This window comes from Mauremys mutica, chromosome 1 (assembly GCF_020497125.1).
Source record: "Mauremys mutica isolate MM-2020 ecotype Southern chromosome 1, ASM2049712v1, whole genome shotgun sequence".
NCBI lineage: Eukaryota > Metazoa > Chordata > Testudines > Geoemydidae > Mauremys > Mauremys mutica.
In genome coordinates, this window is record NC_059072.1 from 109212450 (window position 1) to 109498020 (window position 285571).

General features: G+C 43.0%; 3 protein-coding genes and 1 long non-coding RNA gene across 16 annotated transcripts; 3 read left to right on the plus strand and 1 right to left on the minus strand.

Moving 5' to 3' along the window:
• The first annotated feature begins 2207 nt into the window (after nucleotides 1–2207).
• Nucleotides 2208–29436, plus strand: SINHCAF (SIN3-HDAC complex associated factor). Of its 2 annotated transcripts, none has more exons than XM_045002094.1 (6): nucleotides 2208–2483; nucleotides 15911–16058; nucleotides 18834–18933; nucleotides 24061–24187; nucleotides 25253–25403; nucleotides 26821–29436. In XM_045002094.1, exons 2-6 carry the CDS (start codon nucleotides 15931–15933, stop codon nucleotides 26981–26983), a joined length of 669 nt encoding a protein of 222 aa, XP_044858029.1. In that variant the 5' UTR covers nucleotides 2208–2483; nucleotides 15911–15930; the 3' UTR covers nucleotides 26984–29436. The 2 variants fall into 2 exon arrangements, with proteins under 2 accessions (XP_044858029.1, XP_044858030.1); XM_045002095.1 differs by lacking the exon at nucleotides 2208–2483 and adding an exon at nucleotides 4462–4613.
• Nucleotides 29437–57008: 27572 nt separating this feature from the next.
• Nucleotides 57009–116041, plus strand: CAPRIN2 (caprin family member 2). 11 transcript variants are annotated; one of them, XM_044990595.1, is made up of 22 exons: nucleotides 57009–57083; nucleotides 58797–59062; nucleotides 61256–61318; nucleotides 67226–67312; nucleotides 68635–68873; nucleotides 75155–75237; nucleotides 83195–83359; nucleotides 84093–84136; nucleotides 85891–86967; nucleotides 87893–87934; nucleotides 88322–88441; nucleotides 97933–98064; nucleotides 98304–98391; nucleotides 99298–99353; nucleotides 100807–100917; nucleotides 101968–102081; nucleotides 103115–103267; nucleotides 106767–106950; nucleotides 109810–109989; nucleotides 111100–111200; nucleotides 112990–113056; nucleotides 115135–116038. In XM_044990595.1, the coding sequence occupies exons 2-22, from the start codon at nucleotides 58811–58813 to the stop codon at nucleotides 115701–115703; spliced, it is 3927 nt and encodes a 1308-aa protein (XP_044846530.1). In that variant the 5' UTR covers nucleotides 57009–57083; nucleotides 58797–58810; the 3' UTR covers nucleotides 115704–116038. The 11 variants fall into 11 exon arrangements, with proteins under 11 accessions (XP_044846530.1, XP_044846528.1, XP_044846527.1 ...); XM_044990593.1 differs by lacking the exon at nucleotides 57009–57083 and adding an exon at nucleotides 57201–57219 and having other exon boundaries at nucleotides 99301–99353; nucleotides 115135–116040; XM_044990592.1 differs by lacking the exon at nucleotides 57009–57083 and adding an exon at nucleotides 57201–57219 and having other exon boundaries at nucleotides 115135–116039.
• LOC123351362 lies at nucleotides 99555–127355 on the minus strand. Its single transcript, XR_006574015.1, has 6 exons — nucleotides 127248–127355; nucleotides 126649–126699; nucleotides 125232–125376; nucleotides 121967–122023; nucleotides 117115–117208; nucleotides 99555–99815 (listed from the first exon to the last, which is right to left on the minus strand). It is a non-coding gene; the product is annotated as an uncharacterized LOC123351362 (long non-coding RNA).
• A 220-nt stretch (nucleotides 127356–127575) lies between these two features.
• IPO8 (importin 8) lies at nucleotides 127576–207621 on the plus strand. 2 transcript variants are annotated; one of them, XM_044990676.1, is made up of 25 exons: nucleotides 127576–127724; nucleotides 141126–141207; nucleotides 143595–143751; nucleotides 147401–147559; nucleotides 151295–151451; nucleotides 161308–161397; nucleotides 163912–164006; nucleotides 166869–166953; nucleotides 169430–169564; nucleotides 171749–171848; nucleotides 173606–173682; nucleotides 176556–176672; nucleotides 177336–177425; nucleotides 179391–179556; nucleotides 180135–180295; nucleotides 181172–181297; nucleotides 184003–184069; nucleotides 184773–184898; nucleotides 185391–185488; nucleotides 186155–186250; nucleotides 187772–187992; nucleotides 198810–199015; nucleotides 202413–202634; nucleotides 203503–203619; nucleotides 204341–207621. In XM_044990676.1, the coding sequence occupies exons 1-25, from the start codon at nucleotides 127641–127643 to the stop codon at nucleotides 204436–204438; spliced, it is 3132 nt and encodes a 1043-aa protein (XP_044846611.1). In that variant the 5' UTR covers nucleotides 127576–127640; the 3' UTR covers nucleotides 204439–207621. The 2 variants fall into 2 exon arrangements, with proteins under 2 accessions (XP_044846611.1, XP_044846619.1); XM_044990684.1 differs by having other exon boundaries at nucleotides 202413–202592.
• Nucleotides 207622–285571: the final 77950 nt, after the last annotated feature.

Here is a 285571-nt window from a genome sequence, read left to right on the forward strand (position 1 = left end):
TCAGTATTAGGGTTTGATTCAAAGGTAAGATTTTAAGGGAGTAGTTTATAGTTGTATTTCTAATTTTATGTAATCATTACGCAAAGTGGTATATGCCTGTCACACTCTGTATGGCACGTAGAGCTTTCTGACATAATAGCTATTTTAAAAATTTTAAATCGATTTCAACACAATTCTGCAGATGTTGTAACATGGGGCAGCTGCTCCTGAGCTGTGTTAACAATGTGAATGAGGAAGATTCCAAAAAAGTGAGTTTTTAAGTGTCTCATTTGAAAGGTAAAATTGTTTTAGCTATATATATATATATATATATATATATATATATACTGTATATAAATACATTAAAATGAATCGCACATGCAAAAGTCTTTCCTCCTCCTTCCGTCAAAGGGCATAATCTTTCACCAATGAATTTGTGAGTTTTATCACTGTTGTCAAAGGTGCAGAATCAGTCAGAAATGGGTGAGAGACTTGAGGGAGAAAACCTGGGTTACATTTTGCAAAAGGCAAAATGAGGAATAATCATCAGTGTTGCTTTTTTTTTTTAATGGCAAAACATGCACGTCAGAAATTTAATATTTAAAAAAGGAAAAAACAGAGCACCACAGGTACTGAAACTAGGGGTGCTGAGGATGCTGCTGCACCCGCTGGCTTGAAGTGGTTTCCATCATATACAGGGTTAACAGTTTGGTTCAATAGCTCTCAGCACCTCCACTACACAAATTGTTCCAGCACCCCTGCATAGCACCACTATTTACATGTAATATTAATATGTTTGCCCTGAGAAATGATGAGAAAAGTCATGCTGTAGTAGGGTGACCAGACAGCAAATGTGAAAAATCGGGACAGGGGGTGGGATGTAATAGGAGCCTATATAAGAAAAAGACCCCAAAATCAGGACTGTCCCTATAAAATCAGGACATCTGGTCACTCTATGTTCTAGCTATAGAAAAAAGACAAAGGTCACAAATATATACATGAAAAATAGGAAGTAATTTAAAACAAAATATCTATTTTACCAAAAAAAGCTTTAAGCCATATAATAATTATTTACTAATAGTTTAAATCCATTAAAAACTTCACACTCCTGTGCTATGACTATGGCTCTTTGGCACTATGATACAAGTAATAACAACAACTGGACAATTGTAGAGCCACATTTGTAGTAAAAGCCATGGAGGAATGGAGTCCTTCTGTCGAATCTGATTCAGTCATGGGCTCACCTGTCTGACAAAGACCATGGCTTTTAATGGAAGCCAAACCTCTAAATTCCCCAGAATGTTTATCACGGAAGTTGGGGCCAGAACAAACATACTGCCAGACCTGACCAACCTCTGACTTGTGGACTGAGATTTTGGCATGTGGGGAATTTCTCAAAACTGTCTCCAAAATCTTGGACTTTTGGTCGTGGTGCTGAGGTAAGTGCTGTGCAGAGGATGTATCCAGATTCAAATGTGAAATAGACTAAAGCAGAGGTTCCCAAAGTGTGGATCTGAGAAAACCAAGTGATCACAGAGTATTTACTTAACTTTCCTATGATTACTTTCTAATGTAAGCAATTACTTATAACAATCTCTATTAAAACATGGTCCATTTTGCACAAAAGTTTGGGAACCCTGGGCCAGAGGTGCAAGAAGGCAGCTGAGTTCCTGTCTAGCCAGGCCCAAAGACCTCACTATTGTCTTTTTAAAAAAGGGGGCAGATATTATTTTAGACAGTTCAAAAAGTTCTGACATTATCAATTCTTTTTCAAAGGAAAGTGAGCAAATTGGGAGTAGCCGGCCAAAGGGTACCAGTGGTGGCTGGTTCCTCAACGGGAAAACCTCAGGCTTTTCAGTTTCTCATTGTAGGCAGGTATCCACAGAACCTCGGCAATCCCAAGTATTTCACTTGAAAGGTAAGCAAAATCCTCCCGCACAGGCAGCAGTGAGATTCCTTTACCGCATAAACAAACCCCACAAACACAAAAACCCACACTGAAGTGAGTCGTGAGTGAGCGTGACATTTGGGAGAAGATCTCCTAAGTAACTTGCAGAGGAAAGATTTGCAGCACCTGGCACCGTTCCCCCCACCGGGTACTGCACAGCAGCAGCACTCATTGTTGTGATTCTATTTGCTACAATCTCCTCCTACTCCATTGAGAGGGGGCGGGGAGTGGGTTGTTTGTGTGAAGTCATCGCCACCGTCACAATGGGCCGCACCACCCCCTCCTCCCGGGCTTCCCGCGCGGGCCTTTCTCCCTTAAAAGGACAATGGGGCGCGTATGCAAAAGAACTCGATTGAGTAGAAATGAGTCGTGGGAACGACGCTTGCGCAGAGAGAGGGGGAGGAAAGCGAGCTATGCAAATGAGAATTGACTCTAGGAGCAGTTGCATGAAGACCTGGGGAGCTACACAACGAGGTTGCGCACTCCGCAGAGGAGGGGGGAGCTCATCGCACACAACACACCACGCTATTGATTTGTTGGGGGCTGCAGTTCGGAGGTAAGTGATTTCATGTTTTTCTTCGCTTGTGAATTTTTTTTTTTACTAAACCAAAAAGTGCGAAACCTCTTTGATAAAAGCAAAACAAACCTGAAACCAATCAGCCGTTCTAGTCAATAAAACAAGTTATTTTTGGAGGCTGCCTTTTGCTGCAGGGAAAACACTTTCCTGTCTGAAACAGTTTTGACACCCCCTGCCCTGTGTGCGGCATCGATTTTTCTTTCTTTTTGTGAAAGAATAACTTGAGAACTATAATTTAAAAAGCTAAAAGTGTCGTGAACATGCCGATTGCATTGTTCCATATCCAGCTTCGCACTGGGACTTTCTTAAACTGAAATCAAAATGTTCTCTCCAAAGAGAGAGGTCGAGTTAATTCCTGAAGATATCGCTGGACAAGTGAACCCAGGCAACTCCGTTGGTTAGAGAAACTGTGTACCCAGTTCAAGGTGTTACTGGGAAATATCACTTTAAGGGACATTCTTCCAGGAGCCGTAGTATCAAACCGTCGCTTAGTGAATGTTTTGCGTGGCTCGAGAACCTTTTCTTGGTGCTCTTTGTAAAGAGGTGGAAGCTGGAAGATGTAATGTTCCTTCCAGTCTGTAGATTCCAGTTAAGTGATTTTGAAAGAAGAACGTGGGCTTGTTTGGTTTATGGGGAGAGGGGGGAGATAGTGGGGCTGAAATTAGCTTGGCCTGTTGTTGGTGCTGCTTCCCAGGTCCGTTGCGGCCCGTTACTGTATGCACGCGGTTTGGCATTATTTGCTCAGCTTGGGCGAGAGATGCGGATGTGATAATGAGAACAAGAAGGAACCCAGACGCCTAAATCGTTCGGGATTCCAGAACCCGTTGGGGCTTTGGAATGGTTACGAGAGAAACGTTCCATTTTCGAAAGCTCTCCGGGACCTTGTACATTTATGTTACTAATTATACACCTGTAGCTTTATTTTTGAGCGCACAGAAGTTGTTGCGTCGTGAGTGGCAGGAGGCAATCATTGCAGTGTCAATGTACTTTTTTTTTTTTGGTTGGGGGAGAAGAATGGGGAAATTGTTCTCTTGACCTGGCTTGTTTTTAGAAGAGTTGTCGGGTTTAGCACTCAAGTGACCTGAAATGGACAGAAATTGTGTGTGTGGAATCTGACATGACACGTGCTACTAGGTGCGCAGGTTGCAGGCTTGCTTTAGTGTTGTTGGGGTTTTTTTAACCTCTTCTTTGGAAAAGCCTTGTTATCGATCAGAGTGGTGTCCTGATAGCGTCAGGACAGTGTGATTTTTTTATGGGGATGGCGTCTTACCACTTTCAAAGCAGAGTACGAGTGAAAGTAACTGCTTTTCTTGTCTCCTCTTTGTAGTTAAACTGGTTCCACGTAGAACGCAACGAAGTTTTAACTTGTAGTTACATTCTCCATTTCGTGGGGGCTTGTTTTTTCTGGTCGATCAGGAATCTTACTAGTTAGCAGGATCTTTAAATCTCTTGATGCATTCCGCAAAACAGTCGACATATCCTTGATGCTGCACGTAGGCAAAACCAGGCTGAAGGGAAAACAAAGGGCTTGCATGTGCTGCAGGCAGTGCTAGCTCTACAACTGCGTGTCTGCAATCCAGTCTGCTCACCGAAACACGGACTGTTATTGAACAGGGAGAGGACGGCTGGCGGGGGAGCTAGGGGGGAATTGGTGCGACCGATTCGTGTCTTGGGGAAGTTTTGAGCTTGACTTTTTGTGTCTGGAAGACTTCTGGGGGAGTTAAAGTTTAGGTGCGTGCACGCTCCTGTAAGGTTACCACGCTGTGTGCAGGGAGGAGGCGGCGGCGTGTTTGTGTGTCTAAAAGCTTGCAGGAGAGGAAGCGCCTTTCACTTTTCTGTGTAAAAACTGCAGATTATTCAAAGCACGGAATTGCTGCTGCGCCGGTACCGAACGCTGCTTCATGCGGGGGGGTTGGTGCGGACTCTTTAAAGGGCTCTTTGCAGCGGTTCCTCGGCTGAGTGTGCGTGTGTTTATGGGAGGTCTGTAGGTTTCCCTTTGAAGTCGAACTGTTGCCATGTTTGAATTACGTCAGGGTGAAGCCATGAGGAACCAGCTCCAGCCTCTCCGCAGCTTTAGCAGCAAGCGGCAGCAGCTCAGTGTAGGATGAGGTGAGTGAAGGGCCCTGTTGGACACCACGAGCTGTGTGTGTGGGGGTGCAATATTCAGGAAGTGCTGCCGAGCTCGATGGTGGCGCGCGGCTGAGGGGGGGGGGCGCATTTTCGCCCCTTTTGTTCTGGCAGAAAACGCTGTGGAGTAACTTTCACTCGAGGGCTTGGCCGGCGGGTGCAATCTTGCCCGCTGCCGTCACGCACCTTTTCCCCTGCCAAGGGCGCAGCCGCTAATGCACCTTTTCCACGCAGCCTGCGCCGTGGAAGACCTCAGCAAAGTAGCGTGAGAGAGGAAAGTGCGTGACTGCACCCTGCGTCTCACTTCTCCGTGCGTGTGTGTGGCTGGCTTCGGAAAATCACTGCCGGCGACTGTGACCCGATTTCTCCCCACCTAGACTGCAGCCAGCACTCGGGAGATTAGGAGATGGCTCGTGGAAATGCCCCCTTTCCCAAACCGCTTTGTCATGGCAATCCTTCCCCCCGGTCCCTGCCTCCAAACACTGCTAGTCCTGAGGAAGACTTTTTTAAAAAAAGCCTAATTCAAGGCTAGTTAAATTGCATCTACTGACTTTGCAGATAAAGAGTTAAAAGATTGGGGCTGCGTGTTTAAATATCCAGCAGACGTTGCTGGGGTCTGATTCCAATTTCTGTACTTGCTTGCTAGGGACTCTCCTATGTTTCTAATGGCTCCTGTGTTTAAATTTTGCCCAGTCCTGAACAATTCTGAATGGTGCCTCTCCCTTATTAAATGGCAAGCCCAGGCATTTTCACTGAGTCCTCGTGACAGTGACTGTGTTTTGCAATGTGTTCTCAGGAGCAGACGGCTCTTCCAGCAGCATACCTTAGCACACTTGATTTTCTCCTTTTTAAAATCCTCTTGTTTACCTCTGAAAAGGACTTGGTCACGTTGGGACTCCTATGCCAGTGTGTGCCTGTGCCTCTCATGTTTGTTGTCTACCTGATCATCATGGCCTCTTTGAAAAGTAGGTCGTCCTTGCTGAGGTGACTGGGGGTGGCTGGTCTTTGTTCCAGCAGGCAGTGCTTGTAGTGAGCTGCTGTGCACTGGTGCTGAATGTCCTGCTGATATTTTTTGTTTTGTTTTGTTTTTTCCTTTCCTCTTCACCTTAACTCTAGTTCCTCCCTGTTTGGGGCATGGCTGAAAGACAAAACTTTGCCTGGGTGTTCCTTTTGGTATCAGCAGGCTGCGGGTTAAACATCTGCAGTGAAATCCTGGCCTCATTGATATCAGTGGGAGGTCTGCCATTGATTGCAGTGGAACTAGGATTTCAGTCCTGATGAAGGTTTTTCGTTTTTGTTTTTTAATCTAATTTTGATGGCTAGGTCATCTTCACATTATGTGATTTAGTACTCTGTGTTAACTGACAGTGTTGGTCCAATAACTATATAGTTTTCCATTTTGCCGCCTATGTGTTCTATCATGAGATTTGGAGTGTCTCTTTACTGCAAGGATTTTTTTCGGCAGAAAAATCCTTGCAGTAAAGAGACACTCCAAATCTCATGATAGAACACATAGGCGGCAAAATGGAAAACTAACTGTAGAACTCCGTTTTTGTGATACCCCGCTTTGTTATCATGCCCGTTACAAATCTCTCTCTTCAGGGGGTTACCAGTTTAGTTGTGGGTTAAAAGCTGAAACAGAACTTCATATTAAACTGATTTGTTTAATTCAAAAAATTACAAAAAAGTGTGTTAACTTGGACAGGCAGTAGCCTTTCCAGACAAACCTACTTATGTCATTTGTCATAAATGTCTGTCTTCATTTCTTAGTATGTTCATCCCCAGTTATATTTCTGACATGGCTCTTCTTGCTTACTTTTTTGCTGTACCATCTAGTTCAGCACAGTACATTGGTAGTATAAGCAGTGACTAAATCCTGAATTCCTTCTGTATCCAAAGCTTCCCCTGACTGTCTCACTCTTTGTGGGGAGTGTTTTTCCCCTCTAGATTTTCCTCTATATGGAGATATACATATTTCCTAGAACTGGAAAGCACCCTATATAAGGTCTTTGAGTCCAGCCCTCTGCCTTCACTAGCAGGACCAAGCCACTGATCTTGCCCCAGATTCCTAAGTGGCCCCTTCAAGGATTGAACTCACAACCTTGGGTTTAACAGGTCAATGCTCAAACCACTGAGCTATCTCTCCCCTACAGATTGGTAGCCCTCTGGGTGCAAATTATGTGATATTTGTTATGACTGCAAATGAAGAAAACTCTCTCGTTTCACTGATTAAACATAGTTTGTCAAGCAATTGATCTATAACATGATCCACCTGCTTTGAGGATATTAAACAGTTTAAACTAGCTGACACATGAAGTGTTGGAAGATAGTTGTATATGCTTTATAGCATTTCATAAGCGAGTTTATTACATATGCAATATGAGTAGCATGATCTCAGACTTGTAAGTTTTTTGCATGTATAGAATGTCTTTCAAATAGTTTCTAGGTGCATTTCCAGTAAATATCTGGGGAGTGGGTGAGAAGAACCATTAAATGTTACGAGACCAGACTTTCAAAATTGCTCAGGTGTTTAGCATCCACAGCAGGAGCCAAAGAGTATACTAAAAACTATACAGCCAGAAATGTGTTTTTTCTTTGAGTGCTGGTGAACGGTTATAGGATGACACCCATGGAGCTTACTGTTTATCCATACCCCAAGCACAGCCCAAGCAGTGGCAGTGCTGCTACATACAGTGCTCCCTTTGAAAGGTGGGAGGCTGTATGTAGAGCATATGCAGAGGTATTGTGGCTTGTGCATAGCTAGACCTATTGTACAAGGTCTTATGGGTTTTTTTTAAATAGAGCATATTTCATGAGATCCAGAGTACAGTGGGTGCATGAGTTTCCTGACTAACTTCAGTAATGTTGAGAGGATTTGGGGCCTGATCCAAAGCCCATCAGAGTAAATGGGAGTCTTTCTCTTCTCTTTCTCCCCCCCCCCCCCCGACTTCTGAGAGCACTGGGTTAAGTCTTTGCCACCTAGATAGGGCCCAATTGTCCTTTCATTAAAGCCGATGGCAAAACTACTTTTGAAGTTAGTGGTGCAGGATCAGGCCTTAGGTGACAAGTGGTGGAATTTTCAAAGTCACCTAAGGACAGTAGACCCCCAGCTCCCACTGAACATCTGTGGGACTTGTGCTCTGAAGTCCCTCTGTCGCTTCTGAAAATCCCCCCCAAGTGTTAGTTGGCAGATGACTGTCACTTGAGAGCCTGCAGCCTAACGTTTATGGGGTTTTACAGATAAAAATCTGTTTGTTATTTACTAGACGACTGTGTGTGAAAATGTAACTAAAGTTCATGTGAATTAAAACAAACTAACAGATAACAAAACCACCTTTTTAAAACCGTGGCAGTCTGGGGCCTTTTATGGTACATGCTGATGTTGAGCAGTTCCCCCTCTGTCACCAAACTGTTAGCAGGCAGGCAAGGGGGTGGGTTCCCATATGCTATATAATCATTCATTTTTATCAGCACTCTGTGACTTAACACATTGTTACAGTGGATGAGATTAATAGTTCTTAATATTGCCAGTTTCCTTTAAGTCTGAAGCAACAGTTGTTCGTGAGGCTTTTCACTGTTGGAAAACAGGTGCCAGAAGAAACAATAAGTATGTGGTTGGAAGAGGTGGTTTGAAAATTGAGGGGATAACCAGAATGGAGGGGCGGGACTCCATTTCACAACTCTCAAGACTGGTTCTCAGATTACCAGATCAAACACCAACATATTATCTATCAAGCAGCTCAAAGTCCAAATGGGGGGGAGGTCCGATTTCTCAACTAAAAAGGTGTTTGTATCATAAGTAAAGCTCTTTACACTTTTTAGCACAGTAATAAAAATCTTCACTGTTAGTGTACTGCTCCTGCTAAAGTAGCCATGAGATATTTAACGATCACAAGTGCTCATGATACTGATTTTCAAATCTCATGTAAAAGATTGCACCTCAGAAAGCACATGGCCCCAGACACAGTGCTGAGCCATTGGTTTGGTACTGACTCAGATGAGCTTCACTAACTGAATCACCAGCTCCACTCATACAGTACCTCATGTTTTCCTTGGAGATCTCCTATTCAAGGGTTGACTGGATCTGACCCTGGTTAGGTTATAGGAGGTAATAAGATCATGGCTCAAGTTGGAATGGCTGCAGGTGGAACACCACCACCACTACATTTTTTCCCTCTGAAAATCCTGTTTTTGTGCTTTGCACAGCCCACGCCAGCTTTCCTGTACTAGCAACTTTTTAGAAAAGCACCAAAGTGACTTAGGCACTAAGTTGCGTTTTCAAAATAGCCTAAATAATTTAAGTGCCTGTGTCCCACTGAAAATCAATGAGATAGAGACATCTAGGTGACTTTTTTTTTTTTTTTAAATTTTACCCACAATAGTTTTGACACAGCCAATATACTACATGTGGCTCAACCACAGTAAAGAAATGTCAACCATTCTAATTTCATGACAGGGCCATTGGTTTGCCATTTGTATTTGGTACATGTTAAAATTTCATTGAGTTCTGTGGAACATCACAAGCACAGCATTGTTGCAGGGGACTAGCTGCACAGGAGTTAGCGTACATGTTCTTGGAGGTAAAAACATTCCAGGTGATCTAGTTTAAACTTTCCCTGGGCCTCATTGATCATCAAGTACAACATTCACAGGGTGAAGTTTCATTATAAAGTGCCGATACAGTTCTGACTGCAGAGTACCCTTGAAAGATTTCTTGATCTCTTCAACACATATTGTGCGGGGGCGGGGGGGTTGGTTTTTTGTTTGTTTTTTTGGGAGCTGTGGTGGGTAGGTGGGCAGATATTAAAGGAATTTATAGTGTGTGTGCATATATGGAGTTTCAAGGTTGCACACTTCAGATCCTAGTCTCCTCATTTTGCACTGGAACACTTTTACTCTGGTATCTTTCTTTATGTGAAGATGAAAGTAGCATTTTCAATTGACACTAGTTTTCTTGTTTATTTCCTTGGAGCCTTTCCACTTCAGACACATTAAAATACAACTGGTTAAGGCCCAGTTTTAACTTTACAGCTTTGTAGTGAAGGTTTCCTTTTGGACAACACGCCTTTTCAGGGTGAGTGATTTCTTTATCAAAGGCAGATCCTCAGCTGGTGGAAATGGACATAATGCTGTTGATTTCAGTGGGACTATACCAGTTTATTCCAGCCAAGGGAGAGGCCTGAAGTATTTACTAGGGAGGCTGGCAACTCCGCTCATGGCATCATAGGCTGTTTTGGAAGAAGTTATTGTTCTCATGTGCAGGTGTGCATTCCAGGGCTTATGGTCTTTCCTTTATTTCAGTGTCTTTTAAGAAAATACTCTTGGATATTTCTCTGCTTTATCCATGTGCAGTAGAAATCAGCGTTGTGAGATTTTGCTGACAGGAGCAGTCTGCATCAATATGTATGGGCCAGATCCTCAGCTGGTGTCAACCAGCATGACTCCACTGCCTTCAGGGCAATTACGCTGCTTTACACCAGCCAAGAATATAGACCATTGTTGTGGGTCAGAGGAAGAAATCAGGTTAACAGCATGGTTCCTTCTTACTCCTCTCTGCCCTTCCTGTTTGGCCAGCGTGGCAAGCTGATCAGCACAGGTGACCATGCAGAGCTCATCAGCAGAGGTGACCATGGAGTCCCAGAATCGCAACAGAGCTCCAGCATGGACTGAATGGGAGGTACTGGATCCGATCGCTGTGTGGGGAGATGAATCTGTGCTATCAGAACTCCATTCCAAAAGATGAAATGCCAAAATATTTGAAAAAAATCTCCAAGGGCATGAAGGACAGAGGTTATAACAGGGACCCACAGCAGTGCCACGTCAAACTTAAGGAGCTCAGGCAAGCCTACCAAAAAACCAAAGAGGCAAACTGCCGCTCTGGGTCAGACCCCCAGACATGCCACTTCTATCATGAGCTGCATGCAATTCTAGGGGGTGCCCCTACAACTACCCCACCCCTGTATGTGGACTCCTGCAAGGGAGTCTCACGCAACAGGGATGAGGATTTTGGGGATGAGGAAGATGATAATGAGGAGGATGCTGAAGATAGTGCACAGCAGGCAAGCGGAGAAACTATTCTCCCCAACAGCCATTAACTGTTTATCACCCTGGAGACATTACCCTCCCAACCTGGGCTCCTGGACTGCCCTTCCAAGTGAAGAATTTGGGCTGCACAAAGGGTGAATGAGTTCAGGGCTAGAGCAGGGAGGCAGGAATAGAGCAGGTGCCGAGTGTTTGGAATGTCATCCCTCTGCTTTTTAGATAAGCTGCTTTCTTTGTGAAACAGCCATGGAATGTTTCTAAGTGTCACAAATTTCAGGTGTGTTTCTTTCTGTTTGTTTAGGTATAAAAATGGAGTTATATACGTCTTTCTTTTCTATTTTGGAGGTGTTTTTCTCTTCAACCTCTGTGGTCAGGAAGAAGGCTGATTGCTTCTGCAACTTCCCCCTCCCCCTTTTTTTTTTTTTAGAAGACAACCAACTGAACAACGATAAATCCCTGAAAGTAAGCTTCTCCTTCCCTTGGAAAGATTAGAGTTCAGGATTCACCGTTTATTTCCAAGTTGAGAGGATTTCATGCACATCTGACACAGCAAGCATTTCTGTCTTCCTGCTTCTCATGCAGATGTTTGGGTCAGCATCAACTTTTGCAGAGGGAACTCTGATCCCCAATTCTTGTCCTGACTGGCTCATAACAGAGGAAATAACTTTGTGTGTGGTGTAGGCTAGCTTTGTGCCCAGCCATGCATAGATGTGCAAGGAGTCTTTTCTTCCCACCTTCCTGTATCTCATGGACTGACCCCAGATCTCTTAGGCAGAAGGGGCTCTGCTTCCTGAAAGTGTTTCTGATGATGCTAGCCTTCTGCAAAGGGGTGGGGTGTTGGCCCTGTACTCCCCCTTATCCCTTCAGGCTCAGCTGGCAAAATTGCAGAGGAGAGTGCACCCTGCATCCTTTCAGATTGTGGCAGAGTTGCTGCTGAGCAAGAATTCAAGTAGATGAGAGTAGGGGGAGTGCAACTCCATCTGCTTTGCTAAAAGCAAAGGGGAAAACTCCCACAGGTCCCCCTCCTGTGTGGCTGGTACAGTGAGCGTTCCCACGCCTGCTTCAGTCTACTTCAACCACTGCTCCTGGAGTACAAGTGGTTTTTTTTGGTTCCCCCTTCCCCCCCCCACCCCCCCACCCCCGATCCAGGTGGAATCCTGTCTTGCCTCTGCTGGAATTCATTGCTGCATAGCATCCCCTTCTGACTCTCATGTGGCTGGTAGTTTTAAAAGATATGATCTGATGTATACGTGGATTTAAATATAACAGGCCAAATCCTCAGCTGGTGAAAACTGATGTAACTCCCCTGAAGTTAAAGGAGCTACACCCGCTTACAGCAGCCAAATATCTATCATTCAGTATGGATACATTTCAGTCTGCACGTTCAAGGCCAGATCCTCAGCCAGAGTGTAGATGCTGTGCCGATTTGCACTAGCTGAAGATCTAACCCAAAGTTTCTGATTTGGGATCTTAAGATACAAAACTTAACAAGATTAAAAAAATGTTTAAGGTCCTAGTTATGCAGTCTTTAAGCATGCCTCACTCCCATAGAAACTAGGTGTCCAATGACTGGGCACATAACGGCTTAGAATGGAAAAGCAGACACTGCTTTAAGTATAGTAATGCTGGTCAGCGCCCGTACACTCCAATGCGATCTATGTTAGCTATTAAATTCATCAGCTGACAGTATGTTTAGTGTATAGTGTTCAAATGGCAACTGTGTGGATTAAATGCGACTCTGCCCTGACGCCTTCCATTTATAACACTGCATTTGGACACAGTTGTCAAAGAGAAATCTGTTATACTTGTGGTTTCTCTAGTAACTTTTTCTCAATCCAAGAATGACGTATGGTGATACTGTTGCTGTCCATTCATCAGCTGGGAAACAGATGGCACTAGTTTTCCTTCTATTGAAATTTGGTACTGAAAAGCTGTGCCTGTGAGAATGGAAGCAATAATCCCACAACAGAATATTTACTATAAATATCTGACGCCAATCCTTGTTCAAGTGTTAATTGTAAAATGGTGATGCTTGTCCCACTACAGTATAAATACTTGGTGGTAGCTGAGACATCCCCCATTTCCCAGAGACTCAAGCTTAGAAATGTTTCCCCAAGTGAACAATCAAGACAAGTTTCCAAGACCAGTTCCATGCCTCTCCTGTAAAGATAAAAACCTTTATTTCATGGGTTATTGGGTTCACCAGTGAGACAGAAGTACCAGACTGTGTAAAGTAAAGGACACCAAGCTGGAGGCTAAACATTGAGTTGCCGTAAACAAAACCTAAAATAACTGTTACAAACTCCCAGGTGAATATGATTGGTGACCATCTCAAAAAGCTTGGAAAATACCATACTGTCAAGAGACTTTTGAAGGGGCACATTGAATGGTGACATGCAGAATATATAACTCCTTAGTGCCTGGAGTCGTGTGTGTGTTTTTTGTTTCTTTTTTGTGTGTGTTTTTTTTTTTCTTCACAAGATGCATCTTGTTAATCAAGGGAGACTAACTGGGCCATACTTGGCCGTGTATAATGCCCAGTGACGCTACATTGTCATAGTGGGAAGACAGCCTAAATCTTTATTTGTGTTTGTTTGTCTTGCTGCTCTTCTTAACTTCCCAACTCACATTTCATAGAACCAGATTTTCCTCCATTCTTTGCCAGAAATTACCCAGTACTTCAACAGGCTAAATGCCACTGGAGATCTTTTTGTGAAAGAGCAAAGTAGTTGTTTTGAGTTTAACCAACCCTTGACATGCCACTCAGGTCACTGGCCAGAACACTTGCCCAGTTTCCCACAGGCCTTAATTCATCAAAGTCTTCCTGGATGGTGGATGGCCCTCTTGGCAGTGAACCTGGGTGGCTCAGGAGTGGTGGGGCAGGATTTTGGGGAGCCTTCGCTGGAGATGTGCACATCTGTCAATGGCAGCGCCCAGCTCCTCCCATGGTAGCTCCTGTGCCACATTAGCACACCAGAATCTGAGGACAAGTCTGGTGGATCAGCTGCTTCTATTCTTCCTTCATAGAAGTGAGTGAATGGCTCAAAGCCAAGTGAAGCCCTGAGGCTAGAGTGATGGCTAGAGTGATGGTTGAGTGGAGAGAGCAGTGGAGACTGCTTTTGTTCTAACCCTGGCTGAATTCCTCAGCATGCCTGCTTGGGCTGTGAACAGGAACCAGGATTTGGGCCTTAGGCAATTTCAGGCTGTCTGCCTGCAGAGTTAAGAAGGCAATGCTTTGTAAGTCACATTTGAGGACTTACCTCCTGGAGTGTAAGGGCTTGAAACCTCATCTTTGCTGAAAATGAATGCTTGGATTCTGTAGGATCGAATGGTGAAGTCCCTGAGACCTGGCAAGGAGTTGCCCATTCATCAGTGGCAAGGAGAAAGTGGTTTTGTCATACCGAGCTCTTTGGAGCCTAGATTCTGTCTTCCTATGTGTTTGTACAGCACCTAGTACAGACAAGACCCGAGTCTGATTGGTGGCGTTGGGTGCTACTGCAGCAGAAATAATTAACTGGTTTAATGAAGTACACCAAAATATAAACCACTTTGTTTGTTTGGGTTTAAGCTGCCAAAAAAACAGTTACTGTTTAGGCAGTTTGTGGTGAGAGTGTTTGCTTTATACAAGACTCCAAATTCTGGCCTTCTCCATTGAGGTCTTGAAGTGCTGTTGGTTAGCTTAAACCCTACTGTGATGCCTTCCTCCAGATCCTTTAAAGAGAGAGCCCTAAGAGCCTATGTGGGGCTGGAACTATTTACAGTGGGGTGAAATTCACCTGTGTGTAGAGGGCTAACACCAGGTCTAGGCTGGTTTGCAGCTTTTCAGTGGCACCTGTTAATTTGCCTGGTTTCTCCCAAAAATCTTCTGGTTTATGATGGAGTCTCTGACAATGTAATCACCTGGTCTCTTGGTTTGATGATAAAAACCAAAAACTCTCAGACCTTATCTTATTTGTGTCACCTTTTTTTCTTTGGGTCTATAAATTGATATCTGTTGCAGCTTGAGAGATCCTGCCTGTTGAACCTTCCTGCTACTATTCCTTTTCTGTGTAGTTTGGCTGCTTGTAGTCCTTGATGATCAGCAGCAGAGGGCAAACCTTGCTCACTAAACTGGGTTGTATAAGCCAAAGTTATAACACTATTAGTTTAAAAGAGAACTTTTTTTTTTATGGGAACAGTACCTCTGTGTTTATGATAGAGACTACTTACAATTTTTGGATGGCCTGTAAAAACTTGTTTTGCATTAAGGGCTTGAGTCAGATAATAGCTACTCAGATGTTTAAAGTCATCATGCATGTTCTTAAGTGCTTTGCCATATCAGGGCCTATGTACAGTTCCACTCTGGAAAGTAACTGGGGGATGAGGGCAATAACATCTTGGGGCTCCCCTTTTATTGTTTTTCAGGGACTCCAAAAATTGAGTTTAGACATAAAAAGTTGTTTTCTAACCAGAGACTAACAAATACCGCCATTGCACATTAACTGCATCCATAATGTATTTCAGGATTACTGGTTGTGGTATGCAAGCCAGAGAGCCACAGCTTAGTTTGACGAGATGAGCAGTTAGGAAAAACTTGTGAACTGAATATTTGCTATGGAGTCACTGAGCATCAGTAAACAGAGAACCCCCACCATGTCATTTCTAAAGTGGTTCTTAAGTGTTAAACAATTTTTTAGGTGACCTTGTCACATGTCTGGGTTTGCTTAATACCCTCTGCTTTGGGGTGCAAGAGACATCAACTATTTCTGCTTGACAAAGGAACATATTCTGAACATGCGTCCTCCTAAGAGGCACTGTGAAATCGTGGCAATGCGTACCTTAGCACAGTGGTCCCCAACCTTTTCGTCTGGCAGGCGCTAGATGAAGGACCGTGGCGGCGGTGGAGCACCCACCGAAATGCTGCCGAATTTCTGCGGCATTTCAGCGGCAGTGCCTCGCAATGATGTCACTTGTTGGCGGCAAGCAGCGTCATCGAGAGGTGTCGCCGCCGAAATGCCGCAGAAATTCAGCGGCATTTCGGCAGATGCTCCACCGCCGGCCAGGACGCGGGCGCATGGCGCCCGCGGGCACCGCGTTGGGGACCCCTGCCTTAGCAATTCCCCCTGAGTGTTGTCTGTTCTGGACTGTGGTGTAACATCAGTTTGCAAAGTTGCACATGAAGCTGCTCCTCCCTTTTAAATTATCCTCGAGCTGTATCTTAAAGTGATAATGACTGTTTGTTTCTGCTTGTTCTACAGGCTCCAGCAGAGAAGAAAAGATGTTTGGTTTCCATAAACCAAAGATGTACCGGAGTATAGAGGGTTGCTGTATCTGCAGAGCAAAGTCTTCCAGCTCTCGTTTCACTGATAGTAAACGTTATGAAAAAGACTTCCAGAATTGCTTTGGGTAAGATCACGTGCTATTCAAAATTGGGTTTACATTTTAGTTAGTCAGGATTTGTGTCTCAAAGCATGAAAAGTTACCAGCCTCACTCAAAATGAGGTATTGAAGGCTCTGACCAGAATCAGGCCTAGTGTAGTCTTCAGCTGCCTCATACTTCTATCACGAGGGGCAGGCAACATTGGGCCAGATCCTCGGTTGGTGTAAATCAGCACAGTGCCATTGCCTTTAATCAACCTCAGCTGAGGACCTATGCCATTTGGTTCTCTATTGCAAAGTGCTGTCTAATCAGAGTGGAAACACTTTGCACTCCCTTTTCACAGGTGTCAATTGCTGTACAAGGTGTAAAAGAATGCAGAGGTCAGGCCCATGGGAGTCTTTCTGAGGTGTAAAACCTTTGGGTATGGCTACACTTGCGAGTTGCAGCGCTGGTGGAGGCTTTCCAGTGCTGCAATTAGTAAGTGTCCACACCTGCAGGGCACATCCAGCGCTGCAACTCCCTGGCTGCAGCGCTGGCCGTACACCTGGCTCAGCATGGGGAATAAAGATTGCAGCGCTGGTGCTGCAACGCTGGTCATCAAGTGTGGCCACACACCAGCGCTGTTATTGGCCTCCAGGGTATTAGCAGATATCCCAGAATGCTTTTATAAATTACTCTCTTTGTTTTGTTATGCAGCCTCTCTTTGTTTTGTTGTTAACTCGGAGCTCCGTAGCTCTGTTGATCCGGAGCTGCTTATCTACAAACACAGCTCCTGTTTGCTGTGATCAATCTGTGAACAATCAAATGAGATAATGAGGCATGCAGGGAGTGAGTGTTTGCTTGACAGAAACGGGGCAGAGGGGAGAGAGGGAGTCCGTTGGCTGCAGGCTGTTTGCAGTTAAGAGTTAAGGGTAAGGGATCGGGAACATGTTCTGATTTTTCAAGGCAGGAAGGTAACACACAGTGTTGGCTCCAAAAATCCACTCTCGCCCGCTCCCTGTCACACTACGCCCCACCCCACCCCCCCTCTTTTGAAAAGCACGTTGCTGCCACTTGAACGCTGGGATAGCTGCCCATAATGCATCACTCCCAACAGCGCTGCAAATGTGGCCACACACCAGCGCTGGTAGCTGTGAGTGTGGCCACACACTAGCGCTGTCCCTGCACAGCTGGACGACCAGCGCTGCAACTACCAGCGCTGCAGATTTGTAAGTGTAGCCATACCCTTAGATAGGGAAGAAATAAAAGTATTTATTTAGCTAGTAAATATCTTTAAAAGTCCAAACAGGTTTCGTAAGTAGTTGTTGTTGTTGTTCTGGATAATCCTATCAATCCGTGGGAATGTTGCCCCTCTCAGTGGAGGGGAGGGGTCTACTATCTTAATAGCAGTTTTCCAGCCCTGTGCTTTGTAAAATAAGCCTGAAGAATTAGCTTTCCTATTAAAAAGCATTGGAAATTAGGAAGTTTCAAAGCCCTGGTGAGGGCCATTGTATAATTTAAAAAATAATTAAACAGTAGGTTTAACAACTCTCTTTAGCATTTTGGAATTACCTTACAAGACCCTTGAAACTCTTTCAGTCTTACTTTGTCTTACCAAATTGTGAAAGAAGCGAGTTCCTGCTTGATAGCTCCTAATTCTTTCTTTTATTACATTTAACACTTTTTTTTTAGTGTTTTTTACTTTGTAATTAGCCATAGCAATTAGTGCAACAAGATTGAGATTCTAACTTCCCATAAAAGTGTTTTTATTCTGGAGAAATGTCCACTTTGTCATATTTCTCCAATTTCCCCTTCTTAACCCACTTTGCTTAGCTATCGTGAAATTGTAGGCCACAATCCTGGGAAGACTTACGCCTATGATTAGTTTTACACACAATGAGTCTCATTGGCAACACTGGCAGTACTGACATGTTAAAAATTATTCACTTGAGTGATCCTTTGTAGGATCAGGCCTTTCTTGTATTTCTCTTTGTCAAGAAATGATTTTTCCCATGAGTCATTATAGTGACTTCTACTGACTGCTGGTGGTTGTTTTATTTTTATTTTTTAATGTAAAGCTGCACCTATCAGCATGTTTGCTTGCTGCTGACCTTGGCTAAAGGAAGGCTGTGCTACAGTCCTCCACATTTTTATTTAAACTGGAGTTTTGAAGCTTGCTGTAGGCTTTATTCAGTATGGTTGGTAAGGTGGAACCTGCAGTCTTACACTGGGTCATCAAAGAATGACTTCTCTAACCCAGACACGTGATTCACTTCTACAGTATTTCAAAGTCCTTTTACTTAACTAGCCAAAAACAAATCCATAATCTATCTCCTTCTTTGAACCATTCCAAAAAGATTTAACTGTAAGGGAAACATTTTTAATAGGCTTATTGAAAGCAAACAAGTGCCGTCTTCATGTCAATGTTTACAAGTTGTTGGGCTGTGCACAGAGCATCTATAGAGTTCAGCAGGAGTGCAGCGCATGGAACTCTTACAGGATCAGAGCATTTATTTGAAATTTATATGAAAAGTTCAAGAGCTGAATGGCGTGTTCATCAGGTCAACTGGGATTACTTGAAAATGAACTTTAAATGGATGAGGTTTGTTCTAATACAGTTAGGCCAAGATTCTCAAAAGTGTTGAGCACTTTTCTGTAGGGTAAGCACTTTTAAGGTGTCTCAAGTTGGACATTAAAAATAAGTGAGGTACCAAAAATCACTAGTCACTTTGGAAAATCTTTGCCTGAGAATCTATTGTCTCTTTATATTAATTGGGTTGATTACAAGAGGTTAAATAATAAACAAGGTCTTCTCTTGTCAGGCTCCATGAAGTCCGCTCAGGAGATATCTGCAATGCGTGTGTCCTTTTGGTGAAAAGATGGAAAAAGCTGCCAGCAGGATCAAAGAAAAACTGGAATCACGTTAGTTGGCTATTTTTTACCCCTCTGTAATTCATGTTCCCCTTCTGTCCACTCCACTAGAGAGAGACCATCAAGTGTTGTCTCTTCACTCCTCAGCACCTGTAAAAGCTGCTCTGAACTTTCTGAAGTGTGGCTATTCCCTGCCTTCAGATGGCTTACATGTGCAAGATACAAGTGATTGTTGGAGACAGTTCTCTTCTTACCCCCTCATTTTTCACATGCTCCTAAATTTCTCCAGAATTCTCCCTTGAGACTAAACATTCCAGACTTGGCCTCAGCCCAAAGATGAATTCTTTTTTTGGAAAGTTTGAACAAGCAAGGTGACTTGCTGAAGTAACCTATAAATCAGCTTGGCTTAGTGAAATACTTAAAATGACTGTGTCACAATCATTCCCACTCTCTGATTTGATATATTAATCTGCTTTGGGCCTGTGGTTTGGGGGGGGAAAGGGGGGAATTGGTCATCAATCTTTCCAGGAGAGTTTTTGACAGCAACAAGGGAGCTAAACATGCCGTTCATTGCTTCGGGCATGCCTAAACACAGAAGTTAGCATAAATTGATTTAAAAACCAGTGCAAACCCAGTGTGGACACTCTCGTCTGTTGGTTTAAATGGCCTTAATTAAAGGGGCGAGCTAAACTGAAGCCTTTTATGCACAAGAAAGTTGCAGTTGTTTAACTAAAGCTGTTATTTTAAACCAGTTTTACTTTCTCATGTAGACTAGGGGCATGGCTACACTTGCAGATGTAGAGCGCTTTGAGTTAAGCCAGCCTTTGGAGAACGCAATAGGGAAAGCGCTACAGTCTGTCCACATTGACAGCTGCAAACACACTGGAGTGGCCACATTTGCGGCACTTGCAGTGGCATTGGGAGCAGTGCATTATGGACAGCTATCCCACAGAACACCTCTTCCCATTCTGGCACTGTGGCTTGTGGGAAGGGGGTGGGAGTTCGGGGCATTCTGGGTCCTGTCCCAACGCCCCGTGATGCATCGGTTCGCATCTCAGCAATCCCTGTGCTGCTGTCCACATTTGGCGCCATCTTTCAACATTTTTTGTGCTGCGCGCTCTGTCTTCCCTTTCGATCTGCGGGAATGGAGCCCGAACTGCTGAGGAATATGCTGATGAGTCTCGCCAGCACGTCACGTTTGGCAGTCAAGTTATTCCTTAAGATCCAAACTGACAGTGAGGACTCCGATGATATCGACTCGAGTAATGCATACGACACAAGATTGCTTGTGGCATATACAGACATGCTCACCACCGTGGAATGCTGCTTTTGGGCTCGGGAAACAAGCACTGAGTGGTGGGATCACATCGTCATGCAAGCCTGAGATGATGAGCAGTGGCTGCAGAACTTTCGGATGAGAAAAGCCACTTTCATGGGACTGTGTGAGGAGCTCATCCTCATCCTGCAGCGCAAGGACACGAGATTGAGAGCTGCCCTGCCAGTGGAGAAGTGGGTGGTTATTGCAGTCTGGAAGCTGGCAGCTCCAGACAGCTACCAATCGGTCACCAACCAGTTTGGAGTGGGAAAGTCGACCGTTGGAATTGTGTTGATGCAAGTTTGCAGGGCCATTAATCGCATCCTGCTCAGAAGAACTGAGACTCTGGGTTACATGCATGACGTTGTGGCTGGCTTTGGCTTTGAACAAATGGGTTTCCTAACGGTGGAGGGGCAATGGATGGAACGCATATTCCAATTCTGGCACCAGCCCACCTAGCCTCCGAGTACGTTAATTGGAAGGGGTATTTCTCTGTGGTTCTCCAAGCACTCGTGGATCACCGTGGGCATTTAATTGACATTAAAAAGGTAATAAAGGTAATAATTGGAGATTGGTATATCTCCTAGAACTGGAAGGGACCTCGAAAGGTCATCGAGTCCAGCCCCCTGCCTTCACTAGCAGGACCAAGTACTGATTTTGCCCCAGATCCCTAAGTGGCCCCCTCAAGGATTGAATTCACAACCCTGGGTTTAGCAGGCCAATGCTCAAACCACTGAGCTATCCCTCCCCATTAACACAGACTGGCCCGGAAAGGTGCATGATGCACACATCTTTCGGAACACTGGCCTGTTCAGGAAGCTGCAAGCTGGGACTTTTTTCACAGAACAGAAGATCACTGTAGGGGAAGTCGAAATGCCCATTGTGATCCTTGGAGACCCCGCTTACTTGTTAATGCCATGGCTCACGAAACCCTACACAGGGAGCCTTGACAGCAGCAAGGAGCGGTTCAACAACAGGCTGAGCCGGTGCAGAATGACTGTGGAGTTTGCTTTTGGACTTGTAAAGGGCCGCTGGCCCTCTCTGTATGGGAAGCTGGACCTGGCCGATGACCGCATCCCTGCAGTTATATCTGTGTGCTGTACCCTCCATAACATTTGTGAAGGGAAGGATGAAAGATTCACTCAGGCATGGAACTTGGAGGCTCAACGCCTGGAGGCTGAATTTGAACAGCCAGAGAGCAGGGCTATTAGAGGGGCCCAGTGCGGGGCTGCAAGGATTAGGGATGCCTTGAGAGAGCAATTTGAGGCTGAAAGCCACCAGTAATGTCTGGTGTCCTGCATGGGAGTGAAGTGCAGTAGTTCCAATGTTAGTAGGAATCTGTGTTTGCTGTGCTGACTTGCAGTGCCTGTTTCTTTCCTGGGCTAAGGTATCTTTTACTTTATGCAATAATAAAGACTGTTTTCAAAGCCAAAAAATCCATTTATTGAAAAGAAAATGCATTTGTTGAAAAACACAACTGCTTGGGAAACAGAAAGGGCGAAGGGGTGGGGTGGGGATTGGTACAATCAGATTTGCGTATGTCCTGTCTGGAGTGCTGTGCAATGAGTGCTGCACTTCAGGGTGGCTATAATGCATGGTGATGGGAGTTGAGTGCAGTGAGTAAGGGTCTTGGTTTTCAGGGCTTGGTGGTGAAGCTACAGGTGTTGGAGGCAGCTGGTGGTGATGAGAACCCAGATAGAACCAGTAGAGTTTTCCAAGGAGAAAAGTGGGTTGGAGGTGACATGGGGGCACAAGGGAAAGAGGAGTGGGACAAGGGCTGGGGGGGGGAGGGGAGGGCGGGTGCAGTAGTACTCTGCCTGCATGGCTACAAGAGCCTGGATCGAGTCCACTTGGTGCTCCATGATGCTTATCAGCTGCTCCATGCTTTGCGGAGCTCCGTGCTTTTGTGCCAGCACTCCTTGTTCTGCTGGTGGATTCTCCTTTCACTTTCCCACCACTCCTGCACTTTTTGATTTTCATTCAGGGTCTGCTGCATTACTTCATGCAGCATGTCTTCTTTGCTTCTATGTGGCCTCTTCCTAATTTGTTGGAGTCCTTCGGCTGATGATAACACAAGACGGCTGAGATCTCAAGGTTGCATCTGTAAAGGCAAAATGAACACTTAACAGAGGCAGCATTGTTCACACCAGACAGCAATGATTCCCTCATACTTAAGGGCAAGCACAGTCTACACAATAGCATATTTTGCCCATTCAAAAGTTAGTGCACATAACCCACAGGAGCCCCAAAATGGTGAGTAAGCACAGGGTCAAGGGGGACTGATCCTTTCATGGCTGTACTGTCCTCTGGGTTTCTGTGCCTTGGGGAGAGCCAACAGCTGCAGGGGGCCCCTATACTGAACACCGTCATCACATTTTCCACAGGAGTTTGTCCTGGAAGATCCCTCGCTGCTGAGGGTGACCTGGGAAGCAAGGGAGGGTCTTCTACTACAATGCGGCTTCCGGCCTGTGCCATATGCTTCTTGCCTGTGTGCAGCAATAGTCCGTGCCACGTTGCTGTGGGGGGCAGGGGGACATGTTAGCCTGGCTGGGACAAGGACCACAGTGGCTCTCCCAAGAAATCTGCGCAAGCGCATTGCCCAACTTCTGGATGAGACCTTTGAAGAGATCGCTGAGGCCGATTACTGTGATGTGAGAGAGCACATCAACGCCCGCTTCCGCATCTAGGCGTGCATGCAGCCCTAAACCTTCTCGCCCCAAGAACCCGCACCGAATAACTTCCTTCCCAAAATAAAAGCCACTTACCAGGAACTTCCTCTGGTGTTTTGTCCTTCCCCAAGCACTGGCCGCCGTGACTGGCTACCTTCCTCCTGGCTTGAGAACAGCTCCTGGCTGCATGCATCTAGGGATGCCGGGGTGTCTTCCTATTCCTTAGCACCCTCGCTCCTGCTTTCCTCCTCCTCCAGAGCCCAGTTCAACAAGGCAGGAGAAGTGTCCATGGTAGTACTTGGAGTGGAGGTGGGGTTGCCCGCAAGTATCGCATCCAGCTCTTTGTAGAACTGGCAGGTTGCAGGGGCAGCACTGGAGCGGAGGTTTGCCTCATGGGCTTTGCAGTAGGCATTCTGCAGCTTCTTCACTTTAACCCTGCACTGCACTGCATCCTGGTCATGGCTCCTTTCCATCATGTCCCTTGATATCTGCCTGAAGGTATCGTAATTCCTACAGCTGGAGCGCAGTTGGGACTGGACAGCTTCCTCCCCCCAAACACTGAGGTCCAGCATGTCGCCGTTGCTCCATATTGGGGATCGCCTGGCACGTGAAAGCATGGCCATCTGGAAGGATTTGCTGAGAGCACTCCACGCCTGGCTGAGCAAACAGGAAGGAGATTTTTCAAAATTCCCAGAGAATTTAAAGGGCAGGTCTGACGGTTGGTCACCTGAGGGCAAGGCAGTAGAGTTCCAAGTGATAAGAGTGTCTAGAACAGGCATTGTGGGACACTTCTGGAGGCCGATCAGAGTGCATTAACAGACCAGGACATCCACACTGGCGCTGCAGCGCTCCAGTGGGGGCACATCAAATGTTGTTCCACTCGCCGAGGTATATTACCAGGAGCACTCTAGCTGCGGAGTCCAGGCACTCTACATACCTTGCCAGTGTGGACACATCGTGAGTTAGAGTGCATGAGGCTGCTTTAATGCACTCCATCTCGCAAGTGTAGCCTTGCCTTAGGCCTGATATAAGCCAAGCTGAAATGAGTGTCAACACACACAGTTGTACAAGTGAACTAAATTGGTTTAAAATATCTTTAATTAGACCAGAGCGGCTTTATCTGTAGATCAGGCCCTAGTTCTGATACAGAATTGTGGGCAGAGGGAATTAAATGTATCCATTGCTGTCTTTCAGGTGGTGGATGCAAGGGCTGGACCCAGTCTTAAAACAACACTGAAACCAAAGAAAATGAAAACTCTCTCTGGAAGCAGGATAAAGAGCAATCAAATCAGCAAACTGCAAAAGGAATTCAAACGGCACAGTAAGTAGACAGTTTTAGGAAGGCAGTTTATTGCCAAAGTAGCTAATTGTTAACTGGTCTAATTAGATACTGTCCAATGCAGTCAGTGGTTAAATGAGAATGTTTATGTAACCCTTTCATCCTTGAATTATTTGAGGGTGGAATTAGGAGGGGTTTGTGTGTGTGGGGGGGGTAGATGATGTACATCTGAGCTCAGGGTGGGGAAGTTGCAGATGCCAGGAGATGAGTTGAATTGAGGGAGAAAGCACTTTTATTCTAAGCCCCTGATTTCAGTGATTTGAAACTGTCCCAGAAAATAACTTCTTGCGCAGAAGTTTCATAAATGCTAAATACTGAAAAGACCTTGTTAAGTTATCTTTCTTTCTTTATTTATTTTAGTGCTTTGTGTAGTGTAATTTTAAGTGTCTCAAAGGATGGACTTCAGCATCTTGTAGGCAACAATCATGTCAGCCCCATTGTGCTATTCACTGTATATATACGCAGTCAGAAACAACCCTTGCCGTCCAATGCCCAAATTGTGCAAAAACTTACCTGCACACCTAACTTTGCACATTATGAGTAGTCTCATTGGTAAGAGTAAGTCTTTGCAGGATCAGAGTCCAAATGGATAAGAGAAATGCAGGGTGATGGGAAGGAAGTATTATCCCCATTTTACAGATGGAGAAACTGAGTTACGGAGGGCCAAATCCTGGCCCTATGAAAAATCAGTTTTTTTCCCATTGACTGCAATGGGTCCTGGATTTCACCCAGGAGATTGAAGTGACTTGCCCAGGGTCACACCAGAAATGTGTGGTGGCTCTAGGAACTGAATCCAGAGCCTTCTGAGTCCCACTTTGTCTTACCCCAAGATCCTCCTCCTCCTCCATGAAACGTTTCCATAATGTTGACAAATGATCATCTCTGAAACTTTGAAAGTGCCAACAGAGAGCAGCAATTGTCAGCTTTTTTTAATATTCTCACTGGCCATAATAGTGCTGCTTGCATCAGACTTTTCCACGGTCTGAGGGAAGGAAAGAAGCTAATTGCACCCAATTAATTCTTCAGTTGGTTTTTTTCCCCCTATAGACTCTGATGCCCACAGCACCACCTCAAGTGCCTCCCCCGCTCAGTCTCCCTGTTACAGTAACCAGTCTGATGATGGCTCCGACACCGAGATGAGCCCTGGGTCCAGCAGAACACCAGTCTTCTCCTTTTTAGATCTCTCATACTGGAAAAGGTAAAAAGCAACCAAACACACATCTGCGCAGCCAGCAATTCATTTTAATTACAAGGCTTTCTGTTCTGTTTCCTCAGCAATAAAACAGCATTCGCAAACAGCTGGTGACAAGCATGGTGTTTTAAGGATGTGGCATAAGTAATTTAACAGTACAGAAAGTATGGATTTGGGCTTGGAGAGAAATAATTGTTTGGCCATTTATTTTATTTTTGGTCTCTGCGTACCTAATGTTAGATGCAGTTCATAATGTCTTGTTGACAGACATTTTATAACGGACCCATGATCATGGTCAGAAGAAACTTGGGGGTTGGAGAAACTAAGGGCTAGTCTACACTTACATGCCAGTTCGACGCGGAGAGTTGGACTTTTCGGAGTTCGAACTATCGCGTCTAATATAGACGCGATAGTTCGAACTCCGGAAGCGCTCCGTTCGACTCCGGTACTCCACCACTGCAAACGGCGGTGGCGGAGTCGACCTTGGAGCCGCGGAGTTCGGTTCCGCGGCGTCTGGACGGGTGAGTACTTCGAACTAGGGTACTTCGAATTCAGCTACGCTATTCACGTAGCTGAATTTGCGTACCCTAGTTCGACCCCCGTTCTTAGTGTAGACCAGGCCTAAGATATTTCCCAATTTTGCAGAGACTTTTATGATTTTGCTAGACACTATAAATGCAGCAATCCCTTGTTCAGCTACCTTTCAAATTGAAATGGCTGTGATTTCATTGCCTAGCTAAATTCTTGGAGGCTAGGTCCATCAATGGCCATTAGCCAGGATGGGCTGGGATGGTGTCCCTAGCCTCTGTTTGCCAGAAGCTGGGAATGGGCGACAGGTGATGGATCACTTGATGATCACCTGTTCTCTTCATTCCCTCTGGGGCACCTGGCATTGGTCACTGTCAGAAGGCAGGATACTGGGCTAGGTGGACATTTGGTCTGACCCAGTATGGCTGTTTTTATGTTCTTTAAGTTGGCCTCTTACAGGTACATTTAGTCAAATACAGTTCAGCAAAGAAGCAGCTGTGTTTGTGTGTTGCTACTTGAGGTGGCAAAGTGGTAGACCTACACTTAGGCTGAGAATTTTTTTTTTTAATTAAAGCTGTCTAGTCGATTTTCGCACTCATGATTTTGTTTATTTGTTCTTAGTGGGCTTTTTACTTTGTGCTTGTAACTTCCCACCCTCCCACCTCCCTTATTGTTTTATGATGGAAGGAAACTTCCCCCAGAACTGAAATGAGTCTGAATCTCTTAGGCCCCATAAAAATGCTTATCACCATGATATCCAAGTGGCCCTGGAGGTTGTAAACTGTAGTGTCCTGGTCCTATTAAATTAACTTACTTACTTCTGGGTGTCTGTCTATGTTTATATATAAAATTGTGTCTGCATCTCTCTTCCTACCCCACCCTTTCCTTCCCCTAGGCAAAAAGTTTGCTGTGGAATAATTTACAAAGGGCGTTTCGGGGAAGTCCTTATAGACACTCATCTCTTCAAACCTTGCTGTAGCAATAAGAAGTCAGCAACTGAGAAGCCTGAACAACAGGGACCCCAATCTCCAGCCATCTCCAACCAGGAAGGATGGTGACTTCCTTGGCTAACTGTAGGAAGGTGTATACAGAGCCTCTTATTGTCTGGAAAATGCTAGAAAGTGACCCTTTGTTCACTATGGACACCTGCTATGCTGCCAAAAGACGACTATTCCTTAGAACTGTTTTGGTGTTTTTACTGCTACAATTCCACAAACTCTCAAGCCGGTTTGTATCTTTTCAGAAATACTACATAATATTTAAGATACCATGGAACACTTAGCAAAGCTGAATGCTGCTGCGAGGTTGTCTTTAAGGGTTTTTTGTTTTTGTTTTTATCTTTCCCCTACCCATCCCTTCCATGAATGAACTTTTGAGGGTGGGTTTTCTTGTATAATAAAGTGTATGTAGTTAATATTCCTGTACTGAGAGAAGCAGTGGTTGTGTTCGGCATTTTTTAAGTTGCTAAACCCCCTCCCCAACCAGAGAGATAATTTCATTTGATATGTGATTCAGTGACATGGACTTATACATAGAAATTTTTAACTCTTTACAATATTTTCATTTGTATGTATTTTAAAAGGTGTGGAGAGCTAAACCTGTACTACTGACATTTTAACCAAGACAAATAGTTTCATCATTCCTGTATGGCAAAGCCAGGTAATGTGAGCAATGCTAGTGCAAGAAGATCTAAATGTTCAATATTCACGAAGAGTGGAGGCACGCTGTGTCTAGACACCTGTATAGAACCTCCCAGTTCCTCCTGAATACAAGTGACCAGTAAACCAATAAATGACAACCCAAAAGCAAGCACTGGGGCTTGTGCAGTACTGCACATGATTAGATTGAGAGAGGAACCATGGAGGCCGCCTGGGGTCCAGGTTAGGTGCAGCTTCGGGGTTGGAATTGTTGAATTCTCACAGGAGGATCTCATAAATTTTCTGCCATTTCTAGGCACCTTCCTGGTTTTGAACATGACACAGAACCAAAGCCGTACTGTGTGGGGCCAGCTTTCTGCCCCAGGAATTGAAACAAAACAATCCAAGCATGAAATTCAGTGGGGTTACGATTCCTGTTTTGGACCCTTCCAGTCTTGTGAACTGTATGCATGTTTATACTGCAATCCCAGGGCGTGATTTAATCCAGCTAGCTCTGCTACCAGAGCAGTGAAGCTGTGGCAGCGTGACTCCACAGGCTGTCCAACTGAGTAATTACCCAGGATCGTGGGCAGCCTTGTACAGCCCTCACTGATGCCCATGCTGCCATGGCTACACTGCTATTGGTACCCGAGTTAGCTAGAGCAAAGCTAGCTGGGTACGTCCATGAGCTGCAGTCACACCCAGTCATTGCAGTATAGACATCCCTTCTGTTACAGACACACACACCAAAGCAACACTTCCGTGCACACTGGACCTATTGTAAATTCTGTAAGTGCTGTTAAAAATTACTCCATTCTAAATAGAGGCAGCTCTGTGTGCATGTTGTTGGCAAAACAAATCCTATGCACATTCCTGGTAAAACTTGTGCACAAATGATTGTGGCATTCCTTTATGCTCCAGATTTGTCTTTAGGGTAAAAACCGCTTTCTCACTGAGTGTGCTGCAGTTTTTAGCTCCTGGTTGTTTCATGTTACCTTTATGAAGATTTAACTTGCACAGTGTGGGAAGTGGACACTTGTTTAAAAAAAAAAAAAAAATCTTTGGGGATAATCTATGGGCTGCTAGAAATTTGAGTTTTCTTCTGTTTGGCTTTACTATTAAATTTTTGGTGGGAAGACTGAGGGTTGGTTTGTAGAGAAATTTTCAATGCAAGCTCACTTTCTGAAAGGCAAACATTCAGGGGATGAAAAGAGAGCGACAAAGATATTTTGCCCCCCATCCTCCCTCACCCTCAAAGCAGAAAGTTAGTGTTGGGTTTTGGTTTCTTGGTTTTCCCCTTTTATTAAATAAATACAATTTCTTAGTGGGATGTCAGGGAAAATGGAGATTATAGTCCCCCCTCTTTGTGGTGGTTCCCCCCCCCCCCCCGCCATGAATACATTGACTAAATTCTAATGGGAGGATAAAACTACGTAGAGTACCTTCACCTGCAATCAAATGGATAGTTAGTTAGACTGGCTGCTTTGCTAAGTCTGTCTCCAAAGACTCATGCAAGAGTCTCAGCCAGCTGTATCTACACACCAACTTACATTTGAGTTAGTCTCCATGATTTTCTGTACTTATGGCTGCAGTACTGGTGGTAGGATGTGCTATAATGTGGATCATCTCTACTTCTGTATTTATTTATTTATTGCTAGACTTCAACCATAGACTGCTTCCCCTCCTCCTCCCATCTCTTCCTTTCCCTGTAGTAATGCAAGATGAACTGTCTGTAGTCATGCACTTTGTATTAATGTATTAGAAATCTATGGAACCTGTTTTGTACTTTTTATACTGTCCATACACTTGTAATCCAAACTTTTTTTTACTAGGGTGATGAATAAATTTAGACTTATTTAGAAAAATAAAGCATTTTTCTTCTGGATTTGTTTGAACTCTGCCCTGTAATGAGATTTCCTGACATGGCACAGCCAGTGCATGGTTCATGTTAAGCAAGCTTACCAGAGAAGAGACTGAAAGATAATTCTCTCTTTGCTCTGAAACAAGGAAACTCTTATTGAACTTTAGAAGAAAAAAGTGGGTCAGGGAAAGGATGCAGTGTCTAGACAGGTTCAGTTGGCTCAGTGCTTGATTGGCAGAACTTCCCTTCAGGGTCAGGTTTGTACTTAGTAGGAATCCCTGTGCTGGAAACTGGTGGAGTTGATGATGCTTTTGAGTCCCTAGTATGCTTGCAATCTGTGTTGCTCACCAGGACTCAGGCCAGCTGGAATAGTATTCAAGGTTTGAAGCTAAGGCCCAGGTCTTCAAAGGTATTTAGGCACCTAACTCACATAAGTTTCAGTGAGCATTAAGCATCTAACTAAGTACACTTGAGGACCGGGGCCTATTTGCAAAACTCTTGAAACCTGGAATGTGATGTTCACTTGTTTTGTGGGAGGAGAATTGAGAGGAGACCCTCAGTTGGTATGAATCATCATGGTGCCATATTCTTCAGTAGATGTACACTGAGGGTCTGGCCATTTGTGTTCTATAAAAAAAGAGAATGATGAAAGTGAAACATTTGAGTGAAAGTTCTTTGGACTTGTTTGGTATCCCTAAGTAATCCCAAGGAGATGAAGATCCTTGGGGCATATACATGTGAATTTCAGAAAGAAATAAGTTGATTATCCAAGACTAATTCTTACTATTAACTATATTGTCAAATCAGAATTGGTCGACAAAGGGCCCAGAAGCTAATCCCCTAGTGGACGTGTCTCTGGGCAAGGGTAGAAGCCATTTCAGTGAGGGGGAAGAAGGGGAAGACAAGGCAGCAGTAAAGACACAATGCCAAAGCGGGCCTTTGGAATGAAAGGTGAAGGAGCGAGACCGCATGCAAGACTAGATTTCTTGTTAAACGCCCAGGGGAAAGGGCTTTGAGATCTGAACAGTTACAGCTATCACAATGCAAATGGAAAGCCTATTCAAACACTATCCAATACAATGGTTATACAAAACAAAAAGCCCCAAACCCAAAAACACACTTTCAGGAAGTGTTTTCAAGCCTTTTTTAAAATGCATAATTCAGCCACTCGCTATGTCACCGGGGGGAGAGTTCCAGACCTAAGAGCCCTTGATTCTTACAAAATAAGGCCCTACCCTCTGGCAAGTATATGTTCTGGTGGTGGTGGTGCTATTACTGATTTACAATTCACTACAAATTAACACCCTGCTCTTACTTAGCACTTTTCTCAATAGATCTCATAGTGTTTTTTCAAAGGAACTCAGTATCCTTCTTCCCATTTTACAGAGGGGCAAGCTGAGACAGCGAGAGGTGCCGTGGCTTGACCCGACGTCACCCAGCTGCCCAGTGCCACAACTGGGAATAGAACCCAAGTCTCCTGAGTCTCAGTCCACCCACTGGGCCGCACTGCCAATGGAAGGAAAGAAAAAGACATACATTTTTGTATAATGATGCACACAGAGCTAGTTATTCTGGTTCACATGCTGCAAAGATGTTTAGATGCTAGTTACAGTACTGAGCCTGGAGCATGCTTTCAGGTTAGAATGCATTTATCGTGGTGTGATCCCATCCACGCTGACGGGGTCGCTGTCTTAAAACCAGTCTATTCAGAAGTGCTTTAAAATCCTGTTTCAATATGCGTTAGGAAATGGGTCGAGGGCTCAATATAAATGAGTCCCATGGTGAGTAAACTGATCGCTGCATTAAGCGTATCTAAAACGTGTCACTGATAGGTAAGTATCTTACCCAATGTAGTACAATACCGCTCAGAGTAGCTTTTATTTTGTATTACAGTTGACACCCTTGAGTTCTGCTGATGCTATGAAGGTAGATATACTAGGTAAATCTACTGTTTGCATGATATATGAAGAGTAGATGTTAATAGGGGACATATCTTGATATATAAAGCAGTTGCATTTTTATGAATGTTTAATATATATGTACAGCATGACAATAACATTTGATACAATTTATAGTGAGTTTTTTAACCCAATATATTTAATTATGGGGTTTACTTTGGGGATTTTTTTAATTTTTTTAAAGATATCAACTAGTTGCCATTAATAGCAAACAACTAAGAAAATCACCACTCATTAGCACTGTGTGAACTTCATTGGCTGAAACTTTTTATTCCCCACAAAATGCAGGCTTGGGTCAACTGAAACATTTGTCAAATTCATGTTGAATTCACTAGATTGTGTACATTGAAAAACACAAAAACCCAAAAATAAATATGAAAAAAATCAAATGCTTTGTTTTGACACTTGAAACAAATATTTTGGTTTTATAATTCAAAACAACTTTATTTTGAATTTACTTCAATTTTATCTTCTTTTTTTTAAAAAGAGATTAAAAAGTTCAAAATGAAATAAATGTTTGACTTAAAGCAATTTTTTGTGTTCCAGTTTGCTGAAAGTTTTGAAATGCATTGTTTCAGATCACCCCAAATTATTATTTTTTTTTGGAACAGCCAACAACCACAAAAATCAGTTATTCTCACAGCTCTGCTCTTTACCTCCTTGCTTTTATTCTCCTGCTCAATAATAGCGGTGTTGGGATGCAGCGGCAATACTTGGATATATTTAGCTGTGAATTCTGAATAAAAAAGGTCAAGCAGCTGATACTCATTTACACTAAGGCCCCTTTATGCTATCCTAGCAGTACATTTACACCCAGTTTGGCACCCCTACACTATTAGAGCAGTGTAAATGACAATTTTTTCTTGTCGTCATCGCTGCATCAAAACTGGGTAAAGAAATGGCAGAACCTACCGCTGGAATTTCATCCATAGGCTGGGCAAGTTACACACTTTTTTTTTTTAAAACCAAGCACTTTCTCTTGGCAGGCTTTTCACTGGGACTCGGACATTTTGGATGTTCAGTATTTTCAAAATGAATGCAATTATTACTGATTTTCACATAATTGGAAGTACTCTTATACTGGAGAAAACTATAACATGTATGGAGAAGATTTTGTGTGTCAGAGTATTTCAGAATATAAGCAAAGTGCAGGTTACTAAATAATTGACATATAAGGTAAAAGCAATAACCTCCCAGTGTGAATGGGGGCTCTTGGTGCCATCAATTTTCTCCCTGCAAAAATTAATTACAAATCTGTCCTGGCCTAATATTGTCACCCATTTTCATAACTTTTAAGTCCAGAAGGGACATTATGATGATCTGGCCACATCTGTTTCATAACACAGACCATAGAGCTTTACCCAGTGGCTTCTGCATCAAGCCTAGAATTTCTGGGAACTTTTACTGGAATGGCTAAATCAATTAATCCTTTACTGTGTAGTTCTCTGAAGCCAGTATATAGATGTTCTCAATATAAAACTACTTGCTTGGTTGGGAGGTAAATTGATAACTCTTCATTGTATGAGGAACAAAAGTGTGTGTGGGGGGGGAGAAGAGGTGTGAAGAAGAGGGCTTTAACTACTATGTACATAGCTATTACGTATTTTCACTGTTTGAAAATCCCACCCGTGAACATTAGATACTATAAACTGGTTATTGGTGCAGTTCTGCTAAAGACCACAAGGTTGTGCTGTTCTCATAGGATCCCCAAAGTCCACCAGGGCTTTTTTATTTTTCTCTTCTAATTTCAGCGAATTCCCAAGTGCTTTGCCACAAGGTTGTTTTTCCCTTAAACCAGAATGATGTGAAAAGTTTGAAATCAGGGTTTCTCAAACTATTAATTCCTGCATGGAGCTTTAGAAAAATAAATAGGATCCGGCTGATGCAACACATCTATACAGGAAAGTGTAGGCTAGGGGGAAGGGTTTTACACACACTGACATACCCTGACTGCCCAAAAGACAGCATATTTTGGAAGTATATTTTAAACGGGGACAGGACAGCCAGCCTGTTAATTGTTCTTTCTGGGCCATGACTCATTTGCACTCAGGACTTTGCAAAAGCTGTGAGTCATCTGTTGAATATTCAGTACTATATATTCTGCTTTCAATAAACAGTTTTGTTTCTGAATGAGTGAGAAATAAAACCTTCCTTTTTTTCTGCCTTTTTCCTGAGCTTGCCTCCCAAGGAAGCAGATTGAGCAACATTGTATTAAAGAGCAGATATTGCAAATGACGCACATTTCAGAGTCAGAACCGCATATTCCTTCTGAATAGCTAGCCAGCTCGGCTGGTCAGTGTATATGGAGCCAGAGCTATGGCCCCACCTGCTCCTCTCCCCTCTTTGTCGTCTTGCCAGATCTGCTTCCCAAAGGCCCCAATTCCGGCTAGCATTCCTATGCAAGAAAGAATTTAAGCACATGCTTAAATCCCATTGAAGTCAAGTGCTTTTCAGAATAAGGATGGACATAAGCATGTGCTTAAGTGTCTGCCTGAATCAGTGCCAAAGCGATTCACCAGCTGGAAAATGGAAATAAAGCTCCAAGTGTCAATCCTTTTAAAGCCCTTTCCTCCGGGCTTGCTCGTTATGCATCAAACAATAATTTTTTAAAAACCCCAGTCAACTGACAAACACTGGTAAATAATTCCCAGAAACCTTCCCTCCACTTCAGCCACCTCACAAAAGAGATGACACACCCTTTTCCTTTGAGCTAGCTTCTCCTTACTTTCATACTCCCACCAGTCAGCCAGGTGACCAGCCTGGACCTGTTAACCCTTTCTAGGCTGCAGTGTCTTTCTCCTGTTACAGGGAGCAACTTGAGCATAGCCTTCCTCACTCCCCTGAACCCAGGAGTTGTGATTGTGATCAGCCGTTATGCAGGTGGCTCAAGAGGCCGTGGCAGTTGTTCCTCTCTTTCACCCCACCTCTTGCATGGCCACATAAGGGCTAACTACAGTCTATCCCTTCAAGTGTGAAAGATCCAGAGATGAAAGATACTGCAAAAATACAAAGGACTATTTTATTTTTATGAAGATGGAAGGGCTAGGGCCATTAGTATAAAATAGTAATAATGACATTTTTTAGAGCATGTTATTGTATAACATTCCATGTACAGAATCAAGCCATCGCCCCCAGGGCCTGTACATCTCATTAGTAGAGCAGGTCAAAAGTGAGACTGCAGAAACCGTATTATTATAGCAATGCCCCATAGCACCACATTAATTAAAGGGCTTTTTGGTGTTTCTATATAAATGCCTACATCCAGATTTTATAACAGCTGTAAAATTCACCTCTTTGCTGACACTGGGCACTTAAGGTCTCAGACTAGTAGCGTTTATGTCACTCAGCTCTTTGATTAAAGTAGAATTTTAAAAATCTCTCCATATTTTCTGTTTTTAAAAACATTGTTTTAAAGTTTTCATTGCTTTAAGATGCCGAATGATGGGTGCTCTGTAAAGTGGGAAGTAGTCACATCTTCTGAGTTAAATACAAAACAGCCAAGATATTTGAATTTGAAAATGGCTACAGTGAAAGGAATCAAATATGTTTTGCTTTGTTTGTTACCACGCCTGCATTAAAAAATGTCTTTGCTGATAAAGGGTCAGATCCTGACTGATGCTGAGGCTCTGCAGCTTCCACTCATTTTTAATGGGTTGGAGGGATATTCCTGGGCCCCCACAGTGTTGCTTTACCCCAGCACAAAGGAGCCATTGAGTAGTAATCAGGCTCACTGGGAGGAAGGGCTATCAGCAGAGGGTGAAGCATAGCTAGGTAATGATCCGTTGCCAAGTCAGGGGGCGTACTCATATTGATTGACAGACCGAGACCTTTGGACAAGCCTTTCTGTTACCTTCCTCGAAGATGCATGCCATACAGTGCTCGCAGCTTATCAAGGGAGCCAGGATTGTGGTGAACATCTTCTACCATGTGATGCAGAAACCGAGCAGTTATTTCAGCTGTTTTTTTCCAGCTTATGGGCAAGACCAGCCAGAGTTTGGCTATTGAGTTTATTAACAGAAAGTGAAAAGTTAAAAAAAAACCAAGGAAGAGCCTGTGTAAGTAATTCCATGTATAGACCTGCGTTCTCAGTTATACTAGGCCTGCTTACACAGTGCCAGATGTAAATTACATGTACACTCACTTTAAGGACCCTGCACATTGCCAGAGTGGTATAAAGCACCATTAGCGTAACAGTGAATCAGGCCCAGAGCAAATTTAAACTGGAAATAGTAAATCATCCTAAAAAGCTCATTGTTTTATATATTGTCCCAATCCCGCATTGCTTGACCACAGTGGGACTTTTGGTTGTACAAGTGATAAAACATTATACTCAAGTATGGCTTTACACACACTTATACCCAAGTATGACTTTACACACACACACATATAATTTTATTGCAGTCAATACCAATTTGCACCAGTTGAGGATCTGGCCCACTGAGAATAGTTGGAGACACTGAAAGAGACATTAATGCCAGTAGGAACTTTTAGAAGGGAAGGAAGCTTAGTAGTTGATGCTCTTGCCTGTGTTTTCTAATTCCTGCTAGAGAGTGATTGTGCTGTATGTATGGTCATGGTAACAGAGACCCATGTCATTTTTTGTTCTCAGTCATGGCTCTGGTACAACTTTGCAAAAACAGCAGTCCATTTGGCAGGCCTCTATTGTACATACAGTAAAATAGCAAACTGTGATACAGAGGACCATTGGTGATTCAATACTGTTAGCAACTCTTGGCAGGCTTGACATACTCATTACACCTAATACACTGTTGTCATGATATATAAGTTGGCATGTAATATATTACTAGAAAGTGAATAATTCACTGATCATTAATGTACTTGCATGATGTATATATGGGGTATGTACAAAGAGGTATTGATATGTGTTAAAATTGTGTTCTTAAAATGTATGTAAGCAATGCATAAGCACAGTCTGCCTTAGACAAAAGAACATCTATTTGTTTGTAGGACCAGCCCGGTCATCACGCAGAGACAATGAAGGCACATGTGCATAAAAGGGAAATGAAATAATCAACGTAGTGAATGGAGGAGAAAAACCTCTTAACTATGAAGAAGATCTGAACCTTAAATGATAAGTAATTGGATCAAATGAGTGTATTCAATATTACTGTATTATAAAAGTGTATCAAGTAAGGTCTTTTCTTATATAATTAAGATTAAAATAATCTGAAATGTATGTATTAACACTATCTGAGAAAATATAGATAATCAATTATATTTATGCTTTAAAGTCTGTGACCAAACTCAGGGAGAAACAGGTTTTCTTTCAGATAGGAAGGAAAGCAGATATTTACTTATCTTTAGTGAAATTAAGCAAGGTGTGACCAAAAACAATCGAAGCCCCATTTACTTACAAATCCACAGGCAGGGAAGAACTGTGTGAGGTCATCCTGAGTCTGGGGACAAAACAGTGCGTTTGGGAAGATATAAGGAGAAAGAAGAAAGAATCTTGGACTCCATGGGTAGGCTGAAGGGGACAGATCTCTTGCAAACTGAAAAGAATGGTGTGATGGGGCATTTGCCCCACACTGGCAGGGAAGAGGTTAATAGAGCCCTAGGGAGGCTGCATGGGAAGCAGTCAATAAGAGAGAGGCTGCAAGGAGCAGCCAGTCAGGGCCCAGTGGGCTCACATAAAAGGAGCTGCAGGGCCAAAGTCACTCAGTTACTGTTAGGTGCTTGAGGAAAGAAGATTGTGTCCTGAGTAGACTGCAGCCTTGTAGCACCTTGGACAGAGCAGTGTAGGCAGGGATCTGCAGAGTAGAGAAGGTGGGCTGCTGAGAGTGAGTAGGGACCTGTGCCTGTGGGGAAGTGGCCCAGGGAAATGCAGCAGTACTTGAAGCAAAGAAACATAGTAGGCAACTGGTTCAGAGGGTCCCTGGGCCAGGACCTGGAGCAGTGTACAGGCTGGGTCCCCCTCTTCCCCCCCCCCCCCCCGCCCCACACTTGCTATGGGGGAAGTGGCTGGACAGCTGATGGCAGATCCCCTGGAAATGGGGGGCAGAGATGGTGACATGGCTGGAGGGCTGCATCCTGAAGAGACTGCAGTGGTTCCTGGAGTGATGTGGGTCCAAAAGCAGCTGTGATGGTGGGTGAGGTACTGTCAGGAAAGGGTGTACTGACCTGTGAAGCTAATCCCCAAGACAGCCAGCAGGAGATGCCACTGTGGTGAGTCACACCCCATCACAGATGGGCCCTTCAACCGAGGGTGCTGAAGTTTCTGAGAACTGAATATAAGTGGGAAAACCTGCTTATCCAAAGATCTTTCACCTTGGAAGACAAGGGAAACTAGGACCTTGTACTTTTGTGAAAGGTCTTGAATGAGAGACAGTCAGCCATGGCTGGAAAGAAAAAGATTAGTAAGAAATCTATCTTGAACCAAGGCTGTTGCTTCTTGAATTAATTCTTAACCACTAAAAAGTGTCTTTTTACTGTTGGTTACCTGTTCTACCTTCAATCCCTTTTACTTAGTATCACTTAACCTGTCCTTTTGTTAATAATAAACTTGTTTTGTTTTTTACTCAGTGTTATGTTTGAATTGAAAGGCTTGTTAATGCCAGTTAAAGTGGTGAACTGTACTTTTGTCTCTTTAAAGGAGCGACAAACCTTTATTACTTCCCTGAGTGTTCCAGGAGAGGGTTAGACACTTCAAAATTTCCCCAAAACCATCTGCCCTGGACTGGTAGTGTGATAAATAAAGTGAATGACTAGCTCCCTTTGATAGACATCCAGCCAGTTAGCTGTAAAATCCCTCTTGGTAGCTGTTCTTGACTTGCTTTACCTGTAAAGGGTTAAAAAGTCCCCCAGGTAAAGAGGGAAAAAGTGGGCACCTGACCAAAAGAGCCAATGGGAAGGCTAGAACTTTTTTAAAATGGGGAAGAAACTTCCCTTTGATCTGTTGTCCCTCCAGGAAAGAGAGGAACAGAGGGCAGCAGGCATGCTGTGTAAGGCTTGAACCAGGTATGAAAATTCATCCGATCATACCTAGAATTATTGATTTGAAACCCCCCAAATGTGGAAGTAAATTAGGAATGTTTAGGAAGATGTGATCAGGTTTATTTCTGTTTATTTTTAAGGCCTGTGAATCACCTCTGTGCTAACCCCAGATGTTTTCGTTTGCTTGTAACCTTTAAGCTGAACCCTCAAGAAAGCTATTTTGGGTGCTTAATTTTTGCAGTTGTTTCTTTTTAAGATCTAGCAAAAAGCCTAAGTTCCAGATGTATTTTTTCCTTTTTGTTTTTAATAAAATTTATGTTTAAGAACAGGATTGGATTTTTGGTGTCATAAGATGTTTGTGCATGTTTGATTAGCTGGTAGCCACAGCTAATTTCCTTTGTTTTCTTTCTGAGCTCTTCCCCGTGTGTGAGAGAGAGGGGGGGGGCTTGAGGGTACCCCACAGCAGGGCCGCCCAGAGGGGGGGGAAAAGGGGGCAATTTGCCCTGGGCCCCGGGCTCCGCAGGGGCCCCCAAGAGAAGAGCGGAGGCTCCCGCCTCTGCCCCTCTCCTGGAGCCTCAGCGCATCAAGCGCCCTGTCTCCAGCGGGGCCCCTGAGCCCCGCCCCGCTCCGAGCCGCGTGGGGAGGGGGCGGGGCTGGGAGCTCCGGGCTGAGCTCTGCTCCCTCCGCTGGGCCCGGAGCTCCCAGCCCCGCCCCCTCCCCACACGGCTCTGAGCGGGACGGAGCTCAGGGGCCGCCGGGGACACGCTGCGGCTGTTCAGCCGAGGCGCTGAGGCTGCGCGTGAGGAGGGAGCTGGGGGTAAGAGGCTGGGGCCGGGGGGGTTGGCTAAAGGGCAGGGAGCCTTGGAGACAGTCAGGGCAGAGGTTGGGGGCAGGGAATGGGGGGGTGGATTGTGGGTGTTCTGGGGGGGTGGATAGGGTCAGGGCCGCCCAGAGGGGGCGGGGCAAGAGGGCCCAGGAGCTTCTTCCGCTCCCGGTCTTCGCCAGCGGGGGGTCCTTCCGCTCCAGGGCGAAAGGACCCCCCACTGGTGAATTACCACCGAAGCGGGACCCGCCGCCGACGTGCAGCCCCGTCTTCGGCGGTAATTCGGCAGCGGGGGCAGGGGCCCCCTTCCGTTCCGGGACCTGCCGCCGAAGTGCCCCGAAGACCCGAGCCAGAGCTCAGGGAGATGCAGAACCAGGACTGCCCCCTTAACACATGCAGGGCATAGTCCTTCTTCCCCCTGTGAGGAGAGGGGTGACATCACAGGCCTGGGCCCTCTCTGACCTTTCCCCACCTTTTAAACTCTTTAGTCTCTGTAGTAATTTATTTATTTTTGGAAGAGTGGGGTTGTGGTTTGCCCCAGACCCCAAAAATCTCTGTGCAGCCCTGCATAAAAATGTTACACGTCAGTCAGCTTTCTTGGTAGTTGGCAAAGAGATGTCAGATACGTTTCTGCTGCCAGGTCTGTCCTCAGATGTTTCCTTTGACACAATGCCTGATATTCTCTCCTAATGGGGGACTAATTTAATGAACTAGAACATGTGCCGTGTTCTCTATGGGCTCAGTCATAAGATTCTTACTCACATTACTGAGTTCTTACTCTTGCAAGGAGTCCCATTGACTTCATCTATGTAAATGCTCACTGAAATAGGTAAGGTGGCACAACTGGGCACTAAGCATCCACTTACACTAGGAAAAATGACCTGTTGCTGACAGTGGTCTCCTCTGCCCCTCTCCGCCCCCAACTAGTGTGGCACATGGACCATGGTCTCCACTGTGCCTTCAGTAACAGGGACAACAACAGAGGGACAACAACAGTTTTTTATTTATAGCCATTTTCAACTCCATTTCTGGGAGATGTGAGAGGTTACCAGATGCTGACAATCAAATAGAACGTTGGGTCAGTAGATGCGCGGGGCCTTGTTGCTAGATGAAAGTATTGAGATGGGAATATCCTGGCTTCTCCCTAATCTGATCCCAGCCAGTGGGTTATTTCCTGATTTTTACTGATGTCCGTGTGCTTCACATCAACACATCTGGATGTGGAGACAGTTGTGGGAGCCTGCAGGAATCATGCTTGCTGGGATCAGCAGGAGCCTGGCAGCAAGGCAAAAGCAAAAGACATTCATGTGGATGTCCCCTGACTCCTGCAAACCCTTCAAAGATTCAGATCCTGCCCAAGCATGCAGGTCATCCTGTTAACTTCAAAAAGAGTTCCCATACTTGCATCTAAACAGATATTGTGCATGGAATACAGAAGTAGGTTTATCTATAGCTATTTCTCATGCACTCCAAACTCTGCTCAATGGTATAAATGAATATCATCCAGAGAGAGTGGAATAAATTTAGTTATATCTGAGATTTTTTTTAAGTCTTCTCCAAATAGGGGAACACAGCTATATTTTGTATAGAATTGGTAATCCCTCTCTCTGCCTTATAAAATATATTAGTATCTGAGTTGTAGAATTGTTAGCAAAGGTGAGTAGCTGCTTGATCCAATCTGTTACTCATGCCTTCTAGTGAGGCTTGCTTTTAACTGCAAGATCAATTTGGGAGGATTTGAAGAGCCCTGAGAAAAGCCGGGCAAACTCACTAAAAGCATACGTTCAAAAGATCTATTTAATAAAAATGGTAAAGAATAACTTTTCAGCAGTGATGTTTTAAAAAAAAAACACACAAAAAAAACAGATGACTGGTTTTGAATGTACTTCCCTTCTTATTTCCAAATCTTCAGCCACTAAAGTCTGGATACCTGGATGCACTTTACTGCTGTGAAGTATCAGAGGGGTAGCCGTGTTAGTCTGGTTCTGTAGAAGCAGCAAAGAATCCTGTGGCACCTTATAGACTAACAGACGTTTTGCAGCATGAGCTTTCGTGGGTGAATACCCACTTCTTCGGATGCTTTACTGCTGTGGTAGCACAGGTGTCCTAGAACCCATCTGGAAGGAATCAGTGGTTTTTCTCTTAAACCTACTATTTAATATCCTAAAAGAGCATCATATTTGATCATCTTCTCTTAATTTGGAGTAAGATAAAGTCAGAGGTGTAGGAAACTACATTGTTGCTGATGCCTGTTTCCAAAATATAGGAAGAAAGAGTTTTCAGTGCTTGAAACTTAAAATTAAGCATGAGCAGAGGTCTAGATACTTTAGGGGAAAAAACTGAATCAACATCGTGTTTGAAGGATTAAACTTGTCAAACAGCACTAAAAATATACATAAGATCACATTTACAAACATCTTAATGGGCAATAACTAAAACGAACAGTTAATCCTTCACCCCACCCACAGCCCTTATTGATTATGTAGCACTGGGGAACTATCTGAATCCCTGACTTTTTAATTTCACTTTTTTTTTTTAAGATTGGAATTTTTTGTAAAGAAAATGTAACATTTGTTAGCTGACTCCACTGGAAAAAACTTCCAATCCTAGCTTTTTTAATCAAGTTATTTGTGTGGGTATAAAGTATTAAGCTACTTTTGAAGATTATTAACTAATGATCATACACAAGTAAAATTTTGATTTTTCTACATTGTTGTTCGGACACTTTTTTTTCATGAGCCCTTAATTTAAAATGTTGTTTTTAGACTACTTGCCCTAACATAATTTATTTCCTAAACAAGATTTTCATTTTCACTTTAACTGGTCCTAGTATCTAGATAACAATAGGGATTTAAAAACTATTCAATGTGCAGTATATTCATACAGTAATTATAGACATCCACTGGTCTACAGATACTTTAAAATAAATTAAATGTACCACTGATAGCCTAGTGACTGTGCAACCAAATAAGCAATTTGCCTGCAACTTACACAATTTCTAAGCATGCACGTTAGTGCAATGTTCTCTATCTAGTTAGAAATCACTGTCATAACTCTTATTAATGTATGATGTAGAAAATAAGATTACAATAATTTCAATCAACCCAATAATTTTCAAAAACATTGCTTTTAAGCTCTCTATTATGTGCAAATTGATAAATGACTCCTCTGCTTAAAAATGGTTTTACGTGTTACCATCAGCATCATAAATAGTTCATTGTTAAACAGCTCTAAGAATAACACACTTGACACCCTTTCCCCATCTTTCTATCCTATCTGCAGACTACACATTTCAGACTGTGCGGTAATTTGATAAAAGTAGTAAGTAGCTACTCCTTGTTAGTACATAGGACTAGCATAGATGGGAAACTGATTCAGTTATCTTCCCATATGGACAATGGGATATAACAAGGGTCGGCAACCTTTCAGAAGTGGTGTGCCGAGTCTTCATTTATTCACTCTGATTTAAGGTTTCGCGTGCTAGTAATGCATTTTAACATTTTTAGAAGGTTTCTTTCTATAAGTCTATAATAGATAACTAAATTATTGTATGTAAAGTAAGGTTTTTAAAATGTTTAAGAAGCTTCATTTAAAATTAAATTTAAAATGCAAAGCCCCCCGGACTGGTGGCCAGGACCTGGGCAGTGTGAGTGCCACTGAAAATCAGCTCGCGTGCCGCAGGTTGCCTACCCCTGGGATATAATGATGGTGAATAGAAAGAGAGACAACAAAAAATTAATCAATGATAACCTATATCTTCTCAACGTCACTCTTTAATCCATGTGATACATTTTGCTCTCCCTACATGTGGGAAACTTCTGTTGACAAGCAGGGGAATTCCACGCAGTTAGGGAGAGAAAAATAACAACGTAAAGATCCACCATATGGATTTTGCTCTTAGAGGCCCCAATTCAGCAAGATAATTAAGCATGTTTGTCTTTTGGCATGTGAGTAGATTGAAGTCAGTGCAACTACTCATGCACATAGAGTTAGGAACGTTTAGTAGCTTGCTGAACTGGGGTCATAATAGCTATATAAAATGTAATCTGCCAAGCAACCTACTCATATTTGTTCTTGGTCTACCAATGAAGAGAGTTTATGCAACAAGGAAAAACACAACCTTAGTCTCAGATTTCCCCCCCTTCCTGCCCCCCAGAAACTTATGCCCTGTACTGTCCAGTTCTCTGCTGGACAATACAAATCTTTTGAGTCCATTATTGCTCTCAGGGAATAATATGCACATAATTTATCACCCCAAATGGAGTTACCCAGACACTTCAACTTGAACATACTGGATTAGATAAAACCAGTTTATTAACTACAGAGAGATTTTAAGTACAAGTAATAAGGCATAAGTCAGAAATAGTTACAAGAAAAATAAAGCTAAGATGTTTACTAATACCTAACTTAACAAACTATATCTGTTTCAAGCAAAGTTTCTCACCACATGCTTTCAGCGGTCTTACTAACCAAACCCTGTAGGTCAGGACCCCTTCTCCCAGAGTCCAACAAATGCTTCCTTTGTCACTTCATGTGCAGTGAATGAGAGAGGCAGAGGTAGAGAGTGAGAATTCCTTGGGGGTGTTTGCCCCTCCTTTTTTATAGTTTCAGTCCCTCTCTTGAGAAGCATTTCCAGCTGGACACTAGAAGACAAACAGTCTATGTGGAAGGATGTTCCCTGCTGCTTTTTTCTCACCTATTTGAGCTTTCTTTGTTTCGCTCCCTGTTTGAGTCTGTTTAGTGCTTAAATGCAAACTAAGCAGAGCACAAATTCCTTTGTTTACAACAGACCTGTTTTCCACCTCTGTTTGGGAAGTGCTGTGGGTTTTGAAATGTGTTAATAACATACAGTGGAATCTTATAACTTCACATACAGTGTTGCCACACATTTTTTTTAGGACTATACTGACCAGCAAATCATGAGTTTTCAAATGATACCTTACAAGACATGCCTGGTACAAAATGTATTACAATAGTGTATAGGTTGTGAACATTAGTATATTTCTGTCATGGGGTGGACCCAGGTTCCCATATTAGCCATTGAGAAAATGGCACAGGACCTGGAGATGTGGCATGGAAGACTGTCTGAGAGTGTCCAGACAGCTTGTCCAGTGTGACTCTGTTACCCCAGAAAGTGGAACTATATAACGACCTGAGGGACAAGTCACAAAGAGGGCATCATGGAGAGAGAGACTGGGGCCACAGCACGAGCAACCAATGGAAGGGGGCGCAGATGGGTTAGGAGCTAGTTCCCAGACCCAGCTACAAAGAGGCACACCTGCCTTGGGCAGCCCCTTTAACAAAGTGCTTTACATCTTCATAGTGCTGCATAAGCACCAATTAATCTTTGATTAGGATATGTAGCTTGAGCTCTGTTTATAACTTTTAAAAATCGATATAATATCAATAGAACAGTACAAAAAAATTTCAAAAATCTTAATGAAAGTGTTTTACCACCTTTTCCCCATTAGCATACAGCTGCTACAGTGGGAAGCTGTCAAGGCCCTTGACCCAGCAAAACTCTTAAGCCTGTGTTTAATTTTCTGCACATGAGTGGTCCCCTTGAAACCATAATTTCTAGGGGGGGGGGAGGCTAAAAGCCATGTTTCCCAAAGAGAAACAGTATTAACTTACAATAAAAACAAAAATGGTGTAAGGAGGTATCCTTAATAAAGTCAATGGAATCATTCAACTGCTTAAAGTTAAACAAATGCTTTGCTGGATCAGGGCCTAGAACAGCAGCCTGTGGGACCAAATGCCATCCACACCTATTGTGGTTCCTGAATGCAATGAAATTCCAGCCCGTGTACTCCTCTGACAATCGTCAGTTTCAAACTCAAAGTTCTTAAACAAAATATTGCATTTCAAGATTGCACACTGTGGCAAAACCAATTAATACTCCCAGAAAAAAAAAATCAGATTAGTTTCTACTCAAAGAGAGATTGTAAGAGAGCCTTTGAACTTCTACTCCCAATAGATGCTGCCAGGAAGTGAAAATAGGGGCGGGGAGGGGAGCAGACAATTAAAATAACATCCATTGCATTTATTTTAATAGCTCAGAAAAATGTCAAGAACCAAGTTCTGCTTTCATGGACTGCAGTTACACAGACCCCATTCACCCCACTGGGAGCTGTGTGTATTGAGGGGCAGAATGCAGCCCTAACAATTTAGAATTGTATTAGTATTTTTATTCATGATCTGTTTAAATGATTTATTTAAAGGACATTGTTAGACTAAGTAACAACTTCATTACAGCTTTGATTTTCTTACACCAAGCATTAATGGATATTCCTAGACTAAATATAGAAAGCCCTTCATATTTTGAATCCTGCAATGAGTCTTTGGTGCTCTCAAGAAACACAGGCCCTGATCCTACAAATACATGCATGTGCTTAATTTCCTGCATATAAGTAGTACTATTGAACTTCATGGGACTACACTCATGCATAAAGTTGAGCCTAAATGTTTTTAAGTTCAAGACCATAGACATCTGTGATCCTATTAAGTAGCTTAATTTGATGTGCATCACATCTGACCTCTTCTCTACTCCTGCTATACCAAACCCAGAACCTTTGGGAACGTCTTGCTAATTTCTTCCAGAATTTTACTTCCAGTGACAATGATTCAACTAGATAAAGAGGATGGATTGACAGAGGGGAGGGGAAGGGTTGGTTTGGAGGCTTTTAAAAATCTCTCTGTACAGATATTGGAAAATAAAAATGAGAGAAGGGGACAAATAAAATATTTTTCAGTGCAATGATAAAATAAAGCTCAAAATATGGCCTCATATTTTAAAAGCTTAAATAGTTGAAAGCAAGCAGGTAGGTGAATGATAATTCTAAAACTCTGGTTATGTTCAGGAGGGGAGTTTTGTCCTTTTGGTAAAAATTACAACCTCAAAGGACTCACAACTGTGCAATGGTCAGATACGCCCAGCTCCATAAATTTTATTGCAGTTGCAGAGGACTCTGTTTTATTGTTTTGCCTATGACCAGTAGCTTACTCACTGGTCCTTTATTTTAGATTCACATTTAGCTCTGTCCCACATAAATATAGCGCTATTTCATGTATATTGTTATAAATTATTTACATGATAAATATAGAGTCATGAAACAGATTGTAGAAGATGCTCTTTATAATAAAAATCCTGCATTGTTCAAGCTTTCTGCACTAATAATTGTGCTTTAATCTCTCATTAGGACTTTAGGTCACAAGACAATGTATTCACTAAAACAGCTTTCCTTTATACAGTAGGTATTTGAGTGGTTTATCACATTTTGCACCTGGAATTGCTTGGATATTCATTAAAGCAATGACCTCGCACACACCTTTGTGTGTAAATTAGTTTAGATGCGTGCATAGTCCCATGTGCATAAAATTACTCAGGTGTATAACTGTTTGCAGGATTGCTGGTATCTGGAATTGTGATAACACAGTATTTCAACTAGCTGTGTCAAGTTTTTGTTTATCATCCTATGGAGATGGGAGGGAACATTGAGTGGGTTCTCAACCTGGGAGTCACAAGCAGGTCCAGGGCATGGCAACCACCCTCCCTTTCTTTGCGGTTAGATGGGAAGAGAGGGTTCTGGATTTTTTTCAGTTGTAGCCTTGGATGATAGTATGGAAAAAGGTTCATGGTCTACAGAGATGACTGAGGTATGGTCTGGAAGAATCATTGTTAAAATGAATCAGAACTGAGTCTGAGAGGGTAGCTGGGACCTCACTTAGATTGAAGCGGGGACACAAACAAGGATACTTTCCCCAGGCCCATGTGAAGGTCCCAGAAGATCAAAGCTGAGTGGGTAGTAATAAAAAGGAAAATGGATGTGACATTAGCATTTTCCCTGGGAATAATAAAAATCCTATCAGCTTCTTTGGAGGAGAGAGAATAGTGGCAGCATCTAGGTCTTAATCCTTACAGACAATATCTAAGATAGCCAAGTGGAGAGGGAAAGCGACCTCAGTTGTCATAGTGGAAGGTTTCTTTTTTCTTTCACATTCTTTGGGCAGTGCTTTAGGAGTTTCCATACCCATAGCAATGAGGATATGGAGAATCCAGACTGGGAGGTACTAGAAGATCATCTATAGGGGTCAGTTCCACAGGGGGATCAGGATTGTGAATCTGATCACATAGAAGGGCATTGGAACCCTGGATATTCTCCTTAAATCAGACTCTCAGAGGGAAAAGAAATGTTCAGGTGGGGGCTGCATTGGGGAAGATAGGTAGAATGGGTCCCAGCCAGGGCAACCCCTCATCTGCCCTCAGTCTTCTCATTTCAGCTTTACTCCATACCTGCCCCTCCTACTCTCTCCTCTCCTGCCCTATCCCTCTCACTGCCTTCCCTTTTCTTTCCATCTAGCTGATACCCCCATATCTGAACCCACCCTCCTAACTAAACCCAGCCCAAAATAAATATATATAAAAATAAATCATGGTTCCAATATGCCCTTTGCTGCCATAATACTGTTCACTCTGCTTGTGTGTTCTACCCCTTCCCGCACCCCGTGTCTGTCTTGTCGATTTAGATTGGAAGCTGCTTGGGGCAGGGACCATTTACTATTCTGTGTTTGTACAGTGCCTTGCACAATGGAGCCCCATTCTTGGCTGGCCTTTAGGCAATGCCATAATAAATATGATTAATAATAATGAGGCCCAAAGGGAAGGAACTTGAAGCTTAGGAATATAGTAGTTAATACTGCTTTAATGGAGGTCTCCAGATAGCCCTGAGAGAGAAAGAGGGAAGCACTGGGATCCCCTTGGAAGGGGAGAAGAAAGGAGGGGCCACATGTGCAATGGTTGCAGGAACTTGCCAGGGAAGCTGGAAATAGTGAAGGAGAAATCAGAGAGGAAAGAGGGACTGCCAGAGTGGGTCTTTCCACAGTCAGAAGAGGAGCTGTGGAGCAAACTCAGTCTCAGGCACATCTGCATCTGGTGATACTGCTATAAAGCATTGGAAGTGGAGGCAGGGAGATGCTGGCTGGGCAGTGAGACAGGCTATTTCATGTTCTCCTGTTCTTTACCTTTTTGTTTCATCCTTGTACTTTGTCCTTCTTTATCTTTTATTTTGTCTAGATTTTTTTTTAAAGGAGGCGAGCTGTGAGCAAGGTGAGCCTCCCCACCTAGTAGTAAGAGTCTGTGGTAGTGGCACCACCTAACGGTCTGGGAACCTGAGCACTCCCCCTCCACTGGGTTCTGACCCACCGGACCTCATGAGCACCATAATGCAGGTGTCTGCTACATGGGGATCCAGCTAATGTTTTCCCTCGGTCTCCTCCTACTGTTCTGTCTCCTACTCCCCGGACATATCATGGCTTGCAGTTGTCCTTAGCAATCTGCTCTATGGGTCTAAGCAAGTTAGTGGGTCCTGGATCTATGCTGCAGACCACACTCCTGGTGTAGTCCCTTTGCAGCAATGAGTGCAGATCTGTCTCTCTCCACCCACCACCCTGCTGTGCTGAAGACTCCCTTTTGAGGCCCTCCTCCAGCTGGAGCATGCCCAGCAGGCTTGTGGGGTCAGGTCTTCCCAGGCCCAGAGTTGTTCCTGACCTCTTAACTCCACAGTGTGGGTTTGTCCACCTCTTCACACAGGGACAGCAGAGGGACTGAAACAAAGGTTCCATGCTTCTGAGCGAAAAAACAAAACTGGAGAAGGTCAGGGGATGGACACAAGCCTACACAAATAGAGCCAGGGTCTCAGAATTCTTTTGCCTCCTTGCTTCTCAAAAGGTGGCAGTATAACGCTGACTGTCCTGCCTTCTCTGCGATATGATGGAAGAAGAGGAATGAATGACAATACTTACCATGCCTGCCTTGCTGCAGTGTTGTGAGAAAAATTTAGCTAACGGCTGTATGGAATTTTGAACATGTGAAGCACTAACATTGTTATTAGTACTAAACTCTTCAGGGTAGGGTCTGTGCCTTTTATATTTTGGAAGAACCTAGCACATTTTGGGCAATACCAAAAGTTAATTAATAAATAATTAATAACATAAATAAAGATGTGATGTGGAAAGAAATCAGTTGGTTTTATATTGTTTCAATAAATAAACTGGGCAGTTTACTGAACTACACGCAAAAGCTATGTTAAAAGAACAATAAGGATGCAAAGTCAAGCACTCAAATTAGGAAACACCAGAATTAAGGTTGCCCATGCAACCATAATTTGTCCCCATTACAGTCTTTAATTATGTAATTATATTCCATTTTTCCACTGGATTTCTGCTTCATTCACTGCACAGGGTGGATGGTGCTCATTGAATAAGCAGTTAGTCAATATTTTGGTTTCTCATTACTGTTCAGTGGGGGACCCAGGCCTTATTTACTACACAATAGTAAACCCTATTCTAAATACAAAACTATTAATTGCTGGATGGACTTTTCTATGGTGCTCATCACTATAGCAAATACTTCAAACATTAATGAATTTATCTTCACAACACCCCTGTGAGGTGAGGAGGGGGTGCTATTATGCTGATTTTATAGATGGGGAACTGAGGCACAGAGAGGTCAAGAGTCCACTAATTTTAGGTGTCTAATTGAGATGCTTAGGTCCTGATTTTTCAGAATATGTTCAATTGCATACCAATTTATATGTTCAAAGCACAGATCCCATTGACTTCAGTTGCAACTCTGAGTGCTCAGCACTTGTGCAGATCAGACCCCAAGGTCTCGGGGGCCAGTGGGGGAGGGAGGGGGCGGTCACCTTGAAAATGAGGAACACACAATTAACCACCTGTGACAAGTTTGGTTTAAGGGATTTACCAAACATCACACAGGAATGCTGTGGTATACATAGGGATAAATCCAGTCAGAGGTGAAAGTAAGCAGGTACGGGCCGGTATGGAGGACCGATAAGAAAAGGAGACTGCCTGAGGGAGGGAGAAGCCTGCCCCCTGCATAAGAATAGTTTAAACTCAGCTGTTCCCTGAGTGGTTCAGCCCTCGAGGTTAGGAGCAGTTTCTGGCATTCTTGTTAATTTCACTCACAGTAGCTGGGGGGAGTGGGGAGGGTGTATTTGACCATGGCAGGGGCAGTCCTTGTCTGCCCCCGGGAAGAGAAGATCTCTCTCCAATATACACAACAAATATAAGCATTTGGCTGCACAGCTTAAATCCAGAGCTAATAAAAGCAGGTGGAAGGGAAAACTCACTATCACATTGGTTTCTCGTCTCCTCCCTCCCCCTCCTCCAGCGAGGCTGCAGACAAGGCTCTGCATTCCTTCCCCGCTTCTCACCCCCCAGCAGGGGTTCTCCTCTAGGCTCTAGCTTGCAGTAGGGACACTGGCTGAGATGCCAGCTGCTGTTGCCTGCATAAGAACAGTTTAAACTCAGCTGTTCCCTGTGCAGTTCAGCCCCCAGGGTTAGAAGCCCTTTCTGGCATCCTTGTTAATTTCACTCCCAGTTGTTGTTGGGGGGCTGGGGGAAGGTGTGTGTGACCATGGTGGGGCAGTTCTTTTCTGCCTCCGGGATGAGGGGATCTCCTATACACAAAAAACACAATCAAAATCAGGAACCATTTTCAAGTTCAAATCTATCCCATTTTCTCCCCCGCAGAATATCATGGTTGTGATGTTCAAACTGCTTGCAGATCCTCTTTGAAATGTTACTGAACCGCACAGGGAACAGCTGAGTTTAAACTTTTCTTATGCAGGAGGCAGGCTTCTCCCTCCCTCAGCCAGTCTCCCTGCTGCAAGCTAGAGGGAAGCCCCTGCAGCTGGTAGCTCCGGGGGTGATTTAAAGGGTCCGGCTCCTAGCTTCAGCTGAATCCCCGAGCCCTTTAAATCATGATTTAAAAGCCTGGGGATTTAAAGGCCCCACCTCTTCCGATAGAGGCCACGCCTCTTCCGGTTGAGGCCCCTCCCCCTCCACAGAACTCTGGAGTACCGGCAAGTCGTTAAAGTTACTTTCACCCCTGAATCCAGTCCCCAAGGGCAGCATTCAACTGCCTTAAACATGAGACTGTCTTTTGTGTTCCTGAAATGGCCTGTCTCACTCACTACAGCCTTCCAACTTCTGCAACAAATAAGGAAGGGATCATACAGACACCAGCTTCCTTCACTGCACAACCTTGTTCAACCCTGGGGCAGGTCTCTCCTGTGCACTGAATGACACAGGGATCCTGTGGGAAAATAACATAAGATCATGTAGTTAAAAGCTGTATAATAATGCATATGCACTAGAAAGCTGAATAAGGTTGGTTGCACAAGCAATCTTAATTCTGGCATTTCCTATTTTTTTAATGTTTTGGCAAATTTCAGCCAAAATATGTTTTTGCCTGTGTTAAAATTTTCAGAAGTTTTCTTTGAAGTGCTCTAGCACCCCTATACTTGGGAGCAAGGATGTGAAATTTGGCAGGGGGTTTTGCACTAATTTGCACTAAGGATGTACCTATTTCTGTCCCCATGAAAATCTGCCTAAATCTTGCCAAGTTATAAACCTTTGAAAAAAAATCAGTTTGCACAAGTAGACACAGACACTTTGATTTCAGCAGCTAAAATCTCTGAAGAGTGCATCGGGTCAGAAGATTGCTCCATTCCTGCACTGCTGTGTGACCAAACTGCATGTGCTCTACCTACAGAGTGACTGAGCATGCTTCCTCCAGCCCAGTGCTACAGGGGTGAAGGTGGATGTGACCGGAGTCCTAGGGGAGCCAACTGAGGTCACTCAATTAGGGTGAACTGCAAAGAATGGGGCAGACAATCCCCAAAGCTGGTGGATATTCCAGTACTTAGATTTACCAAGCCAGCACAAAACAGCTTCATAATACCTCTCTGGTTACCCAGAAGCCAACAACACCGTTCCCTTAAAGCAACCCAGACTTAGGCCTCCACTCAGACTCCCAAGTCAAATATGATGAGGATTATTTAAAATCTTATTCATCATATAAAAAAGTTCTACCAAACCCAAAGGATCAGACACATTACCTCCCAGGTTAATGAATATTCCAAATCTTACCCAAATACAAGCTTACTGCCAATTCTTATTAATTAAACAAAAATGTACTTAAAAAGAAAAGACAGAGAGAGTATTGGTTAAAAGATCATTATACATACAGACATGAGTATAATACTTAGTAGAGATGGTAAGCTTTGTAGTTGCAAAGAATTTTTCCAGAATTAGTTCATAGGTTATAGTCCAATGTTCATATTCACGGTGATTCCAGATTAGGACTGGAGATCTCAGTTTTGGGCTTAAGCTTCCCCTGCATGAAGCATCAAGCAGATCTGAGATAAAAGGATCAGGACCCCAGACATTCTTATACAGTTTCAGGTCGTCTTTGACAGCTTGGAGTCCTCAGGCTAATAATAGGCAATTATGGAGTCTTTGAAATAGATCTATTTCCTAAGCTTTGCCAGTAATTATCTACAAAGGCAATTGCCCAGTTTCCATCATTCTCAGATAATTTGCTATATATTTCAAAGAGAGACAAACACAGTGATATCCTATGTTTACAGTTCATCTAAATGTTAATGTGTCCTTTTGATCTTGGAATCAATAGCTAATGACAGACAGGAACTGACTGTTTACATGGCTAACATTTAACAAGATGTAAGTACACACATACAATTAACATCACCTCCAATTTTCTAACAATATAGGTTTGCATTCTAGCATGGAGTGGCCCTAATTACCATTCACATACTTTTCTAATGTCTCTAATGGTTGACTTTGGGTTATTTATCCTGCAGGATGCTTAACCCTTTCTGGCCATGCATCACACTTTGTATAAGATTCATTGCAATTATATAACAGTGGTAGCCACAATGATTTGCATGGTCATATTTTAATCAGATAACATCACAGTGGACTTTTCCTATAATAACTGGTCTCAACTATTCTGGGCTGGAGGGGGTGGGTATTGCAATTGAGAGCAAGAAGTCTATCTCTCCTGTGCACTCTATGACCTCCCTGCTGGCACCCAGGCAGCATGGAGAAGGAAGTTATCTGGTTTGGATGTAGAGGGGAGAAAAGTAGGTCTGGAGGAAGGAAAAGGAATAGCTTGGAAGTCTGGTGAGATGGGGACTGGAAGGGTGGCGGGAGAGAACTGTGACTGAGAGATGGAGGGGAGAGACTGGAACAGGCTGCAGAAGGAGATTGGGAGCCAAGGGGAAGTGCAGGCTGGGACTGGGAGCTGGAGAGAGGGGAGACTGTGAATAGGAAATGGGAGACTGGAAGGCAATTAGTTGGGGGGAGGGGCATTGAGATTGAATGAGTAGGTGAGAGACTGGGGAAGACTGGGACTAGGAACCAATAGGGAGAGGGGTGCAGCAGATCAGATGAGAGGGGGACTGTGACTGGCTGAATATGAAGACTAGGCTAGGTCTGGGGAGGAGGCCAGACTGACAATCAGAGGTGGAGTGAGACTCAGACAGTGAGCCCAGAGGGGGAGGCTGGGGTCAGGTCTACACTACAGACCTACATCAGTATAACTATGTAACTCAGGGGTGTGAAAATCCACAACCCTGAGCTTCTCCCATTGACATAGCTTCTGCCTCTCAGGGAAGTGGATTAACTATGCCAACAGGAGTAGCATCTTCACTAAAGTGCTACAGCAGTGCTGCTACTGACCAACAGGGCCTGTGCCAAGGGCCCCAGCCAATTGGGGGGCCCCAGGAAAATGGGCACCTCTGCACCCCAACCTGCTTTGCCTGCCTGGTGCTCCTGCTGGGGAGAGGGTGAGGGGGACTGCAGGTGGAAGGGGTGGGGAGGGGCCCCCCACTTGCTCCGGCCCGGGAGCCCCACAAGACCCTAATCCACTCTTGGCTGTAGTGCTGCACGTGAAGACAAGCCCTAAGACAGGCTGGGGAAGGAGACTGGAATGAGAAGCCTGAGAAGTGGAGACTAGGGATGGGTAGGCAAGGAGAATAGGACTGGGAAAAGGAGCCAGGGGCAGGGAAGAGACAAGATTGGAACAGACAGGTTGGAAGGGATAGGTTAGATGGCTTCAAGTTTGGAAGGAAATGGGCAGAACAGCCTGTGTCCAATGGAGCACACTCCCCTCCAGAGCCTGGAGTGGAATCCAAGACTCCTGAGTCTTGTGCACTGAATGAGGTCGGAGTCTTGTGAAACAAATAGCATGCAATTATGTAATTAAGGGCTGTATCATAATATATACATACCAAGGGTCCCAGTTAAGGTCGCCTAGGCAATTCTGACCTTTCCTAACTTTTGAGTACTTGACTTGGCAACCTTAATAATGTTCTTGTAATACAGTTTTTTTTGTGCTCAATATTATAAAGACTAAATATATGCACTTTAAATTCACAAAGAGTCTCAACCTCAAATAACCCATTTGCTCTCCATTCATTTCAGAATGAAGTTCAAAACATATCATTGGTTTTAAAATCCGGCATGGACTTATACCAGTCTTCCTCACAGATCTTTTTTCTCTTTTGTGCAATTTCCCAACTTCAAAAGTTCATTATAGACTATTTTTTCCACCCATCCTTACAATTTCTAGGCTCATTCCTGTTGCCTTCCTCTGTATTAATTATTATTGTTATTGTATTATTTGAGAATTAATTTTATAATTACATTGCAGGGATTTGGACCCTTTGTGCTAGATTCTGTACAAACATATGCAAAGAAGTAGTCTCTTCCCTAAAGAGATTGCAATCTAAGGCCTAGCTTACATTTAAAACTTAATTTGACATCACCTATGTCACTCAGGGGGTATGGAAAATCTGCACCCCTGAGTTCTGTAGGAATGCCGCCTTAACGTCTGGTGTAGATGCAGCTAGCTTGATCAAAGAATGCTTAGGGAGGTGGTATTCCTACAGCAACAGAAAACCTCCTTCCATCACTTTAGGCTGCATCAGTTATGTCAACATAGCGACGACATTATAGCTATGCCGCTATAGACCCATAGTGTAGACATGGCGTAAGTCTCTGAGCCTAGAAAGATGTGCCACCTCATTTTTGTGCACCCTACATGAAATCCTGGCCCCACTGAAGTCAATAGCTAAACTCCTATTAACTGCAGTGGGGCCAGATTTCACGCTGTGCATAGTTAAGACTGATCATGGTGTAAAAACTTAAGCACGCCTGTAATTCTTTGCAAGACCAAGAAAATCATATAGTGCTCACTGCCAGAGGGAACAAGACTGAATGTTGGTCTTATCCAGAAAGGAAAATCTTAAGGCATGGATCCAGTATTGCCGACCCCAAACATTCAAAAATCTTGATTCAGGCTCCCCAAAATAATGAGATTGGCTTAAAAATCATGAGATTTCTAAAAGTGGGGGAAAAAAAGGGGGATCTTTTTATGGATCGTGTCATATTTTCAAGCTTTTCTCCACAAACATGAAGGATAGATATTTGCTTTTTATTTAAATGACCACTGAGATTCTCATGTAATCATTTGACTCCAGGAGCTTGGGCTCTAAGAAAAAAAGCACCAAATATACAAGATGTGTGATAAAATTGTAAGAGTTGGCAACTGTACCATTGGATCTGTATGAGCGGACCTCTTTCCAGGATTGGGATCTATGTTTTCTATTCTCCTACTCTCTCTCTGATCATCCAGCACCAACCTCCTACTTCTCTACACAGTCTCTCAGTTGTGTGATAGCCTCCTTTTCTGCAGTTCCTCTATATTAGAGAAACAAAGTGCCACCTGTCCAACATAATATCTGAAAGACCGGTCTGGAAAAACCTTCTTGAATCCTTATTGACTCTCCATCTTTTTTAAACAAATCTCTTGTTTATACCTCTTTATTTCACCCTTTCTCTGCGTACTATTCATTACTTTTTCAAGTGGTGCTGACAAGAAGTGAACCACAGAGAATGTAACTTCAACTTATCCCTCTGGGCTTCCCAGAGTGTTGTCTTCTTCATTTTAACTTGTCTATTCCATTGCAAGACTGCAAACTATATGAGGCAGACGTTGGGTTTTTATCCATTGTACAGAGATTAACAAATGAATGTTATTTAACTTTGTGACTTTTATTAATTATTTTCAATTTTAATTTACTTGGTGGGGCTACTCACAATAATAAGCACTGCTTCAACTAATTAGTGCTTGTATGATTGGGTCATATGTATATAAGACACATCTATCCTTCCCATATAGATGATCAGCAACAGTAAAAGTTTCACTATGAGGCTCCATTCTGACCTGGATCAATCTCTCCTTGGTAGGAAAGCAATGTAGCTGCCATTAGAAATGGGCATGAGGCAAAATCCCAAATTCAAAGGCCCTCAGAGAGGAACTTCGTGCCTGGTCCCAACATTGTAATAGGCTGAACTTGTGTAGAAAGGACACCTCCATTTCATATTTGAGCCTTTATAGAACAGAATTGGAGTATATGTCATAATCTCCTGACCTAAGTTGCTATGCACATGGACTGTGCTATAGGGAAGGAGCCACTTGGACTCACACGAGAGTCATGAGTCCTATTCATTGCATGACATTCAATTGTTACTTTTCTTCCCTGTGGAAGAAGTCATGGAGCTAAGGTCCTTTTCTGCACTGCACAGTCCCTCTGTTCTTGGCACTCTGCTGAGGCTGCTGCCAGCTAAGGGGCCAAGCGTGCTGATTTGTGCAATACTGGGTGCAGGCTGAGACCCACCCAACTCATTACACCCAGCTCCCACCAGCTGGCAGGGAGCAGAGCCAGGCGCTGTAGCCCCGCCCCCCACTACCCCATAGGAGATGCAGGGGAACGAAAAAGGTGGTGGGGGCCATGCCCCTCCCCCCACCCCCCACCCCCCAATAACGGTCCACCCGTCACGTGGGGGGCGGGGAAGGGCGCGTGGTGGGGGCCGGAGGGACGGGCGAGAGGAGCCGGCGATTGGAAGGAGGGCGGTGACCTCACATGAAGGCTCCGCCCCTTCCCTCGTTTCTCCCGGCCGGCGGGGCGGGAGGCGGGTATATAAGGGGGGAGGCGGGCAGCAGGGCGGGCCGGAGCCTGTTCGGCTAGTGAGGTGAGGGGGCGCGGGGGAGGGAGGGGTTTATAGCGCCGCCGCGTCCTCCTCAGCCCCGCGGTGGCAGCAGCGGACTCAGGCGGCGGCGCTGCTGAATCCCGGAGCCAGCTGCAGCGGCCGGTGCCTGGCGCTATGGGTGGGGATGGCGGCGGCGGCTGCATCTTCTCTGCCCCCCCCCCGGGCGATCCCGGGGCTCCTCTCCCCGGCCCCCCGCGCGCTCCTTCGCAGCCCCCCGGGCGTTGGGTGTCGCCCGCCCCGCGCCCATAGGGGCTGCTGGAGCTCGGCTCTGCCCACCCCGCACCAGGGATGCGGCGGGGCGTCCTGCAGCTGTTCCTTGCGCTCAGGTTCCCCGTTCCAGGGAAGGGCTCCGTGGGGTCCCGTGTGTTGATGATGATGATGATGGAGGTGGGGGTGGAGCCGGCTATCGAGGCTTCCTCTCTCCTTCTCCTCTAGTGTTGTGGGATGGGTGTGAGCCCAGGGCTGGGGGGACAGAGCAGCCCCCTTTAACTGCCCCCCCCCTTGGCACCCTTTCGTGGCTGGCGCTGACAACAAGCGCATGGACGATTGCAAGTTTCCTTCTTAGCTCTGTAGAAGCAGCAAAGAATCCTGTGGCACCTTATAGACTAACAGACGTTTTGCAGCATGAGCTTTCGTGGGTGAATACCCACTTCTTCAGATGCATCACCCACGAAAGCTCATGCTGCAAAACGTCTGTTAGTCTATAAGGTGCCACAGGATTCTTTGCTGCTTCTACAGAACCAGACTAACACGGCTACCCCTCTGATACTTCTTAGCTCTGTAGATCATCATGAGGGGGAGCAGTGGTGCTTAGTATCAGCTCGTACTTTGCACGCCCAACTCTATTGCAGGTGGCTTGAGAAGGGCGTGAAAAGGGAAGGGGAATCTGCTACTGTCCCTATAAATTCAGTTTGGGGTTCCTGTGTGAGGCCCTTCCCTTACCTGGGCTTGGCCTGGTGGTTACAAGCAAAGTTAAGAATGAGCCTGATCGGTCATTACTAAAGACCTGTAGGTTGTGAATGTTGTATAGAAATGCCTACTGCTTTCAAGGTTAAATCCCTTTCCCTCCCCCGAAACTTGTTTTCTTGTTGCAGCCTAAAGATATTCTTGGGCAGTGGATGTAGGCTGATTCTTTCTCAAGGATGTTGCTGCTGCTTTGGCTTTAGGGCTAAAGCTTTCTTTTTACTAGGCAACTCTTCTGCCTCTAATCAGTTGGATTTTAAAATGTGCATTGTTTTATCCAAATGTTTTCTTGGGTTGCTTATAAGGTCATGAAGGTAAGGAGAGAATTGCATCAAATGCACCAGTTAAATGCATGTTGGGGCTGGCAGGTGGGAGTGGAATCTGCAGTTGCTTGCTTGTAGTTTTTTCCTCTGTGACGAGTGTGGGGCACTGGCCTAGTTTTACATGACACTCGTGTTTCTGGAATCATCCCGCTGCACTGCCTAATACTGCCTGTGTGAAGGATTTCTGCTGTCTGGATGGGTGGGGAGATTTATACCATGTAATGTTTTCCCTGGTTTGAAATTCCTGCTTCTGATATTCTCAAGGGAATGAGGGAGAAGAGATGGGGAAGATTCTATGCTTATTTTTATATGGGTCTTTATTTCATGTTTTAAGGTTTTATTAGTGTAAATACTTACTGTACTTCTAGGAAAGGGGAAGAGAGCTAAACAACCCATTTTTTTTTGGCAGGCCCATCCGTTTCAATGGTGCAGCTTTCCCAATCCCCTTTCCGTTGCCCGTCGCCTTCAGGCCACTCGGAAGGGGGGGAGGACAAGAGCATGAAGCCGGCCAAGCAGCAGGTGACCCCTGGCCAACCTGGGGAGAACCAGCCTCCCCTGAGCCCCCTGCAGTCTTCTCTGAATTCTGCTGCCACTCCTTCACAGGCATATGAGACTTACATTGATAATGGACTTATCTGTCTCAAACACAAGATCAGGAATATTGAGAAAAAGAAGGTAACTTATTTCTTTGCTATGCTGAAGAAATTGATAACTTAAACTTGATATTTTAATTAAGCTCCTCAATAGTAAACTTTAAATCCTGCTATAAGAATCTATCTTTGTTTTGCATACCTATAGCGTATATAACATAATGGGTTTGCTGCAGCTAGTATTAAAAAGATCAATAAAACCAGTTCATATTCAGCAGTAGTTCTCAATAAGGTGTCCTCTGTTTGGAATTTTATCAGAATAATATCTAGCACTGTTGATTTTTGTACATTTTAGGTTTTGTTTAGATATATTTGAAAAGAGGAATCAGATTAGTTGTGTTTAAAATTCATATGTTTGTAATGTTGCTGTCTCAAATATGGAAGCAGAGTAAATGTATGTAGATGGCTAGATAAGTCAACTTCAAACCTCATTTGTTTTCTGCAGTAGTTGGTTTTGCTGTACAGCTGTTGTAGTTTTCAAAGCTTGAATAGTGTGCAAGACAATATGTCTTTAATGGATTAAATTGGATTTACAAGTAGAATTAGTTTGATTATGGGTTAGATTTTAACTAGACTTGTGGAAAACTTTGTATTCTACTTGTATTGATTATAGGCATCTAATATTAAAATCCAGTGATGCATTTAAAAGAACAGATTAATAAAATTGCTTCCTCTGACTCATAAGTGCAAGGTCATATTAAATATGTATTGCACTTCACTTTTTATAGACTTTGAGGCCTGGTCTTCACAGGCATGTAGAATCTTGCAAAAAATTATTCAGCTTTTCATCTGTCATTTTGATTTTAAAAATTTTGAAGGCTCTATTAAAAAGCTTAACAGTCTGTAAAGGAGCTGTCACTTTGAAGGACTCAAGAGGTGCACTTTTTTGTGGCTTAGTGTAGGTGAATGTCAGACAAATCTTAAATTAGGAATTCAGACAACTGGATAATTCATAGCATTGCAACTGAAATGTTTGATTGAGATGGCGCTTGCATTGTCAAACTGTTTTCACATGTAACTTTCAAACACTTGGGAGGAATCTTTTTCTATAAGTTCACTGAAAATCAGCTTGATTTTTTTTTTGTTTGCACCAGAGTGCAAACTTTTTGTATTTTTGTGCCCTAAAATACCTTTACTTCAAACCTGTATTTGGCTAAATAACATGGGATATGCATAGCTCATGGAAGAGCACTAGGCTGCTGCCTAACACTTCTGTTAGCTTTTACTCCAGTAGCTTTAATTTTTTTAAAGCAATTCCACATACTTTACAGTGGTATTCCAAGGTTAAATTTATTTGTGCAGATATTTCCCTGGTATCCTTGATTCTTCCCTTGCATGTGCATTACAGTAGGGCCTCTCATAGTCATGCAAAAATCAGTATAAATTAATATTCAAATAGTTAAGAGGATGCATTCTTTTCCTTAGCTGCTTACGCTTATAGTATTGGTACGTATCAATAATTAACGTTTTATTTGGCTGCATACCCTCAAGGGGTAGTATTCGTTACTGTGGTTGGTAGTGCTGAATTTCTTAACTTGTGCAAGTCTTAAGGTTGCAAAACTTATTAAGGCTAATTAAAAAGGAATCTTTGTAGCTTTTAGTATATAATGAATTAGTCAGGAATTTAGCAGAAATAATGTGTAGTCCCTGCACTAAATATCTTTCTAAGCTAAACTAGATACACAGGTAATCATGAGGGAGGAAAGGGCAGGATGAGGATTTTAAAAAGATTTTAAATATACTGCATATAGAACCTTGAAAGATCTTTGGGTTTTTTGGTCTGAGAATAAGGTAGCCAGAATAGGAGCCTATACTGGAGTGTAGTTCAGCTATGGAGAGCTAGACAAAAATGTCACTCTGAAAGGAGGGATTTGAAGGAGTCAAGGCACCTATGTTACAGATAAAGGAAGCTAGTTAAAGGCCTAGGAAGCAATATGAAAGGCATGACAGTGCAAATGAGACCAAGGAGATAAGATAAGAAGAAATGGCAGGCCATAAAGTAGGTAGTAATGGCTTAAATATAGGCAGAGTTGTGCAGTGCCTTGAAAGAGAAGCTTGAATTTGATGGGGGATAATGGACAGAACCAGTGACATTATTTTTAGCTGTAGCATGTCAACTTAAGCCCAGGATATACATGGAAAAGCTGAATTTCTTTCCATGATGTATGAATAATCAGTATATAACAGATGACTGATTGTAAATCTTTTTTCTTCATAGCTCAAACTTGAAGACTACAGGGATCGCCTGAAGAAGGGAGAAGCCCTCAATCAGGACCAGTTGGTGAGTTTGCTTACCTGTCTTGGTAAATAGTTGTGTAGGGTAATATTTGAAAGCTTCAAACATGTTGAAGATGAGGGTGAAATTGCTGAGGAATCCTCCTGCAGAACTATTGTGGCAACGTCTATAAAGCTAGCATTGCTAAGTACCACCATAAAGCTTGCATAATGGTATTCACAAAGCAAAATGAAATAAGCTTGCTTGTTGTAGACAAGCTGAAAAGTGACAGTTGTGGATTGCCCTAAAAATTTATCGTGTTTTAACTTTCAAATTGGGTATTGAGGTAAACAAAGATCATTCCAGAGCAGGTGCCAAGTTCCATTTCTTTAAGCACATGATCTCCACCTGTCACTAAGTGCCTGTTATGCTTTCAGCCTGTTATCTGCAATCTTTGGGGTGGTATCCATAAAGGGTTTGTCCACATTGGGGAAATTACATCATGTTAAAACATAACCCTCAGTTGTGGTAACTAACACATGATAAATATGGCTTAGCACTTGGTGTAGACAGGGACACTGATGTTAACTGTGATCCAACTGACAATAGCTGGTCATGGCTAACCTTAAATTAAGCCTAGTGTTAAAGTAATCCTAATGTCTTGTTTTCTGAACTCTTCAAGGTTGTGTTGTAACATGGTATAACTTCAGTGTAGACAAGTCCCCTGAGGCAGCAAAGCATTCCTGAGGCAGCCCATATAGCCTTGGCAGCAGAATTATCCCAAGGTGGCCTATTGGCCTAAAGGTCAGGAGCAGAGTTATGGGTGGTTGTCCCAGTGTGATCAGTGAATATCTTCCATTGGCAGAGATGAGTCCAGGTGGAGCCTTCATTGATGCAACTGGACTGTTGCACCCCAACAGTTAACGCCTTTATATAGGAAGCCTGCTGAGTTACTATCTAATGGAGGACATAAATAGTGCCGCAAAGGGAAACGGGACACAATCATAGAAGACTGAGAAATACAACCCTCGGCATATATTTTTTTTAATTGTCCCATGTTAAATGCTGTTGGTATTTTTCTGATCAAAATGGATGGCAGCATGCTGACATGTAGAATGTCAGATCAAAAGTTACACTAAGAAATGTAATGGGAACACTGAGTTAGTTAGGGATGACCTAGTTCAGGAAAATAGCTTTAATTTATTTAGTAGAAATATTATGTTGCCTCTTTTAAAAGGCAAACATTCTTTGGTTAGTGTGCAGTGCCATTTTCACTGCTCTGCCCTCAATAAGATTGATTTTTAGAACTTGTGTAACTAGTTCCAAAATTCCTAAAAGCATGCATTCTTTTGTTAATCTCCTTAACTGGCTAGTTCAGCCTTCTATGATATAGGGAGTGTAGACAAGTAAAGGGAGAGGGGAAAAAATCAAAATTGAGGGCTTGTTAAACTAGACCCTTTGGTTTATCACATTGACCATCTGAATAGTCAATTTAGAATGTATGTAGTACATAACAATCCCTCTTTAAAATTATGGCTAAAAGATATTTAGCAAACTTGTGACAAAGGTACCAGAATTCATTCTTCATGGCAGTGCTTATTAAACTTCTGCTTCTTGGGTTATGTATCAAATACCACATCTGACTCTTAGCCCTAGTGTATCAGTGCAGCAGCTTCAGATAAGCATTACTGAAATACAAGTATTGTTTACTATATACTGTCCACAAAAGACAGTTCCTGTCCTGAATTATTTGCAATTGAAAACAAGTGATAAAGGACAAAACATACAATGTTTCTTTTAAGTCAGTGGTTTTGAAACCCTGGGTTGCAACCTGGGACTGGGCTGTGGCAGCTCTGGTCAGCACTGCCCACCGGACCTTTAAAAATCCCATTGGCAGTGCTGCTCAGCGAAGGCAGACTAGTCCCTATGTGTTCCGACATTCCACTGTGCTCCAGAAGGTGCCAGCAGTGTCTAGCTCCTAGGCGGGTGGGCCATGGGTTGCCCCCACCCGAACACTGGCTCTGCACTCCCATTGGCTGGTTCCCAGCCAATGTGAGCTGGGATGGGCAGTGCCTGCAGGCAAGAGCCGCCTCCGCCTAGAAGCCGCTTCCGGTCTGCGGTTCCAGGACAGGCGGGAAGCCTGCCTCTGCACCCCAGCTGTGCCACTGTCTGGGAGCTGCCAGAGGTAACCCTGTGCCCCAATCCCCTGCCCCACCCTGAGCCCCCCAAACCCAGAACCCCTTCCTGTACCCCAAACCCCTCATCCCTGGCCCCACCCCAGAGCCCTGACTCCCTCCTGCGTACCCCAACCCCCTGCCCAGAGCCCCCTCCCACACCCTGAATCACTCATTACTGGCCCCATCCCACAGCCCGCACCCCAACCCTGAGCCCCTCCCACACTCCAAACCCCTCATCCCCCTGCTCTGAGTCATGGGCATCAACAATTTTCTTCAACTGGGTTGCCAGAACAAAGTTTGAAAACTACTGTTAAGTAATAAATACATGCAAATAATTTTATGGTACAAAGCCTGCTAGAATGAAGACCATTCTGCAATTAATAATCATTACTAAATACATTTAATCTTGTCTCTTTCTAACCCCTTTTATTCTAAAAATATACTGAAATGGAATAGGTGAGATTTCATTGTCTGAAGTGAAAAGTAGACCTCTTATGTCTATCAAATTGTTCCCGTTACACTTGGAGTTGTGCGGGCTAGAGCCTGCTGTTAATGTAAGATTAGAGTTGCTGAGCACTCTGTTTCCATTGAGGTTAATTGGAGTTGAGGCTATTGAGCAGGATTGGGCTCTTGAGGAACCGCTTCTACTCTTCCTGTTTTCTTTAGGATTCAGTAGCCAAACCTATTTTGAGGGTGGTTCTGGAAACACTTTTAAGGGGCTGTATCTAGATAGAAAATTTAGGCTGTGGAATGAAGGAAGGGAACATATAGCGCTCCTAATAGTAGTACCATAACACCTAATATGTAAATAATCCCCTTGAATTATTTGCAATTTGCACATTGCAACACTGAATCTGAAAATGTCTAGACAAGTGAAACTAAAACCACTGACTTTCGTTTTTCAATCTGAGATGCAAATATAGTGATGTCAACATTTTAAGTCACTGTTAACCTAATGTTAGCTTAGAAGTGGCTTTTTTAACACTTTCAGTAATTTAAAAATGAGAATTAAAAAAATTCAGTCTCACTATAGGTCGTTAATAGACAACTAAAAACCAGAAGACTAAGATGACTGAAGTACTGGGAAAGCCCGTATCAAATGCAATAGCATTTTGTGTAACAAGCTTTAACCACAGTGTAATTTTTTATATTAAATGTAAAAAGTTGTTCTACACCAACCTCATGCTAACTTTCCCTTCCAGGGAAAAATTTTTCTCCCCTGCAGCAAGAGGACTGAGAGAAGCTCACATATGAGTTTCTTGAATGGAATTTTCATAAATACTAATATTGTGTGTGAGTGCTCCTCTTTCATCCTGGCTACTCCACCTCTGGAGGAGAACAGCTTTTACAGTCAGCCATGCATCACCCCAATATTGTATACCCTAAGGGACCAATCAGGTTCATTTAAGGATCTGCCATGCTCCCCACTTTCTTAACAAGTGTGCATATGATGATCAGCTTGTTTCACCAGAGACTGTTACTTTCAAATTCATCTCTTCTGTTATTCATGGGCCAAGTCTGTAATTTCTGAAATGAAACATGCATTTAGTATTCAATAGTTTGGGAAGACTGAGCCCTAATGTGTGGGGGAAAATTCACTCCAGGTGGTGATCTATAGCTCCCTATGGATCAAAAGTTTGTGGTTGCCTGTACTTTAACTGCTCTGTGGGCTGAACAGACTTTCAATGCTGCCATTCTAGCTTTTTATCTCTTAAATACGCAGATTACATTTAATTTAGTTTTCAGGAGACCTCAAATGTTAGCTCCCAGTATATTAAACAAGAAATTATCCATGTTAAACTTACTTTTCTAATGACTCTAGTATGATTTCTCAGTAAGGAAGATGTGGAGCCACTTATTGACTACAAATTAGCCTGAAGTACTGTAAGCTGTTCAGTCTGGTGTCTTGTACGCTTCTACATGACTAGGGCTCCGAGGTGCTATGGTAATAAGAGTAATAAATATGATTAACATTTAAGTTTCTTGTATTTCTTGTGCAACCTATATTAAAACTTGTTTCTCTCTTCCTCATAGCTAATGTTTGCATGTGTCTCTAATGTATCAGATTAGGGCAGGAGGTAAAATTTACATTGCAACTTCTATGTTCAAATTCTATTTGTTCCAAAATTAATTTGAGACAGTCATGGTGGAGGCTAGTTTCAAAACAAACTTTCTCAAACTTGAGTTCAAGAGCTCTACTTCGTGCTGAGTGGAAACCAAGTAGGGGCATCAGTGTTAAATTAACTGGTATTTGCTTGGAGAACTCACTTCTGTCCAATGCAAGCACTATTATATTGTAGTAATATCTTTTAAAAAAGATTAAGTGATTAAGGACTCACTTAAAATCAGAATAGCCAATTTCCAATTAGAAATATATCTGAGCATGACATCGATATAATATGATCAGATTTGGCCTATTAGGGCCCGGTCTTAAGTCTTGCCTTAAGTGAAGTCATTAGAATTAAACAGTTGCTAACATACAGTGACATCTCTTTAAAATATTATGGGCAGAAATACACATGGAAGCTAAAGTAAAATTTCCCAGATAATTTATCTGTGCTCTGTTTTAAATTGTTGAACACAATTAAACAGGTGCCTAAAAGGAAAAGACTGCTTACTTTTATGCAAGTACAATTGATGGCTGTATAGCTCTTCTGATTCTAAATGCTTCTTGCCTTGGTAAATATCTGACCCAAGTCTAACCAACCCTTAATATTTTACTCTTCTACATATTTTCTTGAAGTTAACTGAACTCTGAGATTGTAAAGAATACAAAACACAGGCTCCCCATTGAGGTGCTCTACAACTGACTTAACAGCATCCCTTTAATCCAACTTTAAAGCTTCACATTATACATTACCAATAATCTACACTACCTGCTTTCACTCTGGGTCTCATATAATAGCAAAACACTGTAATCTTTAATTTAGAAATATTGCAGATACTACTACCTCCAAAGCACTTATGGAACTTAATAAAACTTGACAATTCACACTATTGGGGCTGCAGTAAACAAGTTTCATGAAAGATAGACTTGGGAGTTCAACAACCAGACAGTGTACAGTAAGAGTGATTATTTCAGAGAGGCTCCATTATCTGATCTTGAATGAGAACTAAACTTTGATTAGAGGTGTTGGAGAAGCAGACAGGAATTCCTTTTCCAGGCATGACTTCTATAAGTAGTCTAATTTCCAAAAGCATTCTATGAACATGGTTAGCTATATTGTACACCTTTTTAAAGGGACATAACTTGAGTTAATTTGAAGTTAAAAGTAGCTTCAGATACTGTTCCCTTGTGAACTTCTGTGGTTATAAAATTGCTTTTGTATCTTGATGCATTTTCTCTCTCTCCTCTGACATAGTTGCTCTGATGTGAACTAAAGGGAAAGATGAATAATACAAATTTACGGTAGTGCACAAACTTCCCAATCAGGATAAGATAGCATTGCACTAAGCATCCTATAAACCTGTAGGAAGGGACAGTCCCTGCCCTGGAGAGTTTACAGTTAAGAATATGGGGAAATGGTGAAAGTGTCTATACAATAGCCAATCCAAAAAAGTTTCTTACTAACCTCAGGTATGGCAATCTTGAATGTTACAAGTAACATTCGGAAACATTTTCATGTGACGTTACTTAAAAGTTGATGTTCTTATAAACAAAATTGAACCTGTAATAAAAGCTGTATAATTTAGCCTAATAGTTGAAATAAAGTTTATTATGAGAATCGTTAGGATTTAGCCGCAGACTAAACATATATGATAAATGCACTGCTAGCTTGATATCTGCCTATTGCAGGAGGCAGTGGAGAAATACGATGAAGTGATACACAACTTGGAGTTTGCCAAGGAGCTTCAAAAGACTTTTTCTGGACTTAGCCAAGATGTAAGTAAAACCTACTCTTTTGTGCTCTAAACCTCTGTAAAACAATCAGATACAGGATTACACAAAGCTTCTGAACTTTTGTCTAAGGTACTAATCTAAAAAGATGGAGCTGGTAGTCATGACTTACAGATAGTCAGTCCTCATTTTCTAGAATGCAGAGCTTGGATTTCTAGCCTTTTAATTTTGATTTTATGGCTAGGTAACATTAACATGTAGAACAGCAGGGTAGCCTCAATCTAATAAACTGTAAAACTGAAATTTTGTCTTGGGTGGTGAAAATGTGGTCAGGGTATAGATCACTTTAGATATTTGCACATACTGTAGCTAGAACATGAAGGCCTGTGATTTAAGAGCATCTAGTCTCAAAACTACTGCTCAAATATGTATCCCAAGTGCAGTCAACTTTAGATGACTCCAGGATGTTCTGGTTCAAGTGGACAAGGATCAACTTTTTGGCAGTCTGAGTTTCAGGACTGAATTCTCAATACTTAGTGGGCCAAGTGCAGTTCACTGCAGAAGCTAGATCAGAGGTCAGCAACCTTTCAGAAGTGGTGTGCTGAGTTTTCATTTATTCACTCTAATTTAAGGTTTTGCGTGCTGGTAATACATTTTAATGTTTTGAGAAGGTCTCTCTCTAAGTCTATAATATATAACTAAACTATTGTTTGTCTTGTGTCAATACAGGAAAATCAAGCGAGTATTTGTGAGTTTCTGGTGTGTTATGACAACTAGGAACTTCTGTACTGAAGTATTCTTTCAGTAGTAAATAGGAGTAATGATTTCCTTGCATTTTTGACCATTTTTGAATTCACTGTATAGCATATTCATAATTACATATTTTAACATGTCATTACAGTAATGTAAAATCTAGCTGAGAAGGGCAAAATGCCACTGATTCATGATTTCAACTGTATCATGAATTCCATATTCTGCTATGGGAAATTACATGTTTTTGATTAGCACTCAAAGTAATTTTAACTTCACAGCGTGCAAACCTCAAATACATCACTGGCTTATTATAGATTTCCTCTTTGGCCTAGACTAAAACAAAGTAATTGGCATCAAGTGAAGGGTTAGAAACAAAGGGTCAGATTTGCAAAGGTATTTAGGCACCTAAAGGTTCAGAAACATGCTTAGTGTGACTTACAAAAGTGCCTAAATATGAGTTAGATGCTTTTGTAAATCCCAGTAACACTTGACTGCATCTTTAGGTGCCTAACTACCTTTGTAAATCTGGTCCTCCAGTTTCTAATTTGCAGTCCAGCACCCAATCAGTTATCATACTCTGTCTAGTGGGCCAACTCACTCTTGTATTCTAACAGCTGCTGAAAGCACAGAGGAAGGCTCAGAGACGGGACACTGTAATGAAGCTTGAAGCAGAGAAGAAAAAGCTGCGTACAATACTGCAAGTCCAGTATGTGCTGCAGAACTTCACTCAAGAGCATGTTCAGAAAGATTTCAAAGGTGGCTTGAACGGTGCAATCTATTTGCCTTCTAAAGAACTAGACTACCTCATTAGATTTGCAAAATTGACATGCCCAGAAAGAAATGAGGGCCTGAGGTAGGTTGCCTTTTTTTCTCACTAATCAGTCTCCCATGTCGTATAATAAAATACCTGTGTAACAACTGTCAAAATGTATAGCATGTTCTAAAAAACTTTAAACACAACAGTTTATTGGAACAGCAATTTGGCACATAGTGGGATTATCACTTTATTTGCACATGTGCCATTAACTCTTGGTGTCTGTGTGTCCAGTGCATATAGTGGTCAGACTTTTTTCCTTCTGCAGTGCTTGTTGGGCAGCTTGAGCTCCCCATGTTGCTCTGTGCCACTGCATGCAGATATAAAGGGCAGAGCTGTCCCTAAGCCTTTCTTGCCACCTAAAACTGTCATTGGAACCCTGTTCAAACAGTTCGTGTTCTCTCTCTCTCTCTCTCTTTCTCTCTCTCTCTCTCTCTCAGCTTTTGTATATAATATAGTTAGGTGATTTAGTCTGGTTAGTATAATAAGTCTTAGCTATGTTTAAAAAAATCTTTTTTGGACTGGTGGTTTCTTTGCATTTCCAGGTTTCTTCTGTGTACAGTACTGAGGTATGCCCCATGACTGATTCAAGCTGTGCTTCTTGTTTGAAGCCTGTGCCAGTGAGTGACCCAAACAATAGCTGCCTGAATTGCTTGGGTGAGGCACATAAGACCAGTACCAGATTTGCACGGAGTTCAAGCCTATAATGAAGGAGGATAGGCTGAAATTCTTCTGATGAAGGCAGGGCTCAGGCCACCCTCAGAGCCGTCCTAGTTTGACTTTGAGTGCTGGAACTTGAGTGAGCAGCATACCTCCACCTTTAGCTGACTCCCAGCACTGATCTCCCTTGCCACTACTGAGGAAAAAATAAGACTTACAAAGAAGCCCCAGCCAGGGAAGCATCTTCACCCTCTAAGTCTGTTAAGAGGCATGAGAAGGAGTTGAGTAGAGTGCACTCAAGAAACCCAAGCTGAAGCATTCAGCCACCAATTTAGAGAAGTTGGCTCCAGTGCTGCAAAGAGCACTGTCAAACCCCATACCAAAGCACAGATTTCATCGTCCACATCGCAGACAACTATCTCAGTGACTACTCTGGAGGTGTTTGGGGGCCAAGAATCTGCTCTGCTGGTCAGTGCTAGTGTCCATTACCACATGAGTTGGATCCTTCAGTGACATTACTGCATTCAGCATGGGCAATTCAACCTTTGGTTCTGCAGGAGCTTGCTTCCTGCATAGGCAGCCCTTTGGTACTGTCCAAGGGGAAACCTGTAATGATGGTGATGCTCCTACAGTCAGCAGGTTTTCAGCACCAGTCCCTGGCACAAACTGGGTCAGTCCCTCATAGTCAGAGGAAGGGGAGTCTTCCTCATCACTCAAAGGTGGGATGGTATGTCTCCAAGCCCAAAGCAGGACCTGCTGGTCTCCTCACAGATCCTCTCTCCCAGCCTGCCATGGCAACCCATCAATGGGAACTGCCATGGGAATGTGGCCAGGCTAGTAGGGTCTGGCCTCATATCACTGGCCAGTTTGGAACATTTGGGGGTTCCCCCAGCTTCCAGATCTTCCCCTCACAGTCTGCACTTGGTGCCTTTGTCTAGACAGGTGGAGTCTCTGCACTGGGTAGCTCAGTCTCCAGAGTCTGGTACTAGGTCTGATACTGAGCATCAAGAACAGGTCCTAGAGCCAGAGCAACAGCTGGTAGAAGAGATTCTATTTCCAGTCATGGCTTCCTATTCATCTTCTCCAGATAAAGCTGTTTCATCATGGGTAACTTTTCTCTTCCTCCTCCTGATGATGATTTTAAAATTTATCAGGAGTTGTTGAAGAGTGTCTTCAGACCTGAGTGTGCAGGTCAGGGAGTTCTCGCATCACATGGTTGACATTTTATCATCTATGGGTGGCTCTGCCAGTTAATGAGGCAGTACTAGCGCCTATAAAGCCTGTGGAAGACTCCATCCTCATTGCCTCCCATCTCAAAAAGGGCCAAAAGAAAATACTTTGTACCCTCCCAAGGTTTTGAGTACCTCTGTAATCACTCATGATTGGGCTCATTGGTCATGATAGCTGCTAATAGAGAGAGAGAGAGACAAGGCCACATCAAAAGATGCTAAAAGGCTGGACTTATTTGGCAGAAAGATTTCTTAGATGGGGGTTTGAAGGCTCTGCTGGGATGGGATGGTTTTAATTTATGGGGCTCCATGGAGAAGTTGAGAGCTGCTTCTGAGGAATGTGAGGCAGGAGTTCTACCCTCATTGCCCAGGGAAGAGACTGGTCACAAGCACATCACTACAGGTGCAACCGGATACAACGGACTTAGTAGCTAGATCCATGGCTTTTGCAGTTGCCAAGCACAGATCTGGCTGCAGTCTTCTGTTCCCTATGAAGTCCAGAATACTATCCAGGACTTACTGTTTGAGGGTCCTTTGCTAGTTTCAAACCAGATAGACAGCAAGCTCTGTGAGCTTAAGGACTCTAAAGCCACCTTTAAGTCCTTAGGCTTGTGCACTCCTGCCCCGGTTAGACAGCACTATCAGCCTCAGCAGATACACTGGTATTCTGCTCAATCTCCTCAACAGGACTTGGGCATCAGCCTTCCTATCCTACTGCTTTGGCTCCACCTCAGTCCCTTCAAGACACCTGGGAAGTATAAAGCTGTCATTTTTGATGGGCTGTTCGAGGTCAATCAGTCTCCATCTCTCCAGACCCAAACTCCTTCACCTTCTTAAACTGTTTTGCCCATATTCTACCAAAAAAAGTGTTTGCATACCTTGGACATCAGGAAACATCTAACTTTCTATCTAGAACGAACCAGGCACTTCTGTAAATCCTTAGCTATTTGTAGCAGTGGCAGACAGAATAAGACAGCAATCTGTTTCTACCCAGAGAATTTCTTCTTGGATTGCCTCCTATATATGCATGTGCTGTCACTCCACTTAGCAGTCACAGTTTATTAGATGAGGTTGCAATCTGTCTCAGTGGCCTTTCTGGCACGTGTTTCAGTTGCAGACACTTGTAGAGCAGCATCTTGGTCCTTGGTCCACATGTTTACCTCCCCTTTTGTGGTGGCTCCAGACTCCAGAGATGAAGCCGGAATTGGATGGGTGGTTCTCCAGTCTTTATTAAAATAGCCTCCGATTACACTGCCTTCTATGGCTTGTGACTGGGTGCCTGGGATGGGCCACACTGAGAATACCACACTCAGGGCAGACTGCAAGAAATAGGGCATCCCAAACTGGTGGTTTATTCTAGAATTAGATTCACCAGGCCAGTAACAAAAGAGCTTCTGTAATACCACACTGGTTAACAAGAAGCCAAACACCGTCCCATTCAGGCATTCCAGCCTTTGGCTCCCATTCAGACAATCAAGTCAATATAGTGGGAGGTTACTGAAAACCTATTCACCATATTTAAAGTTCTACCAATCTCAAAGGATCAGACATTTACCATCAGGTCAACATGTCTCAGATCTTGCCCAGATATCACACTGTCAGCCAATCCTTAATAAACTAAAGATTTATTAATAAAATTATTGAATGGTTAAGAAATCATATACCTACAAGTTGTTGTTTTCCCAGTGTTGATAGCTTAGGATCATAACATTTATATCTGCTGGCTTGTAAAAGTCTCTCCAAAATTATCCCAAAAGGTCAGAATCCAAATGCAGCTTAGATGTAAAGTCTGATAGTCTTTCTGTACATTTTCCAAGTTATTCCAGATAACTATTTGGAAGATCAGTCCTTCAGCTCAAACTTCCCCTGTTCAAAGTTCAGCAGACTACAGATGAAAGGGTCAGGCCTGAGTCTTCTCTTTTATAACTCAAGGAGGCTGACAATATGCCTCTCAAATTTTCACAGCAGGGATTTCCTCCAAGGAAGAATAGGCAATGCAGATAGTTTGTGGACCTTTGCTTTGATGCTAATCTTGTATCTTGATGCATATACAAGTTAACTAGTTACACTTATTTACATAAGACAATTAGCCATCCTCCATTATAACAGATAGTTAAGCTGAAGACAATGTAGATAACTTCCTGCAGTGTCTCATCTTTGGTCTTGAGGCTAACTGAACACAGTTGCATACATAATGTTAGGCAATTAATGTTAGTTATATTGTTAAACTTCTAACAGGATATAGGTAAACAAATACATTTGGTTTCTGTTACCACAAATGAATGGGATAATGATTGCTGGTCTAGTTCATCTCTTTGAAATTCACATAAATGAATTGTCCTGATACAATTGCAATGCATGTTAAATTAGGGTCATATACAACTTGGCTGGTCTGCCAGTGTTACAGCTTGAGTCACCAATAGTGTAATGCGCAAGTGCAATCACTTTAGCTGTTAAATTGTTTGGTAACAGTTCTTCAAGATGTGGTGCACATGTCCCTTAAATGACGCATCTGCCTATCCCTCTACATTGGAGTTCCAATAAAGATCTGAGGTGAAGCTAGGGCCAGCATTGCCCTTTATACCTGCACTCAGTGATGTGTGGCAGCAGGGGGAGCTTGAGCCATACAACAGGTATGGCTGGAAAACATTTCTGATGACTGGGTGTACAGACACCCAGAGTGGAATGGACATGTGCAACCCACCTTGGAGGATAAGTTACTCCACAGGTTAGTGATTTTTTTTCCCCGCAGGGCTCAAAGTTTAAGTTGGCAAATTGCTGAAGAGGTGCTTGCATTCTGATCCCCAGTGGTGCAAGTTGCTTGTAACTGGTCCTACTACACCATGCCCTTCAGTCTTTCCAGTCTGCCAGTACGATGAAGTGCTAATATTGGGAGTACTTCCCACTGTAATATACTTTCACCAAGCAGGCCAGGTGGTGGTTCTGAGTGGCACTTCTGCCCCTTTTCTTTAGGAAGAAGTGCACAAGTGTCATAAATGTGTGTTCCCTGAGGAAGGGAATGGTGTTCCCTTCTGTATTTGTGGAATGAGGCAGTAGATCTTTGTTCTATGAAGCCCAAAGAGGTATTAAGGGCCCAAAATTATTGGCTTTATCTTCGGTATCAGCGCTGGTTATCAGCTGCAAATGCAAGCAGCAGGCTAAAGAATGTGGTTGCTGCTTTGGCATTAAAATCATTAATCCAGGTACTAAAATGTCAGACCTTGGTGTATTTGAAGGCCACAAGGCTATTTCTGGCCTCCTTTATTCACTGTCTAGAGCGCTGACCAATATTGACGTTATGCCACTTTCGTCTATTAGTATGGTCCTGCTACATATTTGGCTGACCTTAGCACAATACTACCTATGCAGTTTTGTAAGAGGCCCAGTCCTTATTGTACTGTACAGCTGGAAGTGATGCTACTCTTGCTGCTGCTTACTCAGATAGCAAGTTCACCAAAAATCTTGCTGATCAAAATGTGCAGTTTGTATTTAGGCTACTGAATTCTTTAAGTACTTTCACAGTTAAAATAGGCTTCTTTCAGCAAGAGACTAAACCTATTCTGTGGCTTTTCATACTAATTTGTTTACCTTAATGGGATGGTGGGTATAGAATGACTAGAATTTTTCAAGACAGTTACTGTTAAAACTAATTGTCAGATTACACTTAGAAATTTAATATACTTTTGTATCTTAATGTCAGACTAAACCAACTGATTGGTTAAGTGCTAGGTTAGTGCTAAATATTGAGAATGTAACATGAGCCTTTTGAAGGCATTAATCTTAACTTCAAGGTCTCTAGCCCATACTTTGATATGAGGTAGGGAGAAAATATCTTTTTACAAACCTGCTTCAAATGACTTTGTTCATATAAACCTAAACTTGGCTGGCCACGGGTCTATAAGATGTACCTTAAGAATAATCTGCAGCAATATTTTGGATAAAGCAACTCCTTATCATAAACACTTTATGCGTTCCACATCTTGAATTCACAGAACACATACTCATCTGGTCAAATGGCTAAATATTGAATGAAACGATTGTTTGGGCTTGAGTCTTGTCAAGTGGATTATAGAGGTTTCAAACTACTGTTGACCGTTAGTGGCAAAATGCTAAACTAAAACCATATCCAGGGTCCTAAAACCACCAACAGAAGTGTTTAGAATTGTCCAACTTTGTAACATTGTACTAACAGAAGAGAGCTTATTGAAATAAAGAATTGTTAGTGGGGCTGCTGTCCTAGGTAAACCATGCATAGTACCCCTTTTAAAATTAAAAGGCACTAATGGTGATTGCATTAAAAGAATGGCCCTGACTTTAACCTTGTTCCTAAAGAAAAGAAACAGAACTGCTGGAGACTACAAATTATCATAGGCAGAAAAATGAATAGCTAAAACATTTCTCTGGTCTTAACTTTTCCTTTTTGGCTTCAAGTGTTGAAGATCAGATGGAGCAATCATCACTCTACTTTTGGGATCTTCTAGAAGGCAGTGAGAAAGCTGTGGTTGGAACAACATGTAAGTTCTTGGCTATTTGGGGAGGAGATAGATGACATTGATTTCTACACTTATTCCCATGTAAACATATAATGTAACATACTTAGCATTTTGTAAGATGCTGTACAAATGAACATACTTGAAGGTCTCATACTGAATACTGTGCATACTTCCCTGGAATGCTTCATCTTAAAGGACTGAGATTTGTAATGATCAGTTAATCTGTATATTAAGTGTAGGGCCAGTTCATACAACATAGTGGCATGCTTCCTACTGGAGAAGAGGACCATTTTCTCAGTACTGATGGTTTAAAAGCTGTGGGTTGTATGCATGTTGGCTTTATTTTAGAATATTATGCAATTGTAGCCATGCATCACTTCTGAAGTAATCTAGCAGACAGAACTAAACCCTTCAGTCTGATAACACTTGCATTTTTATTGCAAAGGAGATTGATCAGTGAGTTAATTCTGGAACCCTAACCCCAAACTTTTCTGGATTGGGTGTAATTGCACTTCCACTGGCCCCTGCAGTCTTGGTGAAGATCCACTGCTGAAGACTTGCAGCATAGGGATGTAAGCAGATAAGGAGAGAAACTTTTAACATTTTATCAAAGTAAAGTTTAGCCTTTCCCTTTCTTGTCAGAATAATTATTAGCACATGCTGTAGCTGATATCAACACCTTCAAAAGTGCTGTTTCATCTCTGACGTCTTGAAATTTCCTCAATCTGTGGATGCATTGAAGGCTGCAAAACCTAATTCTTTGAGTGATTGCATAGTCTGACTGGTGCCGGAGCATTTTCTCTAGCGGTATCCATCTGATTGGCTACGTATGGCCCCTGCTTTTCTTCATGCCTGGAGTCAAGAGTATAAAGGATGAAGCCTTCCTGCTCTCGTTCAGTTTCTTCTTACTGTTGGCAGTCAGCTTATTGCTGTAATTAAGTACAGATGAGCCTTTAAATTTGTACGTAATTAGTATATAACTACATAGTGGTACTCATTTTTCATCCAGTTTGACATTTGTTTGTTTTTATTTTTCAGTCCAATATCTTTTAATTCTCAAATCCAGATGGGGTGTCAGGCCCATTTTAGACTTTAAGACACTAAACAGATGCAGCAAAAAGTTGAAGTTCCATATGGATTTTCTTGTCAGTTATCCGTGCTCTAGATCTGGGAGAATGGAGTGCTGCTCTTAACTTACAGGATGCTTACTTCCATGTGGCACTCTACCTGGGTCACAGAAGGTTTCTAAAGTTCATGGTAGGAGAAGGTCATTACCAGTTCGCCATACTCCCTTTCAGGCGATTGTTGGCATTTAGGGTTTTCATGTAGTGCATGGGTCAGCCAAAGGCGGCACGCGAGCTGATTTACTGTGGTACACTGCTGCCGGTCTGGGGTCCCAGCTGCTGGCCCCACTCAGCCTGATGCCAGTCTGGGTTTCCATCTGCTGGCCTCTGTAAATGTAAAAGTGGCATGCGAAACCTTAAATTACTGAAAATAAATGAAGACTTGGCACACTACTTCTGAAAGGTTGCTGACCCCTGATGTAGTGCATGGTGGTAGTGGCACTTACCTCTGGATTTGGGACATCCCATTATATCCATACCCAGGTGATTGGTTCAAATGGGACCACTCCAGTCAGCAAGTGGAGAGCAATATTCATCAAATCCTCCATTTCTTCAGCTGTTTAGGCTTGATAATCCAGCAGGGAAATAATTCATTGACAGTCCTAGATTCTACTTCGGCCAGGGTATACCTGCCCCAAACTCAGTTTTTTGACGATCTAGGACCCTTTTGTGGCTACTTGAAGGCTACACAGTACGGAACAGCCTCAGGCTCTTGGGGGAATATGGTTGCTTGTATGTATGTGATAAAAATGTCGGGTTCCATCTCTGATGTATGTGGATGTGGGTAAAGTGAGTTTTTTTTGTATGCATCCCAGCCAGTGTGGTGGTGGTCCTGGGTTGATGGATGAATCAGGACTGTGGAGGGTGGGCCTATTCTCACCAACTCTCCCTTTTATGACTTTAGAAGCAAATGCTTCTGCTGTGGGGTGGGAAGCATATGTGGGAGAGCTGCAACCTCAGGACATTTGATCGGTTCAAGAACATTTGTGTAACCTGGCCTCCTGAACTGCATGCAGTCTTCCAAATGTCAGCAGTTCCTACTACATTCATGGCGAGGCCATACAGGTGCTCAGACATCGCAGCTGTTTTATGTAAGTGAGTAGGGGGATACAGGTCAAAGACTGCCTCCTGACACAGGTTAAGCAGTGGAATTTCTGCATAAGGAATTGTATAATTCTCAAGGCTTCACATGTTTTAGGAAATCAGAGTAGCCTGGCAGATCATCTAGGCAGATTGTTCAGTCTAGATCACAAGTGGTCTCTCAAGCCAAGAATGTTAAGGTCTCTTTTGAATGGGGGTGGAATTTCTATGGTGGATCTGTTTGCAAAACAGCAGAACAGGAAAATGCCTCCATTTCTATTGCAGAACAGATCAGTCAGGCTTCCATCTCAGATGCTTGTGTTTCCATGGAATGATGATCTTCTGTATGCTTACCTACCAATACCTCTTATTTCCAGAGTGGTATTAACTCAAACAAGATTGAGGCAGGGGGATCCTCAGAGCCCAGCCTGGGAAGAACAACCCTGGTACTTGAGTTTGTGCAGGCAGTCTATCAAAGCTCCCTTACTTTTGCTGCTAGCCAGGGACTTGATCTTCCAGAATCGTGGTCAGGTGTTGCACTTGTGGGTTCAGATGCTTTACTTCATGACTGGTTTCTCTCTGACTAATCCCAGAAGGAGCATACTGTTCAGCAGCAGTCTGGAATATTCTGCTTAATAGTAAAAAAACCTTCCACGAGCTACTTGCTTTAGAAAGTGGAAATGTCTACATCTGGGCAGCTCACCACAATGTGTCCTACAGTTTGCAATCCAGAAAAATATTGGACTAAGTCTAGCACAGTGATTCTTAAACTCTTGTATTGGTGACCTCTTTCACACCGCAAGCCTGAGTGCAACCCCCGTTGTAAATTAAAAACACATTTTTAAAATACTCAATATTATAAATGTTGGAGGCAAAGCGGACTTTGGGGTGGAGGCTGACAGCTTGCAATCCCCAAGTAATAACCTTGCAACCCCTTCAGGGGTCACAATCCCCAGTTTGAGAACCCCTGGTCTAGCAGTCAGTTCAGTCAAAATGTATTCGGTTTCAATTTTTGCATTTCACCCTTGCATTGCTAGAAGGACTGTTTCCACTGATCCCATGGCAACCAGATTCCTGAGGATTGGCTATCTGGATCCAACTCTGTCATGTGACATGAGTTTAGTTTTTTTAGCTCTTTTATAGGGCCTCTATTTGAGCCTTTATCTTGTTTGATTTGCAAATTTTGGATAAGGTGGCTGCCTTAGTAGCCATTACATCAGGAGTGGGGGAATTGCATGCTGTGGTTACTGAGCCTCCACAAGGGCAAGCCACAGCTTAGGTCTCCAAATTCGTATCCAAAGCTTTTTTTTCCTCTGACATCCATCTCACTCAGTATAGCTCTGGCTTTTTATCTGAATAAGAAGCAGGGTTTTGTTCTTATTCTCTCTACTAAGACATCATCCTGAAGACATCAACCTTTTTTTAATGTTACCAGCCACATTTCCATGTCTTGCACTTCCAAAGAACTGAGCACTCCTGAAATATTTATTGCATTGAACTGAGCACATGCAATATTTACTGCATTTGTGGGAAATGTTCCTATTGACACTTGAGGGCAGCAACCTAGACCTCCTTATGTACTTTTGCGAGACATTTACATAATTACGACTGCATCAAGAGACAAAATGAATGTAGGGAAGTAGTCCTACAGTAATTCTTCAGATGTGACTCCTGGCCCCATCTCCATCAAAAACCACTTGGAGTCACAGCGGAATGGACATATATGCAGTTACTTGAAGAAAAATTTACCCTCTAGTAACTGTTCTTTGGGATGTTACATATGCCCATTCCACAACCCACCCTCTGATGCTTTCTTGGGGTGTCCAGAACTGTATGTCACTTGGTTCCTGCTCTGCTTCAGAGAGAGAGGTTTGTTGATGCTAAACTGCTTGTGACTGCTTACCTGACACTCCAGTCTGTTAGCCAGACAAACTTCTCAGGACTCTGCCAGCCTTTTCTTGGCCTTGCTGGTAACACTTGGTGCACTTCATTCCCAACCCCCACCCCCTTGAAGAGTGTTGTCCTGCATTATGCAGCCTGCTCACTGCACACTCACAAATTTCCAAATCTGCAGTATGCACACCAGCCTATTAGCTCATCTGAGGATTCACACTTTAATATATTCTGTGCTGAGATTAACTTGCAATAAAACCAATAAGTTTATTAATAAAGAATGGATTGAAGTGATAAGTGAGGATAATAGAAACAGACTGGATGTTTACAAATAAAACACAAGTATAACATGCTTTCTGTTGACTAAAACATAAGCTACAATCTTTGTCTGTCAGCTTCTCACTGAAAACCTCCTCAGCATCGTGCCCTTAGAGCCAGGATTCCGCTACCATAGATACAAAAAGCATTGCTTGTTATGCTCCCTCAGTGACAATCTCAATGCCTTTTCCCCTCTCTTGGGGTGCAGATGCCACTTTGTCTGCTGCTCTTGTTATCCTTCTGTTAACTTGCATTTTCTGTTGACTCAGTATGCAAATATAATTCCCGTTGTCTCTGGCTAACCCTGTTCCATTTGCATTCAAGACTGGCAAGTCAATATTCCTTTGCCTGGGAAACCCTTATTAACCCTGCCTGGCTTACGCATTTCATCCATGTATATCGCAATGATCATGACCAGCATGATAAAGTTTTTTTGTTGTTGTTGATATATTACATGACCACCTTTGTCAAATACCATAACAATGTGTTAAGAGATGCCATTACATGCTAGTGAACTCTCTTCCTGGGGGGCATTGAGGGCTCTTAAGGTCATACCCTTTACCTCTGCATTGTAGTCTTATTGTATTAGAGGTGAGGAAATATCTTCTGTTTATTACTTAAACTCTAATAACTTTCCACATATTTTTATTTTCCTGAAGTTGCTGTGTCCATTTAATCATACAATCCTAGACCAAGTGCAAGCTGGATTTTGATCTGCCAACAAACCCTTGCTTAGTTAACATTGTTGAAGCTGGTAGCTGCTCCTCCTCATTCTTGCCGACACTAGAGCACAGAATCCTCTTGGACTGACTTTATGCAGGTTTCTCTGGCTCTCCTGTCAGTTTCACTTATTTTATCACTTGTTGTCTGACTGCTGTGCACCAAAACCCCTTCCTGAGGTTCAGTTCTTGACACTTGGCTCTTCTGTGTTCTTGGTCACTATCTTGGCTCATAGCCTCACCTAATGTATTGTTATATAGATAAATCTAACTGTTATCCAAGGACCTCTTGATGCAACTAGCAGAGGGCATAGGTATACATGGAGGTTCAGAGATCCCTTGGATTGCCCAATAGGGGTTTATATAAGCTCTCTGCTGAAAGCAAATTATGCTGGTTGTCATAATTGCGAGATAACTTCAGATATCTTCTGTACATTTGTCTTTATACTGAAAATTATATTCTCTAGGACTTGTAGTTAAAGGTAGCATGTATTAGACAAACTTCTCCAGGCAAGAGGTGTGGGAGAGACGCATCTCCTTGGTGGGCCATTATGTATTCTGTCTCAAAATAGAAATCTGTTAGCGTATCAAGTCAAATGCTAATGAAGAGTTTGTGAAGACTTCAGAAGAAAATTACCCAGAAGAGGTAAGCAGTGGGGGGGAGGGGAGGAAGGACCCTATTTTGCAAGTGAAGATTAAAAGGCCTGGTCTGGTATATTTAGGGTGCAGATTCACCCCGAGGTACCCTCCAGTCTGTGAGGGCAAGCTGCCAGTGGGCTTGATCTTATGAAAGCAGATCTCAACTGACCTGGCTGAAAATTATGGGAAAAGGACTGTATGGATAAGCTATCCTGTAGGAAATAGGAATGTCTTGTGAGTTAAGTTTAGGCTCTAGAGATTTATGTAATTTCAATATTTACTGTCATTTGAATCTCTGTTCTTTGATAAACTTATTCTTTTCACTATAAGTGTGTGGTATGTTAAGTGGAAGGGTAATTCTGAGTTTGAACTATTTCTTTGAGAGTAGTGAATCTGTGAGTTGTGAGAATTCAGTGGCACAGGAGCTGGGCAATGCAGAGGAATGCCTGGTGTGCTTATTGTTACCTTGTACGCAGAGAATGAGGTCTACAGAGGCCTGGGAAGGTAGTGCTTGTGTTGCCAGAGGCTGGTGGAGTCAGGGAGCTAATCTACAGCTTACACAGACTAGATTTTCTCACACGATGAATAGGGGATAGCAAGGTGCCTCACAACCTTGCGTATCTCTGTGAAGCATCCCACTAGGGCCACAGACTTGACTAAGAAGCTTTCTCAGCTTCATCTAAATGTCTAGGCAGAGAAGCATTTGTGCGAGTGCTCCTTTTGACTACATGATCTCCAGCTCCTCCTTGGAACTTACTTGCCTCCTGTCCATTACTATTGTCATTGACTCTGAGCTTTCCTTATGACAACCTGCCTCTTGCCACTTCCACAGTGTTGCCTGTGTATGTTGCCTTAATTCCCAACTCTTCTGAAACCCTTTCTCATACATGTCTCTCGATTTTTTTGTAAGAAAGCAGATGGCACAATTCTACAAACTAGAGTAGAGAGGGCTGAGACTTCAAAGCAACACTATGCATCTTTTTCCCCTGTTGGAGCTTTCCTTCATGATTCTGTTAACGTTTGTCTTGACTTCTAAAAACTTCAGCCTAATATACCTGCGCTCTTCTCATTGCTATTCCTTTTTCTTGTCTAGTACTAATCTTCACTTCTCACTCTTACCACTACTAGACTTGTAGAGAAATCTTTACCTGCTACACTGTCTAAAACATCCTAATAAATGGCATTCTGAATACCATCTGAAAATTTCTCCTTTACCTACATGTTGTAACTTCTGTGACTCAGTAATGTATTAGTTTTGCGCAATTTGTGATGACTTGTCTAAAAGACTATACGAGAAGTTTTTTGCCTTTGGGATTGGGTTAGACCAGTTGTCACCAACCAGCAGATCACGATCAACTGGTCAATCCTAGAGCTTCTTCCAGTCAATTGCAATCTCTGTCTGCTAAAAGTCCAGTGACGCAGCAGTTTCAAGGCAGGCTCCCTGCTTGCCCTGGCCCCATGCTGCTCCCGGAAGCGGCTGGCATATCTGTGCCCCTGGGGGGCAGCAGCAGCACCAGGTGGCTCTGCACTGCTGCTGCCCTGCCCCCCCCAGTGCAGACTCTACAGCTCCCATTGGCTAGGAGCTGCAGGGATGGGGGCAGCTGGGTCATCATTCCTGGCCACTGGGAGCTGTGGAGTAGGCGCTGGGAGGGAGGGTGGGGAGCTGGGGCAGCAATAGCATGCAGAGCCATGCCAGCCACTTCTGGAAGTGGCGTGGGGTCAGAGCATGCAGGGAGCCTTCCTTACCCTGCTGCACCGCCGCCTGGAAGCCTCCTGTGGTGAGCACCTCCCGGCTGGAGCTTGCACCCTCTTCACCCAGAGCCCCCACCTGCATCCAAACTCCCTCCAAGAGCTTGCACTCCTCACTCCCTCCTGCACCCCAACCCCCTGCCCCAGTCTCAGCCAAGAGCCTCCACACTCCAAACCCCTCAGCCTCAGCCCAATGAAAGTGAGGGTGGGGGAGAGTGAGTGACAGAGGGAGGGGGGAATGGAGTGGGCAGGACCTTGGGATAGGGATAGGGTAAATCCTGGGTTGGTTTTAAATTCAAAAAGTGATCTTAGGCATAAAGATTGGAGACCACTGGGTTTAGACACTGCCGTTTAATTATAAAGAAGCTTCCAAGGACATATCTTCAGACTGTAAGATGTGAATACTTTTTTTAACCTCTGACTTGCCTATCACAACATTTTCTTTTATCTCTTCAGATAAACATATGAAGGAACTGTTATCCAAACTCTTAAACTCTGGATATTTTGAAAATATTCCTGTGCCTCGCAACATGCAAATAAAAGAGGAATTGGAAGAGGAAGTAATAAGAAAATCTGAGAGAACAAGACCATTGCCAAAAGGAGAGTCTGTCAAAGAGCCAGGTTGAGTATATGTTTCCAAGTGTAATTCCTGATCCATGTTAAGATAAGCTTCTCAAAAAACTGAGTGTCTAGATACCTTGAATAGCTTAGTTCTATAAACTTAATCATACTGCAAGCATACAGAAGCTTAACTGAGTGGGGTTTATTTTATTTTATTTTTTTGGACAACACTACAGCTAAATTCAGTTGGTATATCAGCAACTGAAATATACCATACAAAACTTGCAACAGTATATGTTGGTTTGAACACCCTCTAACACCAGTAAAGAAATGGTTTCACTGATAGTGGTATTGCCTGGGATCAAAAATTCAGTTTAATCTATTTTTCATATCTAACGTAAGTTGTCTGCGTGCTTTTTGAGTACCTCATTGGTGAAGCTGTGGGAAATGCCTGTTGTAGGAAATGTCACTTTTGAGTGCACTACTACAGTGCTTAGGTTATAGATAACTGCAAGGCAATGTTTTTCTGAATCTTTCCTTTTTTTTAACTTGTACTTTGTTACATTGAACATTTTTGCCAAACTGAAGTTTGGCAAGACCTAAGTTTCATGTCATTTCATGTAGAACATAAAATATAAATGTTTTAGAAAATCATTCAGATCAGCAATTAATGACTTACTGATTTAACAATGAATTAGTTAATATTTTTTAAGGGACTTTGTTGGGACACTGAAAGGTTTCATGTTTATCTCTGTAATAATCTGAAGCAAATTAATATTATTCCTTTTCCTAGAACCCCTTATGAAGCTTTTGCAGTCTGAGATACAGCCACAAGAGGTAAAATACTTAATTATTTTAACTGTCTATTTGATAGAATACATTTAATTGTGTTAAGTAGTTACGCCTCTGAGTGGTAACTTAATTCTGATATTATAGGAGTCTTAAAATTTATTCTACAAAAGTTGTGAAACACTAGTAAGAAGCAGTTTACCAAAAACTGCTGTCCAGTAAAAATTTTAGCCAAGATCTTAGAACCGAAAACCTAACGATGGTCTAGATGTGCTGCTTCCAAAGTAGGAAAAATTAAAAACTTAAAGCTCTAACTTTTAGTCTTAATCCAAAGGAACATTAACATTCAGGGAATATATGGGGGTAGAATGTAACCCTGTCTGCTAGGGGTTAAGATTGAGCAGGAATGGTTTAATACATTTGTTGACCCTTTGGAGCGTTTTTATAAATTAGTGGAAAAACCAAAGCATCTGATTGTGTAGATTCAACTACTTATATCTTTATTCCTGTTTCCAGGAGATTGATTCTCTTGTGCTGCTGCATCAGACAATACACAATTACAAATAAAGGCGCCTTCTAAAGTATTAAGCTCATAATTTTTGTTATCTAGATTTAAAACTATGGCAGAGTTAAGAATGGTGTTCTGGCTTTATCAAACTAAGGTAGGGCTCCCTAGATATTGGCTTGGCTATATTAATAGTTAATTGATACAGTAAAATTACTACAGAGTTTGGCCTAACAAACTGTAGACCACAAATGTCCTTTAAATCTGCTTCAGAACTACTAGGCTACTCATACATTTCAATAAGCAACAGCATCAAGCAGAAACTTTTTTGATATTTAATCCTGAAAAGGGAACCTTTTTGGCAGTTTGTAACCAAGCAACTGGAAATATCAAAGCTTATGCAATGTCTTTGTATCCCAAACATCTCACCAGAGGGAGTATAACAAATAAAGCAGATTTTTGATAGTATACTAAAATTAAAATTTAGTCTTCTAGACTCTGCCCAGCTAGTCTAAACTTATAATTCTGTGCTATAACTGGTTAAGTGGACAGAACACAGCCAGTAAGTAGTCATCTTTTTCACATCCAGTTTTTTACTGGCTCGTAGGCCTACAATAGCATAGCTACTATAAGCCTCTGGAAGCTACTTCCAGTTATCTAACTTCCTGGATCTGAGTAGGAATGCACTGAGACTTTCTGGTTATTCAAATATATTGTCTCTAGGATTGGGTCATTAGCTATGATCTGAACTTCCAGTAAATAAGAGGTAGTTTATTATGAGCTTTCAAGGGGTTAAATAAGCCAAAAGAGCAAGATCCTTCATTTTCTTATTCTTTAATGGAAGAAATAGTATTCACACTGTTCACACCAGGGTGTTTTAGGTGCTATACCGGATGAGGTCAATGCCCTGCAGAAACTACAATTGAATTTTAAACATGGCATGATCATGGATAACAAATAGAGAAATCAGGGAATGAGAGAGGACAAGGGTAAGAGCAATAAGATTGTATGGCTACTCAATTTGGGCATGTTCCTAGATGTTTTAGTGTTCAATTGTATTTCATTGTGCTGCTCCTCTCCAACATGCTGGAAAGAGTAACTATTCAGTGTCCACAATATTACAGGATAAAACCATGTCTCTTTGTATTGAAACAAAGCAATTCTTCAACTGGCTGCCTGTGTTCTGTCTGTTTTCATTAGGTCACTCAACTACAGAGCTTTTTTTCTAACTTAAAAACTGAGCTAAACTCTGGTACCAATGTTTTCTTGAGCCACTAAATTTCTTTGGTCTGTGTAGTTTCTCAACAGGCGCTATTTGCCGGAAGCAGAACGCTCTGTCAAGAAGCCTGAAGAATGCAAACCTTGGGAAGCAGAGTACACCAGAAAGCAAGAACCTCCAAAATCCTGGGAAATGCTTGTTGATTTAGAAGAACAAGAACAGAAGAAGCAGAAGCAGGAATCTCTAAAGCCTTGGGAATCTTGTGGTAGGCATCAGGAACAGAAGAAGCAGGAATCTCCAAAGCTCTGGGAAGCTTGTGTCAGGGAAGAAGAGGGACAGAAGCAGGAGTCTTCAAAGCCCTGGGAAACTAGTGTTAGGGAGGAAGAACAGAAAAAGCAGGAGACTCCAAAGCCTTGGGTAATGCATGTTAGGGAGGAACAGGATTCTCCAAAACCTTGGATAGCAAAAGTTAGGGAAGAGCAGGAACAGAGGAAGCAGGAATCTCCCAGACTATGGGCTGCAAAAGTTCGGGAAGAGCAGGAACAAAGGAAGCAGGACTCTCCAAGACCTTGGGCAACAAAAGTTCAGGAAGAGCCAGACCAAAAGCCAGAATCTCAAAGACCTTGGGTAACCCAAACTAGGGAGGAACCAGAACAAAAGAAGCAGGAACCTGTGAAGCCTTGGGGAACGCGTGTTAGGGAGGAACCAGAACAAAAGAAGCAGGAACCTGTGAAATCGTGGGAAACACGTGTTAGGGAGGAACCAGAACAAAAGAAGCAGGAACCTGTGAAGCCTTGGGTAACCCAAACTAGGGAGGAACCAGAACAAAAGAAGCAGGAACCTGTGAAATCCTGGGAAACACGTGTTAGGGAGGAATCAGAACAAAAGAAGCAGGAACCTGTGAAGTCCTGGGAAACACGTGTTAGGGAGGAATCAGAACAAAAGAAGCAGGAACCTGTGAAGTCCTGGGAAACACGTGTTAGGGAGGAATCAGAACAAAAGAAGCAGGACTCTCCAAAAGCTTGGGAAACATCTGACAGGCAGCAGCCAGTATCATCGCAGCAGTTACAGAATACTCCCAAGTCCTGGGGAGCTGCAAGTCTTGTGCCAAAGGAGCAGGTTGGGCCAAAGAAGTTTGATGTGGAACCCAAAGATGTGAGTTGGCATAGGTAGTATTAACTCCCATTAAGTTTATTATAATGTGAGTATTTCAGACTAAAACAATACAGTAGTCAGGATTTGTAAGAGTTGCATTGTGGAGTTCTGGACTCAGATTTCCATGTCACTCCTGAGTGGGTGAAGTCAGATTTTAACTGATACACTAATTTTTGCTATATCTGGAAAGCAAAATGTTCTTGCTTCTTGTATCAACCCCAGTAATACTGCAGTTAGGCCTCAAATTAAATTTACATTTTTGCATAAGGCAGAGTAGACTTCATTTAGCTCTTCTGCAGCTGATAGCTCTGTAAATGTCCACTTCCATTAACACTACAAATCAGCTATGACTCACTCAGACAAGGATCAAATACTTAAGAAAGTACTATGTACAAATAGCATGTCAGTACTTTTTTAGGCTTTTAACAAAATAGCCTTTAAATCTGGGTATTTTTACTTGATCTAGAAGTTAACCAACTTGATGCTTAAGTATGTGTTTCCAGATAAATGAATATGCTAAACTACTGTTCTGGAATGTTTTGGAAACTCTAACAAAGTGGTTTGGTTTAGTAATATAGAAAATGCAAGGTTTTGAGGGATCCAACAACATTCCAGCTTAATTTTACATCTCTTCCTCAACTGTGTTCACAAGTAGCTAACTTTAACAGCATGGAGAAATCGATACAGTGAATAGATCAGTATCTGGGGAGGCGTACTTCCAAAGTAATATTTAGGCTTGATCTAAATTTTAGTAAGACCATAGATGGAAAATAAAGCGCAACTGAAGTGGCTTGTGCACAGGTATTGTCCAAGTCTACGTCATTCTTTTTAAAGCTGTTGGTGTTTCAATAAATGACTAGATTAAATGGACAAGATCAATGTAAGATCCACACTTTTTTTGAAAAGTGGATATTCTTGTATCTAGAGACGGGATCGCAGACAGAAGCATGAATCTGAAGTGAAACGAGTGGGTAACGTAAAACAGTGGGTGATAAAGAATGGGAGTAAGGTTATTTAGCAAATCTTATATGCTTATAGTTAAGTTGGTCTTCATAAACACTTTTCACTGTAGTATATTGTAAAGTTGCATGCTTCCACTGGTATTGCTAGTATGGGAGGGGAAAGGCTGACTTTTCCCAGCTGGTAAATCTTTTTAAACATAATGGCATTAATGTTCATAGCTATGTGCATAACTTGACATTGTACTAAAAATAATTCAGAGCAATGTAGCCACTGTAAAGTACTCAAATGTTCTTAGCACTTTAAGATTCATTGGAATGTCTAGTGTTGGTTTAGTTTCTAAAGCTTATGTTTGAGATGCTTCCTAATGAGATGGGCCTCTTATTTTATATAGGATGGAAAAACAGATGGATTAAGTGGTGGACATGGCTTTGATGCAGTAAGAAAAAAGGAGGCCCTCCAATCAGTCGGGGAGAGTTTTAAACTACCTAGGAGTCTCCAAAGCAATGTACAGGTGTGCTAGTCAGCCATATCAAACTAAAATGATAGTCCAATATTTAGAGTATACAAAAACTGGGATGTCTTTATAAAGCAGCTGAATGTGTTTGGTGCACTGCACTAAATGCAGCATATTTATGTCTAGTTCTTCAAAATCTTGACCTGTGGAGGAGGCAGATGTGTTAACTGCCACATCACTTTAGCCTTATGTAGTGGAACTTCAACAGACTCGCAGATTACTGTCAGACTGCATTACAAAAGAACAGTGATTTAACAGATAAAATGCTGATTCTAAGTTGACAGCATTTCACTTGTAAAATTAATACACTTAAAACAGTGGTCTCAATTCCATAAAGTAAGGATATGAACATATCTGGCATTTATCTGGCTCAGAGTGTGAACACTGTATACAGGCTCATCTCTAACCAACACCTGAGGATGAATTGGATAAAATAGAAAGGTGTGGCTTGTGTGCCTATGTTTAGAAACTAAGTTTTATTCAAGCTTTTTAGAGCATTTGAGAAAATGATCTTTGTTATGAGTTGCTAAGGCAAGAATGAAGAAAACTTGCTTATAACTAGGGTCTTCCAGGTAGTCGAGAGAAGCCACTTACCCTAAATATAAGTCAGATGACCACCAGTATGTCTACACAGTGGCTGGAAGGGTACTTCACAGTGTGGGTTGGCAGATGTGCTAGCTTTGCTCAATCTGGCATGCTAAAAATACCAATATGGTTGCAGGAATTTAGGCTAGCTGCCTGAGTGCAGTCACACTGGAACCCCTGGCTATGTAGTGGGCTGCCAGTTAAGCTGCCACTTGTGCCACCACAGCTGTTCCTATTTCTAGCATGCTGGCCTGAGTGAAGCTAGCACATCTGTCTACCTATGTTGGGAAGCATGCTCTCAGCTGGTGTGAAGGCGTGCCCTTAATCTGAACATTGTATAGGCTGAATGGACAAATATTGAGGATGAATATTACTTGTGTAGGCATGCACTTAGTGTTGGCAAAATATTGAAAGCTTTAACTGAAAAATAAGTAATTTAGGTATACCAAAGGCTAAACTAGGATTGTGTTCTGGATCCAAGTGCTTAAGTTGTAAAATTGGAGGTCTTTAGTAAAAGCAAAACTGACTTGAGGAAGAAGTTTGTTTTCCTTTTAAAAAGAAACTTAAAACTCTTATGTTTTAATTGAAATAGGCTGTCTTAATATCAAACTCTCCTCTGACTAAGAATACATATGAAACTTCAAGTCAAAACAAGTTTTTATTCAACATTTGAGAGCAGGTGGTAAAATCAGACTTACAGTCGAAATTATTTCAGCTTCAGTTATGGCTTTCACTACTGCTTGCTGAAGAACACATAGTAAGTCCACTAGTCAGTCCCATAATGCCAGATGCCATGTCTAATCCCAAATCAGGAAGTAAACGTAGTTTAGAATCAATCTCAAGCATACACTTTGACCAAGAGCATCACTTGGATGTATAGGCATCTCCTTCTACCCGTTGACTGCTCTTTGAAGTACTGCATCATCACCTGTACAAATCTAAAAACATGTTTGGAAAAGGCACCATGCAGCATGTGAGATGCTAAATAGTGTGGTACCTTCAAAATATCCTAGTCTGTAGGTATTCTCATCTCCTCTAGTTTGAAATGCTGAGGAATGACAAGCAGTGAACATTGTGGGCTATCTTTCCTAATATGTAAATCATCATCCAGTTGGTATGCAGAACTGTGCTGTATGATCATGCATTCAAATATTCTTAAATGTATGCAGTTATGGGTAATATCTAATATACTATTGCACTGTGAAGGTAGTTTTATGTCTGTAAGCCAAGACTGGAATACTGGATGGTACAGTTCCTTGTGCCATGAATTATGTATGATCTGGCATAGATCATTGTTTGTTTTTGGTGCTTAATCCCTGAAGCCTGAGTTTTCAGATGTTTTTTACTTTTAATAAAATTTACCTTTTTTTTAAAAGAATCCTTTGATTGCAAAGTCCTTAGACAAGGGGTTGGTCTGTGCTCACATTGCTAAGGCAATTGGTTGGTATTTTATTCTCAAGCCTCTCCAGAAAAGGGAATGAAGAGGCTTGGGGGGGGATAAGGATTCCAAGTGACCCTTCCCTGAATATTTGTGAAAATCACTTGGTGGTGGCAGCAATATCTGTTTTAACCTAAGCTGGTAGAAAAGCATAGGGGTCTTTCATGCAGGTCCCCACATCGATATCTGAGTTCAGATTTGAGGGGGTATACCCTGGCAGTTGCTATCAACCAAGGCTGGATTTAAACAAGTGATTTTAAAGATGAAAGAATCAGTATTCAACCACCATGAGCATGCTGTGGTTGTTCTGTGCATTTGCATTTTAGTAGGAATAGCTGGAGTGTGGCAGGGAAGGAACATGCTTTTAACCAATCAGCTGTTGCATCCAATAGTGAATTTATTGTTTTGCACTATTTGCTTTTGTAAGTGGTCTGTTTAATAGCCCTCTTGATTGTCAGAGGACCTAAAAGCAACCTGTAGGTACCTGCAGCTTCCTAATCAGATCTTGGACTGAAAATTGAACAGGGTATTGCTTTCAGAATGGGAATTAAATACGCTTCAGTGTAATAAAGACCTGAGTTCTCATTAATAGGCCACTTGTTAGATTTGGATCTGGTGTTTAGTTCAGCTACAAATTAACAGGAAAGTTCCCAGTTAGTATTGCTGGCCATTTGGAGAGCAATAGTGAGAGTTAAAGATCCTGGGGAAGCTGTTTCTTCAAAAACTGCGGGCTTTTACTACATTAAAGTGAGGCTAGGCACAAAGTAGTAGGTCTTAAAGTCTGAACTGTCAGATAACTCATGTATCTTCAGGGGAAGGTACACGAGGCCTCTTTCTAGGGGTATATAGCAGTACATAGCTAGTCTAAACTCTTGAGCATATTGGAGACATAGTTGGGCTGCAGCATTTAAAGTACTTTTCTCTAGTGCTTAGGAGACTCCGATGCGCATGTTATAACCTTGAGACTTTTTTCTAATGAAATGTTAGTGACTAGTTTGGTAGTGTTCAAAGAAGAAACACAAGTAAGATAGCTGTGAACATTTGTGGTCTGGGGAAGCAGCCCCACCTTGAAAGCTAAAGGAGCCTGTGAAAATTGATAGGCACAACTTAAACTTAGTTTTTCGATGGCAGACTGGACAAATTGCAATCACATGGGGACCAAATTTCCTTCTGGAGTGAATCATCCTAGCCACTTCTGTAGTGGTATTCTGGAGCACTGCTTATGCTCAGTTTATTACTACAAAAAGTGATTAATAGGCTGTAGCATCAGAATTGTGAATACACACTTGCCTTCATGAGGTGCAAACCACATGACCATGTAGGATCTTTTAATGCCTGTCTTGTCACTTGAACTGATATACATTTTACTTAACTTTGCTAACCACCATATCATTTACACCTAAGACAAAAGAAGAAGCCTGGTATATTCTGGAGGAAGTTGTTCCTCAGGCAGACTACATCTGAAAATAAAGACAACTTTGTAAAAGGAACATGCAAGGACTGACTTCATTTTTATTTATATTTTTATTTATTTTATATATGAAATGAAGTCACAGGTGTATGTGTATACATACACACGCTTAAACTAGATTTAAATCAACTTCATCTCCTCCTCCATTGGCATTCAGTATCAGAGGAAACACATTATTGCAGTATAATATAAGAATATATCCTGATAAGTATAAGCAAGAGTGCAAAAATGGTGGTTAATATTGTACATTCCAAGTTCATGGCACTACTTAAAAGCTAACTATAATTGCCAAAAGCTTTTCAGCTACTGTTTTATTAGACCACTTAAATTGAAGTCTTGTCTTGAAGTAGCTCAAAGTATTTATAAAAACTTTTACAGTAAGTTATTGTTTGCAATCTCCATTTCAGTTGGCATGGTAGTACTGCAACAATCTGTAGTAAAGTTCCAAACTTTTTTGATGTGGGGGAAGGGGGAGAGGGGAAGCTTTTTAGAAAACCTCTTGCAACCTCACTCATAGTCCTCCAAAACATGAAGGCAAACTGGTAGCTTCATCTTTGAAGTCTCAGCCTCCTAGAATGCAAGAGTCTTAGGACTGGAAGGGACCTCAAGAGGGCTTTTAATCCAGTCCCCTGCACTCATGACAGGACTAAGTATTATCTAGACCATCCCTGACAGGTTTGTCTAACTTGCTCTTAAAAATCTCCAATGACTGAGACCCCACAACCTCCCTAGGCAATTTATTCCAGTGCTTAACCACCCTGACAGGAAGTTTTTCCTAATGTCTCACCTAAATTGCCCTTGCTGCAATTTAAGCCCATTGCTTCCTGTCCTATCCTCAAAGGTTAAGGAGAGGGTTTTTTCCTCCTTGTAAGAACCTTTTATGTACTTAACTGTTCCGTCACTCCTCCATTTTCTCCAGACTAAACAAACCCAATTTTTTCAGTCTTCCCTCATAAGTCATGTTTTCTAGACCTTTCATAATTTGTTGCTCCTCTCTGGACTTTCTCCAGTTTATCCACCTCTTTCTTGAAATGTGATGCCCAGAATTGGACACGAGTCTCCAGTTGAGGCCTAATCAGTATGGAATAGAGCAGAAGAATTACTACTCATGGCTTCCTTACAACACTCCTGCTAATGCAGCCCAGAATGACATTTGCTATTTTTTTATTTTGGCAACAGTGTTACACTGACGCATCTAGCTTGTGATCCACTGATCCCTCAGATCCCTTTCTGTAGTACTCTTTCCTAGGTAGTCATTTCCCATTTTGTATGTGTGCAACTGATTGTTCCTTCCTAAGTGGAGTACTTTGCATTTCTCCTTATTAAATTTCATCCTATTTACTTCAGAGCATTTCTCTCATTTCTCCAGGGCATTTTGAATTTTAATTCTATCCTCCAAAGCACTTGTGACCCTTCCAAGATTGGTATTTGCAAACGTTATAAGAGTACTCTCTATGCCAGAGGTACTCAAACTGTGGTCTGTGAGCTCCATTCAGGTGGTCTGCAGATGGTTCCCTCTAAGGTGCACGCCTGGGCAGCTGCACACAAGAGTATGAAGGGCTGCCCACCTAACTTTGTCAGTTCCATATTGTGGGGCTGTCGTGGCAGGAGAGAGAGGGAGAGATCCCCCCCTTCCCAGCCCCATCTTGGGGGCTGCTGCAGTGGGGGAGAGCACATCATCGTATTAGAAAGGTAAGACTACTGATATTAAAATGAGTTGTGCTTTCATTTGTAGAACAAAATTAAGGTTTTTTTTATATAGCACTTTTATCCAAAGCACTTTACAATAGTTAGCTAATGGTACAAACAACATTTGGAAAGATCATTGTGTTCCACTGAGACCCTCAGTAATTTTCAAGTGGTCCACAAAAGAGTTTGAGATCCACTGCTCCATGCCATAATGTAATTCATTGATGAAGATATTGAACACAACTGGACCCAGGACTGATCCCTGTTGGACCCCAATTGATATGCCCTTCCATGTTGAATGTGAAACACTGATAACTACTTTCTGGGAACGGTTCCCTCCCTCCCCCCCGCTTGTCCACAAGGCTTGTTACCCCATCAAAGAAAGCTATTAGGTTGGTTTGACACAATTTGCTCTTGGAAAAACCCATGCTGTTACTTATCACCTAGGTTTCTGCAAATTAATTGCTTAATTTGCTCCATTATTTTTCCAGGTAGTGAAGTCTAGCTGACTGGTCTGTAATTCCCCAGGTTGTCCTTATTTCCCTTTTTATAGATTGGCAGTATATTTGCCCTTTTTCCAGTCCTCTGGAATCACTCCTGACTTTTTGAAGATAATTACTAATAGCTCAGATATCTCCTCAGTCAGCTCCTTGAGTATTCTAGGATGTATTTCATCAGGCCCTTGTGACTTGAAGATATTTAATTTGCCTAAGTAACTTTTAACTTGTTTCCCTATTTTAGGCTCTGATCCTACCACTGGCATTCATGAGTTTAGAGGTCCAATTGCTACTAAACTTTTTGGTGAAAACAAATTCATCTAGCACTTCTGCCACTTCCACATTGTTTTTCTCTCTCTCTCCTCCCCCTAACCCCACTGAGTAATGGGCCTTCCTGTCCTTGGTCTTCCTCTTGCTTTGAATGTATTTGTAGAGTGTTTTTCTTGTTACCCTTTTGTCTCTAGCTAGTTTAATCTCATTTTGTGCCTTGGCCTTTCTAATTTTGCCCCTGCATACTTGTGGTGTTTTATATTCATCCTTTGTAATTGGACCTGGTTTCTACTTTTTGATGTTTGAGAATGGAGAAAAAGCAACCTGGCATTCCATATTGCCTAACAATTTCATTTGGTCACAGCTTTGTCTGCAGCAAAAGCTTATGCCAGGGGTTGGCAACTTTTCAGAAGTGGTGTGCCGAGTCTTCATTTATTCACTCTAATTTAAGATTTCGTGTGCCAGTAATACATTTTAACGTTTTAGAAGGTCTTTCTATAAGTCTAATATATAACTAAACTCTTCTTGTATGTAAAGTAAATAAGGTTTTTTAAAATGTTTAAGAAGCTTCATTTAAAATTAAATTAAAATGCAGAGCTTCCCGGACTAGTGGCCAGGACCGGGGCAGTGTGAGTGCCACTGAAAATCAGCTCGTGTGCCGCCTTCGGCACCCGTGCCATAGGTTGCCTACCCCTGGCTTATGCAATATCTTTTTTGTATTCGAACATCATAATGGCTTGCCCTCTCAGTAGGCAAAAACTTGTTACTATAGACTAGTGTCCTCATATTCAGAAGTGCTGAGCACTTGCAGCCTCATATTATTTCAACAGGACTTTTGGCTGACCAGCACTTCTGAAAAGTAGGCCAAAGTCTTGTGCTTACTCTTTTTTCACTTTTTCACTTAGTGTAATGCTGGAAGTCAAGTTTCAGTAACACTCAACACTGAAGTTACTGTAAATAAAATTGCAACTAATATCTGAAAATAGATACAATAGAATCTCTTTGGTATGTGTGCGCACACTAATTTGTAGGCCTGACATATATTCACTTAAACACACCAAAGCAAAACTGTTTTTTAAAAGCTTTTCTTGGCTCTGTAAAGAGTGACATAATTTCAGATCGTTTCAACAATGTGAATAAGGTTGAGGTTATTACACATATAGAGGCACTAGCTCATGCTAATTCTATACCCACCACTAATTAACTACCTTCAGGAGCTGTATATTGAGAAGAAAATAACTTTAAATGGAGGACTTCAGAATTACTTTTGGGTTCTCTTGTACGCTGCAGTTATGCTTTTTGTATAACTGTGGGAGAAGATTTTCACATCTGATATGTGAAAGCATGAAAAGCCCTTTTTAGCCAAAAGTCTACAACTTGAATAAGGAGAATAGTCCTTTTTGAAAATGCTTGTCAGGAGTGATGGAGAAATCTGTACATGTATGGGTAAGAGGGAAGGATTGAGTAGAGAGCTGTAGGTGACCAAAGGTGGATGGATGTAATAGTGTGCATGTGTGTGGGGATGAATGTAAAAAATGGCCATAATTCTCCAGGATGTGAGAAGGTTAATAATGGCCTTGAGCTCTACACAGGAATAACTCCAGGCCCCAGTCCTGTGCTTGACTAATATAGATACTGAGAAGCCAACATGTACATATAGCTGCTGAGTTAGACGTCCCCGTATTGTTCGTGAGTCGGAATACCTCCTTACTAATTGTGTAGCCATGGCATTACTGTGACTTATGTAGTGCTCACACTTACATGATTGAAGAGTAGGAAGCTAAAGTTCATTGTTCCTGCATAACTTGGACAAAAATGGATCTTCTCCACATAAGGGTATCCTATGTTTAATTGGCATTGTACATTCATAAAACTGAAGTAATGTGGCTGCTTTTCTTCATCCCTGATGGTGCAGCTGTCTAGCTACACAAACTAGAGAGCAGTGTGCCTTTGGAATCTCATGTAGGAGTGTAGAATTGTTCACTTTCAGTTTCCCATTTAAATGACTCTCTCCTTTTTCTAACTCTTCCACTTTTGAGTTTACCTGGGCAGTAAATAAACATGCAGAACTCTGCAAGAGCACACTGTAATCTAGACATGGCATGGAGTATGAAACATGTAACTAACTGGGGAATGCTTGCAGAAGGTACTGAGTAGCATGCAAATAAGACTACAAAGCTTTGGATGTTTAGCCAGACTTATGATGATTGTTACTAGTGACTCTTGAATGCCTGTAGACTCTTCAGTAGTCTTCCATTTCTGTCTGACCTGATACCTTGATCTGTCCCATCTAATGTAATTGGAATCAGGCCTACTTCCTTCCTGTGGCATCTTTTTCCATCAAACTTGTCTTTCAAAAGATCTACTACATCATCTAGTCACTCAGTGCTAATACTGGATTGTTTCTTACAGTGCATTGTTTAGTTCTAAAAGTAACAGCGGTTCTGCTATGTAACCAATCTGTTTTTTCAACTGATAATTTCCCCTACCCCTTTCTTGGAATGATCCCCATTGTGGGGGAAACAACCACTCTACAGATCTTGGAACAAGCCAGAATGGGTTCTGTGGATTGGTTTGAGTATGTGACAAAGCTAAAAGACCAACTAAAGTCTGAAATGATGCACAAAAAGCTGCATTCAAAACCCTTTTTCTTGAGGACTGGGGTATACGTGTATTTCATGCCCAATTCTGAACTTGTGCTAATGCAACAGTTGAAGCTTCAGACTGTAAAGGGCAAGTTTTTGAGATGTTAGTGCCAAGCAATCTTGTTTGTAGCTCTACCTACTATTAGCTGCTGTTTCTTTAAAACATCTGGCAATGCCACCTCAAAAAAGATACGTACTCAGTATTCTATCACTCATGACTCTAATTGGCTGGGGTAGGAGGTATACTTCAAAAATCTTTGAGAATTGTGCATCTTAGTTTAAAAACTCAATTCCTATCCAAGTTTAGGTTTAAAACTGCTAAGAGAAAGTGTTTTAGCTAGGCAGTCCTAAATGCTGAGTGTTACTTGTTTGGCTGAATAAATATACCTAATTTTGTCTTGAACAAAGTTTTGCATACGTGGAAAAACCATAGTGAATAATGCAATGAGCTTAATCCAGTGACATCAGTAAACTGATTTCTGAAGTCAGGGGCGGCTCCAGACCCCAGCACGCCAAGCACGTGCTTGGGGCGGCACGCCGCGGGGGGCGCTCTGCCGGTCGCCGGGAGGGCGGCAGGTGGCTCCAGTGAACCTCCCGCAGGCGTGCCTGCGGAGGGTCCATTGGAGCCGCGGGACCTGCGACCGGCAGAGCGCCCCCCGCAGCGTGCCGCCCTGCTTGGGGCGGCGAAATGTCTGGAGCCGCCCCTGTCTGAAGTGAACAAAATGTGAACTTGTACATCAAGTTTTATTCAGGAGATGCCAATAACCAGTTTAGCACTTCTTATTCTGTGGTACTTGATTCTTAAACATCTGTTCTTGTGAAGACACTTGTCAGACTACTTACTGCAGGTTTTCCTCCTGCACCCGTTTATATAATCTTTCATTACATATTAGGTGCCTAAACCTGGACATCTGTCAGCTGCAGAATTTTGCTCTACTTCTACTCTTCCAAAGGATCCTATACTAAGGAGGGAAAAACTGCAGGATTTGATGACTCAGATACAAGGGACTTACAACTTCATGCAGGTATGTCTCTAGTTTATCCTGCAGTAACACCTACAGGGCTTGGGTCCCCATTGTGCCAGTGGTAATATTGTGGCAGATTTGTAGTAACTTGCTTTGTTACTGGAGTGGAGCTAGCTACTATTGACTAAATTAAATGAAAGTTTTTGGCAGAATATAGAATATTTAAATTCTGTGATCTTTTTTTGATCTGAACAATCCTACTTTTTTTCCTATTTCATGAACTTGGTAATCTTTCTAAGGAGTCCATCCTGGATGTTGATAAAGCTTCACCAAGTGCTATTTGTTCATCACAGCCACCTTCAGTAACTCCAGCAGGTAGCCCTTTAGGTAGGTAAACTCTTAAATAGAATCCGAGTTCTTGAAGTTGAATGGAGCAATGTTTCACTTGCACTGTGCATCACCAATAGCCATAATGGAGAAAAAATTATCTGTCTAGAATCTGACCATCTCCTTCACAATGTCTAAATCTAATGGCTAACATTTCATTAAATGGCCAACAGAATAACTTACAGCGACACTTAAATATGCATTAAGCTGCAGGGTTGTGGAACAATTGTCTTGCAACTTGAGACTTATACATGGTCAAGTTCTTCTAGCTCAGTACTTTAACCTCTCACCTAGGATTCAGTCCTTCAGATTGTACTTGTGTACCTATCTACAACACAGAATGTTTTATAATAGAACTCTAACAACCTATGGAATTCTTACACATACCCATTGCTTCTGGTGCAACAGTTAATACTGAACTGTCTCTAGTTATGCTGGTGCTATTAAGGTTTGAAGGGTAACAGGACTGTTTTTTAAAACGTATGAAGAAATTGTGTATTACAAAACAGGAAAAGAAGTCAGTCGTAATGGGTTTTGGGGAATGAAAGAAAATCTAAATGTTCATTCTTTTACCTCTGAAACTTTGAGTAAATTTGTCTTGAATCATTCAAGTAATCTTACTGAAATAGCTGTTCCATACGTAAGTCTTTCTGTTGTTGGAGACTGCTTTGACTTTTAACTTCAAGATGAAACTACACTTCCTAAATGTGAGGTGACTTAATTTAGGTTTCAATTTACTCAGCTTTCTGGTGTGCTTACTTTGTGATGTATAGTAAGGGCAATGTAGCTGCCCAAATTTAAGATTTAAAAAAAAAAAATCAGGTCTTTGAATTATGCTGAGACGCTGTAGTTAAATTTAAGGCAAATAGGTTGCTTGACTAAACCCTTACTCTTATTTTTACAAAGCTTCTAAAGAACTGAAACTGCCAAGTCAAAATGACTTTCTTCAGCAGCCACCACAGGTAAACTTAAAATAAGGGTACTGCTCTGTAGAATTAGACAATTGTGATTTTTAATAAGATTTCTGTATTGTGCTTTCAGAAATAACTCAGGAATTGTATAGGGAAATTATGTCAAAATATTGCTGTCATGAGACAGACCAAATTTTATTTAGTCTACCAAATTAAAACAGTATAGAAATTTAAAATCAAGTTGTAGTTATTATAAAATCTTCAAAGCTAACTCCCACCAGATATAAAGCTCATATACTCCAGGCTATATGTCAAAAAAGCATTGTATGCCATCTTAACTTCAGTGTAATAGCAGGTGAGTGAAAATAACATAAGCTCCATTTCACAGTATAGAAGATGTATTTGGATTTAGCTTTCAATTGCCAGCACAACTAGTTGAGAGAGAGAAGGTGGGTAGGACCAACTTCTTTTGGTGGAAGAGAAGCTTTTGAGCTCCAGAGTTCCTCTTCAAATCTGGAAAAGAACCAGAGTTTTGCAGCTAAATACAAGATGAGACAAATAGTTAAGCATAAGGGGTTAATACAGCTGGCAAGAAACCACTTACAATGAAGTGAGTGATTAACACCTCTGCAGTCATAAGACCAAGGAATGTTAGTAGGTTTTGAATTGTTGTAATGAGCCATAAAACCAGTGTCTGAGACCATGACTTTTAGTGTCTGGCAGAGTTATGAATTCAAGTTCCCAGGCTCATCTTCTGAAGATGGTGTTGTGTAGGTTTGCTTTGAGGATGAGGACTGATAGGTCAGATATGGAGTGATCACTTTGAAAAGTGTTGGCTCACATGCGGTAGGATGTCTTGACTTGACTTGTCATTTTTCTGAGTGAGTTCATTTGAGTGTGTGGATATTTGTCTGGTTTTGCCCACACAGTTGAGGCATTTGATGGACTGGATGAGGTATGTCCCATGTTCTGAATAGGCACATGTAGGATCTGCACTAATCTAGGTAATATGCAAAAATCAAGAGAATTGTTTGCATTGCCTACCAGGAGATGCAGTTGACCTTGACTTGTCAGTGTGCCTATTGCAATATTATCTGAAGAGTAATCAAGCATCGTCCTCCAATAATGGTATAAAGAAGAAATTTCCATTTCACTCATTTCAGACCACTAGCACTTGAGTTTTAAATAACTGTTCAAGTGGCTCAGCTAATGTATTAAAAAGCAAATATAAGAGCAACTTGAAGAAAAATTAGGATGAATTTTCAAAAATACTGGATGGCAAGTGTCCTCTTTAGAGCAATATCTAAATGTCAGGAACAGTATATAATGGCCTATAGGCAGACATAACTGTTAGCGAAATTCCAAACATTGGCATGAAACTGCGAATTTATAAACTAAAGCATGCACTTCAACAAACCTGTGCCAGAAGGCTTTTCAGAACTACTAGGTTTGAGGGCAGTTATCTCCAATTAACTTTATCTGAAGTACTTTCTCCTCCTGCCAGGCTGCTGCTTCTCCCATGACCCTGCATGGCTCAAATACTTCCTTAGCATCTGCTGATCACACTCTTTCTGGTTCCGAAACAGATGATCTTATGACACCACAGACACCACAGGTAAGAGATCAAGACAGCATTGACACTTCCCACTGGAGTTTCGTTGGCCTTCATTGTGTTCCATGTGATAACTACGTTCTTGCAGAAACTATTTGGTGGGGCCTTCTTTAAAGACATGGACTTCATTCAACTGTTTAGAGGTACTGCTGCTGAGTAACAAGACTGTTTTCTCTCCCTGTGTATTGTCTTGATTCCAGGAACCAAACAAGTCTCCCACACAGAAAAGCAAAATTTCTAAGCCATTACACCAACTTCTGTTTTAAGGCCTGGTCTACACTAGGAGGGGGCGGGGGTCAAACTAAGGTATGGAACTTCAGCTACGCAAATAGCGTAGCTGAAGTCGAACTACCTTAGTTCGAACTACTTACCTGTCCTCACGGCGCAGGATCGAAGTCCGTGGCTCCCCCGTTGACTCCGCCACCGCCATTTGCGGTGGTGGAGTTCCGGAGTCGACGGGAGTGCGTTCAGAGTTTGATATATTGCGTCTAGATGAGACGCGATATATCGAACTCCGAGAAGTCGATTGCTACCCGGCGGGTAGTATGGACGTACCCTTAGGGAGTTTAGAATAGCACTAGCAAATACCTACATAGTATTGTGCAAATGTGTTTGGGTTGTAAAGTACTAACAGCATAAAAGGAAATTGGGAGGTGGGGTGTATGTCAATTTTTTTACCACTTACAAGAATTATCTCCTTTGTAGTGACTTGAAAATACTGTCTTCAAGCCTGTAACTCTGTTCAGTGTGATACAGATATTTTGTTTAAAAAGTAACCTATGAGGAAACGATTGAATAGGACAGTCTTGCTTTTTGAGGACAAATTATCAATTTTTCTGGGTAATAACTGGCTAAAGCAAACTGAGAAGGCCATGCTACACATGTAGTTTTGTAAGAGATGTAGATCAAAGTAAACACAGTAGATCCAAAGTGAATGCATCAACACACTATCTTTTATTACTATAAAACTTTTTTCAAATTATAAATTTCCCTATTTCTGCAACATTCTACTGGTAATTAAGTTACATCTGGTTAAAGCATTTGTCCTTTCAGACATCAGAACCACTTTCTCAAGAGACTGAGAATTATACTTCATCTCCACCACCTTATCAGACAAGCCCCTGCACCTCTGAGCCAGTAATATCCAAAAAGATTGAAATTGCCCAAGTGAGTAACTGCTTTTCACATATGGTTAAATCTCTGCTCATAAACTTAACTTGAACAACTCAGTCAAAATTAACAATGTAAATCTGAGTGACTAGATGCTTCAGATCTAAATTAGGTTTTCTGTTTTACTTAGTATGCTAAATATCTGATCTCGATAGTGCATCTCAGAAAGCTGGAAGCCTTCCTTTTTGTTAACCCTCTGCTTAGGGTGAATGTTAAATTAGTTTTTCTTATCTGCAGTGCTCTGATATGCTGCCAAAGCATTTTGCACTGACTGCAGCATGCTTCATTTTAGCATTGGAAGGGACAAGTGTGGAAGCTTAAACAGCATTAATGTACTTGCACATAGGCATTGACTTGGTACTGCGTTGACCAAGCAAACTGTTTTAGCACTACAGTGCTGATCACTTTGGTAATTAAACATTGAACCTTTCTGGTAGGAAAGAGGTCACCATACTACTTTGTCTCTGGGATCAAGGAACTACCTTCTACATTTTGAGGCATACACCGCTACCTCAATATAACGCCACCTGATATAACACCAATTTGGATATAACATGGTAAAGCAGTGCTCTGGGGGGGAGGAGGGGAGCCAGGCTGCGCACTCCGGTAAATCAAAGCAAGTTCAATATAACATAGCTTCACCTATAATGCGGTAAGATTTTTTGGGCTCCCAAGGACAGCATTATATTGAGGTAGAGGTGTACTTCAAAATATCTTTCAGTTGTGGAAAAAGCTGTTTGTCCATGTTGTAGTTCCTTTTGTAGGAAATTATGATGGTTGGTATGTTTAGTACTCCATGGACATTCTTTCACTTAATCAATAGACTGCAGTAGAAGTACTGATTGCTGAGGATGCACAGCAAGATTTGAAATTGTAAGCAAAAGCTATTCTGTTGCTTTGCTATGTCCAAATGTCAACCTGCAGAAACTGCTGACTTTCTACAGTTTGTTCTAATGCCTAGACTAACTACTTGTGTTATTGCCTGATACATGGTGAGGTCACTTGATAGTTATTTTTGTTCCTTCCTCAGGCAACTATTCCCCTGCCAAGAGAGCCACAGTCACCACTGCCTACTTCAAGCACCTCTATGTCACTAGTGTCACAGGGGCAAGCCTTTCAATCTCCTCCAGCAAGCAGCAGTTCTGTTACCATAAATGCAGCTCCCTTTCAGGCTATGCAGACTGTAAGTATATCCTCTTGTAGAGGATAAACAGAAAAGCACTCATGACAAGAATGCTTAAATTACTTCAGCATTAAAACTATTAAATGCACCGTCCAGGTTTCAGTGCAAAACTGGATAGCACATACTATAACTGAGGACCTCTCAATGTCAAAGTCTAGTCATAAATTTTGGTTGCTCCTGCCTTTCCTTCTGTGCTTCATTAGTAGGATATTTCCATGAGCTGAGAAGCTCTTCTGCAGCCATTGTGTAGGTCAAAATCAAGCACTACACCTTGTTAACGGTCAAATTTTATTTATAATAGGCCAGCAGTTGCAGGTGACTGAATTGCTAATATGCTAATTTTCTAATCTACTCTGTTAATGAAATCTTCATTCCTGTTAGTCAGGACCCCTTGTTTGTAAACCTTTTCACAGCTGAGACATGCTAGATGTGTCTTTGAGCCAATTAACTTCTGAAAGTACGAGTGGGGGTTACTATATAGCAAAATAAGGCATTGCTTTCAAATCATGGGGCTGGCATGTTCTCTACTCAAGTTAAAACCTAAATTTTTGACCAACCAGTGATGGTAGTGGTTTTATAGTTCACTGAGCTATGTCCAACTATGCTTAAAGATTTGGCCCTGTTTTCAGATGACTGAGTCTAGTCTGTGCGTTGCTGGGAAAGACATGCAACTAAATCATATGAGGGGAAGGAAAACTGGAGATGCCTGTTGAAAGGCATGCTTCTTCAAATGATCACATGGATTCCTCCATGTTCCTGAGAGAACATGTTCTCTTGGCCAGCAGTGTTAGCTGGAGCTGTCCTTGTGACACTCCATCCGAGGGCATAAAGGGTGGAACAAGCCCAACCATTCCTCAGTTCCTTCTTGCCAGCTATGGCAGTGGTATAGAACTCCTGCCACTTTGTCATTCTGCATCATGGTGGTGGTGGTGTTACATTTTCTTATTTATTTTTTTGCCAGTTGGCAGGAGACTGTCATACTTTTAGGCTAGATGCTCCCTACCCTGCAGAGGCTCTATATGGCAGACACGAAATCCTTGAATCAAAATTTGCCCCCTGTCTGAAGTTGATACCGCTTAATGATAAGGTGCCTATTTTGCCTAGAAGACTAATGTATTCCCTGAGTGACTTTTTTTCCATGTATCATGCCTTCTCTAAACAGTCAGTGCTGGAGAAGCTTGCCTAAAATTGTTGCTGCTGGAGCACTCTATGCAAGCTGCCTCAAATATCAAAAGGCAGGATGTAGCTAGGTATAATTCCTTCCCTTCATCCCCCATTGAGATATGATAGGGAATTATCTCCTACCACATGCTTCCTGCTCCCTCCTCCATTTGGGTAGCAGAGTGGGAGTTGACTAGGCATTCAGGAGAGGACTCAGTCAGCAGGAAACTACCTTGGGCTAACAGGAAAAAAACCTCTCTCCTACTACCCATTATGTGCCCCATCCCCCTAATACTTATATTTCTATTAGCCCTGGATGCTCTGGCATGTACAGCCATATTCATTCAAGCCTACATTTTCTGCCACTTCCAGGGTTAGATCCCCCTGCTGAAAGAGGCAGTATAGCTCAACCCAGTCAGGTCAGCTAGTACAGGCTCAGATTCTGGAAAGGCAATGAGAAGATCCTCCTAGCTTCTTTTGGGCTGGTCTACACTAAGGGGAAAAATCGATATAAGATACACAACTTCAGCTACGTGAATAACGTAGCTGAAGTTGTGTAAGTATCTTATATCGATAACTTACCCGTCCTCACGGCGCGGGATCGATGCCCGGGGCTCTCCATGTCGACGACGCCACCGCCGTTCGCGGCGGTGGAGTTCCGGTATCGATAGAAGCGCGTTCGGGGATCGATATATCGCGTCTAGATGAGACGCGATATATCGATCCCTGAAAAATCGATCGCTACCCGCCGATACGGCGGGTAGTGTAGACGTAGCCTTTCTCTCAATTTCCAGGGAGGTCCAAACTACAATCGAGGATCTTCCATTTGAGGGTAAATGATCTTTTTAATTCTAAAATGAATGAGGTCCTCCATTCCCTAAAGGACTCCAGGGTGACTCTCTGCATTTTTTTTAGAAGTGTGCATTCCAATCCTAAGAAGGAAATAAGACCAGTCTTCCTTCAGGTAGCATCCCCTTGTCCATTACTATTATAAGCCTCTGGACTTCAGAGCCACTGAGAGAAGCATGAGAACCTTAAACACTTCGCGCAGCCTGAATTCGGGTGCCCAAGATAATGACTCATCCATGAGATGGCTTTAGATTTCACATTGCTTTATCCTCATGAGCTTGTGGTTGGTTTCTGGTGGCTGGGAATCTCTGCCATCCCAACAGCTTGTGGAAATAGAAGTAATCTATAAAATAGCCTTGCTCTTTTCCCCTGGATTATTGTACCTTATTTGCAAATGAGTTATTTTTATTTCTAATAGTCTGTCTTAGCCCCAAAGAAGTTCAAATTGCATAATCTCAATATAGTGACAGAACTTCATATAGATGGCAGAGTAGTTTGCTTTCTCACACAGATTGCCTGCTTGCCTTTAACAATTCATGCTGTCTCCCCACATTTCATAGTATATCTGTCACTGTACCATAGGATAGATGGCTACCTTAGTATGTGATTTGCAGTTAAAGGTAGAAGCTGAAGTGCTTGCCTGGTTGGGTACAATTTTGAATTTCTTGTCTCTCACTGAAGGGAACAAAGGTCCTTGTAGTGCCCAGCCACTTTACGAGACACTAGTAATGGTTCCACTACTAGTATTTCTAAAGGCCAAACAAATCTTCCATTTAAGATTCTGAACTTGTCCCTGCATCGTTCTTAAAACACTCCCAAAAGCATTTTTAGGACTGACACTAAGCATCAAACAGCTTGTGTTGTGGCAGCTATTCTTCAGAAAAGGACAGCCTCAAGAACTGCCTCTGCTTGGTTAGTATATGTGTGTAGTAAAAATGAAAGCAGAAAAGCCGCGTGCATGTGGTTAGCTGCCAAGAACCTGTTTCCCAACTGAAAATTCTCTAAGTCAGCTGGTGACGGGAATCCCAGTAGCGGGACCATTCACTGAGGTTGTACTACATCTCTGGACCGGGGTTTGGGTTTCAGTGAGTTTGGTAAAAGCAGGCTATTGCCAGCAATAACTCAACATTAGAGTAAGAACTTTAAAAGTTAATTGTCTGGTGTTTGGAAAAAGGTGAGGGGTAGGGGTCTTGGGTAGGGCACTGGACTAGGGCTTGGAGATCTGAGCTGAAGTCAAGACAGACTGACCTGGTGGTGGAGGGCTAGTCACTGTGCCTCCAGTCCCTGTATCTAAACTAGGGTTAACTCCCACATTTAGTCTAAATAGACTAGATATTCTTCAGGGCATGAACTCTAACCTGCTACGAGACATGTAGAGGGTGTAGCACAATTAGGCCCTGAACTGAGTCTTTAGGTGCTACTGTTGTATAAATAGTGAAGTATTAATCAACAGTTAAGCTTTTGAATAAATAAAACCTACTTTTTCCAGGTATTTAAGGTGAATGCACCCCTGCCTCCACGTAAAGAGCAGGAAATAAAAGATGACTCCTCATACTCTGCAGGATATAACCAGAGTTTTTCTACAGCAAGTACACAAACTCCTCCTCAATGCCAGTTACAGTCCACTCATGTTGCAGAGCAAAACACTCTCTCACAAGAAACTTTGCCAACAGGTGAGGAAAATTCTTCTTTGTACATGGCTGTATCTTTTAAGTGACACTCTAGACTGACGTGACTATCAAACTGACACTTCAATCCGTTAATCTGCTCCTGAACTTCTACTGCTTTTAATCCAGTAATCCCCTGCAGGTGCAATACAGGTAAAATGGAGTTCAGCTTTTATTCAGTTAAGTCTGTGCAGTTGAAAGTGTAGTTACATAGGTATTGCTGCTGTTAATAACCAGTCCAGATTGCTCTCACTGAAGAGTACCCAGCCTGACTTTCAATCCTAATTGGAGTTTGCAGGGATAGCAGTCTGAAACTAGTTACTTGTAAACAAAGTAAATTTGCCCAAATCAAATGAGAGCGAATGATCATTTTGACAGTCACTACTTGGAGTAGAATTGTAATTCAAGGTGACCTGTTTACTGAGTGTTTTTGCTGAAGTGTACTATTTTGAAACCTGAATTTTAAATCCCTTACCTGGTGAAAAGGGATGTTCTAAACAGTACATGTGCATGCACTGGTTGCTGATGTAATTTGATCTTGCTTTGATTGTGTAATTCCCAGTAAGGAGATTTAGTCACCAAGGAATGGTATTTATTTGCACTGAACAAAGATTTAATTTTGTGTGATAGTGGTGAACTGTTTCAGTTAGGACTAGTCTGTCTGGAATCTCCAGTATTAGACAAACCACTGAGCTATCCATCCCCCAAGTATTAGACAGTAACCTTTTTGTAAGTTGTTTGTTGCAGTATTTTTCTAACTTTGAAATGTCTTAAACTACTTTTGTGCAGGAATAAGTACTGTACAGATGGTACATTGGTATTAAAGGTAACAAATTAGTGTTACATGATTTTTCATCTATCCTCAGAATTTGCTTTTATCTCTAAGATAGAGGCTTCTATCTTCAGGATTAAACTTGTATTTTCAATTTTCTTGTTTTTGGGGGAAAACGCTGGTTTTATTTTTGACTCTTGTAGCATGCTTGTTTTGGGAACTCTTCTACATAACTTGTTGTTAGCTGGAAAGGTCCTGGGAATAGAGGTAATGGCAGCAAGTGAGGGGAGAACTATTTTTCACTGAGGACCAAATACTGAATGTATGTCCTAATGATATTAGAAGAGGTGAACAGGAAAGCTTCTAAGAACGCCTAACTTAAATGTTGCTACCTTTGCCACCATTTTCATAGATAAAATACTTGATACACAATGTAGAAGCTGTTTGTTACTGAAAATCTCCCCCCATAAATATAAGGTTGTGTCTCCATAGAGAGAAAAATCCAAGTTTCTCTGTATTGTGTTTAAGGACTGATTAAGAGGGAGGTTCTTAAGACATGGTAGGATGTTCTTGCAAGTCCCAATCCAGACTGAGGCAAATCTGAGCTGGAAGATTTTTAAGTTTCAAATGTAAACAGAAGCAAAGTTCAAAGGCAAATCAGGAGTCTGTTGCATATGAAATTGATACTGCTGACTTGTCAGTTATAAATAAGTCATTCAAACTCTGCACTCAGATAAGTATTTGCAATTGCCTTTGACCTCTGAGATACTATGTGCAACGAAGGACAGAGCTTTGTTCTGAAACATGGATTGCACAAACTGTCAGTCTTTCCTGTTTTGACAAGTAGAAATCTTGACATGTCTTGGTTTTTATACAAAAAACAAAAAGGGCATCTCTGAAGGCATTCCTGCTATATATCACAAAAAGTAAAATTAAAGAGCATAAAACTCCCTCCCCCATAAATCTGATTCCCTTTAGAAGCCCATGTCCACCATAACCTGCACAGATCCAAGAAAACTTCATTCTGGAGTTGAGAACATTCTACCGCTAGCCCCACGTAAATCTAAGGGAATCAAGTGCTCTTGTTGGTTGTAACTGGCAGGATAACATGAGACAACGTAGTCTCACATAGCAATATCCCCAGCTATTTAGGGCATGACAGGTCAAACCACAAAAACGTCAAGCCAGAAACCAATAGGAAAGTAGTGCAGATCATGGGACGTTGGTGTCATGTGCTGCAACTCAGAAACACTATTTAATAGGTTAGCCACCACTTGCTTCACCAGCTTAAGTTTCCAGATTGATCCATAGGTAGCCTTACGTAGAGCACCTTCAAATAATGCAATGTTGAGGTGACAGACATGGACCACTGTAGCAAGGGCTGGATCTTAAGTCAATCTTGTGGCCAGGCACAATGATGGGCATTGCTGGGCACTGTAATGTTGGTTGGGGTTGTTGGATTCCCTAGCTGCGAAGATAGGGAACACAACCTTGATCAGAGGAGATTGGGCTCATCGTATCTGGTTGTGTCTGCTAATCTTAGCAGCATCACCTCACTCTGACCTGGACTGAGCATCAGCCAACTAGCTTTAATTTATCACCAAAAATATTCATGGTGTACTGTGGCTGCCAGACTCTATGCTAAACTTACTATTTTAGTTATCCTATGACCTAACAGGAGGACAGTGCTAGCTTAAAACAATGAATAAACTCTTAAATGTCTATATATGGACTCAATTTGTCATGGCTTGTCACAGGAGAAATGTGTAGCAAGACACTCTGTCAACAGATCTCACTTGAATCTGTCCAGAATGGGTTCAACCAGATTCTTCTGGGAAGTAAGGGGCTTGAATAGCAGTACTTGTCTGTAACAATTTTATGCCTTGTGCATCAGTTCTGTTCAATGGTGAAAAGTATGGTTCAAAAACTTTGTGTGGGACTAATGGGAGAAACATTTCTTATAATGCAGGAAATAAATGCTGTAAAACATACTGTATTTAGAGCTTTCATCCAAAATTGATTTCAATGCTGAAATAACTTAGAGGTATAGTAATTCACTGTCTAATTTCTTTTATTTTCCCTTTCTTAAACAGTTAATTACCAACCCGATGGAGCTGTTCCTGTAAGCAATGGTAGCCTTGCCTTTTATCCAGCACAGACTGTTTTCACCAGACCCACTCAGCCTTATCTCAATAGTCGTGGATCTGTTAGAGGATCTGCCAGAGGTGGGAGATCACTGACCAATTCATATCGTTCCCCTGGTGGATACAAAGGTATACTTTCACTTGCTTCACCACCTCCCTGTGAAGGGATCAGTTCTAGCTGTAGTAGGGGATATAGGTCTAGAACCAGATACTTCTGTGCATTAATCCTAAAGCTAATAGCATTGAAATTAAGAAAGTAACATACCGTATATGAAACATGAGCATTTTATAGTAATTGGCAGAGCAGTATTAAAGAGCCCGGAGGGGTAAGAGGGGCTCAACTGCCTGTGCTTCAGCAGGCATGAGCTTGCTCCTCAACTTTCCTCTGGACCCCTCTGGACTAGTAGTAAACAAGATTACTGGATTACTTTGAAAAGAGGGATAGGGGGAGCTGGAAGGAGAGGTGCTTGGGGTCCAGTTCTGGCCTATGGGTCACATGTTTGATTTTGCTATGGAGCATGGTCCTACAGTTTGTAACTACATGGACTTTGACAGATTAAACAAAGTATAAATGGGTTACACTTTATCAATTTGAGGGTCTGAATCCTCATTTTCTATGAAGGAACCTCGTTAGTTGCTGGTACTGCTTTGTTTTTGCTGGTACTAGTAGCTTATTATGCTCGTATGAGAGTAGTTCACTTTATAACTACAACTAGCCTCATGTTGTAGCAGTACCTAAAAGGCATAAGAACTTGTCACCAGTTTATGATTACAGTAGTTCATTTTGGCAAAATACAGCATCTGGGCTTAAATCTGCCTTGTCTGAAGGGCATTGCTTTAAAATCCTGCATCTTATGCAAGTCCAACGTACTCAGTCACTTCAATGGCAGAGCTAATTTAAATAATACTTATGAGTACACTCTTGTGTCAGGGTGCTGTTTTTGTAAGTTAAATTACGTTATTAATGTAATTGAGACTCTTACGGACTAGATGGACCATGTTCGGAATAAATGAGTTCTAATAAAATGCTGTTATGAGTTTTAATTTTGACATCAATGATTATGCCATGCATTTGACTTCCACACAGAGCTACTCTGAAATATGGAATAAATTGTGCATGCACGCATTTTGTAAACTGGTTTTTTTTAAATTGATGCTGACAGTCCCTAAAGGAAAATTCTTATTTGAATGTTGGTAACATAAACTGACACTGGCATTTTAATTTTATATTTTGAGCAGGTTTTGATGCTTATAGAGGATCCCCGTCAATACCTAATGGCAACTACAGCCAGCTGCAGTTTGCTGGTAGAGATTATCCTGGAATTCCATATTCTCAAAGGGTAAGGATTTACTTTTTCTTGTAGCTTTCATGTGTCCCTACATTTTTGCAGGAAGTTAACGAGGTTTGGCTACAAACTAGAAAGTGAGTTCAAATTTCATAATACAGATTTTTTTTGGTACAATACACAATGCTATTTTTAAATTTACTATTGTTTCAGATACCTGTTCTGCTAAGTGCTTTTGTAAAATAATCTGATCTTTACCTGCTAACCTTGGCTGACAGCTAGGTTTAGACCTGAAGCTTGCCTTCCTGACAAAGTGCAAACAGGATGTCGAACTGGAGGAATTCTTTCAGGACCCCTTGTAGTTTGATTTTTAGACTGAGGATAGTATAGAGCAGGGTTCGGCAACCTTTCAGAAGTGGTGTGCTGAGTCTTCATTTATTCACTGTAAGGTTTCGTGTGCCAGTAATACATTTTAACGTTTTTAGACGGTCTTTCTATAAGTCCATAATATATAACTAAACTATTCTTGTATTTAAAGACCTTTTTTTAAAATGTTTAAGAAGCTTCATTTAAACTTTAAATTAAAATGCAGAGCCCCCTGGACCGGTGGCCAGGACCTGGGCAGTGTGAGTGCTACTGAAAATCAGCTTGCGTGCTGAACTTCGGCACCCGTGCCATAGGTTGCCTACCCCTGGTATAAAGTGACTGATCTGAGTTCTCTCCTAGCAGGTTAGATGCTGTTGGCATCAGAAAACTGACAAATATATTAGGCAATTTGCCTGCACATCCTTCAGGGAAAAACAAAATTGCTTATTTCCATTTTTCAGAAGGCTGAATTAGACAGACAACTATTATGCTCATCTACCACAGGTTTCTATTGTCATTTTGTGCTCTATATGGGGCACAGGAAAACAATACAGTTTGGATTGTAAGACCCTTCATGCCATCTTAATTCCAGTTTGACTGGAATGGTATTTTTCCCAATGCCAACTTGCTTTCCCACTCTAGAGTAGGAAAACAAGTTGGCTGAAGTTCAAAGTGCATAGGACTGGTAGATTTAAAACATGCATCTGCTCCCAGTGTTGGGAGGTATGCCTACCCCTAGCATTGTCTTCTCTGCTTCTGGGTTCCTATGAGCACCAGTAGCCAATATGGTCTTGATTTGCACATAGCTACCGAGGTTCCTCTTGGTAACAGACTGCCAAATTATTTATGCCTTGTTATCTTGAGATGGATTGATTGTAATGTACTGTACCAGGGGCTACCATTGACTGACAGGTCATCTTAAATAGCGCTACTCATATGGAACTGTGTTCAAATGTCACTAGTGACTGAATTGCAAATGGAAATACTGTATTGACTTTAAATCCCCACATGGTTTGGGTCCTGGTTATATTGAACATGGTTCCAACTCCTGATGTCTGGGATGCACAGGCTAACATGCCAAGGGTTCTTCTCTGAAGTTTAAGGAGCTGAAGGTGCATAGTAGTAGACAGGAGGATGCTCTGCTGTGAAATCTGTTCCTCTTCACTGGTTCAACAGAGCTTGTATTAAGTTTCAAGAACACTGCAGTACCTAAGAGGGTAGACTGAATGGCTGGAGTTTCGCAAATAGGAAGTTGATCTGTGAATATTGACTTAGCCTCTGGACATAGGAAAAGCAATTTATGATCCTTTATATTTTGTACGTCAAAAATAATCCCCAAGCATATACTGATTAACTTTCTAAGCAAATGAAGTGTACTTAGAGTTAACTGCCTATGCTACAGAATGCTAACTTTCTAGTTGGTGGTCTCATTCTTAAGATAGTTAGGAATACTAACTAATACTTTTGTTCCTTCTAGGATGTTAATTACCAGCAATGCTATAAAAGAGGAGGAGTAACCAGTGGTCCTCGATCAAACTCGAGAGGTAAGGCTAACATGATATCCCCAACCATGTGCATAAAATATTAAAATGCAATTATATTCTGAATAGTAATCCTAAAGGCATAGGGGTCACAAATATAACTTAGATCAAACTTCTGTTGTTCCAGAGTAAAAATCCTGTTCAAAGTAAGCATTAAACTTTGTCTGGGATCTCCAGTCTAGCAGTCCTCCCTGGCTAATAAATCATTGGAAGTACTAAAGATTTTGCAACTAGAACAGTTTACTTCTGACAGATCTAATGGTCTCCCATATCTCCATGTCTGCAGTGTGAATAGAAGTAGAAAATTTTCTTTAAGATTAGAAATATTCACAGGGTGCCAGTTTTGCATCCTGTAGCTGATAGAATTAGCTATTTCACTCAAGTCTTGGTTGGCCAGCTAAGTGTGTGTGCAGGGCTTTGGGGCTGTGCTCTGGATCCGCTCCAGCTCCAGGCAAAAACCTGCAGCTCCACTGCTTTGGAGCTGCTCCGCGGTCCAGCTCCGGGCTCTGCTCCAAAACCCTGTGTGTGTATATCTATATCTAATCTTACCTATATATCTCTAAGCATTATGGAGTGGGGGGAGAGGGATTTTTTTTATTTATATCTCTAATACCTACAGACAGGTGCTAAGATAGTAAGCTGTCTAGCAAATATGGATCCTAAAAACTTGGGCAAGGTTACATGTATATGAGAAATAGCTTTCAGTGTGAAGCGGTCATATTTTAGATGCAGCATAACTTCTCTCCAGGTTGGAATATAAACACTAAACAAATAGATTTTGAGACTCAACCTTACTGATCCTGAAATCTTTGAGTACTAATAGGATATTCTGTATCTGAAAAAAATTGCAGACTAAAACATTATTGGCGGGTGGGGGGGAGAGAGGAGGAAATGAGCTTGCTGTGAGTGAAGGGGGGAGATCCCTGCTTTTTATTGCTGGGCATGGAATAAGTGAGGGAGTGGGCTGCAGACCAAAATCTTAATTGCTTACTTTTAAAACCAAAATTTTGTTTTTAAAGTTTTTTAGGAAAGCTAGTTTTACCAGATCAGCAACTTTAGTACCAAGATCTGATCATGAAATCCTTAAAGTTCTTGTTTTAGGTTACAGACGAAAAAATAGACAGGAAGAAAATTGCTCATCAGGTAGAACTCATGGTAGAGAGTACTTCAGAAGAAGGGAACTGAGGAAACCAGATGACTAAAGGAGAGAAGCAGAGATTCTAAAACAATCGTGTAGCAGAGGACTGAGACTACTTCAGTTAGTGTTACTAATGAAGTTGATATAACTTTGGTTTTTCCTACAAAGATAACTTAAAATGTTAGTTTATCTTTGTAGGAAAAACAGAACTTGCCTTGAATGTTGAGGTGACTTATGTTTACGAACCCGACCTAGTATTACATGCATGTCATGTTCTATCAGTGTACTGCATCTTAAAACTTTGTTACTTGAATGAACAGCTAATGTAGTTTACCTTTTTGGTGGGGTGCAGAAAGTTGCTTGAAAATGGTTTGTTTCAGATTAAGACACTTCTTATATCCATGACAGTGGTACTGCATTCCTTATTTGTCTAGAGTAAGCCATCAGGACTGACTTCAGATTATCAAACTAATTTAGCTTCTATATCTTCTGAAAGCTTACAAGAAGGGTTGCTTCTGAAACTTAATCCTCCAATTGGTCACCATAAGACCTTGAGCTAATCAGTAAAAAATAAACATCCCATACTCTGAGAATCTTCAACAGTTGGTGTACACTACTTTAGGATTAAATCACATGGCATTATTTCTGCTAAAGCTGTATTTGTAGCTGCTATCATATCCTTTAGGGTGTGGAGAAAGAATAGTGAGCAATGAACAGTCTTTTGTTTAGCAAGATAGTTTTGACAGTGAATAAAGTTGTTTGTTCTCACAAGGCTCCTTTGACTATTTATTATTGTAGTAATTGCAATATGTTTATATATACAGTAAACATGCATGCAAAAATACCCATAAACTTTCAAGTCTTAATCTTAAACCTGCACTTTGAAAATTATCCTTCTATCCAATTTTAAGAATCATTTACCATTGCTAATGATCTTTAACAGCAGGATGGAGTGATTCTTCTCAGGTGAGCAGTCCAGAAAGAGACAATGAAACCTTTAATAGTGGGGACTCTGGGCAGGGAGACTCCCGCAGCATCACCCCTGTTGACATGCCAGTGACAAGCCAAGCTGCCACCATACTACCAGTGCACGTTTATCCCCTCCCACAGCAGATGAGAGTTGCCTTTTCTGCTGCAAGAACATCTAACTTGGCCCCTGGAACTCTAGATCAGCCCATTGCATTTGACCTTCTGCTGAATAACCTTGGAGAAACTTTTGATATTCAGCTTGGTAGGTTTAATTGTCCAGTGAATGGCACCTATGTCTTCATCTTCCACATGCTGAAGCTGGCTGTGAATGTTCCACTGTATGTAAACCTTATGAAGAATGAAGAAGTCCTAGTGTCTGCATATGCCAATGATGGGGCTCCAGACCATGAAACAGCTAGCAACCATGCTGTCCTACAGCTTTTCCAAGGAGACCAGATCTGGTTACGTCTGCATCGGGGCGCTATCTATGGAAGTAGCTGGAAATATTCTACCTTTTCAGGGTACCTCCTGTATCAAGACTGAAATCAGTGTAATGTTTACAAAAAAGCTGCTCCAAACAAATTGGTGGGGGGGGGGGGGGAACTAGCTTTGCACTTAATACCGATTTTCATAGAAATGGTTCCATTATCTGGGAGATGGTCCTGTTTTGCAAGGTGAAATCCTGGATTGGGTTACTGAATCAGCACTAATCTGGCACTTTATCAATTGTGATGTAGCCTTGCTAGTTAAGCTGTGAATGTATATTGTTTGCACTTATCCTTTAACTGTATTGATGTCCAGCTTACTACACTACTGATATAATTGCCTCAAGTATGGGCTATTCACAATGCCTTGTTGTGCCTCAATAAAACAAATTAATATGCATTTTAGTATTTATTTTTATAGTGTTTTTATTATACAATTCTACCTAAAAACCTGGTCCACTAGCTTGTGGTGTGAAGTATATTGTATTTTTAATAACGAAAATTAGTCTTCACCCTGAATTTTAGGAAACTGCTTGAATTGTTGAAATTTTTTAGATGGAGACCACTGGCTCATTGTTTCTCTCCCCTGCCAATGCTGTATGTTCTCCAGAGCTCTGTCCTTTCCAGTGCTAAATTAATCAAAGTAATGGCTTGCACACTACCATTGCTGGCATTAACTTCAAGCTCTTTCAATTAAGAAATTGCTCCTGATTCAATCTAAGTGTTTCATTTTTTTCTTATTTTTATCTTATTTTAGATGTCCCAGGTAATCTAGTTATATCCCTCTACATTTTTCCAGGGATGTTCACTTCAGCCTCCTTTTAGTCCTCACATAGCCAGTTAATATGCTTCATAGTCTTAAACTTAAAACGGTTCCTCTAGACCCCTAATCATTTGTTCTGTATATTCCTTTCATTCTGATGTTCCTTGTATTGAATTCCAGAATTGAAACCAGTGTTAAGTGCTATTTATATAGAGGGTGTAAAACTCCACTGTGGTGTATGTAACCCAAAATCACACTTGAAGAAAGCCCAAACATGATGTAAACTCCTAAGCTGTTGACTGTCCCAAGTCTGTTTGGTAAAATTGCTTTGAAATCTTGCTAAATGGACTTGAGTGTTTTTCAGTTTGCACTTTCTATCTGCAAAAAGAACAGGAGTACTTGTGGCACCTTAGAGACTAACAACTTTATTTCAGCATAAGCTTTCGTGGGCTACAGCTCACTTCTTCGGATGCATAGAATGGAACACACAGACAGGAGATATTTATACATACAAAGAACATGAAAAGGTGGAAGTATGCATACCAACTGGAAGAGTCTAATCAATTGAGATGAGCTATCGTCTATCTGAACTCTAAGGTGTATCAGAATATTTCTCACTCCCATCTAAACTTTCACAATATTGTTTAATATGGAGATCTCGTTAACTCCCTCTTTAGTTAGCTTAAGCAAATCGGGTCTCACTTACCCCTAGCAATTCATTAGACAGCTCTTCAGTGTAATTACCATATAGCAAAGTTCTTCAAGTGTTCCATCCATGTTGGCTGCTCAGGTCAAGTTAACTGGAATATTTAAGTACAGCTTTAAGACACTGAAATGCAGTGCTTCAAGTACAATGTAAAATGTCGTCGTCATTCTGTGGTTTCATGTCTCAATTACTTAATATGGTATTTATCCAAAGAAGGGAGGAGGGTCATATGCAAAGATCAGTTAAAACAGAGAAGCTTCATGGTCTGTTTATTTCTAGTTGCAGTTAGTATCCCTGACCCAACTGAGGTATTTAGAATAGAATATTCAGCTTGATGTGTATTTCTGGGGGTAAGTTCTACAATTGATAGAGCAAGAAAAGCAGCTCAGTTGCCGATTCTTTATTGGCTCTACAACAGTAAAACGGAAGTTCAGTAAGCAACTATAACACAGAATACATCAGATCTGAAGGAAAAAGTTGCCATTTTAGGCAGTTTTGATTACCTTACTTATAGAGAGCAGATGTACTCTCAAACTACGCTACCTTCATCTGCTAATCATGTAATTCTGTCCAAACTATCAATTCCATGGCCAGGAAAGACCATGCTGATTATCTAATCTAACCAGTAGAACACATGCCATAGAACTTCCCTGAAACAATTGCTGTTCAAACTAGAGTGGGTCTTTTTAGAAATAGTCTTGACTTTAAAAATGTCCAGTGATAGTAATTAGCCATTGGAACAATTTACCATCACTGCTGAAAATTTACGCCTTTATTTCCCACCTGAACTTGTCTAATTTAATCTTAAATCTAGCAGACAAAACCCAAAGGCTAGAAGAGCCCACTATCAAATATTTTCCCTGTGTAGGAACTTAGACTGAAAGCCACCCCTTAACCTTCACTTTATTAAGTTAAACCAGGGTTGGCGCCTGCGGGGGCATCTAAATGTGTCCATGTCCTGGTCGGCAGTCGAGCATCTGCCAAAATGCCGCCCAATTTCAGTGGCATTTTGGCGGATGCTCGACCGCCGCCATGGTCCTTCATCTGGTGCCCACCGATGAGAGGTTGGGGACCACTGAGCTAAACCAAGTTGTCTGGCAAGATTTCTATAAAGACGCTGAGTATCCATGGTTCTGTTATCACTTAAGAATATAGATTTTTCTCCAATTGTACTCAGGTTAATTACCAAGTGATAACTGCAAAGATCACTTTTTGAAGACTTTATTTGCTTGTCTTAATCCTCTGATTTCTCCCCACTTTTCTATGGCTCTTCAAAAATTGCCCATAGTTCAGTGAATTTGCTAATATCCCTCACCCTTTAGTAGGCAGATCATCCAGAGCTGTGTTTAACTTGTGAATACCTCAGTAACATTAATCCCACTCCAATTGTGTAAGCATAGTGTAAATGTGCTAGTTTTGACTCTCCACAGTAAAGTGTCCATTAGGATGGCTTGTTCCCTATCAATAGAAATTAGAGGGTATGGAGGCTATGAAAGTCCTAACTATTTTCTTTCTTTGAAGCTTTCTGGTTTTCAAGAAATGTTCACTTGCACATTAGTTTTTTTGTTAGACAAACTTGCACCAAGTAATCAGGTATTAATTTTTTTCTGTGCATCAAGGTTAAACCAGAGATACAGCTTGTAGAGGTTTGTTTCTCTCTCTTCTCTCCCCCCCCCCCCCTTACAGGCAGAAATAGGCAAACTCTCAAACACATGTGAAATTTGACAGGACATAAACTTCTCCTCTAAGATGCAACCTGTTCTGGATTCAATCAACACATTTTTTAACACATAAATGAGCATTCTTGACATAATTTAGGAGATCATGTGCTCTTTATACATTTGTCCTGGCACCATCTTACTGTTTCACTGAGATGCTGTTTATGCCACCTCTTGAGTTCCTTTATGCCTGGTGGCTCACTGCTTCAATTGAACCACCACTACTCTCATTTCAGATGCTGGTCATGCTTACAGACCCATGTCAGTCAATAAATTTATCAACAGTCAAAAGCCTATAACTGCTGCCTGACTTCATTCTGTTTGCTTTAAGATTCCTTAATCCCCATCTTACCCAAAAACTTTGACTCCCTTCCTGCATGATCATTTCACTTTAGCTTGCCTGGATCTTAGCAGCTGTTAAAACCCTTACAAATTCTCCAGCTTCCAGTTCCATATGTTGATACTAATCTAATGCAAATATAGAAATGATTCAAGGTAGGAGACACAGATGGTAGTAATTGCATATCCCACTTGACCATGCTGCTTCAAGTGAATTTTGTAGCTAAAACATGACTGCATTTAAGTGCAACTCCTCTTATCTCTTAAATGCTGAGATGTCTTCACCAATCCACACTTTTATAACTGGCTCAGCTCTACTCATTAGCATGCACACAAGCACCTATATGTTTGCAAACTATGTGGAGAGTGAACAGATTTCCAAATCAGCCTTTTTCAACTATTCAAAATACATACTCTGGACTGTAATAGTAATAGTTCATTCTATGCAAGTTAAAAGCATGAAGATATGCTAAAGTATATTAGTTGAAACAAATTCTTACCAGTATACTATTACCTTGCTAGTTAAGGTTATAGCCATCCATAATCTATTCTGTTTGTAGTAAAGAATGTCATAGCTCATAATTTTTATCAAAACTTGAAAGGTTGTGGTTTATGCAATTTCAGCTGTTAAAAGATTTAGACAATTTTACACAAACTCTTAATTCTACCCTACACAGCTTTTATCAAAGCTACAACTATTACAAGAAATTAGTGTAAAATACAAGACTGTACTTCAAATGACTGTCTTCCTGTTTACAGTTTCTGTATTAACTACCAGCAAATCCTCTCCCAACATTAAGGATTTTAACAGTGATAGTCCTAGACTATGGTGAGAATATTGGAAACCACTAGAACTTCATCTAGTGTCATCAAAATCTAGGCAGCAGAGTAGACACAGTAGAAGACTAGTACTCTAAACAAAAACATAGTAGCAGCACGCAATGTTCAAGAAAGCACCCAAAACCCAGTGGAAAACAGTCTGAGTTTTGATCAGGTGTTTAGGTCATTCATAAGCACGTAGTATATCTGAAAACTGCAAAGTGCACAAATACAAGTAGATATTGCACAATCTCAGTTTAGTGTAGTTGCCTAACCCTAGACTGGTTGAAGCCCTGGTCCTTGCTTTCATCCCATGCCTAAACACCTACACTGGGGCAGTCTTTGGAAATACTCTGTGTAAATGATTCTCTTTAAACTCCATGTTTTAATCTAACAGAATATCTTCAGACTAAAGCAAGACCTAGATTTATATTAATCTTTTGGGGAAAGCATTTAAGCTGGTAAATCTCAATGCCTTTTGAAAATGTTTAAGCAAAATTGTGGATGTGGTATAGGGTTAATGTAGACCTTTTCTGCACACTTAACCTTTTCCCCTTTCATCACTCTTTATTCATGTGTTGCTTTTTGAATATCTGCACTGCTAACACACCTATGCAGGATTCAAATTTAAATTGTAGATTTCATAAATCTGTGGAAAAGAGGACACAGCACTACTCAGTTCTTGGTAAATCTTTTTTACTGGGCTAAGTCTTAAAATATGATAGTATCATAATTATCTTACAATGGCTGCTGGAGACAACTTGTCTCCTGGCTGCAATGTAAGATGATTAGCATTAAGTTTTGTTTCAAATTCTGTTGAATGAAAAGCCTGTTTTTATAGTATACTGTAAAACAGGTTTCCTTAACTGTGGATTAATTTAATGGAATAGTGGAATAAACTTTAAATGGCTGTGTTGAAGCTGATTTAAGATTTTTGCTTTTTCAGGCCACAAGTGTATTGAGGCAGAGATACAAATAATCTGCCAGAATTGTCGCATTTGACATAATTTTGTAGTTAAAGAAATCCACATCCTGCTGTGCTAAGATGCAATAATTTCATTACTTATCCCAGTAATGTCACCTTAGCTTTGTTATTTACCTCTTCCTCATAGACCACCTTCAATACAATGGACTACAGTTATTCTGCCAGTAAACTAGGTAATAGATGAGACTAGTTCAGAACCCTGATAGTCAAAGCTTTGACTGTAGGCCACCACAAATAGCTTTTGATTTGCTGCAGATTTGCCTTCCTAATCATACTAGTATCAAATCCTGATATTTGCCTTTCCATATTTGACAAATGGAGAAATGGCCTTGTAGAACTAACCAGGTTGTTGGAACTAGATAAAACTAGTTCATCTTGCATAGACATTTGTGAACAAGTCTTTATCCTTAAGTGTTGAACTTGAAATATGCTTGCTTTCTAACTGCAAGCAGTATATATGTTTGTATTTACTGTCTGAATCATTTGCTGAAGGATGAGAAGATCCAGGTGGGATATTCCCCCTCTGGTGTTATTTGGACTGGTGATCTGCTAGATCACCCTAATCCTTGACTCTGAGAGCCAGCCTTACCCTGCTCTGCTGGGAGAACCCCACTCCTGGGCTGTTCATGCACAGCCTCTGGCATATTAGCTGCTCCCAGCTACTTGCAACTGAATGACACTAGCCAATATCTCTGGTCCGAGACACAACCCTAGGAACCTCCACCTTGCAGTGTCTAGTTATGCCCGCTGGATGCTACAAGCTCATATGAGTTCATCAAGAGGAGCCTCTGATTCACTGCAAACCAAATGCACTGCTTCAGGTACAATAAAGAAACAAATTAACTTTAAAAATCTTAAGTGATTATAAGTCAAAGCATAACAAGTCAGTTTTGGTCAAATGAAATAAAAGCAAAACCCATTCTAAGCTGCTCTTAACACTTTCAATGTCCTTACAAACTTAGTCAGCCTGTGGTGAGAAGTATCTGCTTACTTTTCAGTCAGGCTCTCTCCTTTGATCAGCATTTCAGTCACTGAGTGGTGGTGGTGTCTGTAGATGGAAGAGAGAGAGCATGGCAAAATATCTCTTCCCTTTTATCATGTCCTTTCTTTCCTCTTAGCTCCCCTCCTGCTCCCAAGCCCCTTTCGGACACAGGTGAGCATTACCTCATCGCAATCCCAAACTGCAAACCAAAAGAGTGGTACAGTCTAAGTCAATACCAAGTACTTCATCTCATGTAGGAACAACCCCTACTCTAGGGCCCTGCTCCTCTACCTTCAGATACATGTGATGGAAGGACCTGAAGGTGTCTGCTATTTGGAGGGTTAAATTTACCTGTTATGTGGGATATGAGAATTTCCCCCACACCAACTTTCCCTCCCTGCCTGTAAGACTGCATCTCTCTCTCTCATCATTCCTGTCTCAACTGTCCATCTCTTATGCGTGTCAAAGTTTATTCTTCATCAGCCAGTAGTAGTGATTTGCCCACATTCTCCTAGAGCTCCCTCCCCAGATTTTGAATCTGAAAGGGAGTCTAAGCTATCCTATTGCTCTAAATATATAGACCATCAGGCTCCAATGCCATGGTACCCATCTCCCTAATCCCCTTCTCCACTTCCTTACGGTGCCCCATTGTGGCAACAGTAAACCCCCTAGGGGCTTTTAAGGGAATACTATCCTCATGCACCCTCTTATACTAAGTAAGTCAGGCAACAGCCCACACCGCCTCAAGCTCCTCCAGTTCAAATCCAACAACTGGAAGAACCCTTGAAGGAAGAACTATCCGTATCAGCACTCACAGCAATCTCTCTTGTATTATGATGTCTGGCTGACAGCTACTCTTTTTATGAGTTCTTGAGGCACTCTAGATTCTACCTGAAGTTCCTCAAACTATTAGTCTTATATGCTTCCATGTCAGGACAAGATGCCTCCCAATTCAGGCCCTCTTATAGCCTGCAAGAAACATGTGACACGTTCCTGTGACCAGTTCCCTGACTGCTAAGATGACAAAAAATAGTAATGGGAGCAGAATATCTATGCTCCCCCAAAGGTGGCAGCTACAAATGAAAGGAATAGGCAACCCTGCTCTAAGATGACCCCACCTTAAGCATCTCAACCCCAATCGCTGAGACTTCTTTCTTTAAAATGTGTTTTAATCCCCTTTCCCACACACCCATGTTAGATAACCAGCTATGTAAGGAGAAGAATAATGCTGCTATTACATATAGATGTGACTTTAAAACACTGAAAAACCTAATTACTTTTGGGTCCGATAGTAGGCTAAACTGTTGAAATGCTTGGAAACTGTTACTGGACTATAGACTTAGTTTACTGTCTCATTTAAGTGAAAACCTGTGAACAAAGAATATACGTCTTGACATTTTTTTTAACCTCAACACAGCATCCTCTCTTCATTGTTACCATCCTTCTTATAAAAGATGGAACACTACGTACACTGTCACTTATTTGTACAAGAAATGAGGAAATACTGAACGAAGTGTCATGAAGGACAGTATCAATTTCTTATTGAAAATGCCAGATTTGCTGTAATGGGGGTGAATATAGGACAGCAAGGTACTTAAATGTAGCAGAAGACCACATAAGCAGAAACAATATCCCTGATAAGGGGTGGTGTGAAGGTTTTTGATGCAAGGGGCTGCATAGCCAAGACATTGGTAAGAGTATATACTGCATTTTACATCTAGGTTACTAGTTCCATTCTAGGCCAGTTGTGTACTGACAGAATAGTATTACAATCTGAACAATGTGACCTATGTGACATGACTTTAGAGAAAAGCTAAAGTTAATCTCCAATTTAGGGGGGATAATGTAGAGCAGTGGTTCTCAACTTACTTACCATTGTGTTATGGAGGCTGCAGGTTGAGAGCCACAGCACCAGATACATACTGGCCTATCTAGCCCTTTGCTGCCAACCTGCCCTTTCCCCTGGGGGCCAGACCCACACCATGCACTGCACCAATCCCCAGCCCAGAGACACCCCACCCCAACCCCAGACTCCTATACCCAGCACCCCCTGCGGCTGCGGGGCCAGGAGCAGAGCCCCAAGTAAAACCTGGGGGTGCTGCAGCACTCCCTGTGCACCCCTAGTTCCTGGGCCTACGCTGCCCTTCATACCCCTTCTCCCCCACTGCCCAGAGCCTACCCAGTGACCCACTCTCTCACACCCTGCTCCCCTGCTGCAGTCACCAACCCCACTGCTGGCAGGAGTGCTCCAGCAGGGCTGCAGACACCTCTCCCCACTCAGCTGGCCCCACCCCCTCTTCAGCTGGTAGCTCTGGCAGTGATTTAAAGGGCCCCGGGTTCCCAGCCGCCACTATTGCAGCCAGAGCCCGGGGCCCTTTAAATCTTGATTTAAAGGGCCTGGGGCTCTAAAGGCCCCACCTCTTCCAGTTGAGACCATGCCCCTTCTGGTTGACACCCCACCCCCTGCTCAGGACTCTGGTGTACCGGTAAATCCTTTAAATTACTTTCAACTCTGCTAACCTGACTTCACTGAAGTTATGCCAGATTAACATCAATATAGCTGAGTAAAATTTGGCCTTATAAATAAAGTAAAATTTACAACTATGCTAACTTGATGAAGTAAATATTACCCATGTAAAGGGATTGATTACCTGCCAAGAATTCGGAGGCACAACCAGAATTTTGCTAAGGAGGGGGCCCGAAGTGGAAGACATGGAGGAGGCAGCATGAAGAGATAGCATGCCAGGATTCAGGAAAGCAGGGAGCTGGGTCTGGGGGAGTCCTACGGCTACAGCTCCAAGAAGAGCTACTGCCTGCCTCTGCACCCTCCACCGTGCTGGGCACTGACAGCTGCAGTCGCCACTTCTTCCAGGACCAGTCCCAGCTGAGGACCTCTTATCCCACCCACCCACTGGAGAGACCAGGACTAGCTAGGACCTCTTCCTCCACTTCTCTCCTACCAGAGAGATGAGGAGAGACTGAATTTGTGGTAGCATCTATGGCCAAGACTCCTACCCCGCATCTGCCTCCCATTGCACCCTTGTAAGAAAGTGAAGGAATTTCCTTCACCCTACCCTCCTATCGTATTTGCATAATTGATCAGGAGCATTTTCAAGGCTCTTTTACCTCTCTTTGGAAGGTTAGTATTGGTCCCTGGAACTAGTTAACTGCATGATATAGATGTCAAACAAGTGCCTGTGGGCTGGTTCAAACTAGCCTGATGTATGTATTTGGCCAGCAGGGTAGATACAGATTCTTTGCAATGTAAGCTTACATTTTAAAAAGTGAGTTTCTAGTCCTCATCGTTGTAAAGAATTCCAAATGTGAGTGGAATACAATTGATGCAGTGCTGTCTTCCTGAATCTGCAGATACCATGAAATTTTCTCAGTGTAGACAAAGTCTCAGCGTGTTTCTTCAGCTGCAAAATGACAATGATAATAATACTTAATCACTACACCAGGATTATGTGATGCTAAATTCACTGTTAATAAAGCACTTCTAGATCCTGTGATGGAAAGGTCTCGTGAAGAAACTATTTATTACGTGAAAGAAAATGTGGCCTAATCTTTGTTGATAGAAAGAAACATGACTGCTAAAATGTGGTTGAAATCAGATGCTACAACTATGGGGTGTTAAAAGAAATAACTATACTTATTGGGGTGAAGGGATGAGGTAATACTAATTAAAATTTCAAATTTTCAAAGTCCATTGGTTATACCTACACTGTCTCTAGTTAAACTGGGTCATATGCGCTTGAGAAATGCAATTGTGGGACAAGCAAATACTTTTCTATTATGTAACTAATTCCGGTATCTTGTCACTTGGGAACTTGTAAATGTTTAGGGCTAGACTATCAATGGCCTTTATTTTTGTACCTCTCAAGATATTTCTATTTTGGTAAAATTGCCAGTATGACCCTCTTATTTAAAACCAGCTGAATTAATCTCTGAACTGTTAGGTGGGGGCAATCACTGATAGGTAGGGCCCTACCAAATTCATGGCTATGAAATCTGGTCTTTTGTGTGCTTTTACCTTATACTATACAGATTTCACAGGGGGAGACCACCATTTCTCAAATGGGGGATCCTGACCCAAAAGGGAGTTGCAGGGGATTGCAAGGTTATTTTAGGGGGAGTCACTGTATTGCCACCCTTATTTCTGCACTGCCTTCAGAGTTGGGCAGCCGGAGAGTGGCGGCTGTTGGCCGGGTGCCCAGCTCTGAAGGCAGCACCCTGCCAGCAGATGCAGAAGTAAGGGTGGCAATACCATAACAGGACACAGAGAAGGCTATTGTCTTCCACACTGAATAGTTCCTCACACTTTGGGAAGGACCAAGACCTGTTAACCTGTAAAATCCAAAGCCCTTTTTAGGGCACCACGCTGAGTAAGACACTGGCCTAAAAGCACAATGGATTAATTTAAATCCAAGTGGACAGCCTCAATTTAAATCAGATTATAATCAACTTTTCTATTTGTACTTCAATTATATACTAAAGAAAGGGGCATTCTCATTGGTTGATATAACCATTAAAACGTATTGATTTTCAAATAACTAGAACCTTTACACTAGATTTGATATATCTTTTTGCTAGTAGGGTACACAGTAACTATAAGCAATTATTTCTTACGCTCACTTTTTAGAGAAGGAACAAAGTAGAGCCACCAATCTTGGCCTCTGAGGAATCCATACCTTTCAAATAGAGAATCCCTGCTCCACTAGCAAGGCAAGCCGTGGGGGCATCTTGAAGAAAAGACATTGATTGCTGCAGCCAGCATCCACCCCTTCTAAACAAATCTATCAGCTGGAGGGGCTGGAGCAAGGATCACCTCTACAAGCTGTGGGGGGGGGAGGGGACAGAAACACCTAAACCAGGGGTTCTCAAACTGGGGGTCTGGACCCCTCAGGGGGTCATGAGGTTATTACTTGGTGGGGTCATGAGCTGTCAGCCTCCACCTCAGACCCTGCTTTACATCCAGCACTTATAATGGTGTTATAAATTTTAAAAAGTTTGTATCTATTTAAGGGGGAGGTGGTGTCACACTCAGAGGCTTGCTGTGTGAAAGGGGTCACCTCACCAGTACAAAAGTTTGAGACCCACTGACCTAAACCCTCCAGACACCTTCAAGCTGCTGAGTGGAGCAGCTTTGACCCCCTCCCCACAGACAACCCCCCTGAACAGTTTCCAGGGGAACAGCCTCTTTCTCCCCTGGCCAGGAAAAAGCTGGAGGGAGCCCCTGTGGCTATGCTCCCCCCCCCCGGGGAGGAGCAGCCGCCATCCCTCCACCCACTTAAGCAAAACTCCCGCTGGGCGGCGACCGGGGGCACCTGTCACCCTCCCGTCAAACAGTAATGACAGGACCAGCTGCGCCGGGAGGGCGGTCAAGGAGACAAGTTTCCGTACCACAGCATGGCCGCCCCCATGGGGGACAGGGCGCGCTGTGGCAGCCGCCGTAAAGCAGCTCTACAATGCCACCGTCCCTTTCCGTACAACAGTATGGTGGCCTCCGTTCCCTTGCCCCGGCCGCAAGGAGCTGAAGGAGGCGCGGTGGCCGTAAAGCAGCCCCCGTTTCCCGACGCCTGGCTGTCGCGCGCACCGGTGTGAATGGCCGCGGGGAGCGGAGCGGGCTGGTGACTGCGGGGCTGGGGGCGGCGAGGCGCTGCCTCCCGGCGCGGGGCGCGACATGGATCCCAACAGGATCATCCAGGCCCTCAAGGGCACCATCGACCCCAAGCTGCGCATCGCGGCCGAGAACGAGCTCAATCAGGTGAGGGGGCCGGGACCGGGACCAGGCCCCGGCGCGGGGCGCGGGGGGAGACCCGGCGATTCCCCTCCCGGCGGCTGGGGGCGTCTCCGCCCTGCCCTGCCCTGCCCGTCCCTCGCCCCGTTTCCCCGCGCGCGGCCCGGGGCCGGGGGCTGCTCGCCCCGCCCGCGCAGCGTGTGTGTGGGGGGGGGTCGGGTCCCCGGCCCTCGGGGGCCGCCCTGTGGCTCTTCCCCGGATTCCCCCTGTGCCCTGCCAGCCCCCTTCGCTCGCGGCGGGGGTGAAGTGGGGGCGGCAGAGGGGTCAAGAAACCCCCCCGAGGGAGCCTGGGCGGCCCCGAAGCATCCTGCCCGGGAGCGTCTGCTTCATGGCTGCCCCGGCCAGCAGCTGCCGCGCGTCAGGCGGCCTGCGGGCGCCGGGCCTCCAGGCGCCGCTCTCAGCCCTTCGCTGGACCCCAGCCCCAGGGATGGTGGTGCTCGTGGTGCTCATCTCTGCTGGGCGTGAAGGCGGGGAGGGCAGTGAGGGGGACCTAGAGAGCACCCTAATTACCCCTCCCCCTTCACCTGAGCGGTGTCTATTGAGCCTGTTCATCCTACCTGTGCGGATGGGGGAATCTGTCACTTTCAGCATCTGGCAGCTGGTTTTGTAGTCTCTCTGTGGAGTGGTGATAAGGGCAGAGCCAGCTTGGTCCTAGGCACCAGTGGTCTCTAACTACAGGCAGCTCCTAAATGGAAACAATGCTTAAAGGGGTTGTCAGCTGAAATTTAAAATGGTATAAACCTGAAGTACAATAGAAATGTTGCCACAATTAACAGGGAAATCTGATGAGACACTTTGTTGTGAAAAAAATATTCCCCTGCAGTGTTTGAAAGCTAAGGCACTGATACTGCAACTGGCTATGGATGAACAGACTTCTGTGCGGCTGTGGAGTTCCACTGACTTCACTGGGAACCTGTGTGGTTGTAGAGGTCTGCCCATCTGGCACCAGTTGCAGGATCAGTGCCTTCACTTTCTTAACTAAGTTTGTGTGCTTAAAGATGTGAGTCAGGAACTGTCAAAGTAAAGGTTGCACTGAATTCTTAATTTGGTGGTCTTGTACGTGCGCATTAGACTTGAAATACATGATTGTGTACTAGTTTTTCAAGTAATACGTATAATATACAATACTTCAGTACATGGTATGTGCAGGTTGCAATGCTCGTGTGCCACACATCATTCACTATGAATATTGTACATTGACTCTCATGGATTCCTGATATATACATTAGACATATAGATTGTGCAGTGTTTGTGTATATAAGGTTCTGGAAAAACTGTGATACTCTTTCTCAGATATCACATTATATCAGGTGGTCATGTAGTTAGACTGTACTATAATGGCACAAGGGTATACAGTTAAGTTTATGCCTGCAATCATAATTTTGACACTTCCTGAGTTTTGGTTTGTCATACAATCTTAACATTCTCCTATCATAGGTATTTTGATGGAATATAGAAGAATAACTTCAGTTTTGAACTTATTTTGAAGAGACTCACCTTTCAGGGTCTTCAATATATGTTAATTGAAATGATTAATAAGGCTTCGCAGGATTCAGTTTCAGTTTAGAAATTTGTTCTTATTCTAATTTTCCACACTTGCAATTTAAAACCACTCCTGAATTAGTTATATCTAACACTCTCACTTTTAGTGGTGGCAAGTTCTGTTCACTGTTGATTGATAATGGGCATTTGAAATGCTGTGTGGGGTGGTTATATCAAAATGTGGCCACCTTCTTTATTTTACAAAGTCCATATTTATTTAAAAAACACAAAAACAAATGCATCCGTGCTTGTTTTACCTTAATTAAAAACAACATATGGGAGCAAAACTACAATAACAAACTGCTATATGTTTGGTAAGGTTAGAGCAAAAGAATGATTGTCTGGATTCCTGGATCCTGTTCCTGAGTGTGTCATTGATTTGTTGCACATCAGTGTTATAAAGCTTAAAGAAAGTTTTGAAGATTGTTGGGATTATCAGATGAAAGATGTGATGACTGCAGATTACTAGCAATATAGTTGTTATTCGGGATTCTGGTTCAGTTTCAAGGTTGCAGGGGTACTTAATGTTTTTAAAAGCATGTATTTTTTTTAAGGAAAGATGACAGGATTTTTTAATCTGGTTTAAAAAGTGATTCCTGGAATTAAGAGAAATGTGTAATATTTTTGGAGGCCTCCTGTTAGACTCATAGACTTTAAGGTCAGAAGAGACCATTATGATCATCTAGTCTGACCTCCTGCACAACGCAGGCCACAGAACCTCACATACCCACTCCTGTATCAAATCTGTGTCTGAGCCATTGAAGTCCTCAAATCATGGTTTAAAGACTTCAAGGTGCAGAGAATCTTCCAGCAAGTGACCCGTGCTCCACGCTGCAGAGGAAGGCGAAACCCCCCCAGGGCTTCTGCCAATCTGCCCTGGAGGAAAATTCCTTCCCGACCCCAAATATGGCGACCAGCTAAACTCTGAACATGTGGGCAAGACTCACCAGCCAGACACCTAGGAAAGAATTCTCTGTAGTAACGCAGATCCCACCCCATCTAACATCCCAACACAAGCCATTGGGCATATTTACCGCTAGTAGTCAAAGACGAATTAATTGCCAAAATTAGGCTATCCCATCATACCATCCCCTCCATAAACTTATCAAGCTTAGTCTTGAAGCCAGATATGTCTTTTGCCCCCACTATTCCCCTTGGAAGGCTGTTCCAGAACTTCACTCCTCTGATGGTTAGAAACTGTCATCTAATTTCAAGTCTAAACTTCCTGATAGCCAGTTTATATCCATTTGTTCGTGTGTCCACATTGGTACTGAACTTAAATAATTCCTCTCCCTCCCTGGTATTTATTCCTCTGATATATTTATAGAGAGCAATCATATCTCCCCATAGCCTTCTTTTGGTTAGGCTAAACAAGCCAAGCTCTTTGAGTCTCCTTTCATATGACAGGTTTTCCATTCCTCGGATCATCCTAGTAGCCCTTCTCTGAACCTGTTCCAGTTTGAATTCATCCTTCCTAAACATGGGAGACAGAATTGCACACAGTATTCCAGATGAGGTCTCACCAGTGCCTTGTATAACGGCACTAACACCTCCTTATCTCTACTGGAAATACCTCGCCTGATGCATCCCAAGACCTTTTTGTTGACCAGGCCTGCGTCACTTTTGATGAAACTGGCAACCTTTTATGAGTGTAATATTTAATTTAAAAAGAAATGTAAATAAAACTAATAGTCCACACACACAGTTTTTTAACCAGTGTTTTTTCCTTTAAGAACATTCTGTTAATCCTCTAGTATCCCTTCTTACTTCCTCTTCCACCTCCGGAAAGCCTTTCTCTCGTGAGGAGACCTTGAAGCATTTATCTTGCGCCTTATCACCAACCTACCTTCAATTAGCCAGAGGCAATTTGTGGAGATTTATGCTTTGCCTTCCTGACTTCCAGGGCAGAATATGCTGCCTTCCCAGAGACTCCAGGCCCTAGGTCTAGAGATAGAAAGATGGAGTTTGGGACCCAATATGTTACAATTTCACTATAAGCACCTGACTTGCACAAATTTATTTTTCAAAACGTAACAGATAAATGTGTATTATAACTTGTAAATAGATTACATTGTTTCTTCTGCGGCTTACTGAATTTTTATATCTCTAGAGAGGGAACTGATGAAGAGAATACTTTGTACTGATACATCCATTTTTATTTGAGATCCCAAATTACTTTACAAAGATTAAGCCTCCAAGCACAAAGCAGGTTAGAATCAAACCAGTTTTGCAGATGAGTAAACTGAGAGCCAGGAAGTTAAGTGATTTGGCAAAGGTGTTGCAGTGACAGAACTATTAATTGAACCTACAGCAGGAATCTTGATTCACCTTTAGTTGGTGAAGAATTGTGAGGCTGGACAGAGAGCTAATGATTTCTCTCCATTGCTTTGAATCCAGCCCAGTGTATCATGTGTGATCCAAATTGTATTTGTTTTGGAGTTTAGGCAGTGATTCATTCATAGTGCTACTATCTCTTTTTTTTATATAAGCCTCAGTTTTGATACCCCCATCCCTAATTGTCAAAAAAAAATCCTTCTTTGAGTAGTGTCCTTATGGGAGCTCCATTGTAGGTGTGTCTGCACCCCTGCACCTCTGATCAGAGAATTTTCGTGGCAGTCTCCATTCAGCCTGCGCGTGCGTTGCCCCCTCCCCCCCACCATGCTCTGCCACGAGGCTAAGTGAGACTGTGCAGGCAAACCCTCCTCGGTTTCTTCTCAACTGCCCCTGGCTAAAGATGGGGATTTAGCTGTCTGTTAGTGGATCATTAACTTCTTCAGAATTGTTAATTTTAGCTACCTTTATTTTGGAGCTTTCCTACTTTATTTTGGACATTATTTTTCTTTGACCCTCTCCTTCCTCTCCCCCGGGTTTGGGGACCCCTCTGGACAGGGTATACCAGATTCACAGGGCTTCAAGAAGTGTCTTAGTTGCAAGGAATTTATCCTGGTGACTGACGGACTCAGTGTGTCCACTGCCTGGGGAGAGAACCACATACCACAGAAGTGTGGTTTGTGCCAACAACTGAAGGCCAGATCCAGAAAGGTTAGAGAACTGAGCTTCAAGGCTATCTTAATAGAGGTGGCCCTTCAGCCACCCTCTGAACTGTGTCAAGACCTGGACGATGGGAAGCCTCACTGCAACTCTCTAAGTCTAAGGGAGGTGAGCCCAAGAAGACACCCACAAGCCACTCACACAAGGCCTCTAAGAAAAGGGCCATGAGTCTCCACAGCAAGCCCCGACCTAGCCGAAAATGATTTTTGGCTTGCTTAGTGTCATCAGTACTGATGACACTGAAGCTTTCTAAGTCTAGTACCCAAGGCTTGCACGGCACCGCCCCAACAGAGCATGTTGGGCTGCATAAGGACCCAAAGGGCATAGGCAAGGAATCATCAGTACCGACTGGGCATGAAAAATCCAGAAAAGCTGCCCTGGGGAAGGCTCCTGTGGTATGGACAGCAACATCAGTACCATCTTCAGCATGCCAGACGCCAGCGGACCATACTATCAGGTTCATGTCACCAACTCCTTCGGTGCAGGCATCTCGGCACCAACAACCACCACCGGTACCAACGCCTTTAGCACTGCCGGACTTCTGATACGCAACAGACCTTTCGTGTGTGATGCACTGGATTCTCCTGTATTCAGTACTGGGGCCTCAGTACCAAGTCCACTCAGAGCTCCAGACTCACTGAAAACATCATGCCATACTCCACCTTTTTCATCCGCTGAGTCTGATAGTGAGAAAGAAGATGTGTTCTCCTGCTGCTCTCTCACCCACCCTATGGTGCCCAATTCCAGTATGGACCTCATGCATACCATCCCTCTGATCCCCAATCTCCTTGATATGGGCAGCCTTTGTACCAACTACCGCCCCTCCCCAGTGGCCCTAATGGGATCATTGGCAGGCACACAGACATCGTGCTTCCTATGACGCTGGTTTGGCCCATCAAGAACCAAGGAGACATCCTCCTTCAGCTGCTGCATCGAGGGCATCCTAGCCCCCTGAACAATTAAGAGAAGAACAAGAGGCAGAAGTCAAGGAGAAAGCTACCCCCCAGACTCATTTCTCATCATCATCACCAGATGAGGCAGGGATACCCCCGCCACCATTGTTGGCAGATGACTTTAAGCTGTTTCAGGAGCTGGCCCAGCGGGTGGCAGAGGCACTGCAGATAGCACTACAGGAGATGACCGAGTCACACCACAAAATAGTGGACATTTTATATTCTTCTACCTCATCCAGAGTGGCCCTCCCTATTAATGAGGCCCTCTTGGACCCTGCCAAACTCATACTGCAGACTCCAGTGTTGGTCCCACCAACATGCAAGCGGGCCAACAAAAAGTATTATTTGCCAGCAAAAGATGGAATTTCTCTTCTCCTACCCACCTCCCAATTTGATCATCGTGGGTGCGGTGAATTCAAGAGGCTGCCAACCCCATCTCACATCCGCACCCTATGACCAGGACTGGAAGCATCTAGATCTTTTTTGGAGAAAAATATATTCATCAGCCTGTCTTCAGTTCCATATTGTGAACTAGCAAGCCTTAATGGCAAAATACAATCACTTAAACTACTCAAAACTCATTTCCTTTATTGAGCAGCTCCCAGATTCACACACAGAGTAATTTAAAGCAAAGACATCACTCCAATGTGCACTCAGTGCAGTTGACATAGTGGCACACTCCATCTCTACTGCCGTCGTGATGAAACGAGCCTCTACTGCACTTATCCAAGTTCCCCAAAGAGGTACAAACAACAGTGGAGAACCTTCCTTTTGAAGATACAAAACTGTTCGCTGAGAAAATGGATGCTTCTCTCCATACTTTAAAACAGTGGTTCTCAAACTGTGGTCCGCGGACCACCAGTGGTACACAAGCTCCATTCAGGTGGTCCGCGGATAATTCCCTCTAAGGTGCGTGTCTGGGTGGCCACACACAAGAGAATGAAGGGCCACCCACCTAATTAGTGGAGCCGTGCAAGCGTAGCTCTGCTAATTAGGTGCCTGGACCCTGGAGAAGACCACATGTAAGGTGAGGTGTTGGCTTTGGGGGGAATAAGGGGTAGGTGGGAGGGGGCAGTGGGATGAGAAGAATTTGGGATGTGCAGGCCTGCGGCAGCCACAGGTAGAGGCAACTTTCCCTAGCTCCTGGGCTGCAGCTGCTGGAGAGAGACGGCCCTCCTTCCCAGCCTCAGCTCTGTGGCAGGGGAGAGACACCCCCCCACCTCCTTCCCAGCCCAAGCTTGGGGGCTGCCATGGCAGGGGGAGAGCGGGCACATCCATCAAATTAGAAAGGTAAGACTACTGATCTACAAATAAAAGCACACAACTCATATTTTTATAACAAAAAATGTTTTATTTTTTATATAGCGATTTTATCCAAAGCCCTTTACAATAGTTATCTAACAGTACCAATAACATATAGAAAGATCATTAAGTGGTCTGCCGAGACCCTCAGCAATTTTCAAGTGGTCTGCGGAAAAAAAAAGTTTGAGAACCTCTGCTTTAAAAGATTCCAGGGCTACTCTTCGATCTCTCAGAGTCTACACACCTGGGCAGAAGAGAAAAGATAGCCCCCACTCTTCATTCAGACTCCGTTTGTCACAGTATTCATCCCAGAGATTTTATGAACCCCAGAGAAAGAAGTCCAGGTTCCCCAAATGGAAACCATCAGACTCAACCTCCTTCTTCACAGCCATCCACCTTAAAATGGCAGTTTTGATGGGTTAGTCAAGGTGCCTGCAGACCATTCTCCTCAATGCCATCCAACACTGGAAAACCTCCCTCATCCCTATGAATGCAATCTCACCCCGTTCCGCAGATCCTGGGAAAGGATAACCTCTGACAAATGGGTTTTGGAGATTATTTGAGATGGGTACTCAATCCACTTCACAACTCCTCCCCTACTAACATCTGTCCCCATCCATCTTCAGGGACCCTTCTCACAAGAGCCTGCTACGAGACGAGATTGACCATCTCAGCGTAGGAGGTGTAGAGCCAGTGCCCATGCATCTAAGAGGCAAAGGCTTTTACTCTCGCTACTTCCTGATACCCAAAAAAAAGGGAGGTTGGAGACCTGTACTAGACCTCAGAGTGCTAAACAAATTTGTCAAGGCTCAGAAGTTCAGGATGGTCACGTTGGCAATGATTATCCTAGCATTAGAAAAGGGAGACTGTTTTTCAGCCCTTGACCTTCAAGATTCTTTCTTTCACATTTTGATCATACTGAATCACAGATGATACCTCAGCTTCACACTTGGACAAGACCACTACCAGTACAGAATACTCCCTTTTGGCATCTTAGAGGTCTCCAGAGTATTCTCCAAAGTCATCTTGGTAGTTGCAGCCCACTTAGTCTCCCAGGGCATTATGATTTACCCTTACCTGGATGATCGCCTCCTCAGGGCGTGTTCCTTCACCGAAGCCCAGTGCGTTACCCAGACTACCCTGGATCTATTCAAGAACCTGGGCCTGCAAATCAGTGCACAAAAATCAACATTAATACCGGTACAGAAACTAGAATTCATAAGAGTGGATCTCAACTCAGTCCAAGTGAGAGCACTCCTCCCACATCACAGATTCCTCAGTCTCCTCACAGTTGTAGAGAAAATGCATCCAGCCCCCAGATATTGGCCAGACATTGCCTTTAGTTTCTGGGACACATGGCCGGGGGCACATCGCTGATACTTCATGCAGGATTCTGCATGAGATGCCTCCAATCATGGTTCAGTTAGGTTTACAGACTGAACAAGGACAGCCTAGACAAACTGCTGTTGATGCCCACCAAAATCAAACAATCCCTGAATAGGTGGAAAGACCCAGCAAACACCTGCATGGGAATCTCGTTTGCTCAACCTCCCCCATTACTACTACTCACTACCTATGCATCCCTCATAAGATGGAGCACATGTCTCAGTGGTCTCACAGTACAGGGCAAATGGTCTTCATTTGAGACGTGCCTTCATATCAATTTAATTGAATTTGGAGTGATTGGGAACATATATGTTCGCTTCCTGCCGATGATCAGAGGCACACACACAAAGATCATGATGTATAATATAGCCTGCATGTATTACATAAACCAACAAGGAGGTGCAAGATCACCTCCCCTTTGTATGGAAGTTGTCATAGGTTTCACCCCCACTCTGAACTTTAGGGTACAGATGTGGAGACCTGCATGAGAACCCCTAAGCTTAATTGCCAGCTTAGATCTGGTTGCTGCCACCACCCAAATCGTTTAGAACAGCTGTTTATGAGTCATTTGGGAAACTCGGTCTTCCCCTCAAAAACCTTTCCCTCCCTGGGTAGCCTTGAGAGACTCCTCCACCAATTCCCTGGTGAACACCAATCCAAACCCCTTGGATCTTAAAACAAGGAAGAATTACTCATTTCCCCCTCCTCTTTTCCCCCACCAATCCCTGGTCTGTCCAGATCCAATCCCCTTGGATCTAAAAACAAGGAAAAATCAATCAGGTTCTTTAATTAAAAGCCTTTTTTTTTTTTAAAGAAAAGAAAGGTTAAAAAAACCCAAAAAACCTCTGGGAGAGATTAGCATACCAGCTATTCTCACAGACAACAGATTCAAAACACAGAGGATGTTCCCCTGGGCAAAAACTTAATACACAAAAGAATCCCCAATTTCATTATCCCTCTAATGCAAAAAGACAAAGTCACAAAAGAAAATAAACATAAACCTATTTATTTCTGTTAAGAGGCTGGTTCCTTGATCTTTTCCACTCCGGCCAAAACTGAAACTGACTAAGACAAAGGGAACTTCCCTCCTTCCTTTTGAAACATCCTGTCCCCCCATTGGTTCCTCTGGTCAGGTGTCAGCTAGGCTAGGTGAACTTCTTAACCCATTACAGGTAAAAGAGGCAGTAACCCTTAACTATCTGTTTATGACAGAAGCACTAAAGCTGTGGAACTGGTGCGTTTCCCACACTGTTACAATATCAGTGGCTTACCTACTAGGCATACACAACATGACAGTGGACAGTCTCAGCCACAAATTCCCCCACAATCATGAGTGGGAGATACTCAGTGGTACTCTGCGATATATTCCAATGGCGGGGGACACAGATAGTAGATTTCTTCGCTACTTCTCAGAACAAGAAACGCCCATGGTACCGCTCCAGAATGGGCATTAGCCAGCACTCCATGGGGGACTCTCCTCCTCTCATGTGAGAAGGGCCTTCTTTATGCCTTTTCCCTCACTCCCTCTATTGCTGAAAGTCCTGGTTGAAAGTAAAAAGAGAAAAACCAAATATAATATTGATCGCTCCCACCTGGCCAAGATAGACGTGGTACCCTTATCTGTCACAACTGGCACTGTGTCTACCGATGACTCTTCCAATCACTCCTTACTGCCTCTTGCAGAGTGAGAGATGCACTCTTAATCACCAACCTACAGATACTACAGGTCAAAGCCTGGCTCCTTCATGGTTCCAGCACTTAGAAACATCATGTTCTGAAGAGGTACAAGAAGTGTTATTAAAGTGGCTATCCATTACACTTGCCTACAGAAGTGGTCCAGGTTCTGGATCTGCTGCCAGTCCAAAAGGGTCACACCAGATACCACCACTCTACCCATAGTCCAGTGGCTCTCAACTTTTCCAGACTACTGTACTCCTTTCAGGAGTCTGATTTATCTTGCATACCCCCAAGTTTCACCTCACTTAAAAACTACTTGCTTACAAAATCAGGCATAAAAATACAAAAATGTCACAGCACACTATTACTGAAAAATTGCTTACTTTCTAATTTTTACCATATAATTATAAAATAAATCAATTGGAATATAAATATTGTACTTACATGTAGTGTATAGTATATAGAGCAGTATAACAAATCATTGTATGAAATTTTAGTGTGTACTGCTAGTGCTTTTTATGTAGCCTGTTGTAAAAGTAGGCAAATATCTGGATGAGTTGATGTACCTCCTGGAAGACCGTTGCATACCCCCAGGGGTATGCATACTCCTGGTTGAGACCACTGTCCAAGACTGTTTGTTGGATCTCAAGTAATGGGGACTTTCATTAGCTTGTTAAAAGTACACTTAGCAGCAATAGCAACCTTCCACCGAAAGGTGGAAGGGTATTCAGTTTTTCCCCACCCGACTATGAAGAGGTTTCTCAAAAACATATAGTGAACCTCTTTCCCCAACCCAAACTTCATACCCCAGAATGGGACCTCAGTGTAGTATTAAAAGGACTGACTAGACCACCCTTTGAACTCGTGGCCACTTGTTCTTTAACTCCCCTTTCCTGATCGCCATTACACCTTGGCAAGAGGATGGGGAGATGCACTATCAGTGCCGCTATCTGGTAGCGCATCTCCCCTTCACAGTGTTCTTCCGTGACAAAGTTCCACTTAGACCACATCCAAAGTTCATCCCAAATTGATTTCTGCATTTCACATGAATCAACTCATTCACTTTCCAATGTTTTATCCCAAGCTTTATCAGGATAATAGGGAAGCCATCCTTCATACGCTTGACATAAGGAGAACCATGGCCTTTTATTTGGACAGGACAAGAATTTTTAGAAAATCTCCAAGACTCTTCCTCGCTGTTGCGGACAGGTTTAGAGGTACAGCGATTTCAGCTCAAAGACTCTCTAAATGGGTCTCGAACTGTATCAAACTCTATCAGATTTGCAATTTAGCACCCCTATCTACAATCTGCACACATTCTGTGAGATTGGTTTCCTCATCCGTTGCGTTCTCCAAGGGTATCCCTGTATCAGAAATCTGCAGAGCAGCTATCTGGGCATCTGCACATACCTTTGCAGAACACTATGCCATCCTGGGGGACTCTGCTGCAGACACCAGATTCGGTGCCACGGTACACGCATCCATAACAGACTCGACTCAGAAGCCCCAACCTCCAGTGGGGGGGATACTTCTCGGGAGTCACATACAGTGGAGCACACATAGGGGCACTACTCGAAGAAGAAGTTACTCACCTTGTGCAGTAATGATGTGTATCCCTATGGGTGATCCATGACGTACCCTCTTCTTCGGAGTTCTCATCATAAACTCTGTGGCAGAGAAGAAACTGAGGAGGGTTTACCTGCACACCATTGGTTAGCCTCATAGCAGATGATGGGGGGGTAGGGGAGGCAACGCATGCGTGGACTGAGTGGACGCTGCTACCAATATTCTATGGTCAGCAGCACAGGGATGCAGATACATCTACAGTGGAGCACCCATAGGGAAATTACTCAAGAACCATCGTTACTGTACAAGGTGAGTAACTTCTTCCTTCTCTGAAATTTTGTGTGTTTGAGGGCTTTTCTGAGCCTTCTTATAACCAGCCCTCCCAGGGTATAGTGTCAAGATGGAAATCCTTACCTGGTTTGCTGAAAAACCTGGTGGGAAACAAATAGACTCTGATCTTTCTGCTCAGAGTTGGCAAAAGTGACCTGCAAGTTTGTGCATGATGGTGTGTATCCAAGACCAATGATCTAGATTCCTTGAGGCTGTATCAGTCTCCAGAAGCTCTTGCATATTTGTTGTGTTGCTAGCTGTTACTGCTGTGGCATCATGTCAGGCTATGTTGACCCTACAGCTTATATCAGTGTAACTTATGTTGTGAATGACAATATAAGTTACACCAACACAAGCGCCGGTGTGGACTCATTTCGTTATGGAAATTATCATTATCTCATTATTGAAATGCTAGATCAAGGCATCCGGGCCATGAGAAAGAGACCTAATCTTGTATTTCTAAGCAGTTGAATGAGGTATAGTCCAAGAAATGATGTAGTGTAGTTGTGTTCAATTTTTAGTTAAGTTCTTTCCTTTCAGCTAGGAAAACCATCAAAACCACTAGAGCTGCAAGATGTAAGTTATCTGAAGAGTATTGATAAAGCCCTTCCAGAGGAGATGAAATAAAGAGAGCTGCTGTCATGCAGACACTGGGAAAAAGCTCTCTTTGAAACATCTATTGTTTGGAGCGGAGAGAAAAGAGATCATAACTGACTAATAACTACAGATGTTGCTGAGGCTGAAAAGTCACTGAACCATGCAGAGTTCCCTATTCCTCATGCAGGAGGATGCCGATTGAATTGTGGCAGTATACTGCTATCATATTTTCACCTTTTAATCTGGCATGCTTTGCTCAGAAGTTCACTAAAAGCAGTGTTTCCACTTAGAAATTCTTCAGATGTTCTGAAAAGTCTGAAAAGTTCCCAGAAAATACACAAAGCTTGTGGCTTTGAAATCTAATCTGTCTGCACTTGATTTTAATTATGTATGGCTAGTCCAGTAGGTTTTCCAGATTTTTAACTTTTCTCTTATGTTACTATAAATTTAATCCAGCAGTTATACTGCATATAACAAAAGCATTTGCCAAATATACTTTAATGTAATGTAAACGATTTACTGATTTAAAAGGGAGTGTGGTAGCATTTCCATTAAACTCTGAAGTATTTCTCACAGGAGTGCTGTGTATCTGTGAAGCAAATCAATATGCATTTCTCTTTTAGGGTATTTTTTTTTTAAATAATTCAGGCACTTTCTATTATTTGTAATCAGTTTTGTCTAAGTATTTAATATCTCAGAATCTCCAAGAAAGTGCCTTTGTCACATCACTAATGCCACTTCCTTGCCTATATGTGCTCAGTTTTATAAATAATTATTTATGGTGCCGGAGGGGGTGAATTCAACAGAAGTAAACTTCCATTCAAACTTCCCATGGAAAGTCTCAGAACACGTTAGTAACTCTCTCAAAAATGATCATCCTAATTTTCTTACTCATTTGGCAATGCAATATTTTAAATTTTTTAAAAAACACAACTTTAACTATGGGTTTTTGTGTAAATTTCAGTCGTACAAGATCATAAATTTTGCTCCAAGTCTACTACAAATCATAGTTTCGGATCAAGTTGAATTTCCAGTACGTCAAGCAGGTGAGCTAACTCCTTGTTTAATTTTCTTCCTATTGTAAAAAGTCAATAAGATAGTAAAACAAAGTGGTGAGCTATTGTCATGTCGTTAAAATTGACTCTATTTTGGCCTTTGAATTAATATAGGTCAGTGAAGGAGCCAGAATGACTTGGTGATTCACTTTCCGATGTAGGGTGAAATCTGGTTATGGCACACCAAATCTTCTCCTTTACTTTCTTGTGTTTGTAGTGGTCTCTCTTAGATTAGTTTGGTTGCTCTGCCTTTCTGGGCAAAATTTTGGATGTACAGAAGGGCATGAGGAGCTCAGAGTTTTTCTTATGAGGAGAGATGGAGCCCACATGAAGAGGGTATGTGGAGATCGGGGATCTTATCTGAATGGGTCTGTCACTGTTTTGAATCCTTAGCTTAGAGAAATAGAAGTCCTTATTAACATGGCCAGAGTCAATGCTAGATACTTACAGACCCTTCCCCCAAAAACTGATCTTAAGAAAGTTTCCTTAGATAAGTTATGGGTATATAGCTAGCTAAATGCATCTTGAAGAGATTCCTTATATGCATGTGATACCAGGTGTGTGGTATAGTTAATATTAAGCACGTGTGTAACTCTTTGCAGGATCAGGACCTAAATTGTTTGTTTATAAAACATGTTGATTAATCCTGTACAATAAGTGGCTAAATGTGAACCTTTAATTAGAACAGCGAGTATTCTACTTTTCCAAGAAGAGTTTGATGGGCGTTTTTCACTCACAGTTCTTTCTAGCATATGAAATAGAATTTTCCATAGAAGGTGGGGTGGGGGGGTTGAATTTTTGAGGGGGGGAGTTAAAAAGACCAGTTAATCCCCTGAATGCATTGGGGCATGCTGATGTATGCTGTTCATCTTATTTGGCCTGTATATTATCGTAGATAATCCAACTGTGAATGGCATTGTTAGGACCATGTTGGTGTAAAGGGAGGCACTTCATTCAGCTGTCACTTAATTCATATGGTCATTTTAATAAAGTAGACTCTTAATTTGTCAGAACAAAACAAATGTATGTGTGGAGCATATTTCAGTATTTTTTGGAGGGAAGGAGGTGGGGAATGGAAAGACAGTAAATTTATACCAAACTGCTAAATCAACAGAATGCTACAGTTGCTGTGAGAGCAAGAATTTATTCAAAATCACAATCCATGTAGAACGCACATGTCCTGGTGTGACCTCAGTGTGTTAAGCTATTGTATTGGTCGTTCTGGTCCGGTTTTTGTCTGAATACTCTGGTCTGTCTGAAAAACAAGTTTTTTAATTTCTGACATCCGCTTGACCCTTTTAACATGCTTTGCACGCAAACTACAGAATTTGGTTAATACTCTTCAATCTGTCAAAATTGAGAAAAATATTCCACTCAAATGTGCCTGATTCATGCTTTAAAATCCCAATCGGGAATTAACTAAAAGGAAAATAGTGAAAGGATTAGTATTCTAAAGGTTTATGAAGAACTTTCTGCTAATATTATGTCTGAAAGAATAGTTACAGGCGTTCTTTAGGAGTAAGTGATATTTTCAGCTAAGGATTACCAGATACCACTTTTTAATGACCTTTCATTAAAGGCGATAGGGAACATCTCTGTGGAATTACAGAGAATTTTAATGATGAGATAAGCCTTGGGGACGTTACAGTGGACCTTTTTGCTGGAATAAAAGGTATGCGCCATGCCAGTTCGATACCAGGCAGTTCCCCCAAGTAGAACGTACTGGCCATGCATACAGCTATGCTTTGTTTTAAGTCAGCCCTGCAAAACTCTACTTACTGAGGGTGAGTAGGTTATTTTAAAGTTGAGTGAAATATTGTAATTTCCATTCATTATAACTATGACAAATGACAGATGAGTAGCTTTTGTGCCTAGGCTGGTAAATTGTTGTGACAGTTTTGCAAAGCTGGTTGTAATAAAGAATACTGTCCAGTAAAGGCTGGCTGAAATAATCCCATATTCTGTATAGGACCACACATTTGACCCTGATGTTTCTAGTGATGAAAAGCTTGGGTTCATTGACTAAGATCTCCCACAACAACTTTTGCTAAATTATCTATTTGATCTTGTATTTAGCTGTGACACTCTTCTTCAGATCTGGGAAAGGTACTAAGAGCTCTGTGTTGCTTGAAAGCTTCTCTCTGTCACCAGCGTATATTGGTCCAATAAAAGATACTGTTTCACCCATCTTGTCTCTCTAATATTTGCCAAAGGACAGATATTCAGGAGTTCTTAGCCTTCTGCTCTGTTTTGTTGTTCAGCATCACTTTGTGCCACTTCCAGTTGTAATCCACATTGAATGGTAGAGACTTTGTTACAGAACTGAATTTAAGTAATCCTTTCCATACTGCTATATTAAGATTTTTTCTGTAACTTAGCTGCCATTTACCTGAAGAACATGGTGACACAGTACTGGCCAGATCGGGAACCGCCACCAGGAGAAGCAGTATTTCCATTCAACATTCATGAAAATGATCGCCAGCAGATTCGTGATAACATTGTGGAAGGAATTATTCGGTCTCCTGACTTAGTGAGGTACGTTATACTGTGTATATGTTGACGAAGGGCTTGACTTTCAGAGGTGCTCAGCTTCCGCAACTCCTTTAATTTGTCTCATTAGATTGGACTGTTTTTAACTTGAGAGTGTCTTCTGCTCACAATAAGAGATTTACTACAAAGCGTAGAAAGTTCAAAGTAACTCCTGGAACTTGGCCTAGTCACTTTCTGTTTATTTTACTAAGTCAGAGGAGATCGGTGCATGGGGCTGTCATGGTAGTTATTTCAGCCTGCCACTGACCCTCAATTCCAGATAAATACCATTCACATCATAGCCTGAAAATGTATTTTTTTGGTGCAAAGTCCGTTACTCAGCTGCTTTCATTACTTTTATACATGTTGGAAGAACTTATTTCCATTAATGTTTTCAGTACTAATGTTTTACAGACCTTAGGAAAGCTAAGATATGCTTCTCTACTTTTGAGGACAGTGGTCTAATTCATAGGTTTATTACTAGTTATTACTGTTCATTGGCCTAAGTAAAATTAGTTTGATAGTATGCATCAGGTCTCTAGCGGATGGGTATCCCCATTTAAAAAAACAAGAAGAAACCATTTTCCTTCACAAATGTCAACAGATGGGTTCCTTGTTGGTAAATTATCAGAAAGGTACTTGTGGGGGAATTCTGCACCAAAAAATAAAAAATTCTGCACACAATATTTTAAAATTCTGCATATTTTATTTGTCAAAATAACACAATATAATCACACCAGTTTCATTTATTTTGGTACTTTATTTCAAAATACCTGTCAGCAAGTATGTCTGTAACAATACAGACAACAATAAAGACTTCAGAAATGTTTTTTGATAAGTAGATTCCTTACTAGCCATATTAATATAGAAGTTTGAGTAATAATTCATTTATACTACAATATAGAAACTTGTTTCCTGCACCCCTCAGAAGTAGTGCAAAGGCTTGGGAGAGTCAGGGGTAACGAGGAGCTGAGGGAGAGGGAAGTAATTGCAGGGAGCCTGGGAGCGAACCTGGAGGGTTGTTGAGTGTGGGTGGGAATTGGGTTGGTTTTTGTTTTTTTTTGGAAGGAGGGATTATTAGGGAGTTGGGGAGCAGCCTCCCCAGTGCAGACCTGGCTGACCTCTAGCCTCTCCCATTCATTCAGGCACATCTGTCCCCGTCTTTCCCTGCACCCTCCCCGCCCCATCCCCATGTGTCCTTGTACTCCACTCCCATTCAGCCATTAGCTCTTTACTGTCACCCCACTAGCTCCTGTGCCCCTGCCTCACTCTTCCCCCCCACTAGCCCTTCTGAACCCCATTCTGTGACCCTCCCAGCAGCCGTGTGTGCCCCGCTCTATCCGTCCCCTCATACACCATCCCACCCTCAGCTGGCCCCACAAGCATGTCACTGTAAGGAAAAGCAGCCTTTTCTCCTTTCCTCTCCTTGGCTGGCTGCTCCAGCTGGTGAGCCAGCTGCCCTCTCTTCTGATGCCACAGCAGAGGAAAAAAAATCTGCAGGGGACATGAATTCTGCATGTGTGCAGTGGCACAGAATTCACCCAGGAGTAAGAAAGGTAAGGGATTGAATGGCCACAGTGACTGAATAGTATTGCAGACACTTCAATTCTCATGTCTGAATTGTGAGACTCTCACATTTGAACCCTTTCTTTCACTCACGTTTATATCTGAAATGTCACTGAACGGAGCTCAGGACTGGGAGCAGGAGACCATGTATTGAGTAACAAAGCCACTCAAATATGGCCCGGTCGTCCCTCCATCATGCGAGCAGGGAAGGGTCTCCATTATTACAACACCCAGCTCTGGTTATTTCCTCCATGTTGATGGAGTGTGCCCTGCCTCCATCCACTGCTGATGGAGCCTGGCCAGAACCTTATTGGCTCTCAGCTCCCAAACAGTCAGCCAGTGGGGAGTCAGTAACCAGAATTGTGTGGGATGGGTTAGTCAGAGCCTGTGTTGATGGGGCAAGCAGAGCGTAGCATAGTGGAGTGGTATGAAGCAACAACTTCACTAAAAGACTGAACCCATCAGAAACACAACTGAATCTTTAAAAAGAACTTTTTCTGGAGCTGTGACACTTCTAATGACATTACTAATACAACTAATGTTGTATTAGTATTCAGAAAATCACATGCATTACAACTTTTCCAACTTGGGATCTCTGGCGCTGGTGACTAGAGTTTCTATTAAAAGCAGTGGTCTCTCCAGGCCAAGGTTGTAGCACAGTGTAGGTACCCTTGCCCTGCTGTTACTTGTACTGTTACTGTTTAATGGGTAAATAGAGTCCTACAGTCTCCCCTGGCATTGTTCCAGAACCGCAGTCAGCACTAAGTTTGGTTATGTCTACCCTACGCAGCTTTTAGTGACACAGCTATGCCGCTACAGCCATGCTGCTAAAAGGCTCGCAGTGTAGCCGCTGTTTGTCGTCAGGAGAGACCGACGACAAAAATCTTCCATCCCCAACGAGTGGCGGTAGCTTTGTCGGCAGGAGAGCACTCCTCCTGACAAAGTGCTGTTCACACCAGCACTTTTCCTCAACAAAACTTTTGTCTTTCAGGTGGGGGAAGGGGGGCTTAATGCCTCTGAACGACAAAAGTTTTGTCGTTCACTTGCCAGTGTAGACAAAGCCTTAATCTGAAAAGCACAAAAAAGAAGTTTGACAGGCTTTTGACATATTTTAATTGGTGAAATGTCCAAAATATTTTGATGTTGACCAAAACAATCACATCTGAAAACCAGTTGTTTAAAAGTCTTTAGGAAACAATCACCGGGGGTAATGCTTTTAACTTGCATAAAGTAGAGGTGTTCTGTCAGTGCCAAGTAGTAATGTGGTGATTTGCTAGAAGGGTAAAAAGAAGCAAGGTCAAACAAACTTTATTATAAGTAGAGCAATGCTGTGGAGGGTATCACCTTTTGCTTGCCAGAGCAATGATAGGAGGGCATAGATACAGAAAGATGGAGTTGTGAAGCGCAAACTGCAAAGGGATGAGAGGGAGGGGGAAATTGAGGCAAAGCTAAAATAATTAAAAGATTGAGAGCCCCTTGCTGAATAATGACATTCCTCCATGGAGTGCCTGTATGGAGAATTGCAAAGAAGATTCTCTACAATAGAATGTTAGGTAAAGAGAAAATATTTTTGCAGAATTGTTTCCTCCCTTGGCAGAGTCAAGAACATTGATTTCTAGATGATCCACGGGAAATCATAATTTGGTGAGGAAACTTCAGGCTGGATCACACACAAGACAGTTTCATTTTATAAAAATTTGCAAGCTTACGTTTTTTTGTTGCTCCTTTTAATTTAAAAACGCCTACAGATTAATTTTCAAGGGGTAGTGCAAGTGGCTTTCATAAAGAAATTGTATGTAACACTTGGTAGTTGTGGAGAGTGAAAAGGACGGGAAAAAAAGCAGCTAAAAAAGCCTGACGTTGGATGAAGAGGGAGTTCCCTTAACATTAACTTCAAGTCTTTTTTGTTCTTCCTTTCTCATCTCCTGGCCCTCTCCTCTCAAACTCTTCCAGTGTTCTCAAAGTATGTATAATCCAGTACATTGTATCCATTAAATAATGAGAGTTCAGGCTCAGGCCTTTAATATAAACTGTTCGCTGTTAACATATTTATCTTCTTATAACATATTGCTTTTTCTTCCTTTTTTAGGGCCCAGTTGACAATGTGCCTCCGTGCTATCATTAAGCATGACTTTCCTGGCCATTGGACAGCAGTTGTAGACAAGATAGGCTATTACTTGCAGTCTCAGAACAGTGGGAGCTGGCTTGGCAGCCTGCTGTGTTTGTATCAGCTGGTGAAAACTTATGAGTAAGTGGATTTCCATCAGTGGAATAGAAATCAGTGTTGTTATCTCAGCTGATTTCTTTACTTGGAAAGAAAGAGCGGAAAGAGTATTGACAATTCTGTAGGGAATTCAGATGAAGGATGGGAATTTCTGATGCCCCTATGCTTGCTTTCTTCTGTGTAAATGAGAACTATTCATCATGTCTATATTGACAGCAATTTGAGAGCAGAAAATACCCTAAAACTCTGACTGCTGCTGTATGTCTATGCTGCAGAGAAAAACCCATGGTGCAGAGTCTCAGAGCCTAGGTCAGTTGGCTCAGGTTGCAGGGCTAAAAATAGCAGTGTAGATCAGTGTTTCTCAAAGCTGGTCCGCCACTTGTTCAGGGAAAGCCCCTGGCGGTCCGTGCCAGTTTGTTTACCTGCCACGACCGCAGGTTCGGCCGATCGCGGCTCCCACTGGCCACGGTTCGCCATTCCAGGCCAATGGGGGCTGCGGGAAGTGGCGTGGTGATGTGCTGGCTGCCCTTCCTGCAGCCCCCATTGGCCTGGAGCGGCAAACTGCAGCCAGTGGGAGCTACAATCAGCCAAACTTGCGGATGCGGCAGGTAAACAAAGTGGGCCAGACCGCCAGGAGCTTTCCCTGAACAAGCGGCGGCCCGACTTTGAGAAGCACTGGTGTAGATGTTCTTGCTCGGGCTGGAAACCAGGCTCTGCAACCCAGTGGGGAAGCAAGGGAGTCTCAGAGCCCAGGCTCAAGCCTGACTGAAAATGTCTACACTACTATTTTTAGCCCTCTGAGCCTGAGTCAGTTTTCCCAGGCTCTGAGACTTGGCACTGTGGGTTTTTCTTTGCAGTGTAGACATACCCTTGGTGATTTTCCCCCCACCCCTCCATCTAACTTTTTTTTTTTTTTCTTGAGTTTCTACCTTGGTTATTTTACTGGCGTAGAACTATTTGTGAATAACTAACCTAAATGTATGTAACAACTTTGCTGTAAGACTCCCAGAATGTTTTATGCACCACACACAAGAATCATGATCTTTATGTTCTGGTAGTGCCCAAAATGTGCTATGCACTGTCCACACACAAGAAAACATAATCTCTACCCCAAAGTGTGTCCAGTTTAATCAGACAAGCAACATAGGAAGAGGGATTCTCTCAAATACATACATTTTACAGTGTAACTAAATATCAACTCTCTTTATTGTTGTGTCACTGAAAGTGCAGCCTACTTGGATCAGAAATTATATCCAGATAGCTAATCTACACAAAACAGTGTGGTGCTGGGGAGAAGGAAACTTTAAGTCACTTCCATAATCTGTATACTAACATGAAATGCCATGGGACCTTTTGGGTCAGCCAGAACTTGCCTGACATGCTGGATTGCAAAGTACAATAAATATATCTTTGAACCTGTTTCATGAGGCAGAACCTGAAAAACATACACACCGCTTTTTTTTTTTTAAATGGGATAACTCTGGTTTTTAGGACTTGCCTTCCTTTTGACTGAGCTTATGGAAGTGGGGAGAGGAAGAGGAAGTATGAAAAGAGAATCTAGGAGTGATATTGATACACACAATATCTAGTGCCTAACAATCCATCAGTGTGTGGGTCTATGCCAAGATAAAGTCTTGAAATATTTTATCCCCGCTTCTTATGTAGGGATGTCTGTGGTCAACCCATGCTCTTTCATGTAGAGGAGCCTCTTGCAGTGAAGTCCTCACCTTTGTCCAAGCTGGCCTATCCTTTCTTGTTTCTAAAAGAGCTGTTTTGTGTAAAATGGGAGAATTTGGGGAAGCGGGCGGGGGAGGGGCACAGTAGCTTTGGATTGTAATGTTGCTCAACTAATCTGTCAGCCGCAAGGCTTAATAATCAGTAATAGCCTTGCTCAGTATGGAATCCATGTGGACTTAGAAAGTATTGAAATGTAAAGTTAAGTCTAAAACTGAAGCTACACTCTGTTTTCCTTGACATCCAACTTTTGTAACTGTATTCAGGGACCAGGATGTGTAAACCACACAGGTAGCAGTTTGCACAGATGCACCATGACACTTAGAATTTCTCAAGAGTTGCTGCCTCTTTACAGTGCTTTCTGGCACTGCCAAGAACTGAGAGAATGATTAATTCTTGGCCACTGCCAAAACATGGAAGTCCACATTGAAGGCTAAAGTACTTTTTTCTTTGTGAAGGAATAGAGCCATCTGATGGCCCTTAGTTATTGTAATGCCTTTGTACACATTTGGAGAAACAGCTATAATTTACTGGATAACAGGTGTGACAAAGTTCTTCCTCTACCTTGGTGGGTCCTGCGCTTATTGGCGGATTTGCTTGCCTCACAGATTCACCATGTGGGTCGGGAAACAGCCTAGAGACCTTCCCGTCTGGTAGAAGCCACAGTCCAGGTCAATTCCTCCTGTGTCTGATCAGGAGTTGGGAGGTTTGGGGGGAACCTGGGCCCGCCCTCTACTCCGGGTTCCAGCCCAGGGCCCTGTGGATTGCAGCTGTCTATAGTGCCTCCTGGTACAGCTGCATGACAGCTACAACTCCCTGGGCTACTTCCCCACAGCCTCCTCCCAACACCTTCTTTATCCTCACCACAGGACCTTTCTCCTGGTGCCTGATAATGCTTGTACTCCTCAGTCTTCCAGCAATGTGTCTTCTCACTCTCAGCTCCTTGGACCTCTTGCTCCCAGCTCCTCGCATGCACGCCACAAACTGAAGTGAAGTCCTTTTTAAACTTAGGTGCCCTGATTAGCTAGCCTGTCCTAATTGATTCTAGCAGTTTCTTAATTGGACCAAGTGTCTTAATTGGTTCCAGCAGGTTCCTGATTACTCTAGTGCAGCCCCTGCTCTGGTCACTCAGGGAACAGAAAACTACTCATCCAGTGACCAGTATATTTGCCCTTTACCAGACTCCTGTACCCCACTGGTCTGGGTCTGTCACACAGGATACAACTTATTTTCTAGCTGTGCTTCTAAAGAAAACGCTGAATTGTGAATATGGAATCTGCTTTGTTGTATTGTTGTTCAATACTATATATAACCTGGGCCTGATTTTCAGAGGTGCCAAACACACTCTACTTCCTCTGACATCAGCTGGAGCCACAAGCATGTGGCATCACTGAAAATTAGTCCCATTCATTATACATTTTTTTGACCAGTTATTTATATTTATAAAAACACAAACATATAAATGTTAAAAAGAACCCAAAAGCCTAGCCAATCAAAAGAGCTTTCACTACCTGTAAAGGCTATTCACTTATTTACTGAGCACCAGCAGTGAGCTTGGTACTCCAAGAACATATAAAAAGTCCTAGTCCCTGGTCCAAGAAGCTTACAGTCTAGTCACAAGGAAAATAGGATTTATTATTTGTGTTACTGTAACACCTAGGAGCCCTAGTCATAACCCAGAACTCCAGTGTGCTAGTTGTTGTACAAATACAGAACACAAAGGTGGTCCCTGCCCCAAGGAGCTTACAGTCTAAGTAAGATTAGTCCTGCCTATAGTGGCATTAATGTTGACTTAACCTTTGTTTTGACATTGTTCCATCTGCTGGTAGAAGGGTTAGCATGCATTGTGTGGGCTGTCAGATGGAGGCTGGAGGAGGGGAGAAATGTATAAACACTGCACTCATGAATGTCAGGGTTTTTTTTGTTTTTTTTTTTAAAGGTAAAATAATTGGATTGGGGGAAGGAGTAGGCATTAGAACTGGGAACACTCAGACCCTTGACATCTATGTTTGTTCTCTTTTGCAGATACAAAAAAGCAGAGGAGCGAGATCCTCTCATAGCAGCAATGCAGATATTCTTGCCTCGGATTCAGCAGCAGATGATCCAACTTCTTCCTGATAACTCCCATTACTCTGTACTGCTTCAGAAACAGATCTTAAAAATCTTCTATGCACTTGTGCAGGTAGGTTTCTGTGCACCGAGAGCGATGTGGAATTGTAGATTGCTGGGGACAACAGCTCACTTGCACACACAAAGCCAGTTTGATAAGATACTGCTGATTCTGTACATGTATATAATTAACCAGCTAGCAATTCAGAACAACAAAATGTGTTGCATTTACCTAAAAATGCTATCCACCATGCGCAGAGGGTTCCACAAGTCTTAGCACATACAATCTTTGCAATGTGCCTTAAAAGTTAATAGATTCAAGCCATTGTGGAGTAAGAAGAAGGAACAAGTCACAGGGCTGGTCTAGACAAACAGTTAGTGCACAGCAAACTGGGGTGTAAATCTACCTTGCACTAGCCGGCCACATACTCACTGGCTATGTGGACCCTGCTGCCATGTTCTAAGTTCTTCTTCAAGATGTGTTGCACGTGTCCATTCCACTGTTGGTGTCTGTGTTTCCCAGAGTATGGCCATCGGAAACTTTTCCCTCAGCAGTACCTGCCCGGGCGGCTTGAGCGGCCTCTGCTGTTGCACGACATCATGCAGTTATAAAGGGCAGAGCCACCCTCTTCCCCCCTCAGTTCTTCTTACTGCCCATGACAGTCATTGGAACTGCTTTCTATTGCTTTGGCAATACTCGTCAGCCTTTGTGTAGATAGTTTTATGTTTAGTTGTAAAAAGTTTTGGAATTTTTAATAGCTTAAAAAAAAATTCTGTTGCTGTTTCCTGTTTGGAGTGCTGTGGCCGGTGCTGGAGTATGCCCCTGTCACCAGGCTTCAAGGCCTGTGCTTCCTGCACAAAATCCTTGCGTGTGAGTGATCCGCACGACTCATGTCTGAAGTGCCTGGGCAAGACTCACTTAAAAAGACCAGTGCCAAATTTTTTGGGACTTTAAGCCTAGGACAAAGGAGGACAGGGAAGGTAGGCTGAAGTTCCTGCTAGTGGAAGAGGTATTGAGATCACCCTTGGAGCTATCCCAGTCTGAGTTGATATCGAGTGCTGCAGCTTCAATCAGAAGTGTGCCTTTGCGACTATCCAAATCCCAGCACTGGTCTCCTTCTCTGGTGCTTGGGAAGAGGTTTAAACCTTCCAAAGGGGCATCAAATCGAGGAAGATCTCTACCCTCCAAGCCAGCTAAGGAGGAAGGAAAGAAGTCGAGTAGAGTGCATTCAAGTTCAAAGTACTCCTCCTCCAAGTATGTGGCAATAATGGCACTGTCGACTCCAGTGCCAGTACAGGCTCCGAGTCTGGAACCACAAATGGTACTGTTGACTTCAGTGGCATTGCATCAGTCGGAGATGATCTTGGTGCTGGCTATGCCATAGGGGTTTGCTGCAGCAAAACATCTAAGTCTGTCAGTACTGGTGTCTCCAGTGATACAGGAAATAGTTCTCCCAGTGCCATAAGATCGCCCAGAACTGACTCTTGTGGTGCAGCATTCGGTACCGCACCACTCTTCAGTTTACGAATCAGCCTACCTGTCGGTACTGTTGGTGGGGAAGCTGACAATGATGGCTTTTCTTCAGCATTTGGGATCTCTGCACCATTCTCCTGTACCAACAGGCAGCCTTCCATGGTTGGTGGAAAGAGAGTCCTGTTCTTCAGAATCTGACGCAGAATTATATGTCTCTCAGCCTTGGGCCAAGACTTGCCATTCCACCCTTGACCCTACCACCATCCAGGATACCTTTGGGATCCTGCCTCAGGGCTTGCTTCGGTAATGTGGCCAGGAGGCCCTTGGGGCCCAGTTCCTTATCAGCTGTCTTTTTGGAACCCTTGGGGGTCTTCTCCAGCCTTCAGGTCATCCCCACACCCTTTCTACTTAGTATTTTGATCCAGGTGAGGCGAATCATTGCACTGAGTTGAACCTTCTCCTGTGTCCAGTACTGGGCCTGATACTGAGCAGCCGGCAGAAGAGGTTCAGCAGAATCCTGAGTTGACTTCATCCTCATCCTCTCCAAATGAGGTAGCTTCCTATGGGACAACCTCATCCCCTCCTGCGTATCAGGAGTTACTATAGATGGTGGCTTTGGACCTGGACATTCAGGTCAAGGATTTCAGGGAGCCCCTCATTGCCTCACTTTGTCTATAATAAGTTCATCTCGAGTGGTTTTGCCAATCAGTGAGGCTATTTTGGAGCCTAAAAAGTCCCTGTGGCAGACCCTCATCATCGTTGCCTCCCCCATGAAAGCATGCGGAGCGCAAATATTGTGTGTCCTCCCAGGGGTTTGACTGCCTGTAATCCCATCCTCCTCTAGGGTTGCTAGTAGTTGCAGCCACTAATGAGAGGAAATGCCAGGGTCCTCAAGCTGCCACCCCTGAATTCAAAGATGTAAAAAAGCTGGATTTATGTGGTAGAAAATTATATTTGACCAGGGGTTGGGGGAGAGGAGAGGGGTTGCAACTTAGAATGGCCAACCAGCAGGCTCTGGTGGGATGTTTTAATTGTAGCTTGTGCAGTTCTGTGGCTAAACTTAAGGACCTGCTGCCTGAGAATGCTAGGCAGGAGTTCCTCTCATTGTGTTTGAGGGCAGGTGAGTGGCGAGGACTTTGCTTCAGGTCAGGTTAGGTTCTGCAGACTTGGCTGCTAGGTCCATAGCATCGGCAGTCTATGAGAAGGTGGCTATGGTCTTCCGGTTTACCCATGAAGTCCAGCAAACTATCCTTGATTTTCCCTTCAAAGATCCTTTGTTGTTCTTGGAGCAAACAGATAGCAAGCTCCATGGACTCATGGGCAACTTTGAAATCTTTGGTTTTGTATACACCTGCCCCAGCAAGAAAGCTCTATCAGCCTCAACAGTTGTGCTGGTGTATGGCTCTGGTTCCTCGTAAGGACCTGTCGAGGAAGAAGAGCAGGGTTTTTAAGCTTAGTCCTGCCCCTCCTTCAGCTTCTGCATCAGCCCCTGGCCCTTCTAGATACCCAGGGAGTGCTAAGTAAACATTTTGGTGGCTCAGTCGAGAACATCATGCCAGTCACCACAATTCCAGATCCTGTTTTGCAAATTTTCTCCTACTTCCTCAGTGCTTGGTCTTGAATTACTTCAGATCAATTATCAGAGGGGTAGCCATGTTAGTCTGGATCTGTAAAAAGCAACAAAGAGTCCTATGGCACCTTATAGACTAACAGAAATATTGGAGCATAAGCTTTCGTGGGTGAATACCCACTTCGTCTGACAAAGTGGGTATGCACCCACGAAAGCTCATGCTCCAATACGTCTGTTAGTCTATAAGGTGCCACAGGACTCTTTGTTGCTTTTTTCATACCAATTGGTCTTGAGCACTGTGGAAATGGGATATACCTTCCAATTTGTTTCTACCCCTCCCTCCCTTTTCAGGGACCTCTCTCACAAGGATCTCATCCTGCAGGAAGTTCAAGCTCTCCTTTGGATGGGTGCCATAAAGTTTCAGAGCGACGGTGATTATTCTGCTATTTCCTAATCCCAAAAGCAAAGTGTGCGTGTGTTTGTCTCAGACCGATATTGGATTTTTGTCTTCTTAACAAGTTTAAAAAAAAATAGTCTTGCATGGTCACTCTCGCTTCAGTTATCCCCTCCCTGGATGCCGCCCTCAACTTGAAAGATGCCTACTTCCATGTGGTGATCAATCAACGTTACAGGAAATATCTCAGATTTCTGGTAAATAAGAATCATTGCCAGTTCACTATACAATTGTTTGGTCTATCAGCAGCTCCCTGACCTGAACAACTCAGTGTAAACTCTCAAAAAGCTTTTCTCTCTCTCACCAACAGAATATGGGCCAATAAAAGATATTGCCTCACCCACCTTAGCAGCTCCCAGTGTTTTTACAGAGGTGTTAGCAGGTATGGCAGCATTCCTCAGAAGATCAGGAGTGTAAGGTTATCCCTGCCTGAATGATTGGCTGGTGAGAGGCCAATCCAGGATTCAGATGTTGTTCAGTGTATCTCTAATCCAGTCAACTTTCGGTGCAGTGGGTCTGTTAGTCAACGCAGAGAAATCTCTCTTCTTCCTGGTCCAGAGGATATAGTTGATAAAGGACAGTGCTGGACTCATCTTAAGCCAGAGCTTTCCTTCCAGACTGTATGTTTCAGACAACTTGGACCATTGTTATGGATCTCAAGTCTCACCCAGTCATAACAGTACAAAACTTTTTGAGGCTCCTGGGGCATATGGCGTTGTGCACATATGTGTTCCAATATGGCAGACTGGGCCTAAGAATTCTCTGTTGTTGGCTGGCGTCAGTTTACTCACTGAACTATTTTCCTTTAAATTCAGTAGCGAGGGTACCCTCTCAGGATCTTGCCTCCCTAGATTGGTGGACAAGTCTGGACAATGTATGGTGGGTTGTCCTCTTTGCCCACCCTCATCTGACCCTCATATTAGTGATAGATGCATCTGCACTCGGCTGCAGGACCCATCTTGCTGCTCTTCAGTCTCAGGGACTATGGTCTTCAGGAGACCTGTCTTTACATATAAGTGTCAGGGAACTGAAAGCTATCAGGCTAGCATGTTAGGTTTTAGTTCCACAGGTCAAGGGGAAGGGCCTATTAGTTCTCACAGACAACACAGCATCAATGTTTTACCTCAATAGGCAGGGAGAATCCTGTTCTTTCCTGCTCTGCCAAGAGGCAGATTGACTTTGGGACTTCTGCATTGCCAACTTGGTTGATCTTAAATCATCTTACCTTCTGAGGTGCAGAACGATCTTGCAGAGCACCTCAGCATATCATTTACTAGTCACCATGAGTGGATCTTCACCTGGATTTGCCCTGATATAACTTCAAGTGGTGGGAATCTCCCCAAGTGGACCAGTTCGCCATGAGAGTTGAGAGAAAATGTCAGCAATTCTGTTCCCTGCAAAGTCACAGCCAGGGTTTCCTGACAGACATGTTCTTGCTTCCTTGGTCAAGCAGGCTACTCTATGCTTCCTGCCCATACTGGTTATTCACACAGTACTGCTGAAGATAAGACAAGACCAGGCCAGAGTCATACTCATAGCCCCAACATAGGCCTGCCAGCACTGGTTCTCTGCTCTCCTGGATCTGTCAGTGAAGCCTCTGATTTCCCTTGGACTTGGAACTAATTTCCCAAGACCATGGTTGACTGCTCCACCTGAACCTACAAGCTCTTCATTTAACCCCATGGATGCTCCATGGTTAGATGATAGAGAAGAGTCTTGTTCAGAAAAGGTGCAGGATGCCCAGCTAAACAGTTGAAAGCTATCTACTAGGGTTACTTAATTTTCTAAGTGGAGATGTTTTTTCATTATAGGATTTCGCCTTCCTGTTCCTCGATCCAGCATGTTCTAGAATACCTATTGCATCTGAAATACCAATGGTTGGCTATTAGTTTGATCAAGGCACACCTAACTGCTATTTCTGTGTTCCACCCTAAAATGGATAATGATCTGGGTTGTTGTTTTTTCTGACATCAGTGAGGTTTCTGAAAGGCTTGGACAAGTTGTACCTTAGGTGCACAATCCTGTTTTCCCCTGTGGGACCTGAACGTAATGTTATTAAGGTTTATGGGTCCTCTGTTTGAGCCGTTGGCTTGCTGTCTACTACATCTATCAATGAAGGTGGAATTTTTGGTAGCCATCACCTCTGCAAGAAGGGTAGGAGAGCTGTGTATGCTAATGTCTGGGCCTCCCTATACAATCTTCTTTAAGGACAGGGTTTACCTTCACCCTCATCAGAGATTTGTCCCAAAGGTGGTGTTCATGTTCCATGTCAAGCAGCCTATTTGCCTAGCTTTCTTCCCAAAACCACACTTGAAGAGGAACATTTTCACACTCTAGACATAAGAGTGCTGGCGTTCCACCTGGATAGATCTATCTTCTTAATTGTTCATGGCAATAATGGACAAAATGAAAGGTCAACCAATCTCTACTCAAATAATTTCTTCTTGGATAGCCTTATGTAACAACACATGCTAAGATCTGGCTAATAGCACCCTCCCAAATAGGATCACAGCTCATTTGACAAGATGGCAAGTGGCCTTGGCTGCTTTTCTGGCAAATGTTCTCATTTTGGACATTGGTAGAGCAGCAACCAACCTGTCCTCATTTCACTTGTTTGTTTCCGATTATGCCATCAAGCAGGATTTAAGAGATGATGCTAGAGTGGGATGGGCTGTCCTCCAGTATTTATTAAGATAAACTGTGATCCCACCTCCTCTTTCACGGCTTGTGAGTCACCACCAGTGGAATGCACGTGTGCAATCCCTCAGCAAAGAGAAAACGGTTACTAATCTGTTCCATAACTGCTGTTCTTTGAGATGTATTGCACATATCTATTCCATGACCCACCTTCCTAGCCCTTGGAATCAGAGTTCTGTCAAGAAGGAACTGAGGGGAGAAGGGAGCAGCTCTCCCCTTTTATACCTGCATGCAGTGATGTGCACAGCAGAGGGTGCTCGAGCCACCCAGATGGGCACCACTGAGGGAAAAACTACTGGATGCACAGATACGAAAAGTGGAACAGACACGTGCAATTCGTTTTGAAGAACTACAGTTAGGAACAGGTTAGTAACCATTATTTTTCCTAATGTGCTTTTCTGTTTGGGATGGATTATTGGGTGTCACCATTTTAGGCCTCATCAGGACGATGGGTGATGCTGATGTGGGGGTATGTTATAAGCTGGGTGAAACCTGGCTATGGGGTGAGTTAAAACCTCATTGAAATTGATGTGTGAGTGCGCCCTTCTCTTAAGATAGTTGTGAGACAGTTAAGGGGCCATATCGAAAACAAGGCCTTATAGAGCCTCCCTGAAATTTTTGGATTGTGTGGGTGGAGGGACTTTTGGTGAGTATTGTTTGGGGTAGGGGTGTGTGTGCATGTGGGAAGGCAGAACAGGCAAAAAATGGGAAAAGACTGAAGAAGCAGCTGAAAGCATGGTGACTGACCATAAAAGAAACTTGGGAAGAGATTTTTGGGTCCAGGGTGTAAGCTAAAAAGAGTGCTGTTGGTGCTGTGAGCAAAAGAAGCTGTTTCTTGCTGTTTGATTTCTTTTGTGTTCAGAAACACAGGACTTTGATGCAGTTTTGTGTATTTATAAAGAATATACAAAGAAGAAATACCTGACTATCACCAAATTCTCTCCTGCTAACTGAAACACCTTGATAGATCCCAAATTTTTGGCTAGCCACTTGGCTCAAAAAGGATAATGTTCAAAGTGCACTAGAGAATTTATTGCATGGCAGCAGGCTCTGTGTGGCCAGTTATTGTACAGCAGGCTAGCAAGAGGTAAATTACACCCCTGATTGCCACACACTAACAGTTCATCTAGACAAGGGGCTCTCACAAAGAATGTCTTGTCCTCGACCCCTTTGCATATCTACTAAGGAGGATCTAGCTCGAGTACCTCACATAAGAACACACTTACCTCACAAATGTCATTTAGAAGAGCCACTATGATCCCTGCCATTTCCTCCATCTGCTTTTCCCAGCTTCCCATCACAAATTTTGTCTGGATGGACCTATAAGAAGCTTGCAAGTTGCTCTCCTCTATGTGCCAGTCTCAGATATTGTTTGAGGCACTTGACTACATCTTCTAACTCACACTGAACAGAGAGTATCAGAGGGGTAGCCATGTTAGTCTGGATCTGTAAAAGCAGCAAAGAGTCCTGTGGCACCTTATAGACTAACAGACGTTTAGGAGCATGAGCTTTCGTGGGTGAATACTCACTTTGTCGGATGCATGTAGTGGAAATCTCCAGGGGCAGGTATATATATGCAAGCAAGAAGCAGGCTAGAGATAACTAGGTTAGTTCAATCAGGGAGGATGAGGCCCTCTTCTAGCAGCTGAAGGACTGTCTTGATATGTGGACTCTCTACTCAGACCCTATGCCACCAGCACTCCCAGCTATCTCCGTGACACCACTGATTTCCTGAGGAAACTACAATGCAGTGATGACCTTCCAGAAAACACCATCCTAGCCACCATGGATGTAGAGGCTCTCTACACAAACATCCCACACACAGATGGAATACAAGCTGTCAGGAACAGTATCCCTGATGATGCCACAGCACAACTGGTTGCTGAGCTCTGTGCCTTTATCCTCACACACAACTATTTCAAATTTGATGACAATATATATCTCCAGATCAGTGGCACCGCTATGGGCACCCGCATGGCCCCACAATATGCCAATATTTTTATGGCCGACCTAGAACAACGCTTCCTCAGCTCCCGTCCACTCACGCCCCTTCTCTACCTAAGCTACATTGATGACATCTTCATCATCTGGACTTATGGGAAGGAGACTCTGGAAAAATTCCACCACGATTTCAACAGCTTCCACCCCACCATCAGCCTCAGCCTGGACCAATCTACACGGGAGGTCCACTTCCTAGACACCACGGTGCAAATAAGCGATGGTCACATCAACACCACCCTATACCGAAAACCTACCAACCGCTTTGCCTACCTTCATGCCTCCAGCTTCCATCCCGGGCACACCACACGATCCATTGTCTACAGCCAAGCACTGAGGTACAACTGCATCTGCTCTAACCCCTCTGACAGAGACCAACACCTACAAAATCTCCACCAAGCATTCTCAAAACTACAATACCTGCATGAGGAAATAAGGAAACAGATCAACAGAGCCAGACGTGTACCCAGAAGCCTCCTACTGCAAGACAAACCCAAGAAAGAAACCAACAGGACTCCACTGGCCATCACATACAGTCCCCAGCTAAAACCCCTCCAATGCATCATCAGGGATCTACAACCCATCCTGGACAATGATCCCACACTTTCACAGGCCTTGGGTGGCATGCCAGTCCTCGCCCACAGACAACCTGCCAACCTGAAGCATATTCTCACCAGTAACAGCACACCGCACCATAGTAACTCTAACTCAGGAACCAATCCATGCAGCAAAACTCAATGCCAACTCTGCCCACATATCTACACCAGCGACACCATCACAGGACCTAACCAGATCAGCCACGCCATCACCGGTTCATTCACCTGCACGTCCACTAATGTAATATACGCCATCATATGCCAGCAATGCCCCTCTGCTATGTACATCGGCCAAACTGGACAGTCTCTACGGAAAAGGATAAATGGACACAAATCAGATATTAGGAATGGCAATATACAAAAACCTGTAGGAGAACACTTCAACCTCCCTGGCCACACCATAGCAGATCTTAAGGTGGCCATCTTGCAGCAAAAAAACTTCAGGACCAGACTTCAAAGAGAAACTGCTGAGCTTCAGTTCATCTGCAAATTTGACACCATCAGCTCAGGATTAAACAAAGACTGTGAATGGCTTGCCAACTACAAAACCAGTTTCTCCTCCCTTGGTTTTCACACCTCAGCTACTAGAACAGGGCCTCATCCTCCCTGATTGAACTAACCTCATTATCTCTAGCCTGCTTCTTGCTTGCATATATATACCTGCCCCTGGAGATTTCCACTACATGCATCCGATGAAGTGGGTATTCACCCACGAAAGCTCATGCTCCTAAACGTCTGTTAGTCTATAAGGTGCCACAGGATTCTTTGCTGCTTTTACAGAACAGAGAGAGAAAGAAGGGTGTCTTTCATTTATTGAACATACTGCATGTTAATTCCTAGGCAGCTTATCTTACATTTCTCACTCTGTTCACTGCTTCTCTAGAATCAACAGTATTTCAGCTTGATTGACCACTTATCTTTTAATTAGTCTGTTTTGTTGGCTTGATATGTTTTCCCTTAAATTTTTTTACACTAAGCCTTAGAGGTATAAATTTGCAGTTTTGCACTATAATAAATAAAACTTGTTTAAAGAGAAGCTACAGTTTCCTTGAGAAGTGTAAATAATGTAGAAATGCCTTATGTTCCTTTGAAGAAAATTAACTTCATTTATCCTTATGTTTTCTTCTTTCCCTGTTTCAGTATGCATTGCCGCTCCAGTTGGTGAATAACCAGACCATGACTCAGTGGATGGAGATTTTCCGTACTATCATCGATAGAAATGTGCCTGCTGTAAGGTTTACTTCACTGGAGAGAGACTCACATTGATTTCTTTAGGGTGGGAAAATGGGGATGGTCCATGTGGAGAGATTATTGAACTAATCTCTAAAGATACCCTCCAGGCAGGAGTCTCGCTCTTAGGACTAGTGTCTCTGATACAAGTCATGCAGGCAATTCAAGTAGCTCTTAAGATTTTTGACTATTTGAGGTAGCTGTACTGTTTATACTCCAACTTTGGGTACTTCAGAGACTCCAAAACGTTTTAGCCAGTTTGTTTCAGAAACAGGAAGGAAAAGCTCAACACGAACATATAGATATGCAACATGAACATATAGTGTAAACACACAATCTGTATCTGTTCCTGCCCTCCTTCCTTTTTCCTCATAAAAGACATAAATAATTCCAAAGGAACGGGTTTAAGAACAGCATCAACAGGATGAACCCATATAATTTAAACCCTCAAACTCTGAAAGAAGATGGATGGGTAAGAGTCAGTTTTCCAAGATGTGTTCAGAGAAGCAGAATTACTAGGTATGGTAATACTCCCTCCTGAAAAGATACCTTCTGTACAAAATTCTCATTCATAGAGATTAAGTAGCCTTGGGGAAAATAGCACCAATAAACACTTTCTCATGTCTGTTTCAGGCAAATATGAGCAAGGAATTAGGAAGAGTTACTAAATTTGACACACACACATTAGGGGGGAAATAAATTCTCACAGAGGGTTTGGATTCTCATGTTCTGGAAGCAGAATCATAGATCTGTAAGACTGAGGCTGGAAACCTGCCAAGAGACTGAATAGAAGCAGTAGTTTACTGTCTACTTCTGGGGGCATTCTGCGCCAAAAAATTAAAATTCTGCAAATTTTATTTGTCAAAATAACATTACATAATCATTCCAGTTTAAATTATTTTGGTAATTTATTCCAGAATATCTGTCAGCAATACAATACAGATGCACACAAAAATTTCCCCAGGAGTAGAGAGTTAAAGAAACCCTATGACGATCCAGTTCCTGTTTCTCTGCCCCCTTCCTCCCTCACCCAATACACCTAAACCCCCTCCCCCCAGGCCTCAGGGCATACTACTCAGAGCATGCTGGGAACTGCAGCTGCCAGGAACCCTCTAGCTCAGTGGTTCTCAAACTGTGGTCCGTGGACCACCAGTGATCTGCGAGCTCCATTCAGGTGGTCCGCGGATAGTTCCCTCTACGGGGGTGGGTGAAGGGCTAATTAGGTGCCTGGAACCTGGAGAAGACGCACATGTAAGGTGAAATAGTGGCCTTGGGAGGGGAGTAGGGGTTAGGTGGGAGGGGGCAGTAGGGTGAGAAGAGGGGATGGGGGGAAATTAGGATGTGCAGGGCTGCGATGGGCAGAGAAAGAGGTGAGTTTCCCCAGCTCCAGGTCTGTGGTTGCCAGGGAGAGATGGCCCTCCTCCCCAGCCTCAGCTCTGTGACTGCTGTGACAGGGGAGCGACCCCCCCTCTTTCCCAGCCCCAGCTCTGGAGCTACTGCGGTGGGAGAGAGAGGAAGAGACCCCCCCCAACCCCTTCGCATGCCCAGCTTGGGGGCTACTGCGGTGTGGAAGGGAGGGCACATCCATCACATTAGAAAGGTAAGACTATTGATATTAAAATATGAATTATGTGCTTTTATTTGTAGAACAAAAACCATTTATTATTGTATATAATATAGTGCTTTTATCCAAAGCGCTTTACAATAGTTAGCTAATGGTACAACCAACATTTGGAAAGATCATTAAGTGGTCCGCCGAGACCCTCAGAAATTTTCAAGTGGTCCATGGAAAAATAAAAGTTTGAGAACCACTGCCCTAGCTCTGTCTCCCTTCCCCCAGCAGTGTCTTCTGTGTGCGAGCTGGGCTCTGCTGGATCCAGTGGCCCCTCATGGCAGTTAGCAGCACTGCAGCCCGTTTCTGTTGGGGAAAGGAAATTCTGTGCACAAAATGTTAATTTCTGCAAAATTCTGCATTGTACAGTGGTGTAAAATTCCCCCAGGAGTATTTAGAGCGTGGCCATGTAGTCAATATACATATATACGTAACTGAGTAACCTGAGCCCAGCAGTGATATGGAGTTCTGTAATTAGATTGTATTTCAATGCATACGCAAAGGGATACACAGTTAGGGGTGCTTGTGCGACCTTAACTTTGGCATTTCCTAATTTCTGAGTGCTTCACTTCACAATCTTATTCTATTAACATCTTTTGTATGAATGTATGGTATATACATATACACGTGATTATTTTATATTATATCTAAGAGTGCAAACATAAATACAGTATATACAGCTTTTTTAGATGGGTCGTTTTCAACATAATAGTACATTTGGAGGATCACATCAAAAGAAAAAAATCCTATTATGTTTTATTCTGGTAGCTAATATTATCACTATTAATACAATCAAAACATTAATGTTTGTATCTGAATTTGTATTAATCCACACAGTATGAGGGTTTTTTTTTTTAAATTAATTTTTGTATGCTTTGGCTGATTGATTTATTTATTTGTAGGAGACATTACAGATTGATGAAGATGATAGGCCAGAGCTGGTGTGGTGGAAATGTAAGAAGTGGGCATTGCATATCGTAGCTCGTCTTTTTGAACGGTAATATAGTGATTAAAAACTAATGTGGCATAAAAATGTTAATTTTTACTTAGCTATCTTGTGTGGATATTGTTATGCAGAATATATATCCTATATTCATACTGCACAGGCACTATATATTTATGATGCATGTATGTGCAGGTATTCTGAGAGATAATATATTAGTGGTAAAAGCTGGGGACTGGGAATCCAGATTTCTGGATTCTGATCTTAACTCTGACACTCACATTATATGTAACTACCTAGGACAAATAATGGAATTTCTCTGTGTCTCAGTATGCCCGTCTGTGAAACTGAGCTAATGCTTAACTACCTCACAGGGGCATTGCAAGCTTAATTGTTTGTGAAATGCTTGGATGAAAAACACTGTAGAAGCACAAATGATTTATTTCTATTTCTTGTCTGCTCTTCCTGGGAACTTTTTAGAATCATTTTTTGTCTTGTCCTTTGCCTGGTGGAATGCTGAAATAAAACCTTGGTCATAAGTTTTTCTTCATATGCAGCATATAATTTGCAGATTTTTTTTTTACTAGTTTGAGACATTTTTAGGCTGATTTAGACTTGAAAAAAAAGATTCCAAGATATATATTTGTGTGTATATTAGTGTCTTTAATCCTAAAGATTCTCAAACTCTTTACAGTTTATTGCATATAACTTTTCATGGAACAGCGGGGAAAAAAGGAAAATCTCTGGCAAAGGACTCCAGGGGAAATACATTTCCAAAAGATGCCATGGCATCTTTGTCTAGTAGATCAGACATTACCTCTAATTTAAGGTTTCATCCAGAAGACTGAGTGACAATAATTTACCGGCCCTTCAATTTTGATTTGGAAAGATGAAGGGCTAGGATTTGGGATTTGAGCTGGGATTTGAACCTTTAGTTCCAGGGAGTTAGGATGTTCAAAATTGGTTCTTTAACAGTTGAACCATCCGCTCTGGGTAACATGGTGACTGTTTAACAAAATTAAGATATCTTTCAGGATTCAACAGCATTAATCTCCAAACAAACAAAATGCAGATTTGCGTTAAGGTTGGAAATATATACGTATGTGTCTTAAATTAAAAAAATATTTAGAACAAGGGTGGACAAACCTTTTGGCCTGAGGGCCACATCGGGTTTCGGAAATTGTATGGAGGGCCAGTTAAGTGTGGCCCAGCCCTTTCCCCCGCATCCAACCCCCCCCTCTTCTCGCCCCCTGATGCCTCCCTCAGGACTTCTGCCCCATTCACCCCCCCTGTTCCCTGATGTCTTCCCCCCCTCCCCCGGGTCCCCTGCCCCATCCACCACCACCCCATTCCCTGTCCTCTGACCTCCCCCGGACTCCCACCCCTGACTACCCCCCCTCCTTCCTGACTGCCCCCTGGTATCCCTGCACCCATTCAACCCCCCCATTCCCCGCCTTCTGACTGTCCCGACCCCTATCCACACCCTGAACTCCCCTGCCCTCTATCCAAACCCCCTGCTCCCTGCCCCCTTACCGTGCTGCCTGGAGCACTGGTGGCTGGCGGCACTACAGCTGCGCCACCCGGCTGGAGCCAGCCACGCCACAGCACAGCACAGAACACCAGGTCAGGCTGGGCTCTGCAGCTGCGCTGCCTGGCCACCCAGAGCATTGCACTGGTGGCACAGCACACTGAGTCTGCGGCGGAGGGGGAACAGCAGGGGAGGGGCCAGGGGCTAGCCTCCCAGGCCAGGAGCTCAGGGGCTGGGCAGGAGGGTCCCATGGGCCGGTTATGGCCCACGGGCCGTAGTTTGTCCACCTCTGATTTAGAAGCTAGAAACTCCAAGTTAGGGCTTTTTGTGGAAGCCTAACACTTTCTATCCCTGTCCACCATCCTTCTGTTATTAGGAATGCATTTACAATCATGAATATTAGAGCAGCTTAGAAACTTTTCACATCAACTGAACATTTAAAATAGAATATATTTTATACGTGTGATGGCTCTTGTTTTTCCTCTTTGAGGAATGAACATTTTTATATGCATGCTATTATTTTAAACATCAATTTCCATTTGAGTGTTTCATCTGACAGTCTGTAAGCACAATACTATTGTTACCCTGCTTAGTGAAGGGTGCAGTGACGTTTTTGAGGAACCTTGGGCTGGCAGGGGCTGAGATTGCTTCGAAGGTGGTGCAAGCTAGTGCTTTGCTACCATTATCTTTCATAAATAAAGCTATTAGTTTGTTACAGTAAATCAAAGTGATGCTCTGATTATGGAGAAAGGCAAACATCACAAATTTATAGTTTTTAATTTTAAAAACTCAAGTTGCATTATTTTAAGCAAAATATGCTTTTCCAATAAAACTGTTAAAAAACATATAATTGATAAAACTGGTGTTCTAATGCCTATTGGTCCGATTCTGAATGTGGATCTGCTACCATGTGACAAACCAGTAGCTCTAATTTGAGTTCCTGCTCTCCCAGGCTTCAGTACAGTCCGGTTTCACTTGCTAGTTCTCAGTGCTTCCAGTAAAATTCATTCAGCTTTTCATCACTGCATCTGCCTGCCCGTGCTTAAATTCCGAAATATCAACGCATGAGTATTAAAAACAAAACAAAAAACACTATGGAATTCATATATCCTGTGACAAAAATGCAACTTTAGTTATTGGTTACAAAACAACATTGTACTTTGTGCATAGGTAAGAAAAATGGGGAAATGGATCATTGTGTGGGATATAATGGCCTAGAATGATGTTTGTGGAAAGAGATTATTCAGTGTATATATCTCTGGTGAAAGATGAGTTCTGCTTCAATGGCTTTTGTATGTTTGCAAGCTTAATCAAGGACTATGTTGTCCTGGTAAACAGAAAACTTTGCTTCAAAAGTGTAAATACCTGTTTTCTTTTTTTGTTTAAAGGTATGGAAGTCCTGGAAATGTAACAAAAGAATATTTTGAATTTTCAGAGTTCTTCTTAAAAACCTACGCAGTGGGAATCCAACAGGTAAAGATGTTGTTTCTTGAATCTGAATTAGGATAACTTCTACAGAACAACCAAGGTGTGAGCAACCTTCCTGTAGCGTCTTCATATAAGACATAGCACCCTTTAAAGAAACCACAAAAAAATGGTCAAATACACATCGTAATCAATGAGAAATGGCTTGGAACTCTTGTTAGTAATGATATTTCCATCTTGGGAGAAGTAATCCAAATTGCAGTGATGCAAAAGGAGGGAAAAACCTGAAAATCTGCAATGCTATAAAAAACATAAGAGCAATAGGCAGGAAATGCTAGTAAAAAGACTGATGCAATTTGGGCTGGTTATATAGAGGCATCACAGCAAAGAAGGTCTTATTTCCAGGTCATGCTTCCTGCATGGTTCTGCTGCAACTAACCCTGCAATACTGAAATCTGTTCTGGATGTGTCATTACCAGGAAGACATAGGCAGATTGGAGGGAGTTAGGAGCTGATCGGAAATACTCAGACGGAATGATTTTCCATTGGAGAATGCAGGGAGGTTTGATGGTTTGATTTTTGACAAAGTTGCATTGGAAAAACGTGCAGATTTTGAAACTGTCACTCTCCCTAGTGTACTGTCAGCTCAGCAGCTGAAGGTTCTGGGCTCCCAGCTCTTTGCCAGCCTGCCTGAAGAGCTGACAAGGTGTGAGCAACCAGCTCAGCTAGGGCTTTTACCTGGCTCTTTCACAGCTTGCCAGGAGGACTGCAGAGGAGCTGGAAGCCCTGAGAACTATGACTCTCAAACTCCGAGGCTCCCAGCTCAGTCAAGGCTTCCAGACTCCCAGCTCACCTTTGGCCCACCAGGCGAGAGTACAGGAAATTCAGAGCCTGGGAGTCCCAGCTCACAGCTCCTCAGCAACCTGGCCTTCCAGCGTTCGCATCTCTGGTGCTGCCTGCCAGGCAGACTGCCCCAGAGTCTGGGCTGCCTTCCCTTTTATAGAGAACTTCAAAAGCTTTGGTCAAAATCAGAATGAAACCAAATATTGAAATCTCTGTGAAATGTAATTGCCTTTCTCTGCACAAAAAAGGTTGAGATTAAATGTGTAAGCTTGGCTAAAAAGCCCAGTAGAGAGAGGACATGATAATTCTATGTACGTTTGAAAGAGCTAAACATCAAAGGAGATAAATTATTTCAGAGGTACAATTTGAAGTAATGGATGAAACTGAAAGAGAAACTGTCCTGTCACTTGAAATACTTAAAACTTAGACTCTCTAAAAGACTAGGAAGTGTACCTTGGGGAACAATTTGCCTTCTAAGGCAAATGGTCTAGTTGATCTACATAGGTCTTTTCCATTTCTAGCTTTTAAGTTCATGATTCACCACGCTTCTCAGATGTATTGAGGCTGTAGTGAAACCATAGTGCTAAGTATTCATTATATATTTATTGCTTGTTAAGTGCTAACATTGTGTCAGTGACTGTATGAGATACAGACAGTTCCTGCCCCAAAGAGCACGTAGTAGAAATGACAAATATAAGACCCAGCTCCCAGGGAGCCCTAGAGGAAGGTATATGTTACAAAATATGCTACAGTGTGTTTACTACTCTACTAGGAAGAATTATTATGAAACAAAACTACCCTTTTGAAAATAAATGACCAGAGAATATTTTGTGATTTGTGTACTTGCCAGTTCTCCATCCTTGTTAACTCATAATAGGTGTCCTGTCATTATAGTGACCTACTGTAAATATTTTCTTCCTTGCAATATACACAGAAACCTCCTATTTATAGAAGAATACTGTGGAATGAAAGGTCCCAGTTGTTGCAATGGATTGCTGTTCTAATCAAAGAGAATGCATGGGATCTAGTATGGTGTTTTTCAGAGTTTGGGTCGCAACCCAGTACTGGGTCGCGGCATGTAAGGCACTGGGTCACCTTGCTCAGCACCCTAGTGGCTCCGGTCAGCACCGCCGACCAGGATGTTAAAAGTCCTGTCAGCGGTGCTGCTCAGCTAAGGCAGGCTACTGCCTACCTGTTCTGACACTGCGCTGCAACCTTAATGAAGTCACTTAGAGCTCAGTTTTAAAATTTGGATTTCTCAAAATTTGGCACCTAAATTTTAGTGACCTAAATCCTCTGTATAGATGTAGGTCCTACCTTCAGTTACTGAAGTTTGAACATATAGCCCTTAACATCTGTGCTTTACTTTTCCCCATCTGTAGAAATGAAGGCATAACTTACTCCACTGAGTGCTGAGACTTTTTATGCCCCAATCATGCAAACACTTATGCATGTGTTGAATCTCACTACTGCTAGTAATTCTGTTGTGGGAGAATTCCTGGTAGTAAAGGTTCGTGGTCTCAGAACTTCAATGTTTAAATTATTACTGATGTTTGGATAATACAGGAGCTTCTACTTAAATGAAATTGACCTGTCAAAATGTCTTCACTATAAAATGGTTACATTGTGTGTTAAAATCTTCATGCTTCATTAAAAATAAATAAATTTACTATTCCCTTAGGTTCTCTTAAAAATCTTAGACCAGTACAGGCAAAAAGAATATATTGCTCCTCGTGTCCTTCAGCAAATCTTAAACTATCTGAACCAAGGGGTCAGTCATTCTGTAACTTGGAAGCAGATGAAGCCACACATACAGGTCAGTGCAAGAACACAGTCATAAACATTTAAATAACATTATTGGCATGAGCTGTAGTTAAGACTTCTGCTTTTATGAAGGGGCTTGGAGAATCTCTCTCACTGCAGTCAGTCTGGAAAAATAGTTTTCACAGAGATGTACTTGTTTGTTACTTTATTTTTCTGTTTACCTTTTGCCTTTGTTGCAGATATTTGCATTTGAATAAGAGCTTTTCACCTCCCAGAACAGCTTTTTATTTTTCTTGATCCTGCAATGAAGTCATAATCTTATGTTTTTGATTACTCAGTCTTTTGCCTTTTGGTATGTTTCCTGGAAAGATACTGGAACAAATTATTAAACAATCCATTTGTAAGCACCTAGAGAATGAGAGGGTTATAAGGAATAGCCAGCACGGATTTGTCAAGGACAAATCATGCCAAACTAACCTAATTTCCTTTTTGACAGGGTTAATCACCTAGTCGATGGAAGGGACACTGTAGAACTGATATATCTTGATTTTAGTAAGGCTTTCTACACAGTCCCACATGACAGTCTCATAAGCAAACTGGGGAAATGGAGTCTAGATGAAATTACTGTAAGTGGGTGCACAACTGGTTGAAAGACCATCCTCAGAGCGTAGTTATCAATGGGACAGTCAAATTGGGAGGGTATGTCTAGTGGGGTGCCACTAGACACACCCAAGCAGGGATCAGTACAGTATTAGTCAATATTTTCATTAATTACTTGGATAACAGAATGGAGAGCATGCTTATCAAATTTGTATAGGACACCAAGCTGGAAGGAGTTGCAAGGACTTTGGAGAACAGGACTAGAATTCAAAAGGATCTTGACAAATTTGAAAATTTAATCTGAAATCAACAGGATGAAATTCAAATGAAGACTAGTGCAAGGAAGGAAATATCAAATGCACAACTACGAAGTGGGGAATAACTGGCTAGGTGGTAGTACTGCTGAAAAGGATCTGGAGATTATAGTGGATCACATATTGAATATGAGCCCACAATGTGATGCACCTGTGAAAAATGCTAGTATCCTTCTGAGGTGTATTAACAGGAGAGTTGTATATAAGACATGGGAGGTCATTGTCCCAGTTGACACTGGTGAGGCCTCAGCTGGAGTCCTGTGTTCGGTTTTAGGCACCCCGCTTGAGGAAAGATGGGAATAAATTGGAGGGAGTCCAGAGAAGGGCAACAAAAATGATAAAGATTTAAAAAGCCTGAACTAGGAAGAACGGTTAAAAAACTTGGCCATGCTGAGTCTTGAGTAAACAAGACTGAGAGGAAGCCTGAGAACTGTTTTTCAAATATGTTAAGGGCTGTTATAAACAGGATGGTGGCAATTATTCTTCATGCCCACTGAAAGTAGGGTAAGAAGGAATGGACTTAATCCGCAGTAAGGGAGATCTATGTTAGATATTAGAAAAAACTTTCTAACTATAAGAGTAGTTAAACTCTGGAATCGTCTTTGAAGGGAGGTTGTGGAATCCCCATCACTGGAGGTTTTTAAGAACAGGTCAGATAAACACCTGTCTGGGATGCTCTAGGTTTACTTGGTCCTGCCTCAGCGCATGGGGATAGGCTTGATGACTTCTCGGGATCCTTCCCAGTCTTACATTTCTATGATTCTATGATTGTAACTATAGATATTGAACATTTTCTGCACTGTAAGATAAAGGAAGGGAAGACAAAACTGAGAGAATGAGCTCTTGTTTAACCACTTCTTTTGTCATTAGAACACATGGAAAAAGCTAAAGAAAATGATTTTCATCTCCATATTTTGTTTTCCTATCATAAAGTCCCCATGTTTAGTCAACTTATCAGAAGATCAATCCCATGAGTATTAGGAAGATGAGGGGAAAGTAAAAGATCTACTCTCATCTTAGTGCCACATTGTGAAATCCTCCACAGAATGATATGTTCTGCTATTATTAGATTGTGCCCTGCGGTATATTTTTTGTGTTGTACTGGAGTATGGTGGAGTCAAATTTATTGCTGCCTTCTGAGTCCTTTGAAAAACACGATGTGTGTATTGTAAGATTATCCCAGTCAGTAAAAATAGTTTAAGAGGATTAGTTAAACTAACTTTATGAAAAGGTACAATGCAGTGTAGACCTTTTGAGTGGGGGGAAGCTATACTTGAAATATGTTCTGCGCACTTGAACATATTTGATTTCTCTGCTTTTAGAGTATATCTGAAGAAGTGATTTTCTCCCTAATGTGTTATAAAGATGAGGATGAAGAGCTGTGGCAAGAGGATCCATATGAGTACATTCGCATGAAATTTGGTAAATGTTTGTGCTTAGTGTTTGCTCCCTGTTTTTGCTGTAATTGTGCATTATAGATCCCTGAATTACAAAACTGTATTCGCCACTATGCCACTGTAGTTGTATCTTCACCAGAGTTCGAGGGAGACTCTAAAAGTGAAGTGAATTGTTCTTTAAAGCCTAAGTGGGAATAAGCTAGTTTTGTCCATTTAAATAATGTGTTATATTTATCAGATTGGCTCTAGAAAGGTTTCTTACCCCTTCAGACCAAGCTTGATTGTTCACTTTATTCCTGCCTTCCTCCCCTTGCTGCTTAGGCACCTGATGCATGTTTTCTTAGATTCCCCCATTTTGCTCACTTAAACACACCTTTAAAGCCCAGTACTGAATCACTGTTATGCTTAGACATGAGACCCTATTGTAAGGCAGTGCAAACTCTAGTTGACCAAAGGGGGCTTGACATACTCCATCCCTGTTGAAGATCGGTACATTTTGAGTGCCACTTATTTGTATTAACATTTTTGAAATAATTAGAAATATGCATTCTTTCAAAAGACAAATGTAGGAATTAAAGTATAAATTGCATTGGGCCATATTATAAATCCCTTATTCCCCTTTCAGGAGTAGTCCTACTGGAGAATAGGTTTTTTTTGTTTGTTTTGTTTTTTAATAGTATAGGAAATCCTGTTGGAAAAGTCCCCAAAACTAAGCATCACAGAGGGAATTAAGGTTTAAAAAAAAAAACTGGTTAACTTTTGGCTAGCATTTTATTAAAAAAATTGTCCTTTAGATTTTCTTGGAATAGTAGAAAATAAAACCTAGAAAGAGGTACTGTAGAACAATGAGGCATCATAAGATATTAATATTCAGGGAGCAGAGGTGTAGCCAAGACTTGAGCATCTGAATCCAATTCTTCATGGACAGGCATTTAGTTCTGATTTTTTTCTTATGTAGCTAAGGCACTTAGGCTTTGCATTTTTCATTTGTAAAAGGAAAAAAGAATGAAGTTTAGGGAGAAATACTCAGGGTGGGAAATTCAGTTCTGACAGTATATTTAATATTCTTCATCTGTTATGACTTACTTGGGCGATACCAGGAAAAATAGGAATTGCCTTCTTATTTCTAGACCTCATTGATTATCCCATCTGTTATCTGATGCTGCAAATGTAGCAATACTTTGCAAAACAGAAGAATTTTATAGGGTATACAATACACTTACAGTGTGTTTCGAGGAGGATTAATTACAATCAAGGATGTAAAAAAAAATTCAGCTTTTTTTAGTTCTTTGGTATAGCCATAGATTCAAGAGTACCCTAAATTCAAATACATTTAGATTTAATGAAGTTTTTCATAAGGTCTGTAACTTTTTTTCTTTTTAGTGACATGAAACCATAATGGACTTCACCAGTATACACATGGCACTGCAGCATATTGGTGCTGCTACTGTAAATGTCATCATTACAAATTTTTCCGCCATTTACTACACTGTGATATCTTAGATACCACAGAAAAAATAAGTCTCTCAAAAAGAGTGATTGATATTTGGTATATTGGGAAGATAGTTGACAAAATAAACACTGGTCAAAGGTGATCGAAACTCAGTTATCATAGTCCAGAGCATGAAGAAGAACATGAATAAATGTAATGTTCTTTTGTCACCCTGGTTCTGTGACATCCATCCAAGGCTCTTGCTCTAGATATATTTGAAAATGATCTGTGAGAATTTTATTATTAAATTGTACTCAGTGACTGAAAACACTTTCTTTAAACATTGTTAGATGTGTTTGAGGATTATGCATCCCCTACAACAGCAGCCCAGAATCTCCTCTACACTGCAGCAAAGAAGCGAAAAGAGGTACTGAATTATTCTTTTTTAACAAATTATTCTTTCTTTAAAAGGGCATCTGTCTATCTCAAATGGTTCTGTATTATCCTCAAGCCTTGAAGAACCTACCCTGCAATGAATGAGTGCTATCAACTTCCATGTAATCAAAACTTCAATTTCTATTTTTAAACTAAGTTTCTAGTCATTATGGTTGCAAAGATTCACCTTCCAGATGTGAACTGAGTGTGAACAGATGCAGTTAATGTCTTCCCAAGTCTGCAGGCAGACAGCCCCAAGGTCTCTGGGGCTCAGAGCTTCCTAAGCTACAGCAAAGGGAGAAGTGGACCTGATTCACGTTAGTTTTTCACTGTTGCTATTTAGAATCCTGTGGGCAGCAGTGAAACTGATGAGAATCAAGTTGGTTTCAGTCTGCTGTTCCTTGGGAAAGCTGTGGACAGGAGCAGAAGAAACAGGCATGAGAGTTACTCACTGGGGAGGAAGACCCCAGACAGTAGGAGAGACCCCTGTACACCATCACCGTGCAGCAGCCAGGAATGCTCTTGGGTAGCAAGAGAGAATACTTCTCCCTTCCAGCAGCGAGAATCGAGGGATTCAAATGTATTATTTACCTACTAGCCAGAGGTAAATATGGCAGACTGTTCTTAGAGCTTGCTTACAGATAGCACCTTGGTAGGAATCCCAACATCCTCCCCATCCCAACAGCTAGGTGGTGGGTTGATTTCTCACCTAAATGTTGCTTCTGAACAGCAAGAGTGTTCCCCTATTTTCATATCAGTCTTTGGCTAAGCAGTTTAGTCTTTTGACTACAAGATATGTGGTCATGTTCTCAACACTGTGTGAGAGAGTGGGTAGCAGCAGATGAAGGGAGTGGATAGAAGAGCTTGATGATATATTAAAAAAAATGCTATATTTAGAAAGAAGTTGGTGGGAGAGCTAACAATTTATAGAAGAGAAGGTAGGGAACACAGTGTATGGAAAAAGACACTGAAAACAGCCAAGACCATGAATTTTTATAGGGAGGGAGAGAAGGGGGGATGGAAAAATAGCATGAAACCTGGAAAGGATAGAAGGTATGAGGAAAGCAAGAGAGATGGAGTAAGTTGCATTTTAAAGTGTATTAAGTTGATTGGCAGTGATGTTCACTATGGTGCATGATAAACAGTATATGACTATTTATATTCCCTTAAATGGCAAGGGTTATGGTTTTATGCGGTATAACAGGACAAGTATTTTCCTGGCCAAGTACTCTGGTCTTTCAGACTGATAGGTGTATGAGTAAATTTTTCAAGCTCTTACTATCTTTCTAGAACAGTTGGCTGGAAATGGATATGAAACTTTTCTTTGCCCACAACCTATTTCTTTAAAAAACAAAAAAACAAAAACAAAAAAACCCACCTTTTAAGGCAACATTAAGACTAAAAGTTTTAAACATAAATCAAGACATTCAAATGCAAAGCATCTCAGAGACAGGTATACTTTCTCATGTTGCACAGATGCATTTTTCATTGTTAGTTAATTTGTTAAATATATATCTTACCAGGCAAAAAACTTCACTGAGTTTCAGTTAAGGTTGTAAATATCTGTCAGTTAGGTAATGAAAAAGCCTTTGAGACAATGTTGTAGTTTTCTTAAAGAACACAGGTATTATCCTGAAAAGTCTGTTTAGGTTAGACTGCAATGAATCAAGAATTAAAAAACGTAAAGATGCAGTATTAAGGATAGACAACCAACTTTGTCTCTGCCCCTTCCTCTGACCTCCCTTTTTGTGTAAGATCAAACAATTTGAGTTTTTGATATATACTTCAGTGTGCACTTTTGCTCTGAAAAGTGACAGCAAAAATGCCACCTTCCTGTGGATCTGCTCGTTTTGTTTATTCAGAATTCTCTCTTCTGACTTTAATGACTAAAGTACACAGCTAAGATGAAGTGAGCTAAATTTGATTCCTTTGTCTGCATGTTTGTTAGAATTATTTACTAAGTTCTGAACAGTTGAAAGGGAAGGGGGTGCAAAAGTTTAAATGAGGACCTAACTTTCCAGCAGAAGTTCCATTATTTTTGGTGACGTGTGAGAAGGACATAAGCCAGCCTGGCCCTGAATGCCCAACTTGACTTTGCAGGGCTAGTAGTTAGAATAAAGCACATTTGATACTGGAAGTCATTTGAGACACAATAAATATGAAGCGTCTGGCTGCTGTTTCTATAGTCAAACCAAGTCTGCAGCTCTGAACACGCAAAATCTACTTTCTTATATAGACTATGATCTTTCCCCTCACCTGCCCGAACGTGGTTCCTTGCCTGCCACCATCCCCATTGTAGTAGTCTGCATTGGGGTCTTTATTTCATGAAGTCTGCAAGCATATAATATATGTGAAACCACATTAAATGAACGATTCTGCCAATAGACCTTTCCAAGTCTTGTAAAAACCAATAGATTGGTTGTAATCTGGAGTTTCTAGACCTCGCTGTTCTGGAATTTATATAGAACGAATCAGAAAAGAAATTGGGAAGATATTTAATAAGTGAGATTACTGCCTTGTGTGAACCCCTGTATCTCCAAATCACCTCTTGTACATTTTTTTTGACACTTCAAAGAAAATTAGCTCACTTATGATTCGTAATGTGAAATTTCCGGCAGATGCATCTATTTTTGACAAATTTGAGGGTTGTGATTAAAAAGAGGCTTATAATAGGGCTTTCCACATTAACTGGAAAGAGATTGCCATAATACATTATGGACAATGTGGGTTAGTTCACATTGGTACTATATGAAAGCTCTAAGTTCTTGAGTTTTCAAACTTTAAAAGAAAGATGTTAATAAACAGATTTAAATAGTTCACTGACACCACATCCTCCATTTTCTGTTTGTATCTTACTATATTTAGGTATTACCGAAGATGATGGCATTTTGCTATCAGATCCTCACAGAACCAAACATTGACCCTAGAAAGAAAGACGGAGCATTGCACGTGATGGGATCTCTAGCAGATATTTTACTAAAGGTAAATGGATGAGGGCATACAGTATGTGTATGATCAGAATCTGTTATCAACTGTCCTTTTTAATTTAAAATGTTAATTTTTAAAGTGTGGCTAGCCCGGAAGCACACTTATGAAGTCTGTGAAGTGATTTTTGCTGTAAAATACCAATCTGAAGTTCTTCTTAAAAAAATAAATTAAAATTACTTCAACCACTTCTTTCTCTTCCCATTTTACAATCAGCCCTTTCTGTCAGACTACCTGCCTTGTTACAGAACAGTTCCTTGTGCTGTCCTGCTTTACTGATGAAATGGGACCATGTTACAAAATATGTTCCAGCAACAATTGGAACCTTGGACACACTGATTACCATGACACCTGTCCATAGCAAAAAACAGCTCCTGGACTTATAGGCTTCTTCTGGTTCTGTAAATAATGTTTAAAGTGTTCCAGCAATATGTTGTGTAGCCTGCCAGCCTCCCATTCTTCAATATGTGCCTCTTGCTCCCACGTCAAAATGCCATCTAGAAATTATTCTACATATATTAATGGGATAGAAATAATTCATGTGAAGGCAGAGAATGGTTTTATTAGTCCGGATTTTACAGTTAATATGGGTTACTGAATAATACAGTATATCCAAAAATAAAGACTGCTCCAAAGTTAATGTTTTGTTTATTTCAACAGAAGAGTGTATTCAAGGATCAGATGGAGCTGATGCTACAGAATCATGTATTTCCATTGTTCATGTCTAACCTGGGGTATCTCAGAGCAAGAGTAAGTTCGCCAAAGTTTATAGACTGCAATATGTGTCAGATTATTTTCTTTTCAGGTTTATTTCACTCTGAATAACAGACTGAAATGTAGCAGTTCCCACATGTCTCAAACAATAATTTACTTCTCAATTTTATCTGAAATGATATGCAGTAAAACTTATTGATAGACATTTGAAATTCTAGGTGATCCATTTCTGTATGGCTCACTTTCAACTCACTATTTTGATCAAATTGGGAAACTTGAGCACTGGAAATATGGTAATCTCTGGAGGTCCTTATATGATCATTATGTCCAGTTTCGGGCACAACACTTCTAAGAAAAATGTGGATAAAGTGGAGAGACTCCAGAGGAGAGCAACAAAAATAATAAAAGGTTTAGGAAACCTGACCTGTGAGGATATGTTAAAAACTGGGCATGTTTAGTCTTGAGAAGAGAAGTGTGAGGGGGGAACTGATAAGCCTTCATATAAGTTAAGGGCTGTTAAATCTGGATTGTTCTCTATGTCCACTGAAGGTAGGACAAGAAGTAATGGGCTTAATCTGCACAAGGAACATTTAGATTAGCTATTAGGAAAATCTTTCTAACTATAAGGATAGTTAAGAACTGGAATAGGTTACCAAGTGAGGTTGTGGAATCTCCATCACGGGAGGCGTTTAAGAACAGGTTAGGCACGCCTGTCAAGGATGGTCTAAACCAAGGTGGGCAAACTTTTTGTCCCGAGGGCCACATTTGGGTGGGGAAATTGCATGCAGGGCCATGAATGTAGGGAATGGGGCAGGGTGTTGGGGTGCGGGAGGGAGTGCAGGGTGTGGGAGGGGGTGCAGTGTGCAGGAAGGGGCTTGGGGCAAGGGGTTGGGGCGGAGGAGGGGTGCGGGGTGTACGAGGAGGCTCAGGGCAGGGGGTTGGGATGCAGGAGGGGTGTGGGGTGCAGCAGAGGGCTCAGGACAGGGGTTCGGGGTGCAGCAAGGGACTCAGAGCAGGAGTTCAGGGCGCCAGGAGGGGGATCAGGGCAGGGAGTTGGGGTGCAGGAGGGGTGCGGGGTGTGGCAGGGGGATCAGGGCAGGGGATTGGGATGTGGGGTGCAGAAGGGGTGCGGGTTCCGGCCCGGCACCGCTTACCTGGAGCGGCTCCGGGGTGGCAGTGGCGCTGTGCCGCTAAGGCAGGCTCCCTGCCTGCCCGGGCCAATGGGAGCTTCGGGTGTGGAACCCATAGGCGAGGGCAACACGCGCGCGCACACACACACACACACACACACACACACACACACACACACACACACACACACACACACACTCTCTCTCTCTCTCCCTCTCCCTCTCCCTCTCCCTCTCCCTCTCCCTCTCCCTCTCTCTCTCTGCCGGCCACTTCCAGGAGCGGCACGGCACCACAGAGGTGGCAATCCCACAGGCTGGATTCAAAGCCCTGAGGGGTCAGATCTGGCCCGTGGCCCATAGTTTGCCCACCCCTGGTCTAAGCATACTTGGTCCTGTCTCAGCACAGGGTGATGGACTAGATGACCTCTCGAGGTTCCTTTCAGCCCTAAGGAAGTTTTCAGAGAGCAGTTAATGCTTCTTTGAGGATGGGCTGGGTTTAATCCCTAAGCTCTTCCCCCCCCGTGCCCACATGAATCAATAATGCGTGATTAATTTTCCTGCTAAGTGTACATCTCGTTGCCTAGGAAGAAAACTTTTAAAAAGTAAATCCCAAGCTCTCTTGTTCCTGATAGAAGTTTAGTATAACAATTACAGTTATATATTGAATCTATAGATGTTTGGGGAAAGGAGCAGAAGAACCACTGTAGTGTGAAACCTGCAGGATATGTAGTATTGCATGTATACTCTGTAAATGTGCAAACAAAAGAGCAACAATTTAAAACAGATTAAGAACTGTGAGCATGTAACTGAAATTCTTTAAAGAATTCTATAACTACAGTAGCTCCTGACTTGCTTTCTTCTTGTACGACAGTCCTGTTGGGTTCTTCATTCATTCAGCACTTTGAAATTCCACAATGAACTCAACCTAAGGAATGCAGTAGAGCTGGCAAAGAAGAGCTTGATTGATGACAAGGAAATGCCTGTCAAAGTAGAAGCTGCCATAGCTCTTCAGGCATTAATAAGCAATCAGGAGCAAGGTATGCTACAACGGTTCATTGAAGTACATACTGATTATTTTCCCTGCCTAGATGACATGTTGCTATAATTTGCTGTGGATGTACATAAACAGTTTCTTGCATTTAGAGATATAGATCCCTGGAACACTTAATCACATTTAGATAAGATAATTTGCTCATTAGCTACAATGTACATCATGAAACATTGGTTACAGATTTTTCTGACAGGTTTCTGAATAAAAGGAAACTGAATCAACACAATTCAGTTAACAAACCGAATGGCATCTTATTTTTTAACATTGAATTGAAACAATGGGTATGTTTAGGGCCAAATACTAGATGTGCATGTCTCTCATGGAAGTAGATCTTTTCTGTGGACAGAATTCTAAGTGGTGGGAGATGTCTAAGTATATATATTATGTAATATGTTTGTATCTAAAAAGTACACGCTATTAGACTGACTCAACTTTTACTTGAAATGAATTGTTTGAAGTGTTTTTGCTTAAGAGAACAGTAAGGGTCCTGATAACTGAGACAGATGGTATATTTGTTTTTATGGAAAGTTGATTTTTCCTAATTTTGTTTTGTTGTCTTATTAGCAAAGGAATATGTAAAGCCGTATGTCAGGCCTGTTATGCAGGAGCTGTTACACATCGTTAGAGAGACAGAAAATGATGATCTTACTAATGTTATCCAGAAGATGATCTGTGAGTACAATCAGGAAGTAGCTACCATCGCTGTTGACATGACACAACACCTGGTAAGAGACAGTAGAACAATATTGTAGTCACAGTTATAGGCCTAGCTTATTAAACATTGTTGCAAGCTTGTTTGGTTTTTTTAAAGGGACACTGTCAGGTTTAAAATCATAATTTTAAAAAATTCCCACCTATATTGCTTACAGCTTTTTTGATTATTTAAAATAAAGACTCTTTAAAATCTGATTAGCTTTTCACTGTTTATTCTGTTTCCTTTTGGATTTCAGCTTGGATGATGAAACTACACACGTCATCTAGTTTGTTCTGTTTCAATTCTAGTCTGTTTCACCCTGTGCCTATTCATGCAGTAGCATGATGGCATCAAATTCTGATCTGCATACACTGCATGTGTTAGCTCCCACATAAGCTGTTTTCACTGATGTTTTTAAAACACTTTACTGAAAATCTATCTATCAATAGTAGCTCTTGTAAACCACCCCTCGCCCCCCCCATGTAAATTTTGGGGTTAAACTACCTGACAGTTTCTCTTCAAAAAGTTAAACCTTAGTCCTTAAAATTACAGTAGTTTTGACTGTTTTGATAGCTGTTGCTGTTCTAAAGAAGCCAGGATATTTAATAGCTTTGATTATTTAACTTAAACCTAACTGTGGCAAGTCACTTATCAGAGGAGGGAGGAGAAGGTTTTTTCAATGTTCCAAACTTCCCCAGTTCCCTTACAGAAGTATCAGGCATGCCTCTCACCACTGGTGGCTTCATCACAGATGTTTTAATAATTTGAGGACACCGCAGCCACTTCGTTATAAGTCAAAGGGCAATCCCTAGTTTCCTACGAGGCAAGCTGGAAGTATGAGTTACCTCTAGAATATCTGTCTGTTTACTCTTTTCTTTTCTTCTTTTTTCTTTTTTTCTTTTTTAAGGCTGAGATATTTGGTAAAGTTCTTCAGAGTGAAGAATATGAGGAAGTGGAGGACAAGACAGTGATGGCAATGGGAATCTTACACACCATTGACACTATTCTAACAGTTGTGGAAGATCACAAAGAGGTGAGATGACTCTCAGTTCACATCTAGTCTTCTCTCATTTTATTCATCACAACAAGCAGTTTTATGTATATATTAAATAGCTTGATTTGAAAAGAGCATGTAATAGTTATGTAGCTTGGTGTATTAGGATCAAGTGATCCCTCTCAGTAAACATGAATGTAAAGCTCAATGTAAAATGCTAATTTTCAGTTGTCCAGTACTCATCTTTAAGAGATAATTGACATTTTTGAGGAAATAACACTTAAGCCTTTACTACAGCAAATCTATTACCAGAAAATGTTACAGACTGTTACAAATACATTTTAAGCTAAATTCTCCCCTGAGAATGTTTGTTATAATTCACAGTAACTGCAGTATGATAATTATTGGTAATGGCAACTTTGATGTTGAACTCAGCAGTTACCTGGATGGAATTGATGGATCAACATATTATTGTACTGCAGGATGAGTTCTAGACTTTATATATTCATGAGCTATCTGCAGGAGGAACTTTTTCCCTAAAGCTCAGCTTAGGGTTGCCTTCTGCTTTTTTCTGATTTTACAACTGTGTCGATTGAGGTACAAAGGAGGTCAGTTGACTTGCCCCAATGTCACATAGTTGTTGGGTAGTTCTGAGCTTAGCTGGTATTACCGCACGAAGATGTTTTGTCCTTGATCTGTGGTTTTCAAACTGGGGTATGCATACCCATGGGGTATGTGAGCTCTTGTCAGTGGGTACGCAAGAAAAATGCTGAAATGGCAGACAATGCATTTTATTTAGTACAGAGGATTTCAAACTGTGGGGTACGTCACCCTAAGGGGGCATGAAGGGACATTGGGGTGGGGACAGCTCTGCACAGCTGGGCTCGGGGACGGAGTGCCACCTCCACCCCATGACTTGCTTGTGGCAGGTCTTGGGGAGGAAGTGCTGCCTCCACCCCCTGATTCACCTCAGGCCAAACCCCACTTTGAATTACAATTTTTGGTTGTGCCCCCCCAACCCTGGGGTGGCCCATTGAGGTGAGTCGGGGGTGGAGGTGGCGCTCCCTCCCTCAGCCCTGCTGCACAGGGCCTGACACCCCCCCCCCCAATGTTCCTCTAGGTTTTTTTGAATGTTTGAAAACATGACCCTGCGTGCCTCTCACCACTTGTCACCTGTGCGTATCTCAGATGGGGTAGACCAGGGGTAGATACGGTAGACCAGGGGTCGGCAACCTCTAGCACGCGGCTCGCTAGGGTAAGCACCCTGGCAGGCCAGGCCAGTTTGTTTACCTGCCGCATTGGCAGGTTCAGTGGACCACGGCTCCCACTGGCTGCGGTTCGCCGTCCCAGGCCAATGGGGGCGGCGGGAAGCGCCGCGGGCCGAGGTTGCCAACCCCTGCAGTAGACTATTCGGAAAGGGGAACACAGCCTAAAACGTTTGAAAACCACTGTCCTAGGTCATGCTGCTTCCTTGGTTATACAAGTTCTCATCATAAGAAGTAAACCTATTTTTGAGACATATCAGTCATCTGACAAGAAATGTCTGAAAAGATTTTCTTGGTGACCACTGCATTTCATCTAAGATTTCAAAGCATCTTCAGTTTTTCATAAAAGAGCTTTTTCCATCTTTTAAGAAATAGAATGGAAACTAGGATCTAAAATGAGCTTTAATACTGGTAGCTTGAAATACTGTTCTTTGGGGTTTGTTCTGCTTTTAGTCTAGTGGGCATCTATGTTAAGTTAGTCTTTTTGTGAGAACTTAGCAGCTCACTGTTTTGTAGTATGCAGCACAAGATAATGCTTAACACTTTATCTCAGGATCTTTTACACATACATGAACGCTACAATTTAATGCCTTTTTCTGGAAATAGGCTATGGTCAAGATTTGAAAAAGAACCTAAAATTAGACTCTTAAATCTGTATTTAGGCACCTAAAGAATTGGCCTGACTTTCAAAAGCACAAGATGCTCCATGGGACTACCTGTGCTTAAAGCTGAGCATATGCTCAAGAGCTTTGCTAGACTGGGGGCAGAGTCCTCCACACATTGCAGGCGTGAGTCCTTAATGAATGTGTCTGTTAATAAAATTAAATGTCCATGTTTGTTGGTTTTATGTAGGCTTCTAATGTGGACCTACACTTCTCTTTTGTGACTCTGACAGTTTTCACCCCTAAAAACATTCTCCCTGCCCAACAACAATAAAATAGCTACTCACAGTAAAACCTGCTCATTCCAGCAAATGGCGCCCTTTTCCCCAACGCAATCATATACTGTCTTCTGAGAAGTTCGGTATGGGCCACAGGCAGGAACATCTTTTCTTTTTTCTTGCTCTTTTTCCCTTCACCCCATTCCTTTTCTTCCCTCCTATATGTTTTTTGTGCAGAGGTCTGTCTTCAGACCCTTTGGATGCAGCAGCTGGAACAAGGGGGTGCTCTTCAAGTGTGACAGAGCTTTCAGCTAGTGTATGGGTAGCAACCATTAGTTAGAAAGTATTACAATGATGATCAGTCTGTTAAGTAAGCAGTTCTAAGAACGATATTCGGGAAAACTAATTTTTAAAATAGCTGAGTACTTATAACTGAATGTGTCCCTGTAACATTCTGATGATAGTTGAAAGCGTTTAAACCAGGATGGAAACTCTCTTTTCCTTGAAAGAAGTGCTTAGTCAAACCGAATTAATCAAGTGGATGGATCAAGTTACTCTGATTGTAGCTTTTTAAATAAACTGTCTTATTTTTATTTCAGATAACTCAACAGTTGGAGAGCATTTGTTTACAGATCATTGGCCTCGTTTTGCAGAAACACGTAATAGGTATATGCAGAAGCTGGCTTTTTGAAGTATCCAGTTTGTTTTATATGGCAGAAAAAAGTTACTAATGAAATATTTTTAAATCTAACAGAGCAAATAGTACTGTCTTCCTGCCAAGTACTTTGTCAGGATTTAAGTTCAGGCTTGAATAAGCCACTTCTCTCAGGACTAAAGGAAGTTCATTTTTAGTTCTTATTTGTGTATCCTGAGCTCCTGTTTTCATGTTACTAAAACTACTACATTCAATTGCATTAGTTTCTGTGTATTGGAGCACTGAAAAGCATCAAACTCAGTTCCCTATAAAATTTTAACTTGATTTGAAATTAAGGGGAAGTGACCTTTGGTTACATTTATGCTCCCAGCAGTTCCATATATTAAAAAGCTTCAGAGTTTTATGGCAAAGCCTGTAAATTAGAACAAATCCTTAGAGAATGGAAAAAAGTGTGAACATGTTTTAGAAACAATTTCTTTAGTTCATTGGTAATGCATTTTTTCAATGCTTATAAGAAACTAAATACAGTGTGATGCCTCTTTTTTTGGAATTTTTCAGTCCATATTCTTCAGTCTCTTACTATATAACATTTTACCTTTCCAAAGCTGTCTGCTCATTGCTGTATGGCCTGAGGGCATGTGTTTGAGAGATTATGGTATTTGCAAGCAAAACTTCTCTTTTACAGACCCCTACCTCAAATTTTCTTCTCTTCAGAGTTTTATGAAGAAATTCTCTCCTTGGCATACAGTTTGACGTGCCAGATGATTTCCCCCCAAATGTGGCAGCTTTTAGGTGTTCTATTTGAAGTTTTCCAGCAGGATTGCTTTGAATACTTCGCAGGTATGACTGTTCCCCAGGCTGTAGTGTATTGTAACTGTTAGCTTTTTGAAGTTGCATCCGCAATCTTATGGAGTTACTTCCTTTTAGTCTGTATTAGTGAAAAGAGCATGTGCTTGAGCCTTGTTGTGAACACCCCAGTCCAACATGGTGAGCTAATGCCACTGTTCTTTGCTTGGAGAAATGTGGCCGAATAAGTCAACTTTACACATTGTAGTAAGTCCACAGCTCAAAGGAAAATCCTAAAAATTATGGAACGATCAATTCGTTAGCTAAAATGTAGTTATGTCTGTTCTAATTCTTTTTCTCTATCTATATTTAAAAATCCCATCTTGCAAAGCCATCTGCTAGCACAGATAGCTGTATGCAGAAGCTTTAGGACTCCTGTCATGTTCAGGGGTCCAAACTAGTAGATCCCATTGCCGGGTCAGGGCCTTAATGGTTAGAGTTTTGGGGGTTTTGGTTTTATATAAAATCTTTTCTTGTTTTTTTTAGATATGATGCCTCTCATGCACAATTATGTGACCATCGACACTGATACTTTACTGTCTAATCCAAAACATTTAGAAATCATTTACACTATGTGTAAAAAGGTAAGACTTGTATTCCTTGTCATAGTCCTCACCCTTGATGTTTGAGCACCAAATATTCAAAATAAGAGTGACCAAAGCTTGCCAGTTGGTGGTTGTTGATTGGTCAAGGTGAAAAGATAAGCCTTAGCTCGGTTCCCAGTGGACACATCACATAAACCATTTCCACAATTGTAACTGATCTCCTCCTCAGAGAGGCCACGGTTTAAATGGACATGGGAATTGAATTCCCCCTTTCATCCATGAAGCATGTGGATAGACCATTATGGAAGAAACTTGCCATGCTGTTGCTCATGTTGTACCTGTTCTGTGTAAAACAGGATTTCACTTTGCCAGACTATTAATCTGCCATTATTCACCAAAACTGAAATCACATAGCAGAAAATACCAATTATCAAGGATACTCATAATAACTTTTAAAATAATTTTTTCTTCAAGAAAAGGACAAGCACTGAAATGACATAATGGAAAAATGTTAATATTTGTAAAGAATTATATGGATTTTGCAAACTCTAAGGTCACAGTTTGAATTTTCCAGTCTTGTGCTCCTTCACCATGGTTTCTTATATGTACATCTCTCCATACACATGCTCTCTCGTGTGTCTATGTGTATTTTCACAGCAGATTGCATACAATGTTGTTGGGCTGAATTATCATTCTTGTTGTTAGGTATTAACTGGAGATGCAGGAGAAGATGCGGAGTGTCATGCAGCCAAACTTTTAGAAGTAATTGTTCTTCAGTGCAAAGGGCGGTGTATTGACCAGGTAATATATTACAAACAGCCTTTTATAGATTTGATGCTGTGTAAACGCTTCAATATAAATGCAACCAGATTCATAGGAGTTTAGTAGATGAAAAATGTAGATTTAAGGAACAAATGTAGGAAATCAGATATTCTAAATGGAATTGTCCTCCAGCATACTGACTGTGCAGAGTGTAAATGAGTTCAAGAGATTTTTTTGGATTTGTTTCTCATGGAGGAGATTAAAGGACATGGCATCTTGAAAAAGCAAGAAAATAGGATTAAAACTGAACAATAAAAAACTGGTACCTTGGGTAGGATTCTCTTTCTGTTTCCTAAATTTTGTCCTGATAGCATTGCTTTGTTGCGAATTGAATGAGAAATTTTAATACATTGCTATGATTTAGAATTTAATCATGCAAGTCAAACTACTGGAGTTGTTTCCCACAGCAATATGAACTCAGATTTTTTTTATTATTAGTGCTGCATTTTGAATTGCCGTATATGCTGTAAAATCTATAACTTAGTATTTGCAGTATGGCTGGATTGTGGTTGCTGTGAGTACCGTAACTATAAATTTCCTGGATCTTTGTCTACACATTTTCAACCACTATCTGGAGCAGTGTATTTTTCACATTAAGGGCTAAATTCTTCTTTGTTATTTTTGTGTAAAGCCCCAGCTCTGCACAGCAAGAACAGATTGTGTCCATTTGTTCCTGGACCCTTACATTTACTGGATAATTCTGGAGTTAATTTAACTGAAATTAGTAGAATTCCACTCATGTAAATCTGGAGTAATTGAAGGGAAAATTTTGCTCGGAATTTTTTTTTAAATGAGAAATCTGAAAGGGGTGGAATTAAATCACATACATTTTCAATGAAATTAATGTGTAAAAGCGCCACATCTGTGTTAATGAAATGATTGCACATTGAAATCAAAACTTTCTCCCTTGCTCATAAAGATGGGATATACCTGCACCTTCTTATAGGGAACTGTTTATTTCATAATCTAGCCATACAAACTTGCGCAATGCAAATATCTGAATAACCATACTCTTTGCAGACTTTTGTAAGAAGTTTTTCACCATACTTTGTTACAATTTGGCAAAATATATATTTCTTGCTGAGGCTTATGTACATGCCTAGTGAAGCTTTAAAACTAAGAAGTTTTTGATTTATCTTAGGACAAGAATATATTTGAGCTCTTTTCCCAAAGCTTGAAAATGCCTTTTATACACTCTAAAACAAATCCTACCAAATTTCCCCAAAATATTTTACCTTGGTGTTGAGATTAGCCATAACTTTTAGTCCAAAGGGTAATTGTTTTAGAAAGCTTTATAAGCACGCAAACAGAGTCTTAAGGTGAAGGTACACTCTTGCTTTTATATTGGGAAATGAATATACTGTACTATTATGAGCTACAAGCAGATTTCCAGTTGACTCTTTGTCTTCAGCAGGTTCGAGACTGATAAGTGCTTTTAAATTGTCATGCAAACTGGCAGTGTTTTTAACATTTAATTTTTTTCCCCTCCTGTGTCCCCAGTGTATCCCACTCTTTGTAGAAGCTGTGCTAGAGCGATTAACTCGAGGAGTTAAAACAAGTGAGCTTCGTACCATGTGTCTTCAGGTTGCCATAGCTGCCCTTTACTACAATCCTGACCTACTTCTGCACACGTTAGAGAACATCAGATTTCCACACAACCCTGAGCCCATCACAGCGCAGTTCATAAACCAATGGATGAATGACACAGATTGTTTTCTTGGGCAAGTATTAAGTCTTTTTCTTAAAATCCTTGTTTATCATTTCTTGGCAGCAGATTTCTGAGCTTGTTTTGAATCCCTAGTCACATTGATTGAAGAAATTAAATTCCAAAGCTAAGTTGAAATAACAGTAACCCACACCAAAAAAATCTAAGTGCTGTGGTGCAGTTAAAGGTTACCTGCACGTATTAAGTATTTCTTTTCTGTTACATGCTGAGTAGTATCCTGCATAGCAAGTATAAGATGGCATTGAGCACTTTATCAATTTTAGCCTCTCAGGTGCCTGAGGTTACAGAACATCTGCCTCTGCATGAGACTGCCCAGTATGCACTGTGCTGGGGATCTCAGTCACTGAAGTATAGAACCAACCCAGCAGGATTTCAGGGAAATGATTGGGTTTTTTCTGAGTATGTGGAGTGTTTTATACAACTTCTTTCTATTCTAAATTTTTAAAGTGCGCTGAATGTAGTGTGAGATTTTTTTTATTTTTATTTTTTTAAAATAACCCAAACCATCCCCAACCAAAAAAATCCTCTACTCTGTTCCTAGTCATACTCCCCCCGCCCCCTCAAAAAAGAGGCTGGCTGGCTTCATGAGTCAAAAGGGACTCCACGGTTGACATTACCAACATAGTGCGTACTGGGGCATCTCAGCGAGATGTAGGTATCTGCAATCATTTGTGACCCAAAAAGGCAAAGTCTAACATCCATTACATGCTGAATGGCTTGCGCCCTTAATTCAGGACATTTAGCACATAATATTTTTGAAAGATAATGTTTTTTCTAAAGTTTGTTGAAGCAGTGGTTTGTGTGGAGCCGATTGTTTTTCTTAGGCAGTTATTGGCTAAATGTTGGGCAGCATCTCACCGTGAAAGTCATTCTGATCCAAGATTGGAGATATAATTAGCTTTCCGAGCCAATTCGTTACAACACTGTAGTAAAGTCTTAGTACCATATGTAGTCTGGAAAAAATACTTAGTTTTGGGGGTGTCCTCTAGGACCCCACACTCATTCTTCCTCCTTTTACTTGGAGTTTTTCCCCAAGGTCCTTGCATTGCTTTGACCCTCTCTCCTAGCTGAAACCCTTTAGCGCTGCTGTCAGCTTCAGCCAGAGAATGTGTACATTATTGGCTGCAGTGGCTGAGCTGGTGCAGGGTGTGTTGAGACAAACAACACAAACAGTTTTGATTAACACAATACATATTGCACCTGGGTTACTTTGGTAGAGGCAGGTGGGGCATAACCAGAAAACAACTGAGAGGTAAAATGTCTCTTGACATTCCGGATGCTTGAAAGGCATATGCCACATGCGTGTAGAGTAGGTAGGTTTATCTCTCTCTTCCTCTTCTTTACTTTTTAAAATGTATTACTTAAAGGACACAGTTGGGAAGGGGAACAGTTTGTAGGCTGCAGCAAAGCAGGGAAACCCAACATTTCTCAGAGGTTTTGGTGAACTTCCAGGTCCTGTGTGCACATTTTGCCAATTGAACCAACACTGCCAGCATAGCAATGTGGCAGAGAGGTCAGTTGCTGCAGTATAATTTGGCTATAGACAGGTGGAAAATCTCATCCTAGTATTGTCTGTTAGGTAATGGTTTAGTTAGGATTGGTTGGGGAAAGTAATATAGCTTGAAAGAAATGTGAAGTGCGTCACTTACAAAGGTTGCTTGAACTGATGATTGAAAAGTAGGGCGGATATTTTTTGACGATGTTGGCAATCTCATATTAAGGAATTCATATACATTTCTTATAACATATACATGGCCAAACACTTCTGTATGTCAGTTTGGAAAGTTGAGAATCTCCTCTGTCCAATGGTATAAAGCTCCAGTTTCTTGCTGTGCTGGATTACAAGGCATTGGAGCTGAAGCCTGTCACTGGTCTAAAGCCTTGACTGCCAAGGGGGAGGGATGGAGAGTGAATTCCGTACTTCAAGAGAAAAGATGGATAGGTCTCTTCTTCACGTAACTGTCCACATGGATCCCATTTCTGGTTTGCACATGTCCTGGATGCAGGAGGGAGATTGGGTTCTTCTGGCCAGCAATGTCCACACCAGCACCCTGGATGCTCTCACTCCCCTTCCTTAACCAAGGACATAAGGGGCAGAGCAGTTCCAACCATCCCTCTGTTCCTTCAAACAGCTTGTGCTATGTCTCCTTTTATTGTGCTCTATACAACTTAAATCTCTTTCGTATGTATAGTTAGTATATTATAGATAGCATAAATTGTTAGTTTTTCTGGTTATTTTTATGCCTGTTGGCTTAAAACCCCCTAAAGCATGACTTGTTAATGTTAGGGACTTCCCCAGTACTGGATCTAGCTTCTGTGGCTGAAGCAAAGTCTGTGGGGTTCAAAACTTGCCCCTCCTTGTGATGCTCTAGTTCCACTGAAGGATGGTCAAATGAAATGCCTCTTTTGCCTTGAGGGAGTGGGTAGCTCAACAGATGTTGAATTTTATCATTCCTTTTTAAAAAGAATTCAGAAGGCAAAAGAGCCTTAAACTCCTCCTCCTAGAGCATTCAATGGGAGCCTCCTTAGAACTGGAGGAAAAAGGCTCTAATAGGCTTCATCCCTGAGTGCTCCTGTTAGCCATGTTAAATTCCAAGTCATCAAAGGCTTATCTCCCGTAAGAAAGATTCCAGACCACAGTGGACCTTGTCAACCACCTGCAGGCTCATTCAAAGACATTCATAAGAGCATGGCTCATGCTTCTGAGTCATATGACTTTCTATGCCTACATGATGTAGTTTGCTAGACTTCAGCTATGCTTCATGCAAGGATGGTTAAAATCAGTGTATTTGCCAAGCAAACATCACATGGCCATGCAGGAAACAATCCCACAAGAAGTTGTGTCCCCATTAAACTGGAGGAAAGATGCATTACAGGTGTTTAAGGGAGTACCCTTCTCCTCCCCTCTGCCAACCAAGACTCCGCTCAGGGATGAGCAGCTCATTTAGAGCACTTACAGACTCTGGGCGTGTGGTCTCAGCAAGTAGCTCATCTGTATGTAACTGTTCTGGAACTCGGAGCATGCAGAGCGTTCCTTTCCTCTCTTCAGGGATCTGCAGTCCAAGTGCTGACAGACAACATCACAGAGGGCGGAGCAAGTCATCTCTGCTCTGGCAGGAAGCTGTTCGGTTTTGGACTTGGTGTATTACTATAAAGAAAGTAACTGTTCTTTTAGGTTTATTTAAAAATACGGTGACTCTTTGGAGCTGCTAGTGACTTGGAGTGCTAGAACTAATCTGTGGGGGTACAGGGGTTGAGCTAAATTAGACTGCCCTGTATAGATGAAGCATAAATAGAGTGTATCCCCTGGATATTGCACATTTGTGGGTACATATTTGTACGTATATAATGTGCTTTGTTTGGATTGTTTCATGTAGACTGAAATATGTATTGTGTAGTTATTTAAGATTGAATTAGAGTGAGGGTGGTGAAGAGACCTGTAAAACCCTCTGTACGTGTGTTATTTGCCATCTTTTCCTCCATGGTCTGAAATTTGAATGAACCATATTTTGCATGCTCAGTGTTTACTCTTCCTAGTAAAGATTCTTCTACAGAAACTAAAGTGAAAAGGAAAACTTAATTTTGGTTTGGACATGTGATAAATCAATAGTTGAATTCTCTAAAAGCTGAATAAGAATGTTTAGTTGATGAATAGGAATCATTTGACTTCAAAAGAGCTAGGATTTCACTCATAATCTTTCAAAAACTGATGATTTGTATTTATTTAAGCAGAAGATCTGATATAGGAAATTCAGGCTGGTCCAAACTCTGTAACCTAAAGGAAATGGCTAATTAGCTGCAACTCCAAAAGGAAATGCATTGATGTGACTGAAAGAAAATTGATTCTTAACACGACAGAGGCAGCTAATTAGTATAAGAAAGTCTTGCTGGTTTCTCTTTGAATTTCCTAGGATTCAATTTAAAGTAGAAAAGATCCTTTAGCTCCTTCTGTTTATTACTGAAACAAGCATTTGTGGGCTACAGAAGGGCTTGCAGATTACGAAGACTGCACACAACATGTTAAAAATAGACGTGCCTTATGGTAGTATGTTGTGCTTCCATTTGGGGAACAGTCTGGATCCTTAGCACTCCAGGCTGAGAGTGCTGTTCAGGTAGCAAGGAAAGTGCATGTGTGGTGGAAGAGTGTTTTACATTGCTGACCAAGTGACTCAGGATCAACACTAGCGAACACCTCAGGGAATTTTGTCCAGGCCACCTCATGCAGGTGGAAGGATTGCTTCAGTCTGGGCCTGTGGTGGGGAGAGACTAGATGGATGCTGGAGCTTCCTTCCCCACTACAAAAAATATCCTATTTGGTTTGTTAAATCTTCTTGATACTTGATACAGACTCAGCATAACAGACTGCTGAACTTTGAGTAAGATGATGACTAATTCTGCTATTCATCTGTGGCTGACAGGCAGAAGAAGCAGTTCTTCCTTTGTCTCAAATTCACTAAAATTGGCCTAGTGCCTGAGTTTCAACTATCCTTCTGGGACCTCTAACACCACAATATATTTCAAGAGCACACATTCCTTCTTGCAACTGCTCATTTAAATGCTTGAAAACATAGGGAAAGACATATTCTATATTTGTGAAAGTGTTTGGGTTAGCTCCTAAGTATTACCATTTAAAATGGATTTATTCTTGAGTCCTCTAGTCTCCTTTATTGTCCAAGAAGGGGAATTTACTAGGAAGTGGAGGCACTAATTACTATGGCTTCTTGAATTTTTGCAATGTTCTATTTTGGAGTTGGCATTACATGACTGTAAGGCATTGACACATACACCTCTACCCTGATATAACGTGGGATCGCATACAACGCGGTAAAGCTCTGACATGCCGCTCTGAGCAGCGTGTTAAGGGTGCCGGGCTAGGCCGGGGCCGAGGGGTTCGATAAGGGGCAGAGGTTCTCGGGGGTGCTCAGGGGCTCCCTCCCTTCCAGGGTATGGGGGGCAGGAGCTGTGGGAGGGCACTTTTTGGGGGCCCTGCAGTCCCAGAGTGGCCCGAGAGATTAGCAGGGGGCCGGGAGCAGCCTGCTCTGCTTCCCTCGCCCCGGCCCCGGCTGTGTTGCTTGGGGGATGGGGCTGGGGGGAAGGGATCCCCCCCCCCTGCACTCTCCGGCAGCGGGAAGCGGAGCGCCACGGCTGGGAGGTGGCAGATGGAGCGGACTGAGGCCGTGTCACTCCACTTCCCACTGCCAGTGAGTGCGGAGGGCGTCCTTTCCCCAACCTCCCTGCATTCACTGGTGGTGGGAAGTGGAGCAGCCCAGCCCCAGCCAGCTCCACTCCGCCAGCTCCCAGCCGTGACGCTCCACTTCCCGCTGCCAGTGAGTGCAGGACCTTTCCCCAGCCGTCTCCCAGCAACACGGCTGGGGCCGGGGCAAGGAAAGTGGAGCGGGCTGGGGCCGCGTCGCTCCACTTCCCGCTGCAGGTGAGTACGGGGGGGCATCCTTTCCCCAAACTCCCCGCACTCAGCGATGGTGGGAAGCGGAGCGACATGGCTGGGAGCTGGCAGGATGGAGCAGACTGGGGCCGGGCTGCTCCGCTTCCTGCCGCTGCCGGTGCGTGCCTGTCAGGGGGCGGGGTGGTAGTGGATAGGGGTTGGAGCAGAGGACAGGGGGGTTGGGTAGGGGGTGGGGTCCTGGGGGGTGATTAGGGACGGGGGTCTCTGGAGGGGGCGGTCAGGGAACAAGGAAGGGGGGGGTTCAAAGCAAGTTTGATATAACGCGGTCTCACCTATAACATGGTGAGATTTTTTGTCTCCCGAGGACCATGTTATATCGGGGTAGAGGTGTATTATAAGATTATTCACTGTTCTGTTGCACGTATAGTAAAATTAGTTCATTGCACTGTAGGGACTTTAAGAAATTTCAAGGCTTCCAGTGTCAAGCTACAGAACGTGTATGGATTTTGGGGCTATAAGGGGCTGCTATCATAGAAAGGAGCTGCAGGAGACAGGTGTGCAAGGATCAAAATTCAGTTTTTCTCTCTGGTCTTACAAAATTCATCTTGGTGATCTCCTTGTACATTTGCTTTGCACATATACAGCACCTTTAATCTAATAATATCAAGGGGCTTTACAAATATCAAGCCTTACAACATTATGGTGTGCGTAACTGGTGGTGGTAAGCCTGTATTAGTGATGGGTAAACTGAGGCACTGAGCAATTACATTTTTTTCCCCTGGTTGCAAAACTGGAAATAGAATTCCTGAATTCTATCACCCTCCTGATTTCAGCTCCTTTTGTGTGTGTGTGTGTGTGTGTGTAATCCTAAAAGTTAGAGAAAGAGAGGATATCCTTCATGCCTGGTTGCAGTTAATAAATTTCTCAAGGCAATAAATGAGGGAGATTGAAAACACCACGTAGGCAAAACACACAGCTTGATATGCTGGTTGACTTTGCTTTCCCTTGGATGGACTATTGTAGCCAGAAGGCTGTGCTTGCTCTTTTTAAGTAGCTTATTCTATTGTGCATCACTCAGAAAACAGAACTGCTTTGCTAAGCCCAATTGGGACTAACATACTCAGAGGCCTAATGCAATTTCTAAAAATCCCCATTCCTGTGTAAGCCCCTATTTATTACATCTTTGTAACCATTTGGTTTGCTTGATGCCTGTCTCAGATCTGGTTGGGCACCCCCTGTGTGCCACTCACCAAACTGCTCTAAGAGGAGCCTCTGGATCCCTGGGTATTCTAAGCCTCTGGTGTCTGAATAGAGCTCAGTCACTGCCCCAGTCTTGGGGCCCAGATCCTTTGTCTAGAGCCCATTCCTGAGATCTGGAACCCACAGTTCAGCTGCCTTCCCCCTGGGCTCAGTGCTGACTGCTCAGATTCCTCTGGTAGCTTAAATACACTGTTACTTAAAGGTTTGGGGCGGGGGTGTTAATAAGATGTCAAGTAATCACAGTGAACCAAATCCATGAGTGTTAGAGAACAGTCAGCACAAATACAGAAAGATACGGGTTAAACCCTTCCATTGATCAGGGGATACAACCAGCAGCATGGACTGGTCCAGAAATATAACTTACTGCTGAGTAGTATATATACCTTAGGTTGTTGCCATCAATGCAAACTCCCAAAAAGTAGTTTGTGTCATTCTTACCCTAATATTTCCATTGCCATGCACTTGCTATCCAAGGTTGTTGGAAATTTGTGCCTAGTTTCTAGCAACAATTATATCAGTTGCTTATTGTTGTCAGAAACTTCGGCAAAATGCTACTTTCAATGTGCGCTCCAAAAACAAAAGCTTACACATACTTTTTACTATCATAGAATCATAGAATATCAGGGTTGGAAGAACCTCAAGAGGTCATCTAGTCCAACCCCCTGCTCAAAGCAGGACCAATCCCCAACTAAATCATCCCAGACAAAGCCCTTAAAAACCTCTAAGGAAGGAGATTCCACCACCTCCCTAGGTAACCCATTCCAGTGCTTCATCACCCTCCTAGTGAAAAAGTTTTTCCTAATATACAACCTAGACCTCCCCCACTGCAACTTGAGACCATTACTCCTTGTTCTGTCATCTGGTACCACTGAGAACAGTCTAGATCCATCCTCTTTGGAACCCCCTTTCGGGTAGTTGAAAGCAACTATCAAATCCCCCCTCATTCTTTTCTTCTGCAGACTAAACAATCCCAGTTCCCTCAGTCTCTCCTCATAAGTCATGTGCTCCAGCCCCCTAATCATTTTTGTTGCCCTCTGCTGGACCCTTTCCAATTTTTCCACATCCTTCTTGTAGTGTGGGGCTCAAAACTGGATACAGTACTCCAGATGAGGCCTCACCAATGTCGAATAGAGGGGAATGATCCTACTTATACAGTCCAAAATGCCGTCAGCCTTCTTGGCAACAAGGGCACACTGTTGCCTCATATCCAGCTTCTCGTCTGCTGTAATCTCTAGGTCCTTTTCTGCAGAACTGCTGTCTAGCCATTCGGTCCCTAGTCTGTAGCAGTGCATCGGATTCTTCCGTCCTAAGTGCAGGACTCTGCACTTATCCTTGTTGAACCTCATCAGATTTCTTTTGGCCCAATCCTCTAATTTGTCTAGGTCCCTCTGTATCCTATCCCTACCCTCCAGAGTACCTACCACTCCTCCCAATTTAGTGTCATCTGCAAATTTGCTGAGAGTGCAGTCCACGCCATCCTCCAGATCATTAATGATCCTATATTTCAGGATAGAGGATGCTGTGAAAAGTGGTTCACTTTAGCATAAGTATGGATTCTATTAAAAATGTATAATATTAGCTAAATAATTTTGGTAACACCCTTACCCAGAACTCCACCCAAAAGTGTAAATCTTCTGGTAACTCTCCAAAGGGCCACGTGGAAGGTGCAGCACATAACACATGTAGACTTTGCACACAACATTGTTCTTTAATAGCAGGAGAATTACACAGATCTGCAAAAAAGCAATAAACCCTATACTAATTTCCCCTCCCTCTGGCTCACCCTTTCTTTGTGGGACCATCTGTATTCAGGTAGGCAAGGTTCTTCTCCTCTTGGCTCATCCACCTCCTGCAGCAATTTTCCTCATCTTAAGCTGGTGAAAATTGCCAAAAAGAGCCAAAAGATCAGCTTTGGTCTTTCAAAACCTTCCAGTCCCTCTGTCAGATGACTCCTGCATCAGGAGGATGATCATAGACACTTACAGGTGACTTCATTGTTGGGTGTCCTGTCCCGTGATAAACTGTTCTCCTGGCTGGGAGCCAGTCTGTTGTCAAGAACTGTTTAACTTCAGTGGGAGAGCACTTAAAGTCAATGGCACTTGTATTAAGCTTTTGCCACTACTCCTGTTGGAATTTAGGTCCAACTTGGAGGTAATGGACAATAGAGAGAGCAAAGCATGCATATTCAGAATGGAGTTTGCAGCTTGGTAAACATACATACAGAGAATTTATAAATTGTGCAGATTCCTTGAATCGTCAAATGCCCCCTATGTCTTAATACCATGGTATGTGTGGCCTTTGACTAGGAATGAAATTGTAGGAGTTTTTTTAATGGTTAAAACTGGGGGGCTCCCTAGAAGTTTTATTGCAGACCTTGCTATTACAATATTGTTTTAAATGTGCATCCTGTTAGTTTCTCCAGTCTCTACGTGCATTGACCCATCCTTCTAGTTCTAAGAAATACTAACTCTGCAACAAAAGTGTCTCCCAAGAGCCTTTGTTTTGTTAGATGCCATAACTTGCATGGCCACACCATATGAGAAATGTAACCATGGTGAGACTATGGAAAATGGCCGGTTTGTTACCAGTTGAAAACTTCTTATGATCAGACAGCTAAAAAGAGATTTCTACCCCTTTTATCCTTTCCTCTTTCCCACCCGTTACAGTCTTGTTAGCAGTAACATTCTGGAATGGATCCAGGAAACTGGATAGGGCTGCTATGTTGCTTGGAGGAGCAAGGGAATGAGAACCTGCCAGCCAGGTTGGCAGAACATCTTTTATGGTAGCTCAGGGGAAATTATCTTTCCTGTAGGATATTTCTTGTCCTATTTGGAGTTCTGCACAAAAGCTGTCAGTAACTGAGAATTTTTAAAGAAGAGTTTCTTTAATAGCGAAATGCCATCTAGTCAGAAACACAGTTGAACGGTATTTCTAGTACTACCCAGTATTCGAAGTGCAGACTAAAGAGTGTCAGAAGTAGATAAGGATTTACCCCTGTTCTGATGGCGGTTGTGATACTTTTGCTTATGCAGCCCAAAAGCACTTTTAAAAAAAAGTGATTGCATTATAAGCACTTATCTAATTTCCTGCATATGGTCAGTATTAGGGATCTTTCAGCTACCACTTTCCAACCAACTCCCTCCCATAGAATATCTTTGGGTTACTTTTCCCCAGGTGTGTTAGTTTGCATTTTTCCTGATTAAATCTCCTGGTCCATTATTCTGGATGCCTTTGAAAAATTATTTCTTTCATCTCATTGATATTTGCAACATCTCTGAATTAAATTTAATCTACAAATTTAATGTACAATTTGGACTATTTAAATCGGGTTCTCAAACTTCATTGCACTGCGACCCCCTTCTGACAACAAACATTACTTCGACCCCCAGAGGGGGAACCCAAGCCTGAGCCTGCCCAAGCCCCACTGCCACAGGTGGGGGCGGGGGGCAAAGCCCACTGCTCTGGGCAGGGGGGCCAAAGCTGAAGCTCAAGGGCTTCAACCCCAGGAAGGGGGTCTGCAACCTGAGTCCTGCTGCCCAGGGTTAAAGTCCTTGGCCTTTGGCTTCGGCCCCGGGCAGTGGGGCTCGGGCTTCAGCCTCAGGCCCCAGCAAGTCTAAGCCAGTCCTGGCGACCACATTTAAAGGGAGTTGCAGCCCACTTTGGGGTCCTGACCCACAGTTTGAGAATCCCTGGTTTAAATAAAAACAGCCCCTGTGGCACTCCATCAGATCACCGCCCCGCCCCCCCAATTCAGTACATTACTGTTTGTCATTGCTCCTTTGGTTATGGTCCTTTCTTACCGGTTTTCAATCCATATGACAGTACTCCTATTTAAACCAATTCAAATAGATTTTCCAGTCCAGTTTAGTGATGTGCTGTGTCCAACAGATAAATTACACCATTAACCATGTTTATTTAGCATTACATTTCTTTGTATTTGAGAATCCTAATCAACAGCTCTAGGAAGTTAGCCAGTGTGTGTTAGGTGATCAATCAGTTATTACATGCAGTACTTGCTATTGGGAATTTTGCATTTAAAAACCTAGCGGAAGAATATATTTAGGAGCTGTTGCTTAGTACTGTAATTCTACTTCTTTAATCTATACAAAGGGACCTGTTTCTCATGTAACATATTTGTATTGCTTTAGACTTCATGACAGAAAGATGTGTATAATAGGACTCAGCATCCTAATGGAATTGCAAAACCGACCTCCTGCGGTAGATGCTGTGGCTGCGCAGATTGTTCCTTCAATCCTGCTCCTGTTTCTGGGATTAAAACAAGTATGTGCTACACGAGAATTTACGGAACAGGAAGACCAGGCTAAAGACGAAAAACACGATGCAGAAGATAATGGTAAAATCTCCCATTTCCACATTCTGGATTGAATTTTAAATGTGTTTGAAATTACAGTTGATTTTAAGACTCATCAGCCTTTCTGCTGAATTGGTCTGGTTTATTGGATGCTTGGAAAAATCCTCTTGTGAATTGGTCATTCCTCTTAAAATTAATGCTAAAGCCCTTTTGGGGTGTATCTATGTCACTTCTCCTGCAAGGGCAGTTTTGTTTTAAAAATAATAAAAGCTGCAAATCCATGGTGCCCAATCACAAATGGGCTCTGTAAACCAGCATGCACAGGAGACTCCTGACTAATAGGCCAGCAGAAATTGGGCAGTGCTGTGGAGGCAGCATTCTTGGTCCCTGGGAAAAAAAATGTCCCCAATAGCTACCTCTTCAACTAATTTAAAAAGTAATGATAATGGGCTTGGAAGGGATCCCTGGCATGTCGTCTTCTCCCAGATGGAGGGTGGCAAAAGGAAAGATGGATTAAAAAATGACTTTTTTTTCAAAAAGAACTGATATTTTAATTTAAAGGGGAGTTTTTTATTTAAATAACATAGGTTTATTTTTAAATGAAAATTTATTTACAATTAATTTTACATTGTAAGGAAAGTCAAACCACTGAACTAGTGAAGTCATTGGCTCGCCATCTGGAACCAGAGTTTGTTGAAATGCTAAACCAGCTTTTGACAGCAGAAGCTTCTTCTGCAGGAGCAGAAAATATTTTCTTCATTTCAGTTTAATCAGCTAGTTCAGTTCAATGATTAGTTCATTCAAAGTTAAGAAACCAATTGTGAGTTGAAGAAAGCAGAAAAGCTTATTTTCCTCTGCTAATCTATGAATAAAAACTAGGTGTAAGAAGATGAGATCTACTAGTTCTAAAAACTTGAAGGGTGGAAACAATCAGTTTAATTCACTAACTACAGATAATGCTTCCTTTGTTTGATAAATCCATTTTAAATGGAAAACCGTGTTTTGATGAACTCCATTCTGTTGTATCCAGCATATTTAAGGTAGTTTTGTTTAATAAAACAACTTTAAAAGTGCTCTTTTTGTGCACTTTTAATTGAATTCCAAATTCCAATCTTAATAGAGATTGACACAAATCTTGAGTAAAAAAGAAAATCCTCTAGTAAATAAATGCATCTTTTACCATTTTCTAACATAATAAAATATAAAAATTAAGAATGTGAATGAATGTAAATTAATCTATATAATTGCTTAAATAACTGTGTATAGATAGTTTATGTTCCTGGTTAGCAAAATGTACCAAATTTAGTGGAAAGGCAATATTTTGTTGCAAATCAACATGCTTTAATGGTTTACCAGTCAATGAGAATCAGTCTTTCTTTAGGAAAATAATAAACAAATGCAAAACGAGATTAAAATCAATTCTTTATATAAAAGTTTCCTGCTTACTGCTTTAAATCATGATCAGACTCAATGATGTAAATTGCTTTGGTTTAAATCAATCCACCCTGGCACAAAGAGCCTTCAGGACAGGTTTACAAAGCAGGAATTGAGATGATCATGATTCCTGTGGCAGAGAGGCCTCCTCTCAATCTATCCGGCAAAAAGGAAAAAAAATCCAGAGAATTTGCTGCACTGGAGAGTGTATATTACACAGCATTAATGACAGATTATTTTATTGTCTGGATATCTAATTTGCAGTATGAGATAAAACCATTGTAGGCTCTAATGCTTAAGATGGGTACAAATGAAATGCTTTTAAGAGATGCAAATTTCAGACATAATTGTAATTAAATTGAGTTGCCTCTACTTAATGAGCATAAGAACGTGGTACAGTAGCTACACAATCATTTCAGTAGCCATGTGCTGCTCAGATCTCTGCACTGTGATTTGCCTAAAACTCCAGTCCCACCCATTCCAGACTGCTGTCCATTAGCCCGTAGTAGATATAACCAATTCCACTCATTTTATCCAGCTGACAAAAGAAAAACTTGAAATGCTGTTTTTAGCCCCCATTATATTCTTGAAAATATTTCATAGATATTTTGGCATAGTAACTTGAGACCTTGCTTAAGTCAGAAATAGCAATGTTTGGAACTTACATTTCGGGTTTTTGGTTCAGGATATGATGGCTGTTTCATAAATACGAAGCTGGGTAAAACAACCAAGGGAAGTTGTTTTAAGTGTGTGCAGTTAAGAGAGCTCTCTAAAGGTTGGTAGGCAATACATTTGACAAAAAGTCTTAACTGTATATGGTATCTCTTGGTAAAGTCCAAGTAAGTCTTTATTTGCTGTATTTTATTAAAAAGCAAAATGACAGGCGATTTATATTACCGTATATACTTGATCATAAGCCGGCTTGTTTATAAGCTGACTCCCCAAGATGGATAAGTAAAATGGAAATTTTTTATAACCCATTCATAAGCCGACCCTATAATTTGGGAGTCAGAAAACTTTGGCTCCCGGGCCATCAGGATAAGCTGCTGGTGGGCCAAGATGGTTTGTTTACCTCGAGCGTCCGCAGGCACAGAGGTAAACCTAAGTAAACAAAGTGTCCCGGCGCACCAGCTGCTTACCCTGATGGGCCGGGACAGCAACTGGTGGGGAAATTTTTTGGGGGGAGAAGCTGGGAGTCAGGGGAGTAACCCCTGTGACCACCCCCCACATGACCCCAACCTAGCCTGGGACCCCCACACTCTCCCCATCCCATCCCTTCCCACCTTATCTGGGGAAGGCCAGGGGAGGATGTCTCTGGCCTGGCTGGAGCTGCTCCGGCAGGCTGAGCAGCACAGCTGCAGCCTGCTCCGGCAGGTCAGATCAGGCTGCGTGGCCACAGCATGTTCCAGAGGCCTGGGTCGGGTGACTGGGGGCGGGGCCGAGTGGCACGGCTGCAGCCTGCCATCCCTGGAGCAGTAGCTGCTTCAGAAGCTGAGGGAGAGCAGTGTGGCCAGAAGCAGAGAGACTCTGGCCCCGCCTCTTCCCTTCTGGCTGTGCTGCCTCTCCTTGCTCCCTCTGTTGGAGGAAGGGGCTGTGTCCCACCTCTCCCTGTCTATACCCATTCATAAGCTGACCCCCTTCTCTGGTGCTTCCCTTTATTACTAAAAAAATTCAGCTTATGAATGAGTATATATGGTAATTGAAAAGAGAAAAGTTGCTGTTTTGCTCCTACAGCAGTCTTTTACTCACAAACTAATTGGGTACATGTGAGAGCAAATTTCAGTTTCACACTTCCAAGGTAGTATTAGAAACAGAGCATAACTGTGTTCTAAAATGTATGAAATATTTTGATGGCTTCCTTTTTCAAATCTTCAAGTTTGTTTGTTTTTAAAATGTGGTCCCTTTTCTGGCTAAAAATGTATGTGTACATGTTTTGTCCCTTAATATTTTTAATTACTGAAGGCATATGATGATTTTAAAAAGAAAAATGTTGATATGTTTGCAGAAGAGATCCCAAGTGACGAAGAGGAGACAAATGAAGTGAGTCAGGCAATGCAAGAGAATCATGGAGGAGGTGGTGGTGGAGGAGAAGATGAAGATGAGGATGATGACGATGATGACTGGGATGAAGATGCATTGGAAGAAACTGCTCTGGAAGGATTCAGCACTCCCCTTGACCTTGAAGGTGGTGTGGATGAATATCAGTTTTTTACACACGCACTGTTAAGTACGTACATGCCTGTCTGCATAATTCTTTAATATGATAGTTCAGAGACACTTCCGTTAATCATTGTTTTAAATCCTTATCTGTGGTACTAGTAACCTCTTGCACTATTGAAACTGAAAAATAACCTAAGATCTTTTTTGTATGTTTGCTTCACCATTTATGCTGATTTACCTCCGTTTGGATTTTTGAAAAATTTCCCCCTTTCTACTAATGAGTTTCACTTTCTGATTCTCCTGTTCTAACATAACCATGAAATCTGTGGCTAGCACACACCCAAGGATACATCTAAAGCTGAACAAGTGTTCTAACTGAAAAGGTCCTGAAATCATTTCTGTTCATACTATCTCTATTGCAATTTTTCAAACAAAACCTAAATTATAGGGCCTAAACTACTTCAGTGTCCTTTGAGTGCTCAGATAGAAGTATTTCTCATTTTCTAAATTGTCAAAACCCTAAAGGAAAAAGCATTTTTCTCCTGTCCAGAAGTTTTAACAACTATTGTTTTATTTTTTACTTTTGAAATGAGTCTAATTTTCAGCATAGTGGATGCATTTTGACTGTGAAATTGAACATGGCTGTGAATATTGGGCACACTTTGAAACATTATTAAGTCCCTGTTTCCAGAAAGCTCTTAAGCACGTGCTCAATTTTAAGCCCCTCAAAACCCAGTCCCTTTTGGAAATAGGCCAACTTCATCTGTGTTCTGAGAAGCTGACAGAGGTGCTAAACCAGTGTTGAGGTGTGAGGTCTGTGTTTTTTAACCACAAACCCAGATCTTCTTTCTCTCTGTCTTTTTCATCTTGTCCTTCTGAAATAGCCTTAAAACACAGGCTGATAATCACTTTGCATCCACTCCTTGTTTTGACAGCGGTTCAGATCCGGGATGCAGTCTGGTACCACTCACTGACAGCACCACTGAGCGATGATCAGAAGAAACAATTGCAGGAAATTTACACATTAGCAGAACACCGGCGAAGTGCTGCAGGTCAGTCATTTCTCTGAGGCTATGTGTTGTTGGGACTCTGGAACAGAATTTGCCTCTGGTGGTGCAGTGGGCCAACATGAGTCCCTGTGCACTACTTGACCTGGGTCTGAGAGGAGGTTTAAGCGGTGCATAGGAGCATAAGCGGTGCATAGGGCCTTATGCTGTCTCTGCACTGTAATGAATCTCACCTAGAGATTAGCATTGCCTCTAATTTGTAGACTCCTATCTGGCAGATTGAAACAACTATATAGGGACTGAGCTAGATTTTCAGATGGATTTTGCACATAAAGAGTAAATTAATGGCTGACAGCCATTCATTTGATCAAGACTGTTATAGATCGGTGTGTGTTTTACAGCTGTTTAATTTTTTTACCACTAAAATTACTTTTCACAGTAAATATAAGCATTTGAACATTTAAAAAGGGGTCTGCATTGATGGAAATAAGTTCATTAAACTGAGGAGCCTGCAATGCAATGTCATGTATAATTATTTCATAATAAATTAATCTTTCAATTTCTGTCCTAGAGAGGGGTGTGGAATGTTACTTTAAAAAAAAAATCGAATCTACTGCAATTTATCACTGCCATGGCAGATCTGAGAATGAAATATTGGTCAATAGAGTTCATTCCACAAGCTTCCTCTTTCGCACAGGACTATGTAGATCAGACACAATTGCTCTCTACTTTTATACCCCTTTTCTTTCCCTTCTGTGAATTCTAGAGACCAAGACGATAGAACAACAAAGTGGCTACACATTTGACAACAAAGGACTGATCACAGCATTTAACTTTGGTGGAAATGCTCCTGGAGGCAACTGAAGGAGAAATTGCAAAGGACTCTGGGAATGGCTTCATCATTATATTTTATTATAAAACAGTCATGACTTCTGAGTGTGTGGGGGAGGGTAATCTGATGTTCCAGATGGTTTCCCCTGGGAGACAGCAGTGTGTTTTCCTCACCAGACTGCTCTTTCTAGCCAGCTACTGTAATGTTCAAATTCTTGTGGTGTTTTTATAATTTGATGGACTGAAAAGAAAACATCTGCCCTCAAGGAAACTGAATGACTGAGAGGGGCTAGGTTGAATCTAGTTGAGTTGCACTTCTCAGGTTTTTGCTGTGCAGAATTGGTGGATTCATATGGATAACAGTGCCTTCTGTTGTATATGGATTATCTGAACAAATGAATTTGAGTGTATCGTAATTTTTTTAAGTGTAAGGATTCTTCTAGATGCACTGTAAGCCTCGGTTCCGTGTTTTCCTACTGTCTGTCTTTTACTACATGACTTAGTTGTTTGTTAATTGCATATACATTGCTGGTTTCAAAAACATCATCTCAACTTCCCTCCTTGGTGTAGACCTTTGTATGTTGGGCATTCTTTTGGAATTATAAAGCATACTCTGGGGCTTTCAAGGGTTCTTATTAAAAAAAAAAAAAAAAAAGCAGGTTTTTCCCTTGATGCAACGGTCACCTCAGCCTATGTCCTTGAGATCTCTCCATTAAAAGACAACCCACTTGAGTTGTAATGGCACTCATGCCCTGGCACGTTCAGATCAAAACAGACACTGGTACCAAATAATTTCCATCTCCATAAGTGTGTGAGTGATCAATCTCTGGCCCTTGCGAGTAGATGAGCTACATGACAACTTGTCTCCTTTATTGCTGAATATTGGGTTTTATTTTGGGACCCTATAAATTCTTTTCCTTTAGTGATTCATTATCATTCCAGCTATAGTACTGAAAAATGGGGGGCCATAACATTTTAAAGCAATAATTTATCTTAGTGGAGGGGAAAGTAGCTCCAAATCTTGCTTTTTTATGTCTGAATTTCTACTCTGCATCCCATCTGGCTCCTATTCCCAGTGCTGTAATTTAGTCCTGTTTAATTTTCCCATGTTTAAAAGGACAGTCTCTTATACTCAAATATACACAAATACGTGATTGTATGTGTGTTCGTAGAGTGAAACTTGTCTTAAGCAGACACCCAGCTAAATACTGATATGCACAGAAATCCTTCTTCTATAACTAAGGGGTTAACAAAGTTATAGTGGAAATGACGGGGATACATTAAAATGGTTAAATATTTTAAAATGAGGATTGAAGGTAGAATCTTTAATCCATGTTTCATGTCTTTTTTTTGTGTCTGATCACTTGAAAGTGTTTACTAGACAACTGTTACCCCAAGACTGACATGAAAGGTGAAAAGCCCTTTGCCTGGGGTGGTACCCAATTGAAAAAGCTCAACTCTTCCTTCCTTCCCCATCACCTCTTCAGCTACTGCAAAGGGGGAGGGGTGGTGTCCTTGGACGCTGCTCAGGGCTCTCATCTTTTATACTAACCTCTGTCTCTCCCACTGCCCAGCTGTGAAAATACCTCTCTCCTGTTTTCCCCTCCTCCTACCCCAGAATCTTCTGCCTGCTAGAACTGCTGGGTGGAGAGAGGTCCTCTGCTGCTTTAGCCCTCTTCAGCCTTCTACCTCCTGCTGTGGGGGTCATGTGTCTGCTACTTTACCCCTCCCTCAGCCTCAGTGTTAGGTCCTCTCCAATGGCCTTCTCTGCCACTGTTTATAGATTTTTTTTTTCTTCAAAGCAGCCCCAGAATGAAATTGACTTGGTTTTTGTTAGTTTTCACTGCTACTATTCAAAACCCTGGGTGCAGCAGTGAAAAACTATCATGTCTCTTAGATCTGCTTTCATTCCGCTAAAGCCTGAGAAGCTTTGAACACTTGAAAATTCAGGCCCCAGTGCCTTTGCTAATAAGGTGATTGGTGATTTTGGATGTCCAATATGAGACAGAGGCCTCTGTACTTTTTGAAAATCAGGCCCCAAAGTCATTGGTCACTTTCAGAGATTTAGGGCTGGAGATGTCTCCCTAACACTCTAGATGGATAACACTACATACTACATCACTTTACTTTCAGTTTACAGTTGGGATTTCTTTACAACAATAAAAAGCTAGAAACTTGTTCACAGTTCTAAACAAAAGTTATTCAGAAGTCGGTGGCATTGATTTTTCCACACATACTTGGCAATGGAAGCTTCCTTTTTGCCATTGGGCATCTGGCAAATGGAGGTTTTAAGCTCTGTTCATTTATGTATAAAATGTTGATTGTCAGTCAGTGGGATTTCCTTCAAAGCCTCTCCTCCCACCAGAACTAAGAACAAAAGGATTTTTTTTCTTCCACTAATGAAGGTCATTGCATAATCAAAATGTAGTTTTCAGGAGTTAATATGTTCAAGCAGGAATCTACCACTGTATAGCACTATCCTTGTGTCCACCCTTCTGAGTCATAGTTGTTCCCTTAATGCTGCTGCTTGTATACTTTTCAAATGAACTGCCAAGATTTCATCCAGATGTTTCTGACAATGGATTTGAATTGCTATTTGGTATCTTACAGTTGTGGTCAGAGGGGAGATTTTAGGAGGTGGTGCACAAAAGGGTGACTAGCTTTTTCCTTCCCAGCAGATTGAGCAAATGTTTCTACTGGCAAAAAACAAACATAAATTTATACTCTTTTTGAAAAGGTATTCAATTAAAGAAAAAGTCCCAAGATTTCCTGGGCTCCAAACTCCCCTTTTACATGTGGTTCTCTTTTAATGTGATAAATATTCATTCATACACAATCATAATAGGCAAGGGATTGTAGGGATTTCTTCTTGAGATGTCTCCAGCTTGTACTACATTTAGTACAAATGTGCATTACTTTCTCAGTTGAAGCCAGGGTAATCGTGGAACGTCAGATACCAGCAACATTGAACTGAGCAAGATGTAGTCGCCCTTGGAAATGCAGACTTATGAATGTATTGTCAAATAAAACAAAGGCTGATAAAAGTAACCTTTGCTGCCCTGTGCCAGCATTCACTAAGTGTGAAGGTGACTGTATGGACGCTATGGGTGCTTAAGTATGAAATTAGATTTGTGTAGGTTATAATTATAGCAAGTGTTAACTTATGTGGTAAAACATCTTTTTCAGATAAATTAACCGGTCCTGGGTGTGAAATTTCAAATGCTGTTTTGTCGTTCTTAAACTTCTGGCGACTCTTATTATTCTTTTGGTTTCCTCTTTTTGCTTTGGCTGAGTCTTTCTGTGAAGCGGGAAGAGTACAGTCTGTTTTTGCAACAAAGCAAACTCTACTACCAAAGTGGCTAGCTCCAGGAAGAAAGCAGAATACCAAACTGAAGAAAACCTGCACTGATTAAAATTGACATGCTTTGGCAGTGGCTGGGTCAAAATATGTAAAACATGTTCTGCAGAGTGTCATAGTAAGATTCTTTGCTTCAGTAGGAAAAGGGCGTTTTGGGGGTGGGAATTGTGGGAGAGGAGGTATGGAAATAAGTGATTTTACGACTTCAGAATCTGCCATTTGTCCAGGTGGAGAAATTTAGTCTTTACTGAAGGTTAGATTACATCACAAGTTAGTAGACAAGAGCAGCCATTGGAACGGTAGGATTTTGAAGCCCATCAGGCAATACAATACCATGCACAGCTGCCGGCAGCACAGCTGTCTTCAGAGTTGGACGCCCAGCTAGCTGCTGCTGCTCTCCGGCCGCCCAGCTTTGTAAGCAGCGCAGAAGTAAGGGTGGCAATACCGCAACCTCCCCTACAGTAGCTTTGCGACCCCTTTTTGTGTTAGGACCTCCAGTTTGATAAACTCTCATTTAAGGGCTCTTCATGTTTATATTTTACCATTTAAAAGTACATATTGTGATAGAGCAGGACCAGGGAGCAGTGGCAGAGTGGTCATGGGGAGGTATATAAGCCCTAGGCTAATTAAGGCATGGTTCCCTGTAGACTAGGGAAGGTTACTACAGGTTAATTGGAGCACCTGTAGCCAATCAGGAACTCCCCCCCCCCCCCCAAAAAGCTGCTTTAGGCAGACTGGGTGGAGAGAGGACTGGAGTTTGGAGGTGTGTTGCTGAGAATTGAAAGACCAGAGAACTGGAGGAAGGGAGACCCTGCCCTAACAGAGCAGAGAGATTCCCTTCCTGAGCATCAAGAGGGTAAGAAGCCCGCAGGGGTTGAGAGGGGCTGGGGCTCAGCGTGAGGAACAAACCCAGACCCCTTCCCCACTTCCCTCCTCTACCACCTTCCTGGGTCACTAACGGGGCCCTCGGCTCCCAAAGAGCAAGGGTAAGGGGGTCGCATCCTAGCCCCCCTGCCAAGAAAAGTGCGGGACCCACCATCCCAATGTCGGTCATTTTGTCGCAATATTCATACTTCCATGAAATTGAAGATTTAAATATCTGAAACCATGAAATTCAAGATTTTTTAAATGCTATGACTGTGACATTTATAAAAATGGACCATGAATTTGGTAGGGTGCTATCCATGACACAGATGGAGCTAACATAAATGAATGGTTGGTGCATAGAACTTGATCTTTATCAGAAAGAAGGAAAAAGTTACATCTTCTAGTTAAGGTTCTGTGCCATCTCTTGTTAATGTCAGCCAGCACTGTGGGCAACTCCCCATGTCTCTGCTTCTTCAATCATTCTTAGTCCAGGAGGTTTTGTTGCTCTTCAGGTTGGCAGAGAAACATATTTCCCCAATCCCAGCAAAGCACATAACACAGGTACCTTAACAGCTGCTTGACTGAGCAGAAAAACACTTTATACAGCTGTAGACAACATTCTCCTTGAAATGTTACATGTGATCGAAGCAAGTGGGGTGTAGTCATTTACAAAAATAGCAAAGGTCCTGAGACCCTATTTCAGGAAGAGATCAGAAAGCCTTAGATATAGAGAGAATATATAGACTGGTTCAGTTGCCTGCTTAATATATCTCCTCCAATGCCATTACTGGTGAAAACAAAATATAAAGGAAGGTAGATCTAAATAAGTCTTTTGCTTTGAACTGGCAGAGACATCCCTGGTCCATGCATCTAATCGGGATGCTCTCTGCAGACATACTCCTATGCCTTTTAAGACAGGATCAGCTGAGCCAGTGTGCAGACTCACTCTGGACAGCTGGAGACTCAATTTGACAGCCTGACAAGTGAGAGATCAAGTCAAAATTTGGCTGTCTGTGTTGGGGGGTACTCTCCACACAGGCTCTGAGAGGGCTGAGTTAGGCCACATGGGCCCAATCAACCAATTGGGCTGCAAAGGGGGGAGACTTAAGATGGGGGAAGCTAATTAGAAGGAGGCTCATCTGTGAGGGAACAGATTGTGCTTCTACAAAGCAAGGAAGCTGGCAACAGTGTGAAGACAGCAGGAAGGAAGCCTGCAGTTCCCCTCCAGGAGGCAAGGGAGAAGCAGCCTGGTAGGAAGGAGTCCAGGGGGGAGTGCAGTAAGGTGGTGGAGATGCACACCTTACCTGTTCACTACAGGGCCTGGACTGGAACCCAGAGTAGAGGGTGGGCCTGGGTGTTGTACTTAAAGTACTGCACTGGATCTTTTCAGGGGGGATAAGGCAAAGTGCCACATTTATTGGTAATACATGTATCAATCAACACTGTATCATATGCATATGATATATGTTACACTCATGCACTCATGTGTACACACACAAGCACACTTGTTTTTGTTACTAGTTGCTCCTCTTAACTTCACTGGCCAGGTGAGTGGATCCAAATCGATGCTCCGATGTTGACAAGACGAGACCCGGGGTCCTCTGCAAGATTTCTCACATTTATAGCAGCTTCCCTCTCATGCAAATCTATACCAGATGCAAAATCTGTGTCTGTGTCAGTTGGTCATCTGTGATGCTTCCTTTTGGGTGTTGTCTTAATGCTGCCACATTTATTTTCAAAGATGGTGTTTTCAAAAGAAGGTTCTCGCTTCTTAACTTAGGGGCTCAATACAAAGTTTCTACATAAGGATTTGATACAAAGTTCCTATATCAAAGGACTTGATAAAAAGTTGTATGAAAATAGAGGTTATATATGGAAAGACTTAATACAAGGTTATATGAGGAGGTATAATACAAAGTCATATGAAAATGACACACAGTTATGGAAAGATGCTTAATGCAGAGATTTATCTACATGGGTTCCCCTACCAACCACTGCAGAGTGGTACTGTTTGGGGGCAGACTACCTGAGTTACTTGTTGGAGTGACAGGATCAGGGCAGTGGACATGTGGACTGCTTGGTGACATGTGGACAGAAAAGACAGACCACCGCAGAAGGGCTGTGTCAAAAAGAGACTGGAGCAGCTCTTGGAGTGAGAGAGGGGCTGCAGACAGAGAGAGAGATGGAGCATAAAGGTGGGAAGGGGAATCAACGATGCAGAACTAACCCCCAGAACAACCAGGAGGAGGCGACAGCTCTGGTAAGTAGAGCCCCTCTTCTCCCCCCACTCCTCCCAGTCACACACTGTCTACCAGGTAATAGATATGACTCTTTTCTCAAAACCATTTAACAAACTCACTCTAGACTCAGAGGGGTAGCCATGTTAGCCTGGATCTGTAAAAGCAGCAAAGAGTCCTGTTGCACCTTATAGACTAACAGACGTATTGGAGCATGAGCTTTCGTGGGTGAGTACCCACTTCGTTGGGTAGCTGTAGCTGAACGATTATCACTAGTGTTTTGCAAAGGGTGTTCAATCCCACTGTATCCTTTCCTCAAGATTGTGGGTGTTATATCCTTGGGGCAGCCGGTGTAGGAAGCAATCACTTGAGGCCAGAGAGCAGGCAGCTAACCAAAACCTCCATTTTATTTACATATATACAGAGAGCAGCTCAGCCGGTTGAAACCGGTTGAGCTAACCCATAATAATCTAACTCAGTTGCCATAGCAACAAAACCATGACAACCAAATACACAACATATTCCTCCCCCCCTAATAAGAACATCCCCTAAATAAAACACACACTAGACTAGAGAAGGAGGGTAGACTGCCTCCATTCCCGGCTAAACCCTGGGGATTATTTTGCCCCATAACCGTGGGTTCGCCCTAGCTAAAGATCCAGCCGATGAGGAGGCCTTCTGTCTCTAGGTGGATTACGGCGAACTACTGGTGTTGTTGCACCCAAAAGCACTAGGGGCTCAGGGTCCGCAGCACGAACAGGTGAGGAGGTGGTATCAGCTCGTCCTGGGCAAAGGGGTATCTCAGCTGCCGGCAGTAATGGAGGAGAACAGTCAGAAACAGGTGACTCGTGATTCGATCCCTCACCAGAAGAGGTGAAGTCAGACCCCTCAACTGCAGATGGGTCCTGAGGACTGGCATGACCTGGCAACAGCTGATCTACATGTCGCCGCCAGGTAAGATTCTCTGCAGTCCGGACTGTGTAGGAAACAGGTCCTGTTTGAGTGATGACTGTGGCCGGAACCCATTTAGCTCTGGAAGTATAATTCCGAGCCAAAACTGGCTGTCCCGGGCTAAAGGTTCGGTCTTTTGCTCTGGGTGCCCGTCTGATGACTTGATATTGCTGCTGATGTTGCACAATTTGTCGGGGTTCAGAAGGTTTCAGCAGATCAAAGCAAGTGCGCAGCTGTCGTCCCATCATTAGAAAGGCCGGAGATGCGTGGGTCGTAGCATGAGGTGTGTTTCTGTAGGAAAGTAAAAAGGTATCCAGACGCTTTTGAATGGAGTGTTGTCCCCTTGCTGATTTCAAAGCGTTTTTCATTGTCTGCACAAATCTTTCAGCTAATCCGTTGGTGGACGGATGATATGGTGCTGACGTGATGTGGTGTATCCCATTTGCTTTCATAAAATTTTGAAACTCCTGAGAAACGAACTGCGGTCCGTTGTCGCTCACAAGTTGTTCTGGCAGACCAAAACGACTAAAGAGTCCTCGTAGTTTTTGGATAGTACTCTCTGCAGAAGTGGACTGCATTATAGAGACTTCTGGCCATTTAGAATGGGCATCTATTGCCACCAAGAACATGCTTCCTTCAAGGGGGCCAGCAAAGTCAACGTGAATACGTTGCCACGGGTTTTCAGGCCAGTCCCATGGGTGTAGGGGTGCCCACTGGGGTGCATTCCTCACACCCTGACATGACATACAAGCTTTTGCCTTCTCTTCAATAGCGCTGTCCAGTCCAGGCCACCAAAAATAGCTTCGTGCAATTTCCTTCATGCGCACTATTCCACAGTGACCGGAATGTAACTGTTCTAACATTTGTGATCTCAGTGGTGGTGGAATAATGACACGTCTCCCCCACAACAAACAACCAGATTGGACCGATAACTCCGTCCGCTTGGACATGTAGGGAACAAGGTCGGATGAGACCGGAGAGGTTTGTCGAGATGTTCCATGCATCACCAGGTCCATAACGTGGGACAATACTGGGTCAACGCGAGTTGCCTTCTTTATCTGAGTAGCAGTGATGGGTGTATTCTCTACCTGTTCAAAGTAGAAGATTTCCTTGTGGGCACTATCGTGGTGTTTGACCGGCAAAGGCAACCTTGAGAGGCCATCTGCATTGCCGTGTAGAGTGGATTTCCGATATTTGATTTCATATGTGTGTGCTGAAAGTAACAATGCCCAACGTTGCATACGACTAGCAGCTAATGGGGGAATGCCTGTGTAAGGTCCAAAAATTTATGTCAGAGGTCGATGGTCTGTGAGAAGAGTAAATTTTCGCCCAAACAGGTACTGATGAAACTTCCGAATTCCAAAAACAATTCCTAATGCCTCACGTTCGATTTGGGCGTAGTTAGTTTCTGCTTTGCTTAGAGTGCGTGAAGCAAAAGCAATAGGTCTCTCTTCTCCTGAAGGCATAATATGTGACACGACTGCTCCCACTCCATAAGGGGAGGCATCGCAGGCCAATTGCAGTGGTAAGGATGGATCAAAGTGCGTTAGAACTTCAGAATTTAGCAATGCATCCTTAGCTTTGTTAAACGCAACATCACAGGCTTCAGTCCACTTCCAGGCCTTGTTCTGCCCAAGGAGCTCATGAAGTGGTTTTAGCAGTGTGGCTAACTGTGAGATGAACTTTCCATAATAGTTCAGGAGTCCTAGAAACGAGCGCAGCTGGCTTACATTTCGAGGTGGGGGAGCCTCCACAATAGCTTTAACTTTTGCAGGGGCCTTATGAAGACCTGCAGAATCAATGATGTGTCCCAGATATTCAACAGAGGGCTTGAAGAATTCACACTTGTCTTTGCGAACTCGTAGGCCATACTCTTCCAGTCTTTGTAGGGTAGCCTCTAAATTCTTTAAGTGATCCTCTTCATTTCTTCCAGTGACCAGGATATCATCCAGATAGCACTGAACTCCTGACAAGCCACACAAGATCTGGTCCATAGCCCTCTGGAACAGGGCGGGAGCAGATGTTATTCCGAAGGGTAGACGACAGTATCGATAAAGCCCCTTATGAGTCACAATAGTCAACAGCTCTTGGGACTTTTCATCGACGTGCATCTGTAAATATGCTTGACTCAGATCAATCTTACTGAACTTTTGTCCCCCAGCCAGGCCTGCGAAGAGGTCATCGATGCGGGGAAGCGGTTATTGCTCTGCACACAACACTGGGTTGACAGTGACTTTAAAATCACCGCAAATCCGGAGAGAGCCATCTTTTTTCACGATTGGAATGATAGGAGTGGCCCATGAGCTATGGGTAACTGGTATTAGGACTCCATTGGTGACCAGGCGCTCCAGGTCTGCTTCAACTTTTGGCCTGATGGCATATGGCACAGTTCGGGCTTTCAGATATTTTGGTGGACTGCCAGGTTTAATGTTCAATGTCACAGTGATTCCCTTCATACTTCCCAAATCATCTCCAAAAACAGCAGCATGTTTCCTTAGTATAGGGGTTAGACTGGTTTCTTCTTTAGTCATCCGGTGCACTTCTGCCCAGTTCAGTTGAATCTTCCCTAGCCAAGACCTACCCATTAAGGCTGGGTAGTTACCTTTCACCACAAACAGTGGCAATTTAGCCACCTGTCCATTGAGCTCCACCTTAACATCAATAGTGCCCAGCATAGGCACAGCTTCTCCCGTATACGTCTTCAGAACAGTTTTTGTTGCCTTAAGCGGAAGATGCTGTAGCTTTTCTTTATACACAGTCTCGGAGATCAGTGAGACGGCTGCACCGGTGTCCAGTTCCATGCGTATACGTTTGCCATCCAATAACGGGGTTACCCAGTATTCATGTGAGCCCATTGCCAAAGACAAAACATGCAGTGGCACTTCCTCTTGCGATGAGGTGTCACCTTGATCATCCTGGGTCTGCTCTAGGGTATGCAGGGTTCCTCTTTTTGTTGGCCAGACCACAGGCCTCTTTTTCTTTTGTTTACAGGCACACTCAATGTGTCCCTTTTTGCCACAGTGTCGACACACCAGGTCCTTACACCAGCATTCTGATGCCTGGTGACCCGGCTTACCACAGCGGTAACATTCTTGACTCTGCACAGTTTTGTGGGTCGGTTCTTGTGACACTTTTTGCACCCTAGGGGGTGCACTGATGTATTGTGCCTCCCTTGTAGCCAGTTCCATGGAGACAGCAATATCAACAGCCTTCTGTAAGGTAAGCTGAGCCTCTGTCAGTAGGCGCTTCCGTATAGCTTCACTGTACAGGCCACACACTAACCTGTCACGCAGGGCATCATGTAACATTTCTTTAAATTCACAGTGTTCTGCTAGCTTTTTTAAAATGGCTACAAATTGTACAACTGTTTCATCTTCCTTTTGGTCTCTTTTGTGGAACCTATATCTTTCAGCAATTACCAGTGGTTTTGGGGAGAAATGAGACCCCAGGATTTCCACAATGTCACTGTAAGATTTAGTCTCAGGCTTAACAGGGTGTAGTAAGCTGCGTTGCAGAGAGTAGGTTTTAGCCCCTACAACAGTTAAGAATATTGGCACCTTCTTCGCTTCTGTAATGTCATTTGCAATACCAAAAAGCTCAAAACGCTCAGTATACACATGCCACTGCTCTGTATTCTCATCAAAAGGCTCCAAGGGCCTGGTCAGAGTAGCCATGATTTTTAGTTTCACTTTCACAGTCAGTGCAAAGAAGCAGCTTTTTTTCTTTGTTTGGTCTTTACCTTGACTTCTACTTCCTTCTGTTACTGGAGCAGCACCGGAATCCCATCCTCGTCGCCAGTGTTATATCCTTGGGGCAGCCGGTGTAGGAAGCAATCACTTGAGGCCAGAGAGCAGGCAGCTAACCAAAACCTCCATTTTATTTACATATATACAGAGAGCAGCTCAGCCGGTTGAAACCGGTTGAGCTAACCCATAATAATCTAACTCAGTTGCCATAGCAACAAAACCATGACAACCAAATACACAACAGTGGGTATCTGCAGTAGAGGACCTTAACTATATTTAGCATTCCAAGGATTGCAGCCAACTGACCAGCCTTTATGTGACAGGTTTTTGGGAACAGCAATTCAGAAAATTCCCCATGGAATTTAAATATGTGGTGGGATGGGCATTAAGAGTGTCCATTTGAACTAATAAGATCAATTTTTCTGTATGTTTTAGATCATATACACTGTTCTTAATTTTGGTTAGCTCTGTTAGATACGTAACCAAGGAACAGCTCTATGTATTTGGAGAAATTACAAGCAGAATCTTTTTCTAACATGGGGAATGTACCGTATACTTTTAATCTCCCAAATCATTTTAAATATTAATGTTATTGGTTAGGTTCAGTGCTACATGTGTTGTACATTTGCTTGGTAGGAATAACACTAAAAAAATTTTTCTTCTTGTGGAACATGCCATAAACCAGGGAACCTAATCTCATTTGTAGTCTCTCTTCATACTGCTTTTAAAAATCTACTTGCAAAAATAGCCAGGAATTACATTTTTCACAAATTCAGAGTTACTTTCACAGGGATTGTAGCAATGTGTGTCTGTTTCCTTGCTGAAATGGTTATGCTATCCCATGGATTTACAGAAGCACGTAGCAGACGTTGGTTTCAGGTGAGAACATAAAAGATGTAATGCAAAGACATTTCTTCATTTTACTGAGCCTGCCTATCTTGCATTTCAGCAAAGCAGCTTCGTAGAATCACTTACTGCTGGAGCTTGGACCAGCCTCCCTATGTTTGAGATGTTTCAGACTTTATGCCAATTTTATATTAGAATTATATGATTTTACAGAACTTCCAGAGATCCAGCACCTAATCCTGCTGCCCACGCTCAGACAAATAAATCTTGTATACATTTTTTTATTGACATCCATGGAAAATTTGCCTGAGGCGAGGACTGCAGATATGAACTTGATAATTGATTGCAGCATTTAATAATCCTTAGCACTTGTCTTTGAAACGCTTTACAAACATTAAATAAACATATCAGCACCCCTTGGAGAGGAATATTGGCCCCGTTTTACAATTGAGGAAACTGAATTAGTGACCTGTGCAAGGCCGAAGAAGTGTGCTCTCTGTCAGATCTGGCATTAGAGATTGGGCGGGGGGGGGGAATCCTGGCTTCAATTAACAAATTGAAGCAAAATTCCCATCTGATTTCAGCGGAGCCAGGATTTTACCCAAGGAGATGCATGAGTTCTCTGCCCTGTGCTTGGACCATGGGATTCTGTTTTCCTTTTTCTGAAACACTTCTGGAAAATATTTCATTATGGAATTCTTTAACAACAATGGAATCTTGTGTTAAAATGCCATTTTAATCTATCTAGTGATGACATCAGTTAATTTTATTCTCTCAGGTTGCTTGGTCCAAAAGAGCTTTTATGTGGGGGGAATAAATGGGTCCAGACTATGGTGAAGAATCACTGAAATGGAGGACTGGAAGGTACCTCAAGATGTCATCTTTTCAGTCCCCTGTGCTGAGGCAGGAACAAGTACAGACCAGCCCTGACACATATTTGCCTAACCTAGGGTTTCTCAAACAGGGGTCGCTGCTTGTTCAGGGAAAGCCCCTGGTGGGCCGGACCGGTGTGTTTGCCTGCCCCGTCCACAGGTCCAGCCGATCGCGACTCCCACTGGCCGCGGATCGCTGCTCTGGGTCAATGGGAGTTGCTGGAAGCGGCAGCCAGTATGTCTCTCGGCCCGCGCCACTTCCAGCAGCTCTCATTGGCTCAGAGCAGCAAACCACGGCCAGTGGGAGCTACGATTGGCCGGACCTGCGGACGGGGCAGGTAAACAAACCGGCCTGGCCCACCTGGGGCTTTCCCTACAGAAGTGGCGACCCCTGTTTGAGAAACCCTGGCCTAACCTGTTCTTAAAAACTTTCAAAGACAGGCATTCCATAACCTCCCTTGGAAGGCTATTCCAATACTTAACTATCCTTCTAGTTAAGATCCCCTCCCCGCAACATCTAACCTAAATCTCCCTTCCTGCAGATTAAGCACATCACTTTTTATCTTACCTTTAGCAGACATGGAGAAAAATAGATCACAGTCCTCTTTATAACAGCTCTTAACATATTTGAAGACTGTTATCTGGTCCTTTGTTGGTCTTCTTTTTAAACATGCCCAGTTTTTAACCTTTCCTCATAGGTCAGATTTTCTAAACATTATGTCATTTTTGTTGTTGTTGTTGCTGCTCTCACCTGGACTCTTTCCAATTTATTCGCATTATTCGTAAAGTGTGGCAGCCAGAACTGGTCAGAGTACTCCAGATGAGGTCTCACCAGTACTGAGTAGAATGGGACCGTTACCTCCCATGGCTTACACATGACACTCCAGTTAACACACCTTAGAATATTATCCTTTTCTGTAGATGCATCACATTGTTCGATCTTTCAGTTAGTGATCCACTCTAAGCCCCACCAGTACTTTTCAGCACTACTACTTCCTAGTCAGTTAGTCCCCATTTTGTATTTGTGCATTTGAATTTTCCTTCCTAAGTGAAGTACTTCGCTCTTGTCTTTTTTGAATTTCATCTTACTGATTTCACATGGTAGTTTATGGTAGATCCCTACTATAACATTACCACTGTTTTTTCCCCTCTTCACCCACAGACTTTCAACAGGTCTGCCTCTCACCTTGTCCTAGACGTCAAAACAAGTGACTACATTCTTGATGTACAATGCAACACTCCCTCCCTTTTTCTCTGATGCCTGACCTTCCTGAGCATGCTCTGCTCCTCTGTACCAAAATTCCAGTCATGAGGTTTATCCCACTAAGTCTCTCTGATGCCAATCAACTCATCATTTTGCCTGTGTAGTTTGGCGAATAAACAGGAAGAACTATTAGTCTTACTCCTTGCATTTTTGCACAGACACACAAAATGTTGTTCAGATTCCCACACTGATTTTCCTCTTGTTGCTCCTATTGTAATTTTCCATTTTCCCCGCCCCCCAACTTCCAGCCCTCTGGCAAGGTGATTTTTTTAATATACTTACCAGCAGGTTTTTGTCACCTGCCCCTCCTGAACCTAGTTTAGAACTCTCCTCATTAGCTTAGCAAGTCAGTGTCTCATGATACTCCGTCTTTTTCTTCATCTTCATAATCATCAAATGTGTACTCCATCTCTTCCCAGCAGCCGTCCGTCATGGAATGATACACTCATTGTAAAATGCTTTGATGGGATTGAAATGAACCTGAGGATGTGGCACCATTGAATACTTTCCAGATGGATGAGAAGTAAGGTTACGTGTAGAGTTTCAGATGATCCATTGCATTGCCTATATCCAATATGCTAATGAGACTTATAGTGTTTTTGGAAGAGCTAGCCAACATGCTGGATCAATTATGAGGCCCATAGGTTTTGGTTGTCTAAAATATGCAGCAGACTTACAATGATAGTAATTCTCCTCTTGCAGTGATAACCAAATTGCTTTCTTGCCTCCTGAACAGCATAAGGATGAATATTAGAATACTGAACTCCTGACCAGCTATGGATCTGATCCTACAAGCATCCTCAAGTAACTTTACTGACATGGAGAGTTCCATTGAAGTTCTGTAGAGTTACAAGTAGCACCTAAGATGACTATAAGTGAAAGATATTGGAGAGAGACTCCAATGCCCAAATAAATGTGCTAGTCTCTAAGGTGCCACAAGGACTCCTCATTTTAAAAACGTTATTTTGTGCATTTGGTAGCACTTTTGTACAGTCGGTTTCATTGTTACCCTTCCATAAGGTAAGCGCCTGGAAACACAGGAGTAATTTAACTCAGATCAATAGTCCTATTCTGTTGTTCCTGTAAGAAGTTACAGTTGCTTCTTGTCCATAGCTGTGTTATTGCCTTTTGCTTTTTCCAGTACAGTACTGTACATTGCTTTAATTGCATCACTCATCTTGCAGCTTTTTTGTCTTGTCTTTGGCCATGGACTCTCCTGCCTCAGTAAGTGATACTGCAGCATTCAGAAAACATTGTTATGCTGTAGAACAGGGTAGGCAACCTATGGCACGGGTGCAGAAGGCAGCACGCGAGCTGATTTTCAGTGGCACTCACACTGCCCGGGTCCTGGCCACTGGTCCGGAGGGCTCTGCATTTTAATTTAATTTTAAATGAAGCTTTTTAAACATTTTAAAAACTTTATTTACTTTACATACAACAATAGTTTAGTTATATATTGTAGACTTATAGAAAGAGACCTTCTAAAAGCATTAAAATGTATTACTGGCACGCGAAACCTTAAATTAGAGTGAATAAATGAAGACTCGTCACAATGCTTCTGAAAGGTTGCCGACCCCTGCTGTAGAATTAATGAAGCATATCGGTGCTATAAATCTCCTATAGGACAAACTGGAGGTAGAGACTGTACTATACCAAATAAATGCATTAATCAGTAAAAGGTGAGAATTCCATCAGCAGACCACATCCAAAGATGTGCAGGGCTCAAACGGGGGGTTCCCAGGAGCTACGGCACACCACCACTTCTTCTTTTAAAATGCCAGATTATGTTCCAGACTCTAAGGTTTCTTTGAGGGGGAGGAAAAAAATTTCCAGTTCTGTAAGATTGTGAAGAAAATTTTCAAAGGCGAACAGAGTACAGTATAATTGTAAAGGTGAACTGCAAGATCAGGATCCATTTTTTCCCCCTTTTTTATTCAAAGCTGAGCAGTGGTTTGGTTTGCTGGTGGTGGTTTTTTTTTCTTTTCTTTTTTTCATTACCTGCCTGATTACATTTTTAGGCATGGAGACTGAGGGAGACTGTTAGTTGTGTAGTTCACTGATACACATTATATCTAGGGATTGGTTTATTACTCGGGTTTCTTTACTTTTATATTTTTGGTGAGTCAGTTAAACTCTCCTAATATGAATAGGATGAGAACATGTGAATTAGTCATAATATGGCAGGCACTATAAAAACTTCCTCTCCACTTACTACCCTGAGGGTGCACCTCTTTCTTGACCTGCAACAATCTTTAAAAGAAGCTTTGTTAGAAAAAATATTGAAAGCTTAAGCTTAGTAGGGGTTGTTTTGTTTGTTTGCTTTGTTTTAAAAAGAGAAATCCCTGCAAGAGACTTGTGAAGCGGCTGAAAACAATGAGGGGAGAAACATGGCCTGTTTGGAGCTAGTCATGTTATCAATTTGCAAGCAGAAGGAAAGGCTGGAGAAATGCAGCAGTATATTATTACGTCCAAAACCTCACAAGCAGATACATTGACCTTTTCTTCTACTGACCAAGTTTCTACTGATCCTGTACTGTGGAGAAAACAACAGGCAGTTTTGGGTTGCTAAAGGTATGATGGTCTGTAGAAATATGAAGATAGAAAACTTCCTGGCTTCTGCATGAGCAATTGCAGAGAAGAGGAGAGAATATTTTCCAAAGATTTTTTTCATTTTGTCTGCACAGTGGTGAAATTGTTTGCTCAAGATTGACTTATTTAATCTCCATTGACTAGAAATGTTTCTGGCTTTGCATGTAAACTTTCCTCCATGCGAATGCATCCTTTTACAAAGAATTTACCAATTGGAAACATCCCAAGCAACTCACTGAGTGTGAGAACTGCATGCTGACTTGGATAATTCCTACAAAATCATCTGGTTGGGCTAACTGTTGCACCAAATTAATTCAGAATGGCAGTATTAGAGAGTGGCTCCTCAGTGTTTGGTAGCAGTTATCACATTTTTAAGTGCTCATGAGTGTCAAGGGCGGCTCTAGCAATTTCGCCGCCCCAAGCATGGCGGCACGCCGCAGGGGGCACTCTGCCGGTCGCCGGTCCCGCGGCTCCGGTGGACCTCCTGCAGACGTGCCTGCGGAGGGTCCGCTGGTCCCGCGGCTCCGGTGGACCTCCCGGAGGCACACCTGCAGATGCTCCACTGAAGCCGCGGGACCAGCGGACCCTCCGCAGGTACGCCTGCGGGAGGTCCACCGGAGCCACCTGCCGCCCTCCCGGTGAACGGCAGAGCGCCCCCCGCGGCGTGCTGCCCCAAGCACGCACTTGGCGTGCTGGGGCCTGGAGCCGCCCCTGATGAATGTAGCCAAGATGAAGTATTAGGATCCAAAAGCAATGGCAATTATTTGGAGATTTTGGAGCTAATATCACAGTTTAATCATTTCTGGCTGAGCACTTGGCTAAATTTGGACTGAAGGGGAAAGGTAAGCCCTCTTACCTGTCCTCAATTATGTGTGACAAATTCATTGAATTGATGGGAAATAACATTAAAAAATACCATAACAGGAGAATTGCAGCAAACTGAGTATTTCTCTGTAATTGCTGATTCAAAGCCTGATGTAGCACGTAGACTAGCTCATATTCATCTTCTGATTTCTCAATTCAAAGGGGCAAATAATTGAGTGATTCCTTGGGCTTCAGTCGCTTGGGAACCACACACATGCAAACCTGGCCAAAGCAGTGCTGGCTATGGCAAATTACCTAGGTTTGGATGTGCCTAACTGCTGTGGACAATCATCTGATGATGCTAGTGACATGAGTTGTTGTTACAACGGTCTGTAGGCCCATCTATCATGGAAAAACCTTAAATACAGTATGTGCCTTGCGCTAAACATTCCTTACATTTAGTTGGAGTCAACACTTGTTCAGACGCAATCAATTTTGGGGGGCTTTATGTATAGTGACTACTCTTTTTCTGCTCTGCATCAACATTGATGGGAAAACCGAGAGTGCTGACTTTAATAAACCTCTTAGATACATGATGGTGGTGGGTGCTGATTCTACCAAGGCATTGCATCAAAATTATAGTAGTAGTTGGAAGAGCTGTCAAAAGATACAAATCTGGCACCTGACACTCGTTTAAATGCAGCTTCTCTTCAGAAGAATTTTTGGAACAACTGGAGACCGCTGTCCTGGCACACTTTTTTGGAACCCTGTGTTTCAGCAGTTCAAACTGACCAGCATCCAGCTACAGAAAATGGACATTGATCTAAGTAGTGCTGTTAATTTACTGCACTGGCAGGAAACATTTGTTGCAATGTTGTCTGACCAGTTTGAGAATTTTGCATTCAGTGCAAAGAAAATGTGCAGTGCTACCTCTGTCAATGTGAGTTTCATCAGCCTCAGAGAAAACTGCTTGAGATGAATCTGAAGAAGTAGAGTCGGTATTTGAAAGAAGGCCTCAATTTTATGTTGAAACATTTTTCTTCAGACTTGGCAAACTTGAGCTTTGGTTAAATCAAGGACTAAATGCTGACAATGTTCTGTGTGAGCTCTTTGGAGTCCTCTTTAAATTGGGTTCGCTGGATGTCCATGAAGTTCACCAATGTGCACCAGAACTCGCTGTGGTTTACCCTCAAGACTTGGACCAGTTTCATTTCTTTGCACAAAATGAGAGAGCCGTCTTCAGTCTATATTCCCTAATGTTGACGTTGTCCTACAATTTTTTTTCACCCAATCCATGACTAACTGTAAAGAAGAGCAGTCATTTCTGAAGATGGCTTAAGATAAAAAATAACTGTGACTTTTCTGCATTATGGATCCCTTGAATTCTTTTGTCCCTTGTGGCAGTAGAGTCAGAGTTGGTCCAAGAAATGAACTTCGACAGCCGACTCACTGACTTTAGTTTCCTTAAAACTAGAAAGAAAACAGTTGCATAAAAAAGTATTAATTGCTCTGTATTGCTTTTAAATTCAGAAAAATGCCCATAGCAAAGGCATTGGTCTTTTATTCACCTATCAGACACACCATTTGCTAAATTGTTATCGGTTGTGCAGATTTGTTTCTGTATTGTGTGGTTTGTGTTTAAAATGAATTGCTGTATGTCAGCAGTTATTGTTTGCTGTTATGTCTTTATCAAAACCAAAAATTAGTATCTTAAACATGAATAAGCCTAATTATAATTTGACCTGTTTGTTGAAAAGTGTTAATACAAAGTATTAAGTTGATATGCAATATCAAACAGTATAATGAGTCTCCAGAGATAGCTGTTTTGATACCAAGGCTTATTTTTTGCTTTTCTGTAAATGGGTTTGGAGAAGAATGGGTAAGGTGAAATCTGCACAAAGTTGGATAGTAATTTTAGGTGATCATAAACTCTCTGCTTTAGTGAATACTGTTATATCTGTTTTCCACTACACTTGGCTTCAGCAGGAGTCTGTACTCAAAACCAAATTGCTCTGTTCTTCTTCTAGATGCATTTGTTCATGTTCATTCGTGTGTGTGTGTGTGTGTGTGTGTGTGTGTGTGTGCTCGCTCACCACATGCACCAGTGCCGGAAGTTTTTCCCTCATCTGGTATCCATAGGGGACTGGCTCTGGCACCCTCTGGAGTGGCGCCCATATGCCGTGGTATAAGAGGAGCTGCCGGCTTCCCCCACCCTCAGTTCCTTCTTACCGCCAGTGATTGTGCTGGAATATCTCCTTGCCTGGGCAAGCTTATTCCTCTTGACAGCTCGTTGTGAACTGTGTTGTACAGTATATAGTTGTTGTAAGTTATTAGTTTTAGTTCCCTTAGTGTTGTTTAGTGTTATTTGGTAGTCCCTGAACAGCACTTAGCCTAGGGATGGGGCATGCTCCTCTCCGTGGCCTTCAAACCCTGTGACTGTTGCAGGAAAGCTATGTCAGTCAGTGACCCCAGAGTAGCTGTTTGATGTGCTTGTAGGAAACCCACATTAGCAACAAGTGCCACATTTGTAAAAGTTTTCAACCTCAGACCAAAAAGGAGCATGACATTCGTCTCCAGGCGCTTCTTATGGAGTCTGCAGTTACACCAGCACCAGGGCCGGATTAATTCTCCTGTGGGCCTGAGGCTATTAGATTTTGTGTGGCCCCTGTGAGCTTGGAGTACAGGACTGGGCTCAGGGCTGGGGCAGGGGATTGGGATGCAGGAGGTGGTGCAGCTCCAGCTGGGATGGTGGGGCCAGGGATGGGGCAGGGGGTTAGGGTGCGGCAGGAGGTTCATGGTGCGGGCTCTAGGTGGGAGTTTGTGTGTGGGAGGGGGCTCCAGGCTTGGGGGTTGGAGGCTCCGGCCAGGAGGCACTTACCTCAGGCAGCTCCTGGTCAGTGGCACAGCAGGGCCAAGGCAGGATCCCTGCCTGCCCTGGCTCCGTGCTGCTCTGCTCCCCGAGGTGGCTGGCACGTCCAGCTCTAGGTGGAGAGGCCAGGCCACTCTGAACAGTGCACGCTGCCCGTGCCCGCAGGTGCTGCCCCTGTAGCTCCCATTGGCTGCAAAGCCATTGCTGGGGGCAGTGGCAGCGCGCAGAGATTCCCTGAACGCCCCTCACCTAGGGGCTGCAGAGGCGAACCAGCGCTCACGGCTCCAGCCCTGCAGGGAGGAGGGGGCACCAAGGCTCGGGGACGTGTCTCCTTTTCGTGTCAACCAGGATATCTTCCTCCCGGTGTTCTGTCCAAAGCCGCACTCCACCAATGAGGAGAGGCGGCTACACACTCTGGATGTCCGGCGTGCCCTAGTGTTCTACCTGGAGCACACCAAGCCCTTCTGCAGGTCAACCCAGCTCTTTATTGCAACAGCGGGCAGGATGAAGGGCTTTCTGGTGCCTTCACATAGGATCTCAAATTGGATCACCACCTGCATCCGAACTTGCTATGAGCTGGCTCAGGCCGAGCTGCCACTTATAGTGAAGGCCCACTTGACTAGGGCTCAAGCGCCCTCAGCGGCATTCTCGGCGCATGTTCCTATCTAGGACACCTTCAGGGCCGCGACGTGGTCTTCGGCACGCACGTTCACAACACCCTACGCCATCACCCAGCAGGCAAGAGCTGATGCTGGATTTGGCAGAGCTGTGTTTCAATCAACACATCCGTGAACTCCTACCCGCCTCCGATGATACTGCTTGGAAGTCACCTACAATGGAATGGACATGAGCAAGCACTCGAAGAAGAAAAGACAGTTACCTTTTTTTGTAAATGGTGTTCTTCGAGATGTGTTGCTCACATCCATACCATGACCCACCCTCCTTCCCCACTCTTGGAGTTTCCGGCAAGAAGGAACTGAGGGTGGGGGCAGCCGGCAGTGCCCCTTATAGTGCGGCATATGCGCACCACTCCAGAGGGCGCCAGAGCCAATCCCTTACGGATACCAGCGAGGAAAAAAACTTCTGGCACCGGTGCATGTGGTGAGCTCACCCACCTACAATGGAATGGACATGAGCAACACCTCTCGAAGAACACCAGTTACGAAAAACGGTAACTCTTTTTTTATGCAAAATATTCATTTTTCACCCTTTAGCAGTGCTTGCGTGGAATTACTAAGGTATCTAGTGTCTAAGGCCTGGTCTACACTAGGACTTTAAATCGAATTTAGCAGCATTAATTCGAATTAACCGCTCAACCGTCCACACCAGGAAGCCGTTTAATTCGACCTAGAGGGCTCTTTAGTTCAAATTCGGTACTCCACCCCGACGAGGGGAGTAGCGCTAAATTCGACATGGCTATCTCGAATTAGGCTGTGTGTGGATGCAAATCGAACTTAGTAGCTCCGGGAGCTATCCCACAGTGCACCACTCTGTTGACGCTCTGGACAGCAGTCCAAGCTTGGATTCTCTGACCAGCCACACAGGAAACGACCCGGGAAAATTTGAATTCCTTTTCCTGTCTGGGCACTTTGAATCTGATGTCCTGGTTGGACATCGGGGCGAGCTCAGCAGCACCTGCAACAATGCAGAGCTCTCCAGCAGAGGAGTCCATGCAATCCCAGAATAGAAAGAGGTCCCCAGCATGGACAGACCGGGAAGTCCTGGATGTGATCGCTGTGTGGGGCGATGAGTCTGTGCTTTCGGAGCTGCGCTCCAACAAACGGAATGCAAAGACCTACAAGAAGGTCTCCAAAGCCATGGCACTCAGATGATACAGCCGGGATACAACGCAGTGCCGCGTGAAAATCAAGGACCTGAGACAAGGCTACCAAAAAGTCAGAGCGGCAAACGGACGCTCCGGAGCCCAGCCCCAGACATGCCGCTTCTACGAGGCACTGCATGCCATTCTAGGTGGGTCTGCCACCACAGCCCCACCAGTGACCGTGGACTCTGAGGAGGGCATAGTGTCGACGGGCAGTTCCTCGGCGATGTTCGCCGATGGGGAAGATGAGGAAGGGTTTGTGGAGGACGACACAGGCGACAGCGCTTACAATACCGCTTTCCCCGACAGCCAGGATCTCTTCATCACCCTCACAGAGATCCCCTACCAACCCTCCCCGGCCGTTAACCCGGACTCAGAATCAGGGGAAGGATCAGTCGGTAAGTGCTATAAACATGGAAACATTTATTTTTTAAAAAACAGGAATAAAAACTATATAAAAACTATATAAAAAGTTTTCCATATAAAACTATATAAAAAGAAGGTCCACACATATAGGGATGGAACAGAAATCATCTTGGGACACTTCCACGAAGCTCTCGTAGAGGAGCTCGAAAAGCCTCCGCAGGAGGTTCCTGGGGAGAGGTGCCTTATTTGGTGCTCCGTGGAAGCACACTCTTCCGCGCCAGGCCATCCTAACGTACAGCGGAATCATTGCCTCGACCAGCATGGCAGCATACGGTCCTGGTCTGTGCAGGGATTCTCGCAGCATCCTCTCTCTCTCCGAGTGACCCGCCTCAGGGTAATCTCGTTCGGCGACTGCTGCATCTAATTAGGGCAATTAGTGTACTGTTACTATTGTGAATGCTTGACTTTTACTTTGCATAGCAATGACCTTCGTTTAACAGCCACGTGTTGGAGGCCGCAGAGGAAAAGCATACAGTGATCTTTCCCGGGCACAGCCGCGAGGGGCTGGAACAGGGTCAGACTTTATGCTTTCCAGATTGCCTTCAGCGGGAGGGCACAGCTATCCATTAACTGTTAAGCAGCCTATAGTGTAGTGCTTACCAGGCCTGGCTGCTACACGGATTCAGCTGTAGCGCCTCGCTTGTCCGATCTCCTGTGCAAGACCGCAGCCAATGAAAGCGTATTCCGAAATCTCGAACTTGTCCTGAGAGCTCGTGAGACTAGGTGCCCTGTATCGTCTTGTTCACAGAAACTGAGTAGACTGTGTTCAGTGTTCGCAAACATGTATCTTTTCAAGGAAATCACTTCCTTTTTCCCATCACACAGCTGCGGCTCTTTCACGAACTGCCCCGGCATCCCCCTCACAGAGGCTGGCGCAGATTAGGCGGCGAAAGAAAAAGACTAGGGACGACATGTTCTCGGAACTGATGGCCTGCTCCAGAGCCGAGGCAGCCGAGCAGAGACAGTGGAGGGAGACCCTATGTCAGCACCAGCGCTCACACAGCGAACGGGAGGACAGGTGGCGGCAGGAAGACCAGCAGGCGACTCAAACGCTGCTTGGGCTAATGAGGGAGCAAACGGACACGCTCCGGCACCTTGTAGATGTTCTGCAGGACCGCAGGCAGGAGCAGAGAGCCCCCCTGAACTGTATCTGCAACCGCCCTCCCCCGCCACAAAGTCCTGTCCCCCCCCTCACCCAAAATCACAAGAAGGAGGGGCGCTAGGGGCCGTGAAAACTGTCACTCCACCCCAGCAGAGCGCTCATGTACCAAACAGCTCTCATGCCATAAATTTTGAGAAGTGCTTCCCTTCCTGGATCACCCAGTCCCAAATCCAAGTTTCATCTCCCCACTGTGTAGTTGAGTATTAAGAGTAGTTTGTTGTTATTCACTGTTCCCGTCACGTTTTCCTTGTCAGAAGACTTTGTGTGAAGGGGGGGGGAGGGGTTTTTTAATTGCATAGGACAGCCTCCATTACCAGGGTACAGACTTGGGGGCAGGATCAACAGCAGGACACACACAGACTGCAGTCACTAGGCACCAGGGTCAGTCTGTGAGGTGTATGCTGCCCCGGGTCAGTCTGTGAGGTGTATGCTGCCCCAGGGTCCTAGCGCCTGCCATCCACAAATGGCAAGGCAGGCTGCCCTTACCATGCCCTTCCACCCTAGCCACGAGCCTCTCCGATGCCCTGAGCCCCAGCAAGAGCCCTCATCCACAGACACATACTCACCCTTCCCACACACCCCTCACCCCTTCCTACGCCCCAACCCCCAGCCCAGAGCCTGCATCCAAACTCCGTCCCAAAGACGGCACCCCTCACCCCTTCCTGCAAACCCACCCCTTCCTGCACACCCACCTGCAACCGTCCTCCCCCCAGAGACCGCTGTAGGAGCAGGAGCCTGTCATTCCTCTAGTGTAGAAGCGGTCTGTACATCAGTGCACACCGTACCCACCACAGTCTGCGTCCATGTTTCAACCCTTGAACAGGAATTCATAATTAAAGAAAACTTTGTTAATAATCAGTGTTCCATTAAATTTATTTTAAAATGTGTGTTGGAAGGGGGGAAACCTGGAGAACGGGGTATGTAACCGCAGATCGAAGTCAACAGTCACTGAAACAGGCTCAGGTTCAGCTTCTCTGTAAATCAAGTGGACAGTCATAGGTTACCCTGCTCTCCGAGGAACCTAGCTTTCAAAGCCTCCCGGATGCACAGCGCTTCCCGCTGGGATCTTCTATCGGCACGGCTGTCTGGCTGAGCGTAATCAGCAGCCAGGCGATTTGCCTCAACATCCCATCCCGCCATAAAGGTCTCCCCCTTGCTCTCACAGAGATTGTGGAGCACACAGCAAGCAGCAATAATAACGGGGATATTTTTTTCGCTGAGGTCTGAGCGAGTCAGTAAGCTCCGCCATCTCCCCTTGAGACGTCCGAAAGCACACTCCACCACCATTCTGCACTTGCTCAGCCGGTAGTTGAAGAGTTCCTTCTCACTGTCCAAGGCGCCTGTATAGGGCTTCATGAGCCAGGGCATTAGCAGGTAGGCTGGGTCCCCGAGGATCACTGTAGGCATCTGCACATCCCCAACCGTTATTTTGTGGTCCGAGAAGAAACTACCTGCCTGGAGGCGTTTAAACAGACCAGAGTTCCTGAACACACGCGCGTCATGAACCTTGCCTGGCCACCTGACGTAGATGTTGGTAAAATGTCCCCTATGGTCCACCAGTGCTTGCAGCACCATAGAAAAGTAGCCCTTTCGGTTAATGTACTGGCTGGCCTGGTGGGCTGGTCCCAGGATAGGGATGTGAGTCCCATCTATAGCCCCACCGCAGTTTGGGAATCCCATCGTGGCGAAGCCATCTCTGACGACCTGGACGTTTCCTAGAGTCACTACCTTTGAGAGCAGTTGCTCAACGATTGCATGGGCTACTTGAATCACAGCAAGCCCTACGGTAGATTTGCCCACGCCAAAGTGGTTCGCTACTGACCGGTAGCTGTCTGGCGTTGCAAGTTTCCAGAGGGCTATGGCCACTCGCTTCTGCACAGTCAGGGCTGCTCGCATCCGGGTGTCCTGGCGCTTCAGGGCAGGGGACAGCAAGTCACAGAGTTCAAGGAAAGTGCCCTTACGCATCCTGAAGTTTCGCAGCCACTGTGATTCATCCCAGACCTGCAGCACTATGCGGTCCCACCAGTCCGTGCTTGTTTCCCGGGCCCAGAATCGCCGTTCCACACCATGAACTTGACTCATTGCCACCATGATCTCCACTGCGTGGAGTACCCTGCTTTGTGAGAGGTCTGCGCCACTCTGTGACTTCCTGTCCTCACCGCGCTGACGGAGCCTCCTCGCCCGATTTCTCAGCAGCTGACTGTGGAAGAGGTGGACGATAAGGTGCGAGGAGTTGACAACGGCCATAAGTGCAGCGATGATCGCAGCGGGCTCCATGCTCGCAGTGCTGTGGCGTCCGCGCTGTAACCGACCAGAGAAGGGCGCGAACAGATTTCCCGCCGGCGCTTTCAGGGAGGGAGGGCGTGATTGACGGTTCAATGATGACAGTTACCCAAAACCACCCTCGACACATTTTTTCCCCCAGCAGGCATTGGGGGCTCTACCCAGCATTCCAATGGGCAGCGGGGACTGCGGGAACTGTGGGATAGCTTCCCACAGTGCACCGCTTCCAAAGTCGACGCTGGCCCCGTTACTGTGGACTCAGACAGTCGAATTAGTGTATTTAGTGTGGATACACAAATTCGACTTCATAAGGTCGATTCCACAAATTCGAGTTAAGTAGATTCGAAATAGTCTTGTAGTGTAGACGTACCCTAAGCAGACACACCGTATCGAGCACGCAGTGTATCCGTGAAACCCTGTTAGCTGTAAATATTAATTGCTAGCTAAACCTAATTCTTAATGTCTGGCTATGGTGTGGGTGGGTGTGGGTGCATGCACGTGGTGTTCCCTTATTCAGTTAATTCTTTAAATGACATGTTTTTAATCATATTGGGAAAGTTTTAAGTATTTCTTTTAACTGGGGGTGGAGGGTGGGTTGTTTCTGGATATTCGGTGCTCAGGGCCCCAAGAGTTCTTAATCCATCCCTGCGCTGATTGAGTTAGCATGCTAACAATAGAAGTGTAGCCAAGCAGTGGGAGCTGTTAGCTGTCCTGAGTGTGGTTCCATCCACGACCATAGTTCTGTACTGGGACATCTATTCCTCCTGCTGCTTGGGCTGCCATTGCTACACTCCACTTTTAGTGTGTTCGCTCGATCAGAGCAAGCAAGGGCATATCTCCTTGAGCTGGAAATTGCCCCTCTGGCTCTTGTGTAGCCATAACCTACACAGAACTTGCAGTGCTGGAGAGGGTCTGTCTAAGTTACCCCACCCTCTCTGGACAGCCCTATGGGATGCTGAGCTTCCTGGAATCTCCACAGTGTTGCATGCATGCATCCCTGCCCTCACATACCCCGCCCACTCTCCGCCTCACCCCTGACACACACCCTATCTTTGGAGGACAGCCTTATGGCTGTCTTCCATGGAGCCTACACCAAGGGAATACTCTTCCTGCCGGATATGGGGCTTTGAGAACCTTTATGCTGTTCCAGGCATTTTACCTGATATCCAGGGGTGAGAACAGGGGTGAGAATTCCTTGCCAGGTCTCCAGATGCGAAGGTCTAAGGCATTCTGCCACCTAGGCCTTTAGCTATTACCATTAACTTTAAATTGCGCTTCTCTGGGATGTTGAGAGGCAAGGCGCTAACTGCAAACCCCGAGACTGGCTCTCTGAAACATTTCTCTCATCTTCTCCAGAAGGCAGACTCACACACAGCTCTTCACTGGTGTCTCCAAAGAGGTTACATCACAAAACACTTAAAAAAAAAATTTAAACAGGTTGACTCTTTCACAGCTGTGCACATAGAAACCTCCCTGAGAATGCACAGTAACTAAGAGGACAGCATTACCTTTTGAATTATAAATAACTGTCTGAGCCCAAATTGGGTAGGGGGCTTGCTGAATAACAGACAAGCTCCACTGCAAACTATGCTACTAAATATCATTCCAGAAATGCTATAAATCCAACTAAAAATAGTTCTGATGGTTTTATGTTTGAACACACTAGCTCCAAGCTCCACACATAAGAAAAGAATAAACATTGTGGGTGGCATAATTGTTACTTTTTTGTTTATATCCCAAACATATGTTTTTAGCAATCAGGACCTCATAAATTCGAGCTCTCTGCTTGTCAGTATTACTTTGGCTTCCCAACAAGGGCCTTTCTACTGCATTGGCCTTATGCCAGAGCTATCCTCTTGCCTCCATTGATGGCTGCAGGTCTTAGGGTTCAATAAAAAAACTAATTTAAAAACATAATGAAAGACATTATTTCATATGTAGAAATAATGAAGTGATGTCACTTCGTTTCAGAATTGCCTTTTTAATTATGAGCTCCTTCCCAAATCACACTTCCCCTTGTTTATGCCCTCTGCCTCAAGTTGGGGCAATACTCCCATTCATTCCAGAAATCCTACACCAGGGGTCGGCAACCTACGGCACGCATGCCAAAGGTGGCACATGAGCCCATTTTTGATGGCACACAGGGCAGGCTGAGCTGCTCAGCCTGCCGCCACTCTGGGGTTCCCGCTGCTGGCCCCTTGCCAGCCAGGGTCCTGCCATCGGTCCCACTTAGCACCCACTGCCGGCCTGGGGGAAGGAACCCTAGGCTGGCAGTGGGCTGTGACTCCAGCTGGCAGGAGCTGACAGCCGAAACCCCAGAGCGGCGGTGGGCTGAGCTGCTCAGCCTGCCACCGCTCTGGGGTTTCCACACCGCTGGCTCCTGCCAGCCAGCATTTTAATTTAATTTTAAATAAAGCTTCTGAAACATTTTGAAAACCTTGTTTACTTTACATATAACAGTAGTTTGGTTATATAGTATAGACTTAGAAAGAGACCTTCTAAAAAATGTTAAAATGTATTACCAGCACACAAAGCCTTAAATTAGAATGTATACATGAAGACTCGGCACATGCTAAACAAATCCCTGTTACCAAGATAAGCAAATGGCAGCTGCTCCAGGTCAATTAAGACACCTGGGGCCAATTGAGATCTTTCCAGAAGGCAGGGAGTACAGCTAGGTTGATTGGGACACCTGAAGCCAATCAGGGGCTGGCTGAAACTAGTTAAAGTCCTCCCAGTTAGTCAGGTGGGGGGCGCATGTCAGGAACTGTAGGAGAAGGCCGCGCTATTGGAGAGACTGAGCAGTACAAACCATATCAGGCACAAGGAAGACCCTGCGTCGCGGACGGGGTGTGTTCCCACGACTGTCCTTTCTCTTCCTGCAGTCCCCTGCCTCATTCATTACCCACCTTCCAACTTCCTCAACAAATGAGGCAGGGGGCTTACAGGTGACTTATTCACTGCATAACTCTGACTTATTCCATGGGCATCATCAGTCCAGTGCACAGAATGAGGCCAGGGTCCTATGGGAAAAAAGGTGATCATGTAACTAAAGCCTGTGTCAGTAGAGGAACAAATAAGATTGCACAGGCAACCTTAATTCTGGCATTCCCTAACCTTTTAATGTATGACTGTGAAATCTTAATGTTCTTGTAGTGCAGACTCTTGTGTGTAACGTCCTACTTCTTGTTGTAAAAAGCAAACTGAAAAAAAACACCACAGATTTTTCCATCATGAGGAACCATATTGACTCCCACATAGGTCATTAGCAGGGCTGTGAGCTTTAGATCCACAGCAGAGGCCTCTGCCACTGAACTAACAGTGGTAGCAGTAGTAGCTTGGGTTCTCTATGTGGACCAGCCAGTAGAGAAGGATACACCATATACTTTGTAGTGGAATTCACAGCCATTTGCGAGACATCAGGTGACTATTGAGACTCAGGGCACGGCTACACTTGCAGATGTAGAGCGCTGTGAGTTACACCTGCCTTCAGAGAGCGCAGTAAGGAAAGTGCTGCAGTCTGTCCACACTGATAACTGCTTGCGCACGGGTGTGGCCACACTTGCAGCGTCATTCTGGCGCTATGGCTTGTGGGAAGGAGGCAGGGGGTGCAGGGCATTCTGGGTCCTGTCTCAACGCCCTGTGATGCATTGGTTTGCATCCCAGCATTCCCTGTGCTTCCATCCACATTTGGCATCATCTTTCAACATTTTTTGTACTGCATGCTCTGTCTTCCCTTTCGGTCTGCGGGAATGGACCCCAAACTGCTGAGGAGTATGCTGTCAAGTCCTGCCAGCACATCACGTTTGGCAGTCGAGTGATTCCTTAGGACGCAAAGTGACAGTGAGGGCTCTGACGATGATTGCGACTCAAGTAATGCATATGATATGAGTTTGCTTGTGGCATTCACGGACATGTTCACCACAGCTCAGGAAACAAGCACTGAGTGGTGGGATCACATCGTCATGCAAGTCTGGGATGACGAGCAGTGGCTGCAGAACTTTAGGATGAGAAAAGCCACTTTCATGGGACTGTGTAAGGAGCTCGCCCCCCACCTTGTGGCGCAAGGACATGAGATTAAGAGCTGCCCTGACGGTGGAGAAGCGGGTGGCTATTGCAATCTGAAGCTGGCAATTCCAGACAACTACTGATCGGTCACTAACCAGTTTGGAGTGGGAAAGTCAACTGTTGGAATTGTGTTGATGCAAGTTTGCAGGGCCATTAATCGCATCCTGCTCAGAACAACCGTGACTCTGGGTAACGTGCATGACATCGTGGCTGGCTTTGAACAAATGGGTTTCCCTAACTGCTGAGGGGCGATAGAACACATATTCCAATTCTGGCACCAGCCCACTTAGCCTCCAAGTATGTTAATTGGAAGGGGTATTTCTCTATGGTTCTCCAAACACTTGTGGATCACCGTGGGCATTTCATTGACACTAACACAGGCTGGCCTGGAAAGGTGCATGATGCACACATCTTTCGGAACACTGGCCTCTTCAGGAAGCTGCAAGCCGGGACTCTTTTCCCAGACCAGAAGATCACTGTAGGGGAAGTCAAAATGCCCATTGTGATCCTTGGAGACCCCGCTTACTCGTTAATGCCGTGGCTCATGCAACCCTACACAAGAAGCCTTGACAGCAGCAAGGAGCGGTTCAACAACAGGCTGAGCCGGTGCCGAATGACTGTGGAGTTTGCTTTTGGCTGTTTAAAGGGCCGCTGGCGCTCTCTGTATGGGAAGCTTGACCTGGCCGATGACAGCATCCTTGCGGTTATATCTGCATGCTGTACCCTCCATAACATTTGTGAAGGGAAGGGTGAAAGATTCACTCAGGTATGGAACTCGGAGGTTCAACACCTGGAGGCTGAATTTTAAACAGCCAGAGAGAAGGGCTATTAGAGGGGCCCAGCACGGGGCTGCAAGGATTAGGGATGCCTTGAGGGAGCAATTTGAGGCTGAAAGCCACCAGTAATGTCTGGTGCCCTGCATGGGAGTGAAGTGCAGTGGTTCCAATGTTAGTAGGAATCTGTGTTTGCTGTGCTGACTTGCAGAGCCTGTTTCTTTCCTGGGCTAAGGTATCTTTTACTTTATGCAATAATAAAGAATGTTTTCAGAGCCAAAAAATCCATTTATTGAAAAGAAAATGCATTTATTGAAAAGAAACACAACTGCCTGGGAAACAGAGCAAGGGGGTGAGGTGGGGATTGGTACAATCACACATTTGCGTATGTCCTGTCTGGAGTGCTGTGCAATGAGTGCTGCACTTCAGGCTGGCTATACTGCATGGTGATGGGGGATGGAACAGAGGGTAAGGGTCTTGGTTTTCAGGACTGGGTGGTGAAGCTACAGGTGTTGGAGGCAGCTGATGGTGGTAAGAACCCGGATGTTGGGGAAAGTGAGTTGGAGGTGAAATGGAGGCACAAGGGAAAGAGTTTTGGGACAAGGGCTGCAGAGGACGGGGGGAGTAGTACTCTGCCTGCATTGCTACAAGCACCTGTGTTGCATCGCAGAGGAGCATGGACAGAGTCTGACAACCCATGTGATCATAATCAGAGAGTTCTTTATTCATTTCCAGCATGCTCTTATATCCCATTATGGCAAGCAATCAGACAATTGCTAATTGGTTAATTAAATATACACAGCCGCAGCTGTAACCCCATCCTAATTAACATCCTACACACCTGTTTGACTTATCATCCTATTTACAGTTAGCTGGCCGATGAGAGCGCGCCCAAGGCCAGCCCTTTATACACAGTTCCCAGCGTTATCGGCTCGTCCCAGAAGCCTAAACAATCTCAGCATTTCACATTCTATTCCCAACACCTCCCCCCTCTACCCAAAATCAAAAAGGAGGGGAAAAAAAAGGGATAAAAACATTAGCAAAACATTTCCAACTTATAACAACATAACACCACAATCTATCACAAACCAAAATTAAAACTTTATAAAGCCAACCTATATAACCATGCAATTCTTAACATAACCCCAACAACACCAAACAAAAACAAAGCACAACAAATAAATGGTGTAAATTCTACAGGATTCCCCCCTTCTCTATTGCACACCAACTTGTGGCAACCTTCTATTACCAAATCATCCCTCAGATGTCAGGCGATCAAACTGACACTGAGGGAGGGGGGGTCCTAGAAAAAACACAACATAAACCACATAGAACGCAAAAAACAATTCTGGCCAGAAAAGAAACAAACAAACACCACAAAACAAAACATAAAACACATAACATAAATTTAACTCTATAAATAAATGCATGGTACATAAAATGCTATACAGCTAACACCAATTTTCTTAATATCTAAAAAACAAAACAAAACTACCCCTACTGGGCAAGCAATCATTACATACAATATACAAATACCCTTAGTACCATCAGGCAAAAAAAGAAAAATTACATCATCAATTAAATCATTTACAATAATACAATTGCATCCTGACTTACTTCTAAATTCAAAGCTATTCACAGCTTAAGGGTTCTTACTAATAACTTCTACTTTTAAACCCAAAAAAAATCACCACTTATATACCCTTAGCCTAATACAATTACAATAACATAGCACAATATACAATCTTCAACTAATACAACAAATTATTTATGACCAAACAATTGCAAACTAATTTCTTTGCCTAAATTTATTTACAAACATTTCAAAAACACCAAAAACTTTTCTCTTTAGCATCTTTACAAAATTCAACTGCTATTCCCTCCAGCAACCACAGAGTTAACTTTGTACTCTGCCTAACATTACTCGCTAGTAGTTAATTACCTTTTCTATCAACTACACCCTCAAGGTTATCAACCAGTATTCCAAGCTTGTTGTCTGTTGCCCGCCGCCTGGGCCCGATCCTTTTTTCCTCTTCAAGTTCTCTATCTATTGCGTGCCTGCCTGGGCCCGATCCATATTTCCTCTTGCTAAACCGTACTAGCCCCTACCTTTCTGGTATCTTCTGTGAACAACTATCTGTACTTTCCTACCGTGGGGGCTACATCAAATATCAAACAATCATACAACTGCCAATAATCAGTACATAATACAGAATTTACAAAGATCTAAAAAGGCTAACAAAAGCACTTTACATTTTGGGTCACATAAATTCAAAGCCATTCTCCCAAATTACCTAAATTTATGCCTAAATAACACCATAAACTCCCCCCCCCTTTGAGAATACTCAACAAACCTTTTGGCTGAGTTTTCTCAAACTTTAAAAACAAAAAACAATTAAACTCTAAAAAACCGGGGTTAGTAATGGGGGGGGTAATACCATTTACAATCCAATTGGGGGGGGGGCAATACATGCTAAAATTTTATCCAAAACACAGGGCGCAGCCTGTAGAATAAACCCCAAAATCCAATCAATACCACTTTGTTTAGCAGGAGTCCCAAATTTCTTCCTGCCAGTGTACAATTCTTTGTTTCTTCACCAGGGTCAGTTCTCAATGTCCTTTTAGTCAGGAATTTCTGGACTTTGGCAATATCAACAACGTGAGTGTTTTTTCTTCTGTTCCACCACCATCGTGGTTCAAGTTCTACGGGGGAAATTATCAGGACATCATCCTATACATTCAGGCAAAGCAAAAATTATCTCAATCAATTAAATCATTCAGGGAGGATCAAACAAAAAGGATCCTGGCACAGCTAACAAGCAGTTGTCCTCCAGGGGCTCAGGGTGTGTACATCTTGTTGCTTTCTCAGTCATTCCATCCACCATTGCAGCAGTCATCTCTAATACTGACACTGTTGCAGTTTCTTCAGTCCTACTGTTTGCAGCCTCAAATCCCGAATGAGCGGTGGTAATATCTTGGACTAGTTCAGGAAATAGTTTTCCAGGCACTGCTTCTAAAGGCTTTAAAGTTTCAGCTGAGGTTTCCATAGATGTTACAATTTCTGCAATGATTTGTTCTTCAATTGCTGCAGCTGTAACAGGCACAGATGCTTTTTGAGCCTCAGAGCTTTCAGTACTAGGAATGGGTGAGCCAATATCTTCCAGCTGCACTGGAGTTGAATAAAGTTTATCACCGCTTGCAAGTTCTAATTTTCCAGATTCAAACAAATCTTTTTCCACTTCCGTCCTTAGCTCAAACTTGGTTTCCCCTCGCTGATTGTCACTTGAACTTGTCGCAGTCAGTAGAAATGTTTGTTTTGCTTCCATAGGCTCCTCTTCGTGTCCCTTTCCACACACAGGCAGTTCTTGAGGACACATGTCGCTCTGTAGAGGGGCCCCATTTACAACTGCCCCTGGGCATTCTGATACTAGGTTAAACGGCGCATCTCCTACATCATTTTGCATGGGGGCCTCAGCTGCAACCGCTTCAGTGGGCCCTGATTCCAAGGTAAACACAGTATCTTCTACCTCTGTCGTCACAGGTGCCTCAGTTACCCTACTCTGCATTGCATCCCCAATAAAAGCTTCCTGAGTGATCTGCCGCCCATCGGATCCCTGAAGCCGAGCAGTTCGGGTGGGCTTGCGCAAAGTGATGTCCATAGCAAAGGCAGTTTGGGGAGGGCCAGTGGATCCAAACCCTCGAGACCCGCGGTCAATCGGGGTCGATCGGGGCACACATCCCTTGAAAGGTATTAACTGAGCAAGACGTGTACCAGCAGTTATAGTCACAGGGGGACAGAGGGCACGTACCATTATCCCAATATTCCCCGCATAGTCGGCATCAATAAGGCCAGGCAAAACAAAAATACCTTGTTTCGATGTTGACGAACGGCCAATCAAAAGGGCACTCAGTCCAAATCCTAATGGACCATCGGTGTTGGAAGGAAGAACTTGAACCTCGTCAGTCTCTAAAACTACATCTGTCGCTGTGGCCAAGTCCACTCCGGCACTGCCACGGGTTGCTCCGGTGAGGTGTTCCAGGCAGCCAGGTTGGCGGGTGGAGGCACTTGTGTCGTCGCGCTCCTCCGAGGGGCGCTCCGTGATCCGTTTCCCGGCAGCGGTGTTCCATCCTTCGTGTAACGCGCCCAACAGTCGGCGGCGCGATGTCCAAACTTATCACATCGTGTGCAAGCGCCAGTTGCAGCTTTAGGTGACACATCAGAGGCCCGCTGCCCATTTTGCATAGGGCAGTCCCGCCGGAAATGCCCGGGTTTTCCACAACCAAAACAGGGGCCGGCTGGCCGGGTCGGTCTTCTAGCCCCCCGCTGTCGCCCGAGCAGGGGTTGTAACGCCACGGCCAGTGCAGAGGCCTGTGCCTTAGCATGAATCGCTGCCTTATCCGTCTCCTCAAGCATAGCGGCCCTACCACATGCCTCAATCATTTCCATCAGGGTCGCAGTCTTGGGCAAGGTGGCTAATATACGGCGGCAAGTGGGATTTGCATTCTGGGTTGCAAGATCAAGTCCAACTGCAGTTCTGGCCTCTGGCGTCAGATTAGGAGATCTATCAATAGCCTCTCGAGGGCGATCCAAAAAGGTGGAATACGGTTCCGATGGGCCTTGTGTAATTTTAGCATAGGGAGGGGTCGGCTTCCCCATCTGGGGCACCGCTTTAAAGGCAGCCAAGGCTAGTTCCTGTGATTGCTGCAGGATCCGGGGTTCAAGGCGAGCTTGCAAATGCGGGTCAACAAAGCGACCGGCTCCCAAAAACATATCAGCAGTGGCCACGCGCCGAGGATCACCATACGGTAAATCCAAATTGCGGACAAGAGCCAAGTCAACTCTCTTAGCCCAATCATCTTTCCACAACAGTTTCTGTGTAGGTGTAAGAAGCATGTCAGCTAGCTTAATCGCATCGTACGGACACATTGCTTGGCCAGCAAATACCTGTTCAATGATAGACTGTACATACGGATTATCTAGTCCATAAGCCATGATCGATTTCTGTGCCTCCCGGATCAACTTCCAGTCCAAAGGGGCCCACCGTCTATGATTAGGGTGTTGAGGGTCTGGCGTAATCACCGGAAAGGCCTCAGGTGTTAGACCTTCAAGGATGGCTTCTCTTAAAACCCCATGCCAGCGCTGTACCGGATCCGGAGGGTCCCCAGTTGGAGGGTCCCCGGGGCCAGGCGGGGCGGGGGGGCGAGTCGAATGAAAGCACTTGTGAAGATGCGATTGCGATGATCCAGGTGGAAAACCTTCCAATTGGTCCAACTTGTCACATATATGCTGCAGCTGTCGACCCTGGCGCTCCATCTCCTTATAGAAGGCATCAGACTGAGTAAACTGAGTAAACGTAGTCAAATCGGGATATGGGTTCGATGGCACATGTTCCACCCGAGCCTCCTCTGTCCCCCCGCAATCGTGGCACCCCCAGGCCCCGTGGACACGGCATGGCTTTGGAGGGGGTGCATACGGCAAGGCTGTCTCCATAGGCTCGGGTGTATCGGGGGGTAACGGGACCGTAGCAGGATCAATCATGTCGGGGCCGATAGCCACATTGGAGGGTAGTGGGGCCGTAGCAGGGGCAACATCATCCATAGGGTAGGGGTTGGAAGCCAAAGGTATCACCGTGTCCTCACCACCGAAAAACTCTCTGGCTCCAACCGGCAACACAGAAGGCATTCCGGGCGTTGGGCGGCAAAGCTCAGAAAGGGCCGCCTGCACTCCTGCCTCGGCCACGAGAGTTTCTATTATCTCCTTCGCCTTATTCCATACTGGACTCAGGGAGAAGGCCTCCTTATCGCCCTGAGCCACCGACTTCCAAAGCTCGGAGCCTAGCCGCTCCCAAACAGTTTTATCAAAAATTGTACTTGGTTGAACAGAAAGTCCCCTTCCCCGTCCCCACCGCAGCAGACGGGATAACGTATCAGAGGGGAGCTTCTCTCCCTGCCGCTCCGCGATGCGCATCAAATATTCATGCACCGTCCTTTCTTCCGCTGATGCAGCGGTTCCCATGTTAGCTGCTCACCTCTGGGCTGGGGTGTGCCTCCCTTTTCAGATGCCCTGCGACTTGCCGCTCGACACTGAACTCAGGTGCGCCCTTCTTTTCGGACGCCCTGCGGCCGCCGCTCGACACTGAGCTCAGGTGCGCCCCTCTTTTCGGACGCCCTGCGGTTCCTAGCCGCTCGACACTGAGACTCAGGTGCGCCTCCTTTTCTTCTTTTCAGTTCAGGCCACCAACACTATCCTCGTTCAATCACGTCGGGGTCACCATTTGTTGCATCGCAGAGGAGCATGGACAGAGTCTGACAACCCATGTGATCATAATCAGAGAGTTCTTTATTCATTTCCAGCATGCTCTTATATCCCATTATGGCAAGCAATCAGACAATTGCTAATTGGTTAATTAAATATACACAGCCGCAGCTGTAACCCCATCCTAATTAACATCCTACACACCTGTTTGACTTATCATCCTATTTACAGTTAGCTGGCCGATGAGAGCGCGCCCAAGGCCAGCCCTTTATACACAGTTCCCAGCGTTATCGGCTCGTCCCAGAAGCCTAAACAATCTCAGCATTTCACATTCTATTCCCAACACACCTGTATCGAGTCTGCTTGGCACTTCATAATGCTTATCAGCTGATCTGTGCTTTTCTGTCGGAGCACTACCTGCTGCATGCATCTAGGGATTCTTGGGTGCCTTCCTCCACCTCAGCGCAGTTGCACCTGCTTTGCTTCTCCTCCTCCTCCTGCCTTGTTGAACTGGGCTCTGAAGTGTCCATGATAGTACTCAGAGTGGAGGTGGGGTCGCCCCCAAGTATCTCGTCGAGCTCTTTGTAGAAATGGCAGGTCGCAGAGGCAGCACCGGAGCAGAGGTTTGCCTCGGGGGCTTTGCAGTAGGCATTCTGCAGCTCCTTCACTTTAACCCTGCATTGAACTGTGTCACGGTCATGGCCCCTTTCCGTCATGTCCCTTGATATCTGCCCAAAGGTATCATAATTCCTATGGCTGGAGCGCAGCTGGGACTGGTCAGCTTCCTCCCCCCCCAAACACTGAGGTCCAGCACCTCGCCATTGCTCCATACTGGGGATCACCTGGCGCGCAGAGGCATGGTCACCTGGAAAGATGCGCTGAGAGCACCACGCCTGGCTGAGCAAACAGGAAGGGGATTTTCAAAATTCCCAGAGAATTTAAAGGGCGGGTCTGACGGTTGGTCACCTGAGGGCAGGGCAGTAGAGTTCAAAGTGGTGAGCAGAGTGGCTAAGACAGGCATTGTGGGACACTTCTGGAGGCCAACCAGAGCACATTAACAGGACAGGTTGTCCATACTGGCGCCCCGGAACTCCAGCGGGGGTGCAGCAAACGTTATTCCACTCGCTGAGGTGGATTACCAGCAGTGCTGTAGCCACAGAGTCAGAGCGCTCTACGTGCCTTGCCAGTGGGGAAAGGGCCAGCGGCTCCTTTATTGTGCTGTAACATGCAAGTGTAACTAAGCCCTCAGGAATCCAACGCTCAGTTCCAGGTTCTGTAGAGAAGCATGCTGCTCTAGTGGTTATAGACTCTTCTGCTCCTGTCACCGGATCCAGTCTCTGTGCCTCCCTGCTTTCCAGTCCGCACCAGCTCCTGTGTTTAAGTCAGCCCATTTCATTCTTTTATTATGTTAGATCGTGGGGAAAACCTTTTGGTAAGAAGTCTGACCATTGTGTTTTATATTCTTTAGTCTTTATAACTCTCAAGTTCCATACATTTTGCCATTTATATATTTGTTCTTATCTTGTCTAGTCTGCCTTTTGAATCTGTCTACTCGGTTCCTTATATTCTCTATGTTCTTTTGTCTCCAAGCCATTCTCTTTCATTTTGCATTAGCGGGGCTGTGTTGTGAGCTGGTGGGGTGAATATCTGAGTGTCTGTCTCAGAGACCATTTGTCTGACTAGTGTTGGGCTGGTGCTCATTGCAGGGACTGTTCTTGCATGTGTGTTTGTTTGAAAAGTGTGAATTGGGAGAGCTTTGTTGATTGAAGTATGAAGCTGGTGAGGCTTTGAGCTGGGGCAACTGCTTCAAGCCAGCAGCCTTCTAAAACGCTTCACCTTTCATACTTCAATCAACCAATCAAATGAACAGCATCCAGAAGAGAAGCAAACAGAGGGAGTTTGCCTTGGGGGAGAACCCAAAGGGTTTTGCCTCTCAGGCAAACTCATGGAAAGGAGGACATGAGAGCAGCAAAACAAAAACATTGGATTTCAGGAAGGCAGACTTCAACCAACTTCAAGAAATAGTAGGCAAGATCCAATGGAAAGACTGATTGGAAGAAAAGGAATTGAAGGAGCCAGGCAGTTCCTAAAAGATGTGATACCAGAGGCTCAACATCAAGCTGTTCCTATGCAGAGGAAAGATAAGAGCCTCAGATGGCCAATGTGGCTGCACAAGGAGCTTTTTTGCAACCTAAAAACCAAAAGGGATACATGCCTCCTTCCATCCCTTGTACGTCACTAAGGAAATATACAGGGGAATAGCTCGAGTGTGTAGGGACAAAATCAGGAAAGCCAAGGCAAAGAATGAGTTACAGCTGGCAAGGAGTGTTAGAGACAACAAGGGCTTCTTCAGATGTGTCAGACAAAGTTCACAGATGGTGTGGTTCCACTGCTCAGTGGAGAAGGTGAGCTGGAATGGAAGATGATAGGAAGGCAGAGCTGCTCTATGCCTGCTTTGCTTCAGTCTTCTCACAAAAAATAACATGTGACCTGATGACGAGCAAAGTTACCGTAGACCAAAGGGGAAGGGATGCAGATCGGAATAAGTAAAGAACAGCTCAGAGATCTTCTGACCAATGTGAATGAATTCAGATCAGTGGGGCTTGATGCTCTTCACCCCAGGGTACTGAAGTAATTAGGATTAGAAATCCTGGAGCCACTGGCATAATATTTACAAACTCATGGATGACGGGAGAGAGGTTAAGGTAATGCCCATCTTTAAAAAAGAGGAACCTGGGAACTATAGACCAGTCAGACTGACTTTGATATGTAGGAAGCTACTGGAGCAATGTATAAAACATATTTAATTTGTGAGGACATGGGCTGTGACCTGCAGCAACTGGGAGAACATAGACGGTAAGAGGGGTGGGGGAGCACTGGGATGGGGAGCTCCCTGCAGTCAGGGAAGCCAGGGAAATCCCTGCTACTTCAACCCATGGGGGCAGCCCCCAAGGAAATAGAACCCTCACAAGCACATGAGGAGCCAAGGTGTGTGTGTGTGTGTGGGGGGGAACTCTCTGCTGTCCTGCTCAAGGGGGGAAACCCCCAATCCAGGTTAGTCTTAAAATTTAATTAGAAAAGTTAACTTTCTTGTGGGTTGACATGACTTGTCTTTGGCAGAAAGCCAAAAGAGTCACTTTGGCACACATCAGAGTCTTTCTACATTTTTTCCCCATAGCTTATTTGATCCATTGCAAACTTTGTTTTAAAACTTTGTTCTTACCACTGGCTGAAACTTAAAGTTCTTAATAATACAGTAATTTTACCTCAGGTTAGGATTATTTCTTTTAATTACATTACTTTCTGGAATTGTGACTGTTGTCTTTCAGACATCTTTGCTTCCCCTGTAGAATAACTGGCCTGGTAACAGGATCAACAGGTAGGAAAAAATGCATACTGGTAAGGTTTATTGGGGGAGATGAAAAAAACACTTGTTTACCGTGCATTACTGATTCTTGTAACACCAGTGTTGTCCAGATTAGCAGTGAACACCTTTGTGTAATGCTATGGATAATATCTAGCCATATTCATTTTCTATGTTGAAAAATTGAGCAGTTAATTTAGGTATAATGAACTGGGATGTGATTTGCTTTATTATTCAGTATGTAAACACTGAATAGAGTCTTTGTATTAATGCATTTTGATACATTTGTGTTTTTAACAGGGTAACTGGTTTGGTGGGTGGGGGAAGGTGGTGGACATAATATACCTGGACTTCAGCAAGGCTTTTGGCACAGTCCCACTGTGACATTTTCATAAGTAAGCTGGAGAAATGTGGGCTAAGTGGAACTACCATTAAGTGGATACATAAGTGGTTAAACAACGACAAACAAAGAATAACTATTAATGGGATGTCAGAATGGAGGGAGGTCTCAAGTGGGGTTCCACAGGGATCTGTTCTGGGCCTTGTATTTAGCATCTTTATTAATAACCTGGATGTAGGAATTGAGAGTACACTGACCAGATTTGCAGATGATACCAAGCTAAGAGGGGTTGCCCGCACTTTGGAGGATACAGCTAAAATTCAGAGGAATCTTGATTAAATTGGAGAACTGGGCTATAGTCAACAAAATGAAATTCAACAAGGACAAATATAAGGTGCTACACTTAGGGAAGAAAAACCAAATGCACAAATACAGAATGGGGGATAACTGGCCTGGCGGCGGCAGCACCACTGAGGAAGGATATGGGAGTTGTGGATTACAATTTCAACATGAATCAGCAATGCAATGCTGTTACAAAGAAAGCAAATGCAACTTTAGTTGCATCAGCAGAAGCATAGCATGCAAGCCATGGAAGGTGATAGCACCACTCTACTCAGTGGTTAGGCCTCAGCTGGAGTGCTGTGTCCAGTTTTAGTCAACAATGTATAGACAAGATGTGGAAAAACTGGAAAGGATCCAGAGGTGAGCGACAAAAATGATCAAAGAGATGGAATGCAAGCCACATGAGCAAAAACTGAAGGAACTGGGTATTTTTAGTTTGAAAAAGAGGAAATTAAGGGGGGATATGACAGCAGTCTTCAAATACTTGAAAGACTGCCATAAAAAAGATGGAGAAAAGTTGTTCTCTCTTGCTACAGAGGGCAGGACAAGAGGCAATGGGTTCAAACTACAACATAACAGATTTATATTAAATGTCAGGAAAAACTTCCTAAGTGTAACAAATGTAGGACAATGGAACAGGCTGCCTGGGGAGGTTGTGGAAGCTCCTTCACTGGAGGTTTTCAAAAGGAGGCTGGGGATCAGACTAGATAGGGTTACCATACATCCGGATTATCCAGGACATGTCTGGATTTGGGGGTTTTAAATAGCTGTCCGGGAGGACTTTGTAAAAATCTAAAAAGGTCCGGGATTTCCCTCCCAATGCAGAGAGCAGCGTGACTGACAGCAGCCGGGCTGGATTGAGCCGCTCGCATCGGGGCCTCCAGCAGCCAGAGCCCCTCCCCTTCTCCCTCCCTCCCCCGCAGCCTCAGCGCTGTGCATTGGGGAGCACAGCAGCGTGTCTGCGGCAGCATGGAACCAGACACGCTGGTCTGAGCAGCACGGTAAGGGGAATGGGGGGTTGGAGAAGGGGCAAAGGGTTCCAGGGGGCAGTCAGGGGACAGGAAGCGGGGGGGATTGGATGGGTTGGGAGTTCGGGGGGGGCTGTTGGGGCAGGGGTGTGGATAGGAGTCAGGGCAGTCAGGGGACAGGTAGGCGGTGGCATCCCGGGGGGCAGTTAGGGGCAGGGGTCCCAGAGGGGGCGATCAGGGGACAAGGAGCGGGGGGGGGGTTGAATGGGTTGGGGATTCTGTGGAGGGCAGTCAGGGGGTGGGAAGTGGGAGGGAGTGGATAGGGGGCAGGGCTACTCCCCCATGGAGTGTCCTCTTTTTTGAAAGTTCAAATATGGTAACCCTATGACTAGATGGCCCTTGCAGTCCCTTCTCTGATTCTATGCATGTAGAAGTTTGCAGATTAATTGCTTGATTATTTGCTTCATTATCTTTCCTGATACATTTCCATGTGGGAAATTATTAGTTAAATTGGAGAAGATGGGGATTACTATGAGAACTGAAAGGTGGATAAGGAACTGGTTAAAGGGGAGACTACAGTGGGTCATGCTGAAAGGTGAACCCTCAAGCTGGCTGGAGGGAGCTTACTAGTGGAGTTCCTCAGAGACTGGTCTTGGGACCAATCTTATTTAACATTTTCATTACTGACCTTGCACAAAAAGTGGGAGTATGCTAATAAAATTTGTGGATGACACAAAGTTGGGAGGTATTGCCAACATGGAGGAGGACCAGAATATGATACAAGAAGATCTGGATGACCTTGAAAACGGGAGTGTAGCAAGGTCTCTGGTGGTCCACCGAGCTGCTGGGGTGCGGTGGGGAGCTACTGCCTTGCTGAAAGGCCTTGGTCACCTCCGTCAATGGGGAATTAGTGGAGGGAGGTGCGCTGTTGCAATTGGTGCGGCTGCGGAGTATCCGCCAGAGTCTGTGGCACGCCCCTCAGGCAGGGGAGCATGGGCAAGCATCTGAAGCTCGTTGTTAGGGTTCTGCCAAAACAGGGTGGCAGGGGTAGTGGAACGCAGGCCCACCTGACTCCACTGTGTTCCAGCCCAGAGCCCTGCCAGTGGTGGGTAGAGATGGTCCCGCCACTGGGTCAGCAGGGATCCATCCACAACACGCTGATCACTCTCTGACTCACTGCACTGTCCAGTTCTGCCCCTGAGCTACTTCCTACCCGATCTCTCGAGCAGGTCGGTGTATTCTGCGGCCAGTAGTCCAGGTAGCTCCAGCTCACCCTCAGCGTCTGGCTTACTCGGGCTCGGGCCGCTGCCCGGGTCCTCCAGTTCCTCTGGGTACTCTGCAACTGGCAATCCTGGTATCTGGAGTCCTTCTTCCAGGTCAGGTTTCCCTGAGTCCAGGGCCTCCCCTGGACCAGCAGCAGGGTCTGCAGGAAACAGCCAGCAGTCTGTGTCTGTCTCCCTCCCTGGTGCAGCCCTCATTGGGCTAAGGGCCTCACCTTTTGTACTTCCTTCCAGGGGGTGGAGTAAGCTTGGCCTGGCCCCGCCCACTCAGGCTGAGAGAGTGGCTCTTTACCCTCTGATTTGGAGGAAGGCCACCCTGGCTCCCTACAGGGAGTAATAGAAATGGGATGAAATTTAATAGTGCAAAGTCATGCACTTATGAACTAACAACAAGAATTTTTGCCGTAAGCTGGGAACTTATCAGTTGGAAGTAACAGAGGAAGAGACAGAAGAAGAGAGAGACCTGGTTGGAAGGTCTACACTAGAAGTGCTACATCGGTGCAGCTGCACCAATGCAGCTATGCCACTGTAGCACATCTGGTGAAGACACTCTATGCCAATGCTGACCTATGCTTAGGTTGCTGTAATTTGTGTCACTCAAGGGGCTGTCTTTCTCTAGCTATTGATTTAAGCAGTTTATGTAGACCTGCCCACAGGATGACTATGAGCCGTGAAAAAGGCTAATGTAATCCTAGGGTGCATCAGGCAGGTATTTCCAGTAGAGACAGGAAAATGTTAATACTATTATATAAGGCACTGATGAGACCTCATCTGGAATACTGTGTGCAATTCTGGTCCCCTGTGTTTAGAAAGATGAATTCAAACTGGAACAGATGCAGAAAAGGGCTACTAAGATGATCAGAGGAATGGAAAACCTACATTATGAGAGGAGACTCAAAGAGCCTGGCTTGTTTAGCCTAACCAAACAAAGACTGAGGGGAGATATGACTGCTCTTCATAAATACATCAGAGGGTTAAATACCAGGGAGGGAGAGGTGCTATTTAAGCTGAGTGACGGTGTTGACACAAGAACAAATGGCTATAAACTGGCCATCAACAAGTTTAGGCTTGATATTAGATGAAAGTTTTGAACTCCCAGAGGGATGAAGTTCTGGAAGAGCCTTCCAAGGAGAGCAGTGGGGGCTAAAAACCCAACTGGCTTCAAGACTGAGCTTGATAAGTTTATGGAGGGGCTGGAATGATGAAGGCATGTAGCATATCTGCGTCTGCTAGTAGCAAATATTTCCAATGGTTGGTGATGGGATACTAGGTAGGGAGAGCTCTGAGTTACTACAGAGAATTCTCTCCAAGGTATCTGGCTGGTGGGTCTTGCCCACATGCTCAGGGTCTAACTGATCACCATATTTGGGGTTGGGAAGGAATTTTCCTCCAGGTCAGATTAGCAGAGACCATAGACGCATTTTGTTTTCCTCTGCAGCATGGGGCCTGGGTCACTTGCAGGTATAAATTACTGTAAATGGTGGATTCTCTGTAGCTTGAAGTCTTTAAATCATGTTTTGTGGACTTCAGTAACTCAGCCAGTGATTATGGTGGGTGGGTGAGCTTCTGTGGCCTGCAATGTGCAGGAGGTCGGAGTAGATGATCACGATGGTCCCTTCAGGCTTTAAAGTCTGAGTCTATAATGTATTTCCCATTAAAATGATGTCCTGATGGCACTCCTAACTTAGCGGGACACTGCTATCAACTTTTCATTAATTTACTCATACTAGAAGAAGTAGTGGTACAACAAAGAGAGGTAGAGTTACCTGCTTTTCATTCTCTTTAGAGTTAGGTTGGGGGGGAGGCATGCAGAGCAGTTTGTTTATGTACCCAGGGATGTCTCTTGAATCCTCCTGAGAGATCTTGATGAAACTTTCATGGAGGTATCTGCAGTCCCCTGCTGAAGGTTTCTCGGGATGGCAGCCTTATTTCTTCTTCTGGAGTAAGACGCTTTCCCATGCCAGTCAGCGATAGCTTTGGCAAGCACCATTGCAGTACATAGGCTAGTGGCATATGGGCCTGGGCAGTTTCAGGATGCCAGCAGCAGCTGTGCTCTGTGCCTTTGTTACCCTCAGGATTTAAGATACCAGCTAAAACCACTGCCTGTGGAAAATGGTTCCAGTATTTAGTGCCAGTGCCCTATACTCATAGCTTAATGCAACTGAGCAATTCCCTTCTCATTTCCCACATGCCTGGTGGATCATATTCACTATGGCTGGAGCTGCAAGTGGTGCTGTGCACAAGCACTCTGAAGCAGAAGTGTCAATAAGCATATCTTGCTTAAAAGTTTAGGGGAGCAAGGAAGGGAGTTCTGAACCGTAACTTTTGCTTTCTTGTGTGGCTATACTGACAGTGGTACCTCTGTGTTTTCTCAGTATCTGCCACTCTGGCTGTTTCCCCACCACATCAATGGAACATCTAAGGCAGATAAGGAGGAGAAAGAAGAGGATTTGGGATTACATGTTCAGTGAGATCCTGCAAGCCAGTGCTGCATCAGAGTGTGAGCAGAGGATCTGGAGTGTTGATATTTCAGACTGTGTAGAAGGAAAGAGCAGACAGGAGGCAGACCCAGGAATCCCAGCAGGAAAAGGAGAGAGTGAGTAAATAGCACCATCACCCCTCCAGTCTGTCAAAACCACGTTCAACTGTCATTCTGCACCTGCTAAGCTGGTAGCTGAATCTTTCTTTGGTGCTGTCGAGGTGGCTGGTGTGCAGCTTCATGAGCTGGGGGGAAAGGGATAGGTGGGGTCCCGCAGGGTCAATGTTGGCATTTCAACATTGCCAATAGTAATCTGCCAGTCAGGAAAGCAAGTCCCTGCTTGCAGCTTTCAGAGCACTGCTGTGTTCTTAAAGATTACAAGTGTCCTGCACCTTTCCTGACCAGCCAACACCGTTGATGAAGCATCAGCAGTAATCCACCAACACTTGCATAACCATAGCCCTTTCTGTTGATATATTCCAGAGCAATGTGGGCTGATGCCAAAATAGGATATTCATGCTGTCTGTCACTCAACTGCAGATTAGAAATCCCGTTGCTGCAAATCCATCCACTATGTCCTGCACATTGCCAGGAGTCAGTCCTGTGTAGCAGGAGACGATTAATGGCTCTGCACACTTGCATGACAATGGTCCCCCCACAGTGGATTTGCCAACTCTAAAATGTTTTTCCATTGACTGGTAGCAATCTGGGATTGCAAGTTTCCACAGTTTGATCACCACTTGCTTCTCTACTGCCAGTGCAGGTCTCATTCTGGTGTCCCTATTCTGAATGGCTTGGATGAGCTTGGCACACAAATACAGGATTGTGGCCTGTCGCATCCAAAAGTTCTACAGTCACTGCTCTTTGTCCCAAACCTGTATTATGATACAATCCCTCCAGTCAGTGCTTGTTTCTTGGACTCAGAAGCAGCACTCCATCGACTGTAGCTGCTCCTGCTACAAACACCCCTGCACTGGTTTTTACAATATCTCACAGCAATCTGTGCTCCATAAAATTGTCACGTTCCCTGCAGATGCAGTCATTCTTGTGGCTCTGCAAATACCAGTGAATCATTCATCCTGTGCTTGCAACATTCACGTCAATAGTGCAGAGTTCTGCAGGGTCCATGCTTCTGACAGAGATGGCGGACCATGAAAAGGGCCATGTTGGTTCCTGGGACTTTTCATGCCTTTTTTAAAAGTATGGGATGGGGTGATGGGGTGCATTCATCCTGGACTGGATGGGGAAGGGTTAACTCCACATTGTGGGCTGAGGAAGCCATGCCCCCTCATAGCTACTGGGCATGCTCCAAGAGTCGCAGTAGTATAAAAGAGAGCAGCTCAACTCAGTCTGGGCTGACAGCCGAGGAAGAAGGACGCTTGCTGCAGGCTCTAGGCCAGGAGGTGCCAGAGGCTCTCACAATGAAAACCAGGGATGCTGAAGCCTAGGTGGAGACTCAGATGCTGGCGGAGGCCTGGGAGAACCCAGGGTCACTCACTGGGAGCCATCTGTATCAAAGAGACTGGAGACCCCAGAGATACCTGGAGCATGACTACAAGGGATACGGTAGGAAGTAGCCCTCTGGGGGGAAGAGGGGGCATCAGCCGCATGGCCAAGGACAGTCAGCGTGTTGTGGTCAGGATCCCTGCCATTGACTCAGTGGCAGAGACTCTCACCACTGACAGGTCTCTGGGCTGGGACCTGGTGGAGTAGGGAGGGTCCGGGTCCCCCTACACCTGGCTGCCACCCATCAGTAGGTGGTAGCCTGTGTTCCTGGCTCTCTGGACATTAAGCTTTACAGCCCTGAGCCAGGGGCACCCCCACTGACTCTGACCACTAGACATTACAGCCCTGAGAGCAAGGACAACCCTGCTGACCCTGGCCACTAGGCCAGACTGTCCTGAGGTCCAGGGCAGTCAAGATGACTTAGCCAAAAGCCTGCAACACCCCTCCTGCCCCAAAGGGGGGTAGGGTGCATTTACCCTGCACTGGATGGGGAAAGTTGCATGCTGGGAACTTGACCCCTTCCAGTCATCCCTGTGTGACTCATTTATTCCCTACCATGCATTGCCAAACTTTCCAAAACACAGTGCAGTGGGCAGCGGAGAATTGCACTCTGGGATACCTACCCATGGTGCACCACACTGTGCATTGACACAACCACTCTTGGTGAGTACATGCAGTGCCAACACAAACAACCAAATATGCATGCACACGAGGGATATGCTAACTGCGGCAGCTTTATGATGATGTAATTTATGGTGGCCAAAGTTTGTAGTGTAGACATGGCCTCAGTTAACCATGGTGTGGTCTGAATATGATTTTTCAGGATGTGTGCTTTGGTGGTTTTGAGCATAATAATTTTCATTTTATTACAAAGTTCATTAGGGTTATTCCTCTCTTTCACCTGTACCAGTGACTGAAACCCATTCTGGACAGAAGTTATATGATTGGCGTTGATTTTGGGTAAGTCCAAATGCAGCGGACCTGTCAAGCGTTGTATATTTTTAAGTTTTAATTTTATGTTGGGGCTTAACAACTGATGGTCTGATCCACAGTCTTCACTCAGGAAAGTCTTTTTCCACTTGACATTCTGTCTCTAGAGTTGCTGTATCATTGCATAACTGATTTGGTTCTTTGGCATAGGGGTACAGATCATGTGCTTAATTGCCTACCCAAAAGCTTTTGATGCTGTCCAGCATGATTATCTTTGGAGGATACTGGCAAACATGAGGATTCCAAAATATCTCATTTAACTCATTGCAAGTCTCTACAACCACCAGCCGACCACAGTGTGAAATGCAATAGGTGACAGTGATTAGTGTTCTACTGGGCAGGGTGTGAAACTAGGATGTATTTTGTCCCCAAGCCACTTTAACATATACACAGAATATGAGAAAAGACATGGAAGGTTTTGACAAACTGGAAGGAGCTGTAATCTCTTTTGGTGGACACCTCTTAACCGACCTCAGATATACTGATGACAAGACATTATTTGCTACAACCACTGATGCAATATAACTAATGTTTGAGTCTGTAAAAAGAGCAACTAATATGGACAGTTCCTAAATACAACGAAACCAAAATGCCTGTATGTTGACACAACTAACCAAAATTGAATGCAAGCAGACATCATGATTAATGGACAAGCTGTAGAGGCTGTAGATGAATGTAATTATCTGGGATCATATATATCCAACCGAGGAGGCTGTTCCAACACAATCAGAAGATGACTAAGGATGTTCCCTCAGTTATGTCCTCCCTTAAGGAAGTGTGGGGGAAATGGAATCTCAAAATGAACGAAGGTGTGACTGGGTGAAAAAAACTAATTTTTTCCAAGATGATTTATGGATGCAAATCATGCTGCTGATACGAGGGGAAACAAGCTTTTGAAATGTGGTTCTGGTGAAAACTTTTTTTGCATATGTCCTGGATGGGAAAAATAGATAAATGTCTATGTTAGAAATATTATTGGAGAGAAGCAGGCCCTGATGTCGGAAATCAAGAGACACAAACTTATGTACTTTGGTCACATTAGCTACAAAGGTGGAAATAACTTTGAAAAAATTATGAAAGGAATGATGTTGGGTTATTGTGGTTAGGGACAACCAGCAAGGAGATAGATATGCAGCAGATCACTGGAAGGTCAGATACTGGAAGATCAAACTTAGCAATGGATGGTGAAAACTTCTGAAAATTCCGTTATTATGCTGCTGATATTTGGACACGAATAAATAGATTTACTTACATATTTTATTCCTCTCTGTGACACTGCACCCATATTCTTCATAGAGATATGGTGATATGATTATAACAATCATAATATATTTTATGCAGGATAGGTCATGTGAGATATCATTGGAAAGGTTATGAGTTACTGAATATGATTTCCCTCTTTGAATGCATGTATCATTTTTGTATCTGAAGTTAGAAATATTGACTATGTATCTGTATTACAAAGGTGTTTATACATGGGGAACACCCACTAGTCAAAAGGTCCCCAGTCCGGATGGCTGGCTGGGAAGGGCCGATTCAAGTTAATGAGCCATTAGGGATAACAATAGGCTTTAGAAGAAGATTATTGCCCACCTGCGAGAGGAGGGGGGGCTTCCTGAGGATGCTACAAACAGCCTCTGACTCATGGCTGCTATGACACTACAAGGACATGTGATCAGGTCACCTGATGCTGGTCTCCATCTTGGGATACCAGTGTTTTTCCATTTACTGACGGGGGAACCAAGCTTTGAAACAAAGGGTTCCTGCCATATGCGAAAACTATTTAAGGCAAGGGAGTGACATCACTGGGGTTCTTCACTGACTCCCCACCCAAAGAGACTCCTGGAAACACCTGAGGAACAAAGACTGAACTGGGGGAAGGAATTTTTATCCTGTGACTGGAACATCTGTGGTTTCTAAGCTGTAAGCCTGCGCAGCTTGCCCCTTAAGAACTTGCAGCCTGATGGTATTATCATTTAGGGTGAGAATTTGCTATTCATATCCGATCTATGTAGCATATTAAGCTTCGTTTGCATGTTTTTTGTTTATTTGCTAGCTAATCTGCTTTGATCTGTTTGCTATCCATTATAATCACTCTAAATCTATCTTTTGTAGTTAATAAACTTGTTTTTGCTTTATCTATAATCAGTGTGTGTGGGAGTCATAACTTGGGGCTGAAAGCTGTGTATATTCCTCTCCACATTGAGGGAGGGGGTGAATTTCATGCGCTTACATTGCATGGTTCCCTGTGCAGTGCAAGATGGTATAATTTGGGGTTTACACTCCAGAGGGGGGGGTTCCTGAGCAGCTGGAAAGTTCCTTAGCTGAAGCCTTCCTATGCATACAGATGCTGCGATCAGCTCTGCAACTGCAGCTGGGTGTGTCCCTAGCTGTATGTGTGCTGGAGGGGGCTTGAGAGCCTGTCACAGCAGTACAGTGTAAAGGGAGCCTAGGCTGCTGGGTCAGGCAGGTTCAGTGGAACCCCAGTTCCAGGGGGAAACCAGTCACACTCTCCACTCTGTCTGAATGCCAAAGAAGGAACATTGAGAGCATAGTCTCTCAACTCTCAGGTCTTGTGCACAGCAACATAGTGACTCCCAGTGGCAAAGAGGGGCAGTTGCAGGGAAACTGCTGCTCAGCCCCTGTAGCCCTCACCCAGAGTATGACTGGTTACTCTATGGGGATGGCACCTGCACGTCGGCGCTTAGGAGCTGTGTGGGGATAGAGCATGCTCAGTGCAGATGGGATCTTCAGGGAATAATGATGCCAGCTCTAACAAACGTCTGCTGAGCATGTATGAACTGCAATTTTTATAAATAATAAATTTCATATAAATTAGCTAAATTTAGATAGATTTTCATGGAGAAAGCAAAAAGTACATTCGTAGTACCAGGGTAACCATCTTGCAAAATTTCAGATTCTTGCTTCAAAGCATGAAAGCACTAGAGCTTCTCAATGAAACAGTTAACAGGAAAAAATACATTGTTTGATCCATAACCTCAGTCTCGAAAATGCCACCAAAATAAATGAATAAATAAATTAAATAAAACCCCCAAAATATTTAGCCCGAGGCAGACACTTGGCATGGAAAATTTCAGACCAGACAGTTAAATTGGAAAAGTTTTATAAGCAACTGAAAACAAAGTCTTATAATTAGACTTGGCTGAATTCAATTTTTTTTAAATAATTTTGTCACATAATATTGATATTTATTTTGAAGCTTTTTAATTTTTTTTCAAGTTAAATTTTCACAGTTGTGCAAAATTGTGGGTTCATCAGTCAGTAATCATTTAATGACAATAGGCAGCTTCAAATAATTAAAGCTTTATAACCATTGAAACAAATTGTCAACATCACGTCAAAATATACAGAGTAAATATCCTTAAATCAAACTCTAAGTTCTCAAGCAGCGTTTGTCTTACTTTGCCTATCTGTATTTTCAGTTACTACTGATGAAAATATTTTTTTAGTCAGTTTGTATGGGTACAGTGATATTCAATGTTTACCGACATTTATCAGTAAAAATTAGAGTTGTCAATTCATCGCAGTTAACTCACGCGATTAACTCAAAAAAATAATATTGATTAAAAAATTAATCACTATTAATCACAGTTTTAATTGCACTGTTAAACAATAGAATACCAATTAAAATTTATTAAATATTTTTGTTTTTCTGTATTTCATATATATTCGGTGTTGTAATTGAAATCAAAGTGTATATTTTTATTACAAATATTTGCACTGTAAAAATGATAAACAAAAGAAATAGTATTTTTCAGTTCACCTCATACAAGTACTGTAGTGCAATCTCTGTCTTGAAAGTGCAACTTACAAATGTAGATTTTTTTTGTTACATAACTACACACAAACAAAACAATGTAAAACTTCAGAGCCTACAAGTCCACTCAGTCCTCCTACTTGTTCAGCCAATTGCCAAGACAAACAAGTTTATTTACAGTTACAGGACAATGCTGCCCTCTTCTGTTTTACCCACATTCGGCCATATATTTCCTGTTACAGCAATCTCGGATGATGACCCAGCACAGGTTGTTCATTTTAAGAACACTTTTACTGCCGATTTCACAAAACACAAAGAAGGTACCAATGTGAGATTTCTAAAGATAGCTACAGCACTCTACCCAAGGTTTAAGAATCTGAAGTGCCATCCAAAATCTGAAAGAGACGAGGTGTGGATTATGCTTTCAGAAGTCTTAAAAGAGCAACACTCCGATGCGGAAAATACAGAACCAGAATCACCAAAAGAGAAAATCAACCTTCTGCTGATGGCATCTGACTCAGATAATGAAAATGAACATGCGTCGGTCCGCACTGCTTTGGATTGTAATCAAACATATTTGTAATAAAAAATAGATATAAAGTGAGCACTGTACACTTTATATTCTGTGTTGTAATTGAAATTAATATATTTGAAAATGTAGAAACATCCAAAACTATTTAAATAAATGTTTTTTCTATTATTGTTTAACAGTGCGATTAATCGCGATTAATTGTTTTAATTGCTTGATAGCCCTAATAAAAATCTAATCCTTCCAAGCCTGCTTCCGATGGAAAGTGTTAGGTATCCTTAATTAATTGTGTGTGTGTCTGTGTTTGTTTATAATGTATCCTCTCCATTACCCCAGTTTTATTCTGGTATAACTCTCTGAAGTCAATGGAATTACAATAATATAAATCTGGTGGAACATGGTGGAGAGGTAGGCCTGTGTGTGTTTTGTATCAATCTATTCACTGTGTGTGTGTGTGTGTGGGGAACTGAGAAAAACAAGTTGCTTGTGCGTCATGTAAAAATGACTTTTATATTGTGTCATATATTGTGTGTGGAGAGAAACATGGTGACAAGTTTGTCAGAAACACTGGTTGGAATGAAGCTGCTGATCTAAACAGCCTCATCATTCTGAAGCCTAAGCAAAAATGAGAAATCCCAATGGCATGGGGCATGGTAACATTACTTTTATTTTTTATTCTATTCAGATATTGGTTGTGTTTGCAATCATTTACAATCAATCCTGGCAGACAGACTCTATTAGCACTGCCAAAACTGACCATCTAACCCCCCCAGATCCGATCATATTTCTGAGACCAGTCTGGGATTTTACTTGGGCCTGGGATAAATTGTCTTTTTTCAGCATTAGCTCATCTTGCAGTTTCTGCATCTGCATGAGGCTCTATGTCCGTTTTATTGGGCCCCAGTCTTTCTCTTGTATCCTTGAGGGTAGCTCTAGTTTGAAGGTCCAGTGAAGTTAGTGACTCCACATAGGTGCTGGCAGAGGTGCCAGAATAGAGGGAACCAAAGACCCATGGCCCTCCCACTTTTGAAAGAGGACAGGTTTGGCCCATCCACTTTTCACCACAGGCCTGGCCCCCAGCCTCCTCCTTCCCCTCCCCCCCTCAAGGCCCAGCCCCTGGCCAGGCCGGAAGCTGGAGCCCAGCCCAGGCAGCTGTGGGGAGCCACAGACCCTTGACCTTCCCAGGGCCTGAGAACAGTCCCTGGCCCATGTCCCTGCCCCCCAGGTCCCCTGCCCAGGGCTTATATAATGTATGCATTGCAGAGATTTGCAAAGCTGCCTGTTGTAGCTCTAGTCAGACAGCCTCCTCAATCCTGTTCCTGCGTGGTTTGCACTGCTGATTGATCCCTCCCAAGTGCACGTGGGGGATATGCAGAAGCACTTCTCAAAAGAGAAAGGATTTCTTAGTAACTGTAGTTCTTCCAGTATGCTGCCTCTGCAAACTTCTCCCCCATCTCTTTGGAGTCCTCCTATGAATATGTAGAATTAGTGGAAAAAACTGAGGGCAATTAAGGCCTTTTTATAGCGTTGGATTCAGATGCTCACATCCATGAGGGGTGGCTGTGTGGCCCCAGCAGGCACTGCTGTTCTAGATGGTTCTGAGCCCTACAGGAGGGTGGGTTTTTGCAGAGGCAATATATGCCAAGAAATACAATTCCTAGTGTATAAACTTTATCTTTCTCTTTTGCAAAATGACTTTTCTTGCTGTTTTGGTCTTACAAGCAGCTTCCAGTTGTTGTTTTTATATAAATGGTATCATTTACTGCCTCCTCTCTCTTCTGGTGTTTACCTTCCTCTGCCTCCTCTTTTTCCTCTTCCTGTTCCTGTGCTGTAGAACGTCAATGAGTGAGGCAGCAACTTGCTTCAACAGACCCAAAATCTCATTAGAGATGGAGTTCTCCTAAAATTCCTGGACCGTAAAGCAGGAGAAATTGCTTTTTGTCAGTACGAAGTGTAAACCCAGAAGTGAAACACTCATTATCAACCAGGAAGCAGCTTATGTTCCACCATCAGGTACAAGACCAATCTTTGTTGGCTTGTGATTCTGAACCCAGTAGACTTGAATGGGTTTGGAATTGGGCAAAATGTGGTTGCCCATCCCTAGTACCTACCCTTGGAGACTTTTGTAGCTGAGTTCCCTCCAACTCAGATTTCTTGTTCCACTGTTTTTTTCTTTCCTTTCTAGCTTTTATTTTGAGCACCACTGTTTAGGAGGCTGGAGGGTGGGTAACCTTGGCCAAGCCAAGGCTAATATCTCTGATTGTTGGAAGGAAAGAGGTATACAACAATGATCAGCCAAGACAGATCTCCTCTTGAGCCCCAACACAAAATGCATTGAAATCAATGGACAGATTTTCATTGACTTTTAACAACTCTCCAGACAATGACAGTTGCAGTCCCTGTCTAGCCGATGGCCTATTCTTGACTGCTTGGTGCCCTGTCTCTTGGTTGTCCCCCACTCCCCTTCTGTTCCTTTTTACATCATCCTGTTTTTTGAAGAGTTGGGAATTGTTCCTTCTGGGATGGTTTGCCTGGATGGTCATTGTTTTTCTCTCATTTTCTTTGTAGTCTTTGTGTTTCTCCTAACTCTCTCTGGGTCTGTCTGGCCATGCAATTGAGCTTGTTGGTTCTTTTAAATTGATTTAGAATGTTTTACACCTTGGTTTTATTGCACAGTGCTCAAATATGCAGTGATAGGTTTCCTGAATGGGTTAAATACAAGTTACTGCTGTGTGGGAAGGAAAGAATGCAGGAAGAAGACACAGACATTACTATCTGCATAGTTCATGGACAGAAGCCATTTTCTCCCTCTCATTTAGAGTAAAAGGAAATTAGGATTGACATGACTAAGAACACACCATCCCCTTGTGTCTCACTAGCTACTTCTCAGCCATTACCCTTTTATTTTGATCAGTCAGGAGCTTTGAAGAGAAAATGTATGAGTTCTCTCTGTGAATGAGCCTGTGCATAGGAGAGCAATGGTGCTTCAGGCCTTTTATTCATGGATTTTATTTTAAAATGCCCCTTCATTGCCCCCCTACCTCTGTGCATTGTCTTGACCTCTGAGGCTGGACTAAGGTCATGGGAAAGTGAATCATTTTTTCCCAAACCTAGATGTGTCTAATGCTCTGGGATGCTTGTAATACTCCATCTTGATCTCCAGAATCAGGGAAGGAGGAAAAAAGTACCTTCAGTCTAATAGTCCTTGCTAATTCTTCTTATAGGAATTCTGTAAGCAATGTCTGCATTATGTAAAATCATCCTTCATATTCAGCTTCATAAATAAGATTATTGACTATTCAATGAAGGACGGCAAGTTGGGGTATACTGTATCAGCATGGATGCTTAGCACATGGATATTCAGCCCTAATATGTTCTTCTAGATATTCTTAACAGAACTTGGCTTAATGCTTAAATCTTTTGTTATGTTGGTTTCAATTGCTTTCTTCTGTGATCTCCATTTCTAAGGTATTCACTTGCCCATCATATTTCTCTGTCTCTGTAATAATTTACTATTATTAATGATTATTTATATAGCAATGTGGGTGTGCATAGCACATAGCAATATTCCCGACCCAAAACACTTGCAGTCTCAGTGTTGTGTCCTTCTATAGTAGCTAGTCGACTTAGAACTAACAGAGTAACTCCATTAGCTGGTAGCAATAGTCGGGGCTTGGTATGGTGGATGCTGACATTCCCAATGCTATCCTCATTGATGATCCATGGTGGGTGTTGCCTGAGGTTTTCCTCATTCCTGGTCCTTACCTTACAAATAACAAGGTTCTTAAATGGGAAGCAAAGGAACAGAATCAGGAATAGGAAGTGTATGGACTCTGCTACTTTTTCTGTCCTTTATAGTGTTGAATGAAGTCACTGAAGAGTGGACAGGACCAACTTTGATGTCTTTTAATGCCTTTGAGAAAGAAAGACATAGGGTGAAGTTAGGAATAATCTGTCATTGTACCTCCTCTGCTGCTCATTTGCAGAAAAAAGACACAGATTTTATACTCACACTGCACATTAATTTTCTGTTAGCTCTTTCTATTCTAATAGATGAAGTATTTAAAGAAAGCATTTTCCAGTAAATTGAGAACATTAAAAAATAGACTTCTAATTCTTTGGTATTCTTGTAATTTAGATACTACTTTAATTGAGGACATTTGTGACAAAGCTGAAATTGCATGATATGAATGAAACACCATGGCACTTTTATATATAACTTCTTGTAAATCATTACTTTATCCTTCTGCTGAGCAGCTGTTGCATAGAAGTGCCTTTGTTGCCTATGAGTAACATGATACCCGGACACACTGACTCTCCTCTAAATTTCACATGCAATCGTATCTATTTTTCTTGTCCCCCACATAATTCTATGCGAGAGGTACACTGGCACGTCATAGCTTCAGGGAAATGAGACATGGATTCAAGATACCTATTTGTTTAGTTGAGGGAACGTTTTAATAGACTGAAAGGTAAAGTATAGGTCACCAGTGTATAATGCCCTTAACCCCCCCCAGTCTCATAAATGTGGACAGCTAATTAGCAATATTATTAATCTGTCTATTTTAACTGAAGTCTGGATCCCTGAGTGCAAGCCATTTGAATGCTGTACTGTATCTTTCAAGTAATTTCAGTTTAAAGGTTAATTTTCATGTTAATTTTCTCACTTGCATGTCTAAAGATGAGCGCACAGAGCCATGCAAAATAGGTCCATGATTCAATTCATTTTGAATTGGAGGCCAACATTGGAGGTCAATTTAAAGATTATCCTTCCCGTTACCATCTGATGCTTTTGAAGTGAAGAGGAAGAGTCCTCTTCCCCTTTTTAAGAAGAGTTTCTTAGAGCCACTCATGGAGTGGGACCCTCTTCAGATGAGAGAGCTGAAATGGCCTGTTCTTAAAGATACAATTATCAGAGGGGTAGCCGTGTTAGTCTGGATCTGTAAAAGCAGCAAAGAATCCTGTGGTACCTTATAGACTAACAGACGTTTTGCAGCATGAGCTTTCGTGGGTGAATACCCACTTCGTCGGATGCAAGTAGTGGAAATTTCCAGGGGCAGGTATATATATGCAAGCAAGAAGCAAGCTAGAGATAACGAGGTTAGTTCAATCAGGGAGGATGAGGCCCTGTTCTAGCAGTTGAGGTGTGAAAACCAAGGGAGGAGAAACTGGTTCTGTAGTTGGCAAGCCATTCACAGTCTTTGTTTAATCCTGAGCTGATGGTGTCAAATTTGCAGATGAACTGAAGCTCAGCAGTTTCTCTTTGAAGTCTGGTCCTGAAGTTTTTTTGCTGCAGGATGGCCACCTTAAGATCTGCTATTGTGTGGCCAGGGTGGTAGAAGTGTTCTCCTACAGGTTTTTGTATATTGCCATTCCTAATATCTGATTTGTGTCCATTTATCCTTTTCCGTAGAGACTGTCCAGTTTGGCCGATGTACATAGCAGAGGGGCATTGCTGGCATATGATGGCGTATATTACATTGGTGAACGTGCAGGTGAATGAACCGGTGATGGTGTGGCTGATCTGGTTAGGTCCTGTGATGGTGTCGCTGGTGTAGATATGTGGGCAGAGTTGGCATCGAGGTTTGTTGCATGGATTGGTTCCTGAGCTAGAGTTACTATGGTGCGGTGTGCAGTTACTGGTGAGAATATGCTTCAGGTTGGCAGGTTGTCTGTGGGCGAGGACTGGCCTGCCACCCATTGTAAAGATACAATGTTCCACTTTCTCAATCCCTGCACCGCCATCCAATTTGTCTACTCTTTCATTTCCCCCATTGGCATTTTGTTTGATTCTATATTCCTTGGAGCAATCCCATTATTTCTAAACATAAAGATTTTCTGGGATTTTGTTTAATGTAACTAGGCTAAGCGATAAAATACAAAATTAAACTCCACTGGTTAAAACTCGGAATGAGGACTCCTGGGGTTCTATTTCTGGTTGTGTCAACTATTTCCTATATGGCTATCAGCCAAGTAAATCGGAGCAGTAGCAGCCAGGATGGACTTACAGGGGCTGGGCTTTGGAAAAGTCCAGGCTCTGAGCCCCTCCAAGCTCCATCCTCTACAGGACTCAAAGGATCTGGGCAGAATTCCAGTTCTGAGAAGCTTTTTATAAATAAGGCAGCTCACATATTGCCTGTCCAATTAGTAAAGAAAAATGTGAGTATGTGGGTACTGGCAGCCACTCAGGGGTGAATTGTGTGTGAGTTTATGTACATGTGTAAATAAAATATTGGCAAATGAGGGAGGAAACTGTCATGGCTCACAACAACCCCTCCACTTGTTTTTCTCTGTTGTTTGATTTATGGATGGTCCAGGAATGAAATGTTGTTCCCTTGAACAGCCTGGCAGTTCCTGGGGCAGCACAACTACGTGCTGCACCTTGCTCAGGGCTTCTGGCAAAGCTACAGTTTAGCCTGAGTTGGCTCTGATCTTAGGGGAAAGTTGGTTTTGTGCCCATGGACTAGGTTGTTGTGTTTTGTGGTAGGACCTCCAGTGTGCTTGGCACTGCCATAACAGAAAGAGATACAGACCCGGTCCCAAAGAGCTCACAGCTGGAAGAGACAAGTGATGAAGAAAGGGAAAAGACTAAAATACAACATCAAGGAGGCATTTAAATAAATATCAACTATTGCCAGGGGGACCGCTACTGAGCCAGTGAGCTAATTTATTGCCAGCATCATGGTAGAAGTGGATCTTGAGGAGGGATATGAAGGAAGAGAGGGTGGTGACCTTACTAGTCACATGAGGGAAGGGGCAAGATGGAAAATGGTGCAGAGACATTTGCTGGGAAGACAATGAAAGCTGATTGAGGCTGGCAGTGCGGCAAGGTGAGGGATACATAATGAGGGAAGAGTGAATAAGTAGGAATGGGCAGAGTTATTAAGGGATTTGAAGGTGAGGACAAGAAAGGAGACCTTGAAAAGGTTAAAAATGAGGAGCTAAAAGAGGGATTAAAAATGGGGGGAATATGCTCAGGCTGACAGGCAAGGAAGATTATTTTAACAGCTAAATAAAACAATGGCTACCCAGTAAAGAAGGCTAATAATGGAATGATGCAGATTTTATTGAAGAAATGTGTAGCAAAATAAGTTCATTCCAGGCATGATTTATTTAAAGGATCTGGGCAGAGTCCCAGTTCTGAGAAGCTTTTTATAAATGAGGCAGCTCACATATTGCCTGTCCAATTAGCAAAGAGAAATTTGAGGACATACAGTATGTGGGTACTGGCAGCCACTTGGGGGTGAACTGTGTGTGTGTTTATGTGTATGTGTAAATAAAATATTGGCAAATGAGGGAGGAAACTGCCTTGGCTCATAACGATCCCTCCACCTGGTTTTCTCTGTTCTTTGATTTACAAATAGTCCAAGAATGAAATGTTGCCTCCTTTAACAGCTGTCCTGCTTTGATGCCTTGTCATGCTGGGAACTTCATCAATATTCATAAGGACCGGAGGGGAAACAAATTCCAGTAAACAGAGGCCACTGGATGGCTTGGAGTCAACACTAGTATTGGCAGCAAGGCCATCTCCTTTGCCACTTGGAGTCACACTTGATGCTATGGCAGGAAATCTGCACTGCCACTGAAGTGCCTAATTCTGTGCTTAGTAGGAATGCCGATAGCTGCAGGGATTCAGCTGAGATGCTGTGACCAAACTTATCACCTCAAAACAGGAGCAAAAGAAGCTCGACACCTTGGCTTGGCTTGTTTAGTCCAACCAAAAGAAGGCTGAGGGAGATATATAATTGCTCTCTATAAATAGATCAGAGAGATAATTATCATGGAGAGAGAGGAATTATTTAAGTTAAGCTCCAATGTGGACACAGGACCAAATGGCTATAAACTGGCCATCAACAAGTTTAGGGTCGAATTAGGTGAAGGTTTCTAACCATCATAGGAGTGAAGTTCTGGAACAGCCTTCCAAGGGGAGCAGTGGGGACAAAAAACCTAACTGGCTTCAAGACTGAGCTTGATAAGTTTGTGGAGGGAATGGTATGATGGGACTGGCATGTGGCAGATCTCTGACTGACTGCTATTAGCAAATATTCTCAGTGGCTGGTGATGGGACACTAGATGTGGAGGGCTCCAAGTTACTACAGAGAATTCTTTCCCAGGTGTCTGGGTGGTGTCTTGCCCACGTGCTCAGGGTCTAACAAACTGATCACCATATTTGGGGTTGGGAAGGAATTTTCCCTCAGGTCACATGTGGGGCAGGGAGGGGGGTTGCCTTCCTTTGCAGCATGGGGCACATGTCAGTTGCAGATTTAAACTAGTGTAAATGGTGAATTCTCTTAACTTGAAGTCTATAAACCATGATTTGAGGACTTCAGTAACTCAGCCAGAGGTTATGGTCTATTACGGGAGCAGGTGGGTTCTGAGGTCTGCAATGTGCAGAAGGTCAGACTAGATGAACACGATGGTCTCTTCTGGTCTTAAAGTCTATGAGATGCTTCTCAGGGTTTGCATGCTTGCAGGGTAATGGAATCTGCTGGAAACAGAGAATTGCTGTGAATAGTATACTGATATGTCTGGTTCCTTGGAGGTGGAAACTTTACAAAGTTATGTGAATGTAATGTTTTTGCAAGATGCTAGCTTGACAAGACTGATTGTCATTTACCCTAAGGCCCCTTTACACTGTTCTGGCTCCATAAAGTGGCTTTATAGTTGGTATAAATTACATTATATTTACTCCTATTTTAAGGCATATTTTTATTGCCAGAATGGGGTAAAGAGGCCTTAGTGCAAATGAGAAGTGCTGAAATCCTATTTTTTAAAGGACCTAAGTCACACAGGCTCCTTCAATGAGATTTAGGGTTTCAAGTCTTAAGTCTTCTGTTCACCACCACTGGCCAAGAAAGGAGCAGTGCCAGTTCCCTCTGCACTACCTTGTCACTGCGCATGAGTATTGATTTGGAGTAACTGCTATTAGGTTAGGCTCCTAGTCAGTCCTTAGCCTCTCTGCTGATTGCCAGAAAGGATGACATTGGTGGTAGTGGATTTTGTGATGCTGGGTTGAGACCACCAACTCATCTCACACAGACTAACACCCGGTCATCAGACATTGGTGACCCCTGATCACTATTGCAAATCAGCAAGAGTTCCATTCATACCACCCTTAGGTGGAACTATAGGACAGAGCATTCACCAGATAACCAGACCAGAGGTAAAACCTCAGAGGTAAAACCTATGATTAAGCCAAGAGCAGGAGCAAGAATTGACAGTTCTGAATGCTTTATATTCAAAAGCAGCATTGAATATTCTCCAGCCGTGTGGCTAAGATGGACAAAAACACCCCAGCCTACCATGATTTCAAACTCTATTGATACACAAAGGGGTGCACACCCTGAACCTACCTGATGCCACCTGTGGGGCCACCCCAGAGATTGGTGGATTCACAGGAGTGAGCAAGATCTGGGAACTTCACTACACATCTGCTGTGATGCCATCAGCTGTGGTCACTCTGGCTAGTTCAATGGTCTTTAGTAGACTATGCATGTTTGATGGTGATTAATGTTTCTCTAATCCACATACCGTGAGAAGGTACAGTTATGGCAGGTTCTTTAGATGAATAAATACTTACCTAGCTGGATTCAAACCACTAACAGGTTCTGCATGGTACTGCTAATATCCTAAGCAATCTAATTCCCTTTAGTTCAATATTCAACCAGAATGGACTTATATTTCCATAAATGTGGAGAGAAAAAATGGAAATGAAAAGCAAAAAGGAGGAATGGATGGGTTTGCTGTATTTTCTTATCCAGAGCTATGAGATACTCAGCAGTCTCATTTTGCAGGTTGTGAAAGCTTTTTTTTTTCTTCTTCTTCTTCTTCTTCTTCTTCTTCTTCTCCCCAGTTTTAATCTGAATGAGGTTTGTCTCTTTCAATGCCTCAAGCCCAAGCCTTGCTTAGAGTTTTGGGTTTAAAGTGAAACTGAATCAAAGCTGTTGAGTTTTACCAGATTTCATGTTGTATATTTGACGTGGTTTTGATGTGTAATCAATCACAAACTGGCCCAAGTTCACTCAAAAGTTTAGCAAACATTTCTGTGAGCCTTGTTTATATTTAAAATTTGTAGTGACACCTGAAACCACGTGCTTGCCATGGTGTCCTGGGGTTTGTAATTAGTTGTCAACACAGCTTTATTTTTATGGGGCCTCTTGTATTGTTTTCTCAAAAGTACTAAACATCGTGTATTGGCAGGTTCCCCCAGACACATAAGAAGGGGATACCAGGAACTGCTCTTCTTCTGTATGTGCCTGATCTAGTTCCCACTGAAATCTATGGGCGTCTTTCCACTGATTTCAGTAAAGTTGGATTATGCCTGTACAAAGGATAGCGATCTGGTGTTATAATGATGATGATAAATTAGTTATGGGCTTAATGCAGGAATCACTTGGTGAAATTCTGAGGCTTGGGTTATGCAGGAAGTCAGGCTAGATGATCATAATGACTCCTTCTGGCCTTAAAATCTATGCATCTATGAAAAATCCAGATGCATAGCTAGCCAAGTATTTCAGATCAAGAAGGGGAATGACTTGTTTTAAAGAGGTTCGTGAGTGTGCAAAGAAACAGCACTTCTGCTTTAGGTTCTTGTTCCTAAATAACCAACATACAGATTCTGAATTTTATGTTATGTTGGAAAAAATTACCAATTATGAATCCATTGCCACAAATTTTTTTAATGGCAAAAATAAAGGGAAAAGGGGGAGAAAACTCTGTATTTTTTATAGAAAAATAAATGATATTTTTCAGATTTTTATAAGTGTAGCCCCAACTGTGCAGGCAATAATTACACTGCTCTACAGCCAAAATGCTTCTGAAATAAATGTAGTCAAACTTTACTAATTCTGGGTCACTGAGAACGAAAATGATGCTTAAAATTGTTGATTGGCTCTAGTTTTCAAGTTATGCTATTGAGTCAGTATATACGACCCTTGACTTGGGAATAGTGGAGGATAAGTGAGTTATAAAGGGAAGGGATCTCAATTTAAACCAGAAATGACTAAAATACATCTTTGACTGGATCTATGAATAAATCTATGACTGTGTTTGGACAGTACTTGCTTTTTAGGCAAAACAATGAATGATGCAATCTGAAGCTGGTATTGCGTCATACATTATATGAATTGCATCATGTTATTCCTAGAAGTCATGGATGATGCAATCATAACGAAGCTTACATCACTCTGCTGAACAAATTGCCCTATATCAGCTCTAGAAATCGTGCTCTCTTATTTGTCAGTGTTTGATTTTGCAAAGGGACACATTTCTGTTTAGCCAAAGTGAGCAGAGATGCCTCGTACTTGTGTGAACAGTGCAGATAACTTCTGCTATGTTTGTGGTGAAGTGACTTTTGCATCACAAAAGCGCAGTATAACCACTATGGTTAAGAAAGCCTATCACCTTTATTTTGGCTGCAAAATTGGAGATCAGGACAAGAGGTGGGCTCCACACATATGCTGCAACACTTGTGCAACAAATCTTCGCCAGTGGTTGAACAGGAAAAGCAAATCTATGCCTTTTGCAGTGCCAATGATTTGGAGAGAGCCAACAGATCATACCAGCAATTGTTACTTCTGCATGGTGCCTCCAGTTGGGAAAGGTGTGTCAAAGAAGAAAAAGTGGACTGTGCATTATCCAAACATTCCATCAGCTATACGCCCAGTACCCCACGGAGAAGGACTGCCGGTTCCTGATGCACCAGAATCATTCTCACTTGAGTCAGACGAGGAAGAGGAAGAGGATGAAACTTTTGGTCCTGAACCATCAATGTCACAGGACCCACATTTTCTCCCATCCTCCTCCTCTGAACCACATCTCATAACACAAGGTGAACTGAATGACCTTGTCAGGGATTTGGAACTACCCAAGAGTAAGGCAGAGCTGTTGGGCTCCAGACTACAGCAGTGGAATCTCCTGGCAGGTGGTGATAGGGTTTCCATGTTCCATGACCGTCAAAAGGATCTTGTCCCATTCTTCTTCATGGAAGGTGATCTTGTAGCCTGCAACAACATCGATGGTGTGATGGCAGCCCTCAACATCGTTCACGATCCAGATGAGTGGAGACTGTTCATTGATTCATCGAAGACGAGTCTTAAAGCTGTTTTACTGCATAATGGCAATGTTTTGCCATCAATTCCAGTTGGTCATGCAGTCCATATGAAGGAAACCTATGACAACATGAAACAACTTTTGAAGTGCATAAACTATGATCAACATCAGTGGCAGCTTTGTGGCAATTTGAAGGTTGTTGCTCTCTTGCTTGGTCTGCAGACTGGATACACAAAGTACTGCTGTTTTCTCTGCGAATGGGATAGTCGTGCAAGAGATTCCCACTACATCAAGAAAGATTGGCCACTCCGACAGTCATTGGAGCCTGGGAGGAAAAGTGTTCAGCATCCACCACTTGTTGAATCAAGGAAGATTTTGTTACCACCCTTACACATCAAGCTGGGTCTGATGAAGAACTTTGTCAAGGCCATTGACAAAACACAAGCAGCTTTCAAGTACCTCCGTGGAAAATTTCCAAGGTTAAGTGAAGCTAAGATAAAGGAAGGTGTCTTTGTTGGTCCTCAGATTCGTGAACTTCTTCGAGATGATGCATTTGACCATGCACTGCGTGGCAAGGAAAAGACGGCATGGAAAGCCTTCCAGTTAGTGGCAATAAATTTTCTCGGAAACAACAAGGCAGACAACTACAGGTTGTTGGTGGAAAACCTCCTCAAGGCATACAAAAGCCTTGCTTGCAACATGTCACTAAAGATACATTTTTTGCACTCTCATCTAGATTTTTTTCCACCGAACTGCGGAGCAGTGAGCGACGAGCACGGCGAGCAATTTCACCAGGACATTGCAACAATGGAGAAACGCTATCAGGGCAAATGGAGCCCATCAATGCTTGCAGACTATTGCTGGACAGTGACAAGAGATGCTCCATTTAATGAATACAAGAGACAAGCCAAGAAGCGCCGAGTAGACACTGAATAGGACTAAACTATGTACATAAAAGTTTTTTGCCTTTTGTTTCATAATAAATTTTATTTATATAACCCTTTTGCTGATTTTTAAAGTGTTACATAAACAGGACAGGTGAAATATTATCATGTAAAGCAACCATAAACACATGAAAAGACCTAGGTTTACAATTTATGATTAAAACTCTACTATCTACACAATATACATAGACATAAAATGTAAAAACTTACATAACTTAGAAACAGTATCCAATCAGTTGTTTTAATTGTCATATTTGAATTCAGCACATCAAAATACATAATAAATAGCACATTTTATCTCTGAAGCAGACGACTTCTCAAAAATTGTAGACCAGTGTTAAATGCCTGATATTTTTGCTTTTACCAAGAATGATTGCTTTATTATTTAGCTGAAATGCTACTATAATATAAAATGAAAGACCAATTAATTTTTTCATGATTGACCTAATTGAAACAGTATTCCTGTTGCTTGTGGCTTATGTTCTTTTCTTCTTGTAATTATTGTCAGTTACTAAAAATATGGCATCCCAACAATTGGAGTACAGGGGATGAAGGACAGTAGTGGGAGGAGAAAAATCTGCTAAGGATCCATCTAAAAGCAACATATTTAAACTTTGGCCTTGTTAGCTTTTGCAAGAAGTTCAACACCAAAAACCTGCAGTCATTAAAGATGGGCAGCCTTGCCTGGTGTGGGATCCCTTGCCTTTTAAAACACATTCAGATAATTATTCCATCTTCATTAATTTTCTGCCAGTACAATAACTCTGCAGAAAGCCAGCCTGGAAAATGCAGAGCTTTGTGGCAGTTAGGTTTCAACTATGGCATTGTTTACATTACTTGCAATGTTAAAGCTCAATGTCCACAAGCAATATACCATAATAGCAAAACACCATTACAGACTATGGTGCATTTTATAAAGATTCCTAATGGTCTCTTGTAATAATTTCATGTAATATCAGTTTGCCCATTTGTTAATCATCGTTCTCCCTCTATGACATCCAATGAGAACTGAGCAGAATCTTTGTTTGTACTAACCTTAGTGAACTCATCACTAACGTTGAAAAAATAAATCACCAATACAAAGTTATGCAAAAATAATGTATTATTTTTCCAGGGCCACAATCGAAGCTACGTAACTGCTAATTAAAATGTTATGGTCTCCATTTTAGAAGGAAAGGAGTTCTGTCTGCCTTTGTATATCACTCACTTTGTATGTATGTATGTACTTATTATGGGTGATGGTTACACGATAACCCAACCCAAGGTGATGGGATAAGGGGAAGAAAAAGAAGGTACATGGGTAAAATACTAGCAGCTGTAACTTGCTGTTCATTTGACCAAATATTGCACGGCTGAGTTGGATTGTTTCAGGATGACCCAGATGTTGTGATTCTCCTTGGAGTTGTATTCACTGTAATTGTTAGTTCTCATTTTTTCCCATGGATTTTAGTGGCAAAGTGCAGATATCTTATCATGCGTGCAAAACAGGAGCCACTTTATAAATGCAGAGAAAGTCATTTTAAAAAGCAGATTCAGAAAGATAAGTGGAAATGAATGGAACCCTGCTCCATTCTTTTGAAACCTTTGAGTATAGTATTGATTTAGGATTTAATGATGTTTAATTAGCCCTTTGCACGTTACACATTGAAACTGGGTACATACAAGATGCAACCTGGTTCTTCTGTTGGTAAATATACATATAAATATTTATCTTGATGAATTATGCATATGTGGTACCTTATTCCTGAAGTGCAATATTAAAACTGGACACTAGAGAGCTCCTTGTACCAAATACATGTCACCAGTGCGTGGACAGAATCCTTCAGATGTGAATTTCACACATTCCTCTTTCACTTAAACAGCCAAAATGGCTTTACTTTTTTATTATTTTTATATAAGAAAAATTAATATTCTGGGGGAAGCCACATTTTTATGGTCAGATGAATAGTGGCAGTTATAAGAAAACTGTGCAGTTTTACAAGAGTCATAATCTGATAATTCATTAGATAATTTGAGAGAGAGCACTGAGGAAATCAAATATACTGTGGCTGCCAGTCTGGAAATTATAATTAGGTTTTATTATATATATATATACACACACACTGTGATTTATTATTATTATATGTTTATACACACATATGGGGGTCACATGTATAATCTTGTACTCTCAATCTGTTTGTTTAAATTGTCAGGTTATAGCTACAGATGCAGGGTGAATTCTAAATAGCTTCTTTGCAGTCACTTTGCTGATAACCTTATGCCTTACAACACATAAGCTATTGCTAAACATTACTCTATTAGCAACTGATATAACAAGATGAATACTGGGCCTGTATTTTTCAGTAGCTGTGTTTGCACTAATAATTCCTCCAGCTGCTCTTAGATGATCAATCATTTATATAAAAACCAAACAAGATCTCCTATGCTGTCACCATGAGGGCATTAATATCTGCTTCTCAAACACTGGTATGTGCAGCACCAGTTGGGTTGCTAGATGCTTTAGTGATTTAACTGTCTGGTCTTCTCATTTAGGGATCTTATTTTAGGGATTGTCTGGGGACAGTCATATCTTGTGCTCCATAGAGGGAGGAAAGGTATAAAGATTATTCCCACCCCTTCCTTCTTTTGCTCCTGCACCGAGACCAGCCAAAAAGACTGGGAGAGTCTAGCATTGCTAGAAACCCCAAATTGATTGGGGAAAGCCCATGGCCCACTCTCCTCCTGTACCACCTAGTGAGAAGTAAGCTGCCTCCAGTTAAAGGGTGTAACAGTGGCTGCTGCTGAATGCACTCCCACAAGTGCTGTGCCTATCCCTGGCACATTGCCTGCAGAATTAGTCACCAGGGCTGCACACCTGTAGGCATATGCATGCGCACACACGCACCCCCACCTGCCCCAGTGTGCACTGTGACGTAAAAGCCGCAAAGGAATTCATAATGGATAACTTCTGTGATGTTCACAGTGCTGCCCCTCACCAGCACAGTTGTATATGCTCAGAGGAAGGATGGCCTCGTGGTTAGGGAAAAGCACGCAGGAAATCTGGTTTCAGTTTCTGGCTGTATCACAGATTTCCCATGGCAAGTCACTTAATATCTCTGTGCCTCAGGTCCCCATCAGTAAAATGGAGATAATAATCCTTCCTTTTTCCCACCCTTTGTCTGTGGTGTCCATTTAGACTAAGCTTTTTGGGGCAAGCGATTCTATCTTACTATGTGTAGTTATAATGTCTAGCACAATGGGGCTCTAATATCAGTGGGAGCGTCTACATATTTCAGGAATACAATTAATAATAAGGATAAGACTGGAGCCTGGCGCACCCCAAGTTCCATTGTAGCATGTGCACCATTGAAAAGGAGGCAACAGGACTGGTTGGTACAGCTGAGGTCTTAGTCTGGTGAACTGGCATAGTTACCAGAAAAGGTTGATAATGATTCATTTATACTGATATTCTAGTATCTCAGTGATACTTTCAGCTGGATGGATCTGGATATGCTAGAGACAGGGCTAACACAGATCTTAGAAAACCTTGGCTTTTCCAAGCAGCAAGCTTTTGGAAAATTTCAATTTTATTGTTTCCAGGCACTGGAGGTTTGTATTACCCCAGGACAAATCTGGAAACATATCATCCATCCATCCATCAGTTAGTTTTACAGCATGATAATAGTCTGAGACGTTAGAAGCAATTTAAACACATTGAAAATTGTAACAGAATTCTCTAACTCCGTTCTCAGAATGCCTGTTGAAGGGGATGGTGTGAGGCCCCCAGAAAGGCAAGGCGGGAGAAATGTGGATCACAAGATTTTACAAAGGAAATTAAAACACAACGCCTGTCAAGTCACTTCGCATAAGCCATTCTTTTTGCCTCAGCATTTGAGACCATGTGACACACTGAAGAATTAAAATGCTAGCTATGGCAGTGGACTAGGGTGTTTTTGGTTCCCTTGCTAACTACATTTCAGTTCATCTGTCCAGAGAGTAAATCATTTAGAAAGTATCCAAGGCCTTAACATCTGAATAACTTTCTCTGGAAACTACCCATATAAATATAATCGCACTGTCCATTTAGCTGACAGATGTAGTTATTTCAGTGAGACAGTGCCATGGAGTCTTCTGGCCCACCCTTCTCCAACTCCCCCTGCTATTGCTTTATTTATCTCCCCAAAATATATTGGGGTGTGAATTTAGGGAAAATGTCTCATTTAATCTCTCTTTTATTTATCTTTATCTAACGGGTCTTGATCTATGGACTATTCTTTTCACCAAGACATAATCCACTGTCAAGTCTGACTAATAACAGTTTATGGACTGGTAGTGAACATAAACAGTCTCAGTGACATGAATACAAACTCGGCAGTTCAGTTTACTACAATTGAGAATGGATTAATTTCCCATGGCAGACACCAGCCTCATGCCATGAAGACTAACCCAGTCTTTACGACTTCATGTTCCTAGCAATGGTTAGACTTCCTAAATATGGAGTTAATAAGAGATGGATCCATCCTGCAAAGCACAGATTTGGACCTGAACTTCCCTAAAGATTGAGGGTGTTGGAATCGTTTTTTGTTAAACCCATATCTAGCACTAACACATGAAATAATTTGAGAAAGACCCTATGTTATTCTACAAAGGCTCTTATACTGTGCGCATCACTGTTGCAGCCAAACACATTCAAATAGTGCATTAAGTGGGTTAATAACATCTCTCACATGTTGTTCATTCTTTCTCTCATCCTCTCCTCTAGGGGAGAATTGTGTGCAACGGTGTGTCTTGATTTGGAAGAGTTATTTTATTTTTCTTTGTACATGTTGCGCTGTGTTTCTATTAGACATGGCAGGGCAAAGAAGTGCACTATGCACTTGGAATGGAAGGTGGTGAGGTTTGTTTTGGTCCTTTGTTTGTGCAGGAATTTGTTCCCCAATCTGGATGCTCCCAAGAAAGCTTTGTCTCATGCACATAGATGAGCTTTACCCTTGTGGTAGAAAGTTCTGTTGTGCCTGAGGAGTGGAGTTGTCAACCATGGTCCTTATCCCGGAGCTTTAGATGGCCCTTTAGGTATCCTGGGCCAAGGCCATTGAGAACCTTGAAGATAAAGACCAAGACCTTGCCCTTGATTTGACATTTTATGGGAAGCCAGTGTAGAGAGCAGAAGATGAGTCTGATGTGCTTGTGGTAGCCCATGTTGTGGAGGAAATGTGCTGCGTGTTCTGTACTAGTTGGAGTTTCCTAAGCACTGATGGCTTCATGCCCAGGTATGCATTGCTACAATCCAAAAGGGAGGTAATGAGTATAATCAAGACCAGGTCATCATCTACCAGGATGGGATGGTGTCTCCTAACCAAACAGAGATGGTAGAAAGTATTATTCATAGATGCTGCTACATGAGAGCTTAGTGTCCATGAGGAACCTAGGAGTACTGCTAAGCTATGGACTGAACTGACCAATTATGTTCTTTAGTTTTCCAGAGATCTTCCAGGTCCCTACCCTAATGACTTGTGTGTACCCTGAGGATATTTCAGGTTAACCTTGGCTGATTTTTGGGTTTGGGCACAAGCTGTAGGAATTTTTATGGGTCTGAAACCAGACAAATCTTAGTAATTTTGGGGTTTAATTTGTTTGAACTCAGGATGAATTCAGAGGGTGTGAACTCTTACAGACTGAAACTGGGAGAAATTGGTTTGACAGGAAATGAAGTGGGGTAAGATACCTGAATGGAGGAGGGTCAGACAGAGTAGATGTGAGAGACTGACCAACTTGTCTAGTGATTGTGTCTCCAAGTCCAGGACCAACCTTGGTCACTCAGCCCCTATTAGCAGGTAGAATCAAAATGCGGAACTCCTAACTTGAGCCCTGGAGAAAAAACTGTGGAAGACCTTATGTATCTCTGGGTACATTTACACTGGAACAACAAAAACAAAACCATGGGTGTGGGCTCGAGCTGTGGGGCTCCAAATAGCAGTGTAGACGTTTGGGCTCATGCTGGAGCCTGGGCTCCAAGATCCTCCCTCCTTACCAGGTTTCTGAGGCTGCAATCCAGGCTAAGCCTGAAACTCTACACCTCTCTCTTTTGCTTGGCAGCATGAGCCCAAGTCAGTTGACCCAGGCTCTGAGACTCGTTGCTGCTGGGTGTTCGGTGTTTTGTTTTTTTTTTTTTTTGCTGTGTAGAAGTACCCTTTCAGGCCAAATGAGGGCTTGTCCATACTAGGATAAAAGGTTATAAGACAGTGTTAGTCAATGCTATTTCTAGCTCTAGTATACCCACAGAGCAAATTGTATTGTCATATGTGTTTTCTGGTCAATGTAAACCCTAGTGGAGTATGGATAAGCCTTGAAGGGCCAGCATCATTGAATTATAGAGGAAGCCCCACTTATCTTGGCTCAGCCAGAAAGAGGGTTACTATGATGTATGGCCTGTGGGGCCCAGGTAGAGAGAAAATTGTCAGGCTCTCAAAAGACATCCAACTTCTTCCTTCTGCTCCTATGCTCCCTAATCCACTGAACTGGAATACATTGTGCTGAATATAATTGATTTCTTATATATTGCAAATTTCATTTTGGCTCAATGTGCAACTCCCCAGATAAATTACAGGCATAACTGTATACAACGGCTGGGTTGCAATTTTGATGCACATATAGTCATTTAATCTTAGATGCTGTATGAAGAACTTTATTGCTTTAATTTTAACTGATCTATTGGCTTCCAGCAAATCTCTCAATTACTTTGTGAAAACAAGCAGCAGCACGTGGTAATGTTTGCAGAGGGAAAGCAGACACAAATAATAGCTCTCCAACTAATGTAGCATTGGAATAGGGTTCAGCTGTTGTAACTGTGCCTGAACACTTTTTAAAAATCTTTTGTTTTGGCTGTGATTGATGTGCTCTGTGCATGTTGGTGTCAGAGGACTTGCAGCAAGGATCATATGGTGAAGCAGAGAGGCTGGCTGATCAGGTGTACCTGGGATGTTTGTGCAACATAAACAGTGGAGACAGAGTTGTAAAGTAAGACCATGTATGCTTGCAATAATAAAAGCTAAAAAAAGAAAGGAATATGAAAAGAAATATACCATGTTCCTTGCTCAGTAGCTTTTATGGAAAGATTTACCTTACTCATATTACAATGATTCTATATAGCTTATTCTGCACTGTAAGTCTTAGTATTTTTACTAAAATTTACTCCAGCTATTATCACACAGATGTGAATAACTTTATTACATTAAGAAGTGTATGGTAGAAAGACCAGACTGCATTTGGTGCTGATTTGTTCATTAATAATGTTATGACATACAAATATATATATTTTTTAAACTTGCATCATTGATAGTTGATTGAGTGATATATTTTACTGTGATAACATCATGCTTCCTTGATAACCAGAGAATAAATGTACACCATCTCTGTAGGCTTCAGTTCAATAGCAGCTATGGATGATGCAAGATCTTACATGTAATTCAAAACAACTTCTGAAGCGAGAACTGTTACCAAGTTCCAGGTCAAAGATGCCTGCACAACAAAACCAGCTAAGTCCAAGTAGATAAGATCAGGGTTTTTGCCTCCCTACTTAATTCAAGGGACACATTTACAAGTGGATGCTTGTGTTGGGGAAAGTATAGCCTGCTCTGAAGCTTAAATATCAAGGAAAGTTAAACAGATCCAGATCCTGTCTCCAGCTGAAAAAAAAGTCTCCTTTTGTCTTAAAAAACCAGATTCTTCTTGAGACTCTAATTGCTGATGTTCTCCAAACAGAGAGTGCCAACCACCTATTAGATATCGATCAGATGTGGATATGCTCTACCTCAACCATGTGTTTTTTACTGTGCTTTTGACAAAATGTCCTTAGCAGTCCAAAGTCTGACTTTAGAGCTCTATAGCAATTAAATTTGTTCTTGAACAAACATGTAAGGGGCATGTTTGCAAAAGCACAAAATGCAGTGAGAAGCCTACCTCTCATTGATTTGCAGTAAGAATTAGGCACCTAACTACCATTTGTGCTTTTCATTTTTCTATAGGAGTGATGTCTCCTGAGGATTACAGGGTCAGGGAAACAGTCACAAGGTTACTGATGCTGAGAAGTTGTTTTTCCCCTCTTGTAATTTTGCTGGTAACTTGGAAACAACTGAAAGAGAAACCAAGAAAATATGAACTTTCACACAGCTTGAATTAGACTTTGACAAAGATAAACCTTCTGTGGCTTACTCAGACCTAGACAATCCTGGCTCATGACAAAAAAAGAATCATGACTAGGATTTCTATAGCCTTATCCAGTGAAATGTTGAATTGAGAAGGACAGCTGTGCTCTGTCCCTTATTCAGGACTCTTGTTAACTCCACAGTCTGAGTTCTACTCAGCTAGATAGATGAAATTGGCCCTGATTTACTTAGTTGAGCTGGCGAACAAAATAACTCTTCCAAATCAAGTGCACTCAGTGTCTTTCCACGTCTCTTCCAAGGTAGAAAAAAAGATGCACAGGAGTACCCTGGGTAAAGACAAACCCTTAAAATTCAGATCTAGATAAACTCCTATCCTTTAATAGCTGAGGGAGTTCGGTAGCTGGCTGTTGTTTTGATACTTTAACTGTTATGCAGCTAAGGTGCTGCATGATCTGTTAATCAAAAGATTACACATGTGAGACACATAGGGCCTGATGCCATTTAAATGAATTGCAAAACACCCAGTGACTTAAATTGTAACAGAAATAATTTGAATAATTAGTTCATTTAAATGTCAATGCAATGCAAAAATATTTTTCTAGACACCGAGAGCCCATAGTCAAATTGACTCGTGTACTCTTACCATTCACTTATTGATTTAACACTATTTATAAGGTACCTGGATGAAACTTGTTCAAACACAGGTAAACAGACAGTCAAGTAACTGTAGTGCTTAAGCTACATACAGGAGTCTGTAACTCAGGTACATTTTTTTGAGAAATAATTCATTGCATGGATAACTATATATAAAATACATCTATAACAGTTATCATACTTAACAGTTTAAAACTGGTGTTAAATGGTGTGACAGAATACACCCCTGTGTTCACACCATACTGACTATTGTAATAATCTTTGCCCAAGGTATGCCTTGTGAGGTATCATTTGATCTCATAACTTGCTGATCATGGTAAAGTACACATAGCAATATTATATGTAAAGTTATGAACATAAGCTGAAATCATGACTGAAGTATGTTTCCCAGATAACACTGGGGAGTGGTTAAACTAGTTTCTCAAAGACAAAGGGCAAGCTGATGCCTCAGCCAGGTGTAAACAAAGCTAATGGGCAATTACCTGCTAAGTGGCCATTCTTTGGCAAGAAATGGGTGTATGGTCAAAGAGATCTGCATCTTAGCAAAGAAACAGCATGGAGTCTCCTTCCTCCAGTAGACTGACTGCCTCCTCGTTCTCAGCTGGAAATACTTTTCAAAAAGGAACTAAAAACTATAAAAAGGAGGGGGTAAGCATTCCAAGACACCTCTCTCTCTGGCATTGCACCTAAGAAGACAAAGGAAAACAACTGGTGGAGTTTGGGGGAAAAGGTCTTAACCTAAAGAGTTTGGTCAGCAATGCAGTTGGAACTAGGTGGTGAGAAACTTTGCTTAAACTCTAATATAGTTTGTTAAGTTAGGCACTAGAAAGTGTCTTATCTTTGTTTTTCTTGTAACCATTTCTGACTTTTATGCCCCATTACTTGTACTTAAAACCTCTCTTTGTAGTTAATAAACTTGTTTTATTGTTTCATCTAATCCAGTGTGTTTAAAGTGTCTGGGTAACTTCATTTATCATTGTAATAACCAACTTAATATTTCTGGACTGTCTGGGAGAGGGCTGGACAGTGCAGAACATACATTTCTGGGGGACAGTCTGCATTTGGGAGTGTGTTGGGGTCACCCTGTAGTAGTAGTAACCAAGGCTGGGGAGAACCAAGCTGTGGTTGGCAGGCTGCAGTACACACACAAGCATCTGGGTGTGACTGGCATGTTAGTGGTTGTTTGAGAAAAGCCCAGGTTGGAGGCTACAGAAGCAAGACACTCCAGGTTACAGGACTGGGGTGACACAGCAGCTCACTGGTCTGGATTGTACCCTGGAATGTGTCAGATGTACATTCCTTAGGTCTATGAAATCTCCTGCTTTGTTGATAGACATTTGGGATTTTGAGAAATAGACAGACTCTTCAGTTCAAGATGTCATGAAGGCTATAGACTTGTAATGAAAGTGGTTTTCTCTCCCCATGGACTGAAAGAGAGAGACAGAGTGCTGAAGGATGACTATTTTCCCACAGGTCTTTGTGTTATCCACAAGAGGGCGTCATTTGTGGCTGACTCTTTAGTTACTCGATCTCTTCGTGGTTATTTAAGAAAAGAATGTTTTAAGGCCAGATAGGCACTTTTATTCAGAGCTGAGGAGTGCTGCTTACTATGATTTCACAAGGTTCTTTTATAGGATACCATGTAAAAGGCATACTTTGCTGAATCCAATGAGAAAACAGGACAGACATATATGAGGGCATAGAAGAGGTGGTTCCCCTTTGCAGGGGCGGCTCTAGACCTCCCGCAGGCAGGTCCACCAAAGCCGGGGGACCAGCGGACCCTCTGCAGGCAAGCCGCCGAAGGCACCCTGCCTACTGTCCTTGTGGCGACTGGCAGAGTGCCTCCAGTGGCTTGCCACCCCAGGCACGCGCTTGGAGTGCTGGTGCCTGGAGCTGCCCCTGCCCCTTTGGAAGGTCCCAATTTTCATGTCCTATGCAAGTGTGATGGGACATCTACCTCATGCTGACCCTGCAGTGTTTAATGCAGTCCAGATGGACCAATTGACCAATTAGGCAGCTAATGAAGGAAGTCCAACTGGGCAGAAATAGGTGGGGCCTATAAAGCCCAGGAGCTGAAAGCAGAACAGGCTGCTAGGAAAAGGCAGACACTCATAGGAGAAAGGGAGGAGTAAGTGGAGGTTGCAGCCACTCCCTGGGAGGAGGTTTTAAGAAGTGGTAGGCCCAGGAAGATAAGGGGAACCAGTTGTTGGAAGCAGCCCAGGGATAGAGAAGTAGGGCCCGAGAGAGAGAGGGCCCAGACTGCTAAGCTGAGTGTCCTTGGACTGGAACCTGAAGAAGAGAGGGCCTGGGTTCCCTGACTAGCCACTAGGTGAGTGGCACAGAGGCAGTGAGTGAGAAGACTGAAGTTTAACTTTTTTAAGTTGTAGATTTTTTTTTTTAAATAAAGTAAGTTAGAGTATTTTAGTGTTAAGATGGATTCTACTGGAACATGCAGTCTTAATTTTTTTTTAAACAATATTTTTGTGAATTGTCCTATTTCTTAATAAGTGTCAAAAGTTTAACTCTGGTGTAAAAGGTCCTAAATCCATTTTTAGGTACCCCAATAAATAGCTTCCTGAGATGCTGAACACCCATTGATTTCAATAGTTCTGCACCTCTGACAATTTGGCCATTTCTTCTTAGGCTCCTAAATCCATGTCAGCATCTAAGTGTAAGTACCCAGTCTCAAGAGTTTTGATCATAATAAATACCAATAAGCCATAATAAATAAGGTGCTGTCAGGAGCTCCAGGGAGACCTTTGTTAAAATTCCATCACCAATTTGAAGGGAAGGTTTGGATGATGCCCCTCTTGCTGATGGTGTTTTCCTCTCTTCTGCGTGGAGTTAGAGTTAACTATTGCTCCCCAGGCTCATAAATGCACCCGTGAGACAGAGTGCTGGGCAACAGCAGCTGTACCAGTACTCTGATCATTGTTTCACCAATTAAATTGCCCCAGAGTAAACCTGACAGGCAAAACTCTCCCTAATTGACAGATTGGAATGGTCTGGGGAGAGTTCAAGTGCTAATTAGCACATTAGCTCACGGAGTAGAAGCCCCTCTTCCACTTCCTTCCTGTATTGTCAAGAGAGAGGATGAGGCAAGCTTTGAGAGTCAGAGCCAAGATAGAACTTGGAGGGAAAGAGCTCCTACCTCTCCTATCATAGGTCTAAGTGGCTGAGGAATTCTATGTTATAGCTAAGGTGCTGCATGATGGTGTAAAGATGGGGGGTGGCAGGGGGAGAGAGACACTGTAAATAAACCATATGTGGTGTTTACAAGCAAAAAGTCTCCAAGCAGACTGTGTGCACAGAAGATAGTTGGAGCAGAGGGGGTGCCAAGTTACATTTAGGTTCCTGTCTGGGGTCTTGCCTTGATCCAGGCAGAGGGAGAACCTCCCAGGGACGGGGTGTGTGTGAAGGACAATGGTAGAGACCCTGCATGGTTGATGGAATAATAAAAGGAGATGCAGAAGACCTATAGCTTCCAGCAGTCACACCATCTGGAGAGGCAGGTGTAACCCCTTTGGGGTTTTAGAGAGTATGGCGCCTTTAAATCTTTTTTCTAGGGGTGAGGGGGCGCAGTGAGAGAAAGGAGGGAAACCTGAGTGTGGGGTGGCTGGCTCTGGAGTTCTGGGGGAGAGAAGGGCTGCAGCCTGCAGGCCCTCAAAGTGAAGCAGCAGAGAACATATCGGGGACACCCCAGGACAGAACCCAGGAGGAGCACTGTGCCTGGGAGGAATCACTCGAGAAGGACAGGCTGGAGCTGGACTCAGTATCCCGGCTGCCCAAAGCTGCGTGGGGCTGTGAGTACTGGGGCTTGTGACTCTGCACTGGGAATAAGGAGGGAGGCTGCTAGCTAGTTAAGTGGGCAGGTGGTTGCTCTATGTGGCTTTGCAGAGAGCAGCAGAAGAGGGCACTGGAGGGGTTTGTTGGGGGAAAGTTCACTGGCGCCGAAGATGACCAGGAGCACCCAAGACTCAGCACTGGACTGGAACTTTGCTCAGGACTCCTGAACTCTGTGTGCAGACACATTGCTCGGTGTCTGCCCTTCCAGACTGTGCTACTACTGGGCCTGTGGGGCCTTGGTTTGGATGCAACCCTGTTCTTCTGCTCTCCCTGTATTTCCCCTTGTTGTATTTCTCCTCTCTTTCCTCTGTAAATAAATATCTCCCTTTGTTATATCCATTGTACTTTTCCTGTGGGTGTGGGTGTTCACTCCAGGGGGTTTGGAACAGGTGCCCCTGGGTGGAAGGGATTATTCCTGCGCGCGCCTTCTCTTGGCCAGAGTTGCCTGCAGAGCAGACTCCATCTTGGTCACAAGGGTGCTAAAGTTACACAGGCATCACTCAGCGGGCAGGCGGAGTAGCTGAAGAGTCTGCAGGACTTTAAACAAGAGCAAGCAAATGTACAGCAGCAAGTAGAAGACAATATTTGGGGGGGCAGAGTTTGAGAGCCAGAGGCAAGAGAAAGCTGGGAGTGAGAGAGCTTCTCCCTCATCTATCACTGCTCCAAGGGGCTGAAGACTTGCATTTAAGGTGCTGCACAGTGGTGTAAAGGTGATGGAGGAACACTGTAAGTAAACCACCTGTGGTGTTTGAGTAGAATCTGCAAGTAGTCTGTGTGCACAGAGGATGACAGAAGTGCAGAGAGCACCCTGTTACAGCCAGAGAGCACCAAATGTCAAGTATTAGTGCAAAAATAAATAAATGAATCCTGCAGGAGGGTAGTTCTGGAAGGCTCAGCAAAATCTTAATTCCTCCTCCACACATGCGCACACATTTCAAATTATACAAATTAAATGCTGTGGTATAGTTGTATGTTTTTCAGTAACAAAAGCTTAAATATGTCCATGCATTTAATTTAACTTTGTTTTGCCACCTGGTATTGTGTGATAGGAAAAGTGCTTTTGGTTAAATAAGAAAACAAATTAATAATTACTAGTCTTTTTGCCTTGTGTGTGTCTGTCTCAGAGACTAAGTGGGAGAATTTTAATAGGACCCCATCTTAAAATATTGTCAGCATATCACTAGTCTATTGAAAGAGTGCATATGTTCTATAGGATGACAATTAAAAAAAAATGGCAGGAGTTTTTTTAGATTTTTGAAATAGAAGAGATTTTGTCAATAGAGGTGGCTTTGGAACAAATTGATAAATAGTAATATATATCTGTGACTAGATGGCATTCACCCAAGTGTTCTGAAGGAACTCAAATGAAATGACATACCACATTTAATAATTCTGCACCGTGTTGCTTAAATCAGCCTCTGTACCCAATGCCTGGAGGATAGCTAATATAATGCTGATTTTTTTAAGAGTGTCCAGAGGCCATTCTGCCAATTACAGGCCCATAAGACTAACTTCAGTCCCAGGCAAATTGGCAGAAATGGCAGTAAATAACAGAATTATCAGAGACCTAGATAAACACAATAGGTTGGGGAAGAATCAACATGGCTTTTGTAAAGGGAAATTGTGCCTCACCAATCTACTAGAATTATTTGGGGGTGTCAACAAGCATATGGACAAGGGTGATCCAGTTGATAGAGTGTACACAGACTTTCACAAGGTCCCACATCAAAGCTTCTTAAGGAAAGTAAGCAGTTGTGGGATCAGTAACTGGTTAAAAGATAAGCAACAAAGGGTAGGAATAAATGGTCAGCTTTCACAGTGGAGAGAAGTACATAGTGGGTCCCCTAAGGATCTGTACAATGTATTCAAAAATGATCTGGAAAAGGGGGTTAAGAGTGAGATGACTAAATCTGCAGATAGAAAATTACTCAAGATAGTTAAGTACAAAGATGACTGCAAAGAATTACTGAAGTGGGTGACTTGGCAAGAACTGGCAGATGAAATTCAGTGTTGATAAGAGCAAAGCAATACATGTTGGAAAACCTAATCCCAACTAAACATACATAATGATGTGGTCTAATTTAGCTGTTACCACTCAAAGAGATCTTGGAGTCGGTGTGAAGAGTTCTCTGAAAACATCAGTGTGCAGCAACAGTTAAGCTAACCGTGTGAGGAACCTTTAGGAAAGGGATAGATAAAACAGAAAATATGCCACTATATAAATTCAGAGTTATATCTACACTTTGAATGCAGTGCTGGTCACCCCATCTTAAAAATATATAGTAGAACTGGCAAAAGGACAGAGAAGGGTAACAATGATTAAAGGTATGGAACAACTTCCATAGGAGGAGAGGTTAAAACGACTGGGATTGTTCATCTTAGAAAGAGATAACTAAGTATGGGGGGGGGGGGAAGGCTATGGAAGTCTATAAAATCATGAATGGTGTGGAAAAAGTGAGTAAGGAAGTATGAATCATCCTGTCATGTACCACAAGAACCAGGGGTAACAATGAAATTAATAGGCAGCAGATTTAAAACACAAATAAGGAAGTACTTCTTCACACAACACACGTTCAATCTGTGGAACTTGTTGCCATGGGATGGTGTGAAGGCGAAAAGTGTAACTGGGTTTGACAAAGAATTAGCTAAGTTCATGGAGGATAGATCCATCAATGGCTATGGTCAGGGATGCATCCCCATCATGCTCTGGATGTCTCTAAACCTACAACTGCAGAAGCAGGGACTGAACAACAGGGGA

What these genes read in the sequence shown, in the direction of transcription:
- SINHCAF (XM_045002094.1), top strand. Translation starts at nt 15,931, where the DNA reads ATGTTTGGTTTCCATAAACCAAAGATGTACCGGAGTATAGAGGGTTGC. An exon ending in GACTTCCAGAATTGCTTTGG is followed by an intron (nt 16,059 to 18,833) that starts GTAAGATCACGT and finishes TTCTCTTGTCAG; the next exon opens with GCTCCATGAAGTCCGCTCAG. An exon ending in AAAGGAATTCAAACGGCACA is followed by an intron (nt 24,188 to 25,252) that starts GTAAGTAGACAG and finishes TTCCCCCTATAG; the next exon opens with ACTCTGATGCCCACAGCACC.
- CAPRIN2 (XM_044990592.1), top strand. An exon ending in CCCTCAATCAGGACCAGTTG is followed by an intron (nt 61,319 to 67,225) that starts GTGAGTTTGCTT and finishes TGCCTATTGCAG; the next exon opens with GAGGCAGTGGAGAAATACGA. An exon ending in GAATTCCATATTCTCAAAGG is followed by an intron (nt 111,201 to 112,989) that starts GTAAGGATTTAC and finishes TGTTCCTTCTAG; the next exon opens with GATGTTAATTACCAGCAATG.
- IPO8 (XM_044990676.1), top strand. Translation starts at nt 127,641, where the DNA reads ATGGATCCCAACAGGATCATCCAGGCCCTCAAGGGCACCATCGACCCC. An exon ending in CAGCAAAGAAGCGAAAAGAG is followed by an intron (nt 173,683 to 176,555) that starts GTACTGAATTAT and finishes TACTATATTTAG; the next exon opens with GTATTACCGAAGATGATGGC. An exon ending in TTTTACACACGCACTGTTAA is followed by an intron (nt 202,635 to 203,502) that starts GTACGTACATGC and finishes TTGTTTTGACAG; the next exon opens with CGGTTCAGATCCGGGATGCA.